At 40.6% G+C, this 288358-nt stretch overlaps 8 protein-coding genes, 2 non-coding genes and 2 pseudogenes across 17 annotated transcripts; 3 read left to right on the forward strand and 9 right to left on the reverse strand.

The window, feature by feature from the left end:
• The first annotated feature begins 6604 nt into the window (after window positions 1–6604).
• On the forward strand, window positions 6605–11467 carry COL8A2 (collagen type VIII alpha 2 chain). Its single transcript, XM_061122404.1, has 2 exons — window positions 6605–6749; window positions 7352–11467. Exons 1-2 carry the CDS (start codon window positions 6695–6697, stop codon window positions 9268–9270), a joined length of 1974 nt encoding a protein of 657 aa, XP_060978387.1. The 5' UTR covers window positions 6605–6694; the 3' UTR covers window positions 9271–11467.
• Window positions 11468–12795: 1328 nt separating this feature from the next.
• ADPRS (ADP-ribosylserine hydrolase) lies at window positions 12796–18175 on the reverse strand. Of its 2 annotated transcripts, none has more exons than XM_061122406.1 (6): window positions 17944–18175; window positions 15679–15775; window positions 15209–15416; window positions 14918–14976; window positions 14153–14253; window positions 12796–13576 (listed from the first exon to the last, which is right to left on the reverse strand). In XM_061122406.1, exons 1-6 carry the CDS (start codon window positions 18164–18166, stop codon window positions 13284–13286), a joined length of 981 nt encoding a protein of 326 aa, XP_060978389.1. In that variant the 5' UTR covers window positions 18167–18175; the 3' UTR covers window positions 12796–13283. The 2 variants fall into 2 exon arrangements, with proteins under 2 accessions (XP_060978389.1, XP_060978388.1); XM_061122405.1 differs by having other exon boundaries at window positions 14918–15102.
• A 1101-nt stretch (window positions 18176–19276) lies between these two features.
• Window positions 19277–23451, reverse strand: TEKT2 (tektin 2). 2 transcript variants are annotated; one of them, XM_061120095.1, is made up of 10 exons: window positions 23387–23451; window positions 21952–22159; window positions 21742–21867; window positions 21347–21552; window positions 20678–20821; window positions 20488–20602; window positions 20216–20323; window positions 19958–20101; window positions 19702–19781; window positions 19277–19530 (listed from the first exon to the last, which is right to left on the reverse strand). In XM_061120095.1, exons 2-10 carry the CDS (start codon window positions 22105–22107, stop codon window positions 19317–19319), a joined length of 1293 nt encoding a protein of 430 aa, XP_060976078.1. In that variant the 5' UTR covers window positions 22108–22159; window positions 23387–23451; the 3' UTR covers window positions 19277–19316. The 2 variants fall into 2 exon arrangements, with proteins under 2 accessions (XP_060976078.1, XP_060976077.1); XM_061120094.1 differs by lacking the exon at window positions 23387–23451 and adding an exon at window positions 22379–22706.
• Window positions 23452–29417: 5966 nt separating this feature from the next.
• LOC133040013 (succinate dehydrogenase [ubiquinone] cytochrome b small subunit, mitochondrial-like) lies at window positions 29418–34014 on the reverse strand (annotated as a pseudogene).
• Window positions 34015–46258: 12244 nt separating this feature from the next.
• Window positions 46259–160253, reverse strand: LOC133041596 (protein argonaute-3). 5 transcript variants are annotated; one of them, XM_061122410.1, is made up of 21 exons: window positions 159825–160187; window positions 159251–159317; window positions 156626–156717; window positions 131920–132091; window positions 113061–113181; window positions 108958–109166; window positions 107874–108010; window positions 83459–83593; window positions 79398–79485; window positions 79125–79272; window positions 78566–78685; window positions 76664–76786; window positions 76239–76372; window positions 71258–71442; window positions 58542–58701; window positions 56510–56600; window positions 54439–54633; window positions 53972–54106; window positions 51389–51490; window positions 46985–47184; window positions 46259–46406 (listed from the first exon to the last, which is right to left on the reverse strand). In XM_061122410.1, the coding sequence occupies exons 4-21, from the start codon at window positions 132063–132065 to the stop codon at window positions 46298–46300; spliced, it is 2538 nt and encodes an 845-aa protein (XP_060978393.1). In that variant the 5' UTR covers window positions 132066–132091; window positions 156626–156717; window positions 159251–159317; window positions 159825–160187; the 3' UTR covers window positions 46259–46297. The 5 variants fall into 5 exon arrangements, with proteins under 5 accessions (XP_060978393.1, XP_060978392.1, XP_060978391.1 ...); XM_061122409.1 differs by having other exon boundaries at window positions 159251–159439; XM_061122408.1 differs by lacking the exons at window positions 156626–156717; window positions 159251–159317 and having other exon boundaries at window positions 159825–160035; window positions 160151–160253.
• On the forward strand, window positions 92007–92103 carry LOC133041807 (U6 spliceosomal RNA; annotated as a pseudogene).
• TRNAD-AUC (transfer RNA aspartic acid (anticodon AUC)) lies at window positions 135720–135791 on the forward strand. Its single transcript has one exon. It is a non-coding gene; the product is annotated as a tRNA-Asp (tRNA).
• Window positions 160254–164911: 4658 nt separating the features above from the next.
• Window positions 164912–200501, reverse strand: AGO1 (argonaute RISC component 1). 2 transcript variants are annotated; one of them, XM_061122414.1, is made up of 19 exons: window positions 200319–200501; window positions 195153–195336; window positions 192713–192833; window positions 192088–192269; window positions 191552–191688; window positions 191193–191327; window positions 190955–191042; window positions 190154–190301; window positions 186184–186303; window positions 185702–185824; window positions 185432–185565; window positions 182120–182304; window positions 176422–176581; window positions 176150–176240; window positions 174870–175064; window positions 172354–172488; window positions 171633–171734; window positions 171106–171305; window positions 164912–170865 (listed from the first exon to the last, which is right to left on the reverse strand). In XM_061122414.1, exons 1-19 carry the CDS (start codon window positions 200341–200343, stop codon window positions 170757–170759), a joined length of 2574 nt encoding a protein of 857 aa, XP_060978397.1. In that variant the 5' UTR covers window positions 200344–200501; the 3' UTR covers window positions 164912–170756. The 2 variants fall into 2 exon arrangements, with proteins under 2 accessions (XP_060978397.1, XP_060978396.1); XM_061122413.1 differs by having other exon boundaries at window positions 185693–185824.
• Window positions 200502–230118: 29617 nt separating this feature from the next.
• Window positions 230119–263545, reverse strand: LOC133041598 (protein argonaute-4). Its single transcript, XM_061122415.1, has 18 exons — window positions 263480–263545; window positions 257326–257491; window positions 251715–251835; window positions 249029–249210; window positions 248717–248853; window positions 248492–248626; window positions 247424–247511; window positions 244954–245101; window positions 244589–244708; window positions 244337–244465; window positions 243972–244105; window positions 242679–242863; window positions 241275–241434; window positions 239754–240069; window positions 239328–239462; window positions 233660–233761; window positions 233203–233402; window positions 230119–231138 (listed from the first exon to the last, which is right to left on the reverse strand). Exons 1-18 carry the CDS (start codon window positions 263496–263498, stop codon window positions 231030–231032), a joined length of 2586 nt encoding a protein of 861 aa, XP_060978398.1. The 5' UTR covers window positions 263499–263545; the 3' UTR covers window positions 230119–231029.
• An 11009-nt stretch (window positions 263546–274554) lies between these two features.
• On the reverse strand, window positions 274555–278604 carry LOC133041268 (large ribosomal subunit protein uL16-like). The gene is made up of 2 exons (XM_061121731.1): window positions 278594–278604; window positions 274555–274907 (listed from the first exon to the last, which is right to left on the reverse strand). The coding sequence occupies exons 1-2, from the start codon at window positions 278602–278604 to the stop codon at window positions 274592–274594; spliced, it is 327 nt and encodes a 108-aa protein (XP_060977714.1). The 3' UTR covers window positions 274555–274591.
• Window positions 274953–275087, reverse strand: LOC133041826 (small nucleolar RNA SNORA70). Its single transcript, XR_009689388.1, has one exon. It is a non-coding gene; the product is annotated as a small nucleolar RNA SNORA70 (small nucleolar RNA).
• Window positions 278605–281485: 2881 nt separating the features above from the next.
• LOC133040379 (small ribosomal subunit protein eS27-like) lies at window positions 281486–281765 on the reverse strand. The gene has a single exon (XM_061120097.1). It carries the CDS (start codon window positions 281735–281737, stop codon window positions 281486–281488), a length of 252 nt encoding a protein of 83 aa, XP_060976080.1. The 5' UTR covers window positions 281738–281765.
• Window positions 281766–288358: the final 6593 nt, after the last annotated feature.

Consider the following 288358-nt stretch of genomic DNA (forward strand, 5'->3'; position numbering starts at 1 on the left):
CTTGTCCGAGATCACACAGCTGGAAAGGAGCTCTGCTGGAATCACAGTTCAGGGGCAGTCAGAATGTAAAGGGCCTTAGGACCCCCCACCCGGCCCAGGGCTGGACTCCTGATAGGGAGAGCCGCAGAAATGCTGCTCACCTGTTGAAGTGGCAGAGACAGGGCTTAGAGAGAGAGAAAGAGAGACCGAGAGAACTGGGTCAGGCCCAGAGACCCAGGGAGAGAGCAGAGCGCGGCCGGGCCGGTGGGGAGACAGGAGGCACCGGGGGAGCAAGCGGGGCAGCCGATCCCGCAGAAATGTCTCCACAACAGGAAGCGTCTCATAACATACCTGTGGTTTGGCCAGGCCCCGGGGCTGCCTGAGCTCCCCGCGGCTCCCTCAGCTGCAGCCGCCCTTCTGGGGTGGGGGGCTTGGAGCAGCTGGAGCCTGCGCAGAGCCGCGTTCCAGCCACCCACCCGGGGCGAGGGGAGGCGGGGGTCGGCCGGGGCCGCACTGGCCACACCCCTGCACGCTCCGCCGGGAACCTGCGCCCCCGCGCCCAGGACCCCCTTTGCATCGCGCCCTCTGAGAGCTCACGTGTGCAATGGGGTGGGGAGAGGGCAGGCCCTTAAATTCCACAGGATCACCTGCCCCCTCCCCTCCTGCTGATCGTCCCTGGTACAGGACCCTTGGAGAGGGGACTGGTGGGAGGGGTCACTCATTGCTGAGGCCCTTCTGCTCCTGAAGCCCTGTCCAGGGAGAGAGGGGTCTGTATTCATGCCGCTTCTTCTTCCTGCTGGGGTCCATTCCCCTTTCCCCCCCTCATTGTTCTGAAGGACCCTGGAGCGCTACCCGCTCGCAGCCAACCTTCTCTGCCGCCCCCGGAGGAGGCCCAGGCTGCCACAAAACGCTGACTTGGACAAAATGCTGTTTTACGGGGATTTGTTGAAAAGGGGGGAAATCCCCGTTAAGGACTTGCAGCTGTCCAAACAGCGCGTCTACCCTGCTGCCGCCACCGCTCCATCCCCTGAATCAGCGTCTTCTTATGCATCCCACCCCCTGCCCTTGTCCGCCCAGCCCCTTCCCGGTTGCCTCGGCTCCTGCCTTCCTTCCTGAGGTCACCAGAGAGGGTGACGATCTGCTCAAGGTCACACGGCACAGCCAGGCTTGAGCCTCAGGGCTCTCGCCAACCAGTTCCATGAGCAGAGACCAGGAGCGAGCAAGCAAGTGGATCGTCTGTTCCTCCCTGTGCGCCTCTATTCCCCAAGCGGGCAGCTCTTAGCTGAAGTTTCTTGACTGAGGCCACGTGAATGTCCCACCTGATCCCTTTCTAGCTGACACATAAGCCCCTCTGAGGGGCTGAGGAGGGGGCTTCCAGGGCCGTGTGACACTTATCTGTGCAAGGTCTGAGTGAGTTATTCGTGTGATCTTTAAATCTGACAGCAAATTGAGTTCATCACACATTTATCACTGTGCCAGCCAAGTCCTGTGCTGGGCATGGAGGGGAGGGCGGGGAGCGGGGAGAGAATAGAAAAGGCAAAGAGGGAAACGGAGCTGTGAGGGGGACCCACAGGCGTCAGTGGAGCCCAGGGGAGGCATCCAATGGGCTTCCCGGACGTCTAAGAATGAGTAAGAGTAGGAGGTGGGCAAACAGTAGGCGGAACCGAAGGAACGAACGCGTGCATCGGCCAGAGAGCCTGGGGAGCCTGCGGCGCGGGGAGCCGGGGGTGGGGGGGCGGGAAAGGGATGACAGTGAACAGGAGGCACGGGCTCCCAGGCACCCTCCGCTCTGCTGGTGGCTGGCATGGGGGGGCAGTCCCTCCCACCTGGGCAGCTATGTGGCACCATGCCAGGGCCATCCGTTCTTTTTGCAGCCCCCTTCTCCTGTGATGGGCACACTTCCACTCCCAGCCCCTCTCTCCCCGCCCCCCACCCCCACCCCGCCTCCACCCCCCAACCTGGACTGGTGTGGCCGCCTCCCCTCTGAGAGCTGGAGTAAGTTTTCCCTCCTCAAACCCACAGGCAGCTTGGAGTTGGAAGAGAGCTTCCCTTTCTCAGCCTGCTAGCCTCTCTGTCTAGCTTGTGCCCTCCGGCACGTTCTCCCTGGAGGCAGCCTGTCCCAGCGGTTAAGAGCTCAGGTTCTTAACAGACTTCCGCTCAGACCCTGGCTGCCAGGGGGCGGCGCCTCAGTCCTGCTCGTCTCCAGCCGCAGACTCCTCGTCTATAGGAAGAGGAGGCGCCATAGCTCCTCTTTCCCGGGGATCTGGTGGGAATTACATCAACAGCGCACTGTGACGCAGCACTTAGGCGGTGCCCCAGCGGAGGTGTGAGCTGTCATCCTCCCTCAGACACGCCTCCCTCCAGAGGAAACACCTGCTCGGGTCCCGCCCCACCTCCATGGAGCAGGAGGTGCCAGGATGGGGCAAGTTCACGGGGGCGTCGGGCGGGGATGCTTCCTGGAGACCCACCTTGCCAAGGAGGGGTGAGAGGTGGGGAGCTGGCAGGGGGCCCTGCCTGGGCTCCTGCCTGGATTGGGGGGGCTCTCCCTCTGGTGCCCCGTGCCCCTCTCCAGTTCTCCCCGTCCCAGACGCCCTCCCAGCTGAGCCTCCATCAGCCCCCGCCTCCCCGCGGCCTCACACAGCACGGGAAGAGGACCACGGCTCCCCGGCAGCAGTAGTACTGTTAGTCGTGTCCGACTCTTTGCGACCCCGTGGACTATAGCTCCCCAGGCTCCTCTGTCCATGGGATTTCCCAGGCAAGAATACTGGAGTGGGGTGCCATTCCCTTCTCCAGAGGATCTTCCTGACCCAGGGATGGAACCCAGGTCTCCTGCATTGTAGGCAGATCCTTTACCATATGACCTACAGGGAAGTCCTCCCCGGAGCCAGGGCTGTCTTGGGTCCTCCTGTGGGGGTGCCATGATTTCGGCCACCAGCCCACTCAGATCAGAACTGCTCACTCCCCTCCTCCTGCTTCCTGCTGCAAGGTCTGCCCCTCTGCCTTACCTCCTGCTCCCCTTCCAGGCAGAACATTCTGGCTCTGTAATGTATGAGGATCCCCTATTCCTCCAGCTCAGGAGGGTCTTTATCCCGCTCTCGAGAGGCCTCATGGTACGCTGGTTAGCGGCTGGGGCTTAAGAGTCAGACTGCCTGGGTTTAGGCTCTGACTGCACTCCGGTTTCCTCGCCTGTGAAACAGGGCTGATGAGCCTTGCAGGGCTGAATGTGGATAGAAAGTCAAACTTTGGGGCAGTGCCTGGCCAGAGCAGTTATCTGAGGGCCAGGCCTATAGTAGGAGCCCTAGCACCAGTCATGGTGCAGACAGAGCAGGTGGCCTGTGTTGAGGGCAGGTGTTCTGGGCAAGATTCTTAGTCTAAGCTTCAGTTTCTATCTCTATAAAATAGGGGACAGTAATTGTATGAGCTGGTCGGGCGTCGTTGAGAGGGTTAGTGATGTGAACCCAGGGAGCCCTTAGGTGGCAGGTGGCAGGGTTCAGGGAGGCTGAAGACCTGCCCAAGGTCACAGGGAGGTTGATGGCAGAGCTGGGTTGGCAGCTTCACTATCCTGCCCCAGAGCCCCACGTTCATTCCTGCAAAGCCCGCCTGATACTGAGTTTGGAAGAATACTGCACTGCGGCTCCAGACTCAGCCCCAGGTGCATCCCTGGATGTGCACAGCCCACTGCCACACCTTCCTGCAGCCACACACAGGTCTGGAGAGCCCCTGGGTGGGGTGAGGGGAGCCCAGAGCAGGGATGCCACGGCAAGTGGGACCTCCCTGGAGTGTATGAAATGTCAGGCTAGTCCCCTATGCAGATATTGATGGGTACCCGCCCTGGGGTACCAAGATATCTCTGCTCATCACAGCAATCCTGAGAAGCAGGTTGTTAGCCTAGTTTGTAAAGAAAATTCTTTTTAGTTTTTTGGTCACATCTCCAGGCTTGCGAGATCTTAGTACCCCGAACAGGGATCAAAACTGGACCCCCAGCACTGGAAACTCAGAGTCCTAAACACTGGACCAACAGGGAATTTCCTAGCCTAGCTTTTTAATTAATCATTATTATTTTTTGCCACACCTTGCAGCATGCAGAACTTCCTTGATCAGGGATCAAACCTGTGCCCCCTGCAGTGGAAGCACATAATCTCACCCACTGGACATCAGGGAAGTCCTAGCCTAGTTTTTTAGAAAGAACTTAATTGAGATACAGTTCACATAGCATGCAATTGGCTTATTTAAAGTGTAAGAATCCACAGTTTTTTAAGGCACTCACAGAATTATGCAACCGTCATCACAATCAATTTAGAACATTTTCATCACCCCTAATAGAAACCCTGTGTGTGTGTTATTCACCCAGTCATGTCTGACTCTTTGCCACCCCATGGACTATTGCCTGCCAGGCTCCTCTGTCCATGGAATTCTCCAGGCAAGAATACTGGAATGCATCCTCTTCTCCAGGGGATCCTTCTGACCCAGGGATGGAACCTGGGACTTCTGCATTCCAGGCAAATTCTTTACCGTCTGAGCCACCAGGGGGTCCCAATAGAAACCCTGTACCTATTAACAATCACTCCCCGAGTCTACTCGCCCCAGCCCTAGGCAACCACTCATCTAACTATTTTCTGTCTCTATAGATTTACCTATTCCGAACACATCCTACAAATAGAATTATATGATTTTGTGCCTGGCTTCTTCACTTGGTGATGTTTTCAAGATTCATCTGTATTGCGCCATTTATCAGTACTTCACTTGTTTTTATTGCCAAGTCATATTCCATAGCCTGAATATTCCACATTATCCCTTCATCAGTTGATGTACATCTGTTGTTTCTACTTTGTGGCTGTTGTGAATAATGCCAATATGAACATTCATGTACACGTTTTAGTGTGGACATGTTATTGCATTTTACAGATGAGAAAACTGAGTTCACAGCATGGACACCTCTTGCTCAGGCTCCGCTACCTGGTGAATGGAGGATTTAGGCTAGCTATCCAAATCTGGAGCCTGTTTTTCTTCCTAACCCAGTCCTTGTTCTCAGAGCTGAGCTAAATGCTGAGACAGGTCTAGGTCAGGACACAGGAGTGAGGGGTTAACTCTATAGAGGAAGGAGTGACAGCTTTCCTGGGTCTTGAAGGATGAGTAAGTGAGGGGAAGAACACGAAGGCAGAGAGACAGCTGGTGCAAAGGCCGGGAAGTGTGAGGCTGCCTGGTGACTGGGGCAAAGGTATGGGGCAGGGGAGAGGCAGAGAAAGGGGAGGTAGATGGTAGAGTTGGAGACACAGATACTGATTAGATGATTAGAACACCAAGTTGGGAACCGAGGACTTCTACAAAAATTATTGTTTAACTTATAATTTTTTTTAAACTTTTTATTTTGTTCTGGGGTATGCATGTAAGTCTCTTCAGTTGTGTCCGAGTCTTTGAGACCCTATGGACTCTGTCCACGGGATTCTCCCGGCAAGAATAGTGGAGTGGGTTGCCATGCCCTCCTCCAGGGGATCTTCCCCACCCAGGGATAGAACCTGTGTCTCTTATCTCTCCTGCATTGGCAGGCAGGTTCTTTACCACTAGCGCCACCTGGGAAGCCACCTGGGAAGTACTGGGGTATAGCCAATTAACAAAATGTGATAGTTTCAGGTGAATAGCGAGGGGACTCAGTGATACATATGCATGTGAAGTGAAAGTCACTCAGTCGTGTCCGACTCTGCAACCCCATGAACTATATAGTCCATGGAATTCTCCAGGACAGAATACTGGAGTGGATAGCCTTTCCCTTCTCCAGGGGATCTTCCCAATCCAGGGATCGAACCCAGGTTTCCAGCATTGCCGGCAGATTCTTTACCAGCTGAGCTACAAGGGAAGCCCATACATATATGGGAAGTCATACATATAGATGTAATTAATTAATGGCCTCGAGGCTTGCGGGATCTTAAGTTCCCCAACCAGGGATCGAACCTGGGCCACTGGCTGTGGGAGCCTTGAGTCCTAACCACTGGATAGCCAGGGAATTCCCACAAAGGACTTGATCCAGAAGATGGTGGGGAACCCCAGAAAGGCCTGGACTTAATGTGAGGTCAGACAGACCTTAGGCAAATCCCAGTGCTGCTTCCTAGAGACCTTTGCTTTAGTTTTGTCATCTGGAAAATGTGGATGACAATAACAATACCTCGTTAAAGTGCTGGGAGGATTAAGTGAGCTCCCATGCCAGAGAGCTTAGCCTCATGCCTTGGCAGAGAGCCAGTCCAGCACGTGGTAGTGGGTGTGTAATCATCAAACAGTATCTGGCAGGGCTGTGCCAAGGTTAGAGGTGCTCTGGAAGGGCATCTGGCTGCCAAGTGAATGGTTTGGGAGGCTGTTGTCCAGGAACCTCACCCCCACCCCTGCCTATACAGAGAGCCAGGGGCAGGGTTAGGAGAGGTTTAGTAGTAACTTCTGCAGACTCTGAGACTTTGAGAATTGCTTGTGAATAATAACTAAATTTTCATCTTTTTGTGAGCTCCTGGGCCTGGTGCCAAACCACCCATGAGCTGGCTTGATGGCCTCTCTCTTTCCTCCCCGCAGCACGCCCGCGGACGCCATGCGGGGGGTTTTGACGCCCCTGTCTTCGCTGCCACCGCCTCTGCTGCTCCTGTTGCTGCTGCTGGGGTGCGGGCCGAGGGCGGCTGCCAGCGGTGGGGCCGCCGGGGCAGCGGGGTACCCGCCGGTGCAGTACGTGCAGCCCATGCACAAAGGACCCGTAGGGCCGCCGTTCCGCGAGGGCAAGGGCCAGTACCTGGGTGAGCATCGCCTCGCCCCGCCCCTCCCCGGCCCGTCCCGACCCCCCACTCCCTGTCTCCTGACCTCCACCGGCTCCTCCCAGGCCCGTCAGCCACAGCCCGTCCATCCCACCAAAGACCTTCCCATCTCCACTTGCTTCTTGATGCGGGTCCAGGGCCTCCCACCCAAGAGGGCCCGGAAGTGGGTGGAGCTGGCTGGCGGAGGTGGTCTTTAGGTAGCGGGGAGCGGGAAGGTTTGTGGGCAAGTAGGACGGGGCTGGCGCCGATTGGCTCTAAGGAGGGCTGCTGGTGCCACCTGGTGGCCGTCCCACCACAGCTCCGCAGGGATGAGAGGCTCCTGGGGAAGGGAGGCCCAGCCTGGGTAGGTTGGGAACTAGGGGCCCTGGCTGTGGATACCCTGCATCTCCCGAGATGGCCACAAGACCACCCCTAAATTGCATCTTTCCTGAGAGTAGGGAGGGAGGCCCAGGGTGGTCTTCATGAGCAGGTACAGAACCCTAACTTCTCAAGTTGCACCCCCATGCTGGGTAGGGAGTGGGAAGATGGGTCCCCTGGCCCACCTGTCCAGGCCCCTGACTGCCTCTTCTCTTCTTCTCTCTCAGAAATGCCTCTACCACTCTTGCCGATGGATCTGAAAGGAGAGCCCGGACCACCTGGAAAGCCTGGGCCACGGGGCCCCCCCGGCCCTCCTGGCTTCCCAGGAAAACCAGGCACCGGAAAACCTGGGCTCCACGGGCAACCTGGCCCCGCCGGGCCCCCTGGCTTCTCCCGGATGGGCAAGGCTGGTCCCCCGGGGCTCCCGGGCAAGGTTGGACCGCCAGGGCAGCCGGGGCTTCGGGGGGAGCCAGGGATACGAGGGGACCAGGGCCTCCGGGGGCCCCCAGGGCCCCCTGGCCTCCCTGGGCCCTCAGGCATCGCTGTCCCTGGAAAACCAGGCCCCCAGGGGGTGCCGGGGCCCCCAGGATTTGGGGGGGAGCCAGGGCCCCAGGGAGAGCCTGGGCCCCCAGGTGATCGAGGCCTCAAGGGCGAAAATGGAGTGGGCCAGCCAGGGCTACCTGGAGCCCCAGGGCAGGGGGGTGCCCCGGGGCCCCCGGGTCTCCCTGGTCCGGCTGGTTTAGGCAAACCGGGTTTGGATGGGCTTCCTGGGGCCCCTGGAGATAAGGGTGACACTGGGCCTCCCGGGGTGCCAGGACCCAGGGGGGAGCCTGGGGCTCTGGGCCCAAAGGGGCCCCCTGGGGTGGATGGTGTGGGGGCACCGGGGTTAGCAGGGTTGCCAGGGCCACAGGGCCCACCAGGAGCCAAAGGGGAGCCAGGGACCCGGGGCCCCCCCGGCCTGATAGGCCCCACTGGTTATGGGATGCCAGGCCTGCCAGGTCCCAAGGGGGACAGGGGTCCAGCTGGGGTCCCGGGGCTCTTGGGGGACAGGGGCGAGCCAGGTGAGGATGGGGAGCCGGGGGAACAGGGCCCACAGGGCCTTGGGGGGCCCCCTGGACTCCCGGGGTCTGCAGGGCTCCCTGGCAGACGTGGGGTCCCTGGGCCTAAGGGGGAGACAGGGCCTATAGGACCCCCAGGAGTGCCTGGCATTCGGGGTGACCAAGGGCCTAGTGGCCTGGCTGGGAAACCTGGGCTCCCAGGAGAGAGGGGGCTTCCAGGGGCTCATGGGCCTCCTGGACCGACTGGACCCAAAGGTGAGCCAGGTTTCACGGGCCGCCCTGGAGGCCCAGGGGTGGCAGGAGCCCTGGGGCAGAAGGGTGACTTGGGGCTCCCTGGACAGCCCGGCCTGAGGGGCCCTTCAGGAATCCCGGGACTCCAGGGTCCGGCTGGCCCTATTGGGCCCCAGGGTCTGCCAGGCCTGAAGGGCGAGCCAGGCCTGCCGGGACCCCCTGGAGAGGGGAAAGTGGGGGAACCTGGTGTGGCTGGGCCAACAGGGCCTCCTGGGGTCCCAGGTTCCCCAGGACTCACGGGCCCTCCTGGGCCTCCTGGCCCCCCTGGCCCCCCCGGAGCCCCGGGGGCCTTCGACGAGACTGGCATCGCCGGCTTGCACCTGCCCAACGGTGGCGTGGAGGGAGCTGTGCTGGGCAAGGGGGTGAAGCCACAGCTGGGGCTGGGGGAGCTGTCGGCCCATGCCACGCCCGCCTTCACCGCTGTGCTCACCTCGCCCTTCCCTGCCTCGGGCATGCCCGTCAAGTTTGACCGGACTCTCTACAACGGCCACAGTGGCTACAACCCGGCCACGGGCATCTTCACCTGCCCCGTGGGCGGGGTCTACTACTTCGCCTACCACGTGCACGTCAAGGGCACCAACGTGTGGGTGGCCCTCTACAAGAACAACGTGCCAGCCACGTACACCTACGACGAGTACAAGAAGGGCTACCTGGACCAGGCGTCCGGCGGCGCTGTGCTGCAGCTGCGGCCCAACGACCAGGTCTGGGTGCAGATGCCCTCGGACCAGGCCAATGGCCTCTACTCCACCGAGTACATCCACTCCTCCTTCTCGGGATTCTTGCTGTGTCCCACATAACCCGCGCTGCCCTGGCCTCCTCCTCTTTAGTGGTAGAGAGACCTTCTCACTTACCAAGAACCTCCATTTAAAGAAAAAACCAAAGACTGGAACAGAGGCGGGCACAAAGGCGGCCGCGGCCTCGGCCTGGGGAGGCTGACTGGGATTCTTCCCACGCAGGCTGAGGTTTCTTTCTGGAAGAAGCTGGCCTGAGTTCCTCTCCCCCACTTGTCTGTGCGGTGGCGGGGGTTGTGCCCCCATCCTGCCCTGCCTGGCCCCCTGGCAGGGCCCCAGGACGCTCCGCCCGGCTGGTGGAGACCCCTGCCCCCTTGTGAGTCCTGGGCTCTGCCGGGCGGTGAAGGCGGCTGCTTCTCAGTGAGTCAGCGGTGAGAGGGGGCTGAGCGGCCCCCTCCATTCCCCTGGGGAGACATACTCCCAGGCCCTGCCCAGCCTGCTGGTCCCCAGAGGGCACCTGCTCAAGGGATGGGGCGTGGCCTCCCTCAGTTCTTGGCTGGGGCTCTTCCAGGGGCCCTGGGACCTCCAGCTTAAGAGGATGGATCTCCCGAAGAGTTCTTGTTTCTCTCCAGGGGAAGGGGGAGGGGGGGACCGTGGCGGTGGCCAGTGTGGACACCTGTCGGGACTGCAGCCCCAGCGGTGGGGCTGTCCCGGTGGGTACGGGTGCGTGACCGCTCCTGCTGGCTCCTGGGCAGTGCTGACCCCCACTCACCGCTCAGGCCGCAGCCACGGACAACGGTGGTTTGTGAGGGGTAGGGGTGTGGGCCTGGAGCAGGATGACCGTTCTTCATGTTCATCTCCATCCGCAAGGCTGCCCCCACTATTTTTGACTTTGCTCAGTGTGAGGGCAGCCGCCCTGGCCCCTGGGGTGCCCACAGGAGGCAGGGCTGGCAATCAGCGAGCATGAGTATTCCTCCCTGTCTCTCCTTTCACCTGCTGAGGGAGAGCCGCTTTACTGACAAAATCGTAAGGGGTGCTTGCCAGCCCACCCCCAGTAGCCCCACGGCCGAGAGCTTCCCGTTCACCCGCAGAACAAGGTTCACACAAGAGCGCGGATGAAGGCACCCCGCCGCTTCTCCTTAGAAAGAGCCACATGTGGGTGTGCGTCGACTCCAGGGGTTAATCTGCAGGGTCTTCCTCTCCTTCCACTGTCTGGTTCCAATTTCCTCAGGGCCCAGGAGGCTGAGGCCCTGAGAAAAAGGGTGCCAACAGGCCCCTTTGGGATGAGTTGGACGTTACTGCCATTTTCCCCAATCAGAGTGCCCCACTGCAGGAAACACGCAAGACCTCCTTCCCTCCCCTTGGCCCCTAGTTCAAGCTGAGTGGATATCGCTGAGATGAGGACCCAGCGTGGATGTGCTGCAGCTCTGGCTCGCACCCTGCCTGGCCGTGCTGAGGAAGGAGGTTGATCACCGACTTCTGACTCGTTATGCTGAGGCTCCTTCCGGCCTCGGGGCTGGCCTCCTCCCCACAGCTGCTCCAAATCAAGCAGACCCTTTGACCGCTTGTTTTAACTTCAAAAGGAGAAAAGAAAACCCAAATCTGCCCAAGTGGCACTTCAAGAGCAGGTTGGGCTAGGGTGGGTTTCTTATCCATCAGCTCCATGGGAACTAAGTCTTAAATCATACCTCGTGGGGGCCACCTGCTCAGCATCCTTATTGAGTCAAAGCCACTGCCATTTGACCTGTTAGGAAGGGTTCTGATGGGTGGAAATGCACCAGCTCCCAGTAAAGTCCAGGGCCCTGAGGAGGGTACGGGGAGCCAAAAAACAAAAGGAGCTGTTTCACAGAACTGAGTTTCTGCTAAGTGCCATTCCTAAAGCCTTTGGGGAGAGGTGGGTAGTGTTTCCAAAAAGTTTATGGGACTTTAGTTCCAGGTGTCCACTTAACTGATTAGCTTTGATAAACTATGTCGGGTTTTAACAATGAAAACTACATTACCTTGTGCATTTTTGTATTCTGATTCCTCATTTTTTTTTTTTTTAAAAAGATTAAGGTTTAAATGTTTTCCATTAGTAATTTCATTTCTAACCTGGTATAGGAAGCTTAGTTCCCTACATACCTATTATGTGCCCTGTGTCACAGGAGATTCGGGAAAAATGCACTTGGAAATCTAAAAGAAAATGGGACTTCTTTTTGAAAAGAAAAACAATGGTATTGACTGTATTGACACAATCTCAATAAAGCCTGTTGTATAAACAGCACTCTGCTGAAACTGGCCTTGATGCAGAGGCGTCTTGAGCCTCTTTGATTTCATAAAGCAGCTGGGGAGCTCTCTGGGACTCTCGTTCTGCACCTTCTCAAGGAGCAGGCCTTCTTCCCCAGCCCCCAGCCAGGGGTTCTACCACGACCGCATCAGAAATGCTCAGTTCTCCAAAGCTGCCTGGGCCCTGCACCAAGTAAATGCCAGGAGGCGTTTTAAGAAACCAAACTGGGGTGGGGACGGAGGTGGGAGGGGGGATCGGGATGGGGAATACATGTAAATCCATGGCTGATTCATATCAATGTATGGCAAAAACCACTACAATATTGTAATTAGCCTCCAACTAATAAAAATAAATGGAAAAAAAAAGAAATTAAAAAAAAGAAAGAAACCAAACTAAGGCAGTGGCTGGAGCTGGGGGAGATGGGTCAAGCTTCCTTGGAACATTCCTGCAAGCGCTCAGGGGTAGTGGAGCATGACTGCTGGCTCAGGATCCCAAGGGCCAAGTTTCAACATCTGATACACATGATGAATGAAATCAGGGATCGCTGCTCCTGTGGGCGGGGCTGGTGCCAGGCCCAGGGCGGAAGGCAGGGCTCGGGGAGTGGCCCAAGGCGGGAGGCAGGGCTCGGGGAGCGGTCCTAGGAGAAAGCACCTGCCCCACAGCCTGCCACACGCGGGGATCTGGACCACAGACCTGAGGCCAGTCAAGGCCCTGAAAAGTCCTGGGGTCTTCCCCAGCCTGGAGGGACCCTGTCCTGACTGAAAGCAGACCTGCCCAGCAATCCTAAAACCTCAGGCTAGCTGCAGGGCTGGGCACAGATCTCCACCGAGGCTGGAAAAGCCCTCAAGTTTAAGGTGAGGTGCCCTCTTCATTTCCATTTTCCTTTCTTCAAAACGGATGGTGTATAGACCTTCCCGGCAGGCCAAGGCCCTTGACGGAGGCCCAAGATGCAGAGTAAGGGCCCCCCCCCCCCATACTGAAAGGTCAGCAATCTGGTGACCCAAAGTTTCCTTTACAGCCTCCTACAGGGTTCTGGTTCCTGGCCCAGCGGCACCTGGGTCCTATCTGGGGGGCAACCTATTAAGTCAGGTTCTCTAAGAGCAGGAATATCTGACTTCTTCCTGCCCACTGCCTGGGCCACTCTGAGAAAGTACCAAACTGTGCCTGCTCTCTTCCTGGCTGGACAACTGGAGGAATTTGCCTCCACCACCCAGCAGGTGGGTCCCTGGCTCCTAGGAGTGAGGCTCAGAGAAGTGCTAGGCACAAAAGGTCAAGGTAAGGGGAAGAATTCATCCACTGTGGAGGAGAAACACAAGAAACAGTGGTGGGACTTACCAAGAACTGTTTATTGCTCTGTGATTCTCTCTGGAAGCTGTTCACAAGACCCACGACGGCCAAGGGCCGGGTGTGCATCTCAACTGGCTAGATCCATGTGCCCACCTCCTGATCCGTATAAACTGGGCACTCAGGGCCCAAAGACAGGCTTCTGGCAAACTGGCTAAATCCCAACAAGGAGAAATGATGCTGCAGATCACTTCCACCTCCCCAAATCCCATGTCCTAGATAATCAAGGAAAACCTGCCCTGGTCCCTCATGTCTGACTGAGGACCCAGGAGCACCGAGGCTCTGCAGAAGGCAGGAACCCAGCACCAGAAGGCACCCGTCCCTCCCCAGAATAGACTCTGGCCCCAAGGTGCACTCTGCCCACGCGGCAGGAAGACTGAAGCAGGGAGCCGAGCCTGAGGACGCCCAGGGTTTCCAATGTGTCCTGCTGGTCCTGCTGCATGTGCCGGGGCCTTAGCAGCTGAGGCCCTCACAGATGCTTCTGGAAGACCCGGTGCAGGCTCTGGGCCAGGACGTCAGTCTCCTCGTAGCCTTCGCAGCTTTGCTGCCAGCTCTCGGGCACCTGTTCCATGCCATAGTAGGCGCCAGCGATGGCCCCGGCCATGGTGGCAATGGTGTCCGTGTCCCCACCGAGAGAGATGGAATAGATGAGAGTCCTTTGGAGGCTGTTGAAGGCAGAGGGGATCTCGGGGTCGGGATCCATGCAGCGCAGGAAGCAATAGATGGCGGTGGGCACAGATTCAAAGGCGGCAATGCCGTTCCCTGTGGGGAGGCCACAATATGGGAACTTGACCCCTACTCCTGGGCCCCATGGTGTCCCCAAGTTTCCTGCCACTTGTCACAAGTCAACCCTCTCGGCTTCAAGTTGGGCTGGGATTAAGATCACAGCCTGGGTTTAAACCTCGGCTTGCCCACCTATTGACTGTGTGCTTCCTGTATCTTGGCTTTAGCTCCGTGTGCAGAGAGGGAATAAAGTTAGGAACTTTAGCAGGGCTGGTGTGAGGGTGAAACGAAATCCTAGAGATAAAGCACTCTGCACAGTGCCCAAAACACAGTAAAAATGCTGTATGAATAAACATCAGTTATCACCATTAGCCGTAAAAACAACTAGCGGCCAGCTGCCATTTCTGGATGTTGCAGGTTGAGGGTACTGTTGCCCTAAAGAAGGTGCTGTGCCCACAGCCTGCCAAGGACCCTCCAGAGTATGGTGCTCCTGTTACGGCAGCCCCAGCAAAAGTGTATTAGTGGCAGGAGTGACTCTAGGCACCCCTCCCATTCCATCCACGAGCCCAGGACTAACCCTGAAGGGTGATGGGTCGGGGGCAGGGGGCTACCCACCTAGCTGGGACACCACCTCCTCTCTGGTCACTGAGTCCTGGTCTAGAAGCTCCCCGATCTTCTTCAGTCGGCTGGAGTACGGATGCTCCTCCATGCCCAACCTGTGGATGGGGGCGAGGTTGCAGGGAGGTCGGAGCCGGCAGGGGAGAGCCGGCAGGATGGGGAGGGTGGGGCAGGGATGTGGTCAGGCTGACACCCAGGCACAGATGCCAGGGCAAGAAGCGGGAAGGGCTGGGGGGGTGCCGGCTGGTTTGTTCTCTGGGACCCAGAGAGCCCTGAAGCACAGCCCAGGCAAAGGGCTCCTCCCACCCCTCCTTAGGACCTGCAATTAAAGAAGGAAGGTTTCAAAGACTTCCCAGGTGGTCCAGTGGCTAAGATTCCGCACTCCCAATGCAGGGGGCCTGGGCTCAATCCATGGTCAGGGAACTAGATCCCACATGCCGTTAACTAAGAGTTCAGGTGCTGCAACTAAAGATCCCGCATGCTGCGAGGAAGATCGAAGATCCCTCATGCTGCCACTAAGACCTGGCGCATATAATATTATTAACATTAATATTCAAATTAATACTTAATATTAAGTTAATACTTAATAGAAACATCTGTATTCATTAAATATGTATTAAATAAGTAGTGACATGTATTAAATAAGTAGTAATACATATTTAATAAATACATATTTTAAAAAAGAAGGCTTCCGCTTGAGGCAATGCCATCCCACCAGCATACACATGCACAAGACACGCGCCCCCCAGCCCGCCTACTCACTCCCGGGCATCCAGCATGGCCTGGGCATCACTCTCCAGCTCTTCCATGTGGCCCAGGAGCTGTTGGAGGAAGTGCTCGCTGGACGACTCACCCTGCAAGGCTAGGTGCACAGCCAGGGCCTGCAGGATGGCACCGTTGTAACCCAGGGAGGAGGCGTGTGTCAGCTGAGCCGAGAGCCGGGCAAACTAGGGCATAGGCAAGGGAGGCGAAGACCTGTGGTCACGGCACCCAGGCGGCGGAGGAGGGAGGGAGGGACGAGAGGGCCCAGGAGCCAACCTGCCCGGACTATACCTTCTGCACATCCTGGACGCTGCTATAGGCTAGGGAGATGCCAGCCACCCGCATGGCACCCCCGTTGCCGTAGGAACCTTTGCCATTAAACTGGGCGCGGGCAGGCTCAAAGACATCCCGGCATTTGGGGCTTAGGAGCTTCCTGAAGACAGTGATCACTCCAGCACCGTAACCCCGGTCAGGGTCCTTCTTGTACTCCTGAGCAAACCTAGGGGCGAGAAGGCCACAGGATCACAATTTAAGAGATGCCTGCCATGGCTGGGAGAGAAGAAACCTGGCTGGTTTGGGGGAAGAGAGGAATCCTGGAGCTGTCACTTCTAGTTTGGGAAGCTGCAGCGGCCCAACAGACGGTGTCCTGCCGCGGGGTCTGGGGGAGGGTGTCCTGGCATGCACGGACATTGCTGCGCTGGTCGAGGGGTGCGATAACGCTGCCCACCTGATTGGCCTCACCCTGGGACCGCTGCCCTCACCTGTGAGCCATGTCCACCTCGTCGAAGGCCTCCTTGGCCAGCAGGGACTGCACCAGCGCCCTGGCCATGGCTGTGTCATCTGTGTAGCACAGTGCTTCTGCAGGGACAGGGCGGGGGACAGAGATGGAGCTGCAGGGCTCAAGGGTGGCGGTTCGGCCTGCTGCTTGTGCTTTTTATCTACTACTCCCAGAAGGCCTCCAGTCAGCCTCTCACTCCCATCCGGTTTCCTGGGCTCTCACCCCTGGGATTTTCGGCAGTTCCATAATCTGAGATGGTCACATGTCCTGCTGATTTGCCATCTCTCGTGTCTTCCCTACCCTCCAACCTGGCCTATATGTGCCGCCAGAAAATTCTTCCTAAGAGTAGAGCATCCCTTTCCTCATCACACTCTCCTGCTCAGATGGCTGGCTCTCGCCTTCAGGATGAGGTCCAAATTCACTGCCATGGCCATCTGAAGCCTTTCCTTCCTTACCCATCTTATATCCTGCTGTTCCCCTCCACCTCCTCAGAACCAGTCCTGGAGCCTGGGTTACGTCCTTCCCAGCTAGGGCTGCTCATCTCCCTCCACCTGCCTCCTTTCCTTCCTCTAGGTGCCCGGGTCTTCTGCCCTGGCACTTGGAACACACATCACTGGTTTTGGCAGCTTCTCAGGCTATAAGCCAGCTAGGGACAAGGACTTGCATTTATCTGAAGAAGACACAGCTGTAGAGAGCAAAGCACACTTCCTAATGAACCCCTTCTTATTCCTCACATCTGACACCTGCCCTCAGCCCCCAGCCCCACCCTGCTCTGTGTATCCAAAGCCCCAACCTTGCCCTCTCTTTCCCGTTCACTCTCAGGAGGCCCCCACTCTCTACTTTACCAGCAGGAGAGGCCTACAGGCTCCTACCTGCAGCCACACTCTCTAGTCTCCCCTCAGAGGGACTGAGTCTCTTCTGCAGTCTACCCCCAGCGTAGTTCCGGGGGCACCTTGCCTTTCCTTTGTCTCCTCAACCTCTCCCTCTGTGATGCAGCAGAACCCGGTCTCCATTCAACTGGTCCCTGGCACCCAGTTTCCCCCCAGGGAACCACTCCTCTCCTACTCCCAGCCCAGATGATAGGAGATGGAGCCAATGCCACCTCCAGCCCAGCCAAAAGCACATCCCGTGCCCTGGTTCAGGGATGAACGGATGACCTAAGCCAGGCCACTGAGACCATCAGAGACTTCTGCTGGGGCTTCTGCAAAGAGGAACTTCCTCTGCTAGAGACGCTGAACTAGGAGCTGCTGAGGGCTACCCCATGGGAAGGGTCTGCCAGACTGAAGCCCACCCAGAAGAACGCAGATCTGAATCAGGAGAGGGACCAAGTCTTGAGGACTCCTTTTCCATTCCCTCCTGAACCCACTGAAATATAACTTCCGGGGTTCAATCTTCTACTGACAATGCTTTCCTAAATCTAGACTTCCCCTTGCTTAACTTCTCTGTAGCCTTACATTAGTAACCAGTGCCTTCATCTTGAAATTGCTGAGTTTTATTGTTACACACCTCCCCTGCTTCTCCTCCAATAAACTTTTCCCTTCTTTAGCTCTTTTTCTTTCTCCAGGTTTCTGGGTGTGGCTCCTTTTTCTTACTGTTCTACGTGATCTCCCAGAAGAACCGTCCTCAGCCGTGACACTGCACTGAGTTCTGAGTGAGGAGTTGACTGCACAGGGGAGGGAGAGGCTCAGCGAACAGAGCTTTACGGGCAAAGGGACCGCAGTGCATGCAAAGGAGCTAGAGAAGGCACGAAGTGCCAAGAAGCGCAGCGCAGAAAGCCATGCCAAGGGCGCTATAAGATGGAACCGGAACCGCAGGCGAGGGCAAGCTAAGTAGGGTACGTTAAGGAGTGTGGCTCTGTCCTAAGGGTAATGGACAACTACTGCAGAGATTCAGGCGCGGGGAGGCCTCCATAAGATCTGTTCTCAGAAGTGCACTCCAGCTGCGTGGAGACGGACTGCAGGCGCAATGTTCTCAGAGACTACGGTAAAACGGGTGAAACTGGCAGAGGTGTTAAGTACTGGAGTAGGCGCAATCTAGGCGTGGCGTGCACGGCTGAGAGGACTGTGTAGCCGTGCCCCGAGACGGCGAACGTTCGGGGCGAGATATGTGAACACGGGGCTCGGATCCTGGACACGTTGAGTCCGAGGTATCCCCGCGTCGTGCAGATCGGGCCCCTCCGGCCGCGATCCCCTCCCCGCCCGAGTCCCTCGCCGAGCCCCCGAGGCCCGCGGCGCCCGGCCCCGCCCACCTGTCCGCGCGCTCCCGGGCGAGCCGGGGTCCGGCTCCAAATCCTGGACCTGACGCAGGACTGACGTCAGGTCGACGGTGTCGCGCGCCTCGTAGACGGCGCCCACGCAGTCCCCGAGCAGTGCGCCCGCCAGGCAGCCTCGGAAGCGGGAGAGGGAACGAGCCGCCCCAGCCCCTCCGCAGCCCGCCGCCGTCATAGCTGCCGCCGCCGCCGCCGCCGCCATCCGCGCGGACTCCCCGCCACTTCCGGCGCCGCGGGCGCGCGCCCCCACTGCGCGGCGTGCCCGGCCCCACAGCGCCGCCCCGCGGCCCGGAGTCGCGTCGCCCCCCGCGGGAGACCAGGGGCGGTCCCGCAGCCCTGGTCAGATAGGGCCCGGCCTGTGTCTTAGCAGTAGTAGTCTGTCTTTAGCGCGCATTTCCCCGACTTGTAAGGGCTTCCCTGCTGCCTCAGATCTTAAAGAATCCACCTGCATTCTTTACCATCTGATCGGGAAGATCCCCTGGAGAAGGAAATGGTAACCCACGCCAGTATTCTTGCCTGGAGAATTCCATGGACAGAGGAGTGTGTGTGTGTGTGTGTGTGTCTGGAGAATTCTATGGACAGAGGAGTGTGTGTGTGTGTGTGTGTGTGTGTGTGTGTGTGTGTAAAATTCCATGGACAGAGGAGTGTGTGTGTGTGTGTATTAGTCGCTCAGTCGTGTCCGAATCTTTGTGACCCCGTGAACTGTAGCCTGCCAGGCTCCTCTGTCCAAGGGATTCTCCAGGCAAGAATACTGAAGTGGATTGCCATTCCCTTCTCCAGAGAAGTTGCTTTCCGCGAACAACTTAACAGAGGAGCCTGGTGGGCTACAATTCATGCGTTTGCAAAGAGTCGGACACGGCTGAGCAACTGACACTTTCACTTTTCCCCGGAGTTGTAAAGGGGAGTTGTAAAGGGTGTCACAGCCGGCTGGTCGGCCACTGAAGGGTCCTGGAGAGCTGGGCACTGAGCCAGACCTTTGGGTCACTGCCCCCCCTTCCCCGCATGGTTGGCCAGCGGTCTGCTGGTGGCCCTTACTCAGGCCTGGGTACCCACCTCCAAGCCCTCCCCGTCACCCTAGGCCCCTCTGGGCCTCCTCTAGGTATGGAGGGGGGCAGAGCTGGTTAGAGGTCACACCGCTGGAGTCCAAGGGTGCTGGCTTTAGAGATGGTGTTTCCCATCTTTGCTCCTCCACGCACAGGAGGGTCAAGAGCCCTCTCCCCCACTGGCTACGTGCAGGGGAAGCAGAGAACCCTCTGGACTGAGAACCCCGACCTTTATTAGATTCATTCTCTCCGCTCCCCCCATCCCCTTCCATTTTCAACCAGCCTTCCTCTCCTCCCTCAGCCCCCTGCCTAGGCCAGCTCCAGCTGGCAGGTTTTGAGTGGACTCAGGGTGCGGTTTGTGGTTCGGGTGAAGGTGTCCACCTCGGGCACAAACTTCTCGGCAGGCACGGTCAGCTTCCGACGGGTGTCCATGCACTTGGTGTCCAACAGCATGGAGTTGGCCTTGCAGGCGATGTCAGCCTGCAGCTGGGCCAGATGCTTGTACAGGGCGTCCAGAGCGTCCCTGGGGAGCAGGGATTAACAGCCCACTGCCCCCAGCGTGAGGCTGAGAACTCAGGGCTGACTGAGCTCACCAGCGGTGAGCCAGGAAGCCAGCAGGGAAGCTGGCAGGCAGCCAGGGGCCCCAATGGTGGGCAGTATCTCCCCGACCCTCCTGCCCGCTCCCCAGACCTACTGTGCCTGAGCAAGCTTCTGCTTCAGGGTGGCAATGGTTGCCTCTAACTGGTGAACCTCGTCGGTGAGGCCGTACTGTGCCTGGAGGCAGAGGGGCAGGTGGGGAGTCCCAGGTCAGCCATACTAGACTCCTGCCCCTGGGCCCGGGGGTGAGGGGGGGGGGGTCGCCGTACGCCAGCACCCCTGCTCCACGAGGGGGTGAGTCATCCTGAGGAACCTTAGCAGGAGGCCAGTGCCCCTCCGGGGTGCCCTCGAACCTGGTCCCTGCAGAGTTCCACGTTGGGCCGGTAGGTCCTGGCCTCTAGGCGGGTGTGGCACAGCTTCAGGTTCTGTAACTTTCTGCGTAGGTCCTCCTCCAGGTGCCGGATGTCCTGCTGCAGCTCGGCAATCTCCTCCAAGGTCTGCGGGGACAGAGCGTCCCGTCTCCACCTGGCCACCCAGTCCAGGGCTTCCTGGCAGGGCTCATCTCACGGCCGGAAGTCCGTGCCCCAGGAGGCCACGCGGAGAAGGCTCACATTCTTCTCTTGCCACTTGAGCTCACTGTACAGTTTCTCCATCTCCCTCAGCCGCTTCCTGAAGGCGAATTCCGTGGCAACCCTCTGGGCTTCCAGTTCGTTGTTGGTCTGAGGACAGGAAGGAGGCAGGGAATATGCTCTGGCCACCTGAGGGTGTCGCTCAGGTGTGGGGAGGGATGCCATAAGACAGGGACCGAAAGACAAGGGCTTGTGAGTGCCCGCTGGGGCCAGCTCTTAGCCATGGAGGATCGAGGTGGTTGTGGGGGGTTCACCTCGGCAATAGTGAGGGCGATGGCCTCCCTCAGCTCGATGGCCCTTTTCATCTCAGCCTCGCCCCGGTCCTTGTTGAACCGACTGAAGTCATCCCACTGCTGGAGTGTGGTGGAGCTGCAGGCGGCAGGAAATAGTAAGAGCATGGCCTCTGCGGGGAGGAAGGGAGAGGGAGTGAAACGTCCTTCTTACCCGCTGGGGACACGTGTGGGATTGATCTTCAGAGAGATGTTCGGGGACGTGAGGTTGAGAGAGAGGCAGCCTCTGTCAATGTCCAGGGTCTCCATTTTGCCACGATGGTCAGAGTTGAGCTGCTGTCGGGCTTCCTGCAGGAGGCTGGGGGGCGGAAGAGACTGGACCAGTGAACCATCCCTCCAAGGCAGCCCCAGAACACAGCCCCCCACCCTGGTACTGAAGGGACAGGGAGGGATGGGAAAGCTGAGGTGACAGAGGAGCTGCTGCTGCAGTTGAGATAAAGACAGGCACAGCTGGATGATCCCCCTACAGACAAAATTAGGGGACTCAAATGCTTGTACACACCCACAGGGCACACTCAGATAGCTACACCCACATGGCTCACGGGCCCAGAAAGTCAGGGATGATGGCAAATGGACTCATCCCTCATGTTTCCAATCAATAGATAACGGCTGCCAAGAGCAGTGTCACAAGAAGTATTCTGAGACCATGTCCAGGTGGTGCAAAAAGTGCTACGATCAGCGAGTGAGTGGTTTCTGGTGTGGGCACAGCAAGGGCAGAAGGCAGCCTGAGAACCAGTGATTAGTTACCCATGATACACAGGTTCTGAGTTGAAAACAGCCTCCCAGGGCAGGGGAACATGAGAATGCCGTGTCTTTCTCTTACAAGAGCTTCTCAAAGGCCTGGCTGATCTTCTGTTGCAAGGCCTTCTTGGTGGCCTCAATGACCTCCACCTCTTTATGTAGCTCCTCCTCCACGGGGTCCTTCACCACATCAATGTCCCGCCGACTCTCCCTCAGGGTCAGGCATTCAATGGCCACATCCAGAGGCAGGTTCTTGGCCTGCAGGTTTTGCTCCGCTGACTCTTTCATCTAGAAGAGAGGGGGCACAGGGGACTGGTGGGGCCATCCCGCTGGGAAGCAGCTCTCATTGCCGCTTTAGCCAAGGGGCCAGGGGGTGACTCAGATGGACAAGCCACCAAATACCCAGACCCGAAAGAGGGGAAGGAGAGGGGGTTGTCGTTGAGCAGGGTCTCCTGGCACCCTGCCCTGGCTCCCTGCCTGTGCCAGGGCGTCGATCTCAGCATCTAAATCCGTCAGACACTTGTCCAGCATCTCCTTCCATCGGTTGACAGTATCGATCCTCTCTGCCAGCCGCGTCCTATTATCATGCTCATCCCAAATGGTCTGGAAGAGACAGACACAGATAAAGAGGCTGTTGGGGGCTGGGAGCTACCCCTTTGCCACCCAGCTGGGCTCCGGACCCCCAACCTGGTTGTTGGTCTCGTTACGGAGGACCCGGGCCTCCTGGCGGATCTGGTGTGAGGCATCTCGCTGGCGCTCGGCGTTGGTGGACAACAGGTAGCTGTTGGTTTGCCAGTCCGGCAACCGGAAGCGTGGGCTGGGCTTGACGCTCAGCGTGGCCATGGTGCAGGTGCTGAGGGGTCAGGCCCCCAGGCCAATTCCAGGACACCTAACTCTGCGGGAGGGGACAAACAAGGCGGCAGGAGACCACTCAGGAGAGCCTCTCCTGGACTGCAGCCCCTCTAAAGAACATGCTCCTGTCCATTCTGCTTCAATTCCCTTCCTTCTGGAAGCCTGCTTGGGAACAGCTCTCCCTACATTCAACTTTGTTTGAGGCATTAACTAAGTTTCCTCCCACCCATCCACCCACAGACACAAACTGTGGCACACTTACCTTACTGGGGCACCTTCACCCTGAAGCAGGTGAAAGGGGATAATGGGGTCTCTCTGGGTGTATATGTTAGACCAAGTGCTTAGTAGGGCTGGCAGAGAGGGTGGTTAGCAGGAATCGTTGTTGTTTAGCAGGAATTGTTGCTGTTTAGCCGCTAAGTCTGGTCTGAATCTTTGCAACCCCATGGACTTTAGCCCTTAGTCCGTGGGGTTTCCCAGGCAAGAATGTTGGAGTGGGTTGCCATTTCCTTCTCCAGGGGATCTTCCCGACCCAGGAATTGAACTTGCCTCTCCTGCACTGGAAGGCTGATTCTTTACGGCTGAACCACCAGGGAAGCCCTAGTGTTAGTCGCTCAGTCATGTCCCACTCTTTGCGACCCCATGGACTGTAGCCCGCCAGGATGTTCTATCCATGGAATTCTCCAGACAAGAATACTGGAGTGGGCAGCCATTCCCTCTCCAGGGGATCTTCCCCACCCAGGCGCCAAACTCGGCGTCTCCTGCATTCGGGCGGATTCTTTACCGTCTGAGCCGCCCAGGGAAGCCCTGGGTAGCAGGAAAAATATACCTAATCCAATTTCCACCCCTACTTGCAGTAACCAAGTCCTGTGGATTTTCTTTTCTTTCCCTGCTGTAGGTTTGGGACAAGATCCTGAGGGATCGAAGAGAAGGAGCCCTGTTCTCCGTCTGGAAAAGACAGGCTAATTTCGCCGGGGGCTACAAGTTGGCTCTAGGGAATTGGGGGTGGGGGCGCTGGTCCCCTCCCCACCTCGCCGTCACGTTCCCTCTCTCCGCCCTCTACTGGAGGCGGAGGAGGAGACGGGGGCAGTGAGGGATGCCCACTGGGAGGAGCCGGGCTCTGTCCGGTTCCCACCCCAACCCCTCCCGTCCTCTTCCAGGATAGTCATCTTTAGTTTGTATTACTACCCCGGCACGAAGAAAGGAGCGGGAGGGAGTTCGGCCCTGGTGTGATCACCCCGCCCCCGCCAGCCCGGTCCCCTGGTCCCCTCACCTCCTTCCCCGCTCGCACTTCCGCCTCCCTTGGCCAGCTCCTCTGTTAAGCGCCCCCGGTTGCTATGCACCCCGGTTGCTATGCACCCCGGTTGCTAGGCAACCGCGCGCCGTTCGGCTCCGCCCGCCTGTTTAGCTTGGCCACCGCCCGGCGGCGACTGCGGCTTTGGGGCCCAGAGGCCTTCCGGGTAGGAAAGGGCCGGCGGCTGGGCTGGTGCTGCGGGAGGTACAGCGAGGAGGGGCAGGGCGTCAGGATACGGCGCTCACTTCATTGACAGGTTAACCGTTTTTATTTTGATAAAGGTCACCCACCAACATGGCAAAGAAAAAAAAAAAGTACCAAAGTCATCCTCAGGCTCACTCCCCAGTAGGTATCCTTCCAGAATGTGTATATATTTAACACTATTTACACACGTTCTTTTGATCCTGCCTTTCCCAACAATTTCATCATCTGCTTGACGTCATAAAAGGAATGATCATCGTATTTGGAGAGAGCACGTCCCCGGGAGAGGTCACTGAGGTTTTGGAAGTAGCAATGCTCACAATTCAACCATTTCTTTAAAAAGGAGAAGGGGGAAAAAAATTCAACCGTGCCAGTACCGTTTTAGACACTGGAAAATGTTGATCGTTAAAACTAATAGGTGAGGCAGGCATTACCCCCATTTTCGCCAGCTACTCGAGTCTGGCGAGGATGGAAAATTTGGTCCTCAGGTCTATCTTCTCTCAGTTACTACTCCACACTGCCTCTAGTGGTGGCGCTGGGCACGAGGGTGGCAGGGATGCCAGCCTCAGCTTGCCGGCCGGCTACTCTTCGGAGAGCTAGATCCTAGGAGGTGGGTGCTCTGACCACCACCGTCTTACGGGCGAGGAAACAGGTTCAGAGAAGTGAGGAACCCTGTGCCCAGCGTCACATGACTAAGTGGTAGAGCCCGGATCCAAACTCAGGCCGTCTGCTCCAGAGGCTAAGTTCAGGTGTGATAGATGGAGGATAAGAGAGGAGCCCAACCGGGCTCCTCAGTTTTAAAACAGCAGTGAGTGACCGGGGTGCGGTTGGTGGGGAACCGCTTCACAGAGAGAAGAGAGGTTAGAGAACCCAGGGCTTGGTAGGCAAGGGGATGATGAGGTTCGTTTTTGAGTAGTTTGAGGTGATTGTCGTGGATCCGATACTGCAGTCTAGCAGACAGAAATGTGGGTCTGGAACTCTGCAGAGACAGGTTGGAAACATTTCCAAGACTTCTTTAATCACAAAAATTTTTTTCCACAGAATATTTTCTACACTCTAATACATGGCTCATAAGCCAGACATGCATGGAAATTTGTGATATAGCTCTTTATACTAGGATTAATGAAGACAGAAAAATATAAACCCCTGGACAAATTAATTGTTAGAGAAAATGATCGGATCTTGGCATAGATATTTGGAAACGTAACCCGAAGAAGTAAACAAATATGGGAGAATGGTGGTGGCTTTGGCGCGTATCTCTGACTGTGGTGGCCTTGATGCTCATGACTCCTGAGGCTTCGGCACATCCTGACCAGGGAAAGAAGGTGTTAGAAGAAAAGGTCAGACAGCTGATGGACTGGACTAAGAGAGAGAGGGTGATGAGAATGAATACTACCACGTTCAACCATTTTGTATTAGAAAAGCCAAGAAATTATTCTGTTATTGCAGTGTTTACTGCTCTCCAGAGGTTTAGATCATGTGAGCCATGCAGACTTGCTGTTGAAGAATTTCAGATCTTGGCAGGTTCCTGGCAATTCTCCAGTGAATTCAGCAACAAGGTATTTTTTGCTATGCTGGATTTTGATGAAAGCCCTGAGGTCTTTGAAACGCTCCAGGTGAAGGGAGGTCCAGTTGTCCTCCATTTTCCTGCTAAAAGTAAATTCACAGCAGATGACATTTATAATTTCCAAGTAAGGGACATCTCTGTGCACCACATGTTCACATGGGTAGGCGAGAGAACTGGGAGATGGATGGTCAATTTCAGAACCAGACAGCCTATACATTGTTACTATCCCTTCAAGTTAGGGATATCATTGACTCTCATCGGTGGACTTGTGTATGTATAGAAATGGAATAGGACATTTATTTTTAGCAAAAATTTTTGGGCAGTTTTAGCTCTGTGTTTTGTGTTCTTGATGTTATCTGGTGGAATGTGGATTCACATACAAGGAGCCCCGTTCGCTGAAAGCAGAACTCACACAGGACAGACACATTATATTCATGACATGTATATCTTTCAGTATGTAGCAGAAATGTCCATCATTTCTCTGTTTTATGTGTGCCTCACCCTGGGAATGATGCTCTTAAATACAGCTGCCACCTCTCGTATGAACATTGTGAGGAGGAAGATCATGTCCGTGACTGGTGTGTGTCTAGTTGTCATCTTCTTCAGTTGGCTGCTTTCTCTCTTCAGACTTAAGGATCGTTTCTATCCATACAGAATTCTCATGAATTAAAAAGGATCCTAGAGATGTTAAACAAGGAAGCAAGAAACTCTTTTTTTTAAATGTGAAGACAAAAACATGAAGCGGAAGAATATGAACTCATAACTTCTTTAAGTGATTGAGATATAGTCTTGGTGCTTGGTCATAACAAGCTGTTTTTTTTTTTTTTTTTCCCCTCAAAATCTGTTATGGTATGTATCTTCTCTATTCTTCTCAATTTTCTCCTCCCAGTAAATGTCATATATTACCTTACTTAGTGAATTCCAATGACTAAGACCCTCAGAGTGTATACTTCTTCTCAAAAGAGGACCATGTTTAAAAGTCCCTCAATTAATACTTTGTCAGTTGATCTCATTCTAATATGAAAAATATCGTGATAAGGTATCCATCCCCACATCTAGTTACTGAAGTTATACCTGTATTACCTTTCTTGGAGGTGTGTATTTGCACAACTTACTTAGTGTGTTGTTCCCTGAGCCTTATCTTTCTTTTTTCTTTTTTTAATCACAACATTATTTATAATAGCAAAAAATTGGCAACAAGTTAAAGGCTAACCATGGGAGTCTGGATAAACAATGTTTTAACCATAGTATAGAATATTATCATGTAGACATTAAAAAAGCTTTTCTAGTTTTCAGCAAGGACCTTCTGTACGGCACAGGGAGCTCTGCTCAATATGACGTGGCGGCCTGGCTGGCAGGGGAGTTTGGGGGAAAATAGATACATGTACGTGCATGGCTGAATCCCTTTGCTGTCTGCCTGAAACTACCACAGCATTGTTAATCAGTTATATTCTAATATAAAAGTTAAAAAAATTTAAAGATCTTTGTAGTTCTAATTACATGAAAACATATTAACTGAAAAAAGGTTACAAAGCAATAACAATATATCCCACATATATAAATGCTATAGCTATCCCTCTGCATGTATAGAAAAATAGACTGAAAGAAAAAACACAAAATATATTTATACATTTGAATAGAAAATTTATTGTTTTCATTTTCCAAGTGTTTTCTTTTTCTATCAGGGGAAAAAAAAATAAATCTTAAGGACAGTTGTCACTTGCTGTCAAATTGAGGGTAGTCTTTCTCTGGTGGTTTAGTCGCTAAGTCACGTCCGACTCTTGGAACCCCATGGACTGTAGCCCGCCAGGCTCCTCTGTCCATGGGATTCTCCAGGCAAGAATACTGGAGTGGGTTGCCATTTCCTTCTCCCTTATCTTTCTTTAGAGTGCAGAGGCAGATTACTTGGTTCTCCATCTCCCAAATCTTTCCTACTGAAATACGTTATTTTTTTTTTTTTTGAAATACGTTATTGTGCTTCTTGATGGTTGTAGATGTTACAAACTAATGAAATACTGGATTATTTCTCCATGATTATTAATTACTTTTTAACTGGAAAGGGTTCAGGTAAATTATTTTCATTTTTCTTTTAAGAGGACAATTTCTAACAAAATAGTAGTTCCTGTTTCAGTCTTGATGTGAGGTTGTTTTCGATTAAATTTAAATCCAAGGGAAAAATAAAGACAATTCAGAGGATGAATGATGATTTTATTCATCCTTTTCTGTTCGGAGGCATGCTAAAATATCAGGTTATTTCCAATATGCAGAAAATGTAAAATGTAACATCTTAAAAGTGGTTCTATTTCAGCCTTTTTACCCTCTTAAGTGGAAAAACAAAGTACAAATTTGGAGATCCCCCTCCCCCACTGTTTAACTGTTTACCGTTTTTCTATTTTATATAGATAATCAAAGTTAAGTCCTAAATAGTTTATTAATCTTGGCAAATGACAGCAAAGTTGTATGTTACTATTGAACTCTCATCATCCCTCTGGAAATTTCTATTTTAGAAAAGTTAGAACTTTGTGAAAATATTTTTCAAGCAACAACAATTTAGTTACATGAGAAGATTTCTGCAGATTTTCAAACTAATACCAAAAGGGTCTTTTTTTGGAGTACAATAAATTTTCATTATACAGCAGTTTTCTTAAAAAGACTTTATTGGGGTCCTTCCCTGGTGGTCCAGTGGTTAAGAACCTGCCTTGCAATGGGAGCTATGCGGGTTCAATCCCTGACTGGGGAACTAAGATCCCACATGCTACCGGCAACTGCCAAGTCATGCCTGCCTTGAATAAGACTGGTTCAGTGATATAAATAAATAAATAAATATGAAAAAAAAAAAAAAAAGACTTTATCGTCATCGAATTCATCTTCACATTAGAGATTCCTACAGTGAGGGAACAACAACTTATTACTTATAATTTTATATTGGTGGACAGATTATTTTAGGGCAAGTAAACACATTTGAGGATTAAGTCTTGGTTTAGCATCTGTAACAATTTGAAACATATCTAAAGGGACCTCTTCCCTACATGAAACTTCTGTATATTCAAAGTATTCAGAAAATCTCTAGGCTCTTCTTCCTAGGATTTAGAAATCAGTGATGTGAAATATCAGCATTTCTAATTTTAAAATTTCCCTTGGACATGTAACTATCAGTAACTAGTATCAACTGAACAGGGCTGGGAAGTTTGCAAAAACTAAACACTGCCTAACTTTTTGCAAAGTCTTTACTCTTTTTTTTTTTAAATTTTATTATTTTTTACTTTTTTTCCCATTTATTTTTATTAGTTGGAGGAAGTCTTTACTCTTGAATTAACAGTCTTTCCCTTTCTCTACCATCCTAGGACAAGTATTGAAGGCTGATCAGATACTGAGAGTAATAAAGCTGAATTCCCTTTAAAAGTTTGATAAATTAAAAGGCAAAGGCTCGTATGTAACCTTTAGTTATACTGTGAGTCTTATGAGAAGCTGAGAGATACCCCAATAACTCCCCAGCATACAGAACTCAGTCTGACCATTTCTTGGTTACAATTCCTCTCAAATCTTTCTTCAAAGATTATAGTCTAAAAACAAGCAGGAAGACCTCTGTGGTGGTCCAGTGGTAAAGAATTCACCTTGCAATGCAGGGGATACGGGTTCAATCCTTGATTGGGGAACTAAGATCCTACAGGTCTCAGGCAACTGAGCCCACACACCACGATTGCTGAGCTCATGTGCTATAACTAGAGAGTCCACGCACCACAACAGATTCCGCATGAGGCAACGAAGATTCTGTGTTCTGCAACTAAGACCCAATGTGGCCAAATAAATACATTTTTTTATTTTAAAGAGACACTTAAAAAAAAAAATCACCAGGTTTTAGTCCAGTGGTTAATAATCTGCCTGCCAAAGCATGGGACACTGGTTCAATCCCTGTTTCGGGTAGATCCCACATGTCACTGAGTAACTAAGCCCATGTGCCACTACTGAGCCCACACTCCACAAGAGAAGCCACTGAAATCAGAAGCTCATGCAATGTAACTAGAGAAAGCCTGATCACAGCAACAAAGACCCAGTGCTGCCAATAATAATGCATTTTTAAAAGTTACAAAATAACCAGGTTGAAAAAAAAATCAGGTGATTCAGAGAAATTTGTCTCACTAATGGACTTTTATCTGTTATTGCCTTCTTATTGTTGAGTTGAAGAGCATAACAGAGCAGAGGAGGTGTACAATCAGTTCTCAAGGTATTAAGTCTAAAAGGTCAGGGGTTCCATAGCATAGCCATGACTTTATAGATGCCCACACCATGATGGTTGAAATGACAAAGCCCTGCAAATGTGAAAGTTGAGGGCCCAAAAGCCTGCTGTGGCAGCTTCCTGTGATGCCTCCACTGGAACATAGTCACAACTTGCCCAATGCCCCAGTGACTGTGAAGAGGGAGGGTGCAGCCAGTCCATCCCAGAGCAAGGACTCAAATATGCTGCTGGAAGTAGGCCTGGGGCAAAACACTGACAACCCTCTCACCAGTCCAGTGGAGAGTTGCAACCTTGAATCCAGAATGGTGGCCACGTGTTGGGTGAACAGCCTGTATCCCACACACCATCCTAGAGGTGGTCAGTCCTGGAGAAACACTGGGATATGCCTGGGTCTGACCACTGGTGTTTGGAGGAGCAGAGCCTGTCCCCCTCAGGCACCACAGAGGACACTCGGCCACCAGAGAGTCGCGCTGTCGCTCCTTTAAAGGGTCTTAACATAGATACTAGTGATACTTTTTAATTAAAGATTTAAAACACATCTTCCAATACAGTAAAAAATACTATTCAAGGGAATACCACAAATGGCAAATTTTTATAACCTAAAATCTTTGTAAGAGGACAAAAATAAATTAGAAAAGTTAAACTAATAAAATGATTCGGCAACCTTAATTTTACATTTGTATAAAAATATTACAAGTGGGGCTTCCCTGGTGGCTCAGTGGTGAAGAATCCACCTGCCAATGCAGGAGACATGAGTTTGATCCCTGGTCTGGGAAGAGCCCACATGCCACAGAGCAACTAAGTCCCTGTTCTCTAGAGCCAGGGAACCACAACTACTGAACCTATGTGCTACAACTATTGAAGCCCACACACCCTAGAGCCTGTGAACCACAATACGAGAAGCCTCCTCAATGAGAAGCTCTTGCAATGCAGCTAGAGAAAAGCCTATGCAGCAACACAGACCCAGCACAGCCAAAAAAAAAAATTACAAATGAAAACCATCGAAATGACGGTTATGACTGAAATCCTGTTTAGTAAAGCATCAACACTATTCCGATGTTTTTGGTTTTTAGTTTTTGCAACATAATGTGCAAATTCCATCTACCAGTAAAGAGTACTTTATGCTGCAGTAAAGAGTAATACTGTACAGTTAGCAGTTGCAAGTACCTTTGAACTGTGCTGTTTCTGAGGTCAGTTAGCAAAAAAGTCTATTAATAATTTGTTTCAGCTGAGAATCAATCATATAAAGTTTCATAATTCATAAGCCATGAATATGTCTGCTTTTCTTTTTAAATAAGTGAACTAAGCATTTTTCTTAAAGGAAAATATTTTAGTGAAGAATAGTATAAGAAAAGTGCTGCTCTATAAAGGCATTGCAAAGATCTTTATAGATTGTAGAAATCATAGAAGTAACAAAAGTGACAAAGTAGGAAAATAGCCATCTTTTTTTCAACAGATAAAAACTAAAGATTCCAGTCCTTTATGATAGAAACATTTTATCAAACATTGTAAAAATGATCCTGTCCTCTCTTGGCACTAACAGGTTAACCTAATTAATTTCCTTAAAGCAGCTGCAAGCTGTGCAAGTCTCAGCAGCCAAAGAATTTGTCAAATGAGCAAAGGACTGAAACATGGAAACTATGAGAACTTAAGAGTTCAAGATGTACTGCCCCCTTCCAAAAATGAAAAACCACCTTGGAATTTTCCTTAGACGACCACCTCACTTCTGTATGTCTTACTGTAGTGCTCTGAGCACCCTTTTCTCTGAAGAAAGTTTCAAACAGCTGGGTTGTAATAGAATTGGTGACTTGTTCTGCGTCCAGTTCAGCATGTCTTATTAATCAATCAGAGCAATTGGTTGATTACTGTCTGCCGAGATAACCATCATGATTTTCTGGTACAACTGTGTATGCTACCAGGCTTCTCTGGTGGCTCGACGGTAAAGAATCTGCATCTGCCTGCAAGGCAGGAGACTCGGGTTCAAACCCTGTGTCAGGAAGATCCCCTGGAGAAGGGAACGGCTACCCACTCCAGTATTCTTGCCTGGAGAATTCCATGGACAGAGGAGTCTGGAGGGCTACAGTCCATGAGGTCGCAAAGAGTTGGACACAACTGCGTGACTACACTTTCACTTTCTCACTATGTTTAGTACAGCCTGACTTATCAGAGCATGCCTTAGCATCACTGTTACACATATTTTCCCCCATTTAAGTGTATGAATCTGGGTATAGTTATTGATGTGTTCTGAACTTGTATCAGTGGTTATGGGGCAAGACTGACATTAGAGTGATTCTCTTCTATTTGTCAAACTTAACAGCTAACACACATAGTTAAAAAAATTCAGCCCATCAGCATGTTAGTTAAGATAACCAGTGCCTCTTCAGCATCAGTAACAAGATCCTCCAAGAACACAAACGGTATTGTTAGGGTTGCACAGAGTCTGGGGACATGGAGGTGGGGGAAGCCTGGGGTGCAGGATACATAATAGCAAGATGGCATCAGACTGAATTCTCTGATGTTCTGGAGAACATAAATAGGGTAAACAGATAAAGAAGGGACAAATCGGTAATATTTAGGTTGGAATCCTTCAAAGTAATGAGTTCCTCCTAGGTAAGGAGCTCATTCTTACAGGGATTCCTGCTTGGTTGGAGGCCTCAGGTCCTGCTAGGGTTCTTTCGAGTCAAGCATTTGCCCCGTGCAGCCTGGGCAAAGAGCGATGGGGGCTGTGGAGTCCGCTCCGTCCAAAGGCGTCAGCCACCCCTGAGCTTCCCCTCGTGGCAGCTGTGAAGGGGCTCTGAAGCAATAGTGAAAGTGATGAATCACTTAACGTTTGAAGGGATTTTTATGTGAGCTCTTCTGATTTTTTAAACGTTCAGTCAGTTCAGTCGCTCAGTTGTGTCTGACTCTGCGGCCCCATAGACTACAGCACACCAGGCTTCTCTCTCCATCACCAGCTTTTAAATGTTAGCAACCAATAAAAATGTTTTCAACACCGAACAAAAATTATTTGCAGACTGAAACTGGCGGCCAGCTTGAGACCTCTGAGTTTAGTCTATTAACTTCAATTATGAAATGAGAAGTAATATAGCTGAGGTCATGCAGTCGTGACTGTTGAGAGCTGTTTTTCAAAATTTTAGTCCAGTGTTGTCTTGCGTATCACACCTGGGCTGTGTATCCACTTCTGGGCCTGTGAAGATTTCTCCAATTCATTTCTGTTTCTGTTTTTCCTACCTATTCTTGAGTTCTTTCACCGCTTGGCAGTTTGCAAGCCTGACTCCTGGCTTACTCCTCTTTCCACCCCACCCAGTGTCTGTTATTTAAGTAAAGGAAGGACAGTCTAAGAGACCCAATGTCTTATTTAGATGGGGGAGAAAGTTGTTTAACTGTATTTTACATCACTTTATTTCTCCCCCCCCCCAAGGAGCCCCAAACCCATAAGAGTTTTTTTTTTTTTTTTTTGACATGCATAACTTCCCTGACCAGGGATCAAACCTGAGTGCCCCTTGCAGTGGAAGCACAGTCTTAGCCACCGGACCATCGGGAAAGTCCCCAGGGAGAACCTCTTTAAACCCTGAGTTCCATCTGCATGCCCAGCACTATTAAGTACTTTCCAACTATTAACTCATTAAATATCCCAACAGCCCTACTATTATTTAGAAGCATCAAAGAACTTCTCTAGAATCCAGGACTTTATGATCCTTAAAGCCTAAATTCTTTTTACTCTTTCACAACTAACTCCCAAGTCTGAAGTGCAGTAATGATGAACACACACCAACAGAAAGTTTGGAGCAAAGCTTTTCTTTTTATTGCAGTTATTAGTGAAAGTTACACTTCAAACTGATGCTAAGCAACACTAAAACCATTAATATTTTAAAATCAAGGATTAAAAACAAATACAACATAGAACTCTTCCAATACACAGAATGGCAGAAAAAAGAGGAGTGGTTCTGTCACAGGACACTTTAGTGACAGTTTGGCTCAGAAAGAATTATGACAATTTCTTTAACATAAAATATTGTAAGTGACTGAACTGCTTAAAAAGCGGCTTGAAGCGTCTCAATCTCAACCTTAGGTTTTTTGTAGTAAAGATTTTTGGGGGGAACATAATTTAAATACCCCCCCCAAAGCATTTTTGTTTAAAAACTTTATTTGCCTTCTGCTCGTCTTAATGACATACAGTCTTCAAGGAATTAAAATGACAACCATTTCCAAAGCCTGGCCCCCAAGTACACAGTGATAGGACTCAACATTTGGTGTTTCTAATTATACAGTGATTACATATATATCATAGATTAGCTCCCACCCACAATGTAATCCAATTTCCTCTTAATAAAATGCAGCCGTCAAGTTTAATATCAGTCAAGATTTTATCTTACAGCATATTACGAACTCAGACTCACTCCACTGACTCCACTGTTTTAACTAATGTGACTGTGTAACCGAACATTAACAAAGGAAGGCTTATAAACATTTTGAAATTCTGCAGTCTCTATAAACTACAGTAAATTGTTCTTACTTATGAAAAGCCAACAAAAAAATATAAGGCCGGACTGGGCGTAAGACAGGATTAGGGAAGATGAAGAAGGAGGCTTGAGTGTCCATCGTTTTACCATGCTGAAACTTGGTTTCGGTAGAAATATTTGGCAAGAATAGTCAGTGTGGAAAAGGAGGATGGAGAAAGAGGTTACTCTGATTTTATGTAATAATTCAGTTTCAAAACATACTGATATTAACCCCCCCAAATATTTCACATCTGCAGTACAAATAGGCACACACGGTTAAGATGGTTAAAAAGTAAAATTTAAAAGGCTATTTGTCCCTCTGCAGGACATCTGCAGGTGGCCCCACCCTCCCCACATGTCCTATATTTACATTTTACTTTTCAGAAAAGCCCCTTTAAAAAGAGTGCTATTTCTTCCTCCATTATTTTGGGTTTTAAAAAAAGCAGCAATTATCTAAAGTGGGAGCAGTTAGCCACGCTTTAGGGGTGTGTATCTGTGTGTAGTATAAATGTTCTCTAGAGTGACTGGTCAGATTACACTGGAATGGTTATATTACAATTTTAGTCCCCCAAAACATTAAAGAAACACATTTTTTCTATATAAACTTATGTACTACACAGTGTTATAAACATAGAATATTTACACACACACGGACACACACACACCACTGCTTCCCACAGCCTATGAATGCATCCATATAGTCCACAAGAATGATCTTTATTCACAAGATACAGTAATACTTTCAGGGGTCTATAACTGAAGACAGACATTAAAGCTACACATTATAGCAAAAACTGTTGAAAAGTATTCCTGAAATATCCAATGTTCTCAGCTATCTCACCCAGCAAGGTGGATTTTTTTTTGTTCATTTTCCAAGCATGAACCTCCCCAACTTTTCAGTACTTGTGATTTTTATTATCCTATAAAACTAAGGCAGATATCACCCATGTTAGTGATGAGCTAAAAGCTCAAACTGCCTGCAGGACGGGGAGATCAGCATCTCTAGAGATAGAAAATAAATGTTGAATGCATTCATACCCTGTGTACCTCAAATGCATCCTTTATTTCTTAACAAAACAAACAAGCAAAGGAATTGCTTATACAACCTGTGGTGATGTGCCCTTTGTTTTTTTCCTAGAAACAGGAGCCCCTTCCCCCCAGGAAAGTAGGTAAGTCTGTAAAAATGTAAGGTTCTGCCCACAATCCATAAAGATAACTGGGTCAGACACCAACAGGCTGCCTAAAATCACCGGCAGATACTAGAACTTAATTTAAATGAAGACAAAACCCTTTTAATATGATTTTTTACAGGTACATGGTGATTGGAAAGCAAGGTCAACTCTGTGAAGTGTTAAGTGAAAGCAGCACACTTTCCTTCTTAAAACCTAACCCCCTACTCCAAAAAAAGGTACAAAAAAATCTTCAAGAAACAAAGGGATAACAAATGGATAACTATCTGGTTTGTACAACAACAGCCTCTGATGCCAATCCACAGCAAAAATGCCTGAAGGCAAAAGGCAAAGTTAGTTAATTTTTGATTATCTGATGGTTTCATCACATTAACTAACTCAAAATACAATCACAGCTGCCATAGCACCACTAAAAGGAGTCTGGTTTTTGGAGTTGCGCTTTTCCCGAAAATGATTATAAAGAAAAATTCAACCTGTGCGACAGCTAGCAGGGGAGAAAGGGAACAGGATACGTTTGGAGGCGAACACCATACCATGATAAAGCCTCAGTTTCTCTTACCTTTGTTTGGTAAAATGATCCAGGGTGGTAACTAAAGATACTTTCATAGGGGCAAACTGGAAATGAACACTTCATACAACAATATTCTTTCATCTTGAACCTCTGAATCGCTTTTCTTTTCGAGAACTCAAGCACTGTCACAAACATCATCCTATTCTTAGAACTACGTTGTGAGGGAGGTGAGGGCAGGTATTATCAATACCATTTTACAAGAACCTAGGCACGAAGAGATTAAGGGAATTGCCTTAAGGACACAGAGCAAATTAGTGGTAGAGCTGACTAAACTCCAAGTCTTAGCTCAAGTTTCAGAGGCCTTTAAGATTCCCTGGGGAAGGGAACGGTTACCCACACCAGTATTCTCACCTGGAGAATTCCATGGACAGAGGAGGCTGGTGGGCTACAGTCCATGGGGGTGCAAAGAGTCGGACCCGACTGAGCCACGAACACTTTCACTACCCTCAAAGGCAACAGGTTCTCAACCATCTTTTTCCAGTTGTGATCTTCTAAAAGTTCTGGTATTTGAAATTTATTTTGCTTTCTCCTTTATAGTTCAGATTTGACTACAAAATGAATTAAAAAAATTTTAATATGGAACTTTGCACACACTAAGAGGCATATAGGTGAGAGATATATCTACAGAACTAAGGTCTGAAATAATATGCAAATTAAGAGGACATAACAGTCTTAAGTATTCATTTAATATAATTTTTATATATTTAAGATGACATGTCAGAATCAGTTACAAATCTCCTGATGTTTAAATCAGAGTCTGATTCATTAAAACCAGAAGCTACATTAATTTTCCTTAAGAATATGGGCATCACTGTTGCAAAAAACTGAAATGTTACTTTCAAGAATAATTTTCTCTATTACTTTGCTATAACAGCCTATTTCAGATACATATTCTGTACACATTATCACTCTACAGGTAGCAAAAACCTTTATGGATAGAGAGAATAGCTGCAGCACTAACACTTTCAATCTTAATTCTCATTTAACCAAGTTAAGATTTCTCTCTATCATTATTAACTAAAGTTACATTCTAATGATTCTTATTATCTTTTTTCTTTTATCCCTCCCCCTTTGAATAGTGTGTGTGTGTGTGTGTGTGTGTAAGGGGGAGGAGAGAGAAGAACTGCACGATTCATGAATGGCATAAAACACTGACAACATCCCAAAACAGAATGATGCACTCAAGTAAATCAAAGAATGGTATGTCAAAGAAAAAACTTTAGAACCCAAACATGAAAATAGTATTCAGAGAGTCTCTCAATCAAGCCATAACTTGTGGCATGTGATCTTGCTTTCCAAATTATTTTAAAGATATTTACTCAAAGTAGAATTCTATATAAACTGCCTCTAAATCCTTATTCTTTCTTTTTTAAAGAGGAGAAGGGTTGCACTCTGGGCTAAGAAATGAGAGAGCTCCTGGAAAACTTTTTAAGAATCTTACGGGGATAGAGTATTAGATTTTGGTTAGTGCTTGCTAGACCTGATTTCTGAATTAGAAAAACAGCATGTGCAGGATCATCATCAACAAACAGTATGAGATCACTCCATTTCTGTGAAACAGGGAGGTATTCGCCGTTAATCACCACCAGAGATCCAAGCCTGTTGCTACCAAAACCAAACGTTTATCTGCTACCAAAGGTTCCTCTTGTTAAACTCCCTGGGTCAAACTGTACCCATTAACCTGGCTGGACTGTCTATGTTAGGCAAAATTCCCTCTTCATCACAGCCTACCAGTGTTTCCCCCAAATTTTTTATCAAAAAATATTTTTTTTTTACAGGAAAGACTATCTTGTCTGGGAAGGTTCTGTTTTGCATTTTCTATATAAAGGGAAAAGCTGGAGAAGCTTTGTTGATAGCAGTGTCGTGGCTCTATTTAAGAAAAATACTTCATTTAAAAATTACAATTCAGAATCAACGTCTATAATGAAGATAGATGTTCCTTTAGATCTGGGACAACAAACAACATAAAATGCATTTAGTTTACAGAGACACTTTCTTAGGTTCAAATAACAAGAGTTCCTCTTTTACAATGTGGCTATGAGAACTAGACAAGTATCAAACAATTTAAGGTTTCTGTCCAAAAGGATTCCAGCAAAGAAACCTTTTCCTTTTCCTCATATCCCCCCTTGCTACATACTCTTACAAACCCACTAGTCCATTTCTTCACAAAGATCTCCTATCACACCTGCAACATTTTTTGTAGAAAAGTTCTTCCTTCTTTGGTTCTAAAAATAAAGGGCCAAATTAAAGGATTTTGTGTGTCCTTCCAACTAAAGCCATGAAGTGAATAAAGCTGGAAAGTTTTAGGCATTAAATACCAGAGTAATCTCCCTCTCTAGTCTCTGGCACAGCCTCTTAAACTTAAAACATAACATTGTAGATTTGCATATAATCAATTTTTAGAAATAAAACATCACACAAAAAAGCAAAGTTCTAATGACCAATATTCCTATCTGTTTCCTACTCACATAAGACTATTCATGACAGCTCTAAGAGGTGACTGTGAGCTTGAACACATCACCCAGTACTTCAGCATGGTAATTCAGCACTGATGCTAGGTACCCTGATTTATGGAGCCTACCATAAAGAGCGAAATAAGCTCTATATGTCAGGTTCCTAAGAGCTTTTGGAAGGAAAAAAAGAAAATAAAGGAGGACTTCTACTCAAAGCTGCCTTAAAAATATTGGCCTACAAGAATTATATACCTGCCAACCTGGGGCAGTGTTGAAGCATAATGAATAAAACTATTAACATTATGACCACAATAAATATCCTTAAGAGGGGAGCATATACTTGCAACAAAAAGATATCTGATTGCTCAAAACATATTTAGTTTTTAGTATCAACAAATTCCTATAATCAGAATACCAACCTTCAATTACTACTTGATATCAGGGTAAAGGAAGTAGCTTAGTGTATTATGAATATTTAAAAACCCACTGAAACTGGCAAAAATGTGGGGGGAAAGGGATATAACTAACATCTATATGAAATCACATGCTGATTCATTTAAAATTGTTGTTTCACATAATATAAGAATAACATTTTTCTGATTATAATTACTTGAAACTTTCTCATTTACCCCTCTCAGTGAAAGAATATAGTATGGCAAAATGTCATACATTAAACCCTGATAATTTAGAATTTAAAGCTCAGAGGATGGGATCAAGTTTATCTTTTAATCTCTTACAGAAAAAAAATGACTTACCAAGAAAATTCACTGTGTAAAAATACAATGGAAATGTTTTACCTGTTTAAGAGAATTCACTTTTTTCATGTACCTTTATAAAAAGTTAATGTCAAAACAAATAATCTTGATCTCTTCACCCATGGGGTCACAAAGAGTTGGACACGACTGAGTGACTGAACTGAACTGATTCACTAGGAAACTAAAGTGACTATATTATACTTGAAATTAATATTATATAATGATACTTTTAACTGTCCTCCAATTAGTTCAAATTCATAATTATTACTTAAATGTTTAACTAGTTGAAATGCAGTATTAATCAGTCTTTATCTTAAGTTTAGCTACTTAAACTCTGTTTCTTCTTGATGAAGAAGAAACAACTTTAAAAGTATGGTAGGGTCAAAACAATTTTAAAAGCGCAGTAGGAAAAAGATCAGGGTAGCAAATTTTCCATATAATGTAATTATGGCAGGGGAGGGGACACCCCATTTCAAATCACTGACTTCTGGATCATTTGCTATTTGTTTTCCAGGTCTAAAAAAAAGGTATCATAATCCTAATGCTGAATGATGTAACCATTTAAGCAGTTTCAACTGTAGCTGAAGTTAGAAAAACAAGTGTAACAAGCTGGCCCTAATCTGCAGATCAGGTGAAATCAATCCAGTCTGTTAGTTTGCTACTTAAGGAAAGGAAATCTAACTTATAAGGAAAGTCCCACTTCCCCTCCACATTTAGAAATCTGCCTAAAGACTGTCTTTTTTAATGCCCACTATATAAACAACATTAAATATTCTAAGTTAGAAAATAGTGTTAACGGTTTATTGGTAAAAATCCAAACTCTAGAGTTTATGGAATTAGTAGTTTGGTTGGTATGTTAACATTCCATCTTATCTTCACTGATATTACAGAGAAAGAGGAAAAGCTAGAAATATCTATAAAAATAAAATACCTTAAAACCAATATCTAAGCAAAATATAAAAGTTGCGCACAAATTGTCAATAAATACAAACATCACAATAGAAAAATTAATATTAAAAAAATAAACCCATAATTGCTATTATGACATTATAAAAAATGAAAAAGTTTAATGTGCATGTATCTTGCAGACAGACATAGTACACTCCAAACAATCAATATAATTTCACTATCATTATTACATAATGCAGCATACAAGGTTACTGAGGTGTGGTGTTCTTTTGTCTGTTTTTTAAGTCTTTTCTTTTCTGGAAGAGTGCTCACCAAGTTCACAAGCAAGAACTGGTTAGGTGATCATTTACTGCTGTTTACTACTTCTAGTTCAGGGGAAAATTGCTTTCTGATAGATTACTAAATTTCCAACCAGTAGGGATAATTCTGCTATTATCCTTCCTTTTACTTATTTCCTCCAAAGGCTAATTTTTACATGTTCTATTTCTAGTTAACCAATCGTATAGACGCACTGTCATCGTTTTTCATCTATGCTAGGAAAAAAGAGGGAGACATTTAGAATATATCTTGCTGCCTGAAAGAGAAAAAATTTCCCTAAAGATAGAGAAATAATCATTTTACTTTTCCTGTTTCCTTGGTGAGTTGGCTCTATCTTTATATGCAGTCTTCTTTAATAAAGAGTAATTAGAAAAGGCCACCAATAGATATTTACAAAAGGGTCAATATGCTGGAGGGGGAGAAGGTAGCCTATGACATAATTTCTGGCAAATTACCACTGACTTTGGGGGTTTACTACTATACTCGTACCCTTGCTAAAAAGTTAAGCAAACTTGCTGTTTTATGTGCCATATAGATTACCTTCAACACAGCTGAGAACTGAAAGGGTTAATTCTGTTAAAAACTGTGTTTTTAAACCTACAAAATACATTTGGTGAGCATTTACTTAGATACTTTACTGAATAAAAGCTTTATTTGGTTCCCTTGGACCAGATTCAGGACAACAAATAACATTATTTATATGAAACGGTCATACTCTTGGAGTTCTAAAATAATTTATCTTTTAAATTTTTAGCCTCATGCTATTTGAAAAATAAAAGTCTACAGCACCATCTTCTGAAAAGGCACTTTCTAAGAACCGCCTTGCTTTAAAAAAATGATTTAAAAATTTAATTCAGCATCTACCCTGAAGAACATCTTTGCTTTAATGATACCCTAACATAGATATAACATTAGAGCTTGGTTACCTCAGATATTGATTTCAAAAAGGAAGGGAGACCAATGGCTGGATGGATGATTCGATAGCATCTTAATTTTGTCATTCTGTGGGCTACCTGATACTTCAAGAGGGCTTCTCATTGGTAAATCTCAACCCTCCATATGAAATTTATTAACCTTCTATCATTAATTCAAATTAATCTTTAGTTTCCATACTTCAAGAGCAAAATATTCTTACAACAATGTAAAAATATAGAGCACTATCTTTGATGGGTAAAGAAAAATAAAATTCAACTAGTAGTAGACAATATTAGCACAAGCTCTGACCACTGTATCTAAGTTAAAAGAAATTATTTTGATGAACATGGAAAACTATAAACTGAAATGTACCACTTTTAAAAGCAGGAAAAAGTAAAAAATATTTTCCCCTTTGAGGCTATATATATACATAGAGAGAGAGAGAGAGAGAGACTGAATTTTTCTTCTTGTGAGTCAGCTTAGGTTTCACTAATCACAGTATCATTTCTAGTATTGCCACTGATCAAAAATGTTCTCAGTATGAGTAGTAATTTTTTTTAATGATTTTTTTGGAGAAAATTCTCACTTTCCCATCTATGCATTGATTTTACACATTATTCTTTGCTTGTTTTTTGCCTCCTATAGAATCACAAAGTGCATTATGTGATTAAATGAGAGAAGAAAAGGAAAATACAAACAGACTCTAGAGTCAGAGTTATACTGCCACTCACAAAGGTCTCACTTGGTATAAAGTCTCCCAAGTATTATTATTGAAGCTTTAAGATATCCATGAATTCTCAAAAAGAATGAAAAGGATTAAAAAAGCCAAAATAAAGATACCAGTCCAATTTTACAGCTTGACCGATAGCTCATAAAAGATAATTTAAGTAGCGAGTTACTGTTAGCGGCAACTTGTCTTTAAAAAGTATTCAATAGGAAAACAGCTAAGAGGATGAGTTAAAATAAATATTTAAACCAGGTTTAATGATACTGAATAAAATTTTCGCAGACCTATCAGTTAAGCCTCTTGGAAAAACATCACTATCAAGTTTTAATAGCAAGACTACAAAATATTCTAGCTGAATCCAAGTGGCTAGCTTCATGAATTTCATATGGTAAATTCATGTTGGCCTCTGAATCAAACACCCACAAAGTTTCTTGGGTAAGTCTCTAATTCCTAGTCTATAATTCATCAGAAATAGATCCTTCAGATTTATTACTGGCATTCTGAGTGTTCACCTTTTCCTTAAACATTGAGATCCTCTGCCAATCATTTCTAAGGAACGGCAACGCAGCTTTTATTTTCCTAGACATAGCTTAAGTCTGTCATGACTAAGTCTGTCATGAGGTCTGTCATACTAAAATCCATTAAAGAATATATAAGTAAACTTTAGGCAGTGGTGGGTCATTAGAGAACCTATTATAGTTTGGAAAACTAGTATAGGTGTTTAGAAGGCTAGGAGTCTCCATGCTAGAAGGAAGAGATGAATCTTTATCAAGTGCCTTCTAAAACACCCAGTATACTCCTACTAGAATCCCACCTAGACTCTCTTCAAGGAAGATAAATAAATTAATAGGTTATAACCAGGAAGATTTTCATAGACAAATACTTTTTCTGAGAAATGTGTTAAAAGGTAAATATTAAGAAAAAAATAAAGGGCATCTGTACGTCTGTGAAAATAAGCCAAAAACCAGTACTAAGGAGGCTGAGGTACCCTTTTCCAAAACTCCTAAAGTAAAAATCCACATTTCTAAAACAAAGAAAGAGTATCCTGACATTAAATTGAACCTAAATTGGCAGCACCCTTTGTTATCTTGATATTTCATGTTCTTAAATCTTATTTAGGAAAAAAAAAAAGTTTAACACTAGCCTTGAATCCTGCTCATCTCCTTACTGTTTAGTGCAGTAACTGTCAGACCCTACTTCATTAAATAAATATAGCAGCTACAGTATTATAAATGCATGGTCCTCAATGCCATTAACTTGATACTGTAATATAAAACATGTATCTGCACTTTACATATTTGCCATCCAGAATATACATTAAGCTCCCAATTCTTCTTCACATGAAGATCTATTAACACCAGTTGCTGGGACTGACATTTTAAAGTCACTCATATATCACAGAAAACAGCAGAGAGAAATTTAGCATTCACTGTATACTTAGTGAGCAAGGGCAGGAATAGAAAGGTCACTGTTGAGTTTCATGACCATTTAAACTCGAAACAACCTTTTTCTTCTTCTTTTTTTAAATAAAAAAGATCAGTGATTCTACACCAGAAGTACAATAACAATTAAAACAAATTTCAAAAAATATGTGCCATTTAGTCTTTTATCTTAAAATTCTAAGCACAAAGTTTCTTATAATTAAGTTTGATACACCAATTTGTTAGTAAGCAAAATAGAAATATACTATACATATTCTTTCAAGTTAACCAACTTTAAACTAGCAATGTTGAAACTCTAAGAGCACCCTATAAAGAACTCATTTCAAAGGTAAAGCTTTATGTTAAAAAAATTTTTTTTCCTCTGTAAAAGTCCTTCTAAATAGATTTAAATTGTGGGCTTTACTTTAGCACATGTGAGATTAGGTGACTGAAATTAGTTAAAGCAGGTAAACAGGGGAAAATTATCTACAGTTCTTCCCTAGGCCCTAAAGTCTCCCACATGACTCTGTGAAACTCCCACTGATAAAGGAAGATGTTTTACTCATACTGAGCAAACATACGCCATCAGGTTTTTACCATCTAAGACATGCTCTTTCCTTCTCCTGTCTATGTTCTGGATTATATTCAGTGAAATTTCAATGAAAAAAAAAAAATACAACCTTTATAGACATTTTTTGGAGGAGGACAGACGGTTGGGAGAAAAATGTATATACTACACAAACATTACCTTATGTAAAGAGCTTTGAAACAGTGTTGTAAATTGCATCTCAGCAACTTCAATATAATAAACATACAAAATACAGTACTTTCTTAGTTTTCTGGCAGGGGGACAAAAGATTTCATACCTGTTGGAGGACATGGGCTCAGATTTTAGGCTCAAAATACAGTAAATTGGCATTATGTGGATAATAGGTAAGAGAGAAACTAAAGAGCTAATCCATTTGTTTTCATGTGCAGATGGAATTCTGAAAGGTTAACAACAATGCCCACTGGAAACAATCTGTAATATCTACACTCTGAACCAGTGCAAAAAAAAAATTTAAATGCAATTTTCATGAGTTACAAAGTGCAAAGCTCCCTTGAATCCAAGGTTACTGATAAACTCGGTTTTGACAGCTTTATAGTATTTTTTAATATCTTAAAGTGAAGTTAATAAAACAAAAGTTCTGCAAAAAAGTTTTTCAACATTTCAGTGATTTAACTCATTTCAAATGATCAAAGTCCTAACTTCCTTTGTCACCATCTCCCTAATTTTAAAAGGAAAGTTACACTAGTGATGAATTAGCAAATAAAGTTTTAAAAATATCATTTTATATTTTCCTGACTCATTTTAGTAAATGAAAACTGGCACCTCACCAGTATGATTCTTCAATAAACACGAGCTATTTTCAAAAATGTACATGTCTTCTATATCTTAAGCTAGTCATTGTCATTAATTAAATCAAAGTTCTTCAACTTTATTTCTAATATTCAAGGTCAAGACTCATTTAGGAAATTTAACTTCCTTCATTTTCATAATGATTTTTATAAGACATGCTTTAAACTTGAAAATTATAAAACTTTCCTTCTGAAATTAAGGCTATATTACTTTGCCCTTTTAAAATTATGGAGGTGCCTGTTTCTCCCACAATTTGTGGTAAAGATGTAAAACAGACACAGCTTTCTTTTAAAACTGCTTATTGCACTAAAGGAGAGCAAAACAAATTGTCAGGTCTTAAAATAAACATGATTATATTTCTATAAAAGATGTTGCCAATACAATTCTATAATTATTAAAGCACTATTCTAATAAATATAAAAGAAAAGGAAGCTATACTTCAAAACACATACATATATGTTTATATATACAACACATATATATAAAAATATATATATGAAAATCACATTAAGGTATGAGAGGCAGCAAGTAAACTAGCAAAAAAATTAAAAGAAACCTCAACAACCCCTTCTCTCTACACAATTTCAGAGACCTCAACCCTACACGATTCCAATCATGTAAAACATTTACCCTTTATAAAAGCTTTAAGGGAGTTCCATGTATAACACACAGAAACAGAAGACTTCAGAATAGTAGCATCACTTATAGAGAGAGTTACAACTTTTGACAAGTTTTTTTTTTTTTTTTTTTAAATAGCAGCTTTAACAAATTCACTAAAGAAAAAGAATAGTTTCGGTGCTACTGCTTATGTACACATTGCACAAATGGCAAATGTAAGTTGAGGGCTGGAGGGGGCAGATATTCACTCTCACAAAACCATATTTTATATATATATGTATATATAAAATAATTGTGTTTCTTAGGAAAGCAATACCAAGAGTTGAGGACTCAAAATTGTGTATGAGACAAGAGATAGGAGTAGGGTGTGCAAAATAAAAATCTAGTTTGCCATGCTTCATATTCAAATGAACCAGATACATGAATATTTGAATGTCACTGGTAGCATCAGGGAAAAAAAATGTAGGTGATAAAGGCAAGGGAGGTAGAGAGAAAAATGAAAGTCGCGGTGGGAGAATAATAAAAGGGAAAGATGGTTCCCCGATGGAATGAACTATAAAATATATACAGAGATACATATATATCTACTATCAGTGTAGATCCAGATATATATGCATATGCAGTATGCATGTATATATGTAAAATATACAGATAACTTTTACAAGAATACATGAATGCACATTAATTTTTTTGCACACATCATTGTGAACAATCACTTTGATTATTCATATAGGTGTAGTTTAAAAAAAAAATCATTTACTTTTTCTTTACTTTTTTTTTTGCAAAGAGTTGTGCTGCCAAGCAACTTGAGGTAAAGGCATTAAAAGGGTTAGACTACAAGAAAGTGAAAACAAAACAACCGCGATACTTCCTACAGGAGACCGCACAAAAAAGCAGTTGGCTGGTTTCATATTGCATAATGGTGCTGTGTTCCTTGATGAAGTAAACAATCTTCCTGTATCAACATAAAGATCAGACCCTGGCCCCCACACAGTGTTGGTTTCTGTGTGGCTGGAGGCATCCTCACCCAGCTGACTCCACTGGAAACGTAAGTTGTATGTCGATTCATTTTCCAGTTCTTCCTCTCAGAGAATATTCCTAGACTTTTTAAGCAAAGTACATCGTGCGTAAGGTATCTTGGTGAATCTGTACAGCCTTGGCAAGAGCTTGTGGATCTCGTCCATTGCTCTGTCCTGAAACGTGACTTCCTTCAGCACTGTAAGAAAAGGGGCAATGAGCACAAAACCAAACCCTACTCTGATGTAATCATTCTGAAGAATATTATTTGTAGAAAATTTTTAAAAATTAAAAACAAAGAGGCCAGTGTAATGAACTCTGACATGTCTGTCATCTAGTTTCAATAATTATGAACTCAAGGCCAATTCTGTTTTACTTTTCTCACCTCCCCAGGATTATTTAGAAGCAAATCCAAGACATCCTACAATTTTGTCTGAATATATCACTTTTATTGCCAATAATCTCTCCCCTGAATTAATGTGGTAAAGCAACAAAATCACTACATCACACTATTACTAATAAGCCTAGACTGCACATCTTAATAGGAAACCTCACCTTGGATAATTAGTTCTATCAGTGCTTTTTATTTGACTCACTGACTCTTTTAATGGCCTGTGGAATGTTAATCCTAAGTGGCAGTACTTTATGGCAAATAGAGAGGCACATATATGCTCACTTACACATAAACACTTAAAAGACATTTCCCAAGAAAATCCTAACACACAGAGCATATTTGGATTTGGCTGAGAATCTGTGCTTGTTACGCTTCTATATTACCTGTCATGTTCTTTGTCCACGAGATGATATCTGGCTCTAAATGCCACCAGGTGAGCATAATACGCTGGTGCAGGTATAGAAACAGATCGTGTACAGCGCACGTAAGTGTGGCAGAGCTGGTACGTTAGCAGCTGAAGTTCATCTGCAGTAAAGCAGTTATCATCCCATAAAACATGATAGTGTGAAGGTCGGCTGGTACCCTATAGGAGGCAACGGAATAGTCTGCTGATTTCTAAACTTCTAAAAAAATATTTACCATAGTTTTGTACATTAACAAAATACTAGTTTAATAATCCAGTGGGAAAAAAAAAACACATTTAGCTGATTCTGGGTATATCTCCAAAAGAAGTAAAAACAGGGACTCGGACAGATCTTTGCACACCTGGGTTCAAAGTAGCATCATTCTCAACAGCTAGGAGGTGGACACAATTCAAGTATCTACTGATGGCTGAATGTATAATAAAGGGTAGCGTGTGGGGTTTCCCAGGTGGTCCAGTGGTTAAGGCTCCATGCTTCCAATGCACGGGGCACGGGTTTAATCCCTGGTCTGGGAACTAAGATCCCACATGCTGCATGGTGTGGCCAAAAAGATAAAAAGTAACAAATATATAAATTTTAAAAATAATAATAAAATAAAGGGTAGTGTGTGTATATATAGATAGATAGATAGATAATGGAATGCTATTCAGTCTGAAAAAGGAAGAAAAATCTGCCACATACTGTAACATGGATGAAACCTGATGTTTCCAAGACACAGTCCTTTATATTTAAGTGATAAAGGTCAACTTTTCTGTTTCTAAAGCTTATGTTCTTAACATGTGTGTATGTGTATGCTCAGTCACGTCCCACTCTTTGTGACCCCAATGACTGTAGCCCGCCAAACTCCTCTGTCCATGGGATTTTCCAGGCAAGAATACTGGAATGGGTTGCCATTTCCTTCTCCAGGGGAATCTTCCTGATCCAGGGATTGAACCCGCATCTCTTGTGTCTCCTGCACTGGTAGGCGAATTCTTTACCACTGCGCCACCTGGGAAGCCTTAAACCTTCATGATGTTATGCTAAAACCAGTCACAAAAGTACAAATATTGTACAATTCATTTATATGAGGTACCTGAAACAGTGAAATTCACAGGAGACAGAAAGTAGAATGGTGATCATCATGGGGTGGAGGGAGGTGGGAATGGGGAAAACTGAAAGTGAAAGTTGCTCAGTCGTGTCTGACTCTTCGCCACCCATGGACCATACAGTCCATGGAATTCTCCAGTAGAATTCCACTATGGAGTGGGTAGCCTTTCTCTTCTCCAGGGGATTTTTCCAACCCAGGGACTGAAGCTAGGTCTCCCACATTGCAGGTGGATTCTTTACCAGCTGAGCCACCAGGGAAGCCCAAGAATACTGGAGTGGGTAGCCTATCCCTTCTCCAGTGGATGCTCCCGACTCAGGAATGGAAATGGGGTGTCCTATATTGCAGGTGGATTCTTTACCAGCTGAGCTACAGGGAGTTAGTATTTAATGAGTACAGAGTGTCTGGGAAAATGAAAAAGTTCCAGAGGTAGAAGGTGGTATGGCTGCACAATGATGTGAATTACTTAATGCCACAGAACCATACACTTGAAAAATAGCTACAACGGTACATTGTATGTTATATGCTTTTTAAAACCCAGAACATTTAACTGAGCACCTATATGTTAGTTACTATGCTACAGACTGTGAATTGCAAAGAAAAACAAAGCAAGCAAAGCCAAAAGTTAGTCCTCTCTTGGGAACCATAATTCAGTAGAGGAGTAATGCAAACAGAGCGTCTACAACTACAGAACCAATAAGTGGTTACAGTATTACTGGTACTGAGTCCTGTACAAGAATACCAAAGGAAGTAACTGTGAGTGAGACCTGAAGGTTCTCCACCAAGAGGGGAGTGAGGGATATTTGGCCTTTTGGGGGTGGGTGGGCTGAGCAGACACGAGAGAGAACGAACAGCCTTAACAAAACACAGGGGGCATCAAACTCCATGGCAGATTTAGGCAACAGCTAATCGACTAAGATGAAGCGAATACGGAGCCTACGGGGGGAAAAATGGAATTGCAATGAATATCTGGAATGAGACTGAATGATATGCTTAGGAATTTGAACTTTTATCTGTAGGCAGCAGGGAAAGCACTGCACAGCTTTGTTTAGGAAAGATTTTAGGTGTGATAAAGACTGGGGGTTTATAAAGTATCAATAATGTCAGCAGTAATATGGAAGATGGGTTAGAAATAGAATCATGATGGAGCAGAAAATAGAAAATCTGAACAGATTGATTACTAGTGATTGAATCAAAGTGATTTTGATGACTAGTAATCAAAACTCTTCCAACAAATAAAAGTCCAGGACCAGATAGTTTTCCTGGTGAATTTTACTAAACATTCAAGGAAGAATTAACACCAATCCTCCTCAAACTTCCAAAAAATAAAAGAGGAGGAAACTCTTCTAAACTCATTTTACCGAGTTAGCTAGCATCACCCTTCCACCAAAACCAGACAAGGATGTCTCAACAAAAGAATTACAAGTCAATATCCCTGATGAGCACAGACACAAAAATCCTCAACAAAATATTAGCAAATCAAATTCAACAATACATTAAAAGGATCATAAACCATGATTGAAAGTGAAAGTCACTCAGTTGTGTTCAACTCTTTGCTACCCTATTAGCCTGCCAGGCTCCTCTGTCCATAGAATTCTCCAGGCAAGAATACTGGAGTGGGTAGCTGTTCCCTTCTCCAGGGGATCTCTCCAACCCAGGGATTGAACCTAGGTCTCCCACATTGTGGGCAGATTTTTTTTTTATAGTCTGAGTCACCAGGGAAGCCCAGATTTATTCTAGGTTGTGAGGATGGATCAATATCTGCAAATCAGTCAATGTGATTTGACCACATTAACAAAATTAAGGATAAAAATCATATGATCATTTCAATAGAGGCAGAAAAAGCGTTTGACAAAATCCAACGTCCATTTATAATGAAAACTCCCAACAACGTGGGTATGGAGGGAACATTCTTCTTTTTCTTTGTGGACATGCTCTGCAGCATGGGGGGCCTTAGTTCCCCAACCAGGGATCAGATCTGCGCCCACTGCAGTGGAAGCATGGAGTCTTAACCACTGGACTGCCAAGGACGTCCCAAGACTCCTCTTTTTGATCTCAGAGAAGTTTGAAATTCTAATAAATCTGGGAAGACATGTAAAGAATGGTCTTCGGTCCCTGTGAAATATTCCTGGTTATTTGCTGACTAGAGTGAATTTGCAATTTGGTGTCCCCTCAAAATACTGGTCCCTAAAGCTTCTGGTTAAATACATTGGAGATATAGTCCTGTCTTGAAAATTCATAATAACCATTTGCATGTGAATAGCATCCAAAAGTTCTAAAGTAAAAAAACAAAACAAAAAACCCCCCACTTTTTAAATCAGCATTTCTAAAATTTACATGAACAGAGAATCTTTTTCTCCCCTATGTTATATTTATTAAGAAGTTACAGCAGTAGTGTTCGGATACATGGAGGGAAATAGAAGGTTAAAATATGTACTCAAATGATACAGATATTAGCTCAGAAGGTACTTTTAACTTTGATTTGTTGGCTGTTACCACCCACCATAAAAATGTACCACACTGATCGTAAAGAGGAGCAGATATAAGGACATATATAAATGAATGGGACAATAATTTTAAAGCCCTAAGAGTGAAACTGGGGTTATTGTATGTGGAACACATAAAGCTTTAAGATATACAGTTAGGTGTACCTTCCTGAAGTTTCTATTTTAATCAATAGCAAGTAAACTAACATAGTTTAGGGCTACAATCTCTCAGACATCGTGGGAATGTGGATTCACTCTCTGTTGCTGAGCAGTTTGAGAAGCACTGAATTACAGCTTATGTGCTACTAAGTATAGCTAACAAACTGACAAAAAAAGATTTTCTGAAAATAAGAAAAGACTTAAAAAGTTATTTAACTGAAACTTAAAAGTTTCTAATTCTACAACTAAACTCTCTCACATGCTCAATATCTGCCAATAAAATCAAAGTTTTCTATGAAAACTTTGTATTATTATCAAATTATTATGTATTATTATGTATGTGTCAAATTATGTATTATCATCAAAAAGAATACATCAAAGGATTACATTAAATTAAAAGGTTACATTAAATTAAAGACCCAGCTTCGGGAGATGACTTCTATTAAACTACTCATATTCTAGTATTTTCATAGAAATAAGTCCTTCTTAATGTGAAAAAGGGAATACGATTTAGTTACTGAGAGTTTCACCTAACAATCTGAAGTGTGAAAAAAGAATATTTCTTTCTCCTTTTTCTGAGATGCAGAAGAATGGAAGCTCCTGAATTGAATCACTTCACACAAAGTCTGGGCTTACCTGTATCCCAGCATGACTACAGAGGTAAAAATCAAACTCATACGGGTGTGTAATGTCTGTGTCGACCGTTGTTCCAGCTGGGATATTGCCACTTCTTCCGACCTAGATTCATTTGGTCAAAATTTAAACAAACAAGACAAAGGTAAAGAATGTATCTGAAGGCACTTGTAAAAAGATATAAATACACAGGCCGATCCCATGCTTCACTACTTCCAGCTTGAAATAATACTTGAGAAGGCATTAAGAGCAGACCTTATTCTAGTCCTAGTTCCTATTCTTAAAAGTTGCTAAAGTGAGAGATGATTAACAAAGTTTTATTCATCTCTATGGATGCTTAGCTGGTAGTTGATCCCAATATGGGTTGAAGACTTAAAAAAATTTTTTTAGGAAGTAACTTTAAGTGCTCCAATTTATAACATCCATGCACAGCAGGTTCTCTGAATGTGTAATTCTTATGAAAATTAGCATTTTTCTCAGAGAACCCTATATTTTTAGAGTGAAAGGATGCTGACAACAACATCAACTAGAGTCACCATTTGGTAGTTATTTATATGTCAGGATTTTCCATACATTATTTTTAATTCTGATAATCCTGCAAGTTAAGCATTATTTCCATTTTGGGGCAAACTATGGCTCAGGAATATAAAGTGACTTTCCCAGCAGCATACAGTAAAGGCCAGAACTGACAGTCAAACACGGAAATGACTACAAAGGCCCTGTATCTTTTATTTCATATTAGCAGTTTCAACATCTCATAAGGAAACAGACACCATGATTGTCTCTAAGTAATACATGATGTGAATGAAACAGGTACAGATTCCTGATAATGAAAGGCTCCTAACAAAACAATTTAAAATGCATATATATACTTACCTCTACCTCCTTATCCCTAACACATTTAAAATCATTAATTATAAGTGGAGGTTTATAAGGCTAACAAATCAGAAACTATCCTACTGACTCAGATATTCCTTCTGCTGTGTGAAGGACCCCCACCAGGTGGGGGCTTGAGTTACAGCCTTGCGGGGCAGCCAGCTAGCCTTCACCAAGTCACAAAACAAAGGAAATAGTTCATAATCTTACTAAATTATGCCTATTCTTAACACACAGATCTCCTAATAAATACATATATAAAAAGCTTTACTCTTATTTACAGGGGCAGCAGAATGCCTGGGTTTGTATCACAGTGCCACCGAGTTTCTAGTCATGAAATCTAGGACACAGTGTTTTCCTTTCCTCATTTATAATTCCTATTATAAATGCTGTGCCTATTTCCTCATTTATAATTATCTCTCATCTATTATGATTAGGAGGTACTGAAAGCAAAGGTGAAAGAGAAGCAAATAAATGAAGGAAAGGCACGATTAAACACCAGTTGCAAGAAATCTTTAAATCTAACTTAGATTTTCCTAATCCAACTTCTGAAGAAAGCTTTGGTTTCCTAGGTATAGAAATGTAGCTAGTAATTTGTGGCAAAGGACTTGAACAACATGGAGGCCAAAATAAAACTACCATTACTGCTGTGAGAGATGTGGTAAAGGACAGTATTAGGAGCACCCTGGAGCCAGACTGCCTAAAAAGATTGCCTAATTCGAGTCCCAGCTCTACCCATTACTAGCTTTGTAACCTTGGGAGGTTATTTAACCTCCATGTGCCACAGTTTCCTCCTGTGAAAAATGGGGATAATAATAATAAAGTACCTCATAGTGTTGTTTGTGAGGACTAAATGAGTTAAACTTATAAAAAAGATCCAGAACAGTGCCTGTCATCATGCCCTCTTTCTCCATCACAACCACCATCACCACCATCCTACAACTAGTTAACTTCCACTGAATGCTCGGCATCTGCCAAGCACCATTCTAAGTATATTAACATGTTTTAATTTTTAAAAATTCTTTCAAAAACCCAAAATAAGGCAAATATTAATGCTATCCAAAATTTGTTTAGAAAAAAACAGGCACAGAGATTTTAAGTTATTTGCCCAAAGTTATACAGTGAGTGCAATCAAAGACCAGGTATCAAAATATATACCAAAGACAAGACACACTCCTCGCTTTCTCAGTCTTTTCTAATGATCCCTCTCCCCAAGAGGACACTAACCCTTGCAATTCTGATTTCTCTGCTCTAAGGTTTGAAAGATGGAGGCAAAGCACTGGAAATGAAAGTTAGCTTGCATGAATTTTCACTAATCACTCTAGAATGTCCCTCATTTGTAAAATTAATTTTTACAAGAGATTTTGAAACTAGGATGTAACTTTTTTCTTCTGAACACTGAGGGAAAATATGAATAAAAAGAATAATTTTAAAACTCCAAAAAAAAGAAAAACAACGCTAAGGTTCTTCACAGCAACAAAAACATATAGTGGGATTCTGAACATTTGGAGTGCTCCTAGAAATTCTAGGAGGTTAAAAAAATTATCCTGTTTTGATGCTTCTGTACTCATAATCAAGCTGTTTTGTTGTAACCTACTACCATATGTTAGAAATCCTGCTGTTGGCAAAGAGCCTTTGTTAAGTGCTCTATGAACCACACGATTTAACCTTTGCTTGAGACAAAAAGTGTTCCAACAGATGCAAGATTACCCTTTCAGTTCTATCAGCACAAAACAGTCGAGTGTGGTGTCTCTTCTGAACTACAATGTAGGTTATTCCAGGTTGATAGTCTTTCTCCAAACTGATGCAGGCTTCTCGAATTGCTAGGAGTTCATAATATAATACCTAGAGAAGATGAAATGGGAAGATTTGATAGAGTCAGTTATTCTATACAAACTTCAAAGTAAGATACTGATTTAGACTCAGTTTCTTAACTCATTAACTTATAGCTAACTATACTTCTTTATTTCATCCTGACTGCTACCAGGGCATGGTCTTAGCGATCAAGGCTTACACATCCGCAATAAACACTTTAAAAGGGAAAATCTAAAGAAGGGTCAAAATTTGACTGTAGGAGCTTTCAACTTAATTAAGGCTTCTAACTTCAGAACTAGACACTACATTATAAATACAGTACCTGACATAACCATAGTATGGGAGAATCCCAGGTAACCAACCTGCCTGAACTGCCCCTCTGAAACACCATCCCGATAGAAGATGATACGAGTAGGCTTGAACCGAGTTGACTTATAAAACTGAATGAGAAGTTCTCGGACCATGGAGGCGAGGTCCTGGATGATCTCCTGTCGGGGTCTCTGAACTCTGACGGTGGCACAGTATCTGCTTGGGTGGGCATCCATACTACCTACAACCTAGGTTGCAAGAAGTAAAAAAAAAATGGAAATTAAGGTAATCAAAAGTGTATGAATATGAATTTTACCATAAAAAGTTGGAAAAGAAGTACCTAGATTTCATTTAAATGTGTATTTTGCTGTAACTTTAACAATCACTGTTCATTTTGAAAGTAATGAAAACAGACAATTCCAGTGAAGAACAGAATAAAAGACCCAGTCTAGGGTCGAAAACTATTTTCCTCTAAGTAGGCTGCACTTTACATTTAACAATTTAATTCTAGTTTACAGATGTTGCTGGTAAACCTAAATATTAGTAAAGATATAAAGACAAAAAGATGTATATAAAGAGAAGAAGAGGAAGAAGAAAAGTAAAAAAGAGGATCCATTCAAACACCTGTGCTTCCCTGGTAGCTCAGTTGGTAAAGAATCCTCCTACAATGCAGGAGACCCAGGTTCGATCCCTGGATGGGGAAGATCCCCTGGAGAAGGAAATGGCAACCCACTCCAGTATTCTTGCCTAGAAAATTTCATGGACGGAGAAGCCTGGCAGGCTACAGTCCATGGGGTCTCCAAGAGTCAGACACGATTTAGCAACTAAACCACCACCATTCAAACACCTGATTTCTCTTACAGTTTAGCAAACCACCCCAAAAGTCATACTCAGATGATTTTGCCATCCTTTTTGGGGGGCTTCCCTGATAGCTCAGTTGGTAAAGAATCCATCTGCAATGCAGGAGACCCTGGTTCGATTCTCAGTAGGGAAGATCCCCTGAAGAAGGGTAGGCTAGCCACTCCAGCATTCTCAGGCTTCCCTGGTGGCTCAGCTGGTAAAGAATCCATCGGCAATGTGGGAGACCTGGGTTCAATCACTGGGTTGGTGAAGATCCCCTGAAGAAGGGAACAGCCACCCGCTCCAGTATTCTGGCCTGGAGAATTCCATGGATTGTAAAGAGTCAGACATGACCTAGTGACTTTCACTTTCTTTCACTTTCACTTTAAGAACTGTTATGCTTCCTAAATTTTAAAAGAATTTTTCCTCTCTTACTGCAATGCCCTAGATAAAAAGGCCTGACTCTATACTCAGCCTTATTGTGTTGTATTTATGCTTTGTATCTGGTCACTGGAGAAGTTAATATTGGTTTTGAGAATAGCTATCTTAATTTTTTCTTTCTGTGTCTTAATATTGTTGTCTGTTGCAGAGCATGCATTGCAATTAGCGAGTAGCCCCCACTCACTGCAACTAGAGAAAAGCCTTTGCAACAACGAAGACCCAGAACAAATAAAAATGAAAATTAAAAAATAAATAAAGGTAGGCAAGAGATAGAAGAGGCAGATGTTAAGAGGAGCAGTGTTAAAGAATTCAAGTGCAAAGTATTAATCTGGACAAAGGTGAAAGATATTTTATACTGAAAAAAAAAAAAAGCAATGCACCAAACTTGTATGTGATGCATCTTTCTGTAACAAAGACAAGACTGAAATACATAAACTCTTTGAATTATAAAAAGTAACTGAAAATATGCAATTATGGAGAGGCCAGACAGACAAATTTCTGTGTAGGACACGGAAGAGTTGAGTAATACAATTAATAAACTTGATCTAATAGATATATATGGAACCTGTAGCCTCTGAACTAGAGAATAATCATTCTTTTAAAAAATCCAAACAACATTTGAAAGTTGGTTCTGGATAGATCTACATAAAGATACATATATCTGTAAAACTTCACAAATGTATTTTTATTTTTTTATTATTTTTTTACAAATGTATTTTTAAAACTGTATATATATTTACAAAAGTTTATGTCAAAGAAAATGTCATTAAAATTCAGAAAGTTAAAACCAAAATGTTGATCTTCATGTAAACTTGAGATAAGATAAACCTGCCCAATACTCACAGCAGCAATAGAAGGCTTCTTCCCATCACCAGCTGGCGGATGAGTGACATCTGCTCCCAAAAAGATCACTGGTTGCTGGAACACAGAAGGTCTTAAACACATTTTTAACAAGAGTTAGATAAATTTTTCATTATGCTTTTATCTGTTTCACACTAGGGCAGCACAACTGCAAGTTGTTGGCACAGCACAGAGAAGATCCTTTTTAGACAATTTCTGCCTTAAGCAGCTGTGCTGGTGGTTGTAAAGGGCAGTTGCTGCTAGCATTCTTCATAATAGGCATAAAATGACAAAATTTCCTCATATTAATCCATCAATTTAAGTCAACCTTTCTTTAATCTGGGTTTCCTGGTGGCTCAGATGGTAAAGCGTCTATCTGCAATGCTGGAGACCCGGGTTCGATATCTGGGTAGGGAAGATCCCCTGGAGAAGGAAATGGCAAACCACTCCAGTACTCTTGCCTGGAAAACCCCATGGACAGAGGAGCCTGGTAGGCTATAGTCCATGGGGTCTCAAAGAGTCATGCACGACTGAGTGACTTGACTTGACTTTTCTTTAATCTACTTACATTTTAAGCCAATGTAATCTTGAAAGGAGATAAAGAATCATTAAACCACACTAGAAGGGATTAAGGGAGTCTACTACTTCCCTGCCCTTAAACAAAAGTATAAAATTTGAGTAACATATATTTAATAGTCATAAAGTAGCTAGTGGTTCATTTTATTTTAAAGTTGTATTCTTGAAAATCAAATGACTATTTCTCTTAGTTCTTGGGCTTGATAACATTCTATATTCATCTTATTTATGAATATCATATATATTTAATAGGGAGGGGAAATAGAGACAGTATGGAAAAACAGAAAACAAAGAGCTTTTGTGTCAACAACACATTTAACATTTTAGAGCCCTAGTTGCTTTAACTATTACAAGGAAACCTATTGTTTAATTTTCCAAATAACACTGTCTCTTCCCCAGCACCCTATTTCTAGGTCATCATGTCTCATCCTTCCTAAGAGCTCTTAGACGCGTTGGCGATGTAACAGTAACATCTGTTGTCCCACTGACCCCAGCAGTTGACATGACTTATTTAACTGATTTACTTAATTGACATGTGTCCTCCCCTAACCCCTGGGCTTCCCTGGTGGCTCAGCTGGTAAAGAATCCACTTGCAATGTGGGAGGATCCCTGAGTTGGGAAGATCCCCTGGAGAAGGGAACAGCTACCCACTCTTCTGGTCTGAAGAATTCCATGGACTGTATAGTCCATGGGGTCGCAAAGAGTCGGACATGACTGAGCAACTTTCACTTCACTTCTCCCCCAACCCCAGCCGAAGTTCCTAAAGGAGGAAGAAAGGCTTCCCTCACTTTCTAGGTGAGTAGCCTTTGACACCAGCTTGAAGATGACTACTGGACTTCCCTGGTGGCGCAGTGGATAAGAATCCACCTGCCAATGCAGGGGACATGGGTTCGAAAATTCCACATGTCGCAGAGCAACTAAGCCCATGTGCAACAACTACCAAGCCTTCGCTCTAGCGCCCGGGAGCTGCAACGACGGAGCCCACGTGCTGCAACTACTGAAGCCCACGCACACACAGCCTGCGCTCCGCAGCACGAGAAGCCACCGCAAGGAGAAGCCCAAGCACCACAACAAAGAGCAGCCCCCACTCAACGCAACTAGAGAAAGCCCACCTGATGAAGACCCAGCGCAGCCAAAAAAAAAAAAAGAAGGTGACTATCAAACAATGAAAAAGTTTTACAAGCTGGATGCATCTGAAAAATAAAGTTCTCAATACTTTCTAGCAAGAGCTGAGGAACTTTGCGTACTAAATGAAAATGGGATTTTTCATAAAGCAGTCTCTTAAATTTTGCCAATCAAAACTCTTTATTTTTGCTGAAACTTCTACTTCTCTCCCACAGCAGGAATCATCAAAGTTGTCTCTTACATAGGTCTTAGGTATGGCAATTCATAGAAAAATTAAGGTGTGAAAACTAATGGAAAAAAATGAATATCTTATTAGGTGATTAGCTTATCTTACCTTTGATGAGGTACAAGAATATTATTGATCCCTCCAAGTTTAACATTTATCTTCAGGCACAGGTTTGAGAGAGTTTGAGGGGATGTTTTTATTACATTCTTGACTTGAACACATTGTGTAGCCATACCCAAAAGTGTATCTCCGACACGTTTCACCTCCGCTAGGAAACAAATACAAACACCTCTAGTTAAAAAAGGTCAAATTTTCCTGACCATTACGCTGCTTTGTATGTTTCCCCTGTGAAATATATCACGGTATTACAGGACACCCCAAATTATACCAATACTAAAACAATGTAATTAAAATTTATAGTCCACTGTCTTTTTTTTGGCAACACAGCTTGGCTTGTGCAATTTTAGTTCCCCGACCAGGGACTGAACCCAGGCCTTGGTAATGAGAGCCAACTGACCCTAACCACTGGACCACCGGGGAATTCCCTATATTGCCCTATTTGACTATATAAATGTCTAGTGTCTTGAGGGCATTCAAGAGTGCAATTAGTAATATAATTTCTGTCTTAAATGTTTTAAACTGATGTCTAGCCAATTAAAATAAACTGGATCTTTCGAACTAACTGTTTCCAGGATTTCTGAAAACTCTGCTCTAAAACAGACAATTATAAAATATGAAAGATAATCCTAAAATATAAAGTATTCTGCCTTGAAGATCAGCTTAAGCATTTAGTGATGATTTTTCCAGTTGTTTTCTTTTTTTTTTTTTTTTTAATTTATTTATTCATTTATTTGGCTGCACCAGGTCTTAGTTGCAGCATGTGGGCTCTAGTTTCCTGACCAGGGATCGAACCTGGGCCCCCTGCATCGGGAGCTCAGAGTCTTAACCACTGGGCCAGCAGGGAAGTCCCTCCAATTGTTTTCTTCATATATAAGACAGTATATTTTTGTCATCATGAAAATACTATAACCACAACTGAAAAACCACAGAGAAAAACATCATACATAAACCCTTATTAATATTTAATTGTACTTTCTTCCAGTAATATTCTCATCTGTATTATTTTAATGCAGTTATAATCACAGTATATTTATAGCTTTCAATCCTATTCTCCAAAGTTTAATTTAGAAATATAGAGGTATTACAGTATAAAGGCTTTTAGCCTGTCCCTTTCTTTATCCTGTTTCCTTTTCCTATCTAACCATTTACACAATGACATATTTTTGAACTGAATATAGGTTTCTATTATTTCATCAATAATATATCAAATAGATTTCTATTATTTCAAAGAACATTATGAATAACATCTTTGTATATTTACTTTTGTTTGGTTGTATAACTATAGCTTCAGGATAAATTTCTATAGGTAGAATCTTTATAGATACTGAAAAATCACCCTTCAAAAAGATTTATTAATTCATTTAACAAATATTTATTGAGTCATCTGATACATGCTAGCACTGTGTGAAGCTCTGGGGATACAATGCTAAGTCAAGAGAGACACTGTTTTTGCCCTCATAGAATTTATAGTCTAGTCAGAGAAATGGGCATTAGTTAAATAATTTTAAATTTAACATCACAACTGTGAAATAACACAAAGGAGTGGTAACAAGGTGCTAAAAGACAATAAATGTTAGAGAATTTGACCTTGTCAGGGAGGTCAGGAAAAGCTTCCCCCCAAGGAAGGGATATCTCAACTGAAAAAGAATGTGTGTTTACTTGGTGAAGGGTGGAAGAGAGTTATGAGAAGCAATACAGGTAGAAGAAAGAGGGTAATCAAAGAGTTCCTGTGCGGAAAAAAGCATAAAGCAAGAAGATGAATTCTGAAGAGGTAAGAAGTCATGGATTAGAACATGCAAACCCTTGGAAGATAATCTTAAATGTCAATTTTATCAATCGCACAATGAAAAACTACTGAAGTGGGGGTGATAGGGAAGGTGGTAAAATCAGATCTGTACTTTAAAAATAGTACTCTGGACACTGGCTATAGCACTAACACATAAAAGATAAGAAGTCATCACTTCCATCCTCACAACAACAGAAAAAGCTGAACAAAACTGAAAATCACTGATTTGTCTTTGTCTTAGATCCATCAGAGAAATGAGGTAACAAAGACAGATGAATACAATGAATCACAGTCAAGATCAGCTTATTAGAAGCAGAAGCTGATGAAGCCATTAACTGCAGGAACAATTAAACACTAACTCCTGGGAATTCTATGGCAGTGCAGTGGTTAGGACTTCAAGCTCTCACTGCCAAGGACCAGGGTTCAGTTCCTGGTCGGGGAACTAAGACCCCATAAGCCGTGCAGTGCGGCCAAGAACAAACAAACACAACACAACACACACACACACAAAACCACACACACTAACTCCCGTAACTCAATACGAAGAACACCCAAGCAATCCAAATAAAAATGAGCAAAGGATTTGAATAGACATTTCTCCAAAGAAGATCTACAATTGGTCAACAAACACAGGAAAAGATATCCCACATCACTAATCATTAAAGAATGTAAATCAAACCCATAATGAGATACTACCCCATACCCAATAGGATGGCTAAGATAAATGACAAGTACTGGCAGGAATATGGAGAAACTGAAACCTTGTCCATTGCTGGATAGGAATGTAAAATGGTGCAGAGTCCATGGAAAGCAGTAAGGCAAATGCTCAAGAAACTAAAACAGAATTACCATATAGTCCAACAATTTCACTTCTGGGAACAGATCCAAAAGAAGGGAAAGGAAGGATTGGAACAGAGAGCTTGTATGCTCATGTTCAAAGCAGCATTATGGTGGAAGTAATCCAAGTGCTCACTGATAGACGAATAGATAAAACAAAATGTGGATCTACATGCAATGGAATATTATTCAGCTTTAAAAAGGAAGAAAATCCTGATATATACTCTAGCACGGATTAACCTGAGGGACATTATACTATATGAAATAAACAATCACAAAAGGTCAAATACTATATAATCCATTTATATGTGGTAACTAGAATAGTCAAATTCGTACAATCAAAAAGTAGAATACAGGTTTTTAGGGGTTGGGAAGGAGAGATCGGGAGTTAGTGCTGAGTTTCAATTAGGGAGGATGAGAAAGCTCTGGAGATGGATGGTGGTGATGGCTGTACAACAACACGAATGTATTTAATGTCACTGAACTGTATACTTGTTAAAATGGTCAATTTTATGTTTTATAGATATTTTACCACAAAAAAAAGGGGAATAAAATTCTTATACATACTACAACATAGATAAACCTCCAGGACATTACCCTAAGTGAAATAAGCCAAGAACAAAGGGATAAGTATTGCACAACTCCATTTACACAAGTTATTAGAATAGGTAAATTCACAGAGACAGAAAGTAGAATAGAAGCTACCAGGGGCTGGTGGGCAGGGGAATGGGGAGCTATTGTTTAATGGGTACAGAACTCTGTTTGAGATGATGAAAAAGTTCTGGAAATGAACAGTAGTGATAGTTCACAGTGCTGTGAATATACTTTACGCCACTGAACTGTGTACTCTAAGATGGTTAAAATGGTAAATTTTATGTTATGTATATTTTGTTATGTATATTTTACCATGCATACACACCAAAACTTGTTAAAAAATAGTTAATTCAAGAACATCCTATGAAAACAGTATATGAAAGAACATCCTATGAAAATAGTATATCAGAAAGAATGAAAACTACAATCAAAATTTGACACCAGGGCCTTTCTTGGTGGTCCAGTGACTCAGTGCAGGGGGCACCAGTTCCATCCCTGGTAGGGGAACTAAGTGCCCACATGCTGCATGGCAGGGCCAAAACCAAAGCTGACACCAAGCGACTGACTGACAGAAGGCATCACCTATACCAACATGAGATAAATCTAGAGATTCCAGGGTTCTGGCAAAAGAGGGAGGGCTACAGTAGAGGCTGAAATACAGGCAGCAGCACTCAAGAAACAAATATTAAACTTAAAGTGGCAAATAGATGAGATTTTCTATGAGAAAAACAAATAGGATGAAGGCTATGAAAGTGCTGGTTTTGAAAGATAAGAATTCCAGAACAATGTAACAGTTGAATCTATGTGAGTGGATAAACTGATTCATAAGTAAGCATAAGAAAATATATATATTTTTAAAGTGAAGGGGGCTTTCCTGGTGGCTCAGCGGTAAAGAATCTGCCTGACAGTGCAGGAGACATGGGTTTGATCCCTGGTCTGGAAGGATCCTACGTTCTGCAGAGCAAGCAAGCCTGTGCGCCACAACTACTGAGCCTGTGCTCTAGCGCCCACGCGCTGCAACAGGAGAAGCCTCTGCAGGAAGAAGACCGCACACCACAACTAGAGAGTAGCTCCGGCTCAGCCCACCTAGCAACGAAGACCCAGCATGGTTGAAAATAAATAAATAAATTTTTTTTATAAAGAGGGAATATGACAAAGAACTACTAAGGGAATCTGTTGACAGTAGACCTGCCCTGAAAGAAATGATAAAAGATGTTTTCTAGAGAGAAGGAAAATATAGGTTGGAAGTCCAGACCTATACATAAAAAAAAAGGTCAGAGAAGGAAAAAATAAAACATAAAATATTTTACACTCTTATTCTTAATTGAACTAATAGGTAGTTGTTCAAAATAATAATAGCAACAATGTATTGTATGGAAAGGAAGGACAGCAATATTGGAAGGGACAGGAGGGAGAAAAGGGGAATACTGATACTCTGTTACAAGGTATATACACTATCTGTGCAGTGGTACAGAATTATTGAAAGCAAACTTAGATTACTAGTAAATGTATACTGCAAATTTTAGGGAAACCACTAACATTTTTCAAAAAAGGATAATTCCTATAAGAGAAGAGAGAAAATAGAATAATAGAAAATGCTCATTTAAAACCATAAAAGGGAGAAGATTAAAAAAAAACAAAACTAAGACCCAAACTACACTACAAGTTGGCTGCATGCTCAGTCATTTCAGTCATGTCCAATTCTTTGTGACCCCATGGACTGTAGCCTGCCAGGCTCCTCTGTCCATTGGGTTTCCCAGGCAAGAATACTGGAGTGGGTTGCTATACCCTCCTTCAGGGGATCTTTCCAACCCAGGGATGAAACCGAGGTTTCCCACATTGCAGGTGGATGGTGTCAGGGGTATTACCCTACTGTCATGGAAAAGCAGGGTGTTCTCATGGTTATAGCTAAGGAGTAGCAGAAATGTCTGCTCTAGTAGGCAGAGATCCAGTTTGTGATCTCTTTTACATGGAGTGTTACATGGAATGTACCAGAAGAAAAACTGAGCAGATAGCAGGATTTGTGAGTCGTCCCAACACACAAAGCTTAAACCTATGGTCAGCCAGGTTCAACATTTGAAAATCAATTAAGTAACTGGTCCCATTTATATGCAACCAGTCAATCCTAAAGGAAATCAACACTGACTATTCATTGGAAGGAATGAAGCTGAAGCTCCAATACTTTGGCCACCTGAGGCGAAGGGCCAACTCGTTGGAAAAGACCCTGATGCTGGGAAAAGACTGAAGGCAGGAGAAGTCGACAGAGGACAAGATGGTTGGATGGCATCACCAACTCAATAGACATGAGTTTGAGCAAGCTCCAGGAGATGGTGAAGGATAGGGGAGTCTGGCATGCTGCAATCCATGGGGTCCCAAAGACTCAGATATGACTGAATGACTGAACAAACAAACTGGTCATATTAAGAGAAAAAATAGAAAAATCATATGATCATATCAAAACATGTAGAAAAAAATCCATCATCCATTCATAATACAAACTCTCAGCAAACTAGGATTAGAGGGGAACTTCCTTAACTTCATAAAAAAACAACTAGAAGGTTTACAGCTTTCATGTTTATTGCTGAGAAACTAGATGTTTCCCCACTAAGGTCAGGAACAATGTAAGGATGTCTCATCTCACCATTGCTATTGAACATCTTACTGGAAGTCCAAGCTAATGCAAGGAAAAGGATGTAAAAGTATACAGACTGTGAAGGAAAAAATAAAACTGCCTTTGTTCACAGAGAACATGACTGTCTATGCAGAAAACCCCCAAAATTGACAAAAGCTTCTTGGAACAAGTAAGTGACTTAGCAAGGTTACAGGATACAAAGTGAATATACGAAAAATCAACTGTTTTCCTAAGTACTAAAAATGAAAAACTAAAATTTAAAATTAAAAGTGCAATACCATTTATACTAGCAACAAAACAAAAAATATATACTTCAATATAAATCTAAATGAGGAAAACTATAAAACTCTTGATAAAAGAAATCAAAGAAGCTTTGAACAAAGAGATATTCCTTGTTCAAAGATAGAAGATATCAATTCTAAGATGTCAATTCTTCCCAATTTGATCTACGGACTCAATGTAATCCCAGTAAGTCTCAGCAAGTTATTTTGTGATTATTGGCAAACTGATTCTAAAGTGTGTATAGAGAGGCAAAAGACTTATTAGCTAATACAACAGGGAAGAAGAAAAATAAAGTCAGAGAACTGACATTACCTGACTTCAAGATTTATCACAAAGCTAAATTAATCAAGACAATGAGGTGTTAGCAAATGAATGGACACACAGACAGATGAAACAAAACAGAGTCCAGAAACAGACTCACACAAATATAATCAATCTTTGACAAAGCAGCAAAGACAATTTAATGGAGAAAAGATAATCTTTCCAACAAATGGTGCTGAAACCACTGGAATCCATATGCAAAAAAAAAAAAAAAAAAAAATCTAGATATGACCTTATACCTTTCATAAAAATTAAGTAAAAATGGATTATAAACCTATATGTAAAAAAGAAAACTATAAAACTACTAAAAGATTATACAAAGTAAAACTTAGAATATAACACCAAAAATGATATGTGAAAGAATATATTGATGACATTATTTAAATTTGGACTTCATTAAAATTTAAAACTTGTGCTTTATGAAAGACAGGCTTAACAGAAGACAAGCCAGAGCCTGGGAGAAAATATTTGCCAAGTAGGTATCTGATAAAGAACTTGTATCCAAACATACAAAGAACTCTTAAAACCAAACAATAAGAGAACAAACATATCAATTAAAAAATGAGAAGACTGGGACAGACATATCATCAAAGATATACAGATGGCAAAGAAGCACATGAAAAGGTGCTCTCTCTCTCTATATATATATATATGTATATATACACACACACACACACACACATATTTTGGCCATACCACACAGTATGGCCAAAATATGCAGTATCTTAGTTCCCTGACCAGGGACTGAACTCATACCCCCTGCAGCAGAAGTGCAAAACGTTAACCAATGGTCTGCCAGGGAAGTCCTGGTGCTCAATAATATGTGTTATTGTTGTTGTTCAGTTGCTAAGTTGTGTCTGAGGTTGTTGATATTTCTCCCAGAAATCTTGATTCCAGCTTGTGAGTCACCCAGCCCGGCATTCTGCATAGGTACTCTGCATATAAGTTGAATAAGCAGGGTGACAAATATACAGCCTTGACATACTCCTTTCCCAATTTGGAAGCAGTCCATTGTTCCATGTCCAGTTCTAACTGTTTCTCCGTGTCCTGCATACAGGTTTCTCAGGAGACAGGTAAGGTGGTCTGGTATTCCCATCTCTTGAAGCATTTTCCACAGCTTGGTGTAATCCACATGGTCAAAGGCTTTTGCATAGTCAATGAAGCAGGAGTAGCTGTTTCGCTGGAATTCCTTTGCTTTTTCTATGATCCAACGGATGATGGCAATTTGATCCCTGGCTCCTCTGCCTTTTCTAAATCCATCTTGTACATCAGGAAGTTCTCAGTTCACATACTGTTGAAGCTTTGCTTGAAGGATTTTGAGCATTACCTTGCTAGCATGTGAAATGAGCACAATTGAATGTGTTCAAGTATGTATTATTAACAAACTTCACAGTAAAATTACAAGATACTACTACATACCTATTAGAATTGCTAAAATCCAGAAAACTGTCAGATACTGAATGCTGAATGAATAGGCACTGTCATTAATTGCTGATGGGAAAATAAAATGGTACTGTCACTTTGGAAGACAATTTGACAGTCTTATTGTTGTTCAGTCACTAAGTCGTGTCTGACCCTTTGCAAGCCTATGGACTGCAGTAACATCAGGCCTCCCTGCCCCTCACTATCTCCTGAAGTTTGCCCAAGTTCATGTCTAATGAGTCAGTGACACTATCCAACTTCTGCCACCCTCTTCCTTTGCCTTCAGTCTTTCCCAGCATCAGGGTCTTTCCCAGTGATTTGGCTGTTGGTATCAGGTAGCTAAAGTATTGGAGTTGCACCTTCAGCATCAGTCCTTCCGATGAATACTCAAGACTGGTTTCCTAATTGGCTGGTTTGATCTCCTTGTTGTCCAAGGGACTCTCAAGAGTCTTCTCCAACACCACAGTTCAAAAGCATCAATAAAGAAGCACTCACCCTTCTTTATGGTCCAACTCTCACACCTGTACATGATTACTGGAAAAACCATAGCTTTGTCTACATGGACCTTTATCGGCAATGATGGCTCTGCTTTTATTAATAAGCTGTCTAGGTTTGTCACAGCTTTCCTTCCAAGTATCTTCTAATTTCACGGCTGCAATCGCCATCTGCAATGATTTTGGGGCCCAAGAAGAGAAAATCTGTCACTGCTTCCGCTTTTCCCCATCTATTTGTCATGAAGTGATGAAGAGGATGCCATGATCTTAGTTTTCTGAATGTTGAGTTTTAAGCCAGATTTTTCACTCTCCTCTTTCATCTTCATCAAGAGGCAATTTAGTTCCTCTTTGTTTTCTGCCATTAGAGGGTATCATCTGCATATCTGAGGTTGTTGGTATTTCTCTTGGCAATCTTGATTACAGCTTGTAACTCATCCAGCCCAGCATTTTTCACGATGTACTCTGTATATAAGTTAAATAAACAGGGTGACAATACATAGCCTTGTACTCCTTTCCCAATTTTGAGCCAGTCAGTCAGTCAGTTGTTACATGTAAGGCTCTAATTGCTGTTTCTTGACTCAAATACAGGTTTCTCAAGAGACAGGTAAGACGGTTTGGTATTTCCATCTCTTTAAGAATTTTCCACAGGTTGTTGTGATCCACACAGTCAAAGGCTTTGGTATAGTCAAGGAAGCAGCACTAGATGTTTTTCCAGAATTCCTTTGCTTTCTCTATGATCCAGCGAATGTTGGCAATTTGATCTCTGGTTCCTCTGCCTTTTCTAAACCCAGCTCGTATATCTGGAAGTTCATGATTCAAGTACTGCTGAAGTCTAGCCTGAAGGATTTTGAACATAACCTTACTAGCATGGGAAGTGAGTACAACTGTCTGGTAGTGTGAACATTCTTTAACACTGTCCTTCTTTGGGACTGGGATGAAAACTGACCTTTTCCAGTCCTGTTGCCACTGCTGGGTTTTCCAAATTTGCTGACATACTGGGTGCAGTACTTTAACAGCATCATGTTTTAGGATTTTAAATAGCTCAGCTGGAATTCCATCACCTCAACTAGCTTTGTTGGTAAGTAATGCTTCCTAAGGCCCACTTTACTTCACATTCCAGGATGTCTGGCTCTAGGTGAGTGACCACACCACTGTGCTTATCCCGGTCATTAAGACCTTTTTTATATAGGTCTTCTGTGTATTCTTGCCACCTCTTTTGCCTCTGTTAGGTCTTTACCGTTTCTGTCCTTGGCAGTCTTATCATTTGATAAAGCAATTGTGCCCCTGCTTATTTACTAAATTGAGTTAGAAACTTCTGTCCACACAAAAACCTCATGTGAATGTTTGCAGCAGCATTATTCATAATTGCCAAAGACTGTTAAGAAATCAGGATATCCTCCAATAAGTAAAAGTATAACAAACTGTATACTCACACAACGTAGTATTCAACATTAAAAGGAAACGACTTATCAAGCCACAAAAAGACAAGACAGAATCTTAAATACTGCTAACTGAAAGAAGCCAGTTCAGAAAAGGTTACATGTCATGTAACTCTAACTATACAACATTTTAGAAAAGGCAAAACTATAGAGACGTAAAAAGACCAGTGATTGGCAGGGGTTTGAGATTGAGGGAGAGATGAGTAAAATAGAGCATAGGAGACTTTTAGAGTAGTGAAACTATTCTTTGATACCGTCATAGTAGATAATGACATTATGCATTTGTCAAAACTCACAGACCTGTACAAAGAGTCAGCTTTAATGTAAACTGTGGATAATATGTTAATAATAATTTATCAATACTGGTTCATTAAATGTACCACTCTAATACAAGATGTTAAAAACAGGGAAAGCTGTGTACAGGGGAAAGAAGGTATATAGGAACTTTCTATATTATCTGCTGGATTTTTCTGTAAATCTAAAACTGTTCTAAAAAGTAAAACCTATTAGAAAAATCACTCACTGAATCCACTGAGTAAAGTAGTGTAGAAAATAGACTGAAAGTGAACTAAAGAGAATGCAGGCAAGAACATCAGTGTGGAGGCTATGATATGATAATATCAACTTTCTCACCCAGCAACAGTGTATCAGAGGGTATACTTATTCACATCTTTGTCAAAAGTGGCTATCATTGTTGGTGAAAAATAATTTATTCTAATTCACTTTTCTTTAATGTCTAATGAGGCCCAGCATCTTTTCATAGATAACTGACCATTTGTATTTCTTTTATATCCTTTGTCTTTTTCAGTTATTTGTTCTTTCCTTGATTTACAAACTCTTTAACACCTTCTATATTTTTCCTTTTTCTTTTATTTTTTAAATTATGGAACTATGATAGCACATTTACAGGAGACTTGGAAAATATAGAACAAAGTTACATATAGTTCCACTATATATTACAATTAGTTTCTAGGTAGGTAAATTAAGATTTTTAGTTGGAGTTTCAACATCAAACTCTCAAAATTTAACAGAATGAATATACAGAAAAGTAAAAGGATACAGCAGACTGGAAAAGCATCATGATCCAACATGATGACCCAACTGAACACAATGAAGATTTATACAATTTTCACACAACAGTAGGGTACAAATTCTATTCAAGTTCCCATAGACTATAAACTAGGAGACACTGGAACATATCCAGGGACACAAAACAAGGTAATACTTCCTGTATTTTATCACAACTTAAAATATATCTTTTGACTTTTATAACCATCATTTTTAATCACTACATATTATTTCACCACCAGAAACTTACTATTTAAAACAAGTTCTTAGTAGTTTCTTAATGTCACAGATATCATTATGAAAATTTTGTGCACAGAGTATTTTTATATTATGAATTCTTTCCTTTGAACATATTTTTGGAGTAAGAAATACTTAATTGGTCTGAAAACACATTTTTATACTTTCAATGAAAGGATACTATCAGTTTGTACTGTCATTAGCAATATGTTAAATACTAGATTCACTGTATACTCACAATCACTTGGTATTATAGTATTTAAATACATTTGCTAATTTAGTAGCATAAAAATGTCCTTTTATCAATTTGTACTTTTCCTTATTTCTTTATTGGTGTAAACCAACATATTCTCAAATATTTACCTGTTTTTTTCTTGAGAAATTTTGGTTTATTTTCTTCATTTATTAATCTAAGAGAATATAAAAATTTTTTCCTTTGACTACAATAACAGATCCATACAAATACTTTAATAATAAACAATAGCCTTTTGTTGTTTCCATTTGCTGCAAATATTTTTGACATTCTATGGTTTCCTTTTAATTTTAGTTATACATCTGTGATATACAGAAAATTTAATTTTTATGCAGTCAAATAAATTTTCTTATGTCAATTCTATTATCCTAAGCTTAAATGATTATAGTCCATTCAGTAATTTGAAAATTATACTTTCTTTGTGTTTTTCCATGTTTAAATGATTTATTTTTAACTTATTACTCTTAAAAGCTTTAGCTTGTTTATACTAATAATAGCTAACATTTACTGAGCATTCACTATACCACAGGCGCTATCATAAACCTGTTTACATAAAAGTGTTTGTGATCCCATGGACTGCAGCCCACCAGGCTCCTCTGTCCATGGAATTCTCTAGGCAAAAATACTGGAGTGGGTAGCCATTCACTTCTCCAGGGGATCTTCCTGACTCAGGGATGGAACCTGGGTCTCCTGCACTGCAGGGAGATTGTTTATACTATTTCAGCCACCAGGGAAGCCCTATTTACATATGTAAATTTATTTAACCCTTACAACTACCTTCTAAGGATTAAATATTTATAGTACCCCAATTTCACAGATGAGGAAAACCAGGCTTCATGTAGCTAAGTAATTCAGGTAGTACCACAAAAGTAGCATACCTGGCAATACCTAGGTATTAAGCAGCAGAGTCTGACTCCAGAGCCTGTGCTTTTAACATTACATTATACTGATATCAAGTTATTTCAATGACATTTTTAATAAACAATTCTTCTCTTAATCATTGTTTTTTAATGCCTCCTTCCCTGAAATTCTTTTCATAGAGTCTTGAACTATTTAGTTTGCTCTCCTGATTTCTCTTTTTATAGTAACAATACATAGTTTTAAAGACATATAGTTATAAAATGTATTTTTATGTTTGAAAGTTTTAGGCTATGTGTTAGTATAATTTTAAAAGGAATTTTTTTCTTTGGCAAGCAGGATCTTAGATCTCTGACTAGGGATCAAACCCATGTCCCCTGCCTTGGGAGCATGAAATTTTAACCACTGGACTGCCAGGGAAGTACCCGAAAGGAATAGAGAGTACCTGAGGAAAAATGCAATCTTAATACGGTATCTTTACCATACACTGGCGTCTTCCCAGGCAGGATAACGATAATGAGCTGCAGCCCTGAGTAGGTGTTCTTGAGATGCCGGAACATGGGCTCCACGCTGTCGGCCCCCTGCGCGTATTTGCAGAAGCAAGGTTGGCCCTGGATGGGCATCCCCGCATCCTTGGAAATCTTCCGCAGCTGATCCGTGAAACCCCTGGAAGGAGAAATCACTAAAAATAAAACTTATGTCTAGTTATCAACATCTAAAAAGTAGTAATGGAAAGTTTGGAAAGGGAATGGAAAATGAAGCAAAGATTTGTGTGCTCCATATAGCAAGAGGTCACCAGACCAGTGATGGTAAAGGCCAACGACTGGTCAGTGACCTATTTTGCAAACTAAGAACACTATTGTACAGTTATGAGGCATTTTGTAGTTTACAAAGGATATCAGTAATAGAGTGTGCTGGTTAAGAGCTCAGCTCTAGAATTAGCATGACAGGTTCCAGTTCTAATTCTCTTACTTACTAGCTATAGAATTTTAGGCAAAGTTTTTCAATTTCTCTCACCTGTAAAATGACTACTTCCAATATGGGGTTGGTGTGAAGATTAAATGAGATTATACATGTAAAGCACTTAGTGCACTGCCCAAGACCTGGTGTAAAAGCTTGATAAATTTAAGCTATTATACATTTTCTAATTTGATCCTGATAAGATTCATAAGAAGGTGGTAGGGTAAGGTATTACTGCCATTTTACAGATCAGGAAATAGCTTCAGGGACATTAAGTATTAGATTAAGGTCAAATGCTTAGATAAGTGGCAAGACCCAGAACTATGACCTAGTCCAGAATTTCTTTCTACAATGAATGCCTATTTGAAACCAGGATAGCAGGAAAGATTCTGTCCTCAGAAAAGATTTAGGAAAAAAAAAAAAACATGAAAAAAAAAAAGAGGTAGACAGCACTTTAATAATTCTGCACTTAGCCTAGGATAAATAAGTAATAATGTTGAGGTTTAAGAATCACTTTACTTGTTTTTAAAACAAATACATCCCTAAGTCAAGGATCTGCAAGATCTTTGCTCAAAAACTCTGATTCCCTCAGGACAGAGATGAAGTTTGTAGGAATTCTCTCCTCCTCCTATTCCTTATTAGTATCTAATTCAAGAAAGTATGAAGTTGAATATTTTCAGTTAGCCTGAACAAGAGCTGTAAGCCCAATGATTATGAGACTTCTATCAAGCCATGAATAACAAATGTAAAATGAAAAGAATACCTCAAAGCTTGAAAAACAATTGGAGGTGTTTTCTTTGGTCTCTGGAGGTCAAGAAAGATAATGGCAGCATTGTACTTAACTGTGCTCCAGACATTTTACTTGAAAGTCAGGGGATAAAAACTTTGGAGAAAAAAAATATACTAAGTGAACCTTAAGACATACATTTAGAGATTTGGAGCTAATAAAAAGGAGGTGGCACTAGTGGTAAAGAACTTGCCTGCCAATGCAGGAGATATAAGAGATGCAGGTTCGATCTCTGGGTAGGGAAGTTCCCCTGGAGAAAGGCATGGCAACCTACTCCAGTATTCTTGCCTGGAGAATCCCACGGACAGAGGAGCCTGACAAGCTACAGTCCATAGAGTCACCAAGAGTTGGACATGGCTTAGTATGTACACATGCATGAACAGAATTAAATAGAAAAAAAAATTTTTTTCACATGAAGGAGGCAAAACAAATTCTGAATTGATTCTGGGGTAAACTGATCTCTACGTCACTCAAGAACTATTCATTATGGGCATATAGGGTCTGTTAGTGGAGACTTACATCAGATAATAATCATTTTGCTTAGGAAAATTAGATTTTAGAGAGGAGATAAGAACTTTACACAAATATTATAATTTTATTTTACACAGGCAGTGAGAAGTACAAATGGAGAGGATACTGACAAACTACTATGTTTACTACTATGGATTATTTCCAGCATCGCAAATCACAGAAGACTGAGTATTATTTAGAAGAGTAGAGATAGAATGGAGGCACTTCAGTAAAGAGCAGCGTGAGTGGAAATGGAAAAAAACACCACAGAGTTTGAGGGCATACAGTGTTCAGTTTCTTTGTCCAAAATATATGAACATGGAGCAAGGCTTTAAAGAGGCAAATGAAAAAACTTTAAATGTTATTCTTTGTTAATCAGAAGCCTATATTTTTAGAATGGAGCTAATCACAAGTGGAGCTGGTCCTCTTTTCACCATAGCACAACTCCTCAAACAAGAGTGACAGCAGAAGCCCTCAAGAGGGCCAAAGCCCCAAAGATTGGTGTTCCAAAGGAGAGGAGACAGGGGAGAAATGAAACCAAAGTGATAAAAAGAAACCAGGAAGGCAAAAATGGAGAGACTGTCAGGAAGGCAGTCAGTTGTATCTAAAGCTGCACAAATTTTGAAAAAATAATGGTTGAGAGTCAGTTCAGTCACTCAGTCATGTCCAACTCTTTGTAATCCCATGGACTGAAGCATGCCAGGCTTCCCAGTCCATCATCAATTCCCGGAGTTTACTCAAACTCATGTCCATTGAGGCGGTGATGCTATCCAACCATCTCATCCTCTGTCGTCTCCTTCTGCTGTCTCCAATCTTTCCCAGCATCAGGGTCTTTTCAAATGAGTCAGTTCTTCGCATCAGGTGGCCAAAGTAGTGGAGCTTCAGCTTTAGCATCAGTCCTTCCAATGAACACCCAGGACTGATCTCCTTGCAGTCCAAGGGACTCTCAAGAGTCTTCTCCAACACCACAGTTCAAAAGCATCAATTCTTCGGTGCTCAGCTTTCTTTATAGTCCAGCTCTCACATTCATACATGACTATTGGAAAAACCATAGCCTTGACTAGATGGAACTTTGTTGGCAAAGTAATGTCTCTGCTTTTTAATATGTTATCTAGGTTGGTCATAACTTTCCTTCCAAGGAGCAAGCATGTTTTAATTTCGTGGCTGCAGTCACCATCTACAGTGATTTTGGAGCCCCCCAAAATAAAGTCTGACATTGTTTCCATTGTTTTCCCATCTATTTGCCATGAAGTGATGGGACCAGATGCCATGATCTTAGTTTTCTGAAGGTTGAGTTTTAAGCCAACTTTTTCACTCCCCTCTTTCACTTTCATCAAGAGGCTCTTTAGTTCTTCTTCGCTTTCTGCCATAAGGGTGGTGTCATCTTCATCTTCATCTGAGGTTATTGATATTTCTCCTGGCAATCTTGATTCCAGCTTGTGCTTCATCCACCCCAGCATCTGGCATGATGTACTCTGCATATAAGTTAAATGAGCAGGGTAACAGTATACAGCCTTGATGTATTCCTTTCCCGATTTGGAACCAGTCTGTTATTCCATGTCTGGTTCTAACTGTTGCTTCTTGACCTGCATACATATTTCTCAGGAGGCAGGTCAGGTGGTCTGGTATTCCCATCTCTTAAAGAATTTTCCAGAGTTTGTTGTGATCCACACAATTAAAGTCTTTGGCAAAGTCAATAAAGCAGATGTTTTTCTGGAGCTCTCTTGCTTTTTTGATGAGCCAGCAGATGCTGGCAATTTGATCTCTGGTTCCTCTGCCTTTTCTAAAACCAGCTTGAACATCTGGAAGTTCACAGTTCACATACTGTTGAAGCCTTGCTCGGAGAATTTTGAGCATTCCTTTGCTAGCGTGTGAGATGAGTGCAACTGTGCGGTAGTTTCAGCATTCTTTGTCATTGCCTTTCTTTGGGATTGGAATGAAAACTGACCTTTTCCAGTCCTGTGGCCACTGCTGGGTTTTCCAAATTTGCTGGCATACTGTAGCACTTTAACAGCATCATCTTTTAGGATTTGAAATAGCTCAACTGGAATTCCATCACCTCCACTAGCTTTGTTTGTAGTGATGCTTCCTAAAGCCCATTTGACTTCACGTTCCAGGATGTCTGGCTCTAGGTGAGTGATCACACCATCGTGATTATCTGGGTCATGAAGGTCTTTTTTGTACAGTTCTTCTGTGTATTCTTGCCACCTCTTCTTAATATCTTCTGCTTCTGTTAGGTCCATACTATTTCTGTCCTTTATTGTGCCCACCTTTGCATTTTCCCTTGATATCTCTAATTTTCTTGAAGAGATCTCTAGTCTTTCCCATTCTATTGTTTTCCTCTATGTCTTTGCACTGATCAGTGAGGAAGGCTTTTTTTAATCTCTCCTTGCTCTTCTTTGGAACTCTATATTCAAATGGGTATGTCTTTGCTTTTCTCCTTTGCCTTTAGCTCTTTTCTCAGCTATTGAGAATAGACCATTAGAATTGATAAGCACAAAGATACTTTTGTGCTTGAAATTGATTCCAGGAATCAATTTTAATAGAGCACTAAAACTTCAAAGAAGGAGACTGAATGGAAGGAAGCCTAGAATCCTGAGAGTGTGTCAAGGTAAAATGAAGATTTTTTTTAAACTTAAACAGAAGATTGTTGAGGGAAAGAATCTGGAGAAGACGAAAAGTAGTGGAGATGGAGGCCAAATTTTGGAAAGTGAAAATGAGAAGTTACATGACTCTTTCAAGGAAAGAGAAATTGAGAAATAAGGATGTTATTTAATTCTCACTCAGTAAATAAGTACTATTATCTCTATTTTTAAAAGGTAAAAACTGAAGCATACTAGATTAAATAAATATTTCATGGTAATAAAGTCAGGAAGTGACAAGCCTGGGAATTAAATCTAACCTATTTGCCATCAAAAGTCAGTGGTAAAAAAAAAAAAAAAGTCAGTGGTACTCCTGCTGTACCATATAAGCTAGTCTATTATAATGCCTATAAGAATGAATCAGTGACTTGGATATGACCAAAAAATTCAGAATCTTCATCAAATACTGAGAAGAAACATTTTTAAAGGTTCACTGATTAAATATACGTGCCCAAATATATATTGAGGCAATGTTGGTTAGAATATTAGCTGAATAATTTAAAACTGAAATACAAAATTTAAACACAAAATGGTCCCAAAGTGAAACTAATGACAAGCCTTACTTCAGTATTTCTTCTCTACACTGCCTCTGTGTGGCAAAACAAGCTATAGCCCACATTTTGATTTCAACTCCTGTGTGGAACTGTTTCCCTCGCATGTCCCATACTCCGTGGCTTGGTGTTGCTACAGTCCGGTTCTACAGAGAAAGAGAAATAATAAGGCAAAAAAGAACAAACATTTAATATATAACTTATCTGAATGAGCTGAAAATAAGCATTTCAAATTGCTGGAACAGGCTTTTCTAAATCAATATTTTATATTTTCATCACAGAAAAAAGTTCTACTAAGTTCAAGCAAAGACACTCATCTTGAAACAAAAAAACTGTTGGAATGAAAAATACTTTCTAAATTCTAGACTCAGCTAGGATGTCCTCTCCAAACACAGAAACTGTATGTTTATAATTTAAACATTATCAAGAGGTTTTACCCGGCCTCCATATTGGAGCATAGGTGCTGGAAGTACGCGTCCGGTTACATGAGCCATTTCATCTCGAACTTTAAATTGAAACTCTTGAACAAATGGATCTGTTTCATAATTTGCACTTCTTACCTAACAACAGAAAAGGTTTGTAGTTACTTTCAAAATTCCCCTAATTTCCCTTTAGAACCCTCTAATTTTTTTTCTTCACTGTGTCAACAATGTTTTATAATAGGTCTAGATAATAGTACCCAAACTATAAAGCAGATTCTTAACCTGGGAATTACAGACCATGAGTGGACAGTAGGAAGTCTGTGAACTTCCTGTTCATTTATAGGATATTTAAATGTATTAGGTTGGATAATAAGAAATTTCAACTATTTAAGACTCATGAAAATGGTAATTTTATATGATTAAGTCTAATACATTTTGGGGAGGGTGGTCAAGAGATTGCAAGACTTGACCTAAAAATGGTTAATTACTTCTAATCAGAGGATCTGGACATATACTACTGAAATTTTATGTAGAGCTTGATAGCAAATATCAATAATCCTAAGCTTTTTTTCCTGATAACAAGTTATATCTACTTGAATGTTTTGAATATTTTCTGATAAAATATATAGCAGAAGATAAAATTTACTTAAGAGGTACACTTGAGACAGACAAGAAAGCCACAACGAGATGCAGATTATAATTTTTACATAATATACCAATATATGCAAAGAATTTATTGCAATCTCAAAAGTGTAATTCATGCTTATAGTGTGCTATTATGTGTTTTTCAAAATATATTTATTTAGTCTCAGGGTAAAGGTCAAATAAGGTTACAAAGAGGGCAATGTTCAAGTCTTTGAGTAAAAATCTAGTAAAACACTATATAAATCTAAATATATAATCCCACAATAAGCAGGAAAAGTTTTCTAAATTATGCACTAATGATTCTTTTCTTCAAGCTTAAATGCCATTCATTTCTGTAAAATTACAAAGAAAAACAACTATTTACCAAGACTTGCTTGGTGATGTGCTTGGTGTGAAATATTTTATGATTAATTTTTACAATAACCTTAATTATAAACAAGTCTTTTATACTTTTATTTTACAGAGGGTAAAACTAAAGCTTAGTAAAGTGAAATGATTGGTCTAAAACCATATAGCTAAGCAAGTGACATATAATCTGAAATCTGTACACTCTGATTCTAGAGTTCCTACTCTGTCACTGTTCTAGCCTACCAGATGCTATAATTATAAATATAGTAACAGTAAGTGAGTAAAGAAGTTAGACTTTGAACCTAGAGCTGTTAAGATTCCAAGTGCTAGCCTGGCGGGCTACAGTCCATGGGGTAGCAAAAAGTCGGACACAAGTGAGCAACCAACTTTCAAGATAAGACCCAGGTGCCTTTATTTTTCACTTTGCCCTAATTCCGTCAGTTTTATCATGTATTAATGTCTCTTTTCTCCCCATTTAGAATAAGGAGAGCTTAGAGACCCCCTAAGGCTGGAGCTGTCTTATACTTCTTTATTCATCCTATAGTTACCAGTGTTGATACCGGGGCTAAGCAATCCTACTTTGTGTGTTAAGCTTCTCACTATTGCTAGTCATAAAACCTTGACTTTCCTTTCCTATTTTAGGTGGGAGGTGATAAAAGTTCACTTCACTAAACTGAAACATTAGTTCTGAGATTATCTGTTCTGAATCTAACTAAAGAGTTTGGGGTTAAATTAGAAGGCTCTAGCCTTCTTCACAGAACTCATTAAGTTCTACCCCTAGACTACCACTAGAATACTGTCATAATCTCTTTTAATTTTGACAGCCCATGAAATGGTAAGACATGAGTTGATATGGTGGACATTCTCCTTTGGTAGCTCACCCTAATATGTTTTTAATTTCTATTTCTGGGGTTAAGTACTAACCAATCTGCTAATTTCCTCTTGTCTATCTGGTGCAGATCTTGCTGTGGCTTTGATCATAGTGGAGGTTTGATTGTCCGTTAGCTTCTTGATACATCGTTGCCCTGCCACAATATTACAGACCTACAAATGGAAAAAAGTTTTGTACTAGATATATATATCTTTCTTAAAATTGAGTGCAATAAAATGTGACATTTTAAATTTTAACTTAAAATTTAAAATCTACTCCATTAAGTCACTTCTGTCTAATATCATGTCAAGTAGAAAAGCAGTAAGCAATACTGCTTCACAGTATGATTATAATCAGGTAAAATGTACACTGGATAAAAAGGCTGACAGGAAGTGTACCAAAATGCTAACAGCAGTTATGTTTAGAGGGGCAGGACTGGGGATGAATTTCTTCCCGTATTATTTCATTACTAAAAATTCAGAATAAATAAGAAAATTTAAAGACAGTTCAATTTCAAAATCAATGTGAGAGCATGAAGTAAGTTACAGGTCATTAAAAACCTTAACAGAATGATGAGTAAGAGGATATTAATAAGCAGCCTAAACACATTACTTCTAGCGGCAGGTAGGTATGTTTCTGTTCCTGCCCCACTTGCAGACAGGGAAGGTGTGGGTACTTCAGCTGGAGAGTATACTTTTCTCTGAAGTACTGTGCTACTGTTCTCTCCACAGTTTGGCCATTTTCTAACTGTAAAGGAAAGCTGGAAAAAAAAAGAATCACACATTAACAACTCGTCCCATCAGGAGCAAGCAACACTCCCGATCTACCAACTAGAGTAAGCTGCCTCACATCATCTCTGTTCTGACAAACACCAGCTTTTCTTACGTTTGATGACTGGCAGGCCTTCTTGTTACATTACAAACACGGTATTTCCGTCTCATTGTTCCACAATGAGTCACTTCAACCTTCAGACCTGTTCCCAACAAGAAAAACTGAGGTTACAGAACTGTCAAGTGACATATTCATAACTCTAAAGGCTGTTCACCACTATAAAAACTCAAAATTCTAAACAGACAGAAAATCTGTGAAAGAGGTGATATGTTAACAAAGGATTTTATATATATATATAAAACGTAGTTAATAATGGGTACAATCATGATAGACCTAACTCCAAACCATTTCCCTATTCTACCAAGCTATTAAAAAATAGCATAAAATTTGCAAAGCCTTTAGATCAAGGGATAAAGTTCTTCATTAATTAAAAAAAAAGCCCTGCTTATAGTGCAGGTTTTTATGCTGGGAGAAGGAAGGAGCAATGCAAAGGAGTTACAATAACTCTCAAAACATTCTGTAACCTTCAAAGTATGTGATATCTCAACTCCCCAGGCATCACATACTGACTGAAGATGATAATTTCATAAAGCTCAAGAAGAAAGTCCTTCAGAGATTTTTAAACCAGGAAGAAAAAAAATCCCAGGCCTTTTTAATAGACACGGAGTGACAATTTTGATAAAGGATAATATAGTGATACAGTTCTTTCACTACTGACCATTAGAAATCAGGGCAAAATATCAAATGCAACCAAACTAATTCCTACAGCAAGTAATCCAGACCTTCTTATGGAATCAATGACCCCTTTGAGAATCTAAAAAAAGCAATAAATTCTCAGAAAAATGCAACATACACTTAGTAGCATATGAATTTAGATGTTACTGGATCCATGAGTCCATTTGTGGACCCTACGGGTTTGAGGATCCCAGGTCTGCTTTAGAAGGTGAAGCTGTGGGCTTTTAAACCATTGGCTGAAATTCTTTGGGATGAATTTTCCTAAGCAATGGTGTCCAAAAGGATTTTCTGAGATGATACGAGTTCTACACCTGTACTAAAATCACTAGTAATGTTCCTGAGGACATGAAATGTAACTACTGTGACTGAAAATTTTTAATTTTTTTTCTTTTATATCTATGTATCCCATAGTACAGATGTTCTCAACCCAAGGTGACTCTGACCTCCGGGAAGATTTGGTAATGTCTGGAGACATTTCTGGGGGCTTCCCTGATTGTTAAAACTGGGGGTGCTATTGGCATCTCGTGGTTGCTAGATTTAGGAATGGGTGGATCCAGGGATGCTGCTAAATTATATTGCAATGCATAGAACAGCACTACCTCCCATCCCCGACCACAACAAAGAATTATCCAGCCCAAAATATCAATAGTGCCAAGGTTGAGAAACCCTGATACAGTATAACTTATTTTCCTATCTACTAACTGCAGAACCAAACACAGAATTCAATCACAGCAATATTTTCTTATGACATATCAGCACAAATTAAGAAGTTAAATGGACACAGTGCCACTATACCAGATTGGTATGAGGGTTTTTGAGAAGCACTCTTAACTGAGTCAGTGAGAAATAGTTTTTGTTAGTAACTATCTTTATAAAACTAAAATTTTAGGTCAATTAGAGCATTTATTATTCTTCTATATTATGAAGGAAAATAGAAAATATTACCAAGAGAAGGTCTTTCAAGAAGGAAATACCAACAATATGAAGTAAACAAGATGTAAAAATACTGTTTGGGGGAAAACATGATAGAAAAATTTAAAACAAATTTCTGTTATCTATACCACTTAGCAATTTGTTTTCAAATCTTCCCTTTGAATTAAAAAAAAATTATCAGTAAGGTTCTACAAGACTACTAAATAAGTTTTTATCAAAAATGAAACTGATACTCTTACATACTTTTACCATAAACTTCCTCCAATATTTCTGCTATTTAGCTATGATGAATTATTGCACAAAGAAACCACCCTAAAGTTATTATTAATTGTTTAGGAAAAAGTTCAACTGAAACGAAATGAATATTGTACTAGGAAATGTATACATTATCCCACAATTTGTACCATTATTAAACAGTTTTCATCAAATTTCTATGCTGACTAAAAATTAAACTCAAATATATAGTATATATATATAGTATAGAACGTGTAACTTTGATTCTCTTGTGTTACTGAGATAGGAATACATGATGTACTTTAAAGAGTTCTCTGTCTCTTTTTTAAAAGCATTCTTGACTTTGAATGGAGGAAAAAATCATCAGTTTGTCAGTCAGATCTAACTCATATTTTTCTATCCCAAATCTATAGTCATAGGTGCCTAAGGGTGAGATCCAAATTCAGGGGTTAGCAAAGATTTGAAATTTTTTAAAAAATGGACTAGATAATTCTCTGCCCAGGTCCCTCCCCAAACCCTCCATCCAACCGAAAAATGTTTTTGGCTTTAATAAATCAAATATTTAACCTATAAACTTGGCTTTACCTTCACTATAACATCAACTTTATAATGCTTTCTAGTCATTTTTTCAGTCATTTCTTTGGCCCCCTGAGCAGTTGAAGTTAAGATCGAGTCCATGCTCTTCGGGCAGCAGTTGAATCCTTGTTCTGTACATCTTGTATTTTCTGTGATAGAGTGGTGATATGAGTTGATTGCATAGTTACCGCAAAATAATGTAAGTGACTTCATGATATCAGAGGTGGTAACTAAGCAGCAACTCCACTGGAAACCATGGCATTTAGATGATCACATATTAATGGTGGGTAATGCACTACCTTCCAACAAAGCTAACTGTGCAGTTAATACAGATTATGACAGGACAATGGTATGACTGCAATGCAAGAATATATGACACTTCCTTATTCTGATAAAAAAACTTGAGATAAATGCTTATCTTCAAAGCAGGAGGGAAATTCCTTTAAATGTTTTATTACAATGACTGACTCTCTCTTGGTTGCTGAATGGCACAGAATAAATGACTACTAGAGCTAGCAGGATATATTCAACTATACTAACTGATTTGGGGGACTGAAAGATGCTCAGAAAACAAACTTCAATGCTTCATTTAAACCACAACCTGAAAATTACCTGCAACAAATAGGTAAAACCTTAAAATTAAACAACATAATTATTTCTGACTATTTAAGATGTAACACTTATTACAAACAGAATTTATAGTATTCATTCTAATTAGAGAATATCATATTTCTCTTTGTGCCTAAATAATAAAGAACTAAATACAGTGGAGTCACATCTTACATGAGGACTAAGTTCCAAAGTGATGAGTAAGGCAAGAATCTTACATAATCAAAATTATTCTTGAAAAAGCCCTTAAACTGCTAATAAATAGAGTACACTGATATTAAATTAAATTAAATTGCTGATAAACCCATTATATATGGGTTTGTACATAAAACTATATATTTACATAGAAAGCTACAATTATATAAAGAATAAATACATACAAAATATAAATTTTAGAATATAACTGAAATTAATTTTTAATTTTTCTCTTTGGAAGACCATGTAGAGATGAATTTATATTAGTAAAATATATATATGATGTAATACCACTGTATAAATTGTAGCTGACAACTAAAATAGGCGAGATCAATGGTCAACTAAATAATGTACATGAAATTACTAAATTTCAACTCTAGAACAACACATGAAACAGGCTAGCCCCACATCTATAAATTTACAAAGAAATAAAATATTCTGCTATCATTTCAGAAAAATAAAGAAGTCACTATATTAGAATATGTTCAAAGAATGGCTCCAGTCCTGAAGTGTCAATATTTTGGGAATAAATTTCCTATTTTAAACAGTATCATAGGAGCATTTTCCTATAAGAGTACCTCTTTATGCCTTCAGCTAGTAAGGGAAAGTATCAACAAAAAATTAGCTAGTATTAATTCCATTACTTGGTATTTCTTTCATTGAAACACTACCTAAGATGTTATGGCAATGATTTTAATGTAACATTTTATAATTAATCTGTATTTTTACTGGTGATGTTACATGAACAGATTTAAATCTTAAAAAATTTCCATGAAAGTTTGTTATATTCATGCATTTTACAGTTAAGTTGTTCCAAATGCTAATTAACTCACCTTTTATCTCTTTGGTGAATTTTACCCGATGAGAATCAGTCAGAGGTCTTGGTTGCTCATCAATATTATGAATATCAAGAACTTCACACATGAACTGAATTACAGGTTGTGCTTTGTAGAAGGCAGTGGCAGAAACTAAGAAGAAAAACACAAAGGGTACAAATTAATGTTTCCTTAAAAAAACACAATCTAAGGCTCCATGATAATTAACTTTAGAGTTAAAAGTATCCTCTTACATATACCTATGTATCAATACATATAAAAATATTTCCAATATTAACCAGTTTCAGCTTGACTACAAGACAAGCACAACAACAGAAAAACCTAAAATTACAGTTTTTATAATCTCTTTCATCATGGGTAACTGAATCATTCCATTCCCTACTACATGTACAGAGCAGTGTTCTGGCTATGAGACAAGGCCTATAAAGGGACAAAGAAGGCCAGAGTGCCTCAGAAGACAAGGTTAGGTATTATTTCTTAAACAAAGCCTTTTGTGCCACCCCAGATTGCTTATCTGTTCTAAGGACAGCTTTCCCTGTCTTGTACAGATTTGAGAAGACAATGGTATTAAATGCTACTAGTGCTAATCCAAGCTACAGGTAGTAACAATATCTGCCCAATGTTATCTAGCCACAATCAGCAGTCTTCAAGGAGCCAGCTAGGATGACTTCTTAATCCTGGATTTTGGAACTAGAAGATAGCTTCACCAATCGTTAGTAGATCACCACCATTCATTTCTTAAATACTTACGGGCTGCTATTATGTGCTAAAAGATACTGGGGGTACAGTGAAAAGTAAAACCAAAACGACAGTAGGCTGAAAAGTGAAAAGTACTAGTCTCTCAGTAGTTTCCAACTCATTGAGATCCCATGGACTCCTCTGTCCATGGAATTCTCCAGGCAAGAATACTGGAGTAGGTTGCCATCCCCTTCTCCAGGGGATCTCCCCAACCCAGGGATTGAACTCAGGTCTCCTGCATTGCAGGCAGATTCTTTACCACCTGAGTCAACATGCTATCATATTATTTCCTTACCTAAAAAACATGCCCACAGTGGTGCCCTCTCTCTTATTCTCCTTGGTTTAGGTTTAAATGTCTTCCACAAAATGTCCCTCATCTCTGGAAGGATATTTAACAAGGCTTTAAGTAGTTAGGTAGTGAGACTATTGTGGATATTTTTTATTTTTCTTTAAATCTTTATTTTTTCATAGTGAGCACATATTACATTTTCCTTTATTTCAGAAATAATATATGAATGAAGTCTCAGCATAAAAAATTTAAACAACATAGATATAAACAGTAAAGACTTCTGGTCTCCAAGTATCCTTAAGAAGTAACCATTATTAGTAGCTAATACCTAACTACTACATGTACTAATTATGGACATGGACCTACTACACATCCCTAACAATAGATAGCTATGTGGGTTTTGTACTGCCATATCTTGTTCTTTTAATATACACTTAGAGATAAAAATGGATATATAACTTGTAAAAACATGCGATCAGATAATAAATGTTTTATGACTTGTTTTATTGTTTTATTATTATTTTAAAAATAACAATGTCTTAGAGATCTTTCCATGTCAATAATTTCTTTTTAATGGTTTCATATTAGTCTGTAGTTTGGGTGCATGGTAATTAAGTGAATATATATCATATTCCTCTCTTAATGAAAAAAAACACAAATGATAAAACATTTGAAACACTATTCTGGGCTTTGATTTCTTTTTCTCATTATGTACCTTAGATATCGATCTTATATGTACTAATATGGAATTCTATCATTCCTTTTCACATTGCAGGATATCTCACTACCTGCATCTACTACATGGCCCTAATGATGGATAGTTATGTTGGTTTTGTATTTCCACCCAAATAAACTTTAGAAATACCTTTACAATTTCAAGCTAACTAAAAAAAGAGAGACTGATAAGACTGTATCAGCATTCTGGGTATCTTATTTAAATCTTATACATTAAAAAACTGTATACCTATATTCATCTATTAAAAATGTGAGAATACTGTTGCACATTAAAATGAGGCTGGCAGGAAATATATCAAATAAACATATACTGCTTCTGTGTTAATTAAAAAATAAGTAGATAAAGGAAAATAAATATATGGTCATTAACATGCTTATTTTGCCTTTCCTTTAATCCTACAGGTAAACTTTCTTCACTGGATTATTATAATACTAGCACTCACAATAAATTCATCTTATCTCACAGAGCTGAAACTACTAAACAAATATTATCCTGTTTAACATTCTATTAATTTTCCTTAGTGTTTGCACTTTTAATCATTTTACTATTCACCATCTTCCCTACAGCAATGTAGGCATTTGAGGTGAAGGAAAGTTCTTACATAAGATGGGATAAAATCAGTGAGTAGAGCTGAATTAGGCATGAGTTTCAAAGAGCAAGGATCTGTCTCTCTATCCCTAACATTTTATAAATCTACATATACATGCATTTTTTCCTTCGTTCCCTTTCACAAATCAACTCAGTTTAACTGAACAAGTAATATTTACATTTAGTATTTTAAAAACCTATTAACAAAACATACCACATTAAAACACTAAGGGGAATAAATGTACAATCATTTCTATAGATAACTGCTCTGAAAAAAGCATCAGGTAAAATTCAGCACCATAACTAAAACTTTCACAGTACCAGGACTAGAAAGGAACTTCCTTAATTTGATAAAAGTTATTCACCAAAATCTATGGTAAATTCAACTTAAGTTAATAGAAAGTGCTAGCTGGCACAGATACACAAGTTAAGAGAAATAAAAGGTAAAAGGATTGGAAAGGAAGAAACAAAATTATTATTCTTCACAGTATGACTGTTGAGAGAGAAAATCCTCTAATCTAGAGATATTATAGAATAAGAGAGTTCAGTAAAGCTGCTAGATTTAAGATCAACAGATAAAAATAAATTATGTTCTTATATACTAGCAACCAACTTAAAATGTAATTTAAAAAAAGATACCACTTAAAAAAAAAGATACTGCTTAACATTACAACAAAAAGTGTAAGACACTTAGGATGAAATCTAAACAAAAGATGTAGAAGACTTACTGAAATAATAGGTGTCTTTACTACTATAGAAGATCTAAATATTAATAAATGGAGCAATATACCTTATTAGTATAAATTATTTATAAATTAATCTGTAAATTCAAAGAAATTTCAATCAAATACCAAAAAGATATAACCCTCTTGACCTCTGGAACTTAAGAAGCTGATACTAAAATTAACATGAAAGAGAAATGAAACCAGAACAGCTAAGAGAGTTTCTAAGAATAAGGTCTGCTCTAACATTCATCAAGATTTGTTATAATCCTATTCAATTCAAGAGACTGTGGGGACAAACACAGAGACCAGCAGAATATCCTTCAAAGTCTACCTTATACAGTATACAAAACAAATTCCTATTTAGAGAACTGAACATGAAAAGAAAAAGAGACATTTAAAGGAGAATATAGAACATCTTTATGATCTTGAAAGCAAGAAAGAATTTCTTAAGATATAAAAACTATTAAAAAAAAAAGGTACCATAAACAAAGCTAAAAAAAAAAAAAACCCAGGCAAATGGATATGTATAATACATACAACAAATGATTACTATCCAGAATACGTAATGAGTGCCTATAAATCAAGGTTAAAACAGTAACAGTGGCAAAAGAGACATGGCTAGGTATTTCACAGAAGAGAAAATCTAAATGTCAAAAAACAAATTTCACTAATTATTTTATTTGTAATAAAGGAAATACATATAAAAACTCTATTGAGCTATCACTTTATACCAATCAAAATGGGCCAAAAATGTTACAATGGATAATACAAGCTGACAATAAGCCAAAGGAAGAATGAAGAATGAAAATTCTCATACAGTATGTAGGAATATAAACTGATATAGTCAGCAGCAAATGGTAATTTATAGTAAGTTTGAAGATGAGCATAATTTCCAGCTCAATAATTCCACTCTACTGGAATATATGCTCTACAAAAATCCCATATCTGTGAAAGGCAACATGAATAAGGATGCTTACTGTAGCACTGTTTATAATGATAAAAAGAATGGAAATAACCTAAATAACCATCAGTCAAACGGATAAATTTGTACAATCATATAAACAAAATAAATGAGCAGGTGCTGGAATTCAGGATAAATAAAATTGAGAAATAAAAAACTTTAGAGGAATTTGTACAAAATGAGATATTACCAACTACTTAGATTGCGAGTATCTAGATATGTACAATATACAACTTAGGCAAAAATCATCCTAATTTCATTAAGATTTTGTGATACTTTATAACTCACTTATTGATAATTGATAAAAAATAGTTTTACTGTTGGAAATGTATCCTTTAAAAAAATTTTTTTTTAAATTTATTGGCTGCTCCAGGTTTTAGCTGTGACATGCAGGTTCTTTTTTTGTTGTTGTTACATCATGTGGGATGCAGCTCCATGACCAGGGATTGAGCCCATGCCCCTTCATTGGGAGCTTGGAGTCTTAGAAACTGGATCACCAGGGAAGTCCCTATCCTTATTTTTAAAATTAGGTTTATTTTCTTTTCATGGGTAGCAGCATTACAATAATGAGAAAAAAATAAGCTTGGAAATGAAACATTTTAATTCTAGATCCAGACTTACTAATTTCCATTCATTCACATGGAAAATTAGCAAAACATCCGTTACTTACAGCATTAGCGTGAAGATTCAACGTTAAGGTACCTACTTGTGCCCAGAATATGGCAGAAATTCATCAGAGCTCTTTTTCTCATTTTTTGAATTGTCTACTCATGTCTTTTGCTCTCTGATTTACTGAGGTTTTAATTCTAGGCAAAATCCTTCTGTCAATGTAAACTAACTCCTTGAAGAAGCTAAATGGGAGAATGTTCTATGAAGAAGTGACTAGGATTCTTTAGTTTGCACTTTACTGTGTCAAAACTGAAATTTTCTGTTAGGATGCAGCTAAAATACAGATGTGAAAAAATAATAAATATTTACCATATTTAAGGTAATAAGGACTACATGTTTCAAATTAGTCCAAGTCCAAATGAAGAGTATAAAATAAAGCAATAAATAATATTGGGTCCAGCTAAAAACATAACTACAATTATACTTTAACCTCCTGAGAGGTTATGTGCCTCAATTTTATACGTTTACTTTCATGGCTATGAAGGCACAAGAACAGAAATTAAGGTCCTTATTATATAATGCCTTTTTATGGTAATAGTGAGCAATTTAGATGCCATATTAGACATCTTTGCATGTCTATCATTAACTAGCAAAGTATTACTGACATAGTACTCAGGAGATATTGATAAATCAAAGGGTTGGGCGTTTTCTCTGTTTTTAATAAAAAATATATTTACTAAAGTGTCACTAAACAATTATAAAGTGAATACAAATATTTACATAACCAATACTCAGTCAAGAATTAAATATTGTAATATTCTGGAAACCGCTTCCCTATCCCCTTCCCAACCTTAACTTACACTTCAACCCTTAAATCCTGGTTCTTATGGTAATCACTTTTTTTTCTTTTCAGAATTACAACATATGTACAGATCACTAAGGACAATTTATTTTTTCCAGTTCTTCAATTTTATCTAACTGGAAACATGAAGCATGTAATCTTTATGAGACTTACTAAACATTGTTTCTAACTCGTTTGAACTAATTCTAAATATTTTCTTCATTTCCATTGCTCTGCCTAACACTCCACTGAAGAAATACACAGTTTATCCACTTTAATGTTGGTGGACAGTGGATAGAACTTCGTGCTTTCACTGCCAGGGGCCCAAGTTCAACCCCTGGCCAGGCAACTAAGATCCCACAAGGTGTCCTGTGGCAAAAACCAAGCAAACAAAAACCTGATTATTAATGTTGGTGGACTGTTTATGCTGGCACTTTCCTTTTGTTATTAGAATAATGTTATGAATATTCTTGTAGATGGCCTTTTTGATATACATACACATGTATATTTCTCTAATAGAAAAGGTGGTATCTCAGTAGAGTTGCTGACTCTAAAGAAAGCTGAGCGTTTAAGAATTGATGCTTTTGAACTGCGGTGTTAGAGAAGACTATTGAATCCCTCGGACTGCAAGAAGATCAAACCAAATCCTCAAGGAAACCAGTCCTGAATATTCATTGGAAGGACTGACGCTGAAGCTGAAGCTCCAATACTTTGGCCACCTGATGCGAAGAACTGACTCATCAGAAAAGACCCTGATGCTGGGAAAGATTGAAGGCAGGAGAAGAAGGAGACGACAGAGGATCAGATGGTTGGATGGCATCACTGAATCGATGGACATGAGTTTGAGCAAGCTCCAGGAGTTGGTGATGGACAGGGAAGGCTGGAGTGCTGCAGTCCAAGGGGATCACAAAGAGTCGGACATGACTGAGTGACTGAACTGAACTGAACTAAGGATGTGTATCTCTAACTTCCCTGGCTAATGCCAAAATCTTCCAAAGTGGTTTTAACAACTAACTCTTTCACAAGCAGAGTTTAAGAGTTTAATGTTAGCCTTTCTGGTGATGTGACATCTCATTTAAAAAAACTATTTGAGGTATAACTTACAATATAATGCATTTTAACTGTAGAGCTCGATGATTTTGACAAACGTATACCTCAATGCTCTTTGTTGTTGTTCAGTTGTTCAGTCGTGTCCAACTTTTTCCAACCCCATGCATGGGTTGGAGCATGCCAGGACTCCCTGTTCTTAACCATCTCTTGGAGCTTGCTCAAATTCATGTCCATTGAGTCAGTGAGGCCACCCAACCAACTCGTCCTCTATGCTATTATCACTCCAATTAAGACAAAATATGTCATCACCCCAGAAAGTACTTTCCTGCCCTCTTTAATCACCTTCCATCACATCTGCTGCAGGCAACCACTGATCTGATTCCTTTCATAATAAATTTGTTCCAGAATTTCACATAAATGGAATTATACTGTATACAACATTTTGTCTAGTTTTTTGGCACATCTTACTTGAGATTCACCCAGACCATTGTATAAGATTAGTTACTTTTTAAAAATTGCTGGATAGTATTTTCGTGTAAATAAATCACAATTTGTTTCTCAGTTTACTTGTTGCTGGGCATTTGGGTTGTTCCCAGATCCTAGTTATTATGAACATGTACAAACCTTTGTATGGACCTATTTTTTCATTTCTCTTGGCAAGAAAATCTTTAAATTTTAAAAAATCTGCCAAAATATTTTTCAAAGTGGTTGTACAGTTTTATACTCCTACTGTTTCTAATTGTTCCATATTCTTGCCAACACTTAGTATTGCTGGGTTTTTAACTTTAGCAAATCTAGCAAGTGTGAAGTGTTACCTCATTGTGGTTTTTATCTGCATGTTCCAGATGACTAATGATGTTTAGCATCTTCTCAGGTGCTTATTGACCATTCCCATTATCTTTTGTGCAGTATATATTTTTGACCACTGTTAAAAATAGTTTGAGTTATGCAAGTTTTTCATATATTCTAGACACAAATCTTTTGTTCAGGATATATTATGCAAATATTTGAAACTTTTTCAAATTTCAGTAGCTTCAGTAGCTTGCCTTTTCTTTTTTTTTTTATTAGTTGGAGGCTAATTTACTTCACAACATTTCTGCCTTTTCTTCTTAACAGTGTTCCTAAGAGATGGTTTCACTTAGATTAGATTTCCAACAAACAAAATCTTTGCTTACTCCAAGGGCATGAATATCTTTCCTCTTTTCTTATAAGTTTCTCAGTTTTAATGTTTATTTTTTGTACAAATATCCAACTGTTCCAGTATCACTGAGAAGACTATTCTTTCCCTATTGAATTTTGGCTCCTCTGTCAAATATCAACCAACCACCTAAGTGGTTATAGCTATTCCAATTACTTTTCAGCTTTTTGGCTAAGATCAAGTGTAGTATCTGTAGCCATTTCGTAACTTGATTTGTATGTCCATCTTTAACCTCAGTATCACAGTTTGGCTTACTGTAGCTTTACAGCATGTCTTGAAATCAGGGATTATAAATCCTCCAACTCTGTTCTTCTTCAAAATGGCTTTAGCTGTTCTAGGTTCTCTGCATTTTCAAATAAATCTTAAAATCAGCTTGTCAACTTATATTTTTTTAAAAACTGAGATTTCTGGTGAGATTCTGGGATGGTGTTGAGTCTACAGATCAATTTGGGAATAATGAACATCGTAACAATTTGAGTCTTCTGTGCCAAGAACATGGTGTGCATGCACGCTAAGTCACTTCAGTCGTGTCCAACTCTTTGTGATCCCATGAACTGCAGGCTGCCAGGTTCCTCTGTTCATGGGATTTTTCAGGCAAGAATACTGGACTGGGTTGCCATGCCCTTCTCCAGGGGATCTTCCTAACCCAGGGATCGAACCTGAGTCTCCTGTATTGTAGGCAGATTCTTTATCATCTGAGCCTCCAGGGACATGGTATCTCTGTTTATCTTTCTTATTTTTCTTAGGAATGTTTTATAGGCTTTCAGTGTAGAGGGTCTGTGTACACATCTTTTAAAATCTATTCCTAGTGCTCGCTTTGGTACTGCATGTACTAAAATTGGAATGATACAGAGATTAGCATGGCCCCTGTGCAAAAATGAAAAAAAAAATCTATTCCTAAATATTTCAAAAATATTATTATGAATAGTACATGTGTTTTTCATTTTTCCAACTGCTGAATGCCAGTATTATTTATTATACGCTAGTATTATTATGCAACTAGTGTCTTGTGATCTGGCTAAGTGCATCTATTAGTTCTAGTATGGATTTTTTTGGGGGGTTATATTTCTTAGGATTTTTTTATGTAGACAATTATGTCTTTTGCAAAGTGATAGTTGTTATTACTTCCTTTACAATACTACACTTTCATTTTTCTTGGACCACCAGCACAACGTTGGATAGAAGTAATGAGAGTAAGTATCCTCCTCTTATTCTTAATCTTATGGCAAAGTCATTCACCCTTTTTGACTTTGAGTATGATGATGCCTGCATGCTTTTCTAGATTCATTGATCAGGTTGGAGAAATTTCCTTTTACTGCTAGTGTGTTATAAATTTTTATCACGATAACATTAAAATGTGTCAAATGATCCTTCTGTCTGTTGAGAAGATTACATTGTTTTAGTCAGGTGTCAGATTCAGAGGAACAGGAGCCTCAAAAAATTGAAATGCCTTTTTTCTTCTGTTTTCTGAAAGAATCTGTGTAAGATTGGTATCATTTTTTCTTAAATGTCAGATAAATTTTAGCAACGAAATCAACTGGGACTGGAGTTTTCTTTGTTAGAAAGGATTATGAGTTCAATTTCCTTAACAGATACAAGGCTATTCCAGTTTTCTTTGAGCTAACTTTTTAATGTTGTTTCATTTATCAAATTAATTAGTATAAAACTGTTCCTAACATTCCCTTATCAACCTTTCAGTTATCAAAAATCTTTAGTGATAAACCCTTCTTTAATTTTTGACACTAGTAATCTGTTTGGTTTTTCTTTTTTTTCTATTAGCCTTCCTAGGAGTTTAAAATTTTTATTAACTTTTTAAAAAGAATCAACTTTTGGTTTCATTCATTTTCTATACTGTTTGTTTTCTATTTAATTAACTTTTGCTCTGAGTTTTATTATTTCTTACTTTCTATTTACTTTGAGTTTGATTTTTTCTTCTAGTTGAAGATAGAAACTTCGTGTGGTAGTCTGCCTCCAACATGGTCCCTAATACAAGTCTTGCTTCATGGGATTTTGCACCTTTGTAAGTCTCTCCTACACTGAATATAACTGGTTTATGTAACTAATAAGACATTATAAAACTGGCAGAATATAGCTTTCAATACTAGGCCTTAATGTCATTACAGCTTCTGCCTTGCTCTCTCATGGATTGCTTGCTCCGTAGAAGCCAGCCACAGTATCATGAGGACACTTAACCAACCCTGCCTGTTGAGAGGTCCAGGTGGCAAGAAACTAGGTCTCTAGCACAAACTTACTAATTGAGTTTTACAGATAATAAAACAAGACTTACTCATCCATTTAAACATTCAAGTATCTGCTATATCAGGGACCCCTTTGTGGGTTGGAATTTCAAGATAAACCAGACAAAGCCTCTCCATTCTAAGAATAGATTCTGGTCAAGCAACTCAGTTCATTCCTTCCCCAAACTCCACTAAAACTCTGGTAAGGAATTGAGGAGGACAAAAAGCGTAAATCTAGAAGGAAGGGAGGATAGAAAATAGAAAATGTACCATTTTAGAAGATGAAAAACAAGTAGACAAGCTGTAACTGACAGAGCAGATAGAATTCTCAAAAGGTGTGAGAAATGGCAGTATCAGGTACCTCTGAAACTGGTAATCAAAGAATGGAGGTGGTGCAGAAAAATAAAGACAAAAGCTGTTTGAGAAGCAGGTAGAGTCCTAGATTCCTGGCTAGCTCCATTCACATTATGCAACAACTGCCTCATCTTTATCCCGGCATAATCTGTAAGTGTATTCTCTGGAAAAAGTAAAAGACTTATTGGAGGGATGATGTCAGGCACAGCTGAGGGCACAATTCCAAAACAAGGAATTAAGTGACCATAAATATTAATTCCTGAATGCAGACACTCCCCAAGCCAAAATCCCCAACTTGGCTTCCAGAATGCAGTTAACAAGACTATTACCCTTCAGGCAGGAGTCTGGAAGTCTCATCTCTGGGTAACTGACTAGCTAAGAGGAAAGACCTAAGGATACTAACATTGTAGGTTCCCTAGGATCGGCCCAATGAAACCACTCTATGATAAAGCTCAAAGTCAACTAGTCCCACTAATGAATTCAAAGCATCAAGTCAATGTTTTAGATTCCCACTGAATCATGAATAAATAATCAAGGACACTACATACTTGAAGGAAGCTTCTGAAATGGAGGACAGTGATAAAAACAAACAAAACAGAATTTGGAGGAAGCATAAGCATGTACAAGAAAAAGAAAACTCTAAAATAAATAATCTTCAGTGAGCATAGAGAAGATACTACCATATGTGAAACAAGAATAGTATGCTATTATAAAATAACATTCAAGAAATAAAAAAGAATGATTAAAAATTAAAAGCATAATAGCAAAAATGAAAAAGTGAAGAGGTTTAGAAGATAAAGGTAAGTAAATTTTCAAGAAAGTAAAGTAATATAAGGGAAATAAAACTTCACCAAAGCTATCTGAAAAGTGGAACATCACTTTTAAATTTATGAAGGAAAAAATTTTTCCAACATAGAAACCCAGCTAAACTTTCATTTAGGTTTGTTGATAACATTTTCCAATGTGTAACGCATCAAAAATTTTTGCTTCTTCTGTACCCTTTTCTCATAAAACTTATAAATATTAAAAAAATGAGGAGTAGGGAGAGAAATGGATCCAGAGAATGATGTTTGATCCCAAGAGGACAGCTGTGCACCCAATATGAAGAACATACTCAATTAGCCTGAAGCAATGTGAATCAAGAAACAGATCTGTTGGAAACCGTCACTGAAATTCCTGCTGGAAAACACTCTTTTTCTCCTCTGAGGTTAGACTAAATAAGCCTGATATGGGTATCCTTACTTGCTGAGTTTGACCAGTGTTGATAAACCTGCTGCTTGCCTGTCTCACCCGAAAGAAAGGTTCTGCTTTGTTCTGCTTCTGGGGACTAATTTGAATACTATAAAAATCAAATTGTTGACTTTCACTTTCACTGAGGGATCTTACACCTGAACTTAAGGCAATCATATGAAGCAAGCGACATTAATATTGTGATTAATAAATTACTTATTGGAAATCTGTTTTCCTTGCAAGGAAGCATATTCAGTATGAATTTCTGACTCAAGAAGAATAAATTATAATTATCAAATTCTGCTTATATATTCTGACCATTTTCTTCTAGCAGCAAAACAGATAGTGAATATTCTATAGAAAGCTACATTTTACTGAAAAGCACAAGGAAGCAAATAAAGTATATAAAAATAAAAAAACATTTCTCAACTCAGATGTCCTGGGTCAGAGATCTGTCCTGTCAGGAAACTTGCTTCTTAAAGGATACAGGAAAAAGCTGTGAATATTAAGTGCATAAGCTTTGGATACAGAAAAGTTGACCTCTATCACTTAAATATAAATGATTGTGCCTCAAATATAAACTATTAGTTGTATTTAAATATACACTTAGTAGGTTACATTACATATATATACATATAATATAAAATACAAACTATGTGATCTTTAGAGGGAGAAAGTCACTTTAGAGAGAGAAAATTTAGAGACTGTGTCCCTAAACTTCAGTTGGGGGCATCACCTAACTCATACAACTGTGAAGTCCAGATGAGATACAGCTGTCTCTTGGCTCCTGCAGAAGATTGCTTCTGGAACTCCCTTTGTCATCAAAAAGCAGTGGATGCTCAAGTCCCTTATACAAAATGATGTATTACAGTCAGCCCTCAGAATCCATGGTACCCAGGGAACAAGGGCTGACTGTAATTAATGTAAAATGTTTAGCATTCTATCTGTGACAGGTATCTAATAAATATCAGATTCTTTTTTTTTTTTGGCTGTACTGTGACTTGTAGCCTTAGTTCCCTGACCAGAGATTGAAACCGTGCCCTTGGCAGTGAAAGCACGGAATCCTGACCCCTGGACTGCCGGGGACCGGCCTGTAGTTACTCTGGTACTCTTCGCAGCACTGTTTATAATAGCCAGGACATGGAAGCAACCTAGACGCCCATCCGCAGACAAGTGGATAAGGAAGCTGTGGCACATATACACCATGGAATAGTACTCAGCCATTAAAAAGAATACATTTGAATCAGTCCTAATGAGATGGATGAAACTGGAGCCCACTATACAGAGTGAAGTAAGCCAGAAAGATAAAGAACATTACAGCATACTAACACATATATATGGAATTTAGAAAGACGCTAACGATAACCCTATATGCAAAACAGAAAAAGAGACACAGAAATACAGAACAGACTTTTGAACTCTGTGGGAGAAGGTGAGGGTGGGATGTTTCGAAAGAACAGCATGTATATTATCTATGGTGAAACAGATCACCAGCCCAGGCTGGATGCATGAGACAAGTGCTCGGGCCTGGTGCACTGGGAAGACCCAGAGGAATCGGGTGGAGAGGAAGGTGGGAGGGGGGATTTGGATGGGGAATACGTGTAAATCTATGGCTGATTCATATCAATGTATGACAAAACCCACTGAAATGTTGTGAAGTAATTAGCCTCCAACTAATAAAATAAAATAAAATAAAAGAATCAATAGAAAAAAAAAAAAAAAAGGAAAACAAAATGCAAATCGCAACAGAGTCTGGCCTAACATAAAAAAGTATACTACATTTCACTGACTCTAAAAGCCCAATTATGGTAAGGTACAACAGTACTGTATTTGCCAAATTTTCCAATTAAATTGTGACAAACCATCCACTGCAAGACATCTCCCTATTTCAGAGATGATGAAATGTGAAAAAAATTTTTTTTCTTTCTTAGATTGGTAAAATTCATTAAGTTTAGTTATACAGTTGAGAGTTAAGATACTACATACCATGAAAACAATCATTTTGAAGACAAGATGGAGTCACACAATTAGAATTAAATTGCTTGCTTTCTTAAAGTACTCTTCCATGTTTATCATCACCACACATTTTACCTAAGCTCCCATTTGTCACTTCCTCAGAGAAAAGTTCCTTCAACACTGAGACTACAATGGATTCCTTTGTTGCACAGTCCCACTGTATTTATTACTTCTCCATAACACTCATCGTATATTGCTCAATATTAATCTTCTCCAGTTGACCTCAAGTTCAATAAAGACTATTTTGTTCAGTAAAATACACCAAGTGCAAAGGTTGCAAAATCATACAAATGAGAAAAGAAATATAAGCAAGTAAGGTGGTCAGTGCAATACTTTCCCTCATTATTTTTCACAGCACCAGTACATATTATTGACAGTTTAAAAATAAACGCATTTAAAATTTTAGGCTTTATTTCATTTCATTAAGATAACAGAGAACTTTAAGAAAAATCCATGTTGATATATGTAGATTTGGTTCATTTAACATATATAATAGTATATACCACAATATGACAATTCATGTACTCATTCCAATATTTGCTTATTCTATTATTCACAGGAATCAGGATGTTTCTAATTTTCTGCTACAGCAAAAAAATACCTCAGTATGCAAGATACCTCTATGGTATAAAGGCTTTAAGATATGTTCAATTTCATTTTCACTTCATCTTTTCTAGATATTGAGAACTGTTCTCCAAAGTTGTTGTATCAAATGATACTCCTATAAACAGTGCCTGAGATGGTTCCTTATACTTTATCCTCACCAACATCTGTTAAATTTTTATAAATCTGACAGGTGTCAAACGGTACTGATCTCGCTTGCATTTTCCTGACTAATAATGAATTTGAGAATGATTTTCATGGGTTTATTGACCATTTGTATTTCCTCTTTTGTGAATTAGCTTTTTTTTTTTTTTTTACTGACCTCCCTGTAAAGTTTTTGGTTATATATGCTGTAAATATTCTCTTAGCATTTTAACTTTGTTTATGATTCATCTGTAATGAGTAAGTTTTAAATTTTGATGCAGCCAAGCTTATCAATATTATCTTGAAAGAATTTTAAAGTTTTCTTTTTCAAATTTTAGATTATAATCTACCTAGAAATAAATCTGGAATATGATATGAGATGGGTTTAATTATTTTTTCTTATAGTTAACAACTGTATAAATACCATTTATTAAGTATTTTACTCTTTTCCTCAGTGATCCAAAATGCCAACTTAATATTAAATTATATTAATTTTTCACAGTCACTTATTTTTCCATATAAATCTTAATATTGATTTTTCAAGTTTCACTGTATGCCCTATTGGGATTTTACTTAAAATTCATTTACAGATTAATTTTTGGAGAACTGACACCTTATTAAACAGAGTCTTCTCAATAAGTCTTCTTAATATATTTCATTCATTCAGATTTTTGCTTATATCTTTCATAAATTTTTTTACTTTAGAGATCTCTCAGAAATTTTTCATTTCTGTGTATCCCCTTTTCGACCCAAACTCCTGATGTCATCACATTTGCAAAAGCCCAGCTAAGACATCCTTTACTTCTACAAATATTTTTCTAACTTTCCAGATTCAATTAGACACTCCTCCTCCATGTTCTTAGTTTTATTTATTCGTTCTTTGCTTTAGTATGACCAAGAGTTGTGTCAGGCACAGAGGTTATATATACTGGTGAATAAGGTGGACAGTCCCTAGCTTCATAGAGCTTTCATTCTAATAGGAGACAAAGAATAATAAACACATTCAAGGTGACACATGGTATTACTGGGGAAGTATACTGTGCTATAAGAATACTTGAGAGAAATATGTAACTCTTGGGGGATGGTTGGATGCAGGGGAGATGGCTGGATGGGGGGGAGAAGGTGTCAATTACTGCTTTTCAAGGAAGTAACATGTGGACTGAAACCTGTAAGAAGAACAGAAGTTAGCAAACAACAATAGTGACTAAATATCATAGTACTGACATCCCTGTCTTGCTCTAGATTTTATTGGAAGAGCTCCACTGCTTAACTGTGAAATCATCTACTCTCTGAATATGTTTCCTCCCTTGACACCATTTCTTGGCTCTCAGACTGCCTACAATAATCATTAATTGCTCTCTGGTTCTTCTTTCTTCCTTAAATGCTAGTATTCTCCATGGCTCTATCCTTTTCATTTCTTTTTTCAATCTAAATACTATCTAAAGGAAATTTTCCATTTTCAGAATTTCAAATATGGATTTATGTACTAAGGACTCCCAAAACTTTTACCTTTACCTCACTCCACTACAGATTTTCACATCTGCATTTCCAACTACATACTATATGACTCTATATGTTCCACAGAATCCTCAAGCTTTAGACATATTAACATTTGATCTTTTTGTACATGATATAAACTGCCAACTAACCAATGAAAGCAGATCTCCCTCCCATTTTCAGAATCATCATTCATAATGGTATGAATGAGTCACTATTCTGAATGTATGTTGGTGAGTATGCTCTTCTTGAAAGCCAGTTTATAAAATAAATGCAGTTACTAAAGGTTTGGGAATATGAAGGTTGTTTCAAAGACTGAATAATCACAGAATTTATTATTATTATTATATTTTTAATCCTAGAATTTTGTAGGCCATGTATGAGTTTATTTTTTAAATTTTTAATATGTTAATATGGCTAGGCTGCTAGTTGTCATTCAATCAAACACAAATCTAGGTATTGCGGTAAAGGTATTTTACAGATATAATTAAATTCCATGATCAGTTGACTTTAAGTAAAGGAGATTATCCTGGATAATGAGGATGGATCTCATTGAGTCAGTTGAAAGGACTTAAAAATGGAGCTGAGGTGTCCCTAAGAGAGAAAAGAAATTCCACTTAGGGACAGCAGCTTCAGCCACACCCCTTTGTTCTAGCCTGCCCTTCCTGATAGCTACCCGAAGGACTTCAGACTTGACTAGGTGCCCCTGCAACTGTGTAAACCCAATCTCTCTATATATATTTTCTTATGTCCAAAAATCAACTCCTTCAAAAACCTAGTTAACCTTCTGGTCTATTCATTTCCAATCAGTTCCATGTACCAGTAACTACACCCAAACTTTTTTTCTGGACATGGTTTTTAAACCTATTTTTTCAACTTAATCTTGTAATATGTTCCTTCCTCTCCATCCCACATTAGACCATCACCATCTCTTACCTGAACTAGTGATTGAAAAAGCCTCCTAACTGGCTTCTCAGATTAGTTTTTTTCTCCTCTATCTATTCTCCACACTGCTGCCAGAGGTCTCTTTCTGGAAAACAAATATGATCATGTCACTATCCTTCTTTAAAATTTTTGAAGTCTTCCTATGTACAGGATAGAGGTAAATTTATCTTCTATTTCATTAATTTTTTAAACTCTTATTTCCTTCTATTTTTCTTTGCATTTAATTATGTTATTTTTCTAACTTATTAAGATGAATATATAGGTCATTGATGCTTTTCTCCCTTTCTAATAGGCATTTAAGGTTTTAAATTCTAAGAATTGCTTTAGCTAATCATACCAATTCTGGTATGTACTATTTTCATTACCCTTCAGTTTAAAATATTTAAAATTTTCTTCGACCAATGAGTTACTTAGAAATTTTTGTAATATCCAAAGCAGAACTTTGTAAGTTCCAATGGGAAAATAGCAGCAGTTTATTTCCAAAATTTCCCACTTTCCCCCTAGAATTCATTATAGAGCAATAAAGATAATCTGAAAAGAAAGAGAGAAAAGAAAAGAGAAGAAACCCTGTATCTTCAATGAACCCAGGAGACAATTAAAACCTGAAAGTGCCAAATTGTAAGTAAATATGGCTCCAAATACTTGGGACTAGTACCAGTAGAACCTCTGCAAGGGAGAAAATCTTGAAAGATGAAAGAAAGTCTAGTGGGGCAACAGCAGCAAATTTTTAATCCAGAAAGAAAGGGTCTTATCCTAAGTGGGAATTGCAATGTTTAGTACTAAAACTCAATGGGGGAATCTCAGAAGGAAGCAGAGAAAGGAGTGTAGAAAGTGTCCTGAGGGTCAACTGAGAGTGAAATATAAGTGACGGGTCTCAGATAGGACTACCCTTTTAAAACCAAGGCATGCATTTTCCCTCTGTAATTTCAAACTTGAAGAAAAGTTAAATGAATAGTACAATGAACTACCATATACCCTTCGCAGATTCTCTGTTAACATTTCAGCTTTAAAAGGCAAGAGCTGAATTCCTTGGTAGCAGAAACTCCTTAAACATACATTATTGAGAGGCAAAGGAGATGTGACTTTATTCTGAAGAAAGAATCCATCAGAACATAAGAGAATAGAGGTCTTGAGCAGAGAAACCTGGAAAACAACCTTGCTTCTAATGTCCTGTCCCACATCCTTCTCCCACTCCAGTCTCTTCTAATAGGTGGTTTGAAAAAACTTATCTCATTTAAATACGAGTAACAAAAGTGGCAAATATCCATACAAAAATACCATTTAAAAAATGTAAAAAAGCAGCACAACATCCCTGACAAAGAAAACTCAACAGAATATACCACCACAAAATAGATAGAACTATAACACTACTTCTCAATATGAATTCAAAATTTCTTAATGCAGCTATGAAGAAAGATCTCAGAGCACAAATTTAAGAACTCAGGGAAAGACAAACAGGTAAGAGGAGAAAATGAAATAAGCACTGCAGAACTCATGAAAAGAAATGGAAGAAAAAGACTTTTTAAATTAAAAAAATGAACACAAAACTACAATGAGCAAGTGGTAAAAATTATGCCATAAAAGAACAGTAAAGAACAAGCAGGATAGAATTTTTTTTAAAGAAAATAAAATGACAGATTAAAAAAAAAAATGATAAAAGAGTTGAAACTACATCCTCAAAGGGGATCCCATGTTTTAATTAAAACTGACTCAAAATAGTCAACATTGAGACAAAAAATCTAGCAAAATAATTGTAAAAAATATTTTCAGCAACCAGACAAAAAAAGAAGGTACTTATAAGGGACAAGAAAATCAGCTGACATCATAATTCTCTACTGAAAATTCAGTGTCAGAAGACAGTGGGAAAATATCTATAAGAAACTCAAGAAAGTATGATTCAGATAAACCATATTAAAAAAAGAATGTATATACATTTATATCTGAGTAACTATGCTGTGCAGTAGAGACTGGCACAATTTAATATCAACTATACTTCAATAAAAAAACAGAATTAAAAAAGAAGTGTGATTCAATCATCTTATGTCTAACCAAGCAGTCCCCTTTAGGAATAAGGCTATAGACAAATGGTTTTCAATATGCAAAAACTCAGTTCTTACTCATATGGAGCCCTTCCTGAAGTAACTTGAGGACAAACTGCAACCAAGAGAGGAGAGGAAAAATTTCAGCAAAAGGACTTGCAATTCACACTAATATACATAACTGTAGATTCAAGATGAAAACAGAAGGACATATGGGTGACAGAATGGAATGTAACTGTACATGCCCAAAACCATGGGAATAACAGTACACACAAATACATGAAAAACAGAACAATCATAAAAAGCAGAACAAACTCACTGATTGCGCACTTTACAGCAACAGGGTCAAAGTTGAGAGTCAAGTAGTAAAAATTTAAGTAAAATCATAATGAACAATAAAATAATGCTATATTGGCTAAAACTAGTTAATAAAGGAGAGGAAGGGAAGGAAGAGAATAAAGTTAATATAAAAGTTACTTATTAAGGAAAGCAAAAGATGCTGCTTTAAAGAGACAGAAAGATGAGTATTAAATGGAAGTATGAAGGTACCCACTGACGGGATTCCTAATAACAGAACCAGCATTTAACAAGCACAGAAAACAGACCACATGGATTGTAATCCTTCTGTTAGATGATGTGGACTTTTGGCCCAAAAAGTACAAAAAAAAAGTCACTTTATCATTGTAAAGGGTATAAATTACAACAAAGAATAAAGATAGGTATACATATGCTCCCAATACTATGGTAGCAACATTAAGAAAGTGGAAGTATAAAAAGAAATAGAAACACAATAGGAAATTTAAATTTATTTCTCCCATTCTAAGACAAGTAAACAGAAATAAATAAGGAAACAGATGATGTAAACAACATAATCAAAATTGAAGAGCTGATGGATATTCATTTAACTCTATCCTAAAAAATGATGGTATCTTATTTTCAAAGAGCTACTGAACTTTCATTTCATAAATTCTGATTATGTTAGGTTACTAAAAAAAAAAAACCTCAATAAATTCTAAAAACAGAAATACAAACTACATTCTCTGATAAACAATGGAATGAAACTAGAAATTTACAACACAATCTGAAAATAAAAAGATCTTCAATCTGAAAATTTAAAGTCTCTCAAACAACACTGGATAATAGGGGAAATACAAATGAAATCTGTGGTGTTTTGAGAAAATAATATAATCCTGTGGGATGCTAGTCCCTTGACCAGGGATAAAACCCAGACCCTCAGCATGAAAGCATGGAGTTCTAACCACTGAACTGTTAGGGAATTTCCAAAATGATCATTTTAAATTCTTTTTTCAATGAGAAAAATGAAATTAACTGAGTTACTACTACAGTTCAAAAGTTAGGAAAGGAATTTCCCTGGTAGTTTGGTGGTAAAGAACCCGCCTTCCAATGTAGGGGATGCTGGTTTGATCCCTGGTGTGATAAGTGAGATCCCACATGCCAAGAGGCAAATAAGCCCACATACGGCAACCAGAGAGCCCGCTGAGCCACAATGACTGGGCCAGTGCGCGCTAGAGCCCACATGCCACAACTAGAGAAAGCTGGGGGCCACACGGGAGACCCAGGGTAGGAGAGGAAAAAAAGTTAGGAAAAACAACTAAATTACTGAAGAAAAGTAGAGGAAAAAGTTTATTAAGCTAAAAAGAGAAATTAAGGAGTCAGAAGACAAAGCTAGAGAGCTAAGAAAAAGTGTCAAAACCTCTTTGGTGGAGGCAGGTGGCAGAGTGAGGAGCAGAAAACAGATTGATTAAAGTACTGTCTCTCCTAATTAAGAGTAAAAAGGACAAAGCACAAAGATTAAAAAGAATCAATGGGGATAAACCATGGAAATAGATAAAATTAAAAAAAAAGAAAGACTAAAAAAAAAAAAAAAGAAAGACTACTTAGTAAAGATATAGATAAAATACACAATTTTCTAATAAGATATAACATACCACAACTGAATACAGAGAGCCTAAACAGACTGATTTTCACAAAATAAATTAAAGCTTTAAAAGAACTATTCACTGAACAAAATGAAACAAACCAGGCTACAAAATTTTACATGGGAATTTCATGAAATCTTAAAAGAGCTGATAATTTTAATACTATTTAAACACTGCTGTACATTGTAGAACACAGGCAACTTCCACATTTTTTGTGAAATTAAACATTAATACCAAAACTTGAAAAAGACTGCACTAAAAAAAGAGAAGATTGCAGATCAGCTCAATCTTGCTTTTTTTTTTCAATTTGATTAAAAAGGTAAAGTGTTAAAAATAGAATTCAGCGCCACATTCAAAGAATCTAGAAACACAAATTTAGTTCAGTGTTTTTTAAAAAGAGGAGAAAACAGCATATAAAGAACTCCCCAGATACTAAAAAGACATCTGACAAAAAACATACATTATTGATTGAAAGTACTCAATAAAATAGAAACCAACAGAGGCTTCTAAGCATATACATACATACATGCATGCATCATACTTAATGGAGAAACACTGGAAACATTCCTTCTAAAGTAAGGAATACAAAGAGGATGCCCACTACTCTCTAACAGTTAACACTATTCTATCTAATTAGTCAATATAATCTGATAAAAAATATTAGAGGTGTAAAAATCCAAAGAGGTAAAACTATCACTATTGCAGATAAAATGATTACAACCTAGAGACTGCAAGGAAATAACTTGGAAAGTTAATGGAATTCAAAAGGCAAGAGAAAAAAGTTACTATACAGAAATTAAAAGACTTCATGTATATAAACAATAACTAGTTGGAATATAAGTTCATTTAATAAGAAAAAAAGAGAGAAAGAGAGAAAATATCCAGGAATGGTAATAAGAAATGGCAAATTTTATGTGAAAGTGGTAGTCACTCAGTCGTGTCCAACTCTTTGTGACCCTAGGGACTAGAGCCCACCAGGCTCCTTTGTCTACAGAATGCTCCAGGCAAGAATACTGGAGTGGGTTGCCATTCCCTTCTCCAGGGAATCTTCTCGACCTACAGATTGAACCCAGGTTTCCTGTATTGCAGGCAGGTTCTTTACTATCTGAGCCACTAGGGAAGGAAAACTTTAAAACACTCCAGAAGGAAAAAGTAATCCTGAACAAATGGAAAGGCAGAGCATTTTCTTAGAAAGATTCAGTGTTTAAGACTCAATAACTTAATTAAAAAAAAAATGGAGTCACAGTAAAAGTAATAGCTCATCCTCCGACACCCATTAGATCTGACAAGGTGTTTCTAAAGCTTATACAATGATATACATAAGAACAGCCTAGAAATTGTGGAAAAGAAAAATGACACCAGCCCTAGTTGATATTAAAAGTTACAAAAGAAAGGATCGACTGAGACACACACCTATCACCAAAAGAAAAATTTCTACATGACAAAAAGCAAAAATAATATCAAAGATCAAGACAAATAACAACCCAGGGACAATATCTGCAATTCATACCACAGAGGGCTAATCTCCTTGATTAGCTCTCAGTAAACAAGACCAAGAATCCAACAGAAAAAAAGGAGCAAAGGACATGAAGAATTAATTTTTTTAAAAAGAAATAAGGTGACCCATACATATGAGAAAAGATGACCAAATGCAAAATAGTACATAAGGAAACTATTTCTTTCAAATTTGATTGACAAAAATCTAGAGTTTGACACATCTAGTAGCAAAGGTATGGGGAAACAGGTAGCCTCATTTACTGATGCAAAATGTTTACAATCTCACTGGAGGGCAATCTAGCAATAACAATCAAAATTAAAAACATATCTGCCTTCGATCCATCAATCTCATCTCTTGGAATCTACCTTAAAAATACAAATATATGAATGATCTGAAATGGAAAAAAAAGTAAAAACATCCCTAGTATACACCTAAATGAAAATGAAATGCTGGTTTCTCCGTCGTGTCTGACTCTTTGCGATCCCATGGACTGTAGACCACCAGGTTCCTCTGTCCATGGGACTTTCCAGGCAAGAATACTGGAGTGGGTTGCCATGCCCTTCTCCAGGGGATTTTCCCGATCCAGGGATCGAACCCTGGTCTCCTGCATTGCAGGCAGATTCTTTACTGTCTGAGTCACCAGGGAAGCAGTCAGGATATACCTAAAGATGACTTTAAAAAAATATCTTCTCAATACATCTTCACAATGATAGATGAAGCTGAAAATGATGATGAAACTATGCACTGATCTGGAAAGATCCAGGGATCCTTGAAGGAATGGCTGATGCCAGGTACAGAGGAAGAAATACAGGATGAATTTGGAACATTCTGCTGTGCCAGAAAGCAAGAAAGCTATCAAAGACAACGAATTACCAACAAGACAATGCACTTTTCCACATAGGAATTCCATCTAATGCAAAAGGAATAACAGAATAAGAAAAAATTCTAATTGGTAATCTCCACTGAAATATGATTCAGGTGACAATGGTCAATGAATGGAATATCAGTAACTGAAAGACTGAGAAATATACAACGGAGAGCTCAGACACACTGATCTCTGAACATACTGATCAATCTTAGTTATCACTGAAGTTGGGTCTACTATATACTGGGTGCCTCCTAACACAATACACGATGGAGCACTTAATGAATCAGAAGTGAATCAAGCTTTTAGGACCAACTTCCATTTCCAGGGAATATAGGAGATAAAGGAACAAAGGAATGACACTACAAGAAAACAAAAGATACATCCAAATTTTTGGATATTCTAGAGGAAAAGTGAAAGCTTCTGCAACAAGTCAATGACATAAAAATAGGAAAAAACAAAACAAGAGGAAAGGAAATGGGACTACTACATTTTTAAAAGGAAAAGTAGCCAAATGTGATGTGTGGATTTTGCTTGGATCCTGATTTGAACCAACTATCTACAGAAAGATACCTTTGAGACTATCAGGGAAATCTGATTATGGACAGGGAATCAGAAGCTACAAATAAATGATCAAATTTTCTTAGATAGGATGGTGGCACTGTGACTGTGTAGGAAAACATCCACATTTTCAGAGGTGCATACTATAGTAGGGACAAAATAACATGCTGTATGGAATTTGATTTAAAATTACGACAGTAGAGGAAGAAATGTATATCATTTAAGCAATGACAGAAAAATCTGGACAATTTGAATAATGGATACATAGATAGCAGTTTATCATACTATTCTCTCTACTTCTATATGCGCTTAAAAATAATTCTTTAAAAAAAAAAAACAAAACCTAAAAATGAGAATGCAACTAGCAAAACATTAAACATCAGTGGCAGGCATAATCTACAGGTCACCAAGACCAGCAGTCTTCTTCTCTTCCTTTAAAATATGTATTTCATAATGAAATACTGTTATAATAGCTCAGGTGATCATGTCAGAGATTTTATATTTGTTTTCATTTGTTTACTTCATGTTTAATAGCACTCCAGGAGAAGTTCTATATAAATGTTTTCTAAATGAAATGTAATAAAAAATAAAGGTTTTTCCTGTTTGTCTTAACATATGTCCAAATATTAATTCAAGACACCACTACATATAATTATATATAAAATGTATACACACACACACACACACACACACAGAGGCCATATAGAAATCAACTACCCAACACAGAATATGGTTTAAATTCCCTTACCATCAATATTAAGCATCATTTTCCACATGGCAGGCCGAACAGACTGATGAAATCCAAACCAAACTTCCCTGCCCCCTCCCAGAGGGTGGTCGTATCCTTCTGGAGCTGAGAAAAAGGAACGCCCCACAGGTGTATATCTACAAGAATTAAAATGGTATATTCAATCTTTTCCTTCCCATTGAATATTTAAATCTGAAGAACAAGTGAGTCTAGAGTACATAATCTTAACTTATTATAGTAAAATGCCTATCATTATGAATATATGAAACTAAACGTTTTCCAAATTTGTGAAAGCAAGAAGCAGCTATTCAAAATGAAAAAATCCCTCACTAAAATTCTCTATACTTAAAACTAACATTAGTTTGAGTAAGGCTTAATTTTATTGAAAAAGTTTTAAAAAATAGTTCCAACCTTAAAAAATACTACAGAATAAACAATTATTGACCAAAACACTACTTTGATAAATGTGTTTGTAAGACAGTATTTTTCTTCTTTGGCCACACTGCGCAGCATGTGGGATCTTATTTCCCTGACCAGGGATTGAACCCGCGCCCAGCTGAATTGAAAGCGCAGAGTCTTAACCACTGACTGGACTGCCAGGAAGTCTCAAGACAATATCTTTCTTTAAAAAGACACACTGATCCATCACATATACACATAGATACATATATACATGTGTGAGATGCTAATATGATTAAAAGTAACAATTTCAACATAATTTGATACTGTTATAAAAATAATGAAATAACCTTAAAGACAAGGTGATTCAACTAAAATACTAAAACTAAAAATCTATCACTCAAGATAGATAGCTCCTAAGAAAAAGGGTTAGACACTATTTTTCTGAAAAATATCCAACAGAATAGCTAAGCTAATGATGTAAACTTACTTTCATAAGTCAGAAAATTTTATGTAACTTACTTCTGTCATTGAATTGGTATGGATGCTATTCCTCAACTGAGATAATCAAAATATACAACAACTGAAGGTTAGCCAAGGAAAGACTGCAAGACCTACTCTTGGGAAGACAGCTTTCCTACAAAATCTAAAGAGGAAAAAAAAAAAAAAGGCCAGAGGCACCCACTTCATGGAGGGCAGATGTCGTAGCACCACGTCGACGGCATGGACAGGGTTAGTGCTGATTGGCTTGTCTAATTCCAGGGGTTCGGGCAAGGTCCGTCCTGTCAGTACTTCATGGAGCAGGTGCCAACTCACCCGAGAGACAAATTTGATTGACACTTTGAAAGGTCGATCTTTTCCACCTTCTCCAGGTAAAGTAACATCTAAATCTACCTGTTGATGGGAAAAGAGTCAACTGGTAAAAGTTTTAAAAGAGAAATACAATTATTTTCAAGTTTAACATATAAAAATATTTAAGGGAAAAGAAGGCAAATACAAAAAAATAACCAATTTCAATGTCAAATCAATAAGACTAAAATGTCAGTAAGTTATTTATGCTAGCGCTCTTTGTCACTGAAAAGCACGGAAATGACCTAAATGCCCATTTATGCACTATAAAAAAGAAGGGTGAGGAAGACCTGTTGGAGCTGCTATGGAATAATTTCTAAGCAATATTGTTAAAAAAGCAAGTACAGAAGATTATAGACAGTATGTCATCTTCTGCATGAGAAAGGGGAAAATAGAAAAACATTCATGTATCTGCTTATTTTTGTAAAAAGAAACAGCAAGCATGAATCAGAAACAAGAAAAAGTAGTAACTTTCAAAGGACAGGAAGGAAAAGATTGGAAGAAATAAGTGAGGGATTAACAATTCTGAGCATATTTTCCAGTGTAGTTTTGATTTTTTGGAGGAAGTTAAATTAAGTTCTACAACAACAACAACAACAACAAAAGACAAATAAGGATGGAGGGGAAAGCTAAAACTGAATAGACACAAAATCAAAAGAAACCAGATGCAATTCAAACAAATAACAGCCAGACTGAAAGAATATTAAGAAAAAAAGCCACAAAAATCACATGAATGCAAAACTCCTGAACATAACATATGTTGACTACCCTTTCAGTTAGAGGTGTGGGGGAGGGGTGAGTGGGAAAGAACTGCCTACAAAATAAAACCTTAAATTCCTACTATCAGATTTGTTTTCTACAGTGACATCATGTAGTAATTCAGAAACTATTTTATATGTACTGTATGACTGAATAAACAAGTAAAAGTGGTGATATTTTGTGGAGTCAGGGGTTTAAAAGAGTTACAAATATGCAACATAGGGAGTAAAGGAAGAATCCAGTGGGGACAGACTACAACTAGTAGAATCCGTGTGAACTCAGCAATGAGCACAGACAGTAACCAGATTTTGGTTTCTAAATTGTATTCCTCAACTAAAAGAAACCAGTGCAACTTTGAGATACGGCTAGTTTCAGGACTATCAGAGGGATAATATAAGAATATTATATTTGGACCCAAGAATATCTTGGGTCCAAAAGTAAGGAAGTATTCAAGAAAAAGAAGATGTGTCATGACAAAAGCACACAAATTTAAAGGGGCTCCTGCAGGCCAAATCTGGGACAATTTGGGCAAATAAATAAGGATAAACAGAAGAGAAGAAACTGTGCTCCCTTATTGTAATACCAATTATTAATGTAAAAAAAATTATTAATGTAGAAGGAATGAATTAGAAAAATCACCATTGTTATATAATAATAATCCTTCCAAGCAAGAATCATCAGTTAATAAAAGTCTAATGAGAATCAGGATTCTTAAAAGTATCTCCCTTATAAAGTATCTTTGTAAGTTTAAAGATAATCAAAAGAAACAAGCTTTGAGCAGTTCAAGCACTTTCTGCTGCTGCTAAGTCACTTCAGTCGTGTCTGATTCTGTGCGACCCCATGGGCGGCAGCCCACCAGGCTCCACTGTCCCTGGGATTCTCCAGGCAAGAACACTGGAGTGGGTTGCCATTTCCTTCTCCAATGCATGAACGTGAAAAGTGAAAGTGAACTCGTTCAGTCGTGTCCGACTCTTAGCGACCCCATGGACTGCAGCCTACCAGGCTCCTCCGTCCATGGGATTTTCCAGGCAAGAGTACTGGAGTGGGGTGCCATTGCCTTCTCCACATCAAGCGCTTTCTATAAGTGCTTAAAAGTATCTCCCTTTCTTAAAACTTTGGAGCAAAGAATAAAATCAATATAGTGAAAAACAACCTATGGAATGTCAGAAAATATTTTAAAACATATATCCCATAGGAATAACACAAAGAATTCCTAAGACTCAACAACAACAAAACCAAATAACCCAATTAAAAAATGAGCAAAGGAGTTGAATACACATCACTCCAAAGATATACAAAAGGTCCATAAGCATAGGAAAAGGTGTGCTTCATTAGTTATTAGGTAAATTCAAATCAAAACTATAATGAGATATTACCTCACACCCATTAGGATGACAACTGTCAAAAACCGATAAATCCACAAATGTTGGCAAAGGTGTGAAGTATTTGGAACCCTGTACACTGTTGGTGGAAATGTAAAATGGTATGTCTCTAAGACACTAAGCTAAGTAAAAGGAGCCAGAGACAAAAGGACAAACACTGTATGGCTCCCCCTATATGAGGTCCCTAGAGTAAACCCACATTCAAATGGGAAAGCAAACCAAATGTCCATCAGCAGATGAATGGATAAGTAAAATGTGGTATATACATACAATGGAGTACTATTCAGCCTTAAAAAGGAGGAAATTCTGACACATGACAACATGGATGAACCCTGAGAATATTATGAAGTGAAATAAACCAATCACAAAACACAAATACTGTATGATTCCACTTAAATGAGGTACTGAGAGAGGTCAAATTCATCAAGACAGTAAGTAGAATGATGGTTACCAGGGACTGAGGGAGGGAAAATGGGTAGTTAAGTGTTTCATGGGTACAGAGTTTCAGTTTTATAAGATGGAGACTTATGGTGGCAATGGTTGTGAATGTATTTTGCCATTGAACCATATCTTAAAAATTGCTCAGATGACAATGTTATGTGTGTGTGCATGCGTGCTAAGTCATTTCAGTCGTGTCTAACTCTGCGATCCCATGGACTGTTGCCCACTAGATTCCTCTGTCCATGGGATTCTCCAGGCAAGAATACTGGAATGGGTTGCCACGCCCTCCTCCAGGGGATCTTCCAACCCAGGGATCAAATCCGCAGCTCCTGCACTGCGGGTAGATTCTATACCACTGAGCCACGAGGGAAGCCCAATGTTATATATACTTTACCACAATTATAATAAAAACACACACACACAAAAAAACCCTCTACTCCCCACAAAAGAAAGAAGAATAACTTGAAAGGAGAAACTTGGCAGATACCAACTTTACCAAGTGATCGAAGTTAACCTCACCATTAGTGAAACAAATACGTATTATGTGCCTCCTGATATGATACACTATAAGGAAAGAACAGTTATGCACTTTTCTGGCCCAAAAACCTCAATCAGAATCTAATCAAGAAGAAGCTCCAGAAAAACACAGAGGGACATCCTACAAAATAACTTGCCTGTAATCTTCAACCATGCTAATGTCATAAAAGAAAAAAAAAAAGGCTGGGAAATTTTCCAGAACAAAGAAGATGTGACATCTAAATACATTCGGGTATGGCAGAAACCAACACAGCATTGTAATTATCCTACAGTTAAAAATAAATAAATTAAGAAAAAAATAAATACATTCAGGAACTTGGATTGGATTCTGTACTAAAGGGAAAAAAAATGCTAAAGGACATCACTGGAACAAATGACAAAACTGGACTAAGAGCAGATCAGACAAAAATTTATCGACGTAAAATTTAGGGAAGTTGGTAACTGTACTATGGTTTTTATCCTTGTTCTTAGGAAAAACACACTAAAGGGTATAATGTATGAAACTTACTCTTGAATGGTTCAAGAAGAAATAAGTATGTATATGTATCTTTATATATAGCTGTCTCTATAGCTACAAAGAGAGCAAAAGAAAAAAAGAGAATGATAAAAACAAATGGCAAACTTTAAGAATGCTAATGAATCTGGGTATACATGAATTCTCTGCATGAATCTTACAACTTTAAGTTTGAAATTATTTCAAAATAAAACGTTAAAACTGATAAATGATACATATAGACCATAATAAAATGGTCATAAATGCATTTAAAACATACTGCAAATGTATAGTTTTCTGATAAAGGAATGCATCTTAGCATCTTACCCCTGTAGTTGCCACAGGAAGTGGATTGGCTGTGTAAAGGCTTCTTTTTCCATCATAAACTGGTCTACGGTCCCCAAATATAGTTACTTTAAAATGCTGAACCATTGAGTCAACCACCTCCCTAAAAAAGGGAAAAAATGCATTCATATAATCCTCTGCATGATGAAATATAAAAATCTTAACTAAAGTAGTTTCTTACACTATTTAAAGCTGTCACAAAATTCTAAAAGATCATTATACATGACAAAGATTTTCCCTTCTGGATTATGGTTTAGGATACCAGAAAGACTGATTTCTGGGAAGAGATGATATGAGTTTCACAAAAGGCAAAAAACAATGATTCCAGTGAATCACTTAATCATTCTGGGGACACAGTTGACCTGCAAAATATTATCCTTATAGATGATCTAACATCTCTTTCACCATCTAAGGACTAACTGACACATCTATCAAAGAATATGGTGCTCTTTCCTTTGCGATCAAATAGTACCTAGTACATATATCTATTAGAATACTTACTTCACTGTAGTATTAGTATTATATACTTTACTTCTACTAGACTGTGAGATTTTAAGAACAATAAACATACCTGTACCCTGTACCCCTCCATCCCATTCCAATGGTATCTAGCCAATAAAAATATTTTGAAACCTCTATTTTTTACCCACAAATATGTTTATCCTATATACTTACATGGAAAGATATTTTAAAAGTTTCTTTTTTAGACATTTAAAAAAATTGCAGACTATAGACAGAATAACACCAAATATCCACAAATCAATATTTATTTTTACACACACATAATTTGTAAAAGCAGCGAAAAAATATCTAGAAGGGTATGTACCACACAGATACAGTGGTTAGTTACCTCTGGAGAAAGAAGTGAAGAAAAGAATGATTTTTTATTTTGTTTATATAATCTAAATATATTACAATGACAGTATACTCAGATATTACTAATATAATTTATGGTACATTTAAAAGAATGAGAAAAAAAATTTCAATTCTAGCCCAGTCAAGTAGAAGAGAAAGGAGAAAGAAGCATTTTCTGGAACAAAATTAAGCAGATTTGACACCCAGAGAAACTTTCCAAATGCTCAACGTTTCTATTTCCCTCAACTTTCAATTTTATTTTGCAAGTATTTCTTGCACCACTCTTTTACTTTCTATTCCAGTTACCGCCAACCTAAAACCTCATATCCTACTACCTGAATTATTTTAATTTTTAGGCCTTTAATTTTTTCATCTCTGGCCCAATTTTTATACCACTGCCACATGAGCCTCTAAACCTCACTTTTACTCTCCAGATACAAAAGGTTAAGTTAATCATGCTCCTTGGTTCACTGCCACATTATCATCACTCATCCATTAAGACCGCTAACTGACTCTTTTCCTTCCATATCCATTTCCCTACTCCCGTTCTTCTCAATAAATCATTTTCTCTAATATGTTTGATGAACATCCTTCTGTTTGTATACATTCCAACTTTACCCTCTGCATAACGTTTTTAAAATCTATTTACACTGCTGTGGGACACTTAGTTCATTGTTTCTGACTGAGGGTCCCTTGGACTTCAAGGAGATCCAACCAGTCCATCCTAAAGGAAATCAGTCCTGAATATTCATTGGAAGGACTGATGCTGAAGATGAAACTCCAATACTTTGGCCACCTGATGCAAAGAACTGATTCATTTGAAAAGACCCTGATGCTCGGAAAGATTGAAGGTGGGAAGAGAAGGGGACAACAGAGGATGAGATGGTTGGATGGCATCACTGACTCATGGAGATGAGTTTGAGTAAACTCCGGGAGTTTGTGATAGACAGGGAAGACTGGAGTGCTGCAGTCCAAGGGGGTCACAAAGTCAGACACGACTGAGCAACTGAACTGAACTGAACTGAACTCTACATGTTGCCTATCTGGTCTCCCAGCAGTACAGATTCAGTATCTTTAACAGTCAGCCACCAAGACATCTTTACATTTCATGCAAATGTGGGTTTAAAGGACAGAAATGGTATGGACCTAACAGAAGCAGAAGATATTAAGAAGAGGTGGCAAGAATACACAGAAGAACTATACAAAAAAGATCTTCACGACCCAGATAATCCCGATGGTGTGATCATTCACCTAGAGCCAGACATCCTGGAATGTGAAGTCAAGTGGGCCTTAGGAAGCATCACTACAAACAAAGCTGGTGGAGGTGATGGAATTCCAGTTGAGCTATTTCAAATCCTGAAAGATGATGCTGTGAAAGTGCTGCACTCAATATGCCAGCAAATTTGGAAAACCCAGCAGTGGCCACAGGGCTGGAAAAGGTCAGTTTTCATTCCATTCCCAAAGAAAGGCAATGCCAAAGAATGCTCAAACTACTGCACAACTGCACCAGAGATCAAAGTGCCAACATCTGCTGGATCATCAAAAAAGCAAGAGAGTTCCAGAAAAACATCTATTTCTGCTTTATTGACTATGCCAAAGCCTTTGACTGTGTGGATCACAATAAGCTGTGGAAAATTATGAAAGAGATGGGAATACCAGACCACCTGACCTGCCTCCTGAGAAACCTATGCGCAGGTCAGGAAGCAACAGTTAGAACTGGACATGGAACAACAGACTGGTTCCAAATAGGAAAAGGAGTACATCAAGGCTGTATATTATCACCCTGCTTATTTAATTTATATGCAGAGTACATCACGAGAAACGCTGGACTGGAAGAAGCACAAGCTGGAATCAAGATTGCTGGGAGAAATATCAATAACCTCAGATATGCAGATGACACCACCCTTATGGCAGAAATTGAAGAGGAACTAAAAAACCTCTTGATGATAGTGAAAGAGGAGAGTGAAAAAGTTGGCTTAAAGCTCAACATTCAGAACACTAAGATCATGGCATCTGGTCCCATCACTTTACGGCAAATAGATGGGGAAACAGTGGAAACACTGTCCGACTTTATTTTTGTGGGCTCCAAAATCACTGCAGATGGTGATTGCAGCCATGAAATTAAAAGATGCTTACTCCTTAGAAGGAAAGTTATGATGATCATCCTAGACAGCATATTAAAAAGCAGAGAAATTACTTTGCCAACAAAGGTCCATCTAGTCAAGGCTATGGTTTTTTCAGTGGTCATGTATGGATGTGAGAGTTGGACTGTGAAGAAAGCTGAGCGCCGAAAAATTGATGCTTTTGAAGTGTGGTGTTGAAGACTCTTGAGAGTCCCCTGGACTGCAAGGAGATCCAACCAGTCCATCCTAAAGGAGATCAGTCCTGGATGTTCGTTGGAAGGACTGATGCTGAAGCTGAAACTCCAATACTTCAGCCACCTCATGCGAAGAGTTGACTCACTGGAAAAGACCCTGATGCTGGGAGGGATTGGGGGCAGGAGAAGAAGGGGACGACAGAGGATGAGATGACTGGATGGCATCACCGACTCGATGGATGTGAGTTTGAATAAACTCCGGGAGTTGGTGATGGACAGGGAGGCCTGGCGTGCTGAGATTCATGGGGTCGCAAAGAGTCGGACACGACTGAGCGACTGAACTGAATTGACTGACTGACCAATACAATGCTGCAATGCCTTATCTCCTTCTATGTCCCTTTATGAACTTGTGTGAGAATAATCTCTGGCTATATACACTGAGGAACAGAACTGCTAGGTCCAGGTGAATTTTATCAACTAAATGATGAAGAACTGCCAAACTGCTCCTCAGAATGCCTGCACTAAACCATCCTCCTGGAGGTTCCTATTTTCCTACCTCTGTGAACTCCCTGTTTATTCGCTCTGCTCATTTTCTATTGGGGTGCCAGTCTTCTCATTGAACTTAAGCAGTTTCTTTGTTATTCTACTATTATTTCATTAACAGGTTTAGTTGTTGCAAATATCTTCCACCAAGTGTTATCTGCCTGTCAACAGTGTCCTTGTATTTTACTGAACTGAAAATGTTAATGCTGTATCATCAAATGAATCGTTTTCTTCAACTTATGGTTTCATTTTTTAAGGTTTTAAGAAATACTTTGCTAATATTAAATCACAAAGATGTATTATGCTTTATTAACTTTATAATTTTGTTTATGTTGGTCACTAATCCATCTTAGGTTCTTCTTTATAAATAGTATTATGTAAGAGCTCAATTTTATTTTTCTCCATACAGTGAATCAGTTTTCCCACACTATCTACTAAACAGTCTATACTTAACTAATCAATTTATAATGACAGTTTATCTTAAGTTCTGAACTGAGTTTTCTATGTTGTCCCAGCGGTCTAGTCTACTTGTCTGTTCCTGGATCAGTATCGTACGTTTCCATGATCACTGGGGTGTTTTATTAAATTATAACGTGGGGCAGGGCAAGTTCCTTTTCTTTCTCTAAGTTAACTTGGATATCCATGAAAGCATTTATCAAAATAAATCTGTAAAGTTCTCCCCCACACCAAAACTATTAATACAATAAGCAAAAGAAACATATCTAGTGCCCTACATACAGTAAATAATCAAAAAATATCTGTTGGTTAAGAAACTCTCAAATGATACAAACACAAGAAAGGCTAGTATGCCAAAAACAAATTAGTAATGTTAAAAGCTACAAGCAAATTGCAACAATAAACTAAATAAATGAAGATGAAATATAAGGGTAACTGTAAAGTCGAAAGACTTACGCTTGAAAATGGCAATAAAATAAATTAAAGGATCTGAACTTATCCACCACTTTCAAGCAAAAGGGCTTTCTACTCTGCTCAGTTACTCAGTTGTGTCTGACTTTTTGCAATCCCATGGACTGTAGCCCGCCAGGCTCCTCTGTCCATGGGATTCTCCAGGCAAGAATACTGGAGTTTGTTGCCATGCCCTCCTCCAGGGGGTCTTTCCAACCCCCTTGGATTCTATCCCCAGGTCTCCTGCACTGCATTCGGATTCTTTACCGTCCAAGCCACCAGGGAAGCTTTAGATAACTATAAATCCAAAATTAACTAATATTGTGATGTAGTTTCTTCAAAATTAAAGAACTCAGGTTGCATGTATTTAAATAGCCAGTATAAGGCAGGTAACCTTCCCACCATCTATTACACAGGTCATTTCAAATTCTGGAGTACTACTCCGTTCAATTTGGAAAAAACTTAAGACCCTAACAGATGAAACACAACCAGAAGAAGATAATTCTGATAGAACCTGACACAATATAAATAAAAATAAATCAAGGTGAAGATTCTGGAATTTAGAAAGATGGTAACGATAACCCTATATGCAAAACAGAAAAAGAGACACAGAAGTACAGAATAGACTTTTGAACTCTGTGGGAGAAGGTGAGGGTGGGATATTTCGAAAGAAGAGCATGTATACTATCTATGGTGAAACAGATCACCAGCCCAGGTGGGATGCATGAGACAAGTGCTCGGGCCTGGTGCACTGGGAAGACCCAGAGGAATCGGGTGGAGAGGGAGGTGGGAGGCGGGATCGGGATGGGGAATACGTGTAAATCTATGGCTGATTCATATCAATGTATGACAAAACCCACTGAAAAAAAATAAATAAATAAAGGAGAAATTGAAAAAAAAAACACAAAGTAAAGATTCTTAGTCTGGAAATAGGAAGGAGTCAAAGGAAATTAGAGAAGTCTTCAGTTATTTTGACAGACTGTCATGTGAAAACCTGAGTATCTTCCTTGTATGGGAGGACAAAAATCAGAAAAATCGTTGGAAAATATAAGGAGCAATATTTTGGAACAAAAATTTCCAACATTTTCTAACCACCAGAGTTATTCACAAGTGGTTTACACTATCTCATAAAGTACCTGAGTTCATCCTTGCTAGAACTGTTTAAGGAGCAGTTATGTCAGGGAAGATACCAACTAGAAGATCAAAATGAATAATGTTTACCATCCCCTCTAACAGTAAAATTTAATTAAGAGAATGTCAAGTATGAAATTGCAGATTTTATCATAGTATAAGATACAGAGACTCCTTTATGAGTAATTACACCAAAAATTGAACTCAAGATTTGAGTTCAATTTTAAAATTGAACCAAAAATTTGAACTCGAGACTTCAGAGTCTCTACAGAGTGGTGTTAGAATTACAGACACAATGAGCAATTTTAACTTTAACCTCTCACTAATACAACGTAATTGAATGATATATTTGACTTTTAATGGAATTTTATTATTCAAGTTAACAAACTGACAAACCCAGGGACTGCAACTCTTCATTTTTTATCTCAAATGATACAGTGGCAAAGGGTAGTTTACCAGAATGTCCATCAGGAAGGGATATAAAACTAGAGGAAAATCTCTCCAAAATACTAATTTATCCAGTCATCTAGTCAGCTAGAGCAGCACAAGTACTCACTGAATTATGAAGAAAGTCTGAACTGAGAAATGGCCAATTTGAAAAATCTTTATAATATGTGGTAACATAATTACTGGAGAAAAAATAAGCAGACCAGAGGTTTTAGTCTCATTCTGCCACTAAATCATTAGGAAATTTACTTGACCTCTCTGAATTTAGTTCCTTTATCAATAAAACTGAGGTAATAGTCTTGGACTGTTACAGGGATGATGTGGGATATCAGTGAAAGTACCTTGGGGGAAAAAAGTAAATATGAATGGTACTATTTTTATATAAAAATTTAAGCATAATTATCTCAAAAAATGTGCTTCAAGAATTATATTGATGTACTGAACTCTTCTGAACAACTAACAGATAGATACATTATAATGTACCAGCATCAAATACTGTAAATAATACAAAGAATGAATGCTGGTAATTAACAGAAACTGTGAATGGAATTTTCTCCATAGTGCAGTTGGGGAGCACTAGCCTTTTATTGTAACAATGTGGGGGGTCTTTTGTTCAAATGTAGAAATTTCAGAACAATATTTTAAGTGTGTATTGTTAAGCCAGCTTCTTAGCTTACAATAAAAAGTAAAGCTACAATAACCAAAATACATAAAATATTTTAACTTTTGAAACAGTATGCAGGAAAGAAAATCTGAATAACTGGGAATAAGAACTTCAAACCACTTTTCAGTGGCTTCCTTTTACTAATAATCTTAGTTTGAAGAGGGAAGAATTCTTGCAAAGAATAATATGATGCATTTCTGAGGAACCTCAGGATACAATTTTTAAATTTTGAAGAATATCTGGCAACCACTACAAAAATGGAACCTACCTGAGTACATTAGGTCTTACAAAGGGCTACAGCCTACCTTCCCACTCTTACCTCAACCACCACTTCCTACATTCTGGTACCAAGTCTTTTGATTCCATCATGCTCTGGTGCACAGACTGTAAAGTAAAATTTAATATTGGTTTCAGTAAGTTCCACTTTATCACCTGACTCATACAACAGAAAAATGGCAGGAGAGGGAAACTTTAACATTAAAAGGAGGAGAGGAAATTATTTTCCTTTCCTGTTAACTGGTACTATAAACTCACAGACACCCATCTTCATTCATCTCATTTTTAAGTACCTCTTAATTCTCTACTCCCTAAAGGTAGAATGGGAAATATTACGTTAGTCTTTAGAAGACATGAAATAATATATTCCTCTAAAGTGACGTTTCACCTTAATTTAGTATTCCCAGCTAATAAATTAATCTGTGACTAGAGCACAGACAAAATAAAGGCAGATATGCTCTGCAGACTCACTCAGTCATGTCCGACTCTGTGACCCCATGAGTCGACTGTAGCCCTCCAGGCTCCTCTGTCCATGAGGATTCTACAGGCAAGAATACTGGAGAAGGTATAACGATACTGCTAAGATATAACAAGATGCTAAAATCACCCAGTGGTTTATAAAACACAATGAAAACAGCTGACAGCCTCTCCTAGTATCCTTCCAACTTCTAATTTAACTTCATACCTCTGCTAAGTAGCAGAGAGGGTAGCCAATGAATACTTTTGTATCAAGATAAAGCTTAAAGATGCAGAGGAGAGTTATACTTTAGATCAAATTTTTAATACTTTACAAAATTTGTAGTACATCAGAGCATTTCACCATAAACTATCTTCACTGCCAATTCACATGGGTGTGAATTCTTTCACAACTTTATAGAACCACAACAGTTAATCTAGTAAACACTTCTAGTATTCACAAATGATTGACAGAGTAGATTGAGTAATAGATTTTTAACTCAAGGTGGCTTATACTAACAATTCTCCTCTAGAACACTCTCCTTGAGACCACCATTGACTTCTTCAGACACAGTCTCTTTTCAGTCTCTATTCCTGGCTTCTTTGAGCATCTGCAACTGTGATCTATCCTTGAAAATCATGATACTTGACTTACTTTCTCTGAAACAGCTTCTACTTTGTCCTGGTTTTCCTACCTTTCCAATCTCCTAAGTGTCTTCATTGACAAACCTGAGTCTTAGCCCAGGAATCTATTCTCAGAGTTCTTATCTTGAATCTACGCACTCTCCCTAGCTTTTAACTATCACCTCTTCCCTGGTGGCTCAGTGGTAAAGAATCTGCCTGCAACGCAGGAGATGTGGGTTCCATCGGTGGGTTGGGAAGATCCCCTGGAGAAGGAAATGGCAAGCCACTATGGTATTCTCACCTGGGAAATCCCATGGACAGAGGAATCTAGTTGGTTATAGTCCATGGGGTTGCAAAAAGTTGGACATGAATTAGTGACTAAACAGCTGCAGTAGCAGCGTAAAATATTAAACAGATCAGCAAAGAGGATATATTACATAGCATAGGGAATTATAACCATTATCTTGTAATAAACAATGAAGTATAATTGCAAAAAATACTGAATCACTAAGCTATACACCTGAAACTAATGTTATAAATCAACTATACTTCAAATTTAAAAAAGCAAATATTAGAGGTGCTAGGGGGTATGCTGGAGTATGAGAAAAAAATCATTAGAAGTATTTATATTTAATTTTCATCTAACAATTACTAATTAAGATGGACTAGTATTCATGAATAGAGACTGACATTGGTGCCCTCACTTAGTCCACATGAGATGGTCAGGTGTAACAACACATGTAGGTACACAAGAAATCCGAAGGGAATAATGGAATTTCTGTAATGTGAGTTAACAGTGGAACTCTCACTCATTCATTTCTTTTCAGCAAGCTGTAACTTTTTTCTGTTCAAGTGTGTAGCACATATTCTATCAGGTTTCTGGTACAGAAATCAGAACATTTCAAATTACTATAGTCTTAGTTTATTTCAAATATTTTTTCCCACCTTTAATTTTTTGATAGTTATGCAAAGTTAGAATAGTTGTATAATATTTTTAATTAAAAATTTAATTTATGTATATATATATATTTATTTATTGCTGAATGAGTGTGTGAAGTCACTCAGCTGTGTCCGACTCTTTGCGACCCCATGGACTGTTGCCCACCAGGCTCCTCTGTCCATGGGAATATGGCTCTCTACCCTTTCTGAATTCACAAGCCTTAGCATGGATTTAAGATCCTTCATAACCTATTCCCTGGCCAACTTTTCAGACTCTATCTACTCTACTGGCCAATTTCTGTTACATAAACATGTCTTACCTTTACTCATGTTCTCTATATGAAATATTCTTTCCCCTGCTCCACCAGGTAACCATTCAGCTCAGACAGCATGTCATCTACTCTATCTGCCACCGTAACCAAAATCAGGAATCAGTACTCTTTTATAAAAAGCATACCCCACACATCTCACAGAACTTGTCACTCTACACAGACTATAAAATCCTTGGCAGGAATCATGTCTTATTTATCTTGTTATCCCCAGAGCTTAGCACAGTGCCTGACACAAAACAGAAGCACAGTAAATTAAACAGTTAAGAAAACACAGGGAAGATTTAAAAAACAGCCTTTAAGTTTTAAAAGTTACTGTAGGATTTAGAATTATAGTTCTAGTCAGATCCATAAATGTTGAAATCTAATACCAAGAGCATTCTTAATTGGTACAATAATATAGCACATTCAGATAACTGCTTTAAATTAACTCAGTCTAAGAAAAAAAATGGAACAGGCTAGAAGTAAACAATCAAGGCACATCTTACAATGGAATACTATACAGCTGTTATTGTAATTTAAATCTACACAAATGGATAGATGTTAAAAATAAACCCTACCTACTAGTCCCTATGTTTATACATATCTTTATTTACAACAGTATCTTTGAAAAGTACCTTTGAATTTCAAATATACTGTAGGAATATCAGCTAAAAGATTAGTGAGTAATTTACTTAGATGCTACTTTAAAAGAATTTTGAGATTTGAAATATTCACCATCTATTAGCTTTCTTATCTTACAAGTGACTAACAACTAACAAGGCAAATAAAACTTGCTTTTTAAAAATTATGTGTTTTGTATGGTATGGTTTCCCCAAGATAGCTGAACATGCAGAACTAAACCATTTAGTTTTCACTGGCAGTGTTTTTTGGGGTATGTCTTCTAAATCATTTTAATCAGAAGTATACCCCTCAAAACACACCAAAAGAACAGCTGACAAAAGAAAAAATAACTAGACTTCATCAAAATAAAAAATGTGTTTCAAAGAAAGTGAAAATGCAAAAGGAATACAGCCAATATTTTATATAATAACTTTATATAATCTATTAAATGTCAAATTACTATGTTGTACATCTGACACTAATATAATATTGTAAGTCAACTATATCTCAATTGCAAGAAAAAATAAAAAATTTTAAAAGGAAGTAAAAAAGGCAAGGTGCAGAAAGGGAGAAAACTTTTGCAAATCATCTTATCTGATAAGTTATAAAGAACTCCTACAACTTAATAACAAAAAGGGCAAATGATTTAATTTAAAAATGGGCAAAAGAGTTGGACAGACATTTCTCTGAAAATATGCAAATAGCCAATAAGTACATAAAAAGATGCTCAACATCATTAGACATCAGGCAAACGCAAATCAAAGTAACAACGTGATATTACTCAACACATACTAAGATAGCTAGTGAAAAAGACAGATAACAAATGTTAATGAGGATGCAGAGACATTGGAATCACCACACACTGCTATCAGGAATGTAAAATGATGCATCCACTTTGGAAGATTCTGGCAGTCCCTCAAAAGATTAAACATCGAGTTATCACTTGATTCCACTCTTGGGTATATACTCAAGAGAAATGAAAACATGAATGTGATAAGCAACATCAATCTTAAGAGCCAAAAAGTGCAAACAACTTACATGTCCATCAACAAGTGAACAAAAACACCAAATGTCCACACAATGGAATATTATTAAGTAATAAAAAGTAATGAAATACTAATAGATACTACAACATTAAGGGACTTCCCTGGTGACTCATATGGTAAAGAATCTTCCTGCAAAGCAGGTAGACACGGATTTAGTCCCTGGGTTGAGAAGATCCCCAGAGAAGGAAGTGGCTACCCGACTCCAGTATTCTTGCCTGGAGAATCCCATGGACAGAGGAGACTAGTGGACTACAGTCTGTGGGGTTGCATAGAGTTGGACATGACTGAGCAACTCACACTTTCACTTCTTTCTGTTACAACATTATGTGAAAACATGTGAAATGAAAGTGGTCAGTCACACAAAAGGCCACATATTGTATGATTCCATTTATATTGAAAAGTCCAGAAAAGGCAAATCTACAGAGACAGAAAGTAGGCTAGTGTTGGGCAGGGATTGTAGGGAGGAAGGCACTGAGGAGTGACTGCTAATGAATATGAGATTTCTTTGGGAGAGGACAAAATGTTCTAAAGTATGACTGGGGTGATGGTTGTACACAATCACTGTAAACATACTAAATAACACTGAATTGTACATTTTAAATGAGTGAATTGTGTACTATGTGAATTGTATATCAATAAAGTTGTTATTTAAAAAAAGAATGTCCCTTTCTTGGAACACTACCCTAGCATAACACTGTCAATAATATTCCTAATAACAAAAGAGAGCTTCCTCAAACACTCCGACTTGTGACGATTTCTATGTAAAAGTCAAAATCTTTTCAATATAGATTTATTTTTTCCTTCTAAAATTCAACCATCAGAATTATATTACATCCATATGTGATATGCACAAATATTCAGCACTATGTCATTAATCATAATAGAATAGTAACAGGTAAAGTATCCGCCTGCAATGCAGGAGACATAGGAGACGCAGGTTCAATTCCTGGGTCAGGAAGATCCCGTGGAGAAGGAAATGGCAACCCACTCCAGTATTCTTGCCTGAAAAACCCCATGGACAGAAGAGTCTGACAGGTTACAGTCCAAAGGGTGGCAAAGAGTCACAAATGACACGATTGAGCAAGTAAGCACAATCATACTAACACAATGACTGTAAGATGATGTTTAATTTATGAAAGAAAATTAAATAAAAAATTTGATCACTCTATCACCACTTCAAGAGTCCTTCAAATCAGTTCTAATGAGATGGATGAAACTGGAGCCCATTATACAGAGTGAAGTAAGCCAGAAAGATAAAGAACATTACAGCATACTAACACATATATATGGAATTTAGAAAGATGGTAACGATAACCCTATATGCAAAACAGAAAAAGAGACACAGATGTACAGAACAGACTTTTGAACTCTGTGGGAGAAGGTGAGGGTGGGATGTTTCGAGAGAATAGCATGTATATTATCTATGGTGAAACAGATCACCAGCCCAGGTGGGATGCATGAGACAAGTGCTCCGGCCTGGTGCACTGGGAAGACCCAGAGGAATCGGGTGGAGAGGGAGGTGGGAGGGGGGATTTGGATGGGGAATACGTGTAACTCTATGGCTGATTCATATCAATGTATGACAAAACCCACTGAAAAATAAATAAATAAATAAATAAAGGAGAAAAAAAAAAAAAGAGTCATTCAAATCTTTATACAAGTAGATCTTGCATTTATAATCATGCTGCACATACAATTTTCACATCTATTTCACTATTTAACAACTTTGAATAAGTACACTGACAGTTTACTGAGGATTTACCCTGATATATATTTAGTAGTTGAACAAACGAGCGTAAAAATCTCAAGTTACAGATTTTACACTCTAGGTCACAATACTTCTAAAAATTAATTTTTAGTTATTAGCACCATTCACTTGTAAAAAATGCACCTAGAAATATCTGAAACCTGCTTTACTCTTTTAACTAATGATGATTTTAAAATCAAATCATTAAATAGGGAAAAAAAGAAACACATAGATACACTCTCCCGAAAAGAAGTGAGGAAAGGACAAAAAAAGCAACAGAAAGAAAATCTAAGGTAGAAAAATTGACTCACAAGATGATTCACAAGCATTTCCTGGATATTTTGTCCAAGAAAACTCTTCTGACTAAAGTGGAAACTTGCTTGGCTGCAATACATCATTCTACTAGTATGATTAATGCCATAGTTCCAAATATTTGAGCATGTGGCATATGGACAAGAGAAACCTCATATGTGTTGATTTAAATACTGCTACATTTTGGCTCATAACTATTCAGCTAATATTGAAAAGGAACTGTAAAGTTCTATTTAGTTTCTTCTAACTTTTAGAATTCTAGTTTTTGAAGTATAAGAACTGAACCAATTTAGGACGCCCACCAACAATTTTAACTGACTAGTTGTATGTAATACTGCAAAAAGTGAAGATAAGAACTAGTCTTCTGAGGAAAACAAAAGGAATAAGTTTTGTGGATGTCAACATAAAACTAAGCCAATATCATTAACAAAGTATAAAGCTGGTTAACAACGATTTTAGAGTCCCGAAGAAGTCCTCTAGCTCTTGTCAAAACTCAAATAAAAGGTACGTAATAAAAAAATTTCCATTTGGAAACATCTTCATTACAGATCCTTTACTTCTACTGAAAATTAACATAAGAAGACAAAGCAACATAAAGATGAAGTACAATTAGGGATGTCAACAGGGCTGTAAGTTAAAACTAGAATGTACCACACTAATTTATCATATATATGTTCCTCTCAAATTTAACCAACATGTTGAGCATCTACATGTGAAACTCTGTGGTACACAACTTCATATACACACATGATTATTCCTTTACCAAAAAAAGGTAGGAAAAGGCATAAATCTAATATAAACAATTTTGTTTTTTTTTACCCAACATTACTGCTATTGCCTCAGTCTCTCATGAGAGACTCATCTTAAATGCTAAAAAAAACCCTTAACTGACATACCTCTAAGTCCCAAGCCTCCAACTCCTATCATTCCCTCAATTCCAACCCATTTTGTCTTCAAGTGATTTTGTTAATTCTAACATTGTTGTTGTTGTTCAGTCACCTAGTCATGTCTGACTCTTTGCTACCCCAAGGATGGCAGCATGCCAGCCTCCCTGTCCCTCACCATCTCCTGAAGTTCGCCCAAGTTCATGTCCATTGCATTGGTGATGCCATCCAGTCAACTCATCCTATGATGCCCTCTTGTCCTTCTGCCCTTAATCTTTCCCAGCATCAGGGACTTTTACAATGAGTCAGCTGTTTGCATCAAATGATCAAAATACTGGTTTCAGCTACAGCATCAGCCCTTCTAGTGAGTATTCAGGGTTGATTTCCCTTAAGATTGACTGGTTTGATCTTCCTGCCGTCCAATGGACTCTCAGTAGTCTTCTCCAGCACCACAGTTTGAAGGTGCTCTGCCTTCTTTACGGTCCAACTCTCACAACCGTCTGTGACCATTGGGAAGACTATAGTCTTGACTATACCGACCTCTGTCGGCAGAGTAATGTCTCTGCTTTTCAACACACTGTCTAGGTTTGTCATAGTTTTCCTGCCAAGAAGCAATCATCTTCTGATTTCATGGCTGCAGTTGCCATCCACAGTGATTTCAGAGCCCAGGATGAAGAAATCTGTCACTGCTTCCACCTTCTCCCCCTCTATTTGCCATGAAGTGGTGGGGCCGGATGCCATGATCTTAGTTTTTTTAATATTTTGTTTTAAGCCGGCTCTTTCACTTTCTTCCTTTACCCTCAACAAGACGCTCTTTAGTTCCTCATAGCTTGCTGCCATTAGAGTGGTATCATCCAAATATCTAAGGTTGTCGACGTTTCCCCCACTATCTTGATTCCAGATTGGATGAGTTCATCCAGCCCGGCGTTTTTCACGATGTGCTCAGCATACAGGTTAAACAGGGTGACGGCAGACAACCCTGTCCATACAGGGTTCTAACTGTTGCTTCTTGACCCACAAACAGATTTCTCAGGAGACAGGTAAGATGGTCTGCTATTTCCAACTCTTTAAGAGCTTTCCACAGTTTATGATCCACACAGTCAAAGTTTTTGGCACAGTCGATGAAACACAGGCAAATTTTTTTGGAATTCCCTAACTTTCTCCATAATCCAGCAAATGTTGGCAATTTAATCTGTTTCTAACGTTATCATTATATAATTTTCCTATTCAATAGATAACATATAAGAATTCTCCACTATATATTGCTAAAGTTAAGGACAATTCTTTCAGGCAGGGCAAGGTAGAGAGGCGATAATAAGAAATTCAGCCAAGAAACATCTGCCTTAGACATTCTATCAGTTAAGAGATTTCTTTAGATTAATAAATGCCTTTAAAAAATGTAAACATCTACCAGAAAGGTAAGGATTATTCTTTGTTCAAATTTACACATTAATACCCTAGTTTTGAGAAAAAAGAAAAAGGGAATTTGAGAGTGCAGCATAAGGCAGGTGATCCCTGTAAGCACAAAGACAGACAAAAGAAAAGGATACTAAGATAAAGACTAACCTGCATATTCTAGGAGAGAGGATAGGGCACTGAACATCCATATCTAGGCATATGAAGCCCTCTATAATGTCCAGTTCTCTTTGCTGTCTCTCACCAATACACTCATCCCCTTTTACTTTTATAAGCATTTTGTTCATTTTATTGAGTATTTTACTCTGTGTCAATCACTGAGCTAAGATCAAGGCTACAAAGATGATGATAAAGAATATAACTTTTCATGAAGAGGTTATGCTGAGAAAAGAAGGTAGCAACAAATATTGCACTAAAAATATTATAACAAAAGTGCATACCAATCAAGTACTACAAGGTCATAGTAGAATGAACTTGCTTTTCGGCTAGAACCACCATCCTCCAGCACTTTGCCATAATGACCAACACGAAGGGAAAGAGGAGGGGTACTCGCTATATGTTCTCTAAGCCTTTTAGAAAACATGGAGTCATTCCTTTGGCTACATACATCATGCAAATCAACAAGAAAGGTGATATTGTAGATAACAAGGGGAGGGCACTATTCTTGATAACAAACGCCCCACAAATGTTACTGTGGCAAAACTCAAAGAGTCTACAATGTTACCTAGCATACTGTTGCCATCCATGTAAACAAACAAGTTAAGGGCAAGATTCTTGCCAAGAGAATTAATGTGTATATGGAGCACATTAAGCAGTCTAAGAGCCAAGACAGCTTCCTGAAATTTGTAAAGGAAAATGATTAGAAAAAGAAGGGAGCCAAAAAGAAAAGTACTTGGGTTCAGCTTGGGAGCAAGCGCCAGCTTGCTCCACCCAGAGAAGCACACTCTGTGAGAACCAGTGGGAGGGAGCCTGAACTGCTGAGCCCATTCTCCATGAATTCACGTCACAATGGCTGTAAAGAAAATAAAAGACCTGGGCTGTATGTTTCTCCTGAGTAGAGGTGTTTTTTCTACCTTTCCCTAATAAATATTTAAAGCACATTTTAATGATGTCCAGATTCAGTGGGTGATGTCTTTATTCTTCAAATCTAACGGTTTTTCTTCCTGAAAGATGTGAGGGAATTTGTTGTGTAATATACTCCATTGATTAATAAACTGCCACTTATTATTTATTTTAAAAAGTGAACTACATCTGACTATGGAGTTCAAAAAGTTTGTCTTGAAAAATAATAGAAGTTTGCCAGATAGATAAAGGCAGAGAGGGCATTCCAGGTCGGAGTTGCAGAATATGAAAAAAGATAAAGGTTAGTAAAGGTTAGAGCCAAACTAAGAAGGGCATACTATACTAAACTTGGGATGCTATTCTGTGGGCAATAGGCAGCTGAACCCATTTAAAAGTAGGGGAGTGAAATAATCAGATTTCTTACTTAAAAGAATAACTATGCCAAAAGTGTAGATATGTAACGAGAATGGAGAGAGAAAGAGATGTTAGGGCAGACAAGGTCATTACAATAGGCTAGGCAACAAATAAGGGTCTGAAACCAAGGTGGCAGTAATACAGATAGAGGTCAGATTAGGGAATAATTTTTGAGAAAGAAGCAATAGGATGTGATCACCAATAGGAGGAAAAGGAAGTTCTACTTAGGGAATTTAGGTAGAGAAAAAGAATACAGCAACATGAGCAGAGTGTGGGGAGGAGGATTCAGAGAATAAGTTGTTTGAAGCCCTTTATAGATAGTAAGGTGTCAGTCCAAAGCTCAGGGAAGAGGTGGAGGCTACAGCAAGATTAGGTAATCATCTACTTATAGATGGCAGCTATTGCAGTAACTGGCTAGAACCTCCCTTTTAAGCCTGGCTTAGGCTCAGTACACCTGGTTCTCCTCAACTGCCATACCTTCGCTGTTGTTCAGTCGCTAAGGTGTGCCTGACTCTCTGCAACCCCATGGACTGCAGCACGCCAGGCTTCCCTGTCCTTCACTATCTCCTGGAGTTTGTGTCTTTGTTACTGCTGCCTTATCTTTTTTTTTTTTTAAGTGTTTTCTTTACTACAGCTATCTGCAATTCTACCACCTCTTTAGATTAATTCAATTCCTTCCCTTCTTGCTTTACAAATTATTTCTTAATGACTATCAAGTCAGGATTCTGGAGTTCTGGTCTCACATTTGCTACTAGCAATGTGTTGTTGAATAAGCCTCTCAACCTCTCTGTATTTCAGCTATAAAAAAGGTATTGGAGAGGAAAAAAGGTATCAGATTAGTTGATACCTTAGGCTTCTCCACTTGTAATACTCTACAACTTGCCTCCTGACCTCAGAAAGAACTCTGTATTACATGTTAATTATAACACTCATATGATAGGGGTTTTTTGTTACAAGTTATTACAAAGTTTCTTAGTACTAATTTATTTCAGATTTCTTATAGCTCTTATCTCACAGGAGGGGGCAAGAAGAAGCTGATACAAATTGCGGGAGTAGCACTGACTTATACACACTACGGTGTGTAAACAGACAGCGAGTGGGAAGCTGCGCGATGCACAGGGAGCTCAGCTCGGAGCTCTGTGCCGGCCGAGAGGGGGTAGGAGGGAGGGTCAAGGAGGAGGGAATGTACGAATACTTACAGATGAGTCATGCATGCTACCATACAGCAGAAACTAACGCATCGTAAAGCAAGTACACGCCAATTAAAAGACCTCGTTTGTGGTATACATCATGTCATAAATTCCTTTCACATTTCCGATATCACCTAAACCATATCCACATCCAGAGTATTTGGAGAGGGTGAGAGAAGCTTATTAAGAGCAGACTGTAAATCTTTATATATCATATATACTTGTTCCTCTATAAGAGTAGGGAACAGTTAGAGAAGTTGAGGATGGGAAGGCATAAAACCATGACAATCACCATCGTCTTAAAGGGAACATTACAGAAGGGGTAAATAAGTTCAGGGTGGGTGGGAAGAGAAAAGAAAGCACAGATAGATATTACCTAATAGCAAAGGAAAAAAATGCTCAGTCTGATTTTAAGAGCACATAACAATGAGTTGGACCTTTCCTATTATCACAGAGAAAACATATGAGGTTACTATAACAGAAAAATTTCAAGACTATTTGTAGATTTCCCCCATTATCACACCTCTGAAGTACAGTCAATTTCAAAGAAAATTACTGTGTGTTCTTGGTCAAACTGTTAGACATTAAACACTGCTATTTAGACATACAAGATAAACATAATTTCTAAAGCAAAGACAAAAACCAACAGCAAAAGATCTCTGTGACTTCTTAATTCTTACCTGTTCACTCTCCTAGGACACTTGTCTGGTTTAATATCTACCTCATAGAGGTAGACATCAATCTTTGGAATTTCAACTTGAAAACAGTTAGCCAGCAATTTAATGGGTTTGCCCATGGTGCCATAGCCAGGTCTTCTGGGCACCATGAGTAGGGGCTGGGCCCCAACAGGTCCTGCCAGGGAAGGGGAAAAAAAGAGAGACAGAAACACTGTTACAAGCTGCATTTGATAATCTTGTCAACCAGAGTAGGTTAGAATTTTAAGTAATAATTCCTCTGCTGATAATGATTAAAGCCTAGGGCTGAAAAATGACGTCAATTCTAAGAACCCTTTCTTTCACTCCAATTTACTTTCTTCATTAACACATACAGAGAAAAAAACGGGGTACCTCTGAAAAATTGTCTTGGAAGGGATAGAAAGAACAATCAAACAAACCCAGGTGAGCATAAGCAAACCACAAATCCACAAACCACTCGTATACAAAGAGAGTGTAACCAACAGCAGAATAATCTTACAGAAGGGTAAGAGCAAATGAACAAAATAAAAAACAATATACAAAAAAAAAAAAGGATCAACAAAGCACAAAATCAATTACTTGAAAAGATAAATAAGATAAATTCCAGACAACACAAACTTTTATAACATGAGAAAAAAGGTTGAAGTAACCAATATAAATGGAAAAAATGTATTACTACAAATACCAAAGACATTACAAACACTGTTAATAAATTTGCAAGTCTGATGAATTAGACAAAGTCCTAGAAAAACACAGCTTACTGGTACACAAAAGCATACAGAATTTGAAAAATTGTTGATAAAATGTAAAATGGTACAGCTGCTTTGGAAAACAGTAGAGTGGTTCTTCAAAACATTAAAAGCAGAATTATCATACGATCCAATAATCTACTTCTGGGTATAAACCCAAAAGAACTGAAAGCGGGCTGTTGATAATTATATACCTATGCTCATGGCAGTATTATTCACAATAAACAAAGTAAGTGTGTGTTAGTCGCTCAGGCATGTCTGACTCTTTGCAGCACCATGGACTGTAGCCTGCTAGGCTTCCCTGTCCATGGGATTTCCCAGGCAAGAATACTGGAGTTACCATTTCCTACTCCAGGGAATCTTCTTGGCTCAGGGATTGAACTGGCCTCTCTTGCACTGGCCGGCAGGTTCTTTACCACTAGCGCCACCAGGGAAGCCCCTAACCACTTGCTCTTTGCTACAGAGTAACAGCCCTTAAATTCTATTTCCTGATCTATAAAATGGAAATAATACTTAATCTGCCTCTTTTTCATGAATCTTGTCAGGATCAAATCAGAACATAAACGATAGGTAAAATTTACCCAGCTCTTACTACATCTTTTAATAATTATCTTTATTTTTTAAACATTACTGAAGTATAGTTGATTTACAATGTTGTGTTTAATTTCTGCTTTACAGCAAGGTGACTCAGTTATACATATATCTGTTTTCATATTCTTTTCCATTTTGGTTTATCACAGGATACTGAATACAGTTCTTTGTGCTATACAGTAGGACCTTGCTGTTTATCCATCCTACATGTAATAGTTCCCATCTGCTAATACCAAACTCCAGTCCTTCCCGCCTCCAACCTGCTTCTTCCTTGGCAACCACAAGTCTGTTCTCTATATCTGTGAGTCTGTTTCTGTTTTCTAGACATGTTCATTTCTGTTGTATTTTAGATTCCACATATAAGTGATATCATATGGTATTTGTCTCTTTTTAAAAAAAAAATTTATTTATTTGGCTGTGCCAGGTCTTCACTGTAGCATGCAGGATTCTTTTAGTTGAGGTATGTGAACTCTCAGTTGCAGCATGTGGGATCCAGTTCCCTAACCAGGGGTTAAACCCAAGTGATCTGCATTGGGAGAATGGAGTCTTAGTTGCTGGATCACCAGGGAAGCCCCTGTCTTTTTCTGACTTACTTTAATATGATAATCTCTAGGTCCATCCATATTGCTGCAAAAGGCATTATTTTGCTGTTTTAATGGCTGAGTAATAACATAATATTATGTTACATGTATATAACACATCATCTTTATCCACACATATATATGTGTGTATATATACATATTGTTATTCATATACACGTGTGTGTGTATATATATATATAAAATGGTTGAGTAATATTCCATGTATGAAGAAGCGATGTGAAGTGAAAGTCACTCAGTTGTGTCCAACCCTTTGCGACCCCATGGGACTACACAGTCCACGGAATTCTCCAGGCCAGAATACTGGAGTGGGTAGCCTTTCCCTTCTCCAGGGGATCTTCCCAACCCAGGGATGGAACCCAGGTTTCCGGCATTGCAGGTGGATTCTTTACCAGCCGACCACAAGGGAAGCCCATGTGTGTTACTCATGTCTTCTTCACCCATTCCTCTGCTGATGGACATTTAGGTTGATTCCATGCCTTGGATATTGTAAATAGTGCTGCTATGAAATAGGGGTTCATGTATCTTCTTGAATTATAGTTTTGTGTGGGTACTCACCCAGGACTGGGATTGCTAGATTATATGATAACTCTGTTTTTAGTTTTTGAGGAACCTCCATACTTCCATAGTGGCTGCAAAAATTTACATTCCTACCAATGGTGTTCCTTTTTCTCCACACCCTGTCCAACAATGTGTAGGATGGCCATTTTGATGATGGCCATTCTGACTGGCATGAGGTAATACCTCATTATAGTTTTGACTCGCATTTTTAGTTAGTGAGGTGGAGCATGTTTTCACGTGCCTGTTAGCCATCTGTATGTCTTCTTTGGAGAAATGTCTATTTAGGTACTCTATTTTTTTCAGTGGGTTTTTTGTTTGTTATGGAATTGTAGAAGCTGTTTACATATTTTGGAAATTAAGCCCCTGTTGGTTCAATCATGTGCAAATATTTTCTTCCAGTCCATAGGATGTCTTTTTGTTTTAGTAGCAGAACTAGGATTAGAACTCACTCTGCTGTGTTATTTTGTTTCATTGATATATCTATCCTTTTGTCAACAACATATACTGTCTTGATTACCATATTTTATAGTTAGCTTTGAAATCAGGTACTATCAATCAGTTCTGTAACTTTAATCTCCTTTAATATCATGTAACTCTTCTGGGTAATTTTGTCTTTCCATATAAACTTCACAATCAGTTTATCAATGTCCATAAAATAACTTGCTGAGATTTTGTTTGGAATTGTGCTAAATACACAAATCAAGTTGAGAAGAGCTGAGATCTTTATGATAATGAGTCTTCCTACCCATGTATAATAGAATACCTTTATTTAGATCTTCTTTTGGAGAAGGAAATGGCAACCCACTCCAGTATTCTTGCCTGGGAAATCCCATAGACAGAAGAGCCTTGCAGGCTATACAGTCCATGGGGTCACAAGAGTCGGACACAACTTAGTGACTATACCACCAAACCACAGATTTTCTTTTTTTTTAATCAAAGTTTTGCAGTTTCCTTCACATACATCTTATACATATTTTGTTAGATTCATACCTAAGTATTTCTCTCTTTTTTTGGTGCTAATGTATAAGACTACAATAATAGAAATAGTGTGGTTTTCATTAAAAAATAGAAAAACAGATCCGAGGAACAGAACTGATAGCCCCAAAACTGAACCACACAGTCAACTCATGTTTGACAGAGGAGCAAAGGCAATTCAATAGAAAAAGGACATTTTTAAAATATGGTGCTGTTAAACAAATGGATATCCACATGCTAAAGAAAAAAAAATGAAGAAAAGAATCTGGACACAGATCTAAAACTTTTTTCAAGAACTAACTCAGGGTATTCCCTGGTGGTCCAGTGGTTAGGACTCTCACTATCACTGCTGAGGGCCCAGGTTCAATCCCTGGTCAGGGAACTAAGATCCCACTAGACACACAGTGTGGTCAAAAACCCCAAACAAAACAAACTCAAATGGCTCGTGAACCTCAATGTAAAATGCAAAGCTGTTGAACTCCTAGTTCAAAACATCAGTGACCTTGATGATGACTTGTAAAAATTCATTTGTTTTTAATTGGAGGATAATTGCTTTACAATGTTGTGATTTCTGGCATACAACGATGTGAATACATATGTATACATAAGTATACATATGTCCCCTCCCACTGGAACTTCCCTCCCACCCCCTATCCCATCCCAGCCCTCTAGGTTGTCACAGAGCACTGCATTGAGCTCCCTGTGTGATACAGCAACTTCCCATTAGCTGTCTATTTTACATATGGTAAAGTATATTAAAAAAGACACATGTACCCCAGTGTTCATTGGTGATGACTTCTTAGAAGAAGCACATAAATACCAAAAGCACAAAACATTAAATAAAAAGTTGATGTTTTCATTAAAAATAAAAGCCTGTTCTACAAGAGAATGAATACACAAGCCACAGACTGAGTAAATATATTTGCAAAGCACATATTTGATAAGGGGCTAATACTTGAAATACATAAAGAACTCATACAAATCAATAGGGAAAAAAAATTCAATTTAAAAAATGGGCAGAGGATCTGAACAGATATTCTTCCCAAAGAAGACATGCAGATGGACTACAGGCACATGAAAAGACACACAACATCATTAATCACCAGGAAAATACAAGTCAAAACCACAATAAGACATCACCTCACATCTCAGAATGGCTATTATCAAAACACAAGAAATAACAAGTGTTGGCAAGAATGTGGAGAAAGGAAACCCTTGTGCACTATCAGTAGGAATGTAAACTGGTACATCTACCATGAAAAACAGAATGAAGATTCCTTTAAAAATTAAAACTAGAAGAACCACATAATCCAGCAGTTCCACTACTGGGTATTTATCTAAAGAAAAGGAAACCACTAAGCTAAAAAGATAAATCCCCTCTCACGTTCACTGCAGTATTATGTATAACAGTCAAGATATGGAAACAACCTAGGTGTCTATCGGATGAATGGATAAACAAAATGTGCTCTATATACAAAATGGAAAGTTATTTAGTCATAAAAAAGGAAATCTTGCCATCTGAAACATGGATGGACCTTGAAAACATTACACTAAGTGAAATAAATCAGACCGAGAAAGACAAAGGCCACATGATCTCATCTGTGTGTGGAAGCTAAGAGAGAAAAAAAAAAAAAAAAACAAGCTCATAGATAACAGAAGAGACTAGTGGTTGCCAGAGGTGCACGCATGCTCAGTTGTGTCCAACTCTTTGTGACTCCATGGACTGTAGCCTGTCAGGCTTCTCTATCCATGGAATTTTCTAGGCAAGAATACCGAAGTGGTTGCCATTTCCTACTTCAAGGGATCTTCCCAACAAAGGGATCAAACCTGAGTCTCTTGCCTCTCAGGCACTAGTAGGCACACTCTTTACCACTAGCGCCACCTGAGAAGCCCTCTTTACCACTATGGGAATAGGCAAAATGAGCGAAGGGGATCAAAAGTGCAAACTTTCAGTTACAAAGTAAGTAAATCTTGGGGATGTAATGTATAACATGATGGCTATAGTTTATAATACTGTACTGCATACTTGAAAGGAGATAAAAAAGTAGATCTTAAGCGTTCTCATCACAAAAAGTTCCTAAGTATGGTAACAGATGTTATTACCTCATTGTGGAGGTAATATTTACAAATACTGAATCATGTTGTACGTCTGAAACTAACATAAAGTATATATCAATTATATCTCAATTTAAGGAAAGAATGCAGTAAAATGATAATTTTTAAAAAGCTCATCTATTTGTCATGTACTCACAAAATAACTGTTTATAACCAACCATATTAACTATCGTGATCAGGAAAGACGTTCCTAAGCATTTTATATCCTAACATGACACTCTGTGATTGATGTACAGATATTTTAATGTACTTTAGTTAGTTACTGTTCAGTTGCTAAGTTGTGTCCAACTCTTTGAGATCCCCATGGATTGCAGCACACCAGGCTCCTGTGTCTGCCACTATCTCCCAGAGTTTGCTCAAATTCATGTCCATGAGTCAGTGATGCTATCTGACCATCTCATCCTCTGCCGCCCCCTTCTCCTTTTGCCTTCAATCCTTCCCAGCATCAATTTCTCATTTGGGGAAATCAGCTGAGGTTAGGCCAATATCTAACACATTATACTTTTCCCCATTTAAGGTAATGGCAAACAGTCTCCCAACTAGTGGTTGTGATGCAGAATGTTTGATTTTCAGCAACCTATTCTTAATTATTCCATGCTTTTAAGAAGACATTTTGTTCTATTTCATTCAGATACTTTAGTTTTCTCTAGTGGGAGTTCTGAGCCTAATAAAATAGCCTGCCTACTCTATACAGAGAAAATTCTGTAGCTATTTAACAACTGTATTTTCATATAAAGTGAATGATCTGAGGACAGAGTTTATGAGTGATTGATATTTCTATCCCTAATACTTACAAGTGCATCACATTAAGCCCCTTTTCTTGATTCCACAATTACAGAGCAATCTTCTAATTATTGTCTGGATGCCCATATAGACCACTGGAGGGAGAGAAATTTGTTGCCTCATGACTAGTCAATGTGAATCTGCTTGATGTTCTGGAAACAGTAATTTTCTTTGCAATGATTACCTTAACATTATGATTTATATAACAGTTTCCTGTGAACTTTGGTTAGCATCAGTCAGTTCCTCATGGTGATGATGGTTTCTGGATGCCTGGCAAGATAGAGGATCAGGATCTACAAAGTTAGGGACCAGACTTTGGACCACAGTGACCCTGTGTCAATGCTGCTGTTGTTTGGTCTCTAAGTCGTGTCTGACTCTTTGAGACCCCGTGGACTGGAGTCCACCAGGCTCCGCTCCCCATGGGATTTCCTAGGCAAGAATACTGGAATGGGTTGCCATTTCCTTCTCCAGGGATCTTTCTGACCCAGGGATCAAACCCGTGTCTCCTGCTTGAAACCCTATCCTCTGTCATATTACCTCATAAATTTGTTTCAGTAATCTGAATTTTCAAGTTTCAAATGTTATATTCTGTTCCCATTTAATGTAGCATCATGAGCGTATCTTCATACATTATTGTGTAGTAGCTAAGTTTAGTCTGACTCTTCTGCAACCCCATGGACTGTAGCCTACCAGACTCCTCTGTCCTCGGGATTTCCCAGGCAAGGATATTGGAATGGGGTACCATTTCCTTCTACAGGGGATTTTCCCGACACATAGACTGAACCTGTGTCTCGCACTGGCAGGCGGATTCTTTACCACTGAGCCATCAGGGAAGCACAAGTTCTTAATAACCATAATTTTAACAGCTATTTAATGACCCATTAAGTTGATGAACTACAATTGACCAAGCTTCACTCCAGGATATTTAGTTTACTTCCAATTTTTCACGATTATAAACAATGAAACAAGCAACTGTAGTCGACATTCATAGACTGTATGCCAGGCACAACACCATCCTTATCCTCTACCTCATGGCTATTCTCTTGAATACTGTACTTTCCCAAGTATTGCATGAATACCTGCAGTTGATACGTTCTTACATGAACTTGCCCCACAATTGACTGGTCCAGAGATAGACACCAGAACCAAGAAAAAGTAATAAGTAGTTCTTCCCCTGGGACATTTTTTTAACTTGGGACCTAAACAACCATCAGGCATTTCCTCTTCAGGGACTAAGGCTGTGAGATGTAACAGCCATTGGAGGTCAAATGTTCTGATGTGCAGAAAAAGCCAATCAACAGTAGGATACAAGACCTTTTAGAACTAACACCCAAAAAAGATGTCCTTTTCATTATAGGGGACTGGAATGCAAAAGTAGGAAGTCAAGAAACACCTGGAGTAACAGGCAAATCTGGCCTTGGAGTACAGAATGAAGCAGGGCAAAGGCTAATAGAGTTTTGCCAAGAGAACGCACTGGTCATAGCAAATACCCTCTTCCAACAACACAAAAGACTCTACACATGGACATCACCAGATGGTCAACACCGAAATCAGACTGATTATATTCTTTGCAGTCAAAGATGGAGAATCTGTATACAGTCAGCAAAAAGAAGACCGGGAACTGACTGTGGCTCAGATCCTGAACTCCTTATTGCCAAATTCAGACTTAAATTGAAGAAAGTAGGGAAAACCACTAGACCATTCAGGTATGACCTAAATCAAATCCCTTATGATTATACCGTGGAAGTGAAAAATAGATTTAAGGAACTAGATCTGATAGAGAGTGCCTGATGAACTATGGACAGAGGTTTGTAACACTATACAGGAGAAACGGATCAAGATCATTCCCATGGAAAAGAAATGCAAAAAAGCAAAATGGCTGTCAGAGGAGGCCTTACAAATTGCTGTGAAAAGAAAAGTGAAAAGCAAAGGAGAAAAGGAAAGATATTTCCATTTGAATGCAGAGTTCCAAAGAATAGCAATGAGAGACAAGAAAGCCGTCCTCAGCGATCAGTGCAAAGAAATAGAGGAAAACAACAGAGTGGGAAAGACGAGAGATCTCTTCAAGAAAATTAGATACCAAAGGAACATTTCATGCAAAGATGGGCTAGACAAAGGACAGAAATGGTAGGGACCTAACAGAAGCATAAGATATTAAGAAGAGGTGACAAGAATACAAGAACTATACAAAAAAGATCTTCATGACCCAGATAATCAGGATGGTGTGATCACTCACCTAGAGTCAGACATCCTGGAATGTGAAGTCAAGTGGGCCTTAGAAAGCATCACGACGAACGAAGCTAGTGGAGGTGACGGAATTCCAGTTGAGCTATTTCAAATCCTGAAATATGATGCTGTGAAAGTGCTACACTCAATACGCCAGCAAATTTGGAAAACTCAGCAGTGACCACAGGACTGGAAAAGGTCAATTTTCATTCCAATCCCAAAGAAAGGCAATGCCAAAGAATACTCAAACTACCGCACAATTGCACTCATCTCACACGCTAGTAAACTAATGCTCAAAATTCTCCAAGTCAGGCTTCAGCAATACGTGAACCATGAACTTACAGATGTTCAAGCTGGTTTCAGAAAAGGCAGAGGAACCAGGGACCAAATTGCCAACATCCGCTGGATCATCGAAAAAGCAAGAGAGTTCCAGAAAAAACATCTATTTCTGCTTTATTGACTATGCCAAAGCCTTTGACTGTGTGGATCACAATAAGCTGTGGAAAATTATGAAAGAGATGGGAATACCAGACCACCTGACCTGCCTCCTGAGAAACCTATATGCAGGTCGGGAAGCAACAGTTAGAACCAGACATGGAACAACAGACTGGTTCCAAATAGGAAAAGGAGTACGTTACCCTGCTTATTTAACTTAACATGCAGAGTCCATCATGAGAAACGCTGGGCTGGAAGAAGCACAAGCTGGAATCAAGATTGCTGGGAGAAATATCAATAACCTCAGATATGCACATGACACCACCCTTATGGCAGAAAGTGAAGAGGAACTAAAAAGCCTCTTGATGAAAGTGAAAGAGGAGAGTGAAAAAGTTGGCTTAAAGCTTAACATTCAGAAAACTAAAGATCATGGCATCTGGTCCCATCACCTCATAGGAAATAGATGGGGAGACAGTGGAAACAGTGTCAGACTGTATTTTTGTGGGCTCCAAAATCACTGCAAATGGTGACTGCAGCCATGAAATTGAAAGATGCTTACTCCTTGGAAGGAAAGTTATGACCAACCTAGATAGCATATTAAAAAGCAGAGACATTACTTTGCCAACAAAGGTCCGTCTGGTCAAGGCTATGGTTTTTCCAGTGGTCATGTATGGATGTGAGAGTTGGACTGTGAAGAAAGCTGAGCGCTGAAAAATTGATGCTTTTGAAGTGTGGTGTTGGAGAAGACTCTCGAGAGTCCCTTGGACTGCAAGGAGATCCAACCAGTCCATCCTGAAGGAGATCAGTCCTGGGTGTTCACTGGAAGGACTGATGCTGAAGCTGAAACTCCAGTACTTTGGCCACCTCACGCGAAGAGCTGACTCACTGGAAAAGACCCTGATGCTTGGAGGGATTGGGGGCAGGAGGAGAAGGGGACGACAGAGGATGAGACGGCTGGATGGCATCACCGACTTGGTGGACATGAGTTTGAGTGAACTCCGGGAGTTGGTGATGGACAAGGAGGCCTGGCGTGCTGCGATTCATGGGGTCGCAAAGAGTCGGACACGACTGAGCGACTGAACTGAACTGAACATACAGTAGGGATACATGTACAGAGAAGTCAAAATAAGAGATGGAGTAGTCTGATACCATGAGTTTCTAGTTCCAACTGCTCCAGATGCAAGCTCAGCTGCAAATCTGTTCTTCCTATTGCCACTCAACTTTCCTTAGATTCCCTGAGTCAAAAAACCCCTTTTGCTTTAATTAGTTTCAGTTGGATTTCTGTTATTTGCAAGGATAAGCCTGGAGGACAGTAGGCTAAACTCTTGATGTATAAAAAGAGTAATATATTAAATTACTTCAACTGAAATGTGGTCTCAGATCTGAGTTCAAATTTCAGATCTAATGATCAGTGAGAAGGCATAACCTGTGGCTCACTTGCCTATTAATTCTCTAAATGATATTTAGAGCAAACAAAATGATAGTTTGATAGACCTGTGCACTGTGAATAGATTCTTCCTACCAAGTTAATTAACACATCCATCACCTCACATATTCACCTTTTTGCAGGCAGGGGAAGATTTAAAACACTGAATTTCTACTCTCTTAGCAAATTTCAATTACACAACACAGTATAATGAATTCTAGTCACTATGGTATACATTAGATCTGCAGATTTTACTCATCTTATAGTACAATCTTATTCACCTTAAAGTATGTATACTTGTACCAACCTTTCCCTATTTCCTTCATCCCCTGACAACCATTTTACTACTTTTTTTTTTTTTTAAGACTCCACATGTAAGTGATACCAACCAGTACCTGTCTTTGTCTTATTATACTTAGCTCACTGCCCTCTAGGCTCACCCATGGTCGGAAATAACAGGATTTCCTTCTTTTTCAAGGTTGAACAATGTTCCACTGTGTGTGTATGTACACACGTATCACATTTTGTTTCAATTCATTCACTGATGGACACAAGATAGTTTCTGTACCTCGGCTATTGTGAATGCTGCAACGAACAGTCAAGTACAGATACTGCTTCAAGATAATGGTTTCATTTCCTTTGGATATATACTCAGAAGTGGGATTGCTGGGGCACATGGCAGCTCTACTCTTTGTTTCTTAATATTGGACTAGAGTTTATTAGCAATGTTCTGTTAGTTTCAGATGCACAGCAAAGTGATTCAGTTATACATATACATCTATCTATCACTTCTTAAATTCTTTCCCCATTTAGAATATTGCAGAGTTCCCTGTGCTATACAGTAGGTCCTTGTTGGCTATTTTAAATATAGTGGTGTGTACACATCAATCCCAAACTCCCAATTTATCCCTCCCCCTACTCTTTCCCTGCTGGTAAAGGAGCATCTGGTAGCTCTAGTTTTCATTTCTTGAGGAACCTCCGTGCAGTTTTCCACAGTGGTTGTACCAGTTTATGTTACCACTGACAGTGTATAAGGGTTCTCTTTTCTCCACACTCACACTGGCATTTATCATCTTGTCTTTTTGATAAAAAGTCATCCTAACAGGTATAAGGTTGTATCTCACTGGGGTTTTGATTTGCATTTCCATAATAACTGGTAATGCTGAGCACCTTTTATGTACTGGTTGGCCATTTGCATGTCTTCTTGGGAAAAATGTCTATTCCAAGTCCTTTGCCCATTTTTCAATCAAGTTATTTTCTGCTATTGAATTGTAAGAGCTTTAACCCTTTATCAGATATGTGGTTTGCAGATATCTTCTCCCATTCTGTAAAGTTTCCTTTTGTTAATGATTTTCTTTGCTGAACAGAGACTTATTTTGATATAGTCTCACCCACTTATTCTTGCTTTTGTTGCCTTTACCTTTGTTTTTGGTATTAAACTAAAAAAAAAAATCACCATCAAGACCAATGTCAAGAAGCTTAGGTGTTATGGAGTAAAACTTCTAGGAGTTTTATGGTTTCAGGTATTCTGTTAGTCTTTGATCCATTTTGATTTCTATATATCGTATAAGCTAGGGTCTAGGTTCATTCTTTTGCACATGGCTATCCAGTTTTCCCAACACCATTTGTTGTACAGAATATCCTTTCCCCGCTGTGTACTTTTTGCTCCTTTGTCAAATACTGAGTAGATATGCATGGGTTTATTTCTGGGCTCACATTGATCTATATGCCTATTTTTATGCCAATACCACACTGTTATGATATTGCTTTGTAATATAGTTTGAAATCACGAAGTGTGATGCCTCCAGCTTTGCTCATCTTTCTCAAGATTGTTTTAGCTATTGGGGGTCTTCTGTGGTTCCCTATACATTTTAGGGTTGCTTTTTCTATTTCTGTAGAAAATGCCACTGCAATTTATTTTTTTGCCATTGCAATTTTGATATGGACTGCACTGAATCTGTAGATAACTTTGGGTAGTCTGGACAGTTAAACAATATTAATTCTTCCAATCCATGAGCATAGAGTATCTTTCCATAAGCATTTTATTGTTTTTGATGGTACTGTAAATGGGATTTTTAAAAATTCTATCTTTTTGATAGTTGTTAGTATATAGAAATGTACTAGGCTTTGTATACTGATTTTGTATCGTGCAACTCTACTAAATTCAATTATTATTTCCAACAGTTTTTCACAGTTTAGAGTTTTCTATATATAATAGCACATCATCTGCAAACAGTTCTACTCCCTCCAATCCAGTCAGAATGCCTTTTCTATTCCTTTTCTTACCTAACTGTTCTGGCTACGTCGTCCTGCACTGTTGTTGTTTTTAAAGGTATAAAAGTCAATTTTCTCTTTTACTTATTTATTTGTGGCTAATCAGGGTCTTTGTTGCTTTGCTCAGGCTTTCTTTAATTGTGGTGAGCAGAGGCTCCTTTTCATTGTGGTGTGTGGGCTCCTCATTGCAGTGGCTTCTTTTGTTGCAAAACACAGGCCCTAGCCACACAGGCTTTGGTTGCGGCACAAAGGCACTGAGCCACCAGGTAAGTCCCAGTACTACGTTGAAAAAAAGGGTTGACAGTAGGCATTCTTGTCCTGTTCCTGATCTTAGAAGAAAAGCTTTCAGTTTTTCACATTGACTATGATATCAGCTGTGAACTTCGGCAAATATGGCCCTTATTATGCTGAGGTACATTCAGTTACCTTATTTTAAAAATGAGATAAAATGATCTATATATTCTAGATGTGCCAGGCACAGAAGTCATTAAAAAAAGCAGTAGTTCTTCAATAAATATTAATAAACTTCTACAACATGTCATATAAATATGCTAAGAGAATTTCTCTGCATCAAGCACCTACTGTTTTATTTGGGGGAACTAGAGAAGGAAACTAGCATACAGAAATTTTTCCTCAGATAAACGTCAGAAACAGACCTACCACCAGCTCAAAGGACAGGAACACACACATACTTCTCATCTGGTATTTTCTGCCAAACTGGCATACAAACACATGACTATCACTAGATTTCTTTCTCTTCTATGCCCTCTCTAGCATTAGGCATTAAAACTTTTGAAAATCTTTTATGTGTTCAGTTCAGTCGCTCAGTCGTGTCCGACTCTTTGCGACCCCATGAATCGCAGCACGCCAGGCCTCCTTGTCCATCACCAACTCCCGGAGTTCACTCAAACTCATGCCCATCAAGTCGGTGATGCCATCCAGCCATCTCATCCTCTGTCATCCCCTTCTCCTCCTGCCCCCAATCCCTCCAAGCATCAGGGTCTTTTCCAACGAGTCAACTCTTCGCGTGAGGTGGCCAAAGTACTGGAGTTTCAGCTTCAGCATCAGTCCTTCCAGTGAACACCCAGGACTGATCTCCTTCAGGATGGACTGGTTGGATCTCCTTGCAGTCCAAGGGACTCTCGAGAGTCTTCTCCAACACCACACTTCAAAAGCATCAATTTTTCAGCGCTCAGCTTTCTTCACAGTCCAACTCTCACATCCATACATGACCACTGGAAAAACCATAGCCTTGACCAGACGGACCTTTGTTGGCAAAGTAATGTCTCTGCTTTTTAATATGCTATCTAGGTTGGTCATAACTTTCCTTCCAAGGAGTAAGCATCTTTCAATTTCATGGCTGCAGTCACCATTTGCAGTGATTTTGGAGCCCACAAAAATACAGTCTGACACTGTTTCCACTGTCTCCCCATCTATTTCCCATGAGGTGATGGGACCAGATGCCATGATCTTTAGTTTTCTGAATGTTAAGCTTTAAGCCAACTTTTTCACTCTCCTCTTTCACTTTCATCAAGAGGCTTTTTAGTTCCTCTTCACTTTCTGCCATAAGGGTGGTGTCATGTGCATATCTGAGGTTATTGATATTTCTCCCAGCAATCTTGATTCCAGCTTGTGCTTCTTCCAGCCCAGCGTTTCTCATGATGGACTCTGATCATGTGTCACAAAAAAAAAACACCTTCTGCTGTTTTATTTACATATGATAACCATCAAGATTGGCTTAAAAATGTTTTATTATTCTATATTCATTTCTCTCATGAAACTCATTGCACCCACAATTTTTCAAAAAAAGAATCAGAAATATAAAAGGTCATTTATCTATTGTATTTATTGAACAAGTATTATGTTCGAGGTTTTATAGATACATGAATTAATAAGTCACAATTACTTTACTGAAGTAGTTCACAATATAATGGGGGATATCCCCAAATTACAATAATAATAACAGAAACATATATAGAACATTACATATGTGATATACATTTGGTGATTTCTTACAAGTTTTGAATCAGGTACTATATTACACTGAGGAAACTGAAGCACAAGGAGATTAAAAAAAACATGTTCACAGGAAGAAAGTGGCAAAGCTAGGATTTGCAAATAAGTAGTCTGATTTCAGAGCCTGCAGTTTTCATCAGTACATTACACTACAAACTAACATTTGCTGAAAGTCTATCATTCATCAAGTCATTTATTTCCTGACTCATATATGTGTTCAACAAATATTTACCGTATATTAAGTGCCAGGCATTGTTTAGGTGAATAATAATTTTAATAAATATGATAAAGACCTGATCCTCATGAAGATTTTACAGGGGTGGGAGGATATATTATACTATATTTCTATTCTGCCAGTTAGGTAATAATAACTGCTATAAAAAATGTGTGTGTGTGTGTGTGTGTGTGCTCAGTTGCTCAGTTGTGTCTGGCTCTTCACAGCCCCATGGACTATAGCCCACCAGGCTTCTCTGCCCATGGAAGCTATACAAAATAAGATGGGTTAAAGGGATAGAGAGTACATGTGTGGTAAGGGGTAGCTAGCCATATTAGGTTTGTCAAAAAAGTCCTCTTTGAAAAGGCGACAAGTAGGCAGAAAACCAGACAGTCAATACTGAAATCAGATTGATTATATTCTTTGCAGCCGCAGATGGAGAAGCTCTATACAGTCAGCAAAAACAAGACCAGGAGCTGACTGTGACTCAGATCATAAACTCATTGGCAAATTCAGACTTAAATTGAAGAAAGTAGGGAAAACCACTAGACCATCTAGGTATGACCTAAATCAAATCCCTTGTGATTATACATTGGAAGTGACAAATAGATTCAAGGGATTAGATCTGATAGACAAAGTGCCTGAAGAACTATGGATGGAGGTTCTTAACACTGTACCGGAGGCGGTGATCAAAACCATCCCCAAGAAAAAGAAATGCAAAAAGGCAAAATGGTTGTCTGAGGAGGCCTTACAAATAGCTGAGACACTAAGAGAAGAGAAAGGCAAAGAAGAAAAGGAAACATATATCCATCTGAACGCAGGGTTCCAAAGAATAGCAAGGAATAAGTAAGCCTTCCTCAGTGATCAATGCAAAGAAATAGAAGAAAACAATAGAATGGGAAAGACTAGAGATCTCAAGAAAATTAGATACCAAGGGAACATTTCATGCAAAGATGGGCTCGATAAAGGACAAAAACAATATGGACCTAACAGAAGCAGAAGATATTAAGAAGAGGTGGCAAGAACACACAGAAAAACTATACAAAAAAGATCTTAATGACCTAGATAAGCAGGATGGTGTGATCACTCACCGAGAGCCAGACATCCTAGAGTGCAAAGTCAAGTGGGCCTTAGGAAGCACTACGATGAACAAAGCTAGTGGAGGTGATGGAATTCCAGTTGAGCTATTTCAAATCCTTAAAGATGATGCTGTGAAAGTGCTGTACTCAATATGCCAGCAAATTTGGAAAACTCAGCAGTGGCCACAGGACTGGAAAAGGTCAGTTTTCATTCCAATCCCAAAGAAAGGCAATCCCAAAGAATGCTCAAACTACCACACAATTGCACTCATCTCACACCCGAGCAAAGTAATCCTCAAAATTCTCCATGCCAGGCTTCAACAGTACATGACCAGTGAACTTCCAGATGCTCAAGCCAGATTTAGAAAAGGCAGAGGAATCAGAGATCAACTGCTAACATCCACTGGATCATTAAAAAAGCAAGAGAATTCCAGAAAACATCTATTTCTGCTTTATTGACTATGCTAAAGGCTTTGACTGTGTGGATTACAACAAACTATGGACAATTCTTCAAGAGATGGGAATACCAGACCACCTGACCTGCCTCCTGAGAAACCTGTATGCAGGTCAGGAAGCAACAGTTAGAACTGGACATGGAACAACAGACTGGTTCAAAATTGGGAAAGGAGTACGTCAAGGCTGTACACTGTCACCCTGCTTATTTAACTTATATGCAGAGGACATCATGCAAAATACTGGGGTGGATGAAGCAGAAGCCAGAATCAAGATTGCCAGGAGAAATATCAATAACCTCAGATATGCAGATGACACCACCCTTATGGCAGAAAGCAAAATGGAACTAAAGAGTCTCTTGATGAAAGTGAAAGAGGACAGTGAAAAAGCTGGCTTAAAACTCAACATTCAAAAAACTAGGATCATGGCATCCAGTCCCATCACCTCATGGCAAATAGATGGGAGAACAGTGGAAACAGTGACATACTTTATTTTCTTGGGCTCCAAAATCACTGCAGATGGTTGACTGTAGCCATGAAATTAAAAGACGCTTGCTCCTTGGAAGAAAAGCTATGACAAACCTAGAAAGCATATTAAAAAACAGAGATATTACTTTACCAACAAAGGTCTGTCTAGTCAAAGCTATGGTTTTTCCAGTAGTCATGTATGGATGTGAGGGTTGAACTATAAAGAAGCTCGGTGCTGAAGAATTGATGCTTTAGAACTGCAGTGTTGGAAAAGACTCTTGAGTGTCCCTTGGACTTCAAGATCAAACCAGTCAATCCTCAAGGAAATCAGTTCTGAATATTCATTAGAAGGACTAATGCTGAAACTGAAGCTCCAATACTTTGGCCACCTGATATGAAGAACTGACTCATTTGAAAAGACCCTGATGCTGGGAAAGATGGAAGGCAGGAGGAGAAGTGGGTGACAGAGGATAAGATGGTTGGATGGCATCAGTGACTCGATGGACATGAGTTTGAGCAAGCTCTGAGAGTTCGTGTTGGACAGGGAGGCCTGGTGTGCTGCAGTCAATGGGGTTGCAAAGAGTTGGACATGACTGTGCGACTGAACTGAACTGAAGCAGAAAACGCAAGTGAGAGAAAAAGTCATGTATTATAGATAGCTGAAAGAGTATTCCAGGCAAAGGAAAAATCAAGTATAAAGCAAGAAACTTGCCTGGTGTTCAATGAACAGCAAACAGACCTCTCTGCCTGAAGCAAAGTGAATAAGACAGAATGGTAAGAGATGAGGTCAGAAAGATAATGGAAGAGCAGATCACACAGGATTTGCAAGCCATGATGAGGTCTTTGGATCTGATTATGAGATATGAGAAATCAACAATGGGTTCTGAATCTAGAAGCATTATGATCTGACGTAAACTTTTCTAAACAATCACACTAACTGCTGTCTGAAAAACTATGTGTAAAAGCACAAGCAGAGTGAACAGTTAGTAGGCCAGTCGACTTTCCAGGCAAAAGATAATGTTGGCTAGGGCAGCAGTGGTAGCAGCTATGGGAATGATGTCAATGTGGAAAATATTTAGACAAGAGACCTAGTGGGAACTGCTAATGGATTAGGTGTGGGGTATGAAAGAAAAGAGCTCTAAAGGCTTTTTGGTCTAAGCAACTAAAAGAATTTGAAATGTCACATACTGATAGGAAAGACTCAGGAATAATAGAAAGTTTTGAGAAGAAATCAAGAGGATTTTTAGGACACTTTAAGAGGTATAGACTGGAGATGTAGATATGACAGTCCTTGACATATTAGTGGCTTTTGAAACCACTAAACCAGAGGTGATCACCCAAACTGTGGCAGGGTACAGAAGAATATTAATAAATCCTGAGAAACTCCCAATGTTTAGAGACTGGGGAGATGAAGATGAAACAGCAAAGGAAGAAAAAAAGTGATAGCCAATAAAGTTGGAGACGGACCTAGAGAATGTGGTAGCCAGGAAGACAAGTGGAAAAGCAGTGTTTCAAGAAGGAAGCAATATAGTCAAATATGGTTGAAGAGACAAAATTAAGATTTGGGAACTGACCAGTGGATTTAACTGACTTCCCTGGTGGCTCAGGTGGTAAAGAATCCGCCTGCAATGTGGGAGACCTGGGTTCAATCCCTTGGTTGGGAAGATCCCCTGGAGAAGTGAAGAGCTACCCACTTCTGTATTCTGGCCTAGAAAATTCCACAGAGGAACGTGGCAGGTTACAGTCCATGGGGTTGTAAAGAGTCAGACACGACTGAGTGACTTTCACTGGACTTAACAAATAATTTGTTGATTTTGATAAGAGCAATTTTAGCAAAGTGCTGGGAACAAAAACCTGACTACAGTTAAATTCAAAAAGAATGCTCTGGGGGGACTTCCCTGGTGGTCCAGTGTTTAAGATTCCATGTTCTACTGTGTGGAGGTTCAAGGAACTAACACCTCACATGCCACAAGGCGTGGGCAGAAAGAAAGGAAAAGAAAAAAAGAATGTCCTGAATCTGATCAAGCTTTCAGATCCTGGTTCAAAATTAAGAAAGGAGTACATCAAGGCTGTATATTGTCCCCCTGCTTATTTAACTTAAATGCCAAGTACATCATGCGAAATGTTGGACTAGATGAATCACAAGCTGGAATCAAGACTGCAGGGGAGAAATATCAACAACCTCAGATATGCAGATGATACCACCCTATAGCAGAAACCAAAGAGGAACTAAAGAGCCTCTTGATGAAGGTGGAAGAGAAAAGCGAAAAAAATGGCTTAAAACTCAACATTCAAAAAGCAAAGATCATGGAACCTGGTCCCACCACTTTATGGCAAATAATGGGGGAAACAATGGAAACAGTGGCAGATTTTATTTCTGGGGGCTCCAAAATCACTGTGGACAGTGACTGCAGCCACAATACTGAAAGGTTCTTACCTTCTGGAAGAAAAGCTGTGACAAACCTAGACAGCATTTTAAAAAGCAGACATATCACTTTGCCAACAAAGGTCTGTATAGTCAAAGCTATGGTTTTTCCAGTAGTCATGTATGGATGTGAGAGGTGGACCATAAAGAAGGCTGAATGCCGAAGAATTGATGCTTTTGAACTGTAGTGTTGGAGAAGACTCTTGAGAGTCCCTTGGAAAGCAAGGAAATCAAACCAGTTAATCCTAAAGGAAATCAACCCTGACTATTCATCAGGAGAACTAATGCTGAAGCTCCAATACTTTGGCCACCTGATGCGAAGAGCTGACTCATTCAAAAAGACCCTGATGCTGGGAAAGACTGAGGGCAGTAAAAGAAGGGAACAACAGAGGATGAGATGATTGGGTGACATCATTGACTCAATGGACATGAGTTTGAGCAAACTCTGGGAGATAGTGAAGGACAGGGGAGTCTGGCGTGCTGCCGCAAAGAGTTAAACTCGACTTAGCGACTGAACAACAACAAAGGTTTACAGTAAACTTGGAGAAACATGTTAAATTATACCATGAAGACAGAACTAGCCAAATCCAGACTGTGAGTAAGTCTAAAAGATCAAACAATCTATAAACTGTAAAGGGGGAAAGGGTAGAAACCTTACAAAATAAAAGATACTTAAAATATATATCAATCATTTACAATGTGGGAAATTTATTTGGATCCTGATTCAAAAGTGAAATATATTTTAAAAAGGCAAACTGTTAAGAAAAAAAAGTATAATATCTGAGACAAGCTGAAATTTGAACACTGACTAGATATTTGATATAAATGATTTTTATTATTATCCTGCTGTAATAACAGTACGTCGACTTATTTAAAGAGTATGTATCTCTCATTTTTTTGGCTGCATCTCACAGCTTGTGGGACCTTAGTTCCCCAACCAGGTAATGAACCCACGTGCCCCACAGCGGAAGCCCAGAATCTTAATCACCAGGGAGGATCCCTCTCTCTCTTTTTTTAAAGAAAAATTTATTTATTTGTTTTTGGCTGTGCTGGGTCTTCATTGCTTTGTGCTGGCTTTCTCTAGTTGGGTGAGCAGAAGACATTCTTAGTTGCAGTGCACGGGTTTCTCATTTTGCTGGCTTTTCTTGTTGCAGAGCACGGGCTCTCGGCGTGCAGGTTTCAGCAGTGGCAGGTCCTGGGCTCTAGAGCACGGGCTCAGTGGTTGTGGAGCACGGGCTTAGTTGCTCCGCAGCCTGTGGAATCTTCCCATAACAGGATTTGAACCTGTGTCCCCTGCACTGGCAGGCATATTCTTTACCACTGAGCCACCAGGGAAGTCCCCTATATCTCTTATAGATATACTTAGTAGATGTTTATAAATGAAATATTATGCCCAGAATATACTTCAAAAAATACAGGAGAGAGGAAAGTAGAATGGACATGATTGGATACGGGTTGATGAATGTTGGGTTTGGGTGATGGGTATATGGGAGTTTATTACAGTTCTGCCTATACACCTTCAATCTTCTATAGTAAAATGTCTTACAAATTAGGAAGTGAGGAATGTTATTTCCTTTGCATACTGAATCTCCTCTTTACTATGCCATTTTAGAGAAAAGGAAATTTAGGTTAAGGAAGATTAAATGTAGTACCCAAAATCACAGTTAATTCCTTTTAACAGACTTTATTTTTTAGAGTGGTTGTGGGTTCACAGTAAAACAGCAAAAGGCAGAGATGGCCCATATGCCTCCTACCCCATGTATGCACAGCCTCCCAAACTATCAATATCCCCACACCAGAGTGGTACACTTGTTACAGTAGATGAACCTGCAATGGCACATCATTATGATGTTAATTTGAGAACCAGGATTTATCTCCAAAACCTATGCTTTCTACACTATGAAGTCAAGTCACTCAGTCATGTCCGACTCTTTGCAACCCCATGAACTGTAGCCTACCAGGCTCCTCTGTCCATGGGATTTTCCAGGCAAGAATACTGGATCCAGGAGATCTTCTCCACCCAGGTATTGAACCCGGGTCTCCCGCATTGTAGACAAGACGCTTTACCGTCTGAGCCACCAGGAAAGTCCTTCTACACTATATTACACTGTCAATTTTATTCTCTGTTATCATTATTTTGCTTGATACTTTTTATACAAACTGGTAAAAATCAAAATTCTGTTTCATGAATAAGCAATGTAACCGAACTTTACTGACTATAAAATCATCAAATCATAGTATTAAAAAAAAGTTAATGTATATTAATGGAAGAAGTAATTCTGTCAATACAATAAACTTCCACTGAAGCATATTTTAGTTGTTTAACAAATATATGTATTGTCCACTAGACTTGAAAATGTAATTACATAGAAATAAAAAGCACTATCAGGAATTTCTACCTCAAACTTTTCTTTTGGTAGCTATATCAAGTATTGGCTAAATAACAACTAACCACATAAACCTCAAACTATACACTTTCAAAGCATATGTGTGTGGTGTTCACTGACCTAACAATTTAACACATTCTACTTGTGAATCCAAAGCTAAATTACAGCCTACAGCAAATGTGACTGATGAAAAATAAGCAATGAACAACAACAAAAAAATAAAAATAAGCAATGAACAAATTAGAATCAACTATAGCCTATTATCAAATTATGGATTTTCACTGGGAACTTTTACTTCCATATTCATGGGATATCTCATTTTAACAATTCTACTTCTAGGAATTTATCCTAAAGCAATCACTGGACCACCATACAAAGATGTATATATTAGGACACTTACCAAAGTTTCAGTTAAAATTTTATTTAAAAAATGGAAAAAATCTAAATGCCATCAGTTAAGACTGACTAATAATATAAAATTAAATGCTAAAATTCCTTGGTGGTCTATTGGTTAAGACTCTGTGCTTTTACTGCCAAAGGTTCAATCCCTGGCCTAGGAACTATGAACCCATAAGCCAAATGGCATGGTAAAAAATAATAATAAAAAATTTAAAAATTAAATGCTACACATTAGTAAAAATGATACTGCTACATATAATATATAAGTAATGATAAGGAAAAAAATGTATAGTTTGAGGTTTATGTGGTTAGTTGTTATTTAGCCAATACTTGATATAGCCACCAAAAGAAAAAATTAACCATGGTTTTCTCTGGATTATGAGATCATATTTTCATTTCTATTCTAGATTTTCCTATACTGTTTGCTTTTTAAAAACCAGTAAACGTATATTTTTACAATCAGGAAAAATTTTCTACTTTTGTTTTGAAAAAATAAATACATTGTGTTGACTTCAAAACTTGACATAAATAAATGTCTGTTTACTAGTTAAATCCACAAGGCATGAGATTTTAGTAACTTCCTATCGACTAATTCTACCTAGTTTTTCAATGAACCTGTACAAACACAGTGTACTCATATCAGATTACATTTATTACATTCACTGTAGCTAAATCGGCACTCTAGAACATTCAGACTGTTCAGGGTTAAATTTCTCAGATGCCATATGGGGAACCATTTTTTCAAAGACATTCCCCCACCACGCCCTGCCCCCCACCTTCAGAAAATAAACAGTCCATGCACTATGGAAACGCCTTGAGATTTATTTTATAATTAAAGTTTGGGTAACTTTTGAAAAACTTATTATCACCCAAGCAAAAATTTAGAAAAATCTGAGTAATTTTATGTCAAATATACAGATAGATACCAAGTCCCAATTCCGAAGCTAGAAGTGTCTTCAAACAAAAGGACTTCATTGCTAAGATATAAGCCTATTTTGCAATCTATTCTTCAACTTTTTTAAAATTCAGAGATACACTACTGAACTTCTGCTGTCAGATTTAGAAATCAGTTAAAATATCCAATATTGGTAATGACTCAAAAGCAGCATTATGTAAGCCTAGAATTGAGAACATTTTCTTGCAAAAATGAAAAATACAAAAATACCCATGTCTATATTCTATAGATTTATTCTGATTTCTCAAGAACTTAATAATTTAGAAATAATGCAGGAAAAACTGGCTGATATAAAACAAAGAATTCTTCCCTATGATTTCATTAAACTAACATTCTAGATTAATGTATATAATATTTTATTGCAACCCAAATCACAAAGAGCCCACATTTAAGATATAAGAGAAAGAATCAGTTGTGTGACAAGATTTTGCTAAATCTCAACAGTCTTTTTTTTTTTTTTAAAGCAATGGGTAGCCAACAAATGTCATTAATATTAAAAACACAGATAATGGCAGAAAACTACAGAAATTCCAAACACAGAAAGGCTGTTCATGTATCCTAACAGCATAACCACTATGGCTGAAACACCACACAATATTCTTTCTCACATCTGTTTTGTTAATGAGCCAAGAATGAGGGTCTATTGAGTATCCCAGACAACTGAATGAGAAGCAGGAATGTCTGGTGAATGCTGTTCATCCCAACAAACCAAGACTAAACAGGTTTGGAAAGAATACTTTTCTTAAATAAATTATCTTTTTAGTTTTACCTTCCTGAAAACAGATCACTTGTCTTTTCCTCCCAATCCATTAAAACAAAACAAAACTACACATAAATTAGTTAAAATCCCAGTTTTAAGTATTATAAGAGAAAACATATTATTTATTTTTCCAGATTTATATAGTTATTTATTGACTTTCAACTATGTAACATGACAATGCAGCCTTCTTTTTTTTCTTTTTTAAAAAATTTTACTGGGGTACACTTGCTTTACAAGACTACAACTTTGTTTTAGATTATGAAATATTTAATTCATCTTTCAGGGAGATCCTCAAATATTTTATTTAAGACTATGAAAACCAATGTGAAGATGACTGTGATAAAATAACACAGTATTTAATTAGAACCCAAGATTATGACAATTTGGCCAGAATTTTATCCTGAGGCAGGGGTTTTTCCATATACAACAGAGAACTTTTCCAGAAATGTCCCCTTTACAGGGCCTCTGGCCTCTCTGCATACTATCAGACCAGGCATATAGAAACAAACTAACGTAATGTTCCCACTGGAAAATAATAAATTAAGTCTAAATTATCAAATTATTACATACAATTCTCTGAAGGAGCAAAAACAGCATTTAGAAACTATTTTATTTATTCCAACCACTTTCCTAAATTACTTAGCTAAAAAACAAATCTTTAACACATTTATTAACTTGGAATTTGGTTTAAAACTTTAAAGAGTGATTATACCAAGGTGATGAAATCAAGGATAATTTTTAAAGTCTTATCATGTTAACTGGATTACATTTGAAGATTTCATATGTTTCCCATCCCCCTTACTTTTAAGTCTTTGTTTAGAAGAAAACAGTTGTTTCTTGTTTCCTTTTCAGTTTTCCCTCAGGGTGTTCCATCACTGTCAGAGGAATTAAATTCTAAAACAAAAATCAAAATAATCTTCTATATTTTTATAAGTCCCAACACCAGTCAAGAACAGCAAATACTAGGGAAAAAACATTACAATGGCCACTTCAGAGCAGTACTAGCTGAACTTTTCAATGTTTCTTCTAGACAGAGCAGCATTTTATCTTCTTCAAGACAAAACTCTACAAGTGAGAAAATCCATATAACAATAAAAATATTTCCCAAGCAATTAAAGAAATACTAAACTGAGAACCTAATGGCATTATATACTTCAGTACTTTGAATCCACAACTTTTATTCATCTTATTCAAACTTAGCTTCCATACAACCTTTGAAATTTGTTCTCAAATGACTTTTCTTGATTTTTATTACATAAGAAATGCAGAGTCCTAAAACAACTACACTCAAACGGGAAATCAAGAATATAACTAAGAAACACAGTCTATTCACTTTTGCAAGGCTGTATAAGACAACTACCAAACAAACTACTTTGTATTATCATTCATTTAAGATAACAGAAAATGTTTTTCTTCCATTGGTAGGTAAATACAACTCTCTCTGCCTTCAACACTAGTCTGATTTTACCTAAAAATACAGACTAGAATAGTGCAGTCCTACAAAATAGCTACCCAGGAGAACTGATAGCTCAATGAACATTTCTACTTCTTTTATTCCCACTTCATTTGGAATGAAAATATAACATATATAATCTTAGACCAGCTGTAATTAAAGCATAAAAGAGTTTCATCAGAAGTTCCCCTAACTAAGGAGTCCTAGGCACAGATGCCAAACTGATTATCATTATTTAAAAACCAATTGTGCCTGGCAGCTTTTTGGTTAAATCACAGAGTTCACACAGCACTAAGTCAGTACATTGTACAGGACACCCTTTAAAAAATCACTTAAAATATTAAATGCCTAAAAGAAGAATAGACAAATATTAACTTTTAGTGAAGAACGATCCACTAAGCAACACATATATAGAATTTGTATCTGAAGTCCTCTTATGTAAATAAATTTAAGTTTTCTATGTATCCACCTAACAACTAGAATTTAATACATTTTGCCATAAGCCAATTCCTGAGAATCCCCACGAAAAAGAAAAACTTAGAACAGAATTGGAGAGCCAAGATCCAACACTGACTCAATAGACTATCAGAGAACATATGCGTCTAAAATTTTCATCTGTCAAACTCTTGATTTTAAACTTAGTTGCACATTTTTCCCAACTATGCTTTTAATTTCACTTGCAGCATAACAATTACATGAAAAAAGTCTCAGGAAGAATGAAAATTCTGTTTTTGATGATGACACTCTTAAGTCAAATTATATAATCTTATTAAATTACAGTCAATCACGTATAAACTGCACTGAAGAATAAACTTTGTGCTCCAAGATGTCCAACCATATGGTTGATAAATCTAACTATACCTCCACAGATGTAAAGACAGTTAAACAGGTATATATTTCAGCAATGGCCCATGCAAGAAGAGCTAAAACTTATCTATAGCTCAAGAATTCATAGGAGAATTTACTGAATCATACTTGGCAAGTTGGATCCATTGGCTAGGTCATTTGACTTCAGAAGTATTTTCTAAAATGTTGTTCGTGTATTTGGGAGTAATTTCATATGAAAAACCCAAAGATGAAAAAGAAGAACACCTAATTTTTTTTTTTTTTTTTTTGGAAATTCAGGATAATTAGGAAAGTATTTAAATTCCATGCTTGTTTTCCAGGCTTAACAACAAACAATTATGTAAAAATTATGTATATCTCCCAAATCATCACATTCCCTAAATACTGTATTAGAAAACTGAAAAACAAAGAGAGGACAGTTTCGGAAATATACTAATCACTGATAAACCAGAGTAAAACTCTTCACAGTCTAGACAAACTTTCCCTTTTCAAGAAGACATGAAAAGGCAAAAAAAAAAAAAAAAGATGGAGCATGGAAGAGAAATGGTAGATATTGATTAGAGAAAATTCCATAAAATAGAAATTGTAATAAACCCTTCTCCCCAGCCCCTATCTACAACTTCTGTTTTTCGCATCTACTTGACAATTATACTACTTAATATAGTCAACAAAATCTTTATTGTCATTATGTCACTACTTTCTCATGTAAGTTTTTCTTATCTCATATTCAGCTGCCTTGCATCAACTGACAAAATGAGATGTGAAATTCGGGGACTTTTGGTATTATTAAGAAGACACCAACCACTTTATATTTTCAAAATTACTTTATAAATCTGTGACTGGATGAAGCATACTTCCAAATTTAACATACCAAATATGATCATTTGGAAAGCAAACTGTTATGTAACACCTACTTTATGTCCTTCAACTAATTACAGACCACAAAGAGTGCTTTTTCTTTTTAAAATATAAGCATTGCTTATGTTGCAATTTTTTCTAAAGACTATCATTTTTTCCCAAGGAGAGAAGCAGTTTTCTTAAATCCTAAATTTCCAAGAATAGGACAGCCAATTCTCTAGGGAATAAAGAATGAACAAATACATAATAGTAAGCAATTTTAAGATCTACCTCCTCACATAAGCAGTGATCCAGGCTGATATGACATTTCCAAGATCCTCAGGAACTGTATACCAAGCTGCCACGAACATCAGACGAGAACTCAGGGATGGAAGAAATGCCATCTTGCATTTGACGTTGCACTAACATCTATTTCAAACTCAATTCTCATCTGTTATCTTAATGTATCTTCACAACTACCTTAAGAGATAAATATGGGAGACGGCTGGCCACCCACTGTCTCTCCGGGACACACTATTCAGGTAAAGGACACACACCCCGTTCTATCTTCAAAGGGAATAACGAAAACGATGGCAAACCCTTCTAGACTCCGAAGGGAAAAGAGTAATATCGCCTAAGCAACCCCAAACTTCCATCGCTAGCGCAGCGCCCCCTCCCCGCAGTGTCGCCTACTCCGTGGCCCCGGGGAACTGCGGCGGGGCTGCGGGGAGGCGGAGGAAGGGCTGGGCGGGGGGCGGAGGGGGGACGGCGCAGACCTCGCGCACCTGGGCCGGGGCGCCGGGGGCGAGGATGCTCTGGGGCTACCTACCCCCACCGAACGGACCAGCAGCTCTGACTCACTCACCTGCGGAGCCGATTTCCATTCATGGAGCTGGGGGGAGTGCTTCGAGCGAGAAGGGCGCCCGCCACTGAGGGCAAGAAGGCGGCGCAGGGGGCGACGCGGCGCGACAGGAACCCTGACTCGGCCCCGAGGCGGGGTGGTGACGGCTTCTCCTCAGCCACCGCACTCCGAAAGCTCTGGTCAGGACGAGCGGCCGTCGGGAGGCAGCACGCGACTAGGAGAGAGGAAGAAGCGTGAGGCGAGAAGGGAAGAGCTCTGTGCGGAACTTGCGTCGCCCACGGCCGCTTACGCTCCCACTGCCCCTCCACGACTGCGGCGCCGCCGCCGACCTCCCCGGGGGCCACCCCCGGAAGCCTGCTGGCGTCAGTTCCGCCGCCCGGGCTCGCCAGACGTCCGGGCCTCGCCTCTCCGCCCTGACCGTTCGGGCGCGACGTTCCTGCGGGCGCGGCCGGCGCGGTGGACGCAGGGGAGGCGTCGCGCCGCGGGCGCCGAACCTGGGCGGAGTCTGAGGCGAGCGCGACGGGGTGCGACCCGGGACGGCGAACGAGACCCGGCCGTGTCGGCCGGAGACCACCCCGGGGGGTGGACTCCTCCCCACCCTGGTGCGCGGCCGTGCCGGCCCGAGGCGCAGTCGTGGAGGACGGCCTCGCTAACCTGGTCGAGAGCCTCCTTGGAGTTTGGCTGGTCGGAGGTGCAGGAGCTGTGAGGGCCCCAGACTGATCTTGTCTTGGGGAGCGGTCCCCCTTTCTTGAGGCCCCCCCGCCACGCCCAGTTGGGACCACCCCACGTGCCTCCTCCCCTGCAGCAGGCGGTCGAGTGACCATCACGGTTTATCACTCTAAATTTGTAGAGTTGTTTTGACAATTTCTGAGGAGAATATTTCTCGTACAATCTAACTTGGGAAAAGATGACTTGACAGAAACGTCAGCTCGAATAATTTCCATGTTAAAAACTCTTTAATAACGCCTGGTCACTCTAAGGCCCAAACTCCATTCCAGGGCCAAGCTAGAGGCATAAAGGGAGGTCCCTGCCTTTCCCTTCAGGCGAGACTCTTCCTCATAATATGCTACAGCTACAGTGGTCTGCTCACCCCGCACTGGGTACAGCGCCTCTCTATCACACTTGGATTTTCTGGACCGGGAGCCTCTCCTTTCTCACGCTCACCCCATCCCCTGTGCCCATCAACTGCTCTTCTTCATACCTCAATTTGAGTCATTTCAGATGCTTTTCCTGGACCTATGGTGAGGCATTCCTGTATATTATTACAGTATTTCCTTAACAAACCCTCTCCGAATCTGCAATTTTTGTTTACTATTGTGTAGCCCATTAGTGTTTGTTGCCTTACAGAAATAACTATTTCAGGTTGAGAAATGATTAATGATTTTTCCCTGTCCCTAGTATCAGCAATGTTTAGACTGTTAATAATCAAAATACATTAAAAAAAAAAAAAAAAAACACACCTTGGGACAAAGAGGAAAAGGAAAAAAGTATCCTGGAGAAGTGAAAGGCTACCCATTCCAGTATTCTGGCCTGGAGAATTCCATGGACTGGATAGGCCATGGGGTTGCAGAGTCCAACAGGACTGAGCAACTTTCACTTTCATCCTATCTTTAGTATAGCCCCAATCACTATGGGGCTTCAGATCAGTCACTCGAGCCTCTGGGCTTCAGTTTCTTCAGTTGTGAAGTTAGGGAATGGGCATAAAGCACTGAGAAAATCCTCCCTAAATGTCAGTGAAGGTATTTATTAGTTATTTCAAAGCACTTATTAGATGCATCTACTATACAACAAACAACAAATGGATGGGATTCAAGCCTGCATCTGACTCCAATTCAGCCTCACTTCTTTCTCATCTTTAGCCCTTTTACTGAAAATTCCCTCCTCAATTTTTACCTATCAGATGTCACTAGATGAAACACTGTATCCTAAAAGTTCTTTTCAATCCTAAACTATACACAATCCAAGACCTTATCAACATTTAACAGGGATGAATACCAACTCCTGCAACAGCCTTTCCACACACTCAGATCCCTACAACTGGCTCCCTAAATGACTGCAGGTTTCTTGGGTGTCTCCTAGAATAAACACAGTGATGAACCCTGGAGGTGGGCCACTTTTCTTTGTTGACATGGATGTAACAGGATCTGGACCCTCTAATTCAGTCCAATGTAATAAATGTCAATAATGCTTTCCCATCTACTTCTGTTATCTAGGGACCTCACATGTGAGTTCATAGGAAAGGCTCATGAATTGTAATATCAGGATGTAGGAAGGCAAAAAAGTTTGAATGATTCTGCCAAAAGTCAAGTTGTATGAGTCTCTCCTAACCACACACATTTCCTAGTTTTGGATAACCTTATTCCCAAATGAGTCTCTTAAGGGCATAGTGCAGGTTTTTGTGTATCCTAATTATCATAGCCCCAGTGCCTAGAACAGTGCCAGTGCCTGGTACATAGCAGCATCCCATAAGTATTTGTCGGGCAGGTGGACAAAGAGATAAATAAGTGAGCTTCAAGAATGGTAACTCTGCCCTCATCCCTTGTGGTACTGGCTGCTCTCAGAGGGAGAACTATACAATAGTACAGAAATCTTGGGGGCAAAATCAGTGCCCTCTGAAAGTTGCTAGGAAAAAAAAAAAAAATCACTGAATGAGGAAAGAACTGGATAGCATCCTTTCCTCTTGAATGGGCTTGACACTTGAAATCTCTTCTAGATAAGCAAGCAGTTTTTACACAGCACGAAGTAAGTTACTCTGTACTGCAGCAGAACACAATATAAAACAGTGGCTTTAGGACAGTCAGAACTGACACTGAAGACCTTTTGCTAGTCACCCTCTCTGAACATCACATTCCTCATCTGTAAAAACCAGATCACCTACACACAACACACTGCTGGATGCCTAACCAATAGTCCGTATCCCTTCTTGCCTAGCAAACATAACATCCTTTTAATTCACATGACTCATAAGATAACTTGTAATTAATCTAAGCCACTCATGATGGATGATCTCATTTGCTTTGCCAATGACAGAATAGTGGAAAGATGACCCATTTCTAGCAAATGAGACATTGGGCCAGGTCTGTTGAGGCTTCCAGGGATTTCCTTTCTTTAAAATGAAACACTGGGAAAAATTAGTCCCTCTTCTGCAAGACTTTGTTCTGTCAGCATTTCCTTCCTGGAATTATACAAGCAGTCTTGGGATTCTGAGGTGAACAAGCATGAGGATAAGACAACACAAAGGTTAGCAGAGCAAGAATCTGTTACGTGGTATTATTAGTGAGCCACTGAATAATCCAACCTTAGAGCCACATAAACCAGCATTTCTTGTCATGTGATAGTTTCCTTATTTAAACCAATTTAATCAGGTTTTGTTACATGCAATTGAAGGTAATGGATAAATTACTTCATGTGAATGCTGTGAAGATGCAACCAAATTATAAAGGATACTGTACAAAACACCTGACCAAGTACTTCAAAGTACCCACTTCCTATTCCTTTTCCAATTCACCTCCATTCACCAACCCCAAAACCTGCCTTTTTTATAAGGAAAGTTCCTTGCCTATAGAAGGTGAGGAAGGTTCCTAGAAAGGTTCCTCAAAATTTCTTTGTCCCAAAAAGACACTGCCAAGAGGATAGTGGTGAGGCTGCTACATTCCAGAGTAAGAGGACAGTGGGTTCCTGCAGGGTAAGCCACGGTAGCCTAAAAGTCTTGATCTGGTATCCTGGGAAGGTAGTTATGATACTTAAAATGGAGAGCTTGGAAATGCACCTCATCCTCAGCAAGTCCACTTTTCCAGCTTCTTTACATTGCTGCTTTAAGAGTGCTTCCGTCATGCTCTGTGCACCTTCTAAGCCTGTGAGGTTTCCTCAGCTTATAGCCAAAGGAATAAATACCTTGAAAGCTAGGATCAAAAACAGAGATGATTTTCCAATTCAAAGCTACTTCACATTCAAGCAGTATAGCCAGTGGTCTGAGGATGCCCCAAGCTCAGAACTTGAAAATATTCTTCTTTTTGCACTATAAAACCCTTTCCTTCAGCTGCCAAACCTACTCCGTGATTCTGGGGTCTGTTAAGCCAAGTGATACCCAACGAATATACAACATCTTTCTATCTTAAAGGCACTTGACTGTAGTGACAAAAAAGTGCTACAGTATATTCTGCCAACTGAAAGAACAGAGGGAAGGCTGCTCAACCACTCCTGGAAAGGGATATCCACGGGTGCTTAGCAACACCTGAGTAGCAAGCATCAGCCAAATCCTGAAACTTTTTTTTAACACCAATCATTTATGGCAATGAAATTTATGGTCAAAATGTGGTATAGTGATCATCTCCCCATTTGCTCTGCTAAACACTTTCTACTTCATTAACCGTCTTAAGTTGAAGTCTTGTTTCAACTGGGAAAAATTTCCTACATGTTCCAATTTGCTCTTCAACTCCAACCAACCTCACTACTCCATGCTGCACAAAAGCAGCATGGGTTTGGCTGGCTTGCTTCCAAGAGAATCTGGCAGGGGTCACAGGTTAGCACTGCAATTTGACGTCCACAACACTTGGCCTCCAGAGGAATGCAAGGCCCGCTTTTGTACATGCTAGCTGCCACTGAAATTTCTCACTGGGCCCTGTGCCAGAATCCTTCCCTGTGACATCTTCTCCCAGTACACAGAAATAATCAATGTTCTAGGAGTACCAGGGAGGAATGCTGAACTTACATGCTTGATAACTGCACCAAGAACTTAAGGCACAAAATCATAGACCCTCAAGGCTGGAGTGAGTGAGAAACGGTGATGACAATCTGGTTCAAAGTTTCTGCTTACCTGAAGATTCAGGAATGCTGAATCCATCCTGCAGACTCAGTATCACTTCTCGAGTCTCCCCTCTGTACTCAAGAACCACAGATTTCTAGCTCATTTCAATCCTAGTCATAAATACTGACCCCTCCTGATATACACTATGGCCCTGAGAGGAAAAAAAATTAGTAGTTTCTGCGGCTAGGAGTTCACAGGCTCTGGGGAGAACAAGTCATAAGAGAAAATAGAGCAAGCTGCTAAGTGCTACCAAGTGCACTGGAATACGATCTAGGACACTGGATAGGAACAAAATTAGGTTTGTTTATTTTATTGTTTTACAAGTATCTCCTGAGGATAGGAGGAAGCTGGAGGTGGAGGTAGTGGTGGTGGTGGTTGTGAACAACTTGGAAGTCTCAGTCTTAGCCTGATTTAAGTTAGGTTTTCCAATGCTCATTTTCAAGAAAAACTGAAGAATGACCATATAGTTACAAGATCCCAGAGAAGATGGAGTGAAGGATGGTAAAATAAGTAGAATACCCTCCCCCTCACCGCAGCAGTTTTCCTGCTGTGAATCATGTCGTTGTTGAATCCTGTTCCACTCTCCTCACTATTCTGAGTGACCTGACAGTCATCTTAGGTTCTATTTCCTGATCTCTTATTTCCCAGAGTCGTACACTAGGTTCCTCTTGCCCTACTCTTTCCTAAGCCATCCTGTTCATTCCTCTGGCTTTAACCACCATCTCTATGATTATGAATCTCTTATCTGTAACTGCAGTTTTCGAGTCTTCCCTGAGCACCAAAATATAAATGTTTACTGGAAACCTGGGAACCTCAAAACTCAGTCTATAAAAGGCTAACGGTCTTTCTTTACAAAATTCACCACCTTCCTTCTCCGGTCTCCCTTTCCCCCCAATCTTGGCTTAGAGGAATGTCCCAGCATATTCACTTGCTCAAGCAAAGTGGATATTAGCCTCTACTTCTTTCTTCCCATCCCATCATTCATTGAGTCCTATTGATTTTACCTCCTGAGTGTCTCTCCTATGTGCTCTTTCCTTTCCTTCTTCATTGCTACACAGCCTTATAGCCTTCTTTGCAGTCCTCATAATCTGTCTAAATGGTACCAAAGAACCATTTGGCTACTCATATCCCCAGCCAAACTTTTTAAGCTCCTTAAGGAGAGAAACACTGTTTTCCTCATTTTTGAATTGTGCCTGCTTACTCCCCAACAAAACTGCTAGACACAGTGCTTTACATGTTTGCTGAATGAAGAATAAATGGAAACCCTGTGAAATGATTACATATAATTGGCAGTTTCAACACTCTGGAATTTGTTTTACCCACTTTACTCCTTTAGAAAGTGATGATTCTGCTCTTCTCACAATCTATTATTCTAATGTAAAATCTATCAGCGATACAATTAATCCCAACGGTTTGCTTTGCTAAGGAAAAAAAAAAAAAGAGAGAAAGAGACCGCACTTTAGAAATAGAAGCCACTGTTGTCTTTATAAAACACAGAATTGTGCTGCTGCTGTTGCTTGCTTCAGAAGAAACTGTACATTACAGCTGCTGGGATAATTTTACAATGGACTGGACAAGGTACAGCTCAAAGCAGGACACAAACACAAGTCTCATAGGGAAACAAATGCAAACAAGTACACAGCTGTGGGGCTCCAGGGACATTTCCCCATCCATGCTGGACTTGAGAGGGATAAAAAGTTTAGAAACTAAAGTGAAACCCAGAGTAGTCACACATGCCCACCAGATGGCTGCTAAGTGCAACATCATACACCAATCAGGTTGGACTGTGTGCACAGGAAAGTCATTTCATTTTTCCTTATTGCTACTACACCAGGGGAGTCAGTGCATTTGACACATTGTCTTTATTTGCACAATCCTTGGAGGGTTTCCTATTTTCCTTTTTAAAGAAGGAAATCTGCCTTTCCTCACCTTTTTCTGTTTTGTTTTTTGTTGATGTTGTTGTTGTTCTGAGCCCACTGCCTCCATCACCTTTCCTGGGCTCCCGAACAGCAGCCAGAGGTTCTAAGTCAGTAGGAGTAGAGTGAGGGGAGAGCACCATCCTAGCCTCTCTCCCTGCCCAGGGAGAAGGCAAGTCCTAATAAATGGGAGAGAAGAGAAAACCAGAGAATCCCTTCTCCCTGATCGGCTTAGAAGGCCAAAGAGGAAAGAGTGCCCTGCATAACCCTGCCATGATCAGACTTTAAGAAGGAAGGCATCCCAGCTACCATCCAGGATTGGCCGTGGCCCAGCAAATATAAATAAAAATAACTTCCCCCTGATGTAGTTTCCAAAACTGCATCTTAGTCAGTTTGAGATGACTTTCTACCCTGAAGGGGGAAGGACCATTCACCTTTCTTTGTTACACATAATGCCAAGTCTAAAACACTGTCCCACTAGCCGTGCAGATATTCTATGGGTCAGCTGAGAAATAATTGTGTCCCCTTGGCTGCCCATCTTGCCGGCCTCATTTACAGAATTCTGGACAAGAAAAAGAAAACTATCCAAAAACATCACTGCTTAGTCAAAGAGGAGGCTATAGAGGAGCTACTGAGTACATGGGAACCAGGAGCTTTTTAGGGAGGTTTCACACTTTTAGTTACCTTCTTTTTCAACATTAATTTCAGCCTAAGTTCCCGGCAACAAGAGCCTCATGCTTATCCCCAGAGGCCAGCAGTAGCACCTCGGCCCCAATGAGTCAGGCTGGACTGGAAAAGTGATCAGTGAGCAGGGCTCTCCTTTCCCATGTTTTAGCCAAATTCTCACCATTCTCTTCCCATTCCTCGTTCCCCCACGTCTATCCCCTAACCCTTCAACCCTGGATAGCCAAAAAGGTCAATGCTAGGACAGCCTCAGAAAAGGGAAGCCCCAGGTACAGAGAAATGAAACCAGATCTAGAAAAAGCAATAAGAGAAACCACCTCCAAAGAGTGGACAGATGTGGAAGTTGCCAGAAGCCTTCCTGATTTCATGCCAGATGGGCAGGCCTTCTGCTACACCTTCACATAAAGTTTGAGGGCAGTCCAACCCAGGAAGGATATCACTAGGCTTGGGAAGCAGATTCTTGGTCTTCTGCAGCCAAGGAGCTAAGCCTGACCATGCCAGCTGACAGTGGGATCATTGTAGCCATGCAGAGAATTCATCATCACATAGGCAGGCTGGCCAGCAAGCAAGCTGAATGAACAGAAAAAAATAAAACGAGGCCAGGGAAAGAGAGAGGAGGAAAAGGAAGGCAAAAGAGTAGAACAAAGGGACCAGGAGACTTGTCTAAGAGGATGAGGCTGGGGTCTCCCCAGCACTTCCTCTGAGCCTAGGTAAGAAGCACCACTTTAACCAAATCAAAGAAAGCCAAGCTTATTGCCAACACCACTTCTCAATCTGCATGCACCACCTTTCGAAGAAGAATCCTCAAGGTTAAGGGTGTTTTTCAAGTCTCAAAGATAGAAAGAAAGAAAGAAAATCACAGCAAGATGTCATGTTCTTGCCACTGCCCAAGCTGTTTCTTTTATTTATTAAATGGCATGTAAATGCCTAAGGGCTAAAAAATGCCAAGCCTCAGCTCAAGACCCAACTGGAGAGAGTGAGGCAAAGAGAGAAAAAGGAGAAAACACAAACTTGTTGCTGAGAGTAGGTGGCTACCACCAGCTCTCAATGGACATTTGCAAATGCTGGTGAATGACTGGACCTTCCAGGAATACTGCCCTGATACCAGCCCCAAAACACACCCGAGAAGAGAACACTCAGAGCCCACTGTCCCAAGAGAGCTCCCCTCCCCAAAGGGTGACTAAACACGAAGTAGACAATATATGAAGGCGATGGACAGGGCAGATGGGAGTGTTGGCATCACTCTCTTAGGCACTTGTGTAAGGAATGTAGGCTCTCCAGTGAGCTGCCTCCTCCCAGAGCCCTCCATTCTGTTTTCAGCTGGGCTGTGCCCACAGGGCACCCCATACTGTAGCCAGTAGGAAAGAAGTAAAGGAAGAGTTACTCAACAGTCCTGATGCCTTCTCCATAATCAATGTTTGTGCTACGTTTTGTGAAGTTGCTGAACAAAGTAGCCAACCAGAACAGAACCTGGGATAGACTGTTTTGCATAGCAAATCTGGGTCTGTACAAGGGCTGCTGGGGAGGGGAAATGGTAGCTCTACTGCATAGGCCCATATTCAGACCGGCCTTCCGCTGGCTGGCCTTGAGCCTGAGCTAGGTCTAAATAGTCATGGCTTCATCACCAGATTGGGGTAAATCCAAGCCCAGGCTCCTCAAAAAGAGGCATTTCCACACTGAAGCTGCAACTCCTCATCCCAAGCAGTGGGACAGGAAAAAAGGAACAGTCGAGGAAAGAGGAAGCCTTGCTTCAAGGCCAACAGGCCCCAAGCTAGAACCCCCTACTTTTCCAGTTCTGCAAGACAGCCAAACCCCATCTCTACCCAGGAAGACAGGAAAAAAGAAAAAAAAGCCCATGCCATCCACTCACATGCCCTAATGGGAAATCAGGAAAAAGTCACTTGTGTAAACAGAAGCAATAGGGAGCAGCAAAATCCCCCAGCCTATCCACAGGACACGCTGAAATCTGGGATAAGCCAAGTATCAGAGGATAGTCCAGAGGAAGGAAAGATGCACTTGCAGGAAGGAGTGCAGGGCAGTGCAGCAGGGGTGCCTGCAGCAAGAAAAAGGTATTATTTGCACAAAGGGTGGAGCCTGAACCCCACTTGTGGAGATAACCATACCCTACAGAGCCAAGCCAAAGCAGGCCAAAGAACAAGTCAGGTACATAGTTCCTTTGACGGCTCAATGTTTCTGGGATGTAAACTCACTGGGCATGGGAGGGATTTATTTCCAGATTTTGGCAATAGACTCAGGTTATGGTATAAAAATAACATTTAGTTTTTGCTTTTCCCCCCCCTTATTTTAGACCTAAAGATCATCTGTTGTAAGACACCCCAGTTAAAAAATATTGAAACATAAAGAGGCTTGACCATCAGGGAAAAGAAGCCAAGAGTGAGAAATGCTATGAAAGTTAACTCCAGACCCAGGCAGGTGGGGAGAAAGCAGGGACAAGAAGAAAGGAGACATAAGCGGAAAGGCCAGGGGCCAGTCATCTCAGCAGCTCCTAGACTTGTCATGTCTGAAAGTGCAAATGTCAATGGATTTTAACCATCTTGAGGTCGTGATCTTTTTAAAAGCTCAATGAATATGGAAGTCAATTCCTTCAAATGCAAAATAGCTGGCGCTCTGGCTGGAGGCGTGTTGGGTACGGGGTATTTCATCCCAACCTACCTCCTCTCCCACCCCCACCCCGCCCCCACCCCCCAAAAGGTACAAAAGGTTGCAGTTCTGCAGCATTACCATTACAGGGAAGGCACTGGTTACCCACCAGCAGGCGGAAGGAAGACAGGGTCGTGTCACTTCAGAGCTAAGTGCCATAGTGCCTTAAGTCTTACTAGGGGCTGGATGTCTGTCAGGTGTGAGGTGGGGTAGAAAAGGTAGAGAAAGAGGAATAAGGGAAAGGGGAGTGGCAGCTGGGGTAAGGGCAACCAAAATCATTAGCATTAAAAATCTTCCTACAAGCTGGATTCTCAACCCATTAAAACATCTAGTATCCTAAAATATTGATCTGCATCTGATTTCGTTTTTCTTCTTAAACAAATCTAGACCTTTTCTGATTAAGGCTCCTAAAAAATCCTGCCCTCCTCCCACCCACTTTCTCAAGCCCCTCACTTTTCCGTCTGAAGTATCAAACCCAAACCTACCAGCTTTTGTCCGCAGGGCTGCAGAGCCGACCTTACCAAGCTGTCAGGCATGAGTCTTTAGCACTGTGAGTCACACGAGACACCTGTGTATATGGTGGGCACCGCTGCTGCCTCTCTTGGTCCAGTGGGTTCAGGGCCAGGTGTGACAAGATGGGGTGAGGGGTTGAGGGCATGAGGTGAATATCAGAGATTTCTGGCTGGTGGTCTGGCTTACTGGCCCTGTTCCCCACCCTTTTTGCCCCCTCTGCAGAAGGAAAACAGGGCCTTCTGCATTCCTCCCTACCCCCACCTCCCTCCTCCCTGCTTCCTCTGGATTTGGGCGGCACAGCTCTTGGGGCTTGGAAAGCTTTCTTCTATCCAGTGAGGTAACAGCGTTCTGCCTTCAAGCGAAGTACATGGTGCGCAGAGTATCCTGGTGAACCTGCACGGCTTTGGCCAGGGCCTGGGGGTCCCGCCCATTGCTCTGCCCCGATATGTGGCTCCCCTCTCCACTGAAAAGGAAAAATGAAAGAAGTCCTTCCTGGTGAACTGAGCTGTCACTAACCCTTCCCCCACCCCTAAGGGGCCAATTCCCATACCAATTAAAGAGAAAACCCCAACCCAGATTTGGGCTGACAAGCCCCAGGACATCAAATTGGACAATCCTGGTTTCCTTCTACCCAAAGAAAGTTGAGAGGGTCTGGTACCAGAGGCTGAAGCAAAAAGGAAGCCAGCCTGATCCCAGGCCTCACCTGTCATGCTCTTTGTCCACTAGGTGGTATCGTGCCCGGAAAGCCACCAAGCGGGCATAGTAGGCAGGTGCTGGAATTGAGACGGAGCGTGTGCATCGTACATAAGTGTGGCACAGCTGGTACGTCAAGATCTGGAGCTCATCCGCTGTGAAACGGTTGTCATCCCAAAGGACATAGTAATGGGATGGTCGGCTGGTGCCCTGGGAAGATAGGAAGGTGAGGGGCCCCAGGTTGAGCAGACGGGATGGCTGACAATAAGGAACAGGATTACCATTATGAGTATGGCTGGGCTGGAAGGCCCACCCATGAAAAGGCAGACACAAAGCCACCTTTGTCATAAAGCACCCATTGTATGGGCAACCTGACTAAGATGTTGGAAGTACACTTATGTTCAAGTGCACAAAGGGCTTATTAAGAGAACAATCCTGATTTGAATGCCACTCAGTGATGAATGATATATTCTAGAGGTAATGGGAATGATTAACTATCTTTGACCCACTTGATACCCCAGGACATAGCCCAGCTACCTGGATGCCTGCGTGGCTGCACAGATAGAAGTCAAACTCAAATGGGTGGGTGATGTTGGTGTCCACAGTGGTCCCAGCTGGGATGTTACCACTCTTCCCAATCTGTATAGAAACAAAGACAACCAAGATCCCAAGACCTGCCTGGCCCTAACTAGGGCCCCGACTCAATTCTAACCTGACTCCATCAGAATCCCCAAAATAAAGGTGAAGTTGCTGTTCCCAGAGAGAGTCCTGGGCCTTGACATGAGAGGCTTCTAAAGTCACACAGACCTGTGTTTAAGTGCTGCTTTCACCATTTATTAGCTGTGTGATCTTAGCAAGTTATTTAACCTTTCTGAGGTTAAACTGGAGGTAATAACAGTACCTACCTCACAGGGCTGCTGTGAGGAAGATGCCGTGCAGAGTGTCTGGCACACAGAAGTTCAATAAATGGAAGTTCCCTTTCCCATCTCTGGGAGCTGGTCTATATATGGGGTCTATAGGCCAGGGAGCTGGGAGGAGGGAGATCAAGTATAAGGGAAGAAGGGAAGGAGGGGAGAAGCGGGAAACAAAGGAAACGAAGCAGCAGAGGAAGGACCACAAGAGTTAGGGGGAAGAAAGGTGCCAGGGGCAATGGACAGGCCAAGGACTAAATCCCCAGATTTCATTTCAACAGCTTCTTTCATACTAAAAGAAGGGAGACAAGATAAGGGTACAGTGACCTCCTCAATCCCTCACTCACTCGCTCATTCTTGTCAGCACAAAAAAGACGGGTGTGATGGCGTTTCTGCACCACAATATAAGTGATTCCGGGCTGGTAGTCCTTTTCCAGTTTGATGCAGGCATCACGAATGGCCAGCAGCTCATAGTGGAGGATCTAGGCACAGGGTGAGGAGGGAGACAAAGAGACACACAGCTCCTCTTGAGTTCATACTTCTTTCTGAACTAAGGGTTTGCCACTTGTAATACGGCTTTTTGTTCAGCCTCCCTTGATAAGCTGACACCCGACCATTAGAGATGATAAGCCCTTCCTACCAAAAATCAGCCTTACACAGGCATACCTCAGAAATATTGCAGGTTCAATTCCAGACCACTACAATAAAGTAAGTCACACAAATTTTCTGGTTTCCCAATGCATACAAAAGTTATGTTTATACTATACTGTAGTGTATTAAGTGTGCAGCAGCATTATGTCTTAAAAAAAAAATGAAACAATGTACATACCTTAATTTAAAAAATACTTTATGGCTAAAAAATACTAACCATCACCTGAGCCTTAAGCGAGTCATAGCAGTAACATCAAAGATCACTGACCACAGATCACCATAACAAATATAATAATGAAAAGTCTGAAATATTGCAACAATTACCAAAATGTAACACAGAGACATGAAGTAATAGCAAATGCTCTTGGAAAAATGATGCCGAATCAGACTTGCTGGACACAGGGTTGCCACAAACCTTCAATTTGTAAAAAATACAGTATCCGTGAAGCACAATAAAGCGAAGTGCACTAAACGAGGTATGCCTGTAGACAATTCACCTGATGTGCTCCTATAAAACCGAGCTGGGAGGCTTAGTGTCAGCAGAGAGCACTCACCTGGTTCCCATGCATAGTGAGACCTAACATCAAGACACAGAATCAAGGTTCACAGAAAAATCACAATGTCCAAAGGAAGGACAATTTTAGGATCAGGAGGAAAATGGGCGTTCCCCACGGGAGCAGACAGGGTTGGGACCGCCACAAGAGAGCAGACACAGGGTTCAGGAATGGCTGTAGAGCGAGCAGATAAATTCAGTTCTATAAAAAAGCAGTATCATAAGAAAACAGACTAGCCAAAGAAGCCACAGGTGGAAAACCATAGGCAGTAGCTGCCTTGTGGCCTTGGATGTCAGATATGGGGAGTAAAAACTATATGGTAGAAGTAAATAGAATTTATAATCAATTAGAACTAAGTTTAAACTCAAGCTTTATCTAATTTTATTACTTTGAGCAAGTTATTTAACCCCTTTAAGTCTCATTTTCTCCACATTTACTGAAGTTACTAATAAGATCAACCTCACAAAACTGTTGTGAAGAGGAAAACAAATAATTAAGTGGAAGCATAAAAAACCTAATTGGGGCTTAATGACTGCTGATTGCTTTGCATAAGCAGTATGAATTTTAACCCAAGGCTACTGTGAAGCCACAGGACATCTCTGAACAGATACATGTTATAAATTTATCTGGTACTTTAGGAAACATTGTATGCCTTGGAGGAAATTGAGCATAATAGTTAAGAGCATGAACTCTGGAATCTGACCAACTTGTCTGAATCCTAGCTCCAATGCTCATTAGCTTGGATGACACTGAAGAAATCATTTAACATTTTCAAGCCTCAGTTTCATCATCTATTAGGTGGAATAATAATTACTTCATAGGATTCTTGTAAGCACTGAATAGAGCACATACAAAGTGGTTAGCACAGTTCATGGCACATAAGAGATACCCAATAAATGGTAGTTATAGTACTTTTTATTAAATAGCAGAAAAGGAGATCAGTTCACTATATTAGTCTAAACAATAAACTATGAAGGCTTAGCAGGGAGATAGAATAAAAAGAACACTGTAAAGGTCAATGGCAGTGTGGCCACCAGATCAGCAGGATCACTAAGAACCTATGAGAGCTACAAATTTTAATGCCCCATCCTAGAATCACTGAAGCAGAAATTTTAAGAGTGGAGCTCTGCAAACTGCTTTAATAAGCCCTTCAAAAGATTCTGATGGATGCTAAAGCTGGACAGTGAAGTGAAAGTGGCTCAGTTGTGTCCGACTCTTTGCAACACCATGGATTACACAGTCCATGGAATTCTCCAGGCCAGAATACTGGAGTGGGTGGCCATTCCTTTCTCAAGGGGATCTTCCCAACCCAGGGATCAAACCCAGGTCTCCGCGTTGCAGGTGGATTCTTTACTAGCTGAGCCACCAGGGAAGCCCAAAGCTGGAGAACCACTGGTCTAAAGAATCAGTCTTCAACATGAACTAACTAGTAAACAGGCACCGAGGGTCTTTTATTACAAGAAGAAAGGTTTATCAATGACTGTACACACCGCTTCTCAGTTGGGATCTCTGCTTCCAGGCCTATTCCATTTAGCAAACCTCCATAAGTAGAAGCATCTCCCAGTGTCAACAGCTTAAGAAAGGGAGCAGTACTCTCTGCTACCATTAGGCCCTATGGCCTCAATGAGAAGGTTTTCTTGACCTGTTGTGGGCCCTACCTGGGGGAGCTGGCCTTCAGGAACCCCATCTCGGTAGAAGATGATGCGGGTAGGCTTGAAGCGGGTGGACTTGTAGAACTGGATGAGCAGCTCACGTACCATGTAGGATAAGTCTTCAATGATCTCCTGCCGAGGTCGCTGCACCCGCACCGTAGCACAGTAACGGCTGGGGTGGGCATCCATGCTGCCTACCACCTGATAATCAAAGAGGCAGGATCAGCTCCCCAAACCTCCACCCTCCCAACACTGTTAGTTCTGGGTTTGGGGAAAGACTTCTTAGTAAAAAAAAAAAAAAAAACTACGAAATTAAATGAGGTTTTTTTGGATTCAATAGCCCTGGTTTCAACCTCTGTTCTATCACACACATGGAAGTCATTTAACCCACCTGATCTTCTTGTTCCTCTTCTCAAATGGCGATAAGAGTAACACCTGCTTGCAGTACTGGTGTGGCACACGTTAAGTCATCATGCCCGGGACCTCACCCACAGTAGGTACTTGCTAAATTTAATTTTCCCACCCCTTGCAGAGGGGCATGTGATAGTCCAGAAATATTAGCTCAAAGAGTGACCTCATCCAAAAGACAAGCTAATCTTTTCTTCAAATGCTAATCTACCCCAGGAACTACAGTGAAGAGTGTTCTTGTGGGTGGTAGGAATAACATTATTTTCTAAGGGGACAGTGGCCAGAGACTAGGATGGATGGCCACAAGGAAAATAAAGATAAGCATAGTATAGGGTTTCCCCACATTTACTGAGATAGGCCCAGTCTGCCTAGAGAAACATGAAGGTTCAAAAAAACAAATGAGAAAGAAGGCCTGGTCCCATTAGTCAACTGAGAAGCCCTGAGAAAGAGGGAGCAGAGATGTCAGGAGAGGGATTAGAGAGCTATCTAATCTATCAGATGGGTCAGGGGTACAGATAGCAAAGAGTAAAAGTAACTAAGTAATTCACTTAAAAGGGGTTTCAGAGAAGAGATATGGTCCTTCCCACATCCCAAAAGTGGGCACAGAGAGAAAGAGGGAAATTCAAACACAGAACAAAAGTGATGGAGACATAACCAAGTCTTTGGCCCCAGTCTACTCTCTCACTGCTCTCTCTGAAAAGAAGATACCATACAGAGTTAGCTTTATTAAAAAACCAAGGGACTGGTTAACGGGGATGATCAGCTGAAATAAAAAGATTTTGTGAAGGGTCAAGCAACAGAGTTGAGGGAAGGAAATCAGGTGTAGTCTTGGGGACTCAGAAGAGAACCTTACGGGGAAGTTGGAAAGTATCACTCACTGCTGTGATAGAAGGTTTTTTCCCATCCCCTGCTGGTGGGTGTGTAACATCTGCTCCCAGGAATATCACTGGTTGCTGAAAGACTGCAGAGCTAAACAAGGAAGAGAAAACAAATGGTGAGGAGTTGGGTCTTCTTTCCCTGGCACCATCTAGCACCCACTTTGGTCCCCTCTCCCTTGTGACTCACTCTGCCTGGACAGTGTCCTATCTTTTCATCAATCTCCAGTATATTACCTTGCTTGACAAGGGCAAGTAAGCAATAGAGTTCATACCGCTGGTGTGGGACTAGGATGTTGTTAATGCCACCAAGTTTGACATTGATCTTCAGGCAAAGGTTAGACAGAGTCTGAGGTGAGGTCTTGACCACGTTCTTCACTTGCACACACTGTGTAGCCATTCCCAAGAGAGTATCTCCAACACGTTTCACTTCAGCTATGAGCAGGGAAAGAATTGATTAGTGCATTCAGCAAATATTTACTAAATGTCTACTTGATTCCAGGAAGTATACAAGGTACTAGGGAACACAATGGTGACCAGAAACACATAAGGTCCCTACTCTTATAGTGCTTACTATCTAGTGACTAATTTTAAAAAGCATAACAATGATAAATGCTACAACAGGACACTTCACAGAGCTATGACACGGAGAGCATATGATATAGTGTAATAACCTAGCCAGGAGAGGATTCTTCACTGAACTGAAATTTAAAGGTAGAAAAGAACTTACAAGGGAGAGAGAACATGGAAGAGTGCATTCCAGGCCAACGGAAGAGCAGGCAAAATGCACTCCAATAGGGGACAGAAACATAAACTGAAGAAACTGAAAGGTCAAACCAGCTATAAAGGAGAGCAAAGGAACTGCCGTGTGAGAGAAAGAAAGTGGTGATTAGACCGACCTAGGAAAGAAATGAGGGTAGGTTAGGAAGGCAGTTGTCAGAATGGAGAGAAACAGATTCAAGAGACTATGTAAGGGAAAGTAATTTTTATGGATAACTTATGAGTTTCTAGACTTTTGTAACAGAACAGACAGATCTTAAGTTCTTTTTGAAACATTTTGAGTTTGAAGTGCTTTTTGGTCATCCCAGTGAGGATATCAATCAGGCAACTGAGTACAGCAATTGTAAGTTCAAGAGTAGTCTGAATTGGAGATGTAAAATATGACATATTTAGGTACAGGTAGTAACTGAAGATATGATCTTGAGATCAACAAGGAAGAGAACAGAGTGAAAGAAGAGGGCTTAAACTCGATTCTTGAGGAGCTCACAATACTTGCAGAACAGGAAGAAGATGAATCTGCAAAGGACAAAAATCCAGACATCTAGGAGGAAGATCAAGACAGTGTTGCAGCATGAATGCCAGGGAAGAGAGAGTGTTTCAAGAAAGAGCAAGTGTTCAACCAAGTCAAATGCTGCTAAGAGGTAACATGAGGACCAGAATTTTGTGACAGCAAGGCAAAAATACATGGATAGAGGCAAAAACTGTTTTCGGTAATATAAATACCATGGAGGAAACATGGGATCAATAAACAGTAGGATATATTTTCAATGGGAGAAATTCGAGACTGTTTAAAAAGCTAAGGGATCATTTTTATCTCCAAGAGATATGGTCAGAAGGAAACCAGTGTGTGTTGAGAACATCAGGGAAACCATTCAGGAATTTATGAAAAAATTCATAAGTCATCTTTCTGAAGGCAGTAGAGAGGTGCTAAGACAAAAGAAGTGGAAGAGCTAACACTCCAGAGAGGAAGAGAATCTCACAGAGGTGAGCCATCTGCTACAGCTGCTTTGCCCTGGGTACATTTGCTGATTCTAGATGTGGGCAAGAGGCTGAGATTCTAGGCTTTGCACCAAAAGAGGAACCACTGCCAAGGGACAGAGAAAGCAACAGCTGTTTCTGGCAAACACAAGCTAGTTTTAAATGTGAAAGGTTAAAAAAAACATTTAAAAGAAAACACAGACTAGTCTCTTCGTGACCTTACGATTTCTTCAAGAGGATTCAGAAAGTACTAGCCATAAAGGAAAAATATTGATAAACAGGACTACATTAAAATTTTACATTTCTGTTCAACAAAAGAACCCATTAAGAAAGTAAAAAGGCAAGCTACAGATATGTGTAGTATACACAATATTTAATAAAGGAATTATAAAGAACACCTAAGCCAATAAAAAAAAAGAGAAAGACTTGAGCAGGCACCTGTCAAAAGAGGCTAGTGAAACAGCCAATATAAAAAGATACTCAACCTCATCAATCACCAGAGAAATAAAAAAGCACAATGCAGTATTAACATCCACCCATAAAAATGGCTAAAATGCATGTGACGACACCAAGTCTGAGAAGGGTGTAGGTAACTAGAACTCTCATTTGCTGCTGATGGGAGTGCACATCTGTACACTTACAATCCCTCTTAGTCACACACCCGATAGAAATGGGCACACATACCCAAAGGACATGTACAAGAATGTTCACTGAAGCATTATTTATAACAGTAAAGGCCTGAAACAACCCAATTATGTCCATTAACAGTAGAATGGATAAACACATGTAAATTGTGTTAAAATCATTTAATGGAAAAACTGTAACAAACTAAACACAGACAAATCTAAAAATGTTGAGTGAAAGAAGACAGACACATAAAAACGTACATGATATATGACTCCATTCATATAAAGTTCAAAGACAGTCAAAACTAATCTATGGTGCTAGAAGCCAAAATAACAGTGGTTATCACTGATGGGAAGTTGTAGTTATCAGTAGCCTGGGATTGTGGTAATGTTCTACTATCAGAACTAGGTACCCCTGCTGTGACACTCTGTAAGAATTCACTGAATTAACCACAAAAGATCTTTATATGTATATTATACTTCAATAAAAAAAATTACATTAAAAAATTATGTCAATTTAGTGGAGAGGAAGGAGTTAAAAATACTAAGGACAGGATGAGGCATGTTAGCAGATTATAACTGCAAATGTGACAGTGTCCTTTTATACTTTTGGGGCAACTATAATGCATGTGGACCTTGTCTTGACTATCACTTGGCCTCCCAGGAAGGACGGTGAAGGATCTTTCAAAGAATCTGACTGCTCCTCCTATGTGCAGGCTTAATTCCTAGTCAAATGCCCCCATTACCTAAGTGGTATAATCAAAAAAGAACATGTAAGTGAAAGAAACCCAAGGTCATAATCAAGGTACCAAGCTGGAGAGAGGTATAAGACGACTGAGCCCAGGGTAGTGAAAACTGTCTGAGTAACACCCAACTTCTCCAAGCATGCCACACTGCACTACACAGGGAGGCCAAAAATATTGGATTCTCCCTTTATGGAGGGAACCAGAAACATGGCTAATTATTCAAGGCAATTCTCCTAAAAAGCATCCTTATTTTCTAACCAAGGGACATCAATTTAAGGCCCAAGAGATGTGGATTGGAGATCAACCAACTTTGATACGTACTGAGTATCATATGTCAGTGGAAGGCTCTACCTTGGGTATGTATGTACAGAGGGAAGAAGATTTTGAGCAGAATCAGATCCACTCCATGCTCAGAACAATTAACTGATCAGCAACCTGATGCAATTTCTAGATAAATCCAGAAAGAGAACAGTTAAATCTTCTAGGTAGGATGACAAGAGAAAGCTTCCAGGAATAAGTATATTTAAATTAGAATTCGAAGGATAGAGAGAATTTTAAGGGCAAGGTGGGGCATAAAAAGAGTAGATATTCTAACTTAAAATCACAGTCCATCTCTTTCTATATCACCTTATCCTTTCTTTACTTTCTTTACACCTTTACCCTTTCTTCATAGCACTTCTCGTCTTGCTCCTCGACTGCAATGTAAACTCCTCAGGGCACAACTTTGTCTTGCTGCTGAAGTCCTAGCACCAAGAAATGGCCAATACATGGTAGGCTCTCAATAAATACCTGCTTGGGAGGAAAAAAGACTAAATAATTAAGAGCTTCTGATTTCCAGGCATTGGAAGTTGTGCTTGCTTGCTTCTATTTTGCTGTTAATCTGTATCACATTGAGACCAATGACAGATGATGATTTGCATGTGAGGAAATTGGGATTACTCCTTGACAGGTGGCATTATCCAGTATGAAACCTAACCAAAATGCTGCCCTACTGGAAATATACAGATACTACTAAGAGCAAATAAAACAAAAAAAGTATTTAGAGATTCCAGGCAAAGGCAAATGATGTTAAGCAAAACCAGAGACTGGAAAGCACATAAGGAATGCACATTTAGACAGCATCTACTAGGTCACAGGCACTGTGTTAGATGCTTTTATATTATTAATTAATGAGGCTGAGAAAGGTTAGGTAACCTGACTAAGACAGTAAACTGGCATAGTCAGGATTAAAATCCAGCTCTATCTAATTCCAGAACAAGTGCTCTTTCTGGTATATGTAGCAAAGACATGTACAATAAGAAGCTGAAAAGGTTAAACTAAGATCAGGGCCCCAAAAAACTTCTATTTTGTGAATGGGGACAAATGAAGGTTTGTTTTTTTTTGACAGTACCATCACAAAAAGTCTCATCCAATAATCTATACAAGACTTAAGAAGAAATGTTAGAATTAAATTGAGAAGAATGGGTGGCGAACAGGGAATACCTCTTAACATTGTATAAAAATAAATAGCATTAGAGGTAAGCAAAGAGAACACAGACTGCCCCCAAAGTTTGGATAAAGGTACCCAGAAGCAACTGTGATACCAACACAGAAGAGAAAAGTAAAGAGAAGGGCTCACTGGTAGACAGAGAAGACAAGCTACCAAAGAGACAGTTCACCAGCACACTTTATAAGAGCAAAGGGCACAACTGTTTTATCCACGAATGTATTCAGTGTCTATCAGCGTTTCTTTTCATACACAGTAGGTGACCAATGAACTCTTGTGGAAGGAAGAAAAGTCAGAGAAAGAGAGGAACTGCAGAGAGGTCAAGTGTTGAGTGAAGATTTTAATAATACATGATAACATCTAACAATAGTTGATGACTGAAACAAGTGAAATGTATGAGAATTTCACTAGAATGAAAAGAAAAAGAGGACAGAGTACAGAATTCTGGAAAATGCCAGGCATTCCTGGTAATGACAAAAACAATTAAGGAGAGACAGGAGAAAGTATCAAGAAGTCAAGAGGAGAAAGGTCATTGGTGACCCTCTGTAGAGGAGGTTTAGGAGACTGGAAGAGGTAAGATAAACGAAAAAAGCTAAGCAGCAGGCGGCTGGTGACGAAGTGGAGGTAGAAAATGTACAGAACACATTTAACAACTCTTCTTCAAGTTTTTTTTTTTTTTTCCTTGAAGAAAAGCAAGAAAATAGGAAGAAAAAAACTAAAGGAGACGGCATGACTGTGGTAATGTGCTCTAAAGATGTTTGAGGGTCAAAGTGTCCCAAAGGTAGCAGGATGAGATAAACAAAGGGTACACATGGGTTGAATAAGATCAGAGGAGAAACACCTCTTCATTTGAAGAGGAGAGTTGGAGAAGGAAAAAAAAAAGTGAGAGAAAAACACTAAGGCAGAGATGGATACAGTCATTTCCATTCTTAAAAGAGAGGAAAACAGAAGGAATACGTCTCAAAAATTCTAAGTCATTCCCAGCAATGGAACACCAACAGAACCACCACAGATTCCACTGGGGTGTGCTGCCCTGTGGCCTGACAGACAATGTACTCCTAAGGATAGGAATCTGGACTGACCTATCCCTGCATCTGGCTCAGCTTAGCCTCGCATAAACACCAGCACACAGAGGACTGCAGTAAATGCTACTGAAAGGGAGTGTGACAGGTAAACAGGAGCAGAGGTGACTGACTGGCTCATATAAGTTGATATTTCTCCTCTAGGAGGAACACCGACAGCAAGGACCAGCTCCGGCTAGGGTCAAGAATCCACACTGAGTCACGCCTAGGATCTTCCAGGGAGCTACCCTGAGAAGAGTCCTATCACTGTAATCACTACTCCAAGAGAACTGTACCATACACTGGCGTCTTCCCAGGCAGGATGACGATAATGAGCTGCAGCCCTGAGTAGGTGTTCTTGAGATGCCGGAACATGGGCTCCACACTGTCGGCCCCCTGCGCATATTTGCAGAAGCAAGGCTGGCCCTGGATGGGCATCCCTGCATCCTTGGAAATCTTCCGCAGCTGGTCCGTGAAGTTCCTGCAGCATAAGCATGGTCACAACAAGAGGCAGTAAGTAAAAAAAAAAAAAAAGAGGCAGTAAGTCCCACTGGAATACTTCTAACCAAACGCCTCCATCTTAGGTCCCCAGCACTATGACAAGCACTAATAGACTCTAAGAGGAATGAGACATCATCACATCTAGTGTAAAAACCACATTTATTGTTGGGTAGAACAAGGTAGGACTTGCTAAGTGTTCAATGGTATAAACAGAGAGCTGAGGGAGCCCAGAAAAACCACCTGTGGAAATTCTCGAAGTCTCCCACCTTGGCCCACTCAAGCAGCTGGTTCCTGTGTTCTGAGACTACAGCAATAGGAAGATGGCCAAGAGGAAGGCCTCTTGGCTAAAATTAAAACAACTGAGCTTCCAACAGTGATCAGAGCACAGGAGATGCTCGGAAAAAATGTGCTCCCTCCTCCCCTATGGGTTCTTTGAAGCCTGAGAGCAAATAATTAAACAAGCTTCTTTCTTTTGGTTTTAGAGCTTTACCCTAAGAAAGGAAGACAAAGTTGGAAAAGAGGGTACACATGCAATAGATTAAAAAAAAAAATCAAGCTACATAAATATGACTGAAAGGAGCAGAGAGAAATTCGTGAAAAACCTGTATTTAGATTAAAAGCAACAACGTACAGAGAATAAAAGCAATTGTTTAAGGGATGTTATTATATAGCATACAAATATCAATAAGATGGGTTTAAAAACCTATGCAGTGAGAAAATAATTTTTTTCAATCAGTTAAAAAAAAAAATCCATGAGATTAATACAGTACAACATGGTTGTGTAAAATTTTAAACCACTTATATAGGTATATAACATATATAAATTGGATAGAAAGGTTACAGTAATTCAAGAAAGTGACTGCATCAGAAAGGAGAAATGGGACTAGAACGGAGGATATAAAGGACTGTCAAATTTATCTGAAATATTTTATTCACTTTTTAAAAAGGATACAACAACCATGCCAACACTCTGGATGACAGACACACGGACGTTCTCCATATTACTCTATTTTTTTTAAGTTTTTCAAATAACATTAAAATTAAAAAATATATTATTTTTTTTAAAAATAAAAATATCATTTCATGTAACTAAGTGCCAGGGCTCTGAAGGACTACTAAGAGTGTTTCTTCCACTTCTCTGCTATGCATACAACTACAGCATAGCTATTAAAAAAGCCAATGTGTTAACTAGCTTCCATTAATAAGTGGGTCTCTACTTCAAGGAAAAGTGGTATTCCCTATCTTCTATTACCAGATCACACTTGGGATATTATGTCCAGTGCTGGGGGCCTCAAAGTGTTGAGAGAACTCTAATGGGGAATGTCTTAAAATCTTGCCCTAAAAGTGACACAGCTGAGGTAACAGGGCCTCTTTAGCCAGAAGAAAAATTCTGAGGGTTGACCCTAAGACTCCCTTATCCATCCCCAATTACCAACTGCTCTACCTTCATGGCCATCTTCATCTCTTCCCTTCATGTCTTGGAAATGATGGCTTTTCCTGTGCTCTGGATCCCATTCCTTTATACACATGTAGGAACTTTGTTCTATTTCCTTTCTCCTTTTTCTGGATTCTACTTTCAGCCTCTGTCACTACGCACATTTTCCATAGACAATCTCATCCACCGCCATAGCCGAAAACTCCCAAATCTTAAATCTTTAGCCCAGGACCATACAAGCAACTGGCCCAGGTATACAAGTCACATATTACCCCCTGCATCCAGAGATCACTGCAAGAAGGTTGTTGTCTGATGAATCAAAACTACTTCCAAATCAAAGATTCTAGGTTTATCAGTTTCCGTGCCCCAAAATATCCAAACAACGAATCGCTTCTCAAAAGAACAGGACGGGGGAAGACACGAGAGTGAGAAACACGCCCAGAACAGAACCACCACCAAGGTGACACAGAGGCAGAGCTGAGCGCCTTTCTGACACTGGTTAGGAAATCAGCCCTCCCAAGCCCGCCAACGCTAAGAGCAGGCCTCAATGGGGCCAAAATCCCGAGAACTCAGCAGAGGCGAGAAGAGATACTCATTTAAGAGAACTAAAATTGTGATGGAGGTGGCTGTGCACCTGTGAGGGGAGACGGAGGGCCACAGTCTCCACATTCATCAGGGGCTGCTGTGACCAGTTCTTATGAGAATCCCAAGATCAGGTGAACCCACCAGGGCACACATCTCTACTGACTCTCATCACTGCCCAAAGTGGTCAGCTCCACTGATTCTTTCTCAGTTCCAGAATGCACTGACCTTACTCCAGATCCACAGAAAACAAAGAGCCGGCACTTCAAAGGACAGCAGGAACTGAACTGCATACTTCTAATGGGTAAATTTTGTGGTATTTGAAAAATAAGACTGCAGGGGGAGAGTCCGTGATCTCTTCACTTATTCACTCACTCATTCAAGACCATTATTCCCCTAACCGATTCCTTTAAGCCGCTTGGCTATATCACTTTCTCTGTTGCTGTCATCTACTCTCAGCTACTCAGCCACAGGTGGCTCAGAGGCCCCTACAACTCATGTTCACCTAACTCAGGTCACTTGGCCCCAATTGAACAAATTCTGTCCATAGGAAAGGACAGCTTAGAGTACCAGCTAAACTTTTATTTCTAATTAGGAATATAAGCTCTGAAACGTCAGATCTGATCTGCCCCCAATTTGACACTTTCTTGATAATGCAAACCTTGCACAAGTTACGTAACCTCTTTGAGCCTCAGTCTCCTGAAAATGGAAATACCACCACTACTCACTGTAAAGATGAAATAAGAGAACACAAAATTAGGTACAATGTCAGCATAAATATTATAGTCATCACTACTACTATTTACTACCCATGTTAAATATGGTAACAATAAAACAACTCAGGTCTCCCTTAGGAGGTTCATGTCCTAAAATGATCATCTCCGACACAGATATGGCTCCTTACCAAGACTCCTGACCACAGAGGAACAGAAAAGAAGCAGGGAGAAGTTTAAGCCAGATAGCACAAGGGGCAGAGTCAAAAGTCAGGAAAAACACACTACAGAGCAAATCTTGGCCCCTCGGGAGTAGAGGAACTTAGGCAGCTCCAGGGTCCTTCCCACCTTCCCACCCATACACTCAGCCTCCTTACTTGAGCACTTCTTCTCGACACTGTTTTTGGGGTGCGAAGCAGGCGATGGCCCAGACTTTGATCTCAATGCCATTGTAGAACTGTTTCCCCCGCATGTCCCAGACACCCTGATTGGGTGTGGCAATGGCCCGGTTCTGGGGATAGGCAGAGGGGGCGCCCAGGTGAGCCTCAATAAAGCCAGGTGGGTAGGGGAGCAAAAGCCACTGGCTGTAACAACCCAACCTCCTCCCGTAAGCCCCAGAGACGTTGTCTGGCCCTGACCCTGCTCACCCGGCCGCCGTACTGCAAGATGGGCGCCGGCAGCACTCGTCCCGTCACCTCCGTCATGTCATCCTTCACCTTGATCCCAAATTCCTGGATGTACGGATCTAGGTTGTAGCTGGCATTCTTCATCTGCAAGACAAAAGAAGGGGAATCTCAGGAGAGCAGTAGCTTGGCAATCCTGCTCACCCTCCGGGTCCCAAGCAGAAAGCCCTGAAAAGCAGCTGAGGCTGGTAAGGAATACCCCTAGAAAGGGGGAGAAAGTGGAAGATGAGGTAAGTGGAAGCAGATAACACAGGGAAGTAATACAGGAGAAAAAAAAAGAGATAGGAAGCAAAGCAGCTACAGGGTCAAGAAGCAAGAGCAGTCCCAGGAAACCAATCCAGACTTGTTTTCCTAGGAGTCCTGCCAAGTCAGAAAAGCATCTACTTGCTACCAGGGGCTTCCATGACTGAGCAACCAAGCATACGTTTCTCTGCATCCTCACTGACCAGGCGGCTAATCTCCTCTTGTCTGTCTGGGGCCGATCTAGCTGTAGCCTTTATCATGGTTGAAGTCTGGTTGTCAGTCAGCTTCTTAATGCAGCGCTGCCCAGCCACAATGTTACAGACCTAAGGAAACGAGAAGAACAGGTAGCGCTGGCTTGAGTAGAGTCTACCCTGTATCCAGAGCCCCACAGAAAGGCCCTAGCTGCCAGTCCTGGAAATGAACTACAAAATCTCTTGTTCACAGACAGGTAAGTTAGAAAACATTCATGTGCATTACAAAAGTCTATATAGCCACTTTGTGATTAAGGGCTTAGGATCCAGAGCCAGATCTGGGTTCAGGGCTCATATGTTAAATACAGAGAACAGTAACAATTGTTTGGATACTAAATAAAATAAAGCACTTAAAGAATCAAGTACAGTTCTGAACATAGTAAACACTTAGTGGTGGTGGTTTAGTCACCAAGTCGTGTACGACTTTTGCAAGCCCATGGACTGTAGCCTGCCAGGCTCCTCTGTAAATGGGATTCTCCAGGCAACAATACTGAAGTGGGTTGCCATCCCCAAACACTTAGTGAGTTGTAACATAAATTATTATTTACCAAAGGACCCAACCTAGAACTTCTTTGAATACTAAGAAAACTCAATATACACAAACTGGATTCTTAGATAGTAGGCAGCTGTCCAATGGTAGCAGGCAGCAGGCTGTTCCATCCCGCAACACACCAGGAGAACTAGACCTGGTTAGTTCTAAAGCCCCAGTATACATTTGATCGCTGAGCCCTTGGACTACAGAAATCACTGTCTCTGTTGACTGACAGTGTCCTCTGCTGGTATGAGGAACATCTTACCACATGGTTCCTCTGTACTGGGCCTAAGAGAACACAATGGAGACCAGAACAGACTTTCTAGTGATATATAAGATTTTCATTCTATGCTTCCTGAATATATACAATATTCAGGAAGCCGTGAACAGGAAGTCTTTTGGCAGAGGAGAGAGAAACAACAGGTTTGGAAAACTTGAGTTTGAAGTCCAGCTTTGCCAATTCTAGATGATGTTACCTTGGGCAGGACTCTTAACCACTCTAAGACTCTGCTTCTTTAATTTTAGTCACAGGAAAAAACACTAGCTGTGTCTTGAAGCTGTTGTGAGGACTGAGATGAAATGAAATGTAAAACTTGCTTCCACAGGGCCAACACTCTTAAGTACTGATTCTCTGCCTAATTTCCAGAGTTCATGGTAACAAGGGTAGGGAAAACCAGGACAAGGTCACCTACCCTTAAACTCTCTATTTCAAAGAATACACATTAGTCAATTTACTTAATGAAAACCCAGAATTGTTAAAATTTGTGAGGTTGCTCTCTTGAAGGCAATTTAAAGGTGCAGATAATTTCAATTACAGAATCAACACTAGGGAAAAAAAGCAGAGATGTGGAGAAACTGGATCCCTTGTGCACTGCTGGTGGGAATGTAAAATGGTACACCTATGTGGAAACCAGTATGGTGAGTCCTCAAAAAACTAAACACAGAATTACCATATGATCCAGTAATTCCACTTCTGGGTATGTACTCAAAAGAAACGAAAGCAGGGACTGGAACAAATATTTGTACATCTATCTTCAGAGCAGCATTATTCACAATAGCTAGAAGGTGAAAGCAACCCAAGTATCCATCAATAAATGAATGGATAAACAAAATGTGTTATATACATACATGGAAATATTATTCAGCCTTAAAAAGGGAGTTGTGACATACACTACAACATATATGAACTTTGAAGACATTATGCTAAGTGAAATTGGCCAGTTTAAAAAGGCCATATATTAAAAAAAAATAAAAATAAAAAGGCCATATATTATATAATTTCACTTTTATGAGGTGTCCAGAATAGACAAATCCATACAGACAGAAGCAGATTAGAGATTAGTAGGGGCTAGTGCAGAGGATAGAAGGAATGATAAGTGACTATTTAAGGGGTGTGGTCTTGCTTTGGGGGATGATGAAAATGCTTTAGAATCACACAATGGTAATGGTTATGCAATTCTGTGAATACACTAAAAACCATTGAATTGCACATTTTAAGAGGGCAAACTTTATGGGATGTGAATTATGTCTCAATAAAGCTATTCTGAAAAAAATATATCACCTACAATAGCCTATATGATTTGACCCTGTACCTCTCTCCAAAATCATCTCCTACTTTTCTCCTCATTAACTCCATGCCAGTCACTGTGTCCTTCCGTCTCTCTCAAGAATATCCAAGCTCTCTGCTGCCTACCTACTTGCTATTAAACTCATGCCTGAAAGGTTCTTCCTTCAGGTTGTTAAAAGATTGGTTCTATCTCATAATTTGGAACTCAGCTCAAATGTCTCCTAAAAGAAGCCTTCCCTGACCACAGAAACTAAAGTGAATCTCCAAACCCCTCCACTTTATGACCATTCCCTTAACCTCATGACACTTACCACCATCTGAAACTATCTTATTTGTCTACCTCCACCTTCTAGATTTTAAGCTCCATGACAGCAAGGACCCTGCCTCTCTTGTTGCCTTCCTGGCACCTAGGAGTATATGACTTGAGTAGGAGCGCATTAAATATATGTTAAGTGAACAAGCAACAGTAAAAATCAAAATATGTCATCATATAAGTTATTCACCATGGAAATTATTGTTTAAACAGAAATCATATCAATTTGCTAACAGATCTCAGCTTGCAACAGATATTACCTAAAGCCTATCTACTTAACTGGAACTGCCCCTAAAGACTTCTGCTTACGTCTCAGAGAACATGCTGTCCTCATCTCATTTTCTATGCATCAGCAGCTATTAACTATGTCAGAGTTCTTGGGTTTGGGGATCTCTTCTTTCTCCCTTTAGCCTAATTTCCTCTGGTTAGTTCTGAAATCCCAAAAGCTCACAGAAGGCTTAGGTCCCAGATACCTGACTCCTACTGCTAGAACAGAATAAGACAGTAATCTAGGCTAGTGCTTCTTCAACATAAACGTTCACATTTGACAGAATCTTTGGATTCTGTAAAAAGAGATACTGATAAAGCAAATCTAGGTGGAACCTGAGATTCTGCATTTCAAACAAGCTTTCAGGTAATAACTATGCTCTTGGTCTGCTGACCACACTTTGAGCAGCACTGGACTAGACAATGAAGCAGTCAGAGGCAGGTTCTCAGTAGACATTCTGGCTGCCAACAGGGAAGCCCTAAACATTACGGCTAGTGTATAATAAACCAAATACAGACTAGTGGTTCTTCATTTGCATTCTATGACTTAAAGAGCATTACTATTCTTTCTTTAACTGCAGAATTTCAAAGATTGGCTGAAGCATAAAAATATGACAAATCTTGGTTAAAACTTTTTCAAAAGGAACACATTGATGACTAGGGAAATAGGATTCCCATTACAGGTAACATTCACCTCCAATATCTGTAAAATAAAGTACATTTGTATCTTTAGGTTATTTACGATTCCCAGCTCCAGACAGGGAAAGAGAAATTAAGAGGACATGAGTGTATCTTAGAGTGTTCATTATCTTTATTGTAGTGATGGCGTCATGAACACATATGTCAAAACGCATCAAATGGTACACTTAAAATGTGCAGTTTATTGTATGTCAACTATAAATAAAGCCATACAAAAATGAAAAATAAATAAATAAATAAATAAAGGATATGCATGTAGGTATCTGAAATCTCTGTCCTGAATGAACTAATTACTTATTAAACAGTAAATATATACAGCTTCGCCTCTGCCTGGCAGTCCTGAAAAACCATGAGAGCAGGACGGAGGATAAGTAAAGAATTCAGCAGTTAGGAACGATGACTGCGTTTCCCAGAATGTCCTCTAAGAACATCACTTTTCCAAGCCTTAAAATGATGAGACTATAAATGGAAGAACAGACCTCTGACGACCCGTGTGCAGGTACAATGCTTGTTCCCCAGCCCGGCCATTACTTGGCAGCCTCACCTCTAGGGGCAGGTAGGTATGCTTTTGTTCCTGGCCAACTTGCAGGCAAGGCAGGTGGGGATACTTGAGCTGCAGGTTATATTTCTGCTTGAAATACTGGGCCACTGTGCACTCCACAGTCTGTCCACTCTCCAGCTGCAGAGGAAAGCTGTTTGGGGGAAGGGAAAGAGGTGTCATAGTCCAGCATTCAATAACACCTTTCTAGACCTATAACCATGCACAGGGCCAGACTTGACTTCATTCCTTTCCAGCCTCTGTGAGCACTCCTGCCACTCACAGTAAAGCAGAGGCAACACAGGGCCCCAAGAGTGAAGCCAGAGATTTGAAAAACAAGTTACACAATGGTCAGATCATATCTGATTCATCTGTTATTTCTAATGTTGAGCATGAAGTCTGACACACAGTAGTCACTCATGGTCCAGCAGTCTGAAGTGAAGATTTTAGACGAAATCAGTGACAACTTTCCCCAAGGTCTAACCCAGATCTCAGCTTTCTTTTTCAGGAGTAAGTGCAGAGAGATTCTAACATTTATAGAACTGAGAAAGAAGCCAGGGAAAGACACTTGCTCTACAGGAAAAGTCCAAGAAGGAAAGGTAGAGACCAAGAGGGTAAAATGATAGGGAGAGTCTCTATCAATGGATCTGGGAATGTTAGGGGAGGGATTTCAAATTCCTACAGTTTATCTTCAAAAACAGAGCTCATCCTCAGGGCCAGGTGGGGGGATGGAGAGTGTGAACGGAGTATGTTGAAATATCGGCCCTCTTCCACCAGTGGTATGGCTTGGCAGCCCCATCAACTTACGTCTGATGGCTGGCAGGGCGGCGGGTAACATTACAGACGCGGTATTTCCTCTTCATCTGTCCACAGTGGGTCACTTCCACCTTCAGGCCTGGGATACACACACTGCTTGTCAGAGTTGGAAAAGGTTGCTCATGTGCCCAGGCTTGGCCTCTCGCCTGAATATATCCCAAGGGGATTTCCTTTTAGAACTAAAGAGAAAGGAGCGCTGATTCCCCTCCCCACCTGGCTGGGTCCTCACCCTTGATCTCCTTGGTGAAGCGCACACGCTGAGAGTCCGTGAGGGCTTTGGGCTGCTCGTCTATGTTCCTGATGTCGAGCACCTCACACATGAACTCAATCACTGGCTGTGCCTTGTAGAAGGCAGTGGCTGAGACTGTGGGGACAGGGGAGGTACAGCTCAACTCAGATTCTGTCTTCCAGAACCAAGGGAGGCACTGCTCTTCACACCCTCTTCCTCATAGGGTACAGGGATGGGGGAGGGCTCCCAGGGCTGCAGGGATCAGACTAGGAGTGTGGTTACAGAGCTGGGAGGGATGAGGCTGGGAGTGTGGTCACTGGACGCAGGGTGCCCCTGGCTCCATAGCTCTCCCCACTCACCGTCAATGTTGAGCATCATCTTCCACATGGCAGGGCGCACAGACTGGTGAAAGCCGAACCAGACCTCGCGCCCACCCCCCAGCGGGTGGTAGTAGCCCTCAGGCGGTGAGAAGAAGGAGCGGCCCACAGGGGTGTACCTGGCAGGGACAGGCAGAGAACTGGTCCCTCGGGCACAGGCCCCCACCCTGTGAGGCATCCTGGGCACGGAGGAGCCCTGGCCTGGAAGGCAGGACACCAGGGCTTTAATTCCAGCTCTCATCGTTTACTAGCTGTGTGACTGACCTTGTACAAGACTCTACCCTTTTTCTGCCCTGCAGAGACAGATGGGGTGCGGTCCAAAAATAACTAAAAGGGACAGGGCTAAAGCTTTGTACCACCTAAATGTATATGCACACTTGCCTGGCATACAGTAGGGTTTCAAAGAATTTTTTATTTGAAAGGCATAATGTGGGACCTTAAAATATATGCTCATTTCCCTCCTCCTCCCATACACTTCTGCCACCACTAGTAGCCCAGATATTAACTACCCCAAGTACCTCATGGATGCCAGGTGCCTCATGGCTACATCCAGGGCTTGCACAGACTCCAGGGGAACAGGGATCTGGCCACTGACCAAGGCTTCATGCAGCATGCGCCAGCTCACAATGGCCAGCCACTTGATGGAGACCTTGAAGATTCGATCCTTCCCTTCCCCAGGGATTGTCACCTCAAAGTCAACCTACAGGAAAGAGAAAGGAGTGAAAGATTTCCAATGCTTTCCCACAATTCAATGTTCCTTGCCCTGCCCCTACTGTCCCTAACCCCTAAGATTTGCCAAGAATCTGCTTCTTAGGCTGATAAGGAGTCACAATGAAGACTTCTGAGTAACTCCAGCCCCTGTCTCCAGCCACCTTGGCTCACTGTATCTCTCTGTCCCTCTCAACCACACTTAGTAGGAAGTCCTTTAGGTCTGTTTTAAGTCTAATCTTAAGTCTGTTTGGGACATACAGACATACAGTAGACTAAATAAACATAAGCACCTACCCATCCCTCAACCTAAAACACACTTTCTCAGCACAAACAATGAAAGGGCTCTCCGGACACCAGACTCCAAATAGGCTTACGTGACCTCTGTCCCTCCCTAGACCCTTGACACAGATCCAGCATGACTCCCAACCATACCCGTTCATTGCCAATGGGCAGTGCTGTGACAGTGTAAATGTTCTTCTTTCCATCATACACGGGCTTGCGATCACCAAAGATCTGAGGCTTGAAATGCTGGACCATGTATTCCACCACTTCCCTGTGGAGAATGGGAAAGGCCAGAGGAAGCTGAAAGACTACTATTTCTAGCTCCTGGAAGTAATTTAAAGTCCAGGCAATGTCCCATCTACCTACCAGCTACTAATTCTGTCCTACCAGCTACTAATCTCTATAACAGTGCTTCTCAAGCTTCATACGAATCACCTGGAGATATAAAATGCAGATTCTGATTCAGTAGATTTAGAGCTAAGTCTGATACTCTACATCTCTAACGTGCTGTCAGGCGGTATTTTTGGTCCTCGGATCACCAAGGCTCCAAAGGACCCAAAAGAGTGATTGTGAGCGCCTCCTGAACAGAGGAGGAGGCTGAGGGGGAAAGAGCTTAATCTCAGGGTCTATCCAGAATCAGGAACAAAAATCCAGGCTGCTCCAATCCCCAAGATGATAATCAAAAAAGGTAAAGGAAGAAGCCTGAATTGGAATAGGAATAAAGTGTGGAAGAAGAACCTCATCTCTTCCATCTCTCTGAAGCCTTTAGTTCTACCATCCTGTTTTCTCTCCATTATTATCTCTTTCTTGATTTCACTTCCTGTCCTCTGCTATTTAGATTCCAGAGTATCCATCTATCCTTCAAAATCCCAACCCATCTGACCTCTTCACTTTCAAAATCAAACATCTTGAATACTACTGGATAAAAAGACAGAAAATATACATTGGAATCCAACCGTAAACACTTGCTTTCACTGTCAATTAGGCCTCAGTGCTGCCCAGCAATCTCTTTAACTCTGATCACCTCCATCCTCATAGATTGTGTCCAACCTTCTCCACTACCCCTGTAACAACAGAACCCATTCCTACCTCAGATCAAAAAGCATCTTCAAAAATTTTGAAAAGAGTACAGTGTAGAAGCCAAGGCCACCCTCAAGTTTCCAGACATATAAACAAACATATTTATATATACAAGCTTTTCCTTTTTCTTTCCTCTCACACTTGAAATATCCCTTCTATGTATAAATTTTTAAGTATCTGAAAATATGTTCAACATCACTCATTACAGAAATATAATTTAAAATCAGACCAAGATATAATTCTCTGCTTACCAGAATGCCAGTGATTAAAAAAAGTCCAATATACTGAATTGGTGCAGATACGGGGGGACACCGTAAGATATAAATTGGTACAACTTACCTTAAAAAAAGAAAAAAAAAAACTGACACTACCTCAAAATTGTAAATGTACTGTGCCAGCAATTCTAGTCCTAGGACTTTATCCTACAGATACATTCATACTTGAGAGCAAAAATGTATCTCTATTAATATTCTACAGAGTTTCATTTTTGTAGCAAAAGTTTAGACTTGCCTAAATGTTTCTGAATAGATTATTATTAAATATCTTATAATAAAGAATGAGGCATCTGTAGGTACTGATATGTATCACTTTCCAAAATACATTGCTCAGTGGAAAAAGCAAGGTGCAGAGCAAGATATATGATTCTGTATTCCATGTGTTTTAAAATGTTTGTATACAAATATGCTTGTATATGTATAGAAAAATATCTGGAAGTGTACTGAAGGGTAATAACGAATGCATCTGGGGAAAGGGACTAGGGGACTGGAGGTCAGGGTAATAGGAGACATTTTTCACTGTTACTCTTTCTGTAATATTAAAAACTTTTTTTATACTGTTCATGAATAGTTGTCAAATAATAACAAAATAAATTAATTTTAAGAACTACTACTTCTTCTAAGGCTAAATCCTCAAACTGTGTATCTTGTATGTCCTCCTGCCTTAGCCAGAACATCCCACTCATTCCTTTCCTCTCTGTCCCATACCATTAACTTCTACACTAGCTCCTTGGTTTATAAACATATCCACGTCTCATTCTTAAAAATTTTTCATTTATTAATTTCAACAAATAATGAAATGCAGCAGGCTTGAGCCCTATAATCTTCTCAAGCCAACAGACTCCTTCTCTCCCATGCTTCACTGTCAACTTATCTAGAAAAAAGCTATCTGCTCTCACTATCCCTACCACATCACCTTCCACTTTTTCCTTAACTCACTCTTACCATCTGAGCCACCAGGGAAGTTCCTATTCCTTACCTTACTCTTAGATTACTAGCCCAACTGCTCCACTAGAACAGCTGTGGCAAAAGGTATCAACAGTCTCCAAATAGCCAAATCCAGTGATCTACTTCAACATTTACCTTAAGTTAGAATCTTTCCTCAAAAATGTTCTTGAATTTGGTGATATCACCTTCAACGAGTTTTTCTTTTACCTCTCTGGATTCTTTTAAGGATGTGAAACTCAGGAAAATAAGGACTACTGGACTTAGTGGCTTAAATGTGCATCACTTACCGGTTGACTCTGCGAGGACACTTATCTGGCTTGATATCCACTTCGTAGTGATAGACGTCAATCTTAGGGATGTCCACTTCAAAGTAATTGGCCAGGAGCTTGATTGGTTTCCCCACAGTGCCAATGCCAGGCCGGCGAGGTGCCTGGAACACTTGCTGCAGGGGGGGCAGGTAGGCGCCTGCAGCTACAAGACAGAGAGCATGGTGAGGGTAAAGTCTGGTAATCTCCTTACCACTCTGATCAGAGAGGGCACAAGGACTCCTAGAATGAGAGCAGCAGAGTGTAGGGGGAGCCTCTTTCCTGCCTACCCAACCTAAATGAGGACTTCCACTGGTTGAAACCCAGGCTCATTTTTTAAAAAACTCTGTCCAGTGAGGAAAATTACCCTTGTTATCTATCTTAAATTCATCAAGTGAGTATGTAATAACTTCCTATTAATGTTAAATAAAGGGACTAAATTTGGCTCTTTCTTTCCTCTATTAGATTGAGACATCTGCCTCCACCAGGTATCCAGCAGACCCTACTATCTGTCAGCTAGATGCTCACTTCACTCATCACCATCCTGAACACACAAAAAAAGCATCACCTTAAAGCTCCTCCAACTGCAAGCAGGAGGAAGACCTAAAGAAGGCCAAGTGCCAGGGAAAGGGGTGGGGCAGGGCAACAAGCAAGGACGAGGGCCACTGTCTGGGAAAAGATTAAGGCGACAGAATGGCTGAGAAAAAGAGAAAAGGCTAACAGGACAGATTCTGGAGACCAAGGAAAGGAGAGAGGATGAAACAGGGAGCTGCTAAAGGGGCTAGAACTGGAGGTCACAGCAGAAAAATGCTTGAATTGGGAAGGAGGAAAGGCTGGAATAGGGGCTGGGGCAAGACAGGTTAGAGCTGACAGCCTAGGCAGGAAGTAAGGCTGCAAGTTGGGAGAGAATGAAGCAAAAGTTCAAAAGAAGAAAAATCTAGGGAATGAAGGTAGCCTAAACACAGGCGACTAAGGCAAGAGCAGGCTAGAGGAGAGGACTCAGGAAGGAGGGGCACTGATTATCCTGCTGGAGAAGATGAGATTACTGGCTCTGGGAAGAAGAATACAACATTCTCTCCAGGCCCACACCTCCTTCCACGCAGAGGGCCCCAAAAGTTGCAGTAGGGATCAATTTTAAGACAGCGGAGGCCCCTGGGAAAGGGCTAGGGCTGGGCCAACTCCCACTACTTTCTCCTCTATTGCCACCAGCCTGATTGCTGCCCCGGGTTTTATTTTCTAGCTTGAGGGGAAAGGGAAGACAAAAGGAAAACTGCCTAAGAGAACCCTTTGTCCATATCTACTATTGTCCTGGCCAATAGAGGACCAGCCCAGTTGGGAGGAGAGAGGGATAAAACAGCCGAGAACCTCCCATTATCAGAGATCTGCTTTCATAGTTAGCCAGGCTGGGGGGATGGGGCATATACTCTGCTGGGGGGGTCAGGAAGAGGTCAGAACCCTTCAAGGGAGGGGCCTGCTTCCCAGAGCTAAGCTGCAGTGTCTCCTTCTAACCACCTGTCAAGCTTACCCTACAGGGAAACGCAGACAGGGAAATGGAGGCCCAGCCTGGGGAGAAAAGGCCTTCAGAACTCCGCTATCTGGGGAAGTAAAAGCTTAACTACTAGCACCTGGCCACCTACTGTAGAAAGAGCTTGACAGAAATTATATACAAGCCATAGTCAGACATACACATCCAAACACATACTTAGAACTGGACAGTTTACCTTCATAAACATACCCCTCACCAACCTAGATTGTGAGTCCTTCAAAGATACAAAGACTGTATGTATCTGCCTTGGTCACTGCTGAATCTCCAGTGTCTGGCATACAGGAGGTGTTCAACACACAGATAAGACACAAATTAACAAACAGATCCGTAGACATACCACAAAGAACACACAAGCACAAGCGCACACGCACGCACACACACCTGCAAACTGCTCAGAAACAATTATAAATCCAGCACAGAACAAACAAGACCCTAGAGGAAGTAGCTGGTAAGAGAAACCCTTCCCCTCCTCAAGTTCTTACATTCAATTCACCTCCTTAGCCTTCCCAGGCTGAATAATTGTTCGGAGTCTTGGGAGAAAGACATCCCCTAGAGCTAGGGGCTGGGTAGAAATGATGGGGGATGGGACAGACACTCCAGCCTGAGTCTCCTGTCCTCAGAAATAGGACTACACACCAGACTTAGCCTTAGTCACCCTCCATTCCTAGGAGGCTCTGGGAAAACAGGGAGGCCCCCACCCTCCCCTTCATACCCAAACTAGGGAAGGCAGGATGAAGAGAGAACCTCTCTCCCACCCCATCCTCCTACAAGTCTTACGGCAGTACAAAGTTCCCCCAACCCCACCCTGCCCCCAGCTTTTAGTCTGAGAAAGGGAGACACTTCCCTTCAGACCCAGACAGGGACAGACGGCCACTTTGTGATGCAGATGAGGGCCCCAGCACAGAGGACAAAGCTTGGGCCTTGGGGGAAGGGGGCGGGGCCGTTCTCTGCAGACAAAAGCAAGGAGGGAGGGGCTATGAAAAGGACACTCCCCCTCCCCCATCCCCAACCAGCCCTGAGAAGGAAAAGGAAGAGGCGAAAGGCCTGGCTCAGAGACCCCTTCCCCGCAGTTCTGAAGCCCACACACCCACCAATAAGCAAGGCTGCCCATTCAAAAGACAAACTCAAGGCTGGGTTAGCTGTCCAGTAAGCAAAGAGGAAGAGGCCAATCTCTCCAAAAAGAATTTATCCACACACCAAGTACACACAAATTATTAGATAACCATACAATGTACTTAACCATTTATGTTCACAATGGAATGTGACTCAATTCAAAAAATAAAGATGTACTTGTGTCAAGGCCTAGACATTAGTTGGTTCCACAGATAATCAGACACCAACTCCACCCTCTAGGAGCTCCCAGTCCAGTATATGTGCTTGAAACACACCTAAGCACAGAAGGCACATCTGGCCTTGAGCCCAGTGAAGCCAGAAACAATACACTGCTTTGTGTACTGTGTCCTCCAACCTCCAAGAAAATACTCCTAGCCTAGGAAGGAGGCAGTTATGGGATCCCTCTGCTCACAGCTTCCAGAATGAATTTCAATTACACCCTTTGATGAGGTAAAGGCTGCCCCATTAGGCTACAGCCAACTCCAGATACCAGTTCCTTCCCTAGAAGCTTATTTATTGTAACAACAACCAAAAACAAAAAGTCAATTTTTTCATCACTCTCGAGACCACTAGGAATTCATCAGAATAAAAGCATAAGCAGTTTGCTATGGGCGCCAGTTCCCAGCAATCCGTCTGGACTTCTGTGTCCTACTGCTCTAGCTGCAGGGGTTGTTGCAAGTAGTCTCTAGCCCAGAAAACCAAGCGAGTTCATGGAAGGGAGAGGGAGGCCTAAGGGGAAAAGGAAGTATTAATAGTTTCCTGAAGTCAGTTGCCCCCTGAATTCCACCTTAAGGCTTATACAGCCTTCACAAGGTTGTTTTCATCTTGGTGAAAGTAATCACTAAGTACTTAAAGATCACTGAATGAATGACTCGAACGAGTTGGCAGGAGTTATTTCCTTAAGGGTATCAGATCTGGTATAAAAGACAAAGATGCTTGCTTCAACCAGAAATGAAATTCACGTCCCAAATGAAATAAAATTCACGTCCCAAATGGAAATTCTATTCTCCCCTCTAGATCAAATGGAAGTAGTGAGACAAGATCTAAAAGATTCCCAGGTCCAGACTGCTCCAGTCACCAAAAAGATAAGACACCTAGGACACAGGAGGTGCCACCACCCTCACCCCATCCAGGGACTCTGGCCTTCTTGGGACAGCCTTGCCTCAGTTTCCCCTCTAATCTCCTTTTTCTCCTGACTGTGAATAAGGAGAAGTTAAGGCTATCACCTGGGACACACTATGGTGAAGGCTATAAACTTCCCCCTACCCCAAACAACTTATATATGACAAAAGGCTAGCCTGACAACGCTGGGTCTAATAACATGGCTCTGACAGTTTCTGGGGAATAGAGAGAGCAAAAAGAAAAGATACCCAGTAGGGGACAGCAACCATAAAAACATAAAAGCATATAAAGATTAGGCTGTCAACTCAGGAAACATTCAATAGAGAGGTCATTATGCTTGGATTAAAAGATCCCAACTCTGCTCACTATTGAACCAGAAACATGCAAACCAGGCAAACAATCCCTTCTACGGAAACCTGGTCCTGGCCTTGGTCCCTCAGCAACCAATACATTCTCTAAGGCCTGTCTTCAAGTAGGACCTGTCCCTAACCCAAAACATTGCTCCCATCCCAGTCTTTTTTCCTCATCCTAGTGGCAGAATAAGAAACTTGTCCATTTCCCTCAACCTATTCTTGGCAAATTGAGACTGAAGGTTTCAGAGACAAGCGAAAGACCCCCAAGATGGGGAAGGGACCCATTTCCATTTGTGTCCTGCCAACATAACCTAAGAGAGACTACCCCCCATCAGCGCGCTCCTTTTACCAAGTCAACCTGGCGGGATTAGGGGTAGGGGGGGTTCGGGCGGCCACGCCCCCACCACTTCGGGCAGCCCCTTCCAGCTGCCACCTCCGCGCATGCTCCGGCGCCTCCACTCCAGCTCCCCAGACTTAAGGGGGGGAATCCCAGGGCTGGATCCCCACCCACTGCCCCCTGACCCTCGCCCCCGCGTCAGGCCCGGCTGGGGCGGAGCTCACAGCCCAGCTCTGGCGCCTTCTCCCAAAAGACATCATCCCAGCCCAACCCATACCGGCTGGGCCCCCGCCCAGGGCATGCGGCAGCTCTGGGCCCATTTGTGTCGACCCCCCTCTCCTGGACACCTGGAGCCCGCCCCCTGCCACCTGCCGGGCCTCTCCCTAGGCCTCCCGGTACGTCCGGGAGTCCTCCTGTGCTTTCAGGCCCTTCTCCCAAAGCACTTCCCACCTCCACGAGTGCATAGAGGCTCCTTTGATAAATGGCCCCCGTCTCAGACCTCCCTTCGCAAGGTTTCCCCCGGAACTGCACACAGCCCCCTTCAAACTGGGCCCCCCATCTCAGAAGAGCCCCGTTCCCCACTCAGGAAACCCCTCCTCACTCAGAAACCCTGCTCTTCACGCGAGAGTCCCCTAGTCCTTGGAGCATGCACCGTCCCCGCTCCTGGGGGCCCTTACCTGCTCCCGAGGGTCCCGCTTCCATCCCATATACCCGTGCGGAGGTCAGGCGGCCCGGAGACTGTGGAGTCCAGCGTGAGGGGCCTAGGTACCCCGCACTTTAGCTGCCTGGGCTCCCGGGCCGGGCTCGGCTGCCCCCCCAAGCCCGGCCGCTCGCGCCGCCGCCCCCGCAGCCTCCGTTGCCGCCGCCGCCGCGGAGCCTGCAGCAGCTCCCCCTGCGAGCGCCCGGCCAGCTGCCAGTGCGCAGGCGCGACCGCCAGGCCCAGGGGGCGGACGGGAACGAGTCAAACGGGGCGCTCCGACGGCAACAAAGGCCAATGGAGAGGGGCGGGGGCACCGGGGACCGGAGGCAGCGGCCCCTGGCGGTCACCCATCGCCATGCAGCCCGGCGGGAGGGCTCCGGTAAAGGCGCCGCGGAACCGCGCAGTGGCGTAAGTGGGGCGGGGCGGGAGGACAACACACCCCCCACCCCCACCCGGCAGCAGCCTCCGGCCTTGTCTTTTCCCCAAACATGTTTCTCCAAGCCTACACACAACCTCCCCCCATTCGCACAGAGCCACGCGCACATTTCCACCTCATTCCCAGGCCACCCTCACACACTCCGAGAGCCCCATCACCCAGGGGCCCTGCCTCCCACCTCTCCTCCCAATCACCCTCATCCTTCAAGCCTCGGCTGCAAAGCGACTGCCTCCGCGAAGCCTTTCTCCGTCCCTAGTCACTGAACTCACTGACGCCACCCTCTCTTCCAGGTCGAGTACTGGGCGCTGAGACCAGAGATATGAAAGAGACCCTGCCTACCCTGGAAGATGTCACCGTCTCAACTTAAGTGCATCTACTGAGCTCTACCTGCGGGCTGGGAAGCACCTACCTCCACTTTCTCACAGCTCACGCCTGAATTCAGTCAATCCACTTCTGACCTCACCATGTCACTTAAAACACTTTTTATGTCAAAATTCAAAGGATAATTTTCAATTCTTTCTTCACTGCAGCATCTGACACTGTGCCTCTCCTTCCTTCTTGAGTCTTTTATTTGGCTTCAGCATTTTGTGAGGTCTCCTATTGCCCAAGTCCTTTTCGGCTTTCTTCAAGCCCCCCCCCCCCTCTTGTTTTTGATCCATTAAAAAAGTGTTCACCTTGTTTTCAAACCTAGCTGTCTTCTCATTCTACTCTCCACTTTTTTGCTTAAAGGTCTCATCCATTCTTATGGCTTAACTATCCTTCCAAATCTCTATTTCCAACCATGTCTCAGACTCATATTTCCAAGAGTCTGCTGGACAGCTCCACCTGGATCTACCAGCACTTCAAATTTAAAGAGTTCAAAACCAAACTCATCTTTCCTCCCACATACCCTATACCTCCTGTCTCTACAAATGGCACCTTCATCCCAGAAATGACAGTTTCTCTCCCTCCCTTGCTTTTATCCTTATACAGCGGTTCACAAAGTCCTGACCTGTTTACCTGCTCACATGACCTCCTGACATTCTTGTGATGGCTCCCTGTGTTGATGCAGACCCTTGTCATATCTTGACAAATGGATCACAGTCACCTCCTTGTTAGTCTCCCAGTTTCTCCTATTCAGTCTGCATCAACGGACAGGTGCTAAGAGACCCAGCTCAAACATCACTTTCCCATATATTCCTTCATATGTATCATCCATCTGTATTTTTGATGCCTACTTTACACCAGATGCTAGGAACTCAAGAGAGAAGCCATACCTAGTCGCTACCCATTAGGAAGAGTAATTTCTGACACTTTTCATAGTATGCTTTTTGCTTTTCTCTAGGAGAGGTTCTCCAACAGCAGGTACCACCTGGAGGGCTTGTTTAAACACTGACTGCTAAGAACCACCCCCAGACTTTGTGATTCAGTAGCTCTTTGTGGGATCCAAAGAATACATGTTTCTAATAAGTTTCCAGAGGAAGCTGATGCTGCTGACCCGGGGGACCACACTTTGAGAACTACTGCTCTACAAGATAAAGTTAAGAACAAAGACTCTAGAGCCACAATGTTTTGCTTCCAACCCTGATGTGGCCATTTACTTCAGTATTCTTGCCTGGAGAATCCTATGGACAGAGGAGCCTGGCAGGCTATGGCCCGATAGGATCACAAAGAGTCAAACACAACTGAAGTGCCTTAGCACACACGCATGTGTCACAATTTCCTCCTCCTCCATTTTAAAGGGTGAAAATAGTACCTACCTCATTGGACTATTATTAATACATATAAAAGCTTAGAACATTACCTAGAAGAATGCAGGCAAATTATTGTTTGCTACCATAATTACTGTCTGCTTCTTGCACTACATTCTAAATTCTTTAAGAACATGGACTATGTCAAGATGCACTTCAGTCTCCCTTTAGTGCTTCGCACAAGCAGTGCCCAGAATGATTACTAAATGTAGATAGATCTGAATCAAGGCATCAAAGCATCCTCAGAAACAGCAAGGTCTTTGCCTTGGTAACTAAGCTGGAAGCTCAGCATTCTTTAAGAACAGTTTGAATCTCCTGTTCTAAATGCCAAGCCTCACTCTGTGAAAGTGAGGCTTAACTTTGTGGAAAGGCACTGGTCACTATTCTGATCCACCTCCAAAAGTGGCTAGTGGAGTCAAGCCTGGCTCTGGCCTTGCGAGTCTTTCTGCAGAGTGTCTTCATCATCAAGGATTTCACTCTTGGCTAGGCAAAGTAGTAGAGTATAAAGGAATTCCAGACAGCATCTTGTTTTTTGAATGCAGACAAACTTCTTTCAGTAATTCCTGATGTAACTTCCCAGAAAGCGACTGGCTCCTTCGGTCTCCAATTTAATCCCCACATCTCAATTCATAGCTAATTCACACCCAACTGCCCCTACTATGTGGGCCAAAACTCAGGTCTTCCCACTTACACACCTTCTCTAAACCTAGAGTTTCTGGACCCCAAACAATAAGAATGGCTTAAGAAAAAAAATTGTATCTCAAAAAATAAAATAAAATTGTATCTCCATCAATGTTTTCCTCTTAAAAATACTTAAATAACAGCCTAGGGACAAAGAAATCAAGGTAGTAAAATAAACATAAAATCGTATACCCACTCCAGTATTCTTGCCTGGAAAATCCCATGGACCGCGGAGCCTGGTAGGCTATCGTCCATGGGGTTGCAAAGAGTCGGACATGACTGAGCGACTTCACTCACTCAACTAACATATGTATCATCTTTCAGTGGCCCATCTTTTTGCCTTTTCATACTGTTCAGGGGTTCGCTTTCATACTGTTCATGGGGTAACAGAATTCCAGTTGAGCTTTTTCAAATCCTAAAATATGATGCTGTGAAAGTGCTTTACTCAATATGCCAGCAAATTTGGAAAACTCAACAGTGGCGACAAGACTGGAAAATGACAGTTTTCATTCCAATCCCAAAGAAAGGCAATGCCAAAGGATGCTCAGACTACTGCATAATTGCACTCATCTCACACGCTAGTAAAGTAATGCTCAAAATTCTCCAAGCCAGGCTTCAACAGTACATGAACCGTGAACTTCCAGATGTTCAAACTGGACTTAGAAACGGCAGACGAACTAGAGATTAACTTGGCAACATCCACTGGATCATCAAAAAAGCAAGAGAGTTCCAGAAAAACATCTATTTCTGCTTTATTGACTATGCCAAAGTCTTTGACTGTGTGGATCACAACAAACTGTGGAAAATTCTTTAAGAGATGGGAATACCAGACCACCTGACCTGCCTCTTGAGAAACCTGTATGCAGGTCAGGAAGCAACAGTTAGAACTGGACATGGAACAACAGACTGGTTCCAAATAGGGAAAGGAGTACGTCAAGGCTGGATATTGTCACCCTGCTTATTTAACTTATATGCAGCATACATCATGAGAAACCCTGGGCAGGATGAAGCACAAGCTGGAATCAAGATTGCCGGCAGAAATATCAATAACCTCAGATATGCACATGACACCACCCTTATGGCAAAAAGCAAAGAAAAACTAAAGAGCCTCTTGATGAAAGTGAAAGAGGAGAGTGAAAAAGTTGGCTTAAAGCTCAACATTCAGAAAACTAAGATCATGGCATCTAGTCCCGTCACTTCATGGCAAATAGATGGGGAAACAGTGGAAACACTGTCCGACTTTATTTTTGTGGGCTCCAAAATCACTGCAGATGGTGACTGCAGCCATGAAATTAAATGACACTTGCTCCTTAGAAGAAAAGTTATGACCAACCTAGACAGCACATTAAAAAGCAGACACATTACTTTGCCAACAAAGGTCCGTCTAGTCAAAGCTATGGTTTTTCCAGTAGTCATGTATGAATGTGAGAGTTGGACTATAAAGAAAGCTGAGCACTGAAGAATTGATGCCTTTGAACTGTGGTATTGGAGAAGACTCTTGAGAGTCCCTTGGACTGCAAGGAGAACCAACCAGTCCATCCTAAAGGAAATCAGTCCTGAATATTCAATGGAAGGACTGATGCTGAAGCTGAAACTCCACTACTTTGGCCACCTGATGCAAAGAACTGACTCATTGGCAAAGACCTTGATGCTGGGAAAGATTGAAGACAGGACCAGAAGGCGATAACAGAGGATGAGATGGTTGGATGGCATTACCAACTCAATGGACACGAGTTTGAGTAAACTCCAGGAGTTGGTGATGGACAGAGAGGCCTGGCATGCTGCAGTCCATGGGGCCACAAAGAGTCGGACACAACTGAGCAACTGAACTGAACTGAACATACGTATCAACCTGTGAAACCATCATCACAATGAAGACAGTCCAATTTTAAAACTCGTGATAGAGATTTAATAAATATAAGGGAATTAATTATTCACTCCAGTGGGCTTCCCTGGTAGCTCAGCTGGTAAAGAATCTGCCTGCAATGCAGGAGACCCTGGTTCAATCCCTGGGTCAGGAAGATCCCCTGGAGAAGGGGTAGGCTACCCACTCCAGTATCCGTGGGCTTCCCTAGTGGCTCAGACACTAAAGAATCTGCCTGCAATGTGGGAGACCTGGATTCAATCCCTGGGTTGGAAAGATTCCCTGGAGGAGGGCATGGCAACCCACTCCAGTATTCTTGCCTGGAGAATCCCCATGGACAGAGGAACCTGGCGGGCTACAGTCCATGAGGTCGCAAGAGTCAGACACCACTGAGAGACTAAGAGTTTCAAGGGAATTTTTTACATAACTATAGACTAATGAATTTGATACTTGATCAAACTTTTAAACTACATACAACTTTTTTCTCTAAAAACTGCAAAGAAAGGAATAAAAAGCAAGAATTAAGCAACAATTAAAGAGAACACTGAGAAACTTACCAAAAATTACCAAAGAATTTCTGGCCCAGACGGTTTACTGTGTAATGCGTCCAACCATTCCTTAAAGAGATAATTCTGCTCCATGTTATATGAATGGTTCCAGAACATGAGAAAAGGGAGAATTTTCCCAATTTGTTCACAACAGCAGATAAAGATCCACATCTCTTATCATACAATGATATTACAAAAAGAGATCTCAGGAATATGGATGTGATAATGACAAGCCCAATACTAACCTACAGAATTCCATAAGAGATTTATTAAAATTATGATAATAATATTAACACCTAACATTATTAAACATTTCCTTAATATTAAGTGCCAGATACTGTTCCAACACTTTACATAAATTAACTCACATAATCCTCACAAAAGTCCTGGGGTATCACAGAACATACAGGTGAGTTTGGGCTAAGGAGCATATGCAGGCTATTTTATTATCATTAAAAATAAAGACACAGAGAGGCTAAGAAGCTTGACCAAGATCACACAGTTTGCAACTAGCAGAGGCAGAACATGAACCCATGCTGGATGGTTCCAAAATCAACACTCTTAACCACAACATTACATGATATTATCATTAAAAGAACAGCATATCACATACATAAGGGTAATTCAGAAGTGGTTCAAAAATAAATATATACCGTATATGTAGATTAACAAAAAATAAACCTGATAATTGTAATATATAACAATATTTGATCAATTTTAATCCCATTCTTGGGCTTCCCTGGTGGCTCAGCTGGTAAAGAATCCTCCTGCAATGCGGGAGACCTGGGTTCAGTCCCTGGGTTGGAAGACCCCCTGCAGAAGAGAAAGGCTACCTACTCCAGTATTCTGGCCTGGAGAATTCCATGGACTGTATAGTCCATGGGGTCGCAAAGAGTTGGACACAACTGAGTGACTTTCACTTTCTTTCAATCCCATTCTTAATAAAAATAATTAAAATCAATCACCTTAACAAGCTAATAGAATATCTATTTTTAGCTAGTGGAGAAGCAGAGATGCTTTCCTGTTTTTAAGGAATAAATGAGGTCACTCTTTACTACTATTTTAACACTGGTTTGGATATTCTAGCCAGAACAGAGAGAGAGAGAAATAAACACATAAGAAAAAAATCTTTATTCTAGTTGCAATTATATAATAAGAAAAAATGCAGTCTCACTAATTTTAAAATTAGTAAGACTAAGTAAGTGGAAAGATTCAAGAAAATAGCAAAAATCTATAGCATTCACTCCTAGAACAAGTATTAATTAATTAGAAATTATAATGGTAAAACAGCTAATTTAAAATACTTAGGAATAAATTTAATGAGAAATGCTTGTGATCTAAGAGAAAATCTGTAAGAATCAATAAGAGGACATATTAAAAAAGCCTGGGTTAAGTAGAGAGAAAGGCCAAGTTCCTGGATGGAGAAACCAAACCATGTGATGTCTGTTGGACCCTTGCTATTCCAGGTCTAAGTTCTGAGGACTAGCATCTGGTATTCCCATCATTCCCTATGTATTGTGCTTTAGAAATACAAAGAGATAAGAATGTATTCGAGTCAGTTCCTACCCTTAAGAAGAGAGAAACATACAGATGAGTGCTAGCCAATATAAATATCATGTGAGATACATACATAATTTTAGATTTCTAGTAGTCACATTATAAAAAGTAAAATGTAATATGTTTTATTTAATTTCCAAATATGGTTTCAACATATCAGTATAAAAATATTAATATTTTACATTTTAAAAATAAGTGTTTGAAATCTATTGCATATTTTATTCTTATAGCACATCCTAAAGGAAATCAGTCCCAAATCTTCATTGGAAGGACTGATGCTGAAGTTGAAATTCAAACACTTTTGACCACCTGACGCAAAGAACTGACTCATTTGAAAAGACCCTGATGCTGGGAAAGATTGAAGACAGGAGGAAAAGGGGACGACAGAGGATGAGATGGTTGGATGGCATCACCGACTCAATGGACATAAGTTTGAGTAAACTCCGGGAGTTGGTGATGGACAAGGAGGCCTGGCGTGCTGCAGTCCATGGGGTCACAAAGAGTCGGGCACAACTGAGCAACTGAACTGAGCACATCTTAATTCAGACTAGCCACAAATTTCAAGTGCTTAAGACATGTGGCCAATGCCTACTGTACTGGACAGCACAGATGGTCATTTCAATGCAATTCTGAGTATGACAAAGGCAAGAATGGGTGCCATGGGAACTAACAGGAGATAGTCGAATTCAGCCTCGGGTAATCAGGGTGGGTTTCCTAGAAGAGATACCTACTTAAACAGGCCTAGGAGGATTAGCCAGGCAAAGGAAGGATGGGAGAAAGACATTCTAAGCAGCATCAGCTGAGAGCATGAAGGTGAGAAACAGCACTTATACCAGGAACTCTCAATATTGCTATCCTAGCATAAAGAAGGAAGCAAGAAACACTGAGAAGAGGCTAGAGAAGTACACCACTCCCGAATGTGCCCATTCTCTCCCCAGCCTAAGCCAGGGGAGGGGCCTCCGGGGGAGGGATAGAGGGAGCTGTCCCTGGTTCTGACATCCAAGGCAGATTTGCAGTGTAGTGCCACCCCAGCTGGAACTGACAGAGATCAAACCCATTTCTCTGGGTCTTCTAAAGCACACATAGAAGGCCCCAAACCCTACACTTGGCCTGGTAGAACGGGAGAGTCCTTTGGACAGGCTAGCCCTTAGTGGGTTAGAGAATTTTAGGAACATCCGAGTCTAGGAACAGATACTGAAGTTTAGGGTCAGGTGGCAACCCACTCCAGTATTCTTGCCTGGAGAACCCCATGGACAGAGGAGCCTGGTGGGCTACAGTCCATGGGGTCACAAAGAGTCGGACATGACTGAGCGACTTCACTTCTTCATGTTCAAGAAAGGCATCCTCTTTAAAATAAAATAGATGCAGATCCACTATACCAAATGAACCCCAAAGATGGCAGGCACCCTGCGTTGTCCTATTCAGAATCTATCTGGTTCTGTTCTGATTCTCAGAATCTATCAGTTACCAAGCTGCTGATTAATGGAAAGGACAGGGGCAGAACTAATTCTTGTTTTCTTCCGTCACCTCCATTAATGTACGAGGGGGCTCAATGGAAAAATATTTATAATAAGTATGGCCTCAGTGTATCAATAGGCCAAAGAAAAGAACAGTCTGCACAAGCGCGACTCTATAATTATTATTCATTCATAAAAAAGTCAATATAAAGTAATAATCCTATATTTATTAATTCAAAATTTTTTTATACATACTTATTGAGCAAGATACTGTTAAGGAACTGGTTCACTGGCATTTTATACCAGTAGGATCCTTTGGAAAGCAATGTGGCAATATTTATCAACAGCTATAACAATGTTTCTGCTCTGTGACTTACAATATGCCACCCAGTTATGTATTGAAACACTTAGTATCAGACAAACCTGGGTCAAAGCTCTACCACATGTAAACATCTGACCTCAAAAAAAGGCATAGTCCCATTATTAACTGTAATTTCCTCATTTGTAAAAATTTCATAGAGTTGTAGGAGGATTCAATTAATGAACTGAATTCATTTGCGACCCATGGGGTCACAAACAGTCAGACACAACTAAGCAACTTTCACTTTCACTTTGGGCTTCCCTGATAGCTCAGTTGGCCTGCAATGCAGGAGACCCCAGTTCAATTCCTGGGTCAGGAAGATCCTCTGGAGAAGAGACAGGCTACCCACTTCAGTATTCTTGGGGTTTCCTTGTGGCTCGGATGCAATGCGGGAGACCTGAGTTTGATTCCTGGGTTGGGAAGATCCCCTGGACAAGGGAACGGCTAACCACTCCAGTATTCTGGCCTGGAGAATTCAGTCCATGCGGTCACAAAGAGTCAGACACGACTGAGTGACTTTCACTTTCACTTTGCTTTCAATTAGTGAATGTCAAAAGCTAAGCACAGAGCTTAGTATTCATACCCGCTGAATACCTGATAATTACCATGGCCCTCTGCTTTGTTCCTGGGGCAGGTCCTTATTTCTTTTCTTTCTACCTCATCACAATCATTTGCATGGCTTTACTTTCTTTTATTCTTTTAAAAACAGAAAATTAAGAGGAAAGAAAATTAATCACACCATTTAAAGGACAGTTTCTTAATCCCTATTCCCTCCTAGGTTGGGCTCCAAAAGAACCCCTATTATGGGTTGAGCAAGTAGAAGGTTGTCTGGCATGAGCAAGTGGAAGGTTGGTGGTGCTCTATCCTAAAACACTAGAGAAGTAGGTTTAGAAAGAAAGATAATAAGTGTAGCGTCTGACAAGTTTGAGTGCTTGAAGGATATCCTTCATGGTTAAAAACACGGTGTGGAACCCAAAAGTGATTTTACACTTAAAGATTCCATATTTGAAAGTTGCAGGCATATAGAGAGTATCTGAAGCCACAAGCATCAACGAGAACTTTCAAAGAAGGGATGTTGCACAAAGACAGAAGAGAGCAAAGATAAAACCCTAAAAAAACAAAACACTGGATGCATGCCCTCCTATCAAAATAGTAATAAAATCCAGTAGATTCTACCTCCTAATATCTTTCAGTCCTCTCTATTTTTCTAATCCCTACCACTATTTATCCAAGACCAGGTTACCATAACTCTTACCCAAATCAGTGCAACAGACTCTTAATTCTCTACATCTACTCTTGCACCCTCAGATCCATTCTCTAATTGCATATAGGGTGATCTTTCAAAAATAAAAATACATACTCAATCATTCAGTAAACATTCACTAAATGCCTCCAAAGCAGTGAATACAGCAGACATGTAGTTCCTAGCTCTCACAAAGTTACAGTGACACAGACAATCAACAAGTAAGAAAAATAAAATTTATTTCAAGATAAATGCTTGGAAGGAAAACAAAAGATTGATGTAAGGCAGAAAAAGAAAATAATCAGAGATGGCAACTATTTGATATCAGTTGTCAAAAAAGATGGAGGTATTTCACAAGTAGGATAGAACTAAAATACTGATCATCAACATAACTGGGGAGGTGGAGTGATCAGGGTTAAAGTGTTCTAAAGGTCCCTGTATTGTTTAGGACAAGGATAAAGGTGTTGATTCATTTCAGAATTTGGTAAGCATACATGATGAAACTTCAAAAAGCTATTAAAAGAATAGAAACAGAATATAAAAGAACAGAAACTAAATCTAGTATTTTTAATATATTTATATATGTGTGCATACATGCTAGGTCGCTTCAGTCATGTCTGACTCTTTGCAACCCTATGGATCACAGCCCACTGGGCTTCTCTGTTCATGGGATTCTGCAGGCAAGAATAGTGGAATGGGTTGCCATGCCTTCCTCCAGGGGATCTTCCCAACCCAGGGACTGAACTCACATCTCCTGCGGCTCCTACACTGCAGGTGGATTTTTTACCTCTGAGCCACCAGGGCAGCTCTATATTTATATATAGATACATAGATATGTGTATCATGGCCAAATTGTACTTATTTCTAGGAAGCTAAGTGTTTAACATTTGAAAATATGTAAATGTCAGATTAAAGAAGAAAAAGCAATATGACCAGACAACAGATGAAGGAAAATAAATCACTTACTAAAACACAACATCATTCACGATTGGAAAAAAAAAAAACCTCTTAGCAAACTAAGAAAAAGGGAATTTCTCAAACTATTAAAAAGTATCTACCAAAACCCTGTAACACACACTGTTTTAATTACTATTATGTTGTGAAAATGTTCAAACATACACAAAATTAGAGTGACTGGCATAATGAACTCCCATGTACCCATCATCCAGAAATGACAATAATACTTTACTTTTTTTTTTTGGCCATGCCATGCAGCATATGGGATCTAAGTTCCCCGATCAGGGATCAAACCCATGCCCCCTGCAGTGGAAGCTCAGAGTCTTAACCAATGGACCACCAGGGAAGTCCCCAGAAATCAGGATTATAAGATGCAAACTTTATTCTTAATAGTAAAACATCAGAAGCATTCTCTTCAAAATCAAGAATAAAACAAACAGGCCCTTCCTTCTTTCAGCACTATACTGGAAGTCCAGCCAACACAGTAGGACCAAAAGAAAAAAGAAGACTAGAAGGGAAGAAATAAAATGATTATTATTTTCAGATGATAGACTTGTCAAAAATGAAAACTCCAAATACTCTATAGACAAATCATTATATATGAAATAAGAGTTTTTAGGAAGGCTGATGAATAAGAAATTAATATTCTTTAAAATCTACTGTATTAAAAAGATGATAATTTACAATAGTAATAGAAATAACAAAGCACTGAAGAATAAATCTGGAAAAAGCCTAGATAGGAAAAAAGTTATAAAAATTCTATTGAAAAATATTTTAAGAGACTTAAAATGAAGAGAAAGGAGAGAAAAACTGCTCCCAGATAGGAGCAGATGTATTGGACAGGAACAGACGTAGACGTATTCGCAAATTCATCTACAGATTCGGTGTAATCATAATAAAGGCTCCACTAGGTTTGTGTGAGTTTGTGTGTATCTAACTAGATAAGCTTATTTTAAGGTGTTTATCAATGAACAAACACCCAAAGAATAGCAAAGACACTTACAAAGAAAAACAAAGTGGAAGAATTTGTCTTACTAGATATAAAATCTTATACTCAACTGTGATAATAAAGACAGTGAAGTAGTGGCCTTGGGTTAAACAAATCAACTAGTATAACAGATTACAGAATCTGGAAACAAACCCATGCATGTGTGGAAGCAATGCAGGTATGATAGAGGTGGCTTTGCAAACCACTAGGCAAAGAACAAACTAATCAATAATGGAACTGGGACAACAGATTATCTACATGAAAAAATATAAAACCAGAGACCTACCTCACTACACACACAAAAATCAACTCCTGTGAAAAGGCAAGTCTTGAAAAATGTGTAGGAAAAAAGTGTAAGCTACCTGAGATTGACAAGAATTTCTAAAATTTTTAAAAAATTTTTGCCACACACTGCATGGCATGTAGGATCTCGGTTTCCTGACTAGGGATCAAACCTCCACCCCCTGCGTTGGGAGTCACAGACTTAACCACTGGACCACTGCAGAAGTCCTAAGATGGGGAAGAACTTCTTAAATATAACCTACTAACCAAAAATATACTAGCTATTAAAAAAAAAAAAAAAGACTATGAATTCATCTAGATTAAAATTAAGAAGTTCATCAAAAGACATATAGATAAAGTGAAGACAAGGCAAAACAAATATATACAACCAGCAAATTATAGTATCCAATACATATTAAGAACTACAGGAAGTTCCTGGCAGTCCAATTGTTAGGACTTGGCCCTTCCACTGCTGTGGCCAGGGTTCAATCCTGGGTCAGGAACTAAAACCTCATAATCCACGCAGCATTGCTAAAGAAAAAGAAAAAAGAGAACTGCAAATCCATAAGAAAAAGACAATTTTTTAAAAGAGGGAACATGAAGAATGAAAAATGGTATTTAAAAAGTTCAATCTCACTATAACATATAGAATGGATACGCAACAAAGGTCTACTGTATATAGCACAGAGAACAACATTCAATATCTGTGATAAACCATAATGAAAAAGAATGTTTATATATGTTTTATGTTTACATGTGATTCAGTTTATACAACTGAATCACTATGCTGTACATCAGAAATTAATACGTTATAAATCAACTGTATTTCAATAAAATACTTTTTTTGAAAGTTCACTCTTATTACTTATAAGGAAGATAAAAGGTAAGATCACAGTGAGACAATTTCATCCACCAAATTCAATAAAAATTAAGGATGTAGAATGATGAGAACTTTTAAGATACTTGTTGATGAGAGGGTAAATCGGTACAATGAACACACTGTTTTGTAAAACTGAAAATGTGCATACCCTACAACCCAGCAACTGTGGTCCAGAGAAATTTCTACTTTTGCTAAGAGGAGATATGTATCAGAATGCTCTGAGTAGCACTGTTTGTAATAGCAAAATATTGAAAAAAATACTAACACCATTAATCATAGAATAGGTAAATAAATTATGACACACAGACCTCAGAAATATGACACTGAGTGACAAAACAGGCTGCAGAAGAATGCATACAATGTACCTCTAATTATATAAAATTTCAAAAATAAACAAAAGTAAAATATATGGTTTAAAGATGAAAACATATGGCAAAATAGAAAAGCAAATTTCAAGACGGTAGTTACATCTGAGAAGGAAAACATTGGAACTGGATTTCAAAGGAACACAATTCAAAAGGTAAAGCTTCACAAAAACCCACAATGATAAAAGTAATATTCTCTTTCTCTCTTTTTTAGTAAACTGAATGGTTGGATGTTGGGTTATAGGTATCTGTTACAGCATTCTTCTTTATACTATATATATATATGTTATATTCTTTTGTAACTATCTATGTGATATTCAGAGAAGGCAATGTCACCCCACTCCAGTACTCTTGCCTAGAAAATCCCATGGAGGGAGCAACCTGGTAGGCTGCAGTCCATGGGGTCGAGAAGAGTCGGACAAGACTGAGCGACTTCACTTTCACTTTTCACTTTCATGCACTGGAGAAGGAAATGGCAACCCACTCCAGTGTTCTTGCCTGGAGAATCCCAGGGACGGGGGAGGGGGGAGGCCTGGTGGGCTGCCGTCTATGGGGTCACACAGAGTCGGACACGACTGAAGCGATTTAGCAGCAGGATGTGATATTATGCAATTAATTTAGTCTTACTGTGCCTCAGTTTTCTCCTCTGTAAATCAGGGAAAAGCAGTAATGCCCACACCTACACAACTGTTGGGAGAATTTAACTGTTTAATACATATTCAAGTGCCTCAATTTAGTATGTAAACATTCACTTACTCTCTGTTTTCAGTGTGGTACTCTAGACCTCAATTATATACTGTCTTCCAGACTAAGAGTGCTTTATCCTCTCTAGAGAATAAACTTTCAATCTTCTATCAGGTTGAATATAGCAGAGATGGGCTGTCATTTGACGACTGTGACGTTAGGCTCTGGGAGCCTAACAGATTTTTACTATTCTTTCAACTTACCTTCCTATTTTCTGCCCTACCTTCATCCCCATGTCCAGAGATTCCTGGTGTCTCCAATTTCTAACCTGTGTGTGTGTGTGTATCTGCGTGTGTGTATGAGAGAGAGAGAGGGAAAGCTTGAGAGAGAAAAATAAAGTTGGACTGCAGGAAAAATTAGTTTGCCTTTTGGTTTTCTCCCACATTGAGCGTTTCCCTCGTAGCTCAGTTGGTAAAGAATCTGCCTGCAATGCAGGAGACCTGAGTTCAATTCCTGGGTTGGGAAGATCCCCTGGAGAAGGAAATGGCAACCCACTCCAGTATTCTTGCCTGGAGAATCTCACGGACAGAGGAGCTTGGCAGGCTACAATCGATGGGGTTGCAATAGTTGGACACGACTTAGCAACTAAACCACCATCACTACCCACATCACTTTAGGATTTAGCTTTCTGGGACATGCAAATTCAGCTACCATTGGTCCACAGGATTTCTAACTTCCAAAATTTTATTCCTTTTTTCTCCTTTCCTTTTCTATGCGGGTCATTATTTTTTCAATGTATTATTTATTTACTTATTATTTTATTCATTTATTCTTGTTTTGAGGGGTAAGTGGAAGAAACAGGTAAATATGGATGTGTGACCCACCATCTTTAATCAGAAGCAAGTTCTCATTCTTAAATATGAGGCAGTGTAAGCAAAGGAAATCAGAAACAAACAGCTCCAACAGCTCAATATTTTTTTAAAAAAAGCAAAACCAAACAACCCAATTAAAAAATATGTAGACAACCTAAACATTCTTCAAAGACACAAAGATGGCCAACAGTCACATGAAAAGATGCTCATCATTGCTAATTATCAGAGAAATGCAAATCAAAACTACAATGAGGTATCACCTCATACCAGTGAGAATGGCCATCATCAAAAAGTATACAAATAATAAATGCTGCAGAGGGTGTAGAGAAAAGGAAACTCTTCTACCCTGCTGGTGGGAACATAAATTGGTGCAGCCACCATGAAAAACAGTACAGAGATTGCTTAGAAAACTAAAAACAGTGCCCAGCAATCCTGCTTCTGAGCACATATTCCAAGAAAACTCTAATTTGAAAAGATATATGCACCCCAATGTTCATAGCAGCACTATTTACAATAGCCAAGTCATGGAAGCAACGTAAGTGTCCATCAACAGATGAATGGATAAAGAAGATGTGATACATATATACATGTGTGTATGTGTGTGTGTGTGTGTGTATGGAATATTGAAAGTTAAAGTCAGTCAGTCATGTCTGACTCTGTAACCCCATGGACTGGAGCCCGCCAGGTTCCTCTGTCCATGGAATTCTCTAAGCAAGAATACAGGGATGGGTAGCCATTCCCCTCTCCAGGGACTCTTCCCTGACCCAGGAATCGAACCTGCATTGCTCAGATTCTTTACCATCTGAGCCACCAGGGAAGCCCAAAGGGAATATTACTCAGCCATAAAAAATGAATGGACTAATGTCATTTGCAGCAGCATGGATGGACCTAGATATAATCATACTAACTGAAGAAAATCAGATAAAGACAAATATGATATCACTTACATAATGAATCTAAAAAAAGATACAAATGAACTTATTTACAAACAGACTCAGAGATATAGAAAACACACTATGGTTACCAAAGGGGAAGGGGAGGAGGGATAAATTAGGAGTTTGGGATTAACAGATACACTATACTATAGATAAAATAGATAAACACAAGATTCTACTACATAGCATCTTATAATAACCTATAATAGAAAAAAATTTGAAAAATTATATATATATACACACATATATATGTAACTGAATCACTTTGCTATACACCAGAAACTAACACAACACTGTAAATCAACTATACTTCAATTAAATAAAAGAGGCAATGTAGAATAGAATAGAGCTTAAGAACACACAACCTAGACTACCTTGATTATCTTGGCTCCACCACTTTTAAACTATGTCAGCTTTGTTAAATTACTCAAGCTTTCATTTCCTTCGTTTCAGCATCTATAAATTGAAGATAGTAGCACGTACTTTATTTATTACTATGATGACTAAATAAATTAGTATCTGTAAGAGCTTAGAACTTTGCCCACAACACTGAAAGTGCTCAATAAATGTTAGCTAATATTATTTGAGGAAAGTCTCCAACATGAAAGTCAGAGAACAAAACACACTGTACACTCAAAGGAAACAGAGAACATGCAAATGCAACACAAGAAAACTTCCACCAAAACCATTTTACATTCTCAGAAAGACAGAAGATACTGCACTCACTAAACAAGAGACTATAACAAAAAGAACAATTTAAAGTAAAATATTAAAATAGCTAACACTGTAAATTCATACATGAAAAACAAAGTTGAGAAAATTATCCCAGAAAGTAAAACAAAAAGCAGAGGTGGAAAACAGAGAAGAAATGAAATTAAATTAGAGGTGCCACCTATTAGGTCCCACAGCTGAACAACAGAAGATCCAATTCAGGAGAGAGGAGGGAAAAAAATGGAAAAGAAGAAATTATCAAAGATCTCATACAAAAAAATCTTTCTCAGACCTAACAGGCTGAGCTCCCCAACAGGGAACCATTCTGTGCTCAACACACTGGGAAAAGAGAGGGGGGCGGGGGCGTGAAAAACTCACATAAGAGCAGATCACAGTAAAATTTCAGAAAGAAAAAAAAATAAGAGATCTTAGATCACTTAGCACACTTTCTTATTAATTATTTTGTCTGTTTTATGTGAGGGCAAAGACAATTGTCCACCCTCCTCACTGATACATCCAGAGCCAAATGAGGTGCCTGGAGAAGAGTAAGTACATAATATTTATTAAATCAATCTTGCCTAATATTTAAAAATACTCCAAAAAAAAAAAAAAAAAAAAAATACTCCAATCGCTCCACTCACCCTCGGAAACCCCTCATTACTGATGGCAGGCATTTCAAGGCTGGCAAAGTCATTTTACTGATTAGACTGCTGAATCCCAAAATGAACGTTCAATATTTTTTACATTTTCATTTTGCTTGGAAGGGAAGATTTCAGGGTTTGGAGTCCAAAAGTACTAAATACGAATCCTGCTCTTACTTACTTACAAGCTTGTGTGACCTGAGATTACTCAACCCATTCAACAAAAATTTTCTGACCACCAGCCACTGGGCAACAGTACTTTGGTGATAAGTACGAAATAGTCCTATCCCTCCAAGAGTTCACGGTTGAATGAGGAGACCAATGAGAGGGGAAAAAATTACCGCAGCCTTTCGACGGCTCTGTCCCTATTGTCTCGAGTCTATTTTCCACAGACTTTCCAAACTACTGTTTCAAAATGAACGCCAGTTTAAGTCACTGACCTGCTTAGAGTCCTTCCATGGAGCTTCTGTACGCTCAGGATAGAAAGCCACCGAGTTTTGGAAGGCCTCTGGCAGCCCTGCCACGCGCTTCTTGAGCGACTCCATCGCACCATGGCGGCCTGTGGGGTCCACCCGCCTCAGCGAGCCAGGGCGTCGAGCCGGGATCTGATTGGTGAGCACGAAGGAAGACCTGAGCATGCGCGACCTGGCGCTACGCGTCACCCCTAATTTCAGTCTCTGGGCTGCAGAAAGCTTGCAGTCTTGCAACTGCTCCCTTTCCATTGTACTGATGCTTGATTGGCATTCAATAAATGGGCAATATGATGAGTTTTGACATAAAGTATACACGTATGACCCCATCACCACAATTAAGAAAATGAACATATCCATCGCCCTCAAAGCTTTCCTACCACACCGGTAATCCTACCTCTTGTCTCTTTTTACCTTCCATTTCGCAGCCACTGGTCTGCTTTCTGTCGTAATAGATTAGTTTTCATTTTCTAGTATTTTATATAATCAGAATAAATTCTTCTTTTGGCTGCTTCTTTCTCTCACCATTATTATTTTGAGATTCACCCAAGTTGTTCTTGTTGTTGTTGTTGTGTGTGTGTGCGTGTGTGTGTCTGTGTGTCAGTCGCTCAGTGGTGTCTGACACTTTGCAATGCCATCGTGGACCAAAGCTAGCCAGTCTCCTCTGTCCGTAGAATTCTCCAGGCAAGAAGACTGGAGTGGGTTGACATTCCCTTCTCCAGGGGATCTTCCCCACCCAGGAATCAAACCCAGGTGTCTTGCGTTGAGGGCAGTTTCTTTACCGTCTAAGCCAACAGGGAAGCTCCTTGTTGTGTCTATGAGTCAATTACTTTTCAATGCTGAACAGTTTTCCATTATGTGGATACAGGACTATTTGTTTATTCATTCACATGTTTAGGGGCATTTGGGTTGTTTTCAACTTGAGGCCATTACAAATAAAACATAAATATTTGTCTACAAGTCTTAGGGACAGTTGTTTGTGTAAACACCTAGGAGTCAAGTGCCTGGATTTAGGGTAGGTGTATAACTTTAAAAGAACTTAACTTTTTAAAAGTAGCCAAACTGTTTTCCAAAGTGACTGCCTCATTTTATGTTCTCAGAAGTGTATGAGAATTTCGGGCATCCCTGGTGGCTCAGATGGTAAAGAATCTGCCTGCAATGCAGGAGACCTGGGTTCCATCCCTTGGTTGGGAAAATACCCTGGAGAAGGGAAAGGCTACCCACTGCAGTATTCTTGCCTAGAGAATCCCCATGGACAGAGAAGCCTGGAGGGCTACAGTCCGTGGGGTTGCAAAGAGTGACTTGGCATGTGCAATGACAAATTATGTTAAGTATCTTTTCAAGTGTTTATTTGCCATTTGTATATTTTCTTAGGTGAAATGTCTGTTCAAATCTATCAATCTTTTTTTTAACTTTTTTTGACTGTAGTACCTGCATGTGAGATCTTAGTTCCCCAAGCAGGGATGGAACCTGCACCCTCTGCAATGGAAGTGTGGAGTCTAAACTCCTGGACTGACAAGGACATCCCTGTCAATCATTTTAATATGATTACTTGTCTTCTTGAGTTGTAGGAGCTCTTCATTTATTCTAGATAAAGTCTTTTATCAGATATACATTTTGCAAATATTTTCTTTCAGGTTGTGGCTTGCCTCTCTTTTTTGTCACAGTATGTTATGAAGAGTAAAATTTTTCATTTTCATGAAATCCAATTTATTGATATTTTTGTTTTGTAGTTGACTTTTGTGTTTCAAAAATATTTACAAACTCAAGATCACTAAGACTTTCTTCCATGTTTTCTTCTAGAAGTTTTATAGCTTTAGCCTTTATATTCAGTTCTAGTATCCATCCTGAGCTACTTTTCATATGTGGTGAGAGGTAAAAGTCAGGTTCTTTTTTTTTTTTTTTGCACAAGTCTATCCAGTCATTGAAAAGATTCCTCCCATTAATGTGCCCTGGCACTTGTGTTGAAAATGAATTAGCCATTTATATATGGGTCTATTTCTTGACTCTATTCTGTTCCATATATATCTATCTTTATGCCAACAACACACTTGATTATCGTAGCTTTATAATAAATCTTGAAATTAGGTAGCGTATTAGTCATCTGCTGCTGCATAACAAATTACCACAAATTTGGAGGCTTAAAGCAATATACATTTATTATCTCACAGTTGCTGTGGGTTAAGGATCCAAGCATGGCATGTTAGATCATCTACCTAGTATCTCACAGGCTACAATCAAAGTACAGGCCGTGCTGGGTTCAAATCTGGAGGCTTGACTAGGAAAAAAAGTCCTTTTTCCAGCTGCTGTGCTTGTCATTTGGTTCACTGCAACTGTGTAACCAAGACTTTCTGTTTTTGTTGGCAGGCAGAAGGGGACTGCCCTCAGCGCCTAGAGGCCACTCCCCATTCCTTGCCACCTTGGCGTCCCAGCACAGTCAGAAGGGAGGGGCAGGGGAGAGAAAGACTTTCTAGCGAGTCTGCTAGCAAACAGAATCAGACATAATGTAATCACAAAAGTCCCATCCCATCACTTTTGCCAGACTTTACTGGTTAGAACCAAGCCATAGGCCCTGTCCACACTTAGGAGGAGGACCCTTTACAGCAGGGGGTGGGGACCATGGGGCCATCTTAGACTGCATCCTCCACAGATAACTTCCAAATATGTTTTTCTTTTCAAAGTTGTTTTTGACTCTTCTAGGTCCTTTGACTTTCTGTATAAATTTGAGAATTAGCAATAAATCTCTATGAAAAATGTCTGCCGAAGTTTTTATTGGAATTCATCTATTGATCAGTTTGGGTAACACTATTGAGTCTTCTTTTTCCTTTTTTGGCTTTTTTTAAAGTTTAAATTTATTTATTTTTAATTGGAGGATAATTGCTTTACAGTATTGTGTGGATTTCTGCCATATATCAACATGAATTAGCCGTTAAGTATATGTATGTCCCCTCCCTCTTGAACTTCCCTTCCACCTGCCACCTATTATCGAGTCTTCTGATCCATGATCATAGGGCATCTCTTCATTTATGTAGGTGTTTAATTTCTATAGTTTTCAGTGTACAGATCTTGCACATTTTTTTCAAATTTGTTCCTAAACACTTTTATTCTTGATGCTATTTAAATGGGATTTAATTATTTTTCCATTTTATTTTAAATTGCTTAATCAGTAAATTTGGAAAAGTAGACTCTTCCCTTTGTGGGAAACCAAGCTTCTCCTGTGCTCACTGTGGCTAGGAAGGCAAGTGTGTTAACAGTTCTGTCTTACCCAACTCTTTAGGATCCCATGGTTTGTCCATGTAATTCTCCAGGTAAGAGTACTGGAATGGGTTGCCGTTCTCTTCTCCAGGGAATCTTTCCAACTCAGGGATTGAACCCAGGTTTCCTGCATTGCAGGCAGATTCTTTAGCATCTGAGCTTTTAGGGGAATGTTATATTCTCTTTTGTCCTCACTTCTAAGCAAGTCCTCTTATCTAAGTCTTATCAGCAATAAAGCTGACATCTGGCTCTTTGCCCCACCATCTGATCTCTATGGCTATTTTTCAGTTGGTTCTGAACTGTTGTAGGGAAAGGGGTATGATTTATTAACCCCCTAAAACCTCAATATCTATTCCATCTGACTGATGAAATCTACTTGTATGTAAAAACTCAGTTCAAGGCTTCCTGTGTTCGTGACAACTTCCTGATGTTCCGTCCCATGTGTCCCTGCTTGCGCTTCCTGTGGTGCATGTGGTAACACTTAGCTGCTCTCCTTTATTGATACAGTCTTCTCCTTCCTCCTCCTCCCTTTAAATGTGTAAAAGTCTCAAAAGCATGAAGAAAAACCATACTTCACGATCTTTGTAGCCTCAGTGCTTAGCACAATGTCAAGCAGGCAATAGGTATTCAATAAATGGTTGCCTAATCCACAAAATGACATGACTTCAGTCTTGAAAAACGGTAACTGTTCATTATGTAATAGTTAATGAAATAACATAATGCAGAATCCTGTATGTATTAAGATTGAAAGAAAGAAAGTTTAGTCACTCAGTTGTGTCTGACTCTTTGCGACCCCATGGACTGTAGCCCACCAGGCTCCTCCGTCCACGGGATTTTCCAGGCAAGAGCACTGTAGTGGGTTGCCATAAAAATGAGTGCTCATTGATAGGTGATATGTAAAAAAAAATTGCTATTGTGTTTGGTATCTTTTTATAAAAATTTAATTTATTTATTTTTGGCTATGCTGGGTCTTCATTGTGGTGTGTGGGATTTCTCTAGCTGTGGCAAGTGGGGACTACTCTGCAGTGAGCTGGCTTCTCTTCTTGAGGAGCACAGGCTCTAGGCATTCAAGCTCAGTAATTGTGGGCTCAGTTGCTCTGTGACATACGGAATCTTCCTAGACCAGGGATCAAAACTGTGTCCCTGGCATTGGCAGGCAGACTCTCAACCACTGGACCACCTGCGAAGTCCCTGTGTTTGGTATCTTTTTAACAAGAATTTTTAAAACTTTTCACTACTGCTAAAGTCTGAATCGCCTATTCCCCAGCCCCGCCCCCTCACACATATGGGCTGTGGGAAGGTAGTGAATGTAACATGGGACACTGAGACTCTAAGGGCAGCCAAGTGAAGGAAGTTGGAGAAAACAGGATTAAAAACGAGAGAAACCAAGTCCAAATGCCAATCAAGTTCAGGGGCCAGGAGCAGGGGCAAAGAAAGAGATCACAGAGATTGGAGTGTAGAATTAAGAGACAGGATCACTGGTGAGCAAAGGTTAGAATGGAAGGGAGTTCAAGCATGACTTTCTTAAATATCTGTGAGAGGCTATGGATTTCATTTGTTTCATGTATGAATTTACAAATTTTTGCTATTTTATTATTTTCCCCTAAATTGTTCCTATTGTTACAGTCTCTTCTTGTTTAATGAATACAGTATCTTCTTTTATCTTTCTGAGACTATAAAATACAATTTGGATTGGGGGGAGCTTTCTCGTACTCCTTTTGCACGCTCTATTTTCTTTGAGTTGCCTTTACTATTTGTTTTGCCTTCTGACTTTTGTGTTGAGGAATTTCCTCAAATAATAATATTAGCTAACATTTGTCGAGTATTTACTATATGCCAGACACTGCATGCTGGTTTCACAAAGGTGAATAAGACAAAGTTCTAAGCAGGATAAGTACAAAGATGCCTAGGCCTATTAAAGTAAATGTGTAGAAAATCAAAAATAAAGAAAAGATGCTAAGAGTGTTACCAAAAGGTTTGGAGTCCAGCTGCTTGCCACTCAAAATCCAATAAACAGGCCAGACTGGTGAAAAGGAAAGTGTTAGTTAATCAGTCATGTCTAACTTTTTGTGACCCCGTGGACTGTAGCCCATCAGGCTCCTCTGTCCATGGAATTCTCCAAGCAAGATTACTGGAGTGGGTTACCAGTCCCTTCTCCAGGGGATCTTCCTGACCCAGGGATTGAACCCTCGTCTCCTGCATTGGCAAATAGATTCTTTACCGTCTGAGCCACACAGGTTTTAGGGGCAAAAAGGAAAGTTTGCTTTATTTCAGATGCTGGCAAGTGGGGGTGGGGGATGTTGGACATCTATCCAAAGGCTGTCTCCCACCACCATTCCCATTGGCAACCAATGGGGCAAGAGCTTTTATAGACAGAAAGAGGGGCCTACATGCAGAAACAGCACAGTAAGCTCTGACAGTCATCTTCAAATTGGTCATCAGTGGTCTGACCAGTGTCATTTGATTGTTCCAGGTACAGTTAATCTTCAGTTCCAGGGTTGGTATGTTTCCATTTCTTTGAGGACAATTCTGGGAATTGTGGCAACTCATGTCATGAGTAGAGTCTGGTCATCATGCAGTTAACTTCTCCACCTGGTGAGGGTTTCAGTATCTTTAAGACAGCTCACAGGATATGGCTTAGAATATTATCTATAGCCACTAAAGGCTTTGGACTACACTTAATGAAAAGTGAAGTCGCTCAGTCGTGTCCGACTCTTCGGGACTCCATGGACTGTAGCCTACCAGGCTCCTCCGTTCATGGGATTTTCCAGGCAAGTGTACTGGAGTGGGTTGCCATTTCCTTCTCCAGGGGATCTTCCCAACCCAGGAGTCAAACCCGGATCTTCTGCACTGTGGGCAGGCACTTTACCCTCTAAGCCACCAGGGAAGTCACACTGAATGAGTACATTGTTATTATTTGGTCTCCTCTATTTTCCTTTGATTCTGTACGTTCTCATTTCTCTGGTTAAACTTATTCTTTGACTAAAGTTTTCCACAGGCAAAAGGCAGGCAGAGGACATGGCAGGGGAGAGGAGGTGCAAGGAACATACGATCGTGCCCTGGTTCAAGAGCAGCCTATCCTAGTCAGGGTTCCTTAGAGAAACAGAACCAACAGAGTACAGATGTACATATAGATAGATGTGGGCATTCCAGGTGGTTCAGGTTCAATCCCTGGGTCAGAAAGTTTCCCTGGAGGAAGAAATAACAACCCACTCTGGTATTTTTGCTGAAATAATTCCATGGACACAGGAGCCTGGTGGGCTACAGTCCACAGGGTCACAAAGAGTCAGACATGACTGAACGACTGAGCATGCATGCACACACGCATAGATGGACATATAGACAGATATACTCGTGCCTTTCTCCTTCCCACAAATCTACTTCTTCTGTGCTTACTCTCAGTGGCACTATTATCTACCCAGCTACCCAAGCCAGAAAACTGGCAGCCCTTCTAACGAGCCTACTTCCTCCTCCATACTCTCCAAATCCACTTTCCTGAAGTTCTGCTGCTTCTCCTTTCTTTTTCTGGCTGTCCTGGGTCTTTGTTGCAGCAAAGGGACTTCTCCTCTAGTTGTGACTCTCGAACTTAGTTGTTCCAGGGCACGACGGACCTTAGTTCCCCAGCCAGGGACTGAACCTCCAACCCCTGCATTGGAAGTCAGATTCTTAAACACTGGACCGCCAGGGAAGCCCCCTGCTTCCTGTACTTTCTGAATGACTCTTGTGTTCATTCCTTCTCTCCAACTGCACCGTCACTGTTCAAGCGATGAACATGAACCTTATCATCTTTAGCTGAGTTACCACAATAAAACTCTGACTTCCCTTCAACGGAACTTCAGCTTCAAACTACCCACTACACTGCTGACAGCATAAGTAACACACATCAGACTGTTCTATCCCTTGTGCCTGTGGACAAACTCTTCACTCCTTAGAATGCCGTTCAAGTCCTGTCCTGTCAGGAACTGACGCTTGCTTCTGTGATCCAGTTTTATCACTTCACTTCTCCCTACACACCCCTTACAATCTAAGAGTACTGAAATTACTTGTAATTCATCCAAACAAGTCATGATCTTTGTTTTCTCCTTTGTGTCTTGGCCCGTGACAAGAATTCCTACTCCCACCTTATAAAACTCTTACTTATTCTTCATTAAGACTCAGTGGTAAAGAATCCGCCTGCAACACAGGAGGCCCAAGACACGCAGGTTTGATCCCTCAGTCAGGAAGATCCCCTGGAGGAGGAAATAGCAACTCACTTCAGTATTCATGCCTGGAAAATCCCATGGACAGGGGAGGCTGGCAGGCTACAGTCCACAGGGTCACAAAAAATCAGATATGACTGAGCACGCACGCGTTATTTGTAAGACAGCTCAGTCATCATGTCATCTAAGAAGCCTTCCTTAATCTCCCCAAACTGGGTTAGCGACTGAAGGGATCCCATGGTTCTCTGTATATATGTCTCATAGCACTTAACTCTCAAAGCTACCTTGTAACATATATGGCTCCCAAGTGAACTTTTCAATGACCAGAACTTTGTCTTTCATCCTTGTATTTCCTGGCACAAAATAGGAGCTTCAGAAATGTTTGTTAAACTAGAATAATTTCTTTCCTTCTCCAGTCAACTTGTAATACAGTTGCTAGTTTCCCCATCTGATTTTTTTTCTTCTCCTTAAAGACATGCCAATAGCTTCTGGAGAATAAAGACAACATAAAAGAAATCAGGGCCTTTGAGCCAAGAGACAGAGACAGAGAGACAGAAGAGGGACAGGCCTTGTAACGACGTTGTGACTTCCCTGCTTGCTGGCCACACCGCAACCACGCCTCCCCCGACAACAGCGGGCACATGATCCATTGGAGCTGCAGCAGCACACCCCCCACGGATGCACACGAATGTGACAAATGGCAGATGAAGCAGGAGGAAGGCCATTTGGACTCACTTGAAACACACAAAATCATGGGGTTCCCGCAGGAAAGAGGGATTCCATTACCTAAAGAAGTAGTAAGTGAAAGAACCTGGGTAGATAAAAATTATAGCTACTATAACCTACTGTAAGGAAACAGTATGTCTAGAATCCCCCTGTCCCCTCTTGTCCACATGGCAAAGTCTCATGCTTCATGAACGACCCCAAAATTCACGACTCTGTAGAGTCTTTCTTGACGTCCCATCACAAAAGTTGTTTCCCTTTTTAAGTTCCTGTAGCTTCATGCTCAGTAGCAGGTATAATGAAGTTAGATAGGCCTGGATTCAGATTCTAGCTTTGACTCCTCATCTTTAAAATGGGGCTACCACTATCGACCTCAAAGGACTCTTTTGGGGATTGAAGATGTCAGTATAAAGTGACTGCATGCACTGGGCACTCAGATAATGTTAATCTTGCTGCCTCCTCCTCCCCACCTTATGCTATATTAAAATGAAGAATTAAGTTTTTACTTTTCTGTGTTTCAACCTAGGCAGAGCTTGGCATATTTCGGGTTCATGATAAATGATTGATAACAAATATGGAGAAAAGGATATTGTACTGATGGAAAAAAATAACTACCTGTAGTAAAGTTGGCTGTTAGCAGGACTTGGTCCTCTGGTAAACTATAAATTACCTGAGTATAAGTGCCGCATTGTGTAAATCTCTGCATCATCCTTGTCATAACTTAACAAAAGAGCTTTGCTGTTAAAAATTAAAAGACAGGAGATTGGATAGCCCCAGGATGGGTGAATTCAGGCAGCTCCTCCTCTCAAGAAGTCAGCCTTATAAAGTACGTGGCCATACTGCCCTCTGGAGCCTGCAGATTTTTCTCAGAATACCATTCGTGTTAAGAGTTATACCCAGAACCTGGATGAAGCTTGTAAGTTTTCACATGTGAAATGTCCCAAGAAGCTCTTCTAAATTTCCCAAATAACAATTTCTAAAAATAGGGAGACCCAGGAGCTAAAAATGAAGTTTCCCATTGTTCTTCTTTCTCAAACTTCTTTTTAAAAAGTAACCATGTGTATTGCTATGATAGCATAATCTATATTTATTAGGGAGTTGACAAAACAAAACAAAACAATGTTTGGCAAAAGAATGCCAATTTATTCATTTTTGGACACATGAACACAAAATATCCCTGCAGGCCAAAAAAAAAAAAAATTTGCAAATTTAAACAACCATCATCTTATCTCAACACGGGGATATCACCCCTCCCTTAATAGTTTAAAAAGTACCTCGTATTGCTAGAGACATACATCCAGTCCAGATTTCATAAAAATACATCTTAAAACATTACAAGTCTAACAATATCGAAACAAAAATGACACCATTAGTCAAATGAACAAATGCAAACATTTTTTTTCAGTCACTAGACATAGAAAGAGCATGAATATGTCAATAGCAAGGGATAAGAAAATGGTTAATCAATAACAAGATCTTCCCTTTAATTTTACAAGGAAAAAGTCCTTGGAGTTGAAGCAGTATTGATACAATGCCCTCAGCCTCCACTTTCTTAAAATGAAAGCAGAGCTACCACCTTGCTATTGAGCAAGAAAATCTTACAGCACGTCCACAAAGGGTCGCTGGGGCAGGGTGGAGAGGGTGGGCCCGATCAAACAGTGGATTACCTTTTCACACAGGTAGCTGAGCCAGTTAGGTAAGCTCTGATATAGACTGGGCGCCAGATCCTAAAACACAGACTGTATAGAATATGTCTGCTTATAAATCGTCACCTTTGGAAGCAGCAAATAGAAATTATAGTAAGAGTGAATATGTTCTGCCTGCCCAGACTGCTGGCTGTGTTAAGCCAGCGAGTTCACTTTGCAGCTATCCACCACAACAAAACATCATGGGTTCAACATTTGGATCTTCACCACTCCTTGAAGGTCCCTGTGCCTTCTCCCCGAATTGTTGCTCTTTAGCATTGCGACATTTAAGTCTTTCACACCACACGACAGTGCCTAAACAGGCGGCATTAAAAAAAAAAAAAACAACCAAACAGTCTAAACCTACTTCTAGAAAATGCACACTTCCCATTGATTGACACATGCATAATGATTCAGTCAGTCTCAAGGGTTTACTGTGTTCAAACTGTCAAGCCAAATTAAAACTATGCATTCAGACCTGCATGCAAGAGTATTGCCGCAACTCTGATTCTGCAGTGATTACCTCTTAAAGACTCACCCCTCAGCAAGTTTTTTCCCCAACAATCTCAATTCCTCTGTCCTTCCTTTTGTCTAAAACCATAGCATTGCACCCTTCAAGATACAGTTTTCCTATAAAAATAGGCCTCCCGGCTTTTCCTCCACCACTACACTGATTTGCCCCAGTGTACTAGGACTGACTGAGATCTTACAAACTATAGTTCAAGGTCGAGCATATAGCCCAACAACAGGCAGGCGAGTCAGGGCTTCTTGGCGCTCTGCCTGGCTCCCTGCTTCGTACATGCCAGGAGATGGTGAGAAGGGACGCTTCTTCTGTGCATTATTAACAAGCAAGTCCGAGGCACTCAAGTGCAGATGTGGTGCCCATCAGCCAGCCGGCCACCAAGAGTTCTTCACATCCTGGACTCCAGCAAGTCCTCCATCTCCTAAGAAACTTTTGTTTTTCCTCCTCTTGGGTCAAGGGTAGCCAAGCTGAAGGATATTTCTGTGCTCTCCCTGAACAAGTGTGAATAAAAAGCAGCAGCCAGCGCCTCACCAACGTGTCCTGATTTGTAGTGTCCAAGTGAGGTATTTGCAAAAAAGGAAAACCCTAAGAAATTAACATCTGCCATCTCCTTCACTCCTGCCCGTGTTGTGCCTCAATTAGAGAGCTTGCTTTCATCCCACTCTATGCAGAGAACAAGGACGTCTGCACTCGCATCTTAACGCGCTTTTAGGATTCGATATACATTATAAAACTCTCGGAGGCCAGTCTCAGCAGACACTGGTGGCATCGCTGATCAATAGCACAGGGAAATGTAAACTGTAATGTATTTACAAGCTTGTTTAAAAGACTGAAGAAAAACAGTGCTTTATATTGCTGGGGTTTTGAGAAGGCTAGTTTAAGAGATTTGGACCAGCTAATGAGTTCAAGCAACATCCTTCACCGTTAGATCCAGTGTTTCCCCCACCAGCAGTTTCCAGACAGACGTGGCACAATTGTTTTACCACAGTGTATCTGTCTCCTTCCCCGGCACCTTCCTCAACCATATGGAGGGGCTCTGGGCCTTTTATCACTCCTTCCAGCTCTCCCAAGGTTCCAGGACAGAGAATTAGAAGTCAGTAAAAGGTGGGCTGGGAAACACTGGCTGGAACTATCAAGACTCTATGTAACTGTTGTCCATTCACAAAGTATTATCTACACTAAATACAAAATACATTTCCCCCCACATTGTAACTGATGCTTGCTTTAGATCAATTCCCTTTGTTTGAACAAGAAAGGAATCCTGTCTCCCTGTGAACAGAATTCAGAATCTATTAAGAAAAATCAACCTTTTCTATGCAGTTTTAGTTTAATAAAAGGAAGGAAACCCCACCAAGTATATTTCGGGTTGAAAGAGAAGCAAAACATTTGCGCTACAAGTAACTGTGAGTGACCTTGATTCCCAGGGAAAAAAAGTTTTAAATGCTGGTACATTTTTGCAAGTTGCAGCATCACTCAAGGTACCTTAAGGATTGGCAAAGCCTATCCAATAAGGAAGCATCCTGGTTCTAGCTTATTTTAAAACAAAATGACAGGACACCAACTGTGACTATAAAACAGATTAAAAATAATTCTTTAAAAAGGCATGGAAATATATGTCTTTTCTGACCAGCTTCAGAAATTGCCAGATTATGATCTATAAGAAACAGCTGATAAAAATCATACCGAAATCTCATCTAAAAAAGTACATTGTCAGGGGGAGGAAGAGGAGGGACCTTAAAAAATGTTTATTGCCAAAGATAACTTTCTATGAGAAAAGTTTAAAAATCATTTAGATCTAACAAACCACACAGCAGCATAAAATGGGCACTTTTGAGAACTCTGAAAAATACTAAAAGCTAATTTTTTTTTTTCCAAAGAGGGGGAAACATGAGTACTTTTGCCATGGCAGTGTTATCTGTCATCACGGCATGCATCACATCTGTCTGTGTTGCACATTCACAAAAGTCAACCAAATAAGAGAACTGCCTGTCTGAATCTGCAGCCAAATATAGTGCAATTGCCTGGCAGCCTGTACTTGCACCAGCACCAGTCTGTAGAGATCAACAGAGAAAAGTAGTAAAAACTCATAAAATTCTGTAAAACTTACAAAAAAATCAATGCTCGTTCAAGGCATTTACAGTGGCGAAGTCAGAAATCTCCATTAAAAAGCCTATGGACCCACACAATTAAATAGTTACATTGAACTAAAGCAGATTGTTTGGTTTTTCTCTCCCATTTATGCACACACCCCACTCAATGAATACAGAAAAAAGGAAAAAAATCTTCTCTGGTAAGACTAGAGGGATGCGGTGAACACCACAGCTAGCAAAATAGTCCATAGAAACCTTTCTCATAAAGTCCATTAGAAAGTTCAGGCTGATCAGCCTTTGCATGATGAGGTAAAAATTCAGTCCAGTGCATCAGAAAAGATAATCTATGAGTATCTATTACTTTAAAAAAATGGCTCAATTTTGTTGATGCATCAGACAGTGCTGTGAAGTATAGATTCAGTGCAACTATTCCGAGTTGCTGGTAGAAGACCACCTGAAGTCAACTTGGCTCTCTCTAGAGGCAGTAGGCATTTGAAACATTTTGAGGCTGCGTGGGACAACAAACTGGTTGAGTTCTTTTTCTGAGACTCTCAGGCAAAATACATGGTGTGCTGGGTATCATGGTGGATTTGCACAGCTTTAGCCAAGGCCTGAGGATCTCGGCCATTGCTCTGTCCTGACACATGACTGCCTTCCGCACTGTAAAGAAAAGAAAGCAAAAAAAAAAAAAAAAACAAAACAGTGTAACAAAAGACCACTCCAAACTTCAGGTTTCAAATAGCATGAATAGTACTGGATTTGAGATCTTGAGCTCAAATTGTGACTCCTTAAATAATCTGTAATGTCTCTCTAAACATCAGTTTGCTCAATTGAAAAATACAACTTATTTAATAGACTTTTGCAATAATTAAATAGAATAGTGTCTGCAAAGACCCAGATCTTTATCAGTGCCTAAGCAAGGACTTCTCTGTCTTTTATGTATGGTTATTACCCACTTGTTCTTTAGTTTTCAGTTAAATGTCGTTTCCCCCAAAGAAATCTTCCCCGACTCTAAAGTTCAGGTCAGAGCCACATGAAATATGCTTTCATGAAATCCTCTACTTTTATTTCACTTGAAAGATCATTATTTGGATAATTCTTCCACCAGGATGGAATCTCTAAGAAACTAGTAAATTTGTCTATCTTACCACTAAATCCCTAGTGCCCGGCACATAACAGTGTCTCAATAACCATTTGATGAATCAATGAATGTGCTGAGCACGGTGCTGGAACATAATAGATACTCAGCAAATGTTACTATGCCACCAGCCTTTTTGGTCTTCCTCTTACTAGCCATAGGACCCTGGACAAGTAACAACCCCTCTGAACTTGATCTTTTAGGATAACAATAACTTCTGAACATACCTCTAAGGGCACCATGTGATACAAAGGGCTTAGCAAATGGGAAATTATCATCCCTCCTGAGTTCTCTACTTAAATTATTATTACCCCCTATCATCTAGGCTCAAAATCTTGGTCATCTTTTACTTCAGCCTCTTCTCTGTCACTCACATCCAACTGACAGTTGAATAATATCTATTTTATCCCATGAATAGCCTTTTACTTTTAACAAAGATAATCTTGCTCTAATATACTTTTCCAGCTTCATGCCTGCTATTCTCTCTTCAAATGCTCCAGTCAAAGAAAACTTGCTACTGTCCAAACATGTCACTTGTCTTGTCTTCTTTGTTTCCGTTATTCCCTCTGCCTGGAAAATTCTTTTCTCTTCTTTATAGATCCAAATCTTACCCATCCAGCTATGAAACCTCTAACAGACTTTCCTCTGATGTTCAATTGCACTTTCATCTCTACTGCTTTGAGCTAACCGTCAGTTTTATGTTTGCCTGTACTGTCTACCAGACTGAAACATAAAATCCCAGGAGACATGTCTTCCTCAGCTTACTGTTTTTAGTACCTAGCACAGTGCTGGGTACACAATGAATACCTAATAAATGTGTTGAATGAATATGTATATTACAGAATGAAAGGTACAAAGCCACAGCTGGGCATTTTCCATAATAGTGTACTTTCAACCCGTACAGAAATAGACTTGCAGTGGAATGTCTACTATTTAGCAGCTGAATTCAGACTTGGGGAAGAGCCCAGAAACTGCTACACTTCACAGATGGTCATTTGAAAAGAAAAATTAATGGAGAGAACTTGTTTAGCTACTCAATAGTAGCTCAGTAACAGGTCAATATGTCTGATTCTTTTGAGATCTTTACTTAGGGATGAGAATGGTCTGGTACCCCACCTCTTCCCAACACACACCCAGGGTCCTTCTGATGCATTCTCCAAGACTGTACTGAAAGTGACCTGGTCAGGACCTCCCCCTTGCATGAACTGGAATCCGCAGGCCTGTAATTGCTCTGACTGGAGCCAGGGCACTGGGCTGAACATCTTGCAAAGCTGCTTAGTACCTGAGCAGAACTGAAATGCATTTGGCTCTGAGGGAAAACCACAGGCGGTTCCAAACGAGATTCCTTTTTAAGGTGGACAGACATACCACACAAGTGTGAACAAGCCTGGGCACTTTTTGGACCAAAAGTCACAATATCAGCTTTTGGGACCAAAAGTTATAACATGCAATTTTATTTGCTCCATGAAATGTAAACCCTAAAAGGAAGTTTAGCTCTTCCTAAAAGTTTTCAACGGTAGCTCATTTTTAAAAAGAAACATGCTGCCAACACAAATAGAAAGATTTTATTTGCCTGAGAAACTTGCCTGTCATGATCCTTATCCACCAGATGATACCTTGCCCTGAAGGCTACAAGCCGGGCGTAATAGGCAGGGGCTGGAATCGAGACGGAGCGTGTGCACCGCACATAGGTATGACATAGCTGGTAAGTTAATAACTGGAGCTCATCTGCGGTGAAGCAGTTGTCATCCCACAAGACCTGGTAATGTGAAGGACGGCTGGTTCCCTGGAGAAAGAATTGTATGATTACTGTCTCTGACATGGGTTTACTACCTGAGAGAAGAATGGAAACCTACCTAAATTCAGAAATAGTCCTGCCTAGCACACCTACAAGGAGATACTTAGACCAAAAGATAACAGTTTTAGGATACAAGTATTAACAAAGTTATGTACAGTGTTTAATAACAAGTCTACTTAACCTAGTTCCTGAATTTTCAAACACCTCCCAATCAAGTCAAACATCTGGACCAGCTTCCAAATTACCTGAATCCCCGCGTGACTACAGAGGTAAAAGTCAAACTCAGATGGATGTGTGATGGTGCTATCCACAGTAGTGCCTGCTGGTACATTGCCACTTTTCCCTACCTACCAAAAAAAAAAGGGGGGGGGGGTATAGTTAGTCATCAAAGAGCTAAATTGGGTTCAGGCCATTAGTAACAAGTAAACTGCTCTTAAGTGAACTCTTGAAAATCGGTTTAATTCGAGATGTTGAATTTTCTGTAAATTTCCCTTGGTCCAACTATTTCATCCTTAAATATTTTCACAAACAAATATACTCCATGGTTTTGCTAAGGGAATCCAGACGAAGAATTACTCTACCTGTGGCTTTGGGCTGCATTATTGTCATCAATTTCATAGATGACACGCTGGTATGTTCACAGAGGGGAAAAAAAGACATTTAAGATGGGTAAGTTTCCTGAGGGAAAAAAATCAGTTTTATTTTTTATTTGGAGTTAAGAAAAAAAAGTCAACTTTCAGTAAAAGTTAAGATGAAGGAATCTTCGAACTGGTTCACCAGATTCAACAAAACTAATACTTGTACAGGATCAATAAAAGAATTCACTGGCACATGCATTATCAGGAGGAGTGTACTGAAATGAGAATTAGGAAAGCCAGAGTTTCAGTTCTAAGCCCTTCCTCGCAACTACATACCTTGAACAAAGCATAGTGTCTTTGGGTCTCAATCTAACCATCCACAAAATTAGGTGATGACTGCTTACATTTTAAAAATTCTCAAGTTCTTCTACAACCAAACTCTAAAATCAAACTTCCAGAAAAGCAGAAATATAGAAAAATCTTGTTATTTGGTCAATTTTCATCCACTTCTGCTGTAAGTGGATTCCATAAAGGATTCCATAAAGGAAGTATATTTAGCATATTGGCACAAATTTGATGGAAACTTATTTGACTCCATTTTAACTATTGTTAACTTCAGCTGAATATCATATACTATTCATATAATAACATTCACGAGTATAGAAAAGTCTCATTCCATCAAATTCATATGTGACCTTGAGTACCTATCTAGACAAGAGGAAATGTAACTGAGTTGTAATCATTCTAGTATCCTTCCCCAAACTGTATGCTTTACGAATGTTAGTTCTGCAGGATGTGTTTAGGTGTTTTATGGTCAAATAAACTTGAGTGACACTGGTTTAAACCAAAGTTAAAAGGCCTTTCTATTGCATGACTTCTCAGAATCTTTATCTAGTAATGTATAACCTTTAAGAGGGAAAAGGAGTATACAGCACACAGAATCCCCTTTTTAAAAATCTCTTGGAATCTACAGATGAGAACCTAAAGAGGTGCTACTCTGGGGAAAAAGGTCCAGTCATGTTCATTTTGATAATTATTGCTTGAGCACCATGTGCAAGGCTCTGCAGCAGATGCTGGGGATGAAGACAGAGGCACAGAGTGAACAAATAACCCTGCCCTCCTACTCTTCATGAAAGTCATATGCAATGGACAGCAACGCAATGTAATAAGGGCCTTACGGAGGGCAGTGGGAAAAGCTGGTAGGAGGAAATGGCTGAGCCATGCTTTATAGCAGTGGTCCTCAAACTTTTTGGCGCCTAGGGAGTCGTTTCGTGGAAGACAATTTTTCCATAGACTGGGGGAAGGGGGAAGATGGTTCAGGCAGTGATGTGAGCAATGGGGAGTGATGGGGAGTAGCTGATGGAGCTTCACTTGCTTGCCCACCGCTCATCTGCTATACAGTCCAGTTTCTAACAGGCCTCGGGCTGGTACTGGTCTATGGTCCATGGGTTGCGGACCCCTGCCTTATAGGATACATAGAGGTTGAATGGAGGGGGGATGGAATGGAAATGAAGACATTCCAATATCCTTTAAAGTCAGGAATGGATAAACAAACTGTGGTTCATCTGTATCACAAAATACTACCTACCAATAAAAAAGGAACAAGCTATTGATATACATAAAAACTTGGTTGAATCTCAAATGCACTATGCTAAGTAAAGGAAGCCAGACCAAAGGCTATGAGTTCTTTTCATATGACATCCTGAGAAAGACAAAACCCTAGGGGCAGAATATATATCGGTGGTTGTCAGCAGCAATAGGTGAGGGAAAAGGTTAACTACAAGTGGGCACAAGACAAGTGTGTGTGATGGAATCATTTTACATATTAAGGTGTAGTTACACAACTATATGCATTTGTCAAAACTTGTACAACAGTACAATAAAAATGGTGAATTTTACTGTGTCTACATTGTATCTTACTATAAAAATGAGGGGGGGAAGAAAAGTGGGATGGATGTGGTCATTCCAGGGATAAAAATACACAATGTACACAGGAAATGGAAATAGTCACATGGGTAATAGAAGGTGTATGAGTACATGTTGAAAAAGCAAACTGAAATATTATGCTTTGGCTACCTTGGGAAAACACTGAACACCATAAGAAAGCACTTCGTACCCTCAAGCATAGGCCATGGGGGAAACATGAAGATTTTTGAGCAGTGGCGTAGCAGGATAAGATCTGTATTTTAAAAACTTAGCCTTGACAGCAGGTGGAGGATGCATCTGTGAAGGAGGAATGGAGACCGGGAGACCTCTACGAGTCTTCTGCAATACTAAAGAGTTCTGCCTAGGGCAGATGGAACACACAAGAGGAAGAGTTGAGGCAAGAGATTTCAGGACAGAACACTGAAGACTGTTTGACCAACTGAACACAGGAAGGGAGGAGGAGAATAGAGGAAAAGGATTTAAAGACAACTCTTAAGAATTGTCTAGCCTGGCTAACTAACACAGTGATACCAAGCAACAGAAGAATAGAGAATCAGGGGAGGAATAGCTTTTGGATGAGGAGAATCCTATTGTTTTGGATTATCCTAAAACAATCAGGAAAAGGTTTACATGTGTTTTGTTTGAAATGCCTGTGGTAGATTGGATCACTGGGGTCAAATATTCTAGAGACCCTCTGGCGGGGCGGGGGGTGGGGGTACATTATAACATCCCTGCCCAATTAACTTAGAAGTGGCCATGTAACTTCCTTTGACTGATAAAATGTGGCCTGAAATGCGTCACTTCTAGGCAGAAGCTTTAAGAGCCAGCATATGGCTTGTCGTGTATCTTTTTTCTCCTCTGCTACAATGACTGGCCAAGTTCCAGACAGATGCTTCTCCATCATCCTAGGTTCCAAAGGGAGCACAGTGAGGTCACAGCTGCAGAAGGGCCCCAGTGAATGTGTAATGTGAGCAAGAAATAAATCTTTGTAAGCCACTGAGACTTTGGAGTCTTTTGTCACCACAGCACAGCCTAGCCTATCTTGACTGACACAATGCCTACAGAGCATCTAAGTAAACTGATAGACAGTCAGAAGTACAGATCAGGAGCTGCGCAGAAAATCTGGGGCTGGTAATACAGATTTGGTAATCAATAAGCAAATCAGTGAAGCCAGAAAAGTAGGTGAGACTAAAGAGAGTTGAAATTCAGAAGAGAGAAATATGAAACACCAGGAAGCATTAGTGTTTAACGAATAAAGGAAGAAGAAGAGTCAAAGAAAGCCTATCTGTAGAGGTGGGTAGTGAACCTGAAAAGTCATATTGCTAAGTCCAAAGAAGACAACCATCCATAAGTGCTGCAAAGAGGTCAGTGTGGGAATTTGACAAGCTGTCATTGGATTCAAAATGAGCAAGTCGTTAACAGAACAGCCTCGGTGGAGTCAATGAAGTCAAAGTCAGGCAACAGAGAACTGAAACATTAAGTGAGAAGATACAGAAAGAAAGTCAAGTCTTTTTTTCCTGTAAGTTTGGTCATTAAAGGGAGGAAAGAAAAAAAAAAAATGGCAGGTAGACTGAGAGAGAAGGGAAGTTTTAGAGAAGCCTGAGGAAGAGTTAAGAAACTTTAGAGGATGAGGAGGAGGCAATGGAATGGGGAAAATTGAAATTTTGAAAAATAATGGATAATTAATGAGGTGAGGCTCTGGAGAAGGCAGAAAGGATTAAAACCAAAAGCACAGGTTGGAGTGGGGAAGCATAAGTGGAGAGGTTAGCATCCAAGATTCAAGGAACAGGGTAAGAAAACACAAGATTTAGCTAAATTTGAAAGCAGAAGAGAGGAAGCTGAGAAAATTCATGCCTTCACAATTTTGTTTTCTGGAGAAAATAGAAGGTTGCTCTATTGCTGGCAATGTAAGTTGTTGGCAATGAAGCTGTCATGGTTAGGGTTGGGGACTTGAGAAGAGTATAAAGGATGGGAACAGATGCTATGGAGAATAGGAAAAATGAAAAAAAAAATTGCAGCATCAAAGGCCTGGCTGAGATTTGCTATCAAGAACTTGTAATATGGTTCATTATTGAAAAAATGACTTTTTTTCCTCAGCAACTTCAACCAGCCTAAGAATAGCAGCAAAGGAAATAGGCAAGTGCATTAATTCAGAGTTGGAGACTGACAAGAGGCATATTTAGAGAACTGAAGATGTTGGTAAGTGTTAGGGGTGCAAAGTAGACCAAGGATTGGGACAGTCAATCTTCAAAGGTCAAGAGTAACACCAGATGGTCAAAAATAGTTATGAGATAGACTGGGATTTTAGAAAAATAATCCAGGTCCTAAAGTTACAGGAATAGCAAGTTGACAGAGGGATGGAGAGTGACTATGCAGTTAAGGAGGGGAGGGCAGGATACTTTGTTGCCCAGGGCTCAGGCAAGAGTTCAGAGAAGGTGAATTAGCAGAATCTAGGAAGTACTACCAAGTCAGAGTCTGGGCAGTTTGGAAGACAGTATTTTGAATCTGTGCTGATTGATGAACCTGGGGCCCAAGGATAAAACCTTAGTTCTCTAATGATTCAGAAAATGAGAAGAAACAGCTCAGTTTTGGATTAGAGGCAAAAACTAAGCAAGCACTAGAAAACAATGAGAGTCACCCACAAGACCACAAGATTAGGCAATGGAAAGAACCAGTCTCTCTGGGAGTCAATCAGAGGGGACCTGAAAAAGATAAAGTAATATCACAGAAAAGACCATAGAAGTAAAGTCATTCAACACTATTTGCCTGTAATTTACCTAGTTTGTACATTAATATGAGATCATAAATAGGTTACACAAAATGTTTTTTTAATCAAATGCTGGAAATTATACCCAAAATTAACATTCATTTACTAATTTAATCCTTAACAACCATGGAAGCTAAGTATTATATTTATCACACTTTACAGTTAGAACATTGTAGCTTAGAGAACTTAACTTACCCATGATTATTAAGTGTAACATCATAAGTATTCAAAGTGCATACCCTAAAAATCCTCTGCACTGATGTAAAATTATTTGGAAAAGAAATGCTTCTTTATACCCTAGTCCCATGCCTTAGGCATTGATAACAAAAAGTAGCAAATGGCAATAAAGTCCAAATAAATAACCCCTCTCTTTGGAGCTTACCTATATCACCATAGTGTACCTGGCATGCTTTTTATTTCCCCCTCTAAAAACTCTAGAAACCAGTATTGCTGTCACATAAGAGAAATATTCAGTCTTGACACCTGTATCATTCAGAATTGCTCATCTATGTTCAATTGGAGTTAGTATGCTTCTTAAATTATTACTAGGCACTTCTGCTTTTAGAAAAAAATTGTATGTATGCCTACTCAAAAACACATTCACTTGCATCAGATAATAAAGCTTATCCTATGTGTTCTTACCCTTTCTGTTTTATCTGCACAGAAGAGTCGTGTGTGATGTCTTTTCTGCACCACAATATAGGTTATTCCTGGCCGGTAATCTTCTTCCAAGCTAATACATGCCTTTCGAATTGCTATTAGTTCTGGCCAAGCTACCTAGGAGTTAGAAATGGAATGACGTTTAATTGAGAACTTGCCTATCTCTTAGGTATCTCTCAGATCTGATTTACCCAGAGTGGGAGATTGGAGGAAGTTCCATCAGACGCTGAGAAGCCCCAGAGGGAACTTCCCTGGTGGCCCAGTGGTTCAGACTCCATGCTTCCAATGCAGGGGGCATGAGTTTCATCCCTGGTCAGGGAACTAAGATCCCAGATGCCACATGGTATGACCAAAAAAGAAAAAAATATGTAGATGCCCCAGAGGGAAGCTACAGGATAATGAGATTACCTGTTTCATCTGTCCCTCGGATACCCCTCCACGGTAATAGATGATCCGGGTGGGTTTGAAGCGTGTGGATTTGTAGAACTGGATCAGCAGCTCTCGAACCATGTTGGTAAGATCCTGGATTACCTCCTGACTATAGAGGAGCTCTTGGGAGATCTCCTGGCGGGAGGTCTGCACGCGAACCGTGGCACAGTACCGGCTGGGGTGGCCATCCATACTGCCAACCACAGCCGCGATGGATGGCTTCTTCCCATCGCCTGCTGGGGGGTGTGTGACATCTGCTCCCAGGAAGATGACAGGCTGCTGGAACACTGAGGGCCTGCTCAAATTTAAGGAGACGTTGCCACTCAGACATAAGGATGAAAATGCTTTCACTTAGCAAGCCTACTAGATACAATCACAGACATAATCTTACAAGAGAGAATATAGGAGTGCCCACTGGGAGAGACTTCTAAGGCCCACTGAGTGCCGGCCACCCAGGATCATGAATCTGAACTGACTAAAGAAGCCAACAGGGTTCTCCTGCAACAGCAGGAAGGAAAGAGTCAAGTGAAAGTGAAAGTTGCTCAGTCATGTTCAACTCCTTGCGACCCCATGGATAGTCCATGGAATTCTCCAAGTCAGAAAACTGGAGTGGGTAGCCATTCCCTTCTCCAGGGTATCTTCCCAACCCAGGGGTAGAACCCAGGTCTCCCACATTGCAGGTGGATTCTTTACCAGCTGAGCCACCAGGGAAGCCCAACATGGTTCTTCTGCAATAGCAGGAAGGAAAGAGTCAAGAAAAGAACCTAACCCAAATTTAACAAAATCTCTATGTGTAAAGGGGAAACTTGGGCTTCCCTCATAGCTCAGTCAGTAAAGAATTTGCCTGCAATGCAAGACATCCGGGTTCGATTCCTGGTTGGGCATATCCCCTAGAGAAGGAAATGGCAACCCACTCCAGTATTCTTGCCTGGAGAATCCTCTGGGCAGAGGAGCCTGGCAGGCTACAGTCCCTGGGGTTACAAGAGTTAGACACAACTTAGCAACTAAACCACCACCAAAGGAAGAACTTTCCCAGAACAGTCTCTCCTAGGATCCTGGGATTTCTACAATGGATACTGAATTGCAGAAGGTACATGAAACTAGGACCAAATGCCCAAGACATGAGACATGAGGAAGAGAATAAAGTTCGTCTCTTTCCCTATTCTGTTTTTCTCCATAGTATTTATCACTTTGACCACATAATTTACATTTATTTTACTTATTGTGTATACACACACATGGTGGGCCAGGACCGCCAGGCTCCTCTAAGCCATCAGGGGAGTCTAGTGGTACCTTCAGGGGTTATCTACTGAGAGGGGCAACAAGGAAGCCTGATGAAGAGCTGGACATGTTCAATATTTAACCTGGGTGGTGGTTACATGAGTGCATATGTGTATCAGAAAAAGTAACCAAGAGGTATATTTGAGATCTGTTTTATTGCAAATTATGTAAGTTAGGTCTTAAGAAACAAATGGAAAACATAAGAGTTCAGGATCTTACCTTTGATGAGGTACAAGCACGTTGTTAATTCCTCCAAGCTTTGCGTTTATCTTCAGGCAAAGGTTAGAAAGGGTTTGAGGTGAGGTCTTCACTACATTTTTTACCTGGACACATTGTGTAGCCATTCCTAGGAGTGTATCTCCTACACGCTTCACCTCCGCTACAAAAATAAGTTTATTAATTCATTGTAAATGTTGCTATATTCTCCAAAATCCTAGAAGTAAAGGGGAAAACTCCTACACGTTAACTTTCACAGAGTGCCTACCATATATTGTACATTGTGCTACCTGCTTTTCATATGTGGTCCTTTCATCCACTAAACCCCGAGGGCAATTTTTTTTGGATAGGTCCTCTCCTTTCCCTTCTCTCCTGCAGGCCTAGAAGCCGGCCCACTTCCTCTGTTCCACCATGCTGCCTGCCACCACTCACTCAAAAGTCTGTTGAGGTTCCTTTTCTCACAGGACTGGTCTGGGCAAAGAAATCAATCTCCCCAGCTCCCCCTCCTTAGTACACACACCAGCCCTTTGAATTTTAAGGGATTCTTTTCCTTCCTCCACCCTCCTCCCTACTCTAAACAGGACAGAAAAAGAGAAGCTAACAAAAGATAGAAATATACAGAAAGCTGAAGACATTTTATAAAGTACAAATCGCTGGTCTATATAGTTTCCAAAGCCTTTGCTTAGATGATAGCCAAAAGAACTTTGTATCATTCCTCTTATAAGAGATACAAACCAAGCAGTTCCTGTTCTGGAAGTGGCAGGCTCCCCCACCTGATACTCCTAAGTGCTTCTCACCAGACGTTCCAGTTCTCCCTACTTTGGGGGCTATGGTAGAATTGCACTGCCCTCATTCCCACTGCATTTCCTGCCCCCTGTCCCAGGCTGAGTGGGCCATATAGTTGGCTGTGGCCAAGAAACTGCCTAAGTTAAGAACCCTCCAGAGACTTCTTTTGGTTGGATGGTTGACTCCGCCCTTCCAATGCAGGGTGCGTGGGTCTGAACCCTGGTTGAACAAAGACCACAAATGCCTCCCGGTGTGGCCAAACCACCCCCCCCCCCCCCGCCCCCCACCCCCGGCCAAAATAAAAATAAAAACCTCCCCAGGCTTTCTGTGTAAAACAAACCAAAAAAAAAAAAGCAACTCTCCAGAGCTCTTTTCTCTCCGCCCTGGGGCCGGCAACACTCCAGACAGTGCCTGGGTTCCAGAGTGAAGATGATATGACGACGTGGAGCATAGGCTGCAGTTTACCTTCAATGGGCACACAGCAGGAGCAGAAAAAAACCTTTGTTGCTCTGAGCACTGAGAGTTCAGGGTTGTTTGTGACTGCAGCAGAACCCAGTTTATCCTGAATGCTACACCAATTACTTGAAATCATCCCTCATTCAACATTAAAGGGGTCCATACCATACACTGGCGTCTTCCCAGGCAAGATCACCACTATAAGTTGCAGGCCCACGTATGTCATTTTCAGGTGTTTAAACATGGGCTCCACGCTGTCAGCCCCTTGTGCGTACTTGCAAAAACACGGCTGACCCTGGATGGGCATTCCCGCATCCTTAGAGATTTTACGGAGTTGGTCCGTGAAACTCCTGTTAAAATAGAACCGGTGGCACAGTGCTTTCATTTCAGGGCACAATCTTAGCATTTAGCTCCCTCTAAGATATTTCTTTCAGTTCTGTAAATTTTTAGCTAAAATTATTAAAAAACAAAAAAGTTCCATCTTTTAACTGGTTGCCAAAAACAGCCTAGAAGTTGTATCACTGCCATTATAATGGAGAAGATTCTGCATTACTAAACTATCAGATTATCATTTGGAACTTTACAATAATTATGCCTCAGCTGGGCCTCAGAGCCTAGAATAGCATTCCTGCTCAAACAATTTTTTTAAACATTCAAGTCAGTGATTCAGGACTGAAGATAAAAGCAAGGTCAAAATTTCAGGTAACGTGAATTTGGGTAAGCCAAGTATAAGAATAGTTGGGTAAGCTTGTGTTCAACTGGGAACACAGAAACACTCTATGTCACAAAATCATCATATTTAGGATTACATTCAAATTCGTAACAGATCTGCTTCCATAACAATGTCAAAGAAAACATCATTTTAAGAAAAAGCAAAATTCACAGTCAAGTTTTAAATTTTGGATCTGAGAAGTTACTCCAGTCTATGTAAAAAGTTTTCAGGATAATTTCTTTTGTGCATTTGCCAATATTTTGTAGGATTCCTTTCTTTCACCCTAGTTCCCTTTTCCTGTGGAAATTTTTCCACCCTTCTCACTAACTTCCTTTATATAGATAACTACATCTATAAGATGTGAACCAAAGATCTTAATCAGTGACCTCCAGTAAGACAAGCTCCCTAGTTAATTACAATGATTAAAAATGAACTAGTTTTTATCTTAGCTGAAAAGATACAATTAACCCCAAAGGAAGCTTCACTAAGAACTCAAGAATTTTCCAATCAGCACCACTTCAACCTTGTTAGTCACAGACTTCTGCTCTAAATGTAGGAAGCTGAGTCAGATTCTTAAGGTAATTCCCATTTGCAATTCACTATAAGAACAAGGTCTTTTTCCTATAGCCAGATGGTGTCACTATAGGAGTCAGATTCAGTGCCAGTGTACATAGCACATTCACATAAAGATGGTATTTTCATATCTGCAAGGGATATTACTAAGCTCAAAATATGAAGATACTCACTTTAGTAAATCTTCCCTACATTGTTTCTGAGGCGCAAAACAAGCAACTGCCCAAACTTTAATTTCAATGCCAGCATAAAACTGCTTTCCTCGCATGTCCCAGACACCCTGGTTGGGTGTGGCTACCGTTTTATTCTTTAAAAAAACAAACAAACAAATAAACAAAAGAGAGAAGACATTACAATCTAAGTCCATTTTAAAGTTGATGAGAGGATACATAAAACTATTTGATATTAGCCAAAAGACAAAAAGCAACAATGAGCAAAGCAATGGATAAATTCAGTGTGGTATAGTGGAAAAACCCTGGATTCGTCGCTTTTTGACTGGTTGTTGGAAGAAACTTGTTGAATAAAATAAAAGGCTTACCCGGCCCCCGTACTGCAGCATTGGTGCTGGAAGGACCCTGCCTGTGAGCTCTGTCATTTCGTTGTGGACAACAATACCAAATTCTTTAAGGTATGGGTCAGGTCCACCCACCATGCTGTTACTCTTCACCTAAAGAACAGGAAAGCCTGCATATATAAAAACCAAAGAGTAACTGTGTCCCATCCGGCATTTTCTATTGTTTCTTTTTTTAATCTGAAAGCTAGCTGATCTTAAAGACCATGCCTTACTGACCAGTCTACTGATTTCTTCCTGTCTGTCAGGAGCAGATCTTGCTGTGGCCTTGATCATCGTAGAAGTCTGATTGTCTGTGAGCTTCTTTATACATCGCTGTCCTGCCACTATATTACAAACCTATCAAGAGGCAAAGAGGAGTTAGTTTGTGTCTTGGGTTTCTGTATCATAAGATTTGCTGAAGTGAAGCTTACATCTTCCATTTCCAAACAAATGAAAATTCTGCTACAAGGTGAAGTTACCCATCCAAAATATTTTAGAGATTAATATTAAATTCTATCACTAGTTTAGAACATGACTTTAAAACACACAAACACACATTCAAGAGATTGGCAGACTGGAAAAGAAAATTTAGTTTAGCTTACCTCAAGTGGCAAGTATGTATGCTTTTGTTCTTGTCCCACTTGGAGACAGGGAAGATGGGGGTATTTCAGCTGCAGATTGTACTTTTGCTTAAAATATTGAGCTACTGTACATTCCATAGCTTGACCATTTTCTAACTGTAAGGGAAAACTATAAGAGAGAATATCTTTTTAGAAATTTCTTCAAATTCTTTTTTTTTTTTTAAACAAGCAAACAAACAAAAGCCTACTAACATTTTCTACCTTGACCAATTACTTAAAAAACAAAGGTCAACCTTTATTTAGCCATTTTCACTTAAGCCATCTTAGTATTTAATCAAGACAGCGATTCTGTTGTTATTTTCCATGTTTGTTTGTTGAAGCTAGGATGAGAAAAAAATTTAATTAAAATGGAAAAAGAACTTAAATTAAGACGAAGCTGCAGAACCAGAAAATACACAGATTCACTAAAGGTCACTTAACACTTATCAGTATAAATACAATCTCTTGCCGGCCTTTTTTTTTTTTTTTGCTGCACTGGTCTTAGTTGCAGCATGCAGTTCCCTGACCAGGGATGAAAGCTGGGCCCCCTGCATTGGGAGCATGGAGTCTTAACCACTGGGACTTAACCAGCAAGTCCCTCTTGCTGACTTCTTAGAGATGAGTATATGCAAATAAGGTCTGGACCATCCACATATGAGTTTTAATTGCTTAACAGAACTTCTGGTAAAATGAGTGCAGCATAGTTACTGGGGCCACATTTTTAGATCCCCAAACCAGGACAAATATATGTGGATTTGGAGGCCACAAAACCAAATACATGAACTTGAGACCATGTCAAGATACTTGACACAAACTGGAGAATGTGATTTAAGAGACTCCTTATTTGGCTCTTCCAGGAGACAAATTATCTCAAACAACTTGGCACAATAATAACTTTAATCTTGTTTTTTATCTGTTAATGCCCCACAAAGTAATAATGCAGTGAGGATCATCTATGTGATATTTAAGTCTATGTGCTTTTAATTTTTAAGCAAAAATTATATAGTTCTATAAGTTTAATTATTCTTATAGGGTGTGCTGTGCTGTGCTTAGTCACTCAGTTGTGTCTGACTCTTTGCGACCACATGGACTACAGCCCGTCAGGCTGCTCCGTCCATGAAATTCTCCAGGCAAGAATACTGGAGTGGGTGGCCAAACCCTCCTCCAGGGGATAGTCCCAACCCAGGGATCAAACCCAGGTCTCCTGCATTGCAACCAGATTATTTACCCTCTGAGCCACCAGGGAAGCCCATTCTTATAGGGTAACATGCAGTAATTAAATAATGAAAAAAGACAGGATTTTAAAAAAAAAAAAATGCTATAATCTGTCACTATAACAAATGCTATAGTGACTTTTATTTTCCCTAGAGAATGCATTCAATGGTATAACACAAAGGATACATAGAATATCACTTTATAACTCAAGAATCATGTGACGTGTACATGAGTTCATATTGAAGAACGTGTTCAAATCAGACTGAATTGATATACTACATTTATCCAGAGGCCACTCTAAAATTTCAGTTATCTAGAGCAAAGTCATGTAGGTGATTTTGATTACACTTGTTTGAAAAAGTCTTCTGAGTAAGTATGTAAAATAATGTAAAGTTAATATAGTTAAGTTCATGCTCTTAGAAAAGCCAATATTTATATTTATGCCAGACATGAGTTTAATGATCTTGATTACAAGAATAAAACTTACATATGTGGTAATTTAACAAGCACTTTCATATATATTTTCTCATTAGGCACAGTTCACAGTAGATTAGAAGTTAGGTGATTAGAAAAATGAGATTGAGGAAGTATAAATAAATCTGCTGCTGGAGGCATGCCATACACACTGACAGCTGGAAGAAATGACAGCTAAAAAGGGGGGAGAAAAATCCACATAAAACTCAAAGCAATATATATCTTCCCATGACAGCTCTTATGACATACAGTTCTTAATAGATCCTTTTGGGCCATGCACTGAGAACTACAACACTAGAATAAATGATATTTATAACGATGACTCTGCACCATTATATGAAAGTCGATATGTTCAGCATATTTTAAAGGCAAGAAAAACATTTTATTAGTATTTCTATCAAAAACATTTAAAAGCTTTTTAAAAGCTTTGGTGTTTAAAATGAAGATCTGGGTGAGTTTTTTAATTATAATGTGTGCATGCATGCTAAGTCACTTCAGTTGTGTCAAGACTCTTTGTGACCCTTTGGATTGTAGCCCTCCAGGCTCCTCTGTCCACGGGATTCTGCTGGAGTGGGCTGCCATGCCCTCCTTCAGGGGATCTTCTGGGCCCAGGGATCAAACCCATGACTCTTGTGTCTCCTGCATTGGCAGGTGGGTTCTTTACCACTAGTGCTAAAATGGGATACCAATTTTTCAAATTATTATAGTAGCTACCTATGATACAACAAATGTAATGGTACAGTTTTAGATGTGGTTAACATACGTTTGATGACTGGCTGGCCGTCTAGTCACATTACACACTCGATATTTTCGTTTCATCTGTCCACAATGGGTCACCTCAACTTTCAGACCTCAAGTTAAAAAAGTCAAAACATCAGTATTAATTAAAATCATAGTAACCAAAAAAAAAAAAAAGATTTGAAGGTTTTCTTCAGATAGGCATGACATTGTACAAGACAAAGTTTGCAAAGATATGGGAAAGATTTCATCATGCATAGGCAAAAAAGCCTCAGCCAAGCAGAAAAAATTAGAATCCAGATGACTGAAGACTAGGCACCTACTTTAATGTATTCATTCAACAAATATATATCATGCATCAACCATGATTTAGTGCTTACTTATTCTTAAACCTAGAGGTAGCCCTAAGGAAGCTTATGGTATAATGAGAGAAGATAGCTAACAAGTAAAGAAGCAAAGAAATTCTGAGAACAAACAAACTTGTATTTTTGTATTAATCTGAGAAATCTTAGAAATCTGAGACTCACTCATCCTGATCCTTCTCTCGGCTTCTCTAGGAAGCCAGGAGGAGGGCCACCCTGAACCCCAGGGGGTAGAAGGAAGACACAGGGGGATGCAAGGAGATGAGGGATGGGGGAAGGGGAGCAAGAACAGCATGTGAAGGTAGACACCTGGGGAAACACACGCACTCCCATGCATACGTACAGGAGAACACCATCTCTGCCCCAATCAGAACACTGGGGGAACATCACAGAAGGAGTGGGTGCCCATGGGACATTTCAGTCCTTCCATTTTATTAAAATGGAGGTTTTCAAGTATGTAAAAGCAACAGTTACTAAGTGCCTGACATGTACTAGAAGTTTATACACCCAGTTGCATTTAATTCTCACAGCAATCTTACAAGATTCATATTATTATTTTTACCTTAGAGATGAATACACTAAGGCTTACAGTGGTTAAGTAACTTGCCCAAAGCCCCAGTGATAGAACTGGCAGGAATGGGATGGAAGCCCATGGGTGTCTAACTGTAAGACGGTGCTCCGTGGACCACACTGAGCTGCCTGACCAAGACCACAGTGATGCAAATACCTACCTCTGATTTCTTTGGTAAACTTGACACGCTGGGAGTCTGTTAGGGGTTTGGTTTGTTCATTGATGTTCTGAATGTCTAAAACCTCACACATGAACTCAATGATAGGCTGAGCCCGGTAGAAAGCAGTTGCAGATACTGAAACAGAGAAGGAATCTTAGCTTCAGGGAACGGGAAAAGGCCAAAAAACCAGCCCAAAGAGTAAACGGTAACAGAGTTCCATCCTACCATCAATATTGAGCATCATATTCCACATGGCGGGTCTCACGGACTGATGAAAGCCAAACCAAACCTCCCTGCCCCCTCCCAGAGGGTGGTAGTAACCTTCAGGAGGTGAGAAAAAGGAGCGACCCACTGGAGTGTACCTGAAGAAACAAAAATTTGCATGCTTCACAATAAAAACTAGAAAGGATCTTTCAATTTCACTCTCAACTTTGTAAACTGAAACCAAGTTTGAACTATGACTTATGCAGAAGTCATGGGCACCAGTGCAACCTACCAACAAAAGTCTGACATTTACGGCAAAGAATTCAAACTAACCTCATGGAGGGAAGGTGTCTTGTGATAACATCAAGTGCTTGAACTGAGTCATCTGGGACTTCATTCAAGTGCCCGGCCAAAGCTTCTAAAAGCAACTGAAGGCTCACAACTGACACCCACTGAACAGACACTTTAAAGGTTTGGTCTTTACCCTCACCTGGAAGGGTCACTTCCATATCAACCTAAGGAAAAACACATACACAGACACATTTACAAAGGCTGAGAGACCCCAGGAATAGTCAATATAGAAACTATAAGGATATCTAACACTTTCTGTAATTGCTAAACATTGGAAACAACCTATGTTCCATCAGTAGGGGAACAATTTAATATTGAATATTATGTAATAGTTAAAAATAAAGTAGATGCTACAACATAGATGAACTTTGAAAACATTATGCTAAGTGAAATAGCCAGACATAAAATGACAAATATTGCATGATTCCTCTTACATGAAGTACCTAGAAAAAATTCATAAAGAAGAAGTAGAATAGTGGTTACCAGAGATAGGAGAGGAGGAAATAGGGAGCTGCTGTTTAATGGGTACAGAGTTTCAGTTTGGGATGATGAAAAGTCCTACAGATGGACAGTGGTATGGTCCCATAACAATATGAATACATTTAATGCCACTGAATTGTACACGTAAGAATGGTTAAAATAGTAAATTTTATGTTACATATTATTTAACCACAATAAAAAAATTTAAAAAGTATGGTAAATGTAAATGTACAGAGATGGAAAGATCTCCCAGATATATTGTTAAGTGAAAAATGAAAAAATAAATCACAGAACAATATGCAAACAAATAATAATATATATAAACATGCATAAATGGGCTTCCCTGGTGGCTCAGTGGTAAAGAATCCACCTGCAATGCAAGAAACACAGGTTTGATCCCTGGGCCGGGACTATCCCCTGGAGAAGGAAATGGCAACCCACTCCAGTATTCTTGCCTGGGAAATCCCACGGACAGAGGAGCCTGGCAGGCTACAGTCCATGGGGTAGCAAAAAAGTGAGACACCTCTTAGCGACTAAACAACAAAAACAACAAACATGCATAAATAGCTAATGCACATAAAAGTATCTGAAAGGACACATACCGAACTATTATAGTAGTTTCCTCTGAAAATGAAAATGGGATTGAGGATGCAAGCAGGTGGGGAAGCAGGAAACCACAGCATTTCTAGATTGTCTGAATAAGTTTATAACGAGTATAACGTATTGCTTTTAAATTTTAAGAGCAAATGTCTTAAAAAGTTATTGTGGTATTATAAATATTTTCTTTTTTTTTTTATAAATATTTTCATAAGTAAGTGTTACACAATATTTTACAAGTAATAAAAATTCTACTGTTCAGATTCAGGTGACACTTTCACACTGTGAGAAAGTTGGAACATATGTAAAGATTAAATTAGTTCAGTTCAGTCACTCAGTCGTGTCTGACTCTTTGCGACCACATGGACTGCAGTATGCCAGGCTTCCCTGTCCATCAGCAACTCCTGGAGCTTATTCAAACTCATGTCCCTCGAGTTGGTGATGCCATCCAACCATCTCATTCTCTGTCGTCCCTTTCTCCTCCCACCTTCAATCTTTCGCAGCATCAGGGTCTTTTCAAATGAGTCGGTTCTTCACATCAGGTGGCCAAAGTATTGGAGTTTCAGGTTCAACATCAGTCCTTCCATTGAATATTCAGGACTGATTTCCTTTAGGATGGACTGGTTGGATCTCCTTGCAGTCCAAGGGACTCTCAAGAGTCTTCTCCAACACCACAGTTCAAAAGCATCAATTCTTCAGTGTTCAGCTTTCTTTATAGTCCAACTCTCACATCCATACATGACCACTGGAAAAACCATAGCTTTGACTAGACGGACTTTGTCGGCAAAGTAATGTCTCTGCTTTTTAATATGCTGTCTAGGTTGGTCATAGCTTTTCTTCCAAGGAGCAAGCATCTTTTAATTTCATGGCTGTAGTCACCATCTGCAGTGATTTTGGAGCCCCCCAAAATAAAGTCTGTCATTGTTTCCATTGTTTCCCCATCTATTTGCCATGAAGTGATGGGACCAGATGCCATGATCTTAGTTTTCTGAATGTTGAGTTTTAAGCCAACTTTTTCACTCCCTTCTTTCACTTTCATCAAGAGGCTCTTTAGTTCTTCTTCGCTTTCTGCCATAAGGGTGGTGTCATCTGCAAATCTGAGGCTATCATTATTTCTTTTTTTTTTTTGGTTATTGATATTTCTCCCAGCAATCTTAATTCCAGCTTGTGTTTCATCCAGCCTGGCATTTCACATGATGTACTCTGCATATAAGTTAAATAAGCAGGGTGATAATATACAACCTTGACGTACTCCTTTTCCGATTTGAAACCAGTCTGTTGTCCCATGTCCAGTTCTAACTGTTGCTTCCTGACCTGCATACAGATTTCTCAGGAGGCAGGTCAGGTGGTCTGGTATTCCCATCTCTTTCAGAATTTTCCACAGTTTGTGGAAACAATCAACCTAAATTCCAACAGTCAATTATCGATTAATTAAAAAACAAGAGAATATGTACAGAGTAACAAATCTATCATCACCATGAGAAACAGCTTTAAGAACTGAATTGTCATTAGAAAGGGAAACATCTTTGCCCTAAGTAATTACTACTGAATGACCTAAGTCTAATAAACATTTCTTGCTGTTAACACTTACCCTATCCCGTCCAATTGGCAGTGGATGTGCTGTGTACATGTTTCTTTTGCCATCATAGCCAGGCTGCCGATCACCAAATATCTGCATCTTGAAGTGCCGCACCATTGTGTCTACTACCTCCCTTAACAGTAATGGAGACAGTGGAGGTTAGCTCTGAGAAATGGTGGTGAACAGGAAACTGTCATTATACCTTAATTATCTAAATTCAGGTCAAAACTCCTTGGAGGATCTTCCTGGTGGTCCAGTGGTTAAGACCTCCTGGAGAAGTCTTAAGACTTGGGTTCCTGGAGAACCCAACCCAGAAGGTATGGGTTCAATTCCTGGTTGGGGAGCTAAGATGCCAGCAATATTGTAACAAAGTCAATAAAGAGTTTAAAAATGGCTCAGAGCAAAAAAAGAAAAAGGTGACCCAGGCCAGTTCTGCCTGGAATATGAGAATCAAAATTCTTTGGAAAAAGCAAGAGTTAAAATTACAGATTCAAGTAACTTAAAAAAAAAAATAGCAAGTGAACAAAAGCAATCATGGGATGACAACAAAAAAGGAGGAAATAAAAGGAAAGAGAAGAAAATTTGCAGCACCTTCTCAAATTCTTGCTTTCGAAAATCCTCTCCTATGATAAATAGAACCTTATAAGAGTAACCTATCTTAGGTATCTAAATTTGGCATGTTCATAACTGAACAATAATAAGTTTGTTATCAAATGTGCATCCTTATTTAAGTACACTGGTTTTGGAAAAGAGAGTGGGCAGACATCTGAGGGTCAATAAATCTAAGATGCATCATAGTCAACAGACTAAGGCAACCCCTTGACTAATGCTAGCAATTTATCATTCTGCACTGTTGTTCCGTCACTTGGTCATGTCCGACTCTTTGCGACCCCAAGACTGCAGCACACCAGCCTTCCCTGTCCTTCACCATCTCCTGGAGCTTGCTCAGATTCATGTCCATCGAGTCGGTGATGCCATCCAACCATCTCATCCTCTGTCGTCCCCTTCTCCTCCTGCCTTCAATCTTTCCCAGCATCAGGGTATTTTCCAATGAGTTGGCTCTTTGCATCAGGTAGCCAAAGTAGTGGAGCTTCAGCTTTAGTCCTCCTAATGTCTTATTATATGCCAAACTGCTTCCGAGTAGTATAAAGAAGGGGACATCATAAAATTTCCTCCTTCCATAAAATATCCCCATTCCATTACTTGTGTAGTTTCTTTCTTTTTAGAATGAAAGCCTTTCTCTCAATCAAATATGAACAGCGTTTTGTCATATACACCAGATCACACTGTATGCAGGATCTAAGATGAACGCACATGTGGGGAAACTAGAATCTACTGTTTAAGATAAATAGAATTGAATCTGTGAGACTTTGGAATGCTAAAGTCAATGAAAAATCAGGTGCTATGTCTCACCAATATTAGTGAACCCATGTGTGTGAACTATATCTTAAGTCAAAATAAATCACAGCTATCCAAGGCATTGGGGCTTCGCTAGTGGCTTGGCAGTAAAGAATCCACCTGCCGATGCAAGAGACACAGGTTAGATCACTGGGATGGAGAAGATGTCCTGCAGAAGGAAATGGCAACCTTCTCCAGTATTCTTGCCTGGTACATCCCATGGACAGAGGAGCCTGGTAGGCTACAGTCTGTGTGGTCACTAAGAATCTGACACGACTTAGCAACTAAACAACAACACACAAAAAGCTAAGGCATTAACACTACTACAAATGAAAGCTGTGGGCAAGCCATATGTTTTCAAACTAAGTCATGCAATTGCAAAAAACTGATGGAGAAATATAGTTTCATACATTCCCAATTTTAAAAAGTTGACTTAAGAATAGTGTATTTTCAGACAGAGAGGGTAATTTCTTATCTTACATTCTTAAAATACAACCATAAAATTTTCCAAAAAGAAAACATACTTTCACCTCTATTCTCACTTAATCTTCACAACAACCTGTGAGACAAGCAGCGCAATAATTTTTCTCATATTAAAGAGAAAAAAATAAAAATTCAGAATGGCAAGTAACTTGCCCCTGGTCACACAAGGATTAAATGGCAGAGTTGTATGACCTTGGACAAGTTACTTACTCTCTCACATCTATTTCTTCATTTGTAAGATTACAATAATCATAAAACCCACCACAAAAATTGTCATATTAAGTGAATAAGCACACATAGACTATCTAGAACAGTGCTTATCATGCAATAAGCCTACTCCTTGCAGGACATTTGGTCCTGTCCAAAACATCCATGAAACATTTGGTCCACACCAAGAGGGCCTTGATATTCAGCTCTGTCTGAAACAAAAATCTGGCATGGGCTGAATATGTTCACAGACGTTTTGAACAGGACCAAATTTCAGGGACCTTTTGACGTGGACCAAATATCTTATGGATGTTTTGGACGAGACTATATGGCTGTGGGACTTGCCTGGTGGTCCAGTGGCTAAGACTCAGTGTTCCCAATGCAGAAGGCCTGGGTTCAATCCCTGGTCAGGGAACTAGATTCCATGTTCACAACTAAGAGTTCGCACAACCAAGAGTGTGCATGCCGCAACAAAGATCTCACATGCCACAATTAAGACCCGGTGAGCCAAATAAATAAATAAAAATAAGTATTCTTTTAAAAGGGGGGCTTCCCTGGTGGCTCAGTCATTAAAGAATCTGCCTGCAATGTGAGAGACCTGGGTTCGATCCCTGAGCCAGGGAAGATCCCCTGGAGAAGGAAATGGCAACCCTCTCCAGTATTCTTGTCTGGAGAATTCCATGGACAGAGGAGCATGGCAGGCTACAGTTCATGGGGTCATAAAAGAATTGGACATGACTGAGCAACTAACACAAACATTTAAAAAAAAAAAAAGAAATAGACTAAATGGCTGCTAACCAGCCTATTTACTTTGGTATGCTCAAGGATATAACTCCAGGAATCTTCATTTCTCTTGAATCATCAAAATTTTCCACTCTACTGAATTATTCTCTTCAGCATACAAATACCTATAATTTCCCTCATCTTAAAAACACTGAAATTTCACCCTTCCTCCTCATCTGAGCAGTCCATTTCTCTGCTTCCCACTGCATCAATCTCTTGACAAAGTTGTCTCTAACTGCTCCTCTCCATTCTCTCTTCAATCTTCTCTCATGAGGCTTTTTCTCCTTCAAAACTACTCTTATCAAGGTCCCCAGTGAGCCCCACATTGCAAACTTCAATGCTCCTTGAACATCAGATGATCAATTCTTTCAGCTTAAAATATCTTCTTCCCTTGCCTCCTCACTCTGCCCTGGTTTTCCCTCATCCCAATGGCCTCTGCCCATGCCACCAGTCTCCTTGCTGATTCTTCCTCATGTCCCCAGTCTGCAAGCACTGTTACCTCAGGACTCAGTCTTGAAGTCTCACTTTCTTTAACCACACTCACTTCCTACATGATCTCACCCAGTCGCATGGTTTTACCACCAATATGCTGATGACTCTCAAATGTCTGTCTCCAGCCTACAACCTGTCCCCTGAGCCCAACCTCATGTATTCACCTTCCTGCTTGAGGTCTCCACTGGGATGTCTAGCAGACCTCTCAATCATAACATTTCAATAACTACAGATCTCCTGACCCCTGTTGCCTCTCCCATAGTTTTCTCCATTTCCATACATGGCAACTCCCTCTTTCCCTCTGGTCAGGACAAAAACCCTGGAATTAGCCACGATTCTTTTCTTTCATACCTCACCTTTAACCCACCAACAGATCTTGCTGACACCACCTTTAAAATATTTGTAGACTCTGACTACTTCTTATCACTATCACTTTTACAACCCAGGTTCAAGTCACCAGCCCTTTTCACCTGAATCATTACAAGAGCTTCCTAATTGATTTCTTGGCTTTTCAGCCTTAGGGCCAGGCTTCATCTTCAACACAGCAGCCAGAATGATCCGTTCAAAATCTCAGTTAGTCATATCAAATATCTACTCAAAACCCATCTAATCAGAGTAAACACTAAACTCCTAGGACAACCTATCAGACTCTGCAGGATAAGGCCCTTAGGAGTTTCTCTATCACTCTCCCCCGCACTTACTGCAGCAATACAGGCTTTATCTGCTATTCCTTGAATACACCATGCAAGCTGCTACCTCTGCCTGGGGTTCTCTTCAAGGAGATATCCCTCACCTCCTCTAGGTTTCTCCTCAAATGTCACTTTTCAGTGAGACTTTCCCTAACTACACTATTATAACATACACACACACACACACACATAATGTGTATATTACATGTACATATAATATGCACACACATATATACACACATACACGCACGCACACATCTTACATAATATCTGTGCGTGAACACATATACATGCTTACTTGCTCAGTCATGTCCAACTCTTTGAGACCCCATGGACTGTAACCAGCCAGGCTACTCTGTCCATGGGGATTCTCCAGGCAAGAATACTGCAGTGGGTTGCTATGCCCGCCTCCAGGGGATCTTCCTGACCCAGGGATCGAACCCAGGTCTCCCGCATTACAGGTAGATTCTTTACTGTCTTAAGATATACATATTTACAATATACATATATACCATATGTATGTATCTATACACACACACACACATAAAATCAATGACCCATCCTCAATCTGTATCTTCCATCCTTGTTTTATTTTTCTTCATAGAAGTTATCATCAACTAGCAAATAATATGTTTTATTTGTTTATTCATTTATTTTTGGACTTATCCCCCGTTACAGCGTAAGTTCCTCAAGGGTAGGAACTTTTGCCTGTTTTTTCATGTTATATTCCCAGAACACAGAATAATGCCTGGCACACAATGAGCACTATATGTTGAATGCATCAATATTAGCCATTACCATCGCTTCTATTACTATTGGTTTCAGTTATACAACAGTCAAACAGTTAAAGGCTTAAATGAGAATGAACTACACCAGAAAGCCAAAAAATTGATCTACAATGAGAAAAAAATCAAGCCACAAAAAAAATATTTCATTTGACAGTAAAAGTATTCTTGAAAAGGCAAGAACTATAATGTTAATGACTGAATATTAGTGAAGATACAGAAACAAGGAAAGTGAGTGATCTCAGCACACTGGAAGAAGATCTGTTACAGGGCTATATCTTCACCCTTGGTAAATTCCTGATATACAGACCACAATACTTAAATCATCCTATCTAGACCCCTCTTGGATAATGCTAGAATTAAACAGAGCTTCTCTCTGAGTTTAATTTCTTCAATACCCCAAGATGATTCTTCTGTCTTTACACATATTTTTCTCATGTCCAATACCAACACTTAATAACAAAATTTGAATTTTCAGATAGTTCTATTTTGCATAGACATCAATGGTTTCATCTATTTTTTATAAATTTCTGCTACCTTTGGACAGTGAAAGAGGGACCATTCTTCATTCATTATTTACTGACTGAAGGATGATGTATCCAGTACTCTGCTAGAATCTATGAAGGAGAACCAAGTATGAGATAGCATATCTGCTATCAAGAAACTCACCACCTTAGAGAAAAACAAAGCCTACATGTTAAAAGAGTTTAGAGAACAAGAAGATTCATAATAAATAAATGATGTGTATTTAAATACATATATAAGTCTATTCTTTTTAACCCTTACCTGTTGACTCTACGAGGCCGTTTTTCCGGTTTAATATCCACATCATAATGATACACATCTATTTTGGGAATCTGAACCTGAAAATGGTTAGCTAACAGTCGAATTGGTTTTCCGACAGTTCCAAGGCCAGGACGACGAGGTGGCTGAAACAGGCTGGCTGGAGGCCCTGAAGAGATTGAAAGATTATTTGATTTGCTATTTGTTTGTGAAGGATGATATTCCCTTCATGATGATGATGATGATGATGATAGCTACAATTGGGAATTCCCTGGCAGTCCAGTGGTTAGGACTCTGCAATGTCACTGCCAAGGACCCAGGTTCAGTCCCTGGTCAGGGAACTAAATTCCCACAAGCTGTGTAGTCCAGCCAAAACAAAACAAAAACAGCTACAATTATTGCAATCTTATCATTCGCTGAACATCCTCCAATATAAAAAGTTATGTAAAAAGCTTTTTGGCCTAAGATTCTCTAGATTTCTAAATATTTTTTCCACACTGCTATTATTTTGAATATGGGGGATATCAACAGGAGATACAATATGATGAACTCTCAGATGCACTCTACTGTCTAAAACCTTTTATCAGTATCAGTAGATCTACAGCTAGGCTTACAAAATTGTATGTATTTTAAAATAAAATCATCTCTAAACTCTGGAGGCCATCATCAGTTCAGGCTGGAGATGATCCATTAATCCTCCACAAATTAGCTTGATTATTATAGTTTTGTACAGACTGTCAGAGATTAAATAGCAGCTATCTTTATCAATTTAATTGCTAATTTAGACAGTGAAACAATACCAATGAGGCTAGACTTTCTTCCTTATAACCTGGTATTTTAAAAATCTGGACAATCTGATATTTCCTGACCATAAGATTTAGTTTATTTCTTCAACAAACATTTATCCATTTATTCCATGTCTAAGCTGTACTGTAGAGTCAAGAAAAAGATAGAACCTCTGCCTTCAAGGAATTGACAGTCTAGACCAGCAAGCAGTTCTCAATCTGGAGGAGCTTTTGTCCCCCAGTAAACATTTGCCAACTATGTGGAGACCTTCTTCGTTTTCACGAATTGGGGGGTGATACTGACAAAGCACATGACAGCCCCCCAAAATATAGAAGTATTCAGTCCAAAGTATCGAATAGTACTGAGGCTGAGAACCCTGGTCTAGATAGAGCAGTCATTCCAAATTATTCTATTGATGGTTTACAAAATATTCTATAAAAAAGAAAGGTTTCCATAAGCTAAAAAAAACCCCTGCTTATTCTCTCCCCTTCTTAAAATTCCAATATATATATTATCATATTAAATTCTCTAACAAGTCATGTAATAAATAAGCTTGTTTAATTCATCATTTACCTGGCTTATTTTTCCCCAGAACATACACACATGTATATACACACTAACTCTTTCTCTGTTTTTAAAACCAAACATCTATCAATAGTCAGTAAATTAGGGTTTAAGGAAACAGTCTGGGAAATATCTGTCTACAGAAAACCTTATTCCTTTCTGATGATATTGTCAAATAGACACTGGTCCAAAAAATAAACATTTTTTTCTGCTATGAATAGGTGTTGAGTAAAGTGAGCTGTATTTACAAAGGAAAGTTACAACAGGTTCTCTCATTGCAATGGTATTTCACCAAGAACAAAGACAATTCACCAAGGAGAGAACACTTTGAAGTAAGAAGCTGTTCTGGTCCAATATCACTTAGGAAAATCAAAGCAAACACTTCAGTGAAATTTGTGTTGACAGATCACCACACACTAACTCCTAAAATACTGAAAATCTTTTCATGTATTAAATTCACTGTTCATTCTTTCCCTGAATTATACTCATCCTTCAAAACTCTGGTCAAGAGCAACCTCCTTGGAAAGCTTTTCCAGACTCTCCTAAGCTAGAGGATGCATCTTCTGTGTCCCCAAGATGTTTTGTATAGGAAACATGTAGGACAAGTATCTAGAAACAACTTGTTAAACTACTGTTTCCTTCACTAGACTGTAAACTCTTAGAAGAAATGGACTTCCAATTCAAAGTTATCATAAAACCTAAGTCAATGATGAGTGCATTGTAGGAATTCAGTAAATGCTGAACTGAACAATACTAATAATCTCTGTAGCAGTGCAGATAGAAATTAAACAGAAATCTAGTCATTTCTAAAATTAAAGAATTGATTATTTTTCATTAAAACAAAAGCACATAATATTTCTTGGAGTTGAGTTCCATTTCTGGTGAACAAGGGGATCTACTCTGGGTGTGATAAGGCATTTATAAACAATGTAAGAAGTAGATAATAAATAATATCAGAGGTGGACAGGCATACTGAATTCACCCAACTAAATCATATAGATAAGTCAGCCTTGCATATTCCAAGACACACTTAAGTAATCATAGTATCACAAATCCAGCTTTATGACAGAAATTTGCAAACAGAAATCTGGATCAAATGACTTGCCCAAGGACATATGACTTCGATTTTAAACCACGACTAGAATCTAGGTCCCCTAACTCCCAGTTCAGGGCTTTCTCTTCTTCAGTATATTTCACAATCCTATGGCATCTATACCTCTCAGAAGTACTTGATGCTCTTTAAAGAGACAGAGGCAGAGTAAATGAAGGAAAGGGATTAAGAAGTGGAGAAAAGGAAACAGTGTGTTCCTCTTCCATGGCAAGAGAGAAAAGTTAGAACGTGAGTGATCATTCCTTTTAATAAGTTTAGAAGATTTAATTAGAAAAATACGTTCTAAACTTTTCCATCCCCAAAGCTGGTTTCTTTGAATTTATCAAAACGACTTCTGAAGAAATAAAGTCTGGAACCAAACTGCCTGGGTTTCAACTCTGGTTTTACCACTCCCTAACTGCATGACCCAGGGCCAGTTTCTTAGCCAATCAGTTTCCTTATCTATAAAATGGAAGAATAAAAATGACAATAATAGCTCCTATCTCATAAGGTTATTGTGAGGATCTCATGAGGTGATATACATAAAAGGCTTGATGTGCCATGGTGTGCTAAGTCGCTTCAGTTGTGTCGACTCTTTGCGACCCCATGGACTGTAGCCTGCCAGGTTCCTCTGTCCATGGGATTCTCCAGGCAAGAATACTGGAGTGGGTTGTCATGCCCTCCTCCAGGCGATCTTCAACCCAGGATCGAACCCACATCTCTTTAGGCTCCTAATTTGGCAGATGGGTTCTTTACCACTAGCGTCACATGGGAAGCCCAAAAGGCTTAACACAGTGCCTCATAATGGTAAGCACTCAAGAAGTGTTAGCTATTATGATTGCACTTGTATAAACGTTACAGTTATTTCTCAAAGGCCCTCATGTTGGGAGCATCTCAAGAACCTAGTGACAAAGTCTGAGAATTACATCTTCCAAAAAGGTAACTACTATGACTCAACACAGACTGGATGAAGTCAGCTTAACAGAAGAGGAGGGCATTGGACTAGGAGTCAGGTGATCCACACTCATCCTCATCATTTAGCCTTGAGCCCTCCATACAGTCACTTAAGCTCTCTGAACCTCATCTGTAAAATGGGGATAATACCTTCCTTACACACCTCACAGAGGATCAAATGAACTAACAGCTGAGGAAGCACTTTCCAAACTGTAAAGCACTGTAGACATAGATGTCAGCACAGTGGTAAAGAATCCACCTGCCAACGCAGGAGACGTAAGAAACATGGGTTCAGTTCCATGTTGGGTTCAATCCCTGGGTGGGGAAGATCCCCTGGAGCAGGAAACGGCAACCCATTTCAGTATCCTTGTCAAGAGAACTCCCTGGACAGGGCGGGCTACAGTCCATGGTGTGGCAGAGTTGGACACAACTGAGCACGCATGCACTATTAATATGACAGAGTTAGTTACTCATCACGTCCGACTCTTTTTGTGACCCCACGGACTGTAGCCCACCAGGCTCCTCTGTCCATGGGATTCCCCAGGAAAGAATACTGTAGTGGGTTGCCATTTCATCCTTCAGGGGATCTTCCCAACCCAGGGATCGAACATGGGTTTCCTGCATTGCAGGCAGATTCTTTACCACTGAGGCACCAGGGAAGCCCTAATTATTAATATAAACAAAATAAATGGTAATCTAATCTAAAACTTCCTAGCTGCTGTTAGAAATTGAAACTGGGTGAGAGAATGCAGAGCAAGACTAAACATGCTTCAGTGATTGTTCAGGTGAGGAGAGAACAGTGCTCCATGTGCTTCAGCAAAGAAGCAAGAAAGCTTCTCGAGGTTCTTAGCCAGGCTGAAATATCCCACAAGACTAGCAACTCCCTTTGCTCTGATTCTGTGCTCAACAAGCAGCTTCTTGTTATTAATTGGGTTTCCAAGGTACTCTGACACCAAAAATGGAGTTTGCTAGACAGCAGGCAAGAAAATATTCCAACCAACAGAAAAGATCTGTGTTGGCTTTTTCATTAGTATCTCGTAAATGTGGTTAGTGAGAATTAATTTTCCATAATCCTGGGTGAACTGATAAACCCTCAAACCTGCAAAAGCTAAAATAAAAAAAAAAAAAAAGAGTCCCTGGGATGTTCCTAACACTAGACTGATCTTTTCCGTGAAATTTAGTTTGTATACAGTTACATAGCCTCTTTCAATGTCAGCTCATAAAGCCAACAGTTGACTCAATTATGACCTACTAACAGGGAAGGGAGGGAAGAAACATTTGTTGAGTATTTTCAATGCATTACTATCTACAACAAGACTTCTTACATACATTACCTTATTTCATTCTCAGAGCAATCTTGCAGCACATAATTATTACTACTCTCATTTTATAGATGAGGAAATGAAAGCTCAAAGGAATTAAATAATTTGCCCAAGGTTATACAACTATTAAATTACTAGATTGGATTTGAACAGAAGTCTGTTACATTCCTAAAGACCAGATCCTGCTTTTACCTGGAGGATGTAGTTGAAGTAACCCAGTGTAATACTCACACTGAGGTTTATCAAATAATATTAATGTGACAAAACTAATTTATTTTTAAGAGGCATATGAAATTTGACTATGAAGTCCCTTAAAAAATACTTGAAACAGCAAATTAAGGTGGAGTAGGATCAGTCAGCCATGTAAACAAGTTTTAAGCAAACACACCTTCAAAGTTTCCAAACTCAAATGGTAGACTGAATTTTCTATGCACTAAAAAAATGAAATGCTCTACAACTAAATCAACTATGTAGATAAGGCATAATATTAAAGTTAATTCTAACACAGACTCCCTAAGCCCTGACCTACATTAGAAACTTGGGATTTCAAGTGGGAGCACCCGACTCCAACCTGCAGGGCATTTGTTACAACCTGGAATGGTTCTTCTGGTTTGGGCAAAGTTGGGGAGATAACCAGAGGCCATTCATAACGATGAGGAATTACAGTTCCCAAAGCACTTTCTCCTTCATTTGATCCTCACAACTACTTCTAACCCAATTAGAAGATACTCAGGGCATTAAAGCTTGAGCTGGAGTCGCCGGTGGGTAACTCGCCTGTCACGGAGGCGCTAGGACAGACCGCTGCGGGTCTGCTGCGCAGAATGACAGGTAGACACAGACACAGAAACATACTCCTCGAGACTTCAGGGCCGTTGAGAAAGGGTGGGCACTTTGCCCCTTGCCTTCAGGGCAAAGGAGAAGTGTTTAGGGGAAGTTCTTCTTCCTTATCTGACGGCTCTGGACTGTCTGCCAGGGCAAAGAAAAACAGGGGTGCGGCCCCAAGCCAAAATATCCCTGGTAGTGGAGTCCTTCGGTCAGGTCCGGGCCAGGCCCCCGCCGCGTACCTGGCACAGTCTTTCCTTCTGTGACCCAGACTGGCCTCGCCTCCACCCTGGAGTACAAACCACCTCCCTGAGGCTGGGTCAGCTCTCCCCTCTACCTAGGGACGCGACTCACCTTCCAGGGCCTCCCCCTCCTTAGACCTAGAGACCTGGCTCATCTCTCCAGGCTGGGGCGCGGAACCCGTCCCCCTCGCCCGCCCCCCGAGGCCGGGGTCAGCTCCCTCCGCCTTGTGCAGTGGGGCACGGCCCCGTCCCCCCAGGCCTGACGGCCCAACCTAGGTACGCACGAGCCGATCCGGGCCACCGGGAGCGGCCAGCCCTCCCACTCGCCCAGGCTTCCCGGGGTCCGGTCTGGGTCCCGGCTCGAGCGCGCTCCTCACCCGGTCCCAGCGCTTCCATGGCGGCGGCGGGGGCCGCCTCGCCCCGGTCCCCGGCGCCTCCCGCTCCGGGCCCCGCCGCCGCCGCCGCCGCGTAACGCTTGATCTCCGGAATATTGGCGCTCGGGGTGCGCCGCGGAGACGCGGGCACTGGGCAAGGGGCGGCGGCGGCGCCCGGCCCGGGGACAGGGACCGGGCTCCCGCGGCTCTTCCGGCCTCAGCGACAACAAAAACAATCCCCGCCGCAGCAGCGGCTGCCAGCGGGAGCGGGAGCGGGAGCCAGCGCGCGCGCCCGCCGGGCGGGGAGGGGGCGCGGGGCGCGGGGCGCGGGGCGCGCGCGGCCCGGGGTCCCGGCTCGCGGAGGGGGCGTGCGCGGCCCGGGACGCCAGGTCCACCCAGCCCGGCGTGGGGCAGGGGCGGGGTGGGGAGGGCGCGGGCGCGCGCCCGAGGAGGGCAGAGCCCCGAGGACTTGTCGGGGGCGCGCGCGCCCGCCCGCACAGCCTTGTGGCCCCGGGCGGCCTTCTCCCGCGGGGCGCCGGGGGGGCCTACGCGCTATCCACCCAGAGTCTCCCAACACCCGGTGGCCGGAGGAAGGTCGCCATTCCAGACTCCGCTGACCAGGACACAGCTCTCCGCTTCCGTCGGTGGAAAGTGTCTTGAGATTCACGTCGGACACCTCTCCTCCTTCCTCCCACCTCGGACCACTTCATTCTCTTCTGTCTCCTCTTTCTCCACTGTCCTGGGACTGAGAACACCGGGGTCACACGGGCGCAGCATTTTCTTTCCATTTCTTCATCCGAGAGTGTACTCCTAGGTGCCCTTCCCGACCCTTGTAGCCGAAAGTACCACGGGAATGGACTATGATAATGATGCATTCTCTCTTTGTCCCCTCTGCTCAGCAAGTCACCAGTCACTTCAGAGAGAAAAGTTTTGCTTTCTTGGATGACTTCACGGTAGCAGCCAAGAGTCAAAGGAGCGATTCCTAGCTTCACTGTCAGCCCAGTAGATCCAGCATCCTTGGGACTTTTAGTTGGGACTTTGAGTTGGAGAACATAGGACAAAAATAGTTTCCAGTCTTGAGAATAAGGCAGCTCTCAGCCACCAGTTAAAAAGGTACAATGTTTATATCTTGTACTCGTTTGCTAAAGCTGCCGTTACAAAGTATCAAGGACTGAGTGTTTTAAACAACCAAAAGTAATTTTGTTACAGTTACAGAGGCTAAACGTCCAAGATCCATTGGTTTCTTCTGAGAGCTCGCTCTTGTGCATATAGATGACGTCTTCTCCCTGTGCTTTCTCATGGTTTTTCCTGTGTATACAGTCTGTGTCCAAATGTCCTCTTCTTGTAAGGACGTCAGTCACACTGGATTAAGGCACACCTTACAGATTTCATTTTACTTTAATTACCTCTCTCTCTAAAGACCCTCTCTCCAAATACAGTGAATTCGGAAGTAATGCAACTTGGATTTTAACGGTGTGTGAATTCTTTGGGGACACAATCCATCCTATAACATGTGTAGTGAGATAGTCATTTGAGCATCTACAATGTGCAGCCATAGAGCCAAGAAATTTTTGTATGATAAAAATGATTTAAAAAAAATATTCGGGGCACCCTATGGCTAGGCACTGTGTTATGGGCTTCACATGTCATTTAGTCTTCTCAACCATCTGTAAGGTAGGTATTGTTAAGGAAAGTATTTGTACAGATGAGGAAACTGCCCCTCAGGAAAGCTAAGAAAGTCAGGCTCTGCAGTACATGATACAGCTGAGAAGCATGGAAAAAGTGTAGTTCTAAATCCTGAATTCTAGTGCTGGCTGATTCCATCCCTGGTTGGCTATAGAACTGAGACTTTTAATCAAGTCACTGGACTCTAGTCTGTTGATAACATGCTCCTAGTCCTTTCCATAGCACCATGCTGCTTCTCTGTTAAGCCAGATTTTAACTGGAAACTATGACAGGGGACAGAAAGTTTGAAGGGGTATAAGTACTCACTAAATGAACAGACTAGTAGCCAGTTAAGAGGATAATGAAAACCGACTGAAGGTCAAGCCTTGCGTTAAACCTAATAGCCACCTCCCTTCTCGACTCCAGGCTAAATTCTTCCCTTCAGGAAGCTACCACCAGGCTGGTGGCTTCCAGCCTGGTTTGAGACTGACATTCCCCCTCTCACTCCCTAACAAATTTCCCCCCATATTCTATTTGGTATGCTGAACAGAGAACATAGCTCGTTTCCTGTACTGAAAATAGCCTCAGAAACCTCAGAGTATGAAATGTACTTGGGCCATAGTCTGGACCGCAGTGCCTCAGTCCCTCAGTCTCTCACCCCTGTCATTCTTGACTGCCGTGAGGATCTACATTCTTACCAAACTCACTCCCTTTTAGGCAACTATTGCCCTCTTTCCTAAGACCCTTCTGACTGAACCCCCCAAACCAAAGCTCTATAGTCAATAAACTCCCCTAAACCTCAGTATGTTTGACAAGCCCTCCCTCCACTTCCTGCTGTGGCTGACAAGAAGCCGTGCCCCAGAATACCACTTCCCCCTCAGCTCTCTCTGATGGTGCCTGCTCACTCTCCACACCACACACATTTACAGGACAGGGTGGGGGATGAGTATAGAACTGACAATCTATTTGCCACCTCCCCAATTTTCCCCGCCCCCCACCTGCCCCGCACGTCACCAAACCTTGAATTGTCATTCTCATGTTAAAACTACTTACCATCTTATCAGACTCCTACTACAGGGTTTCCCTTGGTAGTATAGTTAACTCAGCTCTTGGTCTTATGTCTCGACTCAGGACTGGTTCCCGTTACGTTATAAATCCTTGAGAGCAGGGCTTATGCCTTGTTCGGGTATTTGGCTTTGTGTTTCTGTTGCCTAACATGTTGTTGTGTTGTTGTGAAAGTTGCTTAGTCGTGTCTGACTCTTTGCGACCCCATGAACTGTAGCCTGCCAGGCTCCTCTGTCCATGAAATTCTCCAGGCCAGAATACTGGAGTGGGTAGCCATTCCATTCTCCAGGGGATTTTTCCCAACCCAGAGATCGAACCCAGGTCTCCCACGTTGCAGGCAGATTCTTTACCATCTGAGCCACCGCCTAACATGTTACTTAGCACCAAATGCCTGTTTGGGGAAATGTATAGAATAAATGAATGAATGAACAAGTAATGTGTAAACTGTGGGAGCTAGAAATGGTCTGGCAGAGAAGCTTTGGTGGAAAGTTCTGGGTGAATTCACAGCTTCTCCAGAAAGCAGACTTTCCAATCTGAGTTCACATTCTAGTTCCACAGCATACTAGCGCTAAGAACCTGGGACAAGCCCCTTCACCTACTGCTGAAGGATGTTGTGAGGAAGAAGTTAAACCATAGATGTGCATGTTCCTGGGTGTCTGTAGCAGAATGAGTTCCCAGTAGTAACCAATTCTCCTCCTTGCCCTCCTTTCCCACAGCTAAAAGCTGCTCCCCTGCTGCTGTCTTGCTGTCCCTTAAGAGACAGTGAGCTTATGACCTCAGGTCCATCCTAGAGAGGGGAGCAGAGCATATTTACACATCCTGTGTCTGAGCCGTCTGAGGACAGGGACTTGGCAAACCCATCTGAGAGCGAGAGCCAGAACACGCTCAGTGAAGGTTTATGAATGGCACTGGACTTCTTAAATGTATCAACGCTCCCCCCTGAGACCAGATGCTGCCAGAGGGAGCCTTGCTAGTGGACACTGTGCCAGATGGCAGAGCTCCAGCCACCCATGCCGCTTGTGACACTCCAACCCTGGTCTGGGCTGCTGGTCTCTGGTGGTGTTTTGGCTTCCCAGCCTCTCCTCATTCAATCTTTCCACAAGTCTAGAGCTTAGAAGTTGAGGAGGAACTTCTCTGCAGTCGATCAATTGGGCTAGGGGCTTTCACTCTTCTTGAGTTGGGGACCCCTTGTTCAAGGAAAATTCTTAAGCAGGAGCTGAAGTATAGCCACCCTGTCTGAGGACAGAGACCCGCGTTGCACGCTACTGAACTAGGCTAGCTGGCCAAGACACACTGCCTGGTATCGCCACAGAATTTCTGCCCACCTGCTCCTACTCCATCGGCAGCCTTGGTCTTCTGCATTTTTTAAAATTGAGATATAGTTCATATAGAATAAAATTCACCATTTTAAAGTGTAAAATGCAGTGGTTTTTAGTGTATTCACAAAGTTGTGCCATCATCCCTACCATCTGATTTCAAAACATGTTCATCATCCCAACAGAATGCTTTAGCAGTCACTCCCCTCAGTCCCTGGCAAACACTCATTTATTTTCTGCCCTTATGGATTTGCCTATTCTGGATATGTCATATAAATGGAATCATACAATATGTGGTCTTTTAAATCCAGTTTCTTTCACTTAGCATAGTGTTTCCAAAGTTTATCCCTTATCAAATATATGATTGTAAAACTTTTCTTCCATATTGTAGGATGTCATTTCACTTATTTGTTGTTTTTTTGTTGTTGTTTTTTCCCACACCATCCAACTTGAGGGATTTTAGTTACGCTACCAGGGATTGGACTAGGGCCCTGGGCAATGAAATCATGGAGGCCTAACCACTGGACTGCCAGGGAATTCCCCATTTCACTTTCTTTATGGTGTCCTCTGAAACACGGAAGGTTTTAATTTAAAAGTCCAATTTTTCTTTGATTGCTTGTGCTTCTTTGTCATCATATCTAAGAAACCTAATTCAAGGTTATGAAGTCTTATTTCTAACTTGTTAAGAGTTTTATAATTTTAGCTCTTACAGTTCTTTGATCTATTTTGAGTTAAATTATGTATAGGATGCGAGGTAAATATTCAGATTCATTCCTTTGCATGTGGATACCAAGTTATCCAGCCCCATTTGTTGAAGACTATTCTTTCTCGCAATGAATCGTCTAGCACCCTTGTCAAAATTAATTGATTGCCTGTAAGGGTTTATTTCTGGACTGTCAATTCCATTCCATCAATCTTATGTCTATTGTTATGCTATTGTAACACTGTCTTGATTGTAGCTTTGTAATAAGTTTTGAAATCAGAAAGTATAAGTCTTCCTATTTTTTTTTTTTTCTATGATAAACACTTTTTTGCTCATGAGTCTATGAATTGACTTACGGGCTCTGCAGGTCTGGGCTGGGCTTAGTGGGGCTCACTTACAGGTCTGGTCAACTATAGTCCAGCAGGGGGCTTTTACTAATGTTGGTGATCTCTCTCACTGTCTGGGGCCTGGCCGGGAGAACTCAGCTGACTGGTCTCTGCTCTGTGTGACCTCTCACTATACAGCAGCCTAGCCTGGCCATGTTTTCAGGGAGCCCTTTCCAAACAGAGTTCTGAGAGAGCAAATGGAAGTCCCTGAGTCTTCTTGAAACCTCTGCTTAAGACTGGCACCCCATCTAAGTCCTTCAACTTTGTTCTTTTTCAAGATTGTTTTGGCTGTTCTGAGCCTCTTGCATTTCCATATGAATTTTAGGATCAACTTGTCCATTTGCATGCATGCACACAAAAAAAGGCAGTTGACTTTTCATAGGGATTGCATTTAATCTGTAAATCAATCTGAGGAGTACTGCCATCTTAACAGTATTGAATATTTCAATCCATGAACACAGGCTATCTTCCCATTTATTTAGGTCTTTAATTTCTTTCAATAATGTTTTATAATTTTCAGGGTACAAACCTTACATTTCATTGGTTAAATTTTTTCCTAAGTATTTTATTTTTTTGGAGGGGTGCTATTGTAAATGGAATTGTTTTCTTAATTCCATTTTTCAGTTTTTCATTGCTCAGGTATAGAAATACAACAGATTTTGTATATTAATCTTGTGTCCACAACTTTACTGAATTTGCTCATTACTTCTAATAGTCTTGTATGTGTGTGTATATTTTTTTTTAACTGTTTTCTATATATAAGATCATGCTATCTGCAGATAGAGATTGGTTTTACTTCTTTTCCGATATGCAGGCCTTTTTTTTTTTTAATTGTTGCAGCACAAGAGCTCCAGAGCATGTGGGCTTAGTAGTCTTGGTACTCAGACTTAGTTGCCCCCATGGCATGTGGGACTTAGTTCCCTGACCAGGGATTGAACCCATGCCCCCTGCATTGGAAGGTGGATTCTTAACCACTGGACCACCAGGGAAGTCCCCATGCTTTTTCTTTTATATTCTTGCCTAATTGCTCTGAGTAGAACCTCCAGTACAATATTGAAGAGAAATGGCCCTTTTGTTCTGTTTTACAGGCAGCTTTCTACTTGTTCATGGTTTAAGGGCAAGGAATAGAGAGACTTGGCAAATATATTTGATCTCCCCATCTCTGTCAATTAGATGCCTTAGCTAGCAAGGAAGGTAACGTGTGAGGCTTTGACAAACAAATCAATTATTATGTTTGCTTTTACTTTCAGCCTTTATTTCAACTACACTTTTTAACAGGATGATTGACTTTTATTTCTCTTTAAGACAAAGTTAAAAGGGTGAATTGGGGCATTCCCTAATTCATAAACCTGGCCTCAAATTCCAGTTCTATATAGTAATTCTCAAAATTCAGTTATGTAGACCATGTGACATTGGTAAGTCACCTCGCCTCTCTGCACTTCAGCTTTCCTCATCTGTAAAATGGATACTTTATGGGTTATTGAGAGAATCAAAGAAGATAATGAGTGGACAGCACTTTGCGTAGTGCTGGCACTTAGGTTGGGCTCAAAAAATGCCCATTCCCTTTGATTTCTGAACAAGCGTCCTTCATCTATAGGTTGGGGAAAAGATCTAATTTTTAACAGATTTTTTTTCTAATACCCAGAGTGGTCCAAAGAAGGAAGGGTTCTCATGAAATAGTGAGCTCCAAGCTTTGGGGGAGCATGTTTGTTCAAGCGTGTCCATGCTTTGTTCAAGCATGTTTGAGATGATGAAAAGATAAGAGTTTATTCAGTTTTGTGAAAATATTTATTGACATATGTTATTTAGTTTTCTCAATAACTATTTATTGAATACTTGCCATGTGTCAGACCCTGTTGTGGGTCATGGGAATACAGTGGTGAGCCAGAGAATCAGGATTCCTGTCCTTACGGAGTCCACAGTCTGGAAGTGAGACTAACAAGAAAAAGAAAACAAACCCAAACTAATGAATAGATAATTACAAATTGTGATGAGAGTTGTAGAATAAATTAACACAATAAGATTGAGTACCTAGGAGAGGCAAGTTTAGAAAAGTTGGGAAGGGATAGCCTCTCTGATATAGTGACATTTGAGCTGACAACTAGTGGTGGTTTTAAAACGTGGCTGCAAAGTCTTTAACACTCATTAAGAGGTGGGCCTATGTCCCCTATCTTTGTTTTGGCTGCACCGGATCTTCCTTGCTGTGAACTGACTCCTCTAGTTGTGGCTTGCCGGCTTAGTTGTCCTGCAGGATGTGGGATCTTAGTTCTCCAATCAGGGCCTAAACCTGCGTCCCTTGCATTGTAAGGTGGATTCTTAACCACTGGTCCACCAGGGAAGTCCCCATGCCCCCTCTCTCTGAATATAAGTCGGCTTATGACCACTCTGACAAAGAACTGCAGAATTGATGCCGCATGACTTCCATGGCTAAGTTACAAAAGGTCACGCAGTTTTTCCTTGCTTGCTGGCACTTTCTTTCTGGGAGCCCAGAGCTGCCCTGTAACTCTGACTACGCTGAGGCCACCGCTTTGGAGAGGCCATGTGTAGATGCTCCAGCTGACTGTCCTATCTAAGACCAGCTTTCTGGCTATTTCTGCCAGACAAATGAGTAAAAAGCCTCCAGATGATTCCAACCACCAGCCATTTGAGTCACCCCCATCTATTTGAGTCTTGCTAGCTAAGATTCCAGGCATTGCAGAGCAGAGACAAACCATTTCCACTATCATTTTCTGAATCCCTGACCAACAGAATCCATGAGCAAAATAAAATGGTTGTTAATTTTTTTATTGGTATATAATTGACATACATTATATCAGTTTCAAGTATATAACATAATGATTTGATATTTGTCTATATTGCAAAATGATTACCCCAGTAAGTCTTGTTAACATTTGTCACCATATAATAAACATTGTTTTCCTTGTGATGAGAACTTTTAAGATTTACCCTCTTAACAATTTTAAAATATGTAATTATTAACTATAGTCAACATGTACATTATATCCCCAGGATGTATTTATTTTATAATTGGAAGTTTGTACCATATATATATATATATATATATATATATATATATATATATATATAATTTTTTATTCATTTTTGCTAGGCAGGATCTTAGTTCCTGGTCAGGTATCAAACTCATGCCCCTGCGGTGGAAGTACAGATACCTAACCTCTGGACTGCCAGAGAATTCATAGAAGTTTATAGTTTTTGACTCTCTTCACCCATTTTTCCCATCCCCACCTCCTGCTTCTAGCAAACATCAATCTGTTCTCTTTATCTATGACTTTGATTTTTGTTTTTTTATATTTCACATATAAGTGAGATCATAAGATCTGTCTGACTTACTTCACTTAGCATGATGCCCTCAACATTCCATCCATGTTGTCACAAATGGCAAGATTTCCTTCTTTTTTGTGGGCTGAATAATATTCCATTGTATATATGTATGTATATATGTTATATATAGGCACATTATATATGCATGCTGCTGCTTAGTTGCTTCAGCCATGTCTGACTCTGTACAACCCTGTGGACTGCAGCCCGCCAGGCTCCTCTGTCCAGGGAATTCTCTAGGCAAGAGTACTGGAGTGGGTTGATATATATATATATATATATATATATATATATATATATATATATATCACATTTTCTTTATCCATTCATTCACTGATGAGGACTTAGTTTGCTTCCATGTCTTGACTATTACAAGTAATGCTGCAATCAATCTGGGAGAGTGAATGTATCTTTTGGAATGTTTTTGTCTCCTTGGATAAATACCCAGAAGTGGGATTTCTGGACCATATGGTATTTCAATTTTTAATTTTTTGAGGAAACTCTATATTGTCTTCCATAGTGGTTATACCAATTTATATGCCCAGCAACCATGCACAAGGATTCTCTTTTATCCACATCCTTGCCAGAACTTGCTATAAAATAGTTGTTTCTTTATGCCACTAGTTTTGGGAATAATTTGATATCCTGAAATAGATAGCCATAACCATGCTATTATTATTATTATAACCATGCTATCTTTCTGTAATGTGATAAAAAGTATCTACCAAAGGTGAACATTACTTGCGGTGGGAGTTCCCCATAAGGGGATGCCCACACTATGACCCCCCATGAAGGAAATCATCCAGAGCTAAATAAGTATGTAAATATTATATACAGATGTAGTCTATTAAATTAAATAACTTATATTAAATACAGATGTATCCTGTAAAGTTGAACATATTACTGTAATATGCACAAGATGTGTTACCCATGCAAGGAACAGGTATAAAGAGTTACTGGAAAAGTATTTGGGCAGCAACTCAGTCTCCAGGAGACCCACCTCATATCAATTTTTAACACATTGTCCCCTAGTCAGGACATTTCTATGGGACCAAGAGAGGTCAGCTATAGAATCTCTTCCATGATGTCTGCTGTCTGCTGAATGAAGCTATTCCAAGTAAACAATTTGTTTAAATAATACATTCAAACTTCTGTTAATTGACTGTCCATGCCCAAAATTATCTCTTAGAAGAAAAATGGTGAACCACAAGCCTCACTAAAATAAAGAACAAGAAAACCATGCCAATTAACACCTCTGCTAGTCAACATCATATTGGAGTACTTTACTATTACTGTGTGTGTGTTAATCACTCAGTCGTGTCTGACTCTGCCACTCCATGAACTGAAGCCCACCAGGCTCCTCTGTCCATGGGATTCTCCAGACAATAGTGGAGTGGGTTGCCATTCCCTTCTCCAGGGGATCTTCCAGACCCAGGGATCAAACCCAGGTCTACTGCATTGCAGGCAGACTCTTTACCATCTGACTACCAGGGAAGCCCCAACTATTACTGACAGACTAGAAAAAAGAATGGAAGAAAGGTACAAACATTATTTGAAAATGAAAGATTTTTCATTTGAAAGTTAAAAATCTAGATTTTGAAGTCAGGATTTGAAATAGAAAATATAAGTAGACCACCAAAAAAATTATTAGAATGGATGAGTGTTAATAAAATAACTGTGTATAATATTACTGTAGAGAAATCAATAGCTTTCCTATATAGACTAGTGATAACTTATTAGAATTTGTCATGGAAAAGAATCAATTCACAGCTGCTGCAAAACCTATGAAGAACCAAGAAGTAAACTCAGAAAGAAATGTGAAAGTTCTATATGAATAAAATTACAAAGTTTTACTCTAAGACATAAAAGAAGTTCCAAACATATAAAGTCATATGGGAGATTTCTTATTTTAAAGATGTCATTTCTACTCAAAGTTATCTATTTTTTTTTAATGAAATGTGTCAGGTTGACAAAAAACAAGGCAGAATAGCCAAAAATGTTGACCAAGTAGGAGGAGGGATTTATCCTCATGCTTGTGCTCATGCTCAGTCGTGTCTGACCCTTTGCGACCCTATGGACTGTAGCCTGCAGGCTCCTCTGTCCATGGGATTTTCTAGGCAACAATACCGGAGTAGGTTGCCATTTCCTACTCCAGGAGATCTTCAGGACTTACCCTATTAGATATCAAAATGTGCTACGAAGCTATAATTATTAAAATAGAATATTATTGGCCCAAGAAAAGATTAACATTAAAAAGCAAACAAACAAACAAAAAAACAGAATACAAGGTCCAACACCAGCTATATCCCCCTTCATCTATCTATTTCTCTTGGAATTTAGTGCATTAAAAAGAAGCTATTTCAAATTGGAGGGGAAATTAATGTCTACAACAAATGTTGAGACAACTGTCTATCCATTTGGGAAAAATAATATGTTCCAACCATTTATCATGCCATATGCAAAACTAAATTTCAATTTGATTAAGATAGATAAACTATAAAAACAAAGTAATAGTGGATAAGATAGACTATTTCCAAGTTGTGAGAGGGAGTGTAGGAAAGGCATTCTTTATTTTTTAATTTTTTTGACAGGAAATAGCATTTATTGGTGAGCGTGATTAAGGAGGGGACAGCGCTGATGCTCATGAGTGCAGGGCCCGCCATTTGTCCAGGGGACCACGATTAGGGATGTATTTGACCCCACAGCCATCCGGGATGAGTCGCTTTTCTGCCACCATGTTCTCAAATTCATCCGCATTGAACTTGGTAAATCCCCACTTCTTGGAGATGTGGATCTTCTGACGGCCAGGGAACTTGAACTTGGCCCGGCGGAGGGCTTCAATCACATGCTCCTTGTTCTGCGGCTTGGTGCGGATGGACATTATGATCTGGCCAATGTGGACCCTGGCCCCTGTGCCCTGGGGCTTTCCAAAGGTACCGCGCATACCTGTCTGGAGTCTAGATTGGGAAACAGGAGGCCAGTCATGAATGGCCACTAGGAAGAGTTGTCTCCAGGGTCCCTTAGGGCTACCTGTACAGGCAACAGGCTGCATACACTACCAAGGAGGCTGTTGTTTGCAGCCATTGCACACTGGGCCCCCATGGGGAAAAGAGCACAGTCGGCTTAATTGGCTGCAAAGGAAAGGCATTCTTAATGATACATCAAATTTAGAAACTACATGGAACTTCCCTGGTGGTCCAGTAGCTAAGATTCTGCACCTCCAAAGCAAGGGCCATGGGTTTGATCCCTGGTTAGGGCACTAAGATCCCACATGTTGTGAGGTGGACCCAAATTAAAAAAAAAAAAAATTTAAATAAAGTAACAGGAATTTTAAAAATTTTACTAGACTAATTCATGTTGAGGTTTGACAGAAAACAGCAAAATTCTATAAGGCAACTATCAATTTAAAATAGGCAACTAACAATTAAAAAAAATTTAGAAACCACAAAGAAAAAGACTGATAGATTTCATTACATGGAAAATTAAAACTCACAAAATCACCATAAAACTAATTATAAAGGGTTCCTACAAATTCATAAGTAGAAAATTGGCAATTCACAGAAGAAACACAAATGCTAAAAAACATGAAAAAAGTTGTGCAATCCTGAGCAATCAGAAAAGCAGAGAACAAAATGAGCTTTTTTTATTATTTTTTAAATAAGCTATTTTTAAAATACAGTGCTTGAAAAATATTTTTGTATGGATTAAATCCATTTGGTAAGAGTGAGGGAAATGAATACTCTCAAACAGCACTGGTGGGATTGTAAAGTAGGATAACTGTCTTGGAAAATAGTGTGTCAGTGTCTATCAAAAATTTAATTGTGAAAAAAAACATTTAACTGTGCCTCCCCTCAAATCCTTAATTCCATTCTTGGTCTCTCTTCTTGAGAAACTTGAACTTCTGTACACACATAACATATAACAAGGGTGTTTGTTCATTATACTGTTGATTACAATAGGGAAAAATAGAAATGACCTTAGAATTCATCAAAGGGATGGTTTAAAAAGTAAACTACATTCATATTGTGAAATAATAAGTAAAATGTGTGAGGTGCTTCTATATGTACTGACATAGAAGGAGCTGTGAACTACACTGTTAAATTGAAAAAAAAATCCAGTTGTAGAGTAAGATGCACAATGATATTGTATATCAAAATATAAAATGTATAGCTCCCTTTAGCTATCTCCCAGTTCCCTCAAAGAGGTGACTATTTTTAATATTCTATATGTATAATCCCTAATCTTTTCTGTGCATTTATAGTTGCACAGATACAAGTCTGCACCATACGATCTCACACAGACATGCACAGAGGAAAGACTATGTAAACTGATACAGCAAAACCACCGTGTAAAGATGGAGGACTGGAGTGTTGCATCCATAAGCCAAAGAACACTGAAGATTGTCCACAAACCACCTGAAGCTAGGAGGAGGCAATGACGGATTTCCCCTACAGGTTTCAGAGGGAGCATAGCCCTGAAAAATGATACATTTCAATTGTTTTAATCACCCAGTTTTTGGCATTTTGTTATAATTGCTCTAGGAAACTAAAATAGGGAGAAAAGGTGGAAATAGGGAGACCAAGAAGTGAGCTCTTGCGATGATCCAGGTGAATGTTGCTGGTGGCTTAGGTCAAGGTGGTAGCTGTGGATTCTGAATATGTTTTGAAGACAGGATTTGCTAATGGACTAGGTATAGGGTTAAAAAAAGAGAGAGAGAGGGAAGCATTATGGATAATTCTTAAGTTTCAGTGCTGTTAATGTCCCAGGTGTCCGCATTTTTGTGCCTGAGTGCAGAAGGAAAGCCATTCTAACAATTCCTACCTTAGACCGGAAGTGCTGGAAATTAACCCCACCTAGAGGAAGCCCTCAACCAGTGATTCTCAGGAGCTGATATATAAATACAGAATATCCTTCTCAGATGGGATAATTCTGACACACGTGTTTGACGCTATTTCCCACAAGATTAAACTACAGTCAATCAGTGGCAGCTGGTTTACCAACACATCTTTATTGGCTGCTTTCTCTTCCATGCATCCCTAGTCTCCTACTAGTGACCATTGCTTCTTCTTTAAAATAAACTATTTGTACTTGACTCTTTATCTCAGCATTTGCTTTTGGGGAAACCTGTACTAATACACAAGATTTTCAGCTTGAGCAGTTGGAATGGTATTTATTAATATATATTAATTAATAAATTGATGTTTATGAAGATGGAGAAGACTTTGGCAGGTACAGATTCTTGGAGAGGGGAAGATCAGTAGAACATTTTGAACACAATAATTTTGAGGTGCATGTTAGATCACCAAGTGGAGAGGTTGAATAGGCTTAGAGTGGAGTCAGGGGACAGATTGGTCTAGAGATATACATTTGGGAATCAACAATATACAGATAAAGGAAGCAATGAGGCTGGATGAGATCACTAAAGGAGTTACTGTAGATGGAGAAGAAAAGAGGTCCTGGAATTAGTAGGATCTTGGGCACTGTAACATTTAAAGCTCAGGAAAATGAGGAAGATCCTGCAAAGGAACTTGAGAAGGGATGGCCAGTGAAGTTGGAGGAAAAGAAGAATGCATGAAATCTCAGAAACTAAGGGAAGCAAGTGTTGTTGGTTCCTTCTCATTTAGTTTCTTTCATTTATTTTGGAGTTTTTTTTTCTCAAATGTCCAGGGGTCATATTTTGTCCATCACATCAAACAATCAGGTATTAAAAGGCTGATTTGAATCCTGTATCCATGTATGGGTTTTGTCATTTGGTAGCTTTCACAGCAGAAGCTAAACTCCAGGTCATTTCTCTGAGCCTGTTCATTTTCTCCAGAGAAGAATTCCTTATTTTCAAGCCTATGGAGGAAATAGCCTAGTCACCCAAATAAGAAGACTGTGGGGGTAAGGGTGTGGTGAAAGTGGACAGAGAAGTGTGTGGTTTCTTCATTCAGTATGTAGACTTTCAATGACTCTCCCTTTTTCTAGTAAGGCACCTTTCTGTTTCAATTGCTCCACAGACTAAGCCTCCAGATTCCTGGCAGGGAGAAGTAGACATCTGACAGGTACAGGTGGTAGAAGGGATCTGAAGGCTAATGGATCCCTACAGAGACTTTCATCTAATCTTTTCATCCTGAACTCATTCTTCTCCCTGGGTCTTTCTTCCCAAGTAGCTAGGTCCTCTGGTACTTGAGCTCAGCTGGAGTTCTGTGGCAGGAAATGGCTTGCTTCTCATTAGTACCAGCTCTGTAGACACTCGGTATGCAGTTTTCTCAGCCCTGCTAATTTTTCCACTTGGCTTTCCAGCTTCTCATCCTCTCATGTCTCCTCTCCCACTCTTTTTATCATTGTGTGTTTATTTTGGTCTTATTCACTTGCTTTCATTTTTGTGAGGCTCCAAGAAGAAGTAGAAGAGATAAGCACAATGTGTTCAACCTACCATTTTTCCTTCTCAACAACAGTATTTTGAGGTCATCAAATGTACAGCAATTTTCTAGGCCCTGGGGCCAGAATTTCATGAGTTCTTCCCTGGAGAAGCCACATTCCTTCACTTCTTAGTGCCTCTGCTCTTCCAGAGTACCTCTTGTTTTCTTTTTCCCATAGGCTAGAACTGGGCCAGAAGTATTTTTGCCTGGTCAACTCATCTGTTTTCCAGTTAACTGACCGTGGAGGCATATCCTACTTGCCAAGGAGCCAACTCAGGTTGACTCCTCCCCTTTGTCTATTCTTCTATGTCCATAGAATACAGGAGGAATACATATGTGCAACTCTACTAAGTCTGGAAAGTGATAGTAAGTAATGAAAGGGAATCTCTAAGTTATATGGGGAAAATGTTTGGAAACTTTGGGCTGAGAGTATTATATGGAATGGGTGGGGGTAATTTGGGCCATAAATTTTATTTTGTATCATTATCCACACATCCTTGTGTTTCTGAATCTGCTGAAGTTAGTACTAGTAATAACTGGAAAATTTCTATATGCTTGTTATAAGTCAGTAATATTCTAAGTGCTGATTTATTAACTTATAAAAAACCATTATATATTAGCTACATGATTCTCAACAACCCAATGAGGTAGGTACTACCATTATCTCCAGTTTACCACTAAAGAAACTAAAGCACACAAAGGTTATATAAAAGGCTAAGGTGAAGAAACTGAATCTAGGCATTCAAACTCCAGAGATCAGATGCTTAACCACTAGCCTATGCTGCCTCTTATCTTAGGACTAGATTACATTTTGCTTTCTTTAACTCATTAGATGAAAATTTTAAGATACCAAGTCTCAGAAACCAATAAAAAATTTTTCCATACTATTTATTTATTATTATATTTAAGACAGAGATCACATCTTGATGATATCCTCAGTGATTTTAGCCTTCTGTTTCGATTGGGATTCTTCAACCACCTGAATAATCCTGGCCCCCAAAGTTGGTCTTGCTTCCCTGTAGTTGGAGCCAGTGATGGCATGAATGTGTGCAATCTTACAACAGTCTCTGAGTACTTGAGCACTTGGTTTGGGTTGCAGTTCCAGCAAGAATGAGGGGTCATTCTGATCATTTTCATTATTTTCTTAGGGTCAGAGTAGGTGAGTGAGCTCATACTAAAATTCAGTTTCAATTTCCTTTTTTCTTATTTGAGATATAAAAGAAAAAAATATTTTCTTCATCTATTTATGGATGCACCCACTAGGGGAGGAGGAAGGATGAGCAGCGGTACTACAGACTCAACCAAAGACTCTACAGCCATTTTGCAAAAGCTGGAAGCGAGGAAGTGGGATAGAAAGAGATCTCTTGAGGAACAGAAAACCAGGCATGAAACCAGACGTCCAGTAACCTCCAAATCTAGCACTTAAACTGTAGAGTAGAGGAGATCGCCCATGTTTCAGAAAGCTGAGAACTGGCTTAAAGCACAAAGAGTTTACTAGAATATTGTTGATGTCCAGAGTCCAAATCTTGCTAAAGGAAAAGCCCTGATCCACCTTCAAAACATTTGAAATCAGAAGTAAACTGAATCTAAGTAGAGCTGCCACAAACCTGAGACCCAGCTCAGCTCTCAAGGTTAGACTGACTAATTTCCCCTACATTAGTGACCTGACAAAAACAGGTTTGCCCTTTTTAATTTGTGTTGGTTTCTACAGTCCTTTTACACAAAAACATATAATTAAAAATTATGAGATACATAATGAACCAAAAAGTGGCCCATGGTCAAGAGTGGGAATAGTGCTAGAAGCAAATGAAGTGATAATTCAGATTTTAAATAATCAGACAAGGACTTTAAAATAGTTATGATCAATATGTAAATGTTCTAGTGGAAAGGTGGATAAAATGCATGAACAGATGGAGAATTTTAGTAGAAAGGTGGAAACTCTAAAAAAAAGAACCAAATGTAAGTGCTGGAAATGAAAAATAAGATGTAAAAAATGAAGAATGTTTTTTGATAGGTTTAACAGCTGACCAAACATAGCAGAGGAAGGAATCAGATGCCTGAAGACAGGTCAGTACATATCCAAACTAAAATACAAACAGGGAAAAAAGAAGAGCAAAATGTATGTCTCAGCCCAAGGACTGAAACAAAATTAAACGTTCTAACATATGTGTAAGTGGGGTTCCAGATAAAGAGGAGAGAGAAAATAACAAAAACAAAAAAGTACTTGAGGGGACAATAGCTGAGATTTTTCTAAAATAGATGAAAGAGAAAATGTGTAGATCCAAGAAGTTTAGCAATCCTAAGCAGGATAAATGCATACAAAACCACATCTACACATATCCTACTCAAATGACTAAAAACCAAAAATAATGATAACATCTTAAAAGAAAACAGAAACAGAAAAAGACATATTCATATCAGGGAGTAAAGATATAAAGAAGGGATGACTTACCAGAAATGAAGGCCAGAAGACAATGGATGACATCAAAATATTAAAAACAGAAACCAAAAATATCCTTGAAAACGAAGATGAAATAAAAATATTTATTTGCAGGTAGATAAAGCTGAAATAATTTGTTTCAGACAGACCTGCATTACAAGAAATGCTGAAAGAAGTTCTAGAAGCTGATGGGAAATGATACCAGATAAAAATTCAGATCTGCAGGAAGAAATGAAGAGAATCAGAAATGGCAAATATCTAGATATAGAGGATTTTTTAAAAAATAATATACAATTTTATTTATATATAACATTTTTAATTTTTAAAGCTTTTAAGAATTGATTTTTAGAGCAGTTTCATAGTCACAGCAAAATTGAAGGGTAGGTACAGAAATTTCCCATGTACCCCTGCTTTCATACACGCATAGTCTCCCCCATTATCCACATCCCCTCCAGAGTGATACATTTGTCACAACTGATGAACCTACATCATTATTGCCCAGAGTCCCTGCTTTAGTTAAAGTTCACTCTTGCTGTTGTACATTTTATGAGTTTGGGCAAAAGTATCCATCATTATGGTATCATATATTTTCACAGCTCTAAAAACATATATTTTCACTGGGTTTATTTATTTATTTATCCAAAACTTGTTTATTGGGATGGTTTCCCATTCATCTTGATACAGGGAGATTTTAGTGCTGCTTCCATCTGAAAGAGTATCCTTCTGTAAGCCTTGCTTTTCCTCCTGTAGGCTGGCAGAGGACAGTAGAGCACCCAACACACAAAACTACTGTTTGTGCATGGCTAAAGACGGTGGTGATTTTATAGCATCCTGGGCATTTTACATCCATGAAATAGGAATTGGGGCTCTGCACCAGGCGCTTCTTGTGTTTCCTCTTCTCCTCTTCTGGAGAGGGATGAAGAAGATCCTTTGCGAGAGGCATGTTCTCGTGAGGAGGTCGTCACCGCCGGAAAGGGTGGATTTATTTTTTATTGCTCTAGTCAAGGCTATGGTTTTTCCAGTAGTCATGTATGGATGTGAGAGTTGGACTGTAAAGAAAGCTGAGTGCCAAAGAATTGATGCTTTTGAACTGTGGTGTTGGAGAAGACTCTTGAGAGTCCCTTGGACTGCAAGGAGATCCAACCAGTCCATCCTAAAGGAGATCAGTCCTGGGTGTTCATTGGAAGGACTGATGTTGAAGCTGAAACTCCAGTACTTTGGCCACCTGATATGAAGAGCTGACTCATTTGAAAAGACCCTGATGCTGGGAAAAATTGAAGGCAGGAGGAGAAGGGGACAACAGAGGGTGAGAAGGTTGGATGGTATCACCCACTTGATGGACATGAGTTTGAATAAGCTCTGGGAGTCGGTGATGGACAGGGAGGCCTGGCATGCCTGCGTGCCTGGCATGGGGTTGCAAAGAGTCAGACATGACTGAGGGACTGAACTGAACTGAAAATCATAATATCAGTATTTTGGATTCATCTGTATTGTTGTGTGTATCAGCATTTCTTTCCTTTTTATTGCTAGGTGCAATACATTGTATGAATATATCATGTGAATGTAACAGTTTATTTAGCCATTCCTCTGTTGATGGATACTTGAGCTATTTCAAGTTTCAATTCAGTTCAGTTCAGTCACTCTGTCAGTGGAATTATTAAGTAATTTTTTTTTTTAAAGAAACTACTTGGTGTTTTTTCCAAAGTGGTTGTGCCATTTTACATTCCCATCAACAGTGTATGAGAGCTCCAATTGCTTCATGTCCTTGCCAATGTTTGTTGGTTGTTAGTCCTTTTTTATTTTTTGCCATTCTGGTTGATATGTTGTGGTAGATCACTGTGGTTTTAATTTGCACTTCCCTGATCAATTATTTTGAACTTTTTCATGTGATTATTGACAATTAATATATCTACTTTTGTGAAGTTTATGTTAAATATTTGCCTAGTTTTAAATCTTTTTTGGGGTTTCATTACTGATAGGTAGTTCTGTATATACTCTGAATTCAAGTCTTTAGTCATATACATGTAAAGTACCTTTGAGGATTATTTTTTGCTGCTCTCTGACTTGCCTAATTCATTGTTTAATAAGTGTCTCTTGAGCAGAGTTTTAAATTTTTATGAAATATAATTTTCAAGGTTTTCTTTTGTAACTACTTCTTCTGTGATCTAAGAAGATGACTAGGTTTTTGTTTGTTTGTTGGATGTTTTAAAAGGGGCGGGGAGGGGAGAAAATATCTCTATTGTTTGCTTCCTAAAGAGTCTGAATTAGCTTTTTCATGTGTCTAAAGCAGAGATTTTTTTTTTTTAAAGCAGAGATTTTTAACCTTATATTTTGTGTGCTAAGGATTCCTTTGGCACTCTGGTAAAGCCTATGAACAGTTTTTTGGAAAGTTTTCAGCACCTTGGTTTTAATATGCCTAGATGTCCTTTCTTCATGCTATTTGGGCTTGGAATACATTAAGGCTTTTAGGTCTGTGTGTATTTATATATATATATATATAAACACACACACATATATATAATATTTATATAAGTATATAATGTGGGTATAATATACATTGTGGGATTTATAAATATGCAACGATTCAAAGGACAATGATTCAAAGTATACTATTGTAAGATTTCTTATGCTATTCGTAAAATAGTACAATATCATTTGAAGGTAGATTGTGTTAAGTTAGAAATGTATATTAGGGCTTCACTGGTGACTCAGTGGTAAGGAATCCGCCTGCCAATGCAAGAGTCACGAGTTCAATTCCTGATCTGAGAAGATTGCACACGCCACAGAGCAACTAAGTCCGTGTGCCACAACTATCGTGCCAGCACTCTAGAGCCCAGGAGCTGCAACTACTGAGCCCATGTTTCACAACTATTGAAGCCTGCACACCCTGGAGCCCATGCTCTGCAACAAGAGAAGCCACAGCAATGAGAAGCCCGAGCACCGCAACCAGAGAGTAGCCCCTGCTCACCTCAACTAAAGAAAAGCTCGTGCAGCAAAGGAGGCTCAACACAGCCAAAAATAAATAAATAAAAAATTTTTTAAAAATTTTTAAAAAGCATGTTTAAAGAAGTATAGCAATCAGTAGAGGAAATACATGGGATAGTTCACCCAAGAAAAAGCAGGAAATGAGGAACAAATGAGACCAAGAGGAAACAAATACCAGGATGATAGACTTCCAAGAACATAATAATTATATTAAATATAAATGGATCAAGCACTCCAATTTAAAAAATTTGCCATACCGAAAAAAAAAATTAGCAAGCTAGGAATTCCCTGGTGGTCCAGTGGTTAGGACTTAGCCCTCTCACTGCAGAGGGCTTGGGTTCAATCCCTGGTGGACACTAAGGTTCCACAAGCCACTCGGCACGGCCAACAAACAACAACAACAAAGCAAGGATGTCTAAATTAAGGCACTTTCAGTTCAGTTCAGTCGCTCAGTCGTGTCTGACTCTTTGCGACCCCATGAACCGCAGCACACCAGGCCTCCCTGTCCATCACTGACTCCCCGGAGTCCACCCAAAACCATGTTCATTGTGTCGGTGATGCCGTCCAACCATCTCATCCTCTGTCGTCCCCTTCTCCTCCTGCCCCCAATCTTTCCCAGCATCAGGGTCTTTTCCAATGAGTCAGCTCTTTGCATCAGGTGGCCAAAGTATTGGAGCTTCAGCTTCAACATCAGTCCTTCCAATGAACACCCAGGACTGATCTCCTTTAGGATGGACTGGTTGGTTCTCCTTGCAGTCCAAGGGACTCTAAAGAGTCTTCTCCAACACCACAGTTCAAAAGCATCAATTCTTTGGCACTCAGCTTTCTTTATAGTCCAACTCTCACATCCATACATGACTACTGGAAAAACCATAGCCTTGACTAGATGTACCTTTGTTGACAAAGTAATGTCTCTGCTTTTTATTTTTATTTATTTATTTATTTTTTGTCTCTGCTTTTTAATATGCTGTCTAGGTTGGTCATAACTTTCCTTTCAAGGAGCAAGTGTCTTTTAATCTCATGGCTGCAATCGTATTTGTATTTGTTCATCTTTTTCTCTTGATTCAAACCTGCAACTTTCTTGTAAGAAAAGGCAGAGGGGATGTGTTAGCCAAATCCTGATTAATGATCATAATGTGTAAGTCTCATTTGTTTCCACATGAAGAAAAAATTATAGCGTTGCTGTGCCGGACATCTCATTTGGTGATTTAGTTAAGTGTTACTGGTTGTATCTAGGCTTATTAATCAAATACATATTCTTATATTGGGAACTTATATCTAATAGCTTCCTAAAAGCTTGACATTTCTAACAGAGTTTATATCCGACTTTTAACAAGATATCAAGGTGAAGTGTGTGTAAATACAAGAAAGAAACATCCTGGAGTTGTGGGAAAAGCACTGGACCTGGAATTAGAGGGACTAGTGTCATATCCTAGCTATGCTGTTAATTAACTATGTGATCCTGCATAATAAGCCCTCTTTCCTTCTCCGGGTCTTAGTTTCTATCTATAAAAATAGGGATAATAATAATACAAGAATTGTAGGTTTGTTTGTTGATTAAACAATGCACAGGAAGGGTCTAGTGCCTGGCACATCAGTTCTTTCTAAAAAATAGTAGTTGAATCTAATATCACAATATTTGGAGAGCTAGTGGTAGTTGAAAAGGGAGAAGCTAAAGCATTAATAGACAGAAAGAGAATACTTACTAGAAACTCTTTGAAAGCAGACATCTTTTTTTTAAACTTTTTATTTTGTATTGGGGTATAACCTATTAACAATGTTGTGATAGTTTCAGGTGAACAATGAAGAAACTCAGCCATACGTGTATCCATTCTCCCCTAAACTCCCCTTCAGGCTGCCACATAACATTGAGCAGAGTTCCATGTGCTATACAGTAGGTCCTTGTTGGTTACCCATTTTAAATACAGCAGTGTGTCCATGTCCACCCCAAACTCCCTAACTATACCTTCCCTCTATCCTTTTCCCTGGCAACCATAAATTTATTATCTAAGTCTGTGTTCTGAAAGCAGACATCTTCTTTATTTTTTTGTCATCTCTATGCTTTGAGTAAGACTAACTGCTCTGTTTAGCAAAAATTTGCTTATTTAAAATGATCTTGTCAAGCAAGAAGAACAAGAGAAAAAAAAAAAAAAGAACAAGAGAATTCTAGCAAATTATAGCCCCCCGCCTCTTTCTTTTGGCTGTGCCATGCAGTTTATGGGATTTTAGTTCCCCAACCAGGGACAGAACATGCACCCTTGGCCAGTGAAAGCACAGAGTCCTAACCACTGGACAGCCAGGAATTTCTAGCCCCAGTTTTACGTCTAATGTTTGGTGACTTATTTAACTTATATGCAGAGTACATCATGAGAAACACTGGGCTGGAGGAAGCACAAGCTGGAATCAAGATTGCCGGCAGAAATATTAATAAGCTCAGATATGCAGATGACACCACCCTTATAGCAGAAAGTGAAGAAGAACTAAAGAGCCTCTTGATGAAAGTGAAAGAGAAGAGTGAAAAAGTTGGCTTACAGCTCAACATTCAGAAAACTAAGATCATGGCATCCGGTCCCATCACTTCATGGCAAATAGATGGGGAAACAGTGGAAACAGTGGCTGACTTTATTTTTCTGGGCTCCAAAATCACTGCAGATAGTGATTGCAGCCATGAAATGAAAAGACGCTTACCCCTTGGAAGGAAAGTTATGACCAACCTAGACAGCATCTTAAAAAGCAGAGACAGGCCCTTGGTTAAGAGGAGACTCTGCCTTGGGCCCACCGGTGTAATAAACTGCACTCCACTAAAAAAAAAAAAAAAAAAAAGCAGAGACATTACTTTGCCAACAAAGCCCATCTAGTCAAGGTTATGGTTTTTCCAATGGTCATGTGTGGATGTGAGAGTTGGACTATAAAGAAAGCTGAGCACAGAAGAATTGATGCCTTTGAATTGTGGTGTTGGAGAAGACTCTTTAGAGTCCCTTGGACTGTGAGGAGATCCAACCAGTCCATCCTGAAGGAGATCAGTCCTGGGTGTTTATTGGAAGGACTGATGTTGAAGCTGAAACTCCAATACTTTGGCCACCCGACGTGAAGAGCTGACTCATTGGAAAAGACCCTGATGCTGGGAAAGATTGAGGGCAGGAGGACGACAGAGGATGAGATGGTTGGATGGCATCACTGACTCAATAGACATGGGTTTGGGTGGACTCCAGGAGTTGGTGATGGACCGGGAGGCCTGGCGTGCTGCAGTTCATGGGGTTGCAAAGAGTTGGACGTGACTGAGCGACTGAACTGAACGGAACTGAACTTTGGTGACAGGCAAGCGGTTAAGCACTTGTTTTAGGCTTAGACTAGTCTTTCTGCAGTTATCCTATCATTCCATGCCATGGTTTAATGCTGGTGAAAGGAATTAGTGTTTATTTAATGCCTACCATGTGCCAGTCAGTGAGTTAGGGGTCTTACTATATACTATCTCATTTTAATGGAGTTTGTTTGGGCAAAATTGAACCTGAGAAAAAAGAAGTGACTTCCCTACAGTTACATGGCCAATAAGTGGCAGGGCCAGCCTGTGAACAAAGAAGGATCTCTCTGCTGCCAGAGTCTGGGCTTGCTCCGTGGCACCATGTCTCACCTCTGGCTTTTGCCACACCTGCGCTATATGACAGTCTCCTCACTGGTGCTGTTGTTTCTCCTCCCAATCTAGTCTCCCGATGGCAACAAGCTGAAGTTCCTAAAACCCTGCATGGTCTTCCTTGACTCAACATTTATTGGCTTCTCTTTGGTACTGTGGGGTTTTGTTTGGCATTTCATGGTGGATGAATCAATTTGCAATGTGACCTTAGGCAAATCATCTGTCACAAACTGATCCAAGCCAACCAGCTCATTTATTCATTTTATTATATTAAGGAACATTTCTTTATTAATTGTTGAGTGGCATTTAGGATTGTTGTTATTGCAGGGGTGAGGGGCAGATATCAGTAGCCTCCAACAGTGAGAGATGGGCCACATGTTCTTTCTCAAAACCTTACTACCAAGTGGTGTGTTACAATGAAATCAAGTCTCAGATGGAAATCTGCCACATGCTTAAAATATTTCTTAACAGGCAGGAAAAACCAGTCATACAACTTGCAAGCTTAGTGAGGTCCCAGCTCTTGATCTTTTTAGATATTTTGCCAAGTACCTTGCATGAAAGATTAACTGTAAGTAAATAAGACAACATTCTATCAGCAGGATCCTTCACTAATGGGGAGAAAGAGACAAACTAGGTCCTAGCCCATAACATCACCCTGCAGAAGCTAGTTGCTGGGATTACTAGATTCTAATATGTTGGTCAAGCAAGGGTGGAGGTGCCTATGTAACACAGTATATGCATGCATGCTCAGCCGCTTCAGTCATGTCTGATTCTTTGCAACCTTATGGACTGTAGCCTGCCAGGCTCCCCTGTCCATGGGATTTCCCAGGCAAGAATACTGGAGGGGGTTGCCATGCCCTCCTCCAGGGGCTCTCCCTGATCCAGGGGTCAAACCTGTGTTGCCTGTATTGCGGGTGGATTCTTTACCTACTGAGCCACCTGGGAAGC

The sequence above is a fragment of the Dama dama genome, chromosome 20 (assembly GCF_033118175.1).
Source record: "Dama dama isolate Ldn47 chromosome 20, ASM3311817v1, whole genome shotgun sequence".
NCBI classification, from domain to species: domain Eukaryota; kingdom Metazoa; phylum Chordata; class Mammalia; order Artiodactyla; family Cervidae; genus Dama; species Dama dama.

Bases quoted from the DNA above. Each gene is read 5' to 3' on its own strand.
- COL8A2 (XM_061122404.1), top strand. From the start codon at position 6,695: ATGCACAAAGGACCCGTAGGGCCGCCGTTCCGCGAGGGCAAGGGCCAG. The intron at 6,750-7,351 runs GTGAGCATCGCC...CTTCTCTCTCAG, and splicing joins GGGCAAGGGCCAGTACCTGG to AAATGCCTCTACCACTCTTG.
- ADPRS (XM_061122405.1), bottom strand. From the start codon at position 18,166: ATGGCGGCGGCGGCGGCGGCGGCAGCTATGACGGCGGCGGGCTGCGGA. The intron at 15,103-15,208 runs GTATAGTCCGGG...CCTATGCCCTAG, and splicing joins GCGTCCAGGATGTGCAGAAG to TTTGCCCGGCTCTCGGCTCA. The intron at 13,577-14,152 runs GTGGGTAGCCCC...GCCTCCCCACAG, and splicing joins GGAGGTGGTGTCCCAGCTAG to GGAACGGCATTGCCGCCTTT.
- TEKT2 (XM_061120095.1), bottom strand. From the start codon at position 22,107: ATGGCCACGCTGAGCGTCAAGCCCAGCCCACGCTTCCGGTTGCCGGAC. The intron at 20,822-21,346 runs GTAAGAGAAAGA...TCCGCCCCCCAG, and splicing joins CAGGCCTTTGAGAAGCTCTT to CCTCCTGCAGGAAGCCCGAC. The intron at 20,324-20,487 runs GTGAACCCCCCA...TCCTGTCCTCAG, and splicing joins TCGCCCTCACTATTGCCGAG to ACCAACAACGAACTGGAAGC.
- LOC133041596 (XM_061122408.1), bottom strand. The intron at 76,787-78,565 runs GTTAGTACTTAA...TTCTGTTGTTAG, and splicing joins AAGAGGAAATTAGCAGATTG to GTAAGAAGTGCAAATTATGA. The intron at 76,373-76,663 runs GTAAAACCTCTT...CTTTCTCTGTAG, and splicing joins TGCTCCAATATGGAGGCCGG to AACCGGACTGTAGCAACACC.
- AGO1 (XM_061122413.1), bottom strand. From the start codon at position 200,343: ATGGAAGCGGGACCCTCGGGAGCAG. The intron at 186,304-190,153 runs GTGAGGCTGCCA...TCGTTTCCTTAG, and splicing joins ATACCTACCTGCCCCTAGAG to GTCTGTAACATTGTGGCTGG. The intron at 176,241-176,421 runs GTATGAACTCTA...TTCCTTGTTTAG, and splicing joins ATCCTAGTCCCACACCAGCG to CTCTGCAGTCTTTCAGCAAC.
- LOC133041598 (XM_061122415.1), bottom strand. The intron at 244,709-244,953 runs GTAAGCTAAACT...GCCTCTTGATAG, and splicing joins ATACATACTTGCCACTTGAG to GTTTGTAATATAGTGGCAGG. The intron at 231,139-233,202 runs GCAAGTTTCTCA...TTTTCTTTACAG, and splicing joins GTGGATAAGGATCATGACAG to TGCGGAAGGCAGTCATGTGT.
- LOC133040379 (XM_061120097.1), bottom strand. From the start codon at position 281,737: ATGCCTCTCGCAAAGGATCTTCTTCATCCCTCTCCAGAAGAGGAGAAG.